This window comes from Capricornis sumatraensis, chromosome 3 (genome assembly GCF_032405125.1).
Source record: "Capricornis sumatraensis isolate serow.1 chromosome 3, serow.2, whole genome shotgun sequence".
Classification (NCBI taxonomy): Eukaryota; Metazoa; Chordata; class Mammalia; order Artiodactyla; family Bovidae; genus Capricornis; species Capricornis sumatraensis.
In genome coordinates this window covers 175,136,281-175,421,197 of record NC_091071.1, presented here as the reverse complement: position 1 = coordinate 175,421,197, position 284,917 = coordinate 175,136,281, and the positions used below count along the sequence as shown (strand labels likewise).

Sequence of the window (284,917 nt, the reverse complement as noted above, 5' to 3'; positions counted from 1 at the left end):
ATCTTCCCTGGGTTGGGAAGATCCCCTGGAGAAGGGAGAGGCTACCCACTCCAGTATACTGGCCTGGAGAATTCCATGGACTGTACAGTCAATGGGGTGGCAAAGAGCTGGACACGGCTGAGCAAATTTCACTTTCCTCTGAGTAACAGCAGCACTGGAGGATGCTATCTCGTGCAATACACTCGCCACCCCTTCTGCAAGGCATGACAGTGAACAGCCTTGGGAGACAAAAATGACACACGAGCCCCTGGCTCACTGCAGGGGACACACAGGTGCCCCCTCCTCTTCCCAACACTGAGCGAGACCGACCGCAGGCAGCGTGTGAGGGGGGTGTCCTGGGGCCGACACAGGAGTCTGATCTGAAGACACTTTCCCACAATTACAGCAAGTTCTTCACTTTCATGCTTTATTGAAAGTAAAATATGAATCAAAGACAGGTACTGGTAAGCAGGTTATGTCTCTAAAGAATCACTTTTAGTTCAGAGCAGAATGTTGTCCCATCTACTGTGATACAAATTCTTCATGGACCAATGCATCTGGTATGAAACTCGAGCAAGGAAATAGAATGGAACTTTTTTCCCTCCCGTGACTATAAATCTCATATGTAAACATGATTTACTGATACTGCTACTAAACTTGTTCAGTCTTTCACTTGCCCTTTCCCTCCCACCACCCCCCTTAAATATAAAATTTGAAACATTTCCTTCAAGTCTGATGGCCTTCAGTGCAATCTGCTTTATTTGACATAAGGCATTTTGGAACAGTCACTTTTGTGAATGGTTTTCTGCCTTTTGGAAGAGTCATGTAATGGTTTAATTCTTAAATCCACCTTTTCTTTAATGCCCTAACATGTCAAACTCCTCTTCCCTTCTGGTCATTTCTGAGCAGTCAGCAAGTGTTCAAAAAGATTAATGTCCAAGTAGACCAGTACCTGGGGAAACAAACACATGTGGAGGCACAGTTGTAAGCTGCAAGGTTAAGGGTTCACGTATCCCATTTGCATCACCAACAGGGAATATTCAACTCAATGAGTAAGCACAGAAGCCCTTTGACATTGAAAGTAAGAAAATATATCGCCGTCTCCAGGCTTTCAGCTAAAGCACATTTCTGTTGAAAGCCACACGGCTCGTATGCATTATCTTCACACAAGGTAATCAAATTTTATTGAAGCTTTCATTTGATGGCCGTTTTTCATTAAAAAAAAAAGTTCTGCTTTATTTGTTTGAACCACTTTGGGAGTGTCTTTGCAGTGGGAACGTGTACTCTGAAAGCTGCACTGAGAGGGAGGCTTTATTGAGGCCAGGAGCTTGGCTCACTTGTTTGCAAGGAAACTCTGGTATTTGATTCAAACTCATTCTCTGGCAAAAACCACAACCTGTCATGGACCTCTGGACTAGGCCACAAAAGATCAAAATGGCAACGGTTAAATTTGTGAAAGTCAAAGGTCTGAATTCAACTGTGTGCAGAACCCTAGTGGCCAGGATGCAGGAGAAGGCATCGCCGTTTGCCCATTTAAAGCGATAATCCAAGAGATGCCTTAATCCTACACAGAGAAATGAGGCCTTTTCGCTGAACCTGATGTAGTTCAGCAGATTCTTCTCCTCTAATTCTTATCAGTTACAAACTGTTTTGCTCTAAGATGAGACTGATAAGAGGAACTGGAAAAAGGTTAAGTATAAAAATGAAAATGCCACTAGCTAAGTGCCCAACTTCCCCCCAAAACGAGATAGAAAAAGCACAGTGGACATCTGGCAGTGGCTATGTCTAACACACAGGCCCGATCTGAGGCTTGAGTGCTGATACAGATAATGAAGACGCTTGAATAAAAAATGCATTTAACTAAAATTAATTTCAGTCATGAGACTCAGATTGAATTAAATTTTAAAATCAAATTATAGGCTTCACATTAATAGAAAATTACAGTATGACTGTGACACTCATGAACAAAGCCTGACAAATGTAACTTACCTTTAAACCCTTCTTCTGGCATACACACTGGAAGGAAAAAAAAATAAGAATTCCAAATTGAAAAGACTGTTGCTACAGACAGCAATAAGTTCACTTCAATGCCGAAGGATGAAAAGTTTAAAACAGCTTTTAATAACCTTACTCACCTATAAAGGTTACCTTTGAAGTTACGGATAATATCAAACGGCAATCTTTGTTTTCATTTTTATAAAAGCAATACATATGCATCATTGAAAAAGACAAACACTGGGAAGAACAAGGGTTGTGTGTGACTGGAGCCAACATTCTGCATGACTGGGGAGGGGTGGGGGGCACCTGCTGGAGAAATCCACGGGGCCTCCGCCTCCTGTCCCCCACTTTTGGCCCTTGCGGCCACGTCTTCTGGTGTTTAACCTCAGCATTTCTAGATGCTTATATTGCTAATTCACAATTTTTGGTAATACCTAATAGTTTCCTCAAAGATAGAACCACCTCTAACATAACACATGGCTCCTGCCCATCCTCCTGACACACTGGTATTTTTTGTCGCTAAGCCAATCTCCAGTGTTACACTCCTTTTTTACTCCTTAGCAGCGGCCATGGTTGAACGCCCTGGGGTGCCTGGGTGATTGGGCTTGTCTGGCATGACTGTCTCTCTGGGGTTGGTAGCCGCTGCATTACTTATGTGTTTCATTTTCTCTGTACCATCTCTGATGCAAGGGTAAACTCCTCAGGACAGTCATCTGTCACTTCCACTTTCCCCAGGGAGTGTGCTCCAATCTGGAGCGGGCGTGCTCAGCGCCTCCTGCAGCGCTTCGTGCTGGCAGCTCTGCAACTGCCCCCTTGCCCTCTTCAGGGCATCTGCTCCTGTGCTGGATCCCTGTTTTCAGGTTCCACTGTTGACGTCTTTCTTCTTACTCTTGTTTAACAGAGTACACCCTCCCAGAGTAAACGGTAGGTGAGAAAGAAATTTTTTGAGGCCTTATATTCACAGAGCCACCAAATGCGTGTAACAGAATAGTCTAGTCAGAGAATTCTAGACTGAAGCTCACACTTGCTCTTTTTCTTGTGGGCACTGGCCCATTGGTTTGTCCTTGACTTCATCTCAGGAATATGACTGGCTTTTCCTTCCATACCTCTAGATGTTTTTAGGATCTTAATCTCTAGATTTGCACTAAATTGTACCCAGGCCTTGGCGCACCCGTTTTTATTTTCATGAATTGTCTTCTGTTCTCTGAATGTTCCTTACATACAGACGATTTGCTCTTTCTCTCAGATTGTTTCCAGTTACTTTTAAAGCTTTCTTGTGCTTCCCGCATCATCTACCTCCTGTCCAGCCTGCTGACTGATGTCTTTCGGTTCCATGCTGTTCTCTGGAGTTCTCTGGCTGTCCCACTTCCCACAGAAGTGTGAGGGACTAAAAAGATGTCTGAAAACTGTCTGGTTTGGCTTCACCCAAAGGTACCTGGGAGATGAACTACTTTAAAAATACCTGTAGGCTGTTTCCTTGAATTGCTCTGGTTTCCCTAGAGGAGAATCTCTTCCCTCCACTGTGGGAGGGAAGAGACGGGCTGCCAGCGTTTGAACAAAGGGCTGGTCTCCCTATTTGGTAGGTAACACGTCTCAGTCTCACCTTTCTAGTTTAATTTCTTCAAAGGAACACAAACTCTACAGGTCAAGAAGGGGCACTGAATGGATGTAAAGGGAAGGGCTGTGAGGCTGTGTGCAGCGGTGAGCCGGTTCAGGTTGGGACCTCACTCCTATGTTCAAAGGCACCCGGGGCGTCCAATTCCTGTGTGCCTGCCACATGCTGTGCAATCGGAATTAGCTCTGCTTTCTGTTGGCCGCGTCTATCTGCAGGCTTACCTCTGTCTCAGTTTCCTACAGTAAGCTACTACTACTACACTTTCCTCCATTTTCCCAATTTTCATATATATCATCCTTTAAAAAGAGTACTAACGGTAAGACTCTACCTTGGCATGTAGAAGCTTTACTCAAGCTTAAAAGTAAGGACACTGCAGACTAAAAATTCAATAACTAAAACCCCACCATCGTTGAGCAAGTTCCTCAACAATTCCCCAAACAAACTGGTCTTTTACCTTGCATGACATCGTCCATTGCAGCATAATCTGCAATTGGTTCATCAGCCTAGAAAACAAATGAAGACAATTCACAACCGCACGGGAATGGAAGCCAGGACGAGGAGAGCGCCCAACCTCCTCACAGAAAAGGCTGGCCATGGAGTTGACCACCATGTTGCTCCCGGACACAAATACTGTCCAGTGGAAAACAGCGTTCAAGCCAGAGCTGGCAACGTCCAGGATGAACAAACGGCACCCTGTCAAGTGGGCCAAGACTCATCACCCCCGTAACTGCACAGACTGCACACTGGATGTGGCACTGCTTTCCTGTTCCTCAGACACTTTTTAGATGTAGCAAGGTTCAGATATCCTCATTTAATGGATATGATTTCAGGTGCCAATGATGACAGCGTGAGTTGCAAGAAGTAAAATCAGGATGGTCCTCGAAAAATGCCAATTAGGCTAAAAATACATTTTCATCTTTCCCCACCATCAAGAATGAAATACCCATGTTCTTTTAAAGGCAAGAAGCGAGTGCTGAGTCTGAGCTTGTGGTAGGATTAGCTGCAAGGGCAAAGAGGACAACGACCAGTACAGACTCCAGTTGCCCACCTGAAGTGCAAACCCATCAGTGACACGGGCTGCTTCTAGGATTTTAGACCGGGCTCTTCTGATTCAGCAAACCAAACAGGTTTTCAGAGTTAATTCCACAGAACCTACAGTTCCAAGAAAACCAAGCAGAGGGAGGGGGCGGGGAGCAGGATGAGGGGCGTGTGTGTGCGCGCGTGTGAAGGGCCAGATATGGACCTGCATCACCACTTCCAGGGCCTAACTTTTATCTGGCCAGAATTGAGGCTCTGCCTATGAACAACATGCTCCCCAGTTCAGAAACCTGCAGAATACTCTAACACATCACGCAGGGGGCATGCGTCTGGCCACCCAGAAACAAAAGAGGCAGAGGAAAGTGACGAGATCAGGCCCTGCCTGAGGGAGAGTAGGCCTGGGCTAAGCAGGCTGGCTCAAGCAATCTTCATCCGTGACAGTCGCAGAAGCCCCGGTTTTCCAAAACACACCTGCCTCTTTTAAACCTTTTCTCCCCAAGGTCAATTTTCATATCCTGGATAAGAATCTCACTAAGCCAACCATAAGTATTTTGACTACTGTGGTCAAGCCTTGATTCTTATGTTTCTTTCCGAGCTTAACTGGCTGGTACTTCTAAGGAGGGGGGGGATGTTTTAACAGGTAAAAGTACGGTTAAGTAATTCACCAATCCAGAATTTAGGGAGGAGGTTAAATCTAGATTATTTTAAATAAGAATTATGAGAAGCCCACAGACCAAGTGACTGTCTGACCTGCTCTAAGTCTCCGGTAGCTCATCCAGAGATGCAGCTGACACAGCAGTAGCTTGTTGCCACATCCTGCCGAGGACCTGGGAACCTTAACCACCGCCGCACCCAGTCTACACGTGAGAACCCCCTGAATCCCGTAGGCGCAGAGCCACTACTCACCTTTAACAAAATCACAGATTCAGGAATGACGCCTAGGGTTCCGAGGGTGGCACAGTCATCACTTAAAATCTTTCCATCAATTGACAGGTTCTGGTCAAAAGGAGCAACCGAAAACGCATGCATGATCTGTGCCAATATAAAAGAAACAAAGGTTTGTACAAAACAAAATACTGAGACTTAATACTCTGTGTGAATAAATAATTCTAAGGAAGAAATAAAAGACTTCAGAATACAAAAGATACTACGGTTTGCAGTCAGCCCACTTGCTTCATTCCTATTGAAACTGTAATCCCAATATATCTGGGAACATCCTTAGGAGGCCTGTTAGAGAATCAGGAGACAGTTGTACCCCCAGGTCCTTTTGTTCTGCATCTTACAACCCCTCGGTGGGTGGGGGTGCGGAGAAATGAAAGAAGTGGGAGGCGGGGCTGCGCTGACAGTCACTCTGGTTACAAGGCTTGGGCACGGCTGTTATGGTTGCTCCCACTGTGCCCAGGTCCCACATCTTTTTAATAATCAAATCAATTCTAAATTCTTTCATGAAACCATCTCGAAATTAACCAGCAGGCTACCTGGACTCTTTGATTCCCTTCTGTGAGCAGCCTGGAATACAAACTTGAGCAGTTAGGACTGCCACATATTCTTAGATTGGGTCTTGCCTCTAGGAGCCAAATATGAATTTCTTAAGGGTAGGGACCATGTACTCCACCTCAGTTTTAGCCAAGTGTTAAATACAGTCAGAAAGACTATTGTGCATATTAAACATTATTTTCAAAATCAGAAAAATGGAAAAAAAAAAAAAAGTTTTAAAATCACATCCAGGTAGTAAATACCAGAGAGAAACAAGGAGGAGTTGGGCTCAGGGAGGCACACATAGATACCTTCAGCGATACATTCTAATTCTTCATTTGGGTGTGTTCTAGAGTATTCATTTTATTATGCTGCACACCTGAATTACACAGTCAACAGAATGCGTTCTACTACACATATCTTTTGTTACACCAATATCCATGATGCTATGGGGAAATCATTCTACCCTTTTATGCACTTGATTCTGCTCTTTGAAAAAATCCAGAAAAACAAAACAGGCAGCCCTGAACCACGTCTGTACAGAATTGGGCCCAAGAGCTTTATAAGCTGGGAAGACCCTGACCAGAAGAGTGATTTTAATAACAGCGCACAGTAAATAAGAAGAGGGATAACAGCAGTGGCCTCCTCCCTGTTAGGCCAGATTCATAACCAGACTTCTCCAAAGGACCTCAGGCCCTGAGTGGCAAGCCAAGTCTGCTTAAACAGGGATCATCACCGATCCTTCTATGGAACAACTGAGCCTATTTCTGGTGAGAAAGGACAGTTCTACCAAAGCCAGCCCGGCACATGGGCATCAGGCAGAGCCAACAGCTCTGGGTTCATAAACATGACCCAGGAAGAAGAAAGCACAGCGATGGAGAAGGTGTTCTGGTATCAACTTTAACGAAGGCAATGTCACAGCTGCCTGACTGCACGAATGCTAGTTCACAGGGCCTAAATGGGATGCACAGGGTCTCTGCACAATCGCAGAGAACGGATGAACAGCAAATACCTCTAGACACGAGCACCGTCACTCAGGGGTGGAGGCTCATACTTTGTATTTTGAGCCCACAGACAAGGACATTTCAATTTATTCAACAACTAATGAAAAGACCCTGATGCTGGGAAAGACTGAAGGCAGGAGGAGAAGGGGCTGACAGAGGATGAGATGGTTGGATGGCATCACCGACTCAACGGACATGAGTTTGGGTAGACTCCGGGAGCTGGTGATGGACAGGGAAGCCTGGTGTGCTGCAGTCCATGGGGTTGCAAAGAGTCACAACTTCCAAAGACACAACTGAGCGACTGAACTGAACAGAATGATTTATTACACTGTGTGTTGAATATTGTGCTAGGTATTAGAACTCTAAAGGTGAGTAGTAATCCCACCCCAGAGAGGTCCAGAGGGAAAAAAACCAAGCAGTGAAGCTGGTGGCAGAAAGCACACACAGAGCTGGCGGGGCACACAGAAGGGAGGAGTGCGCTGTGTAACTGAAGGCCAAGACAGGTTTTGCAAAAGAGATGTTGTCAAAGATGAACCGTGCTTCCTAGTGAGGAGAAAATGATATTTCAGAGTGAGAGAACAGGCCGAGGACGTGGAAGTCTATGGCCTACAGTATAATTCATAAACCGTTAAGTGCAAGGAGAATTAACGTTCTCCAGGTCTGTGTGACGAGCGAGTGCAGCACGGTCACTCTAGGAAGCCTAACAGGAACAATGAAAGCTCTGTTCCTATAGCTTCATGTTGCTTGCCATGACGTGCGTGTGTGCAGGTGTATTTATTGGCTGAGATGACGAAATGCAATAAGCAAATTAGGAAAATTTCCTCCTTCCTAAGGCAGGCAATACCACCTGCTCAAAATCCATCTTAGGGAAAATGGAATAAGACAATTAAATACTGAACATGTTTTGAGAAAAGGGATGAATTTGTACTTCATTTACATTATGGCCTCATAGGTGGATGAATTAAGCGACTATAAATGGGTATGGTGGCCATCCATTAACCTGGAAATGTGGTCTACCCCAGGGAAGAGGCGCCGTGAAACATAAAAACATGCACTACGTGCTTGAAAACTCACCCACCACCACCAGCTGAGGGTCCACATGCATGCCCACCAAGCTGGCACGGCGCTCAGGCGGGGTGGCAAAAACCCATCTACTGGGAGGTTTTGAAAGCACGCCACAGAGCACTGAGGGGGTTCACTGCCCTTTCTTTTGACTGTTTGGATCACAGTGGTCCTCCACGAAAGGAAGGGAGAGGAGAGGAAGGACACGGCAGAGGAGCCATCTGGGGCGCGCGCATCAGGGGGGCTTCCTGTCCAGAGCTGCTGCCTTCTAACAACTGTCTGCAGGTGACATGCTCCAAGATGGAAGCTCTTTCTGCTGACTTTTGATTTACTCTTTTAAAAGGGCGAGTCCACAATAAAAGCAGCGCAGACTCTGACAATGTCTTGATCCACAGGGGCTGTTTCTGTAATTTAAAGGTTTTGAATGTTTCGAGGTTTACCACTGGCAAGCAGAAAGCCGGTGATAGAAACAAGCTTTCTCAGATGTAAAAGCTACAATAACAGAATAAAGATATTACGCCAACGCATTTATTTTCAGAGCCATGGGTTCAACCAAGGGAAATAATGTTCCCGGGACAATCTGGAAAAGAACACCCTCAAAGGAAGCCTATATTTTTGCCTCAATTACAATGATAAATATCAGCACAAGGAAAAATGCATAACCAGTAAACTATGCCACATGAAAGTAGCAAAGAGGGAAACTGGGTCAACTTTTGGGATCTGTATCAGTGACTAACACAGATAAGGCGCCAGATCTTTTTTTTTCATGGACATCTTGAATATATCAGCCTCTCTTTCCTCGGTTTTGGGATGTACCGTTGGCATCCTCATTTATAGTACTTTCATGTTCCTACCAGGAAACAATGCCATGAGGCAATTTCATCACTAATCCACTGCGTATGTGCAAAAGCAATGGGGGGTGAAGAGGGGTGGAGTGGGAAGAGACTGGGAATGATCTAAAATGAACCATTAAATGGCTGTCAATATTTCTCCTCATTATTGCAAAGCTACTCAGAACTGGCTCAAGGTTTCAGAATCCCCCAAATACTTTCCCTCTTCACAGATTCTTGGCTAATTTTGAAAACTTTGAAGCTCTTTCTAAAGGAAGAGTTATTTGAATTTGGGGACCCAACAAGTATTATTCTAAACTCAAAAATGCCCTCTCGCAACAGCTCAATACTTAGGAGAAAACCAGAAACTCATGAAGGTCCCGTAAGTTCAGAGCATGATTAAACAGATGTTATACTTTCCTCACCTGGATTTTCAATTCTTTCAATGTTTGATTAGCAGAAACGAGAAGAGCTTTTTCACCACGAACTTTTCTGTGTCGCATACTCCGCCGAATAACTTGCTTCTGATAGGCTATATAATTTTGATGGGAGATCTTTTGCCGCTTTGTTCCTCCATTGCTCTATAAAGATCCAGAAAAAAGCACTGAAATTACCCACACCATGACCCTGCTCAAACTTCACAACACAAGGAAAAGCAGTTTATCAGAATGTAACCATTTGAAATTCAGTTTCAACAGTGAGTAGGAACTCACTGAAGGTTCTTAGAAGGCAATTAAAGTCCTTGAACTGCACACAAGCTCCAGAATTTAAAAATGTATGTATTATAAAAAGGATATTTAAAAGCGGTGGGGCAGGTGGAAAAGGCCAGAAAAAGAAAAAAAAAAAAGCAGAAGGGAAGGTTTGACCTTAAGTCGGAAAAACACAGTTATGATACACTGAATCCTAACCTGTGTATTAAACATTTCCTTCTTTTAGTGAATGACACAGATGCTAACTATAAACTGCTGAGAACTTTAAAAAGGGCTTCCCTGGTAGCTCAGACGGTAAAGCATCTGCCTACAATGCGGGAGACCCAGGTTCGATCCCTGGGTCGAGAAGATCCCCTGGAGAAGGGAATGGCAACCCACTCCAGTACTCCTGCCTGGAAAATCCCATGGACTGAGAAGCCTGGAAGGCTACAGTCCATGGGGTCGAAAAGAGTCAGACACGACTGAGCAACTTCACTTCACTTCACTTCAAAAAACTTACAAAGGTTTGCCTTTGAAATTGTAAAAATGTTTTGACTTGAAACTAATCAGATATTTAGATCTAGCTCGCAAATCACAGAAAATACAGGGGCGAGAAGTAAGTTAAAACGAGTAACATAAGGAGGCAATCAGCTGAATCTAGAATGTGAGACAATCTACTCAATACAAGAAAAGGAACTGGTCTCTAGTCAATGTCAAAAAGGAAAAGAAAAGAGGGCAGAGGCCAGGTAACTGTTATGGAAAAAAGTCTAAAGTAATACAAAACAATGTGTATCTTGGTTGCATGCTGGTTTGAGGAGAAAAAATTGTTTAAGGCACATTTGGGATAGCTGAAGAAATCTGATTACAGGTAAACAGGATATTGCCTTTTTTGATAAGAACTGGTTTAAGAACTTAGAGGTGAAATGCCATGATGCGCACAATTTAAAGATGGTTTGGCAAAAAGTACAGGCATATGTAATAAATACTGTACTAGTTTTAAGAAAAAAATAAGAGATGAAAACCAAATATTTCTCTAAAATACTCTAATAAATGCCTCATCAATAGGTTAACAACCAGACAAGATTCTTCTGCTAACCAAGACATGGAATGAATGAAACAAGATTTTTAAAATACTCTTTTCCCCGGGTTTCATTAAATCTGGATGAGGTAAACCCCCAGGCTCTGGCTCTGGTTTCCACAGCTGTCACCGAGTGTCAGCCGTGCATAATCAGAGCAGTTTAGGGGTCATTATGGACACAGATGCCACACAGTCATTATCAATGGAGCGCCAGGGATTCACAAAGCAGAAAGGGGCAGGAAGTAAACGGAGCAGCATTTGCTGAGGGCGAGAGCCCACTGGCTGGTGCTGCACAAGGCTCGACTCAGCTCTTGCCGTGAATCTAAAGGGGCACACAGGCGGTTCCAACAGAAGAAACACTGAATGTGGGAGTTGACACAGCTTTCTCAATCTCAACAATTCAAAAAAACGAAAAAATGTGGGAGCTGGTAATAACATTTTTCTCAAGCTCAACTATTAAAAAAAAAAAAAACTCAAGTATTTTTCAATTGTGAAATAGGACCTAAATTTCACAGAAATATAAGGGAAAATATCTGTAACAACCTACAATTTTACTTTGGAAATATAAAACACAACCAAATAACAGAGCCCTGAGCACTAAGCAAGATATGTTTTTAAATGAGTCTAAAAGCCTTCCCTAGAATTATATTTTTAAAACACCCATAGAATTTAAATCCAACTTATCTGACAAAAACCAGTCCACTGGTTTTAGAAGGCTTTCAATTACCTAAGTAACATCCAACACTGGGTGCATTATTAACCTAAATGGTAGATGAGGTCAAAGTCAAAGGAACTGGGTTGATCTAGCTTAGAGAAAAGAGGAAAGGGGATTTGTTTCTGTCCATTAAGGACAAACACAAATGCGCCATTTTTTATTACAGGATTTAAAACAGCAATTACAGAAGCTTTGTATGAGATACTGCAACGTATTACAAAGAAAAGGTTTGAGGAGTCTGAAATTCTGAAAATACTTGACATTCTTCTGGGACCACCTACTCTTTTCAAAAAGGAAGGTTACACTTTCTTTCGCAAGATGAAATATTTAAAACATTAGTCAAGAGTATTACAACATCCAAAGAATGAAAGGAAAGACAAAAGAAAATTCAAAGTATAAAGATAACCATGGCATAAAAAACAATGTTCTCCAACAAACATTCTCTATCGTATTTGTTAAAGGGAGCTCTGTTGCCATGTGCCACTGAGGTATAGAAGCAACTTTAAAACTGCTGCGGCTATGGCAGCAACGGACACAATTAGCCATTCAAGAAAGTTAGCTTCTCAAAAAGCCCATCACTTGAAAATATTTTTAACAGTCTTCTAAGCAACCCTTGGGCTGAAAAGGAAAGCCTGAAATGACATAAATAAGAACACTATATTATATATATAGTATATTGTATATATTATATATATAGATAAATAAAACTTTTACAAACTGATTTACAAAGTTCACTGAAAGAACAGATTCCAAACTGATTATTAAACCATACTCCCAAACAAGAGGGGTAGAAATATCATAAAGAAATCTGCAAAATAGGTAATTTTAATAGAAGAATTTAAGGTCTTCACAATGAAAAATCAAAGACTAATGTTGCTTCCAGTCACTTGACCAACAACTTTAGAGACCTGAAAGTCTCTTCTATAAACTTCAGTATTATAAATGCTATTATGTGTTTTGTTTGTAATGAGAGAAGTTGAGGTTAGTAATTTTTTCATACATAAATATTCCATGATTAAACAGCAAACCAGGATTATGGTTAGTTTAAGACTTTTTTCCAGGTAAAAATTTAATCATTACAGTATATTTTAGTGCTTCTTCTTTAATAGCAATTAATTCTGGAGTATTGTAGTCCATGACTTTTCATGAGAAATCGGGACAGCTATAGCATGATAGCCAATGAAGAAAAGAAGGGCAAAGGGTCCTGAGGACCAACCCCGCATAGAGGCCACAGAGAGATGTCCAGGAGCTCGGAGCGACTGCTTTCAGAGCAGCGGAGGGTGTAACAGTGAAAAGCAGCTTCAACACATACTTGATTAAAGTCTGGATCTTTTTCTCCATCCAGTTTAGCTTCTTCCTTATCCTCCTCTGTTTCAGAACTACTCACATTTAGCTCTGGAGCTGAATCCTTCATCACCTGAATGCGCCAGGAAAAGAGAGAAGTAGGTCAGACCCTAGGGAGGCGAACTATGGAGACGGTGGAGCTTTGACGGCACAACTTCATCAGTGATGGGGTAACAGATCAGACAGAGGATCAAGACACGATGGCGCTCTTGTTTTCTGTGCTCTGTGAACACGTTAGTTTTATCCTAACACAGGATAAAGAGAACGGATGAAATACTGCTACCAAACTTAAAAAATAGTAAGACATCTTTTCCTAAATTGGATATTTCACACTAGGTATTAATATATACATGTACTAAGAGGTAAAAAAGATACAAGAAAATACTAGCGGATAAACAGACATTTTTACTCATCCATTTCCCCAGGAAACAAGGTAATGAGGCCTCCTTAATTCAACTTCTGAGGCAGAACTGTACACCATCAGAGAATAATCTGTAAGGTACCCTTCTAAAATTCATGTCAAGTTTGGCAAATATCATCAAATATAATGCATCTATTTTTGTCTTCAATTCCAAAAACCTTGGAATCAAGTAAATGAGGTGTCCAGAGAACCAAGTCAGGACCTACCTAAGAACAACAGTTAACATAGTGAGAATGCTCCCGAAACAGCCCACAGTGACACCCTGGTCCCAAATATACCCAGATCTATGTTTCTCCTACCCTTGAGGTCGACCAATGCAAGACGCTCTACAGCGGTCTTTCTTACTTCTGTTCTGTCCATATCAACTCCAAATACAATGGCCAGGGTGACTTTTTGAAACCATAAGTGAGATCACACCATGACCTCCCTTGAATCTTCAGTGGCTTACATCTAGGCTTCAAACAAAGATCCCAAATCCCTGGTATGAGGTACAAAATTCAATTAAAATTTGATCCCTCATCACACATCACCCTCCCTCCTTGGGAGAAACTTCTCTCTAGATCAATGCCGCGCACTATGGGAGTGAGAGGTGACACAGGTCTGCTGAAGTCAAAACTACATAAAAACCCGGTTCCTCAAGTCAGCCCAGTCGCATTTCAGATGCTCCACAGTCAGGGGTGGCTGGTGGCTACAATGCAGATCAAGAACACCTCCGTCACCGCAGAAGCGTCCACTGGGCACTGCTGCTCTAGACACAATGACCGACTCTACTGTTCGAGGGCGCCAGGCTTACGCTCCCGCCTGGCCTCCATGTCACAGGCAGGGTCTCTGACAGCTAATGCTCAGGTAAAACAACTCCTCCTCCAAGGCGTCTTGCCCACCCCCTCCCTATTTAAGAGGACACCTCCACCTCTGTCAGTCAAATGCTCTACTCTGCAGACTTCCTTCAAGATGCTTGTTCTTGTATGAGACCACCTTACGCATCTATGGCGTATTCTTGATCTACCTCACTCTCGAAGGTAGGTACAGCGGTCTTCTGCGCGAACTGTATCCCAAGACAGTTCCTAGCACACAGCTGGCATTCAATCAATATTGGGTATCGAAATCAACAACTGACTAGACCCACATAAGGCTGGCTGCCCTTGTGGCTCAGCTGGTAAAGAACCCGCCCACAATGCAGGAGACCTGGGTTCGATCCCTGGGTCAGGAAAATCCCCTGGAGAAGGGAACGGCTACCCACTCCAGTATTCTGGCCTGGAGAATTCCATGGACTGTGCCCATGGGGTCGCAAAGAGGTGGACGCGGCTGAGTGACTTTCACTTCACTTCACTTCAGACCCACATAAGAAAAGTCTTCTTAAACGAACAATGCAAACAAATAGAAGAGAACACTAGAATGGGAAAGACTAGAGACACCAAGGGAACATTTCAAGCAGAGATGGCCACAATAAGGGACAAAAGGTCAAGCACCTAACAGAAGCAGAAGAGATTAAGAAGAGATGGCAAGAATACACAGAAGAGCTTTACAAAATTTTTTAATGTTCTGGATAACCAGGATGGTGTGGTCACTCACCTAGAGCCAGATACCCTGGAGTGTGAAGTCAAGTGGACCTTAGGAAGCATTACTATGAACAAAGCTAGAGAAGGTGATGGAACTCCAGCTGAGCTATTTCAAATCCTAAAAGATGATGCTGTTAAAGTGCTGCACTCAATATGCCAGTAAACTTCCATGGTGGCTTAGATGGTAAAGCGTCTGCCTACAATGAGGGAGACCTCAGTTTGATCCCTGGGTTGGGAAGATCCTCTGGAGAAGGAAATGGCAACCCACTCCAGTATTCTTGCCTGGAAAATCCCATGGAGGGAGGAACCTGGTAGGCTACAGTCCACAGGACCACAAAGAGCTGGACACGACTGAGCAACTTCACTTCATTTCACTTCAGCAGTGGCCACAGGACTGGAAAAGGTCAGTTTTCATTTCATTCCCAAAGAAAAGTAATGACAAAGAATGTCCAAATTACTGTACACTGCACTCGTTTCACACACTAGCAAGGTAATGTTCAAAATCCTTCAAGCTAGGCTTCAAAGTATATGAACTGAGAACTTTCAGATGTACAAGCTGGATTTAGGAATGGCAGAGGAACCAAAGATCAAATTGCCAACATCTGCTGGATCAAATAAAAAATGAGACTTCCAGAAAAACATCCACTTCTGTTTTACTGACTACACCACACTGTTTTATTGACTACACCTTTGACCTTGTGGATCACAACAAACTGTGGACAATTCTTCAGGAGATGGGAATACCAGATCACCTTACCTACCTCTTGACAAACCTGTATGCAAGACAAGAAGCAACAGTTAGAACAGGATATGGAACAACAGAATGGTTCAGAATTGAGAAAGGAGTACGTCAAAGCTGTATACTGTCACCCTGCTTATTTAATTTATATGCAGACTACATCATGGAAATGCTGGGCTGGATGAATCACAAGCTGGAATCAAGATAGCCAGGAGAAACAACCACAGCCTCAGATATGCAGATGATACCACTCTAAAAGCAGAAAGCAAAGAGGAACTAAAGAACCTCTTGATGAGAATGAAAGAGGAGAGTGAAAAAGCTGGCTTAAAACTCAACATCAGAAAACTAAGATCATGGCATCTGGTCCCATCACTTCATGGCAAACAGATGGGGAAAATGTGTAAACAGTGACAGATTTTATTTTCTTGGGCTCCAGAATCACTGCAGATGGCGACTGCAGCCATGAAATTAAAAGACACTGGGTCCTTGGAAGAAAAGCTATGGCAAACCTAGACACTGTATTAAAAAGCAGAGACATCACTTTGCCAACAAAGATCCATATAGTCAAAGCTATGGTTCTTCCAGTAGTCGTGTATGGATTTGAGAGTTGGACCATAAAGAAGAATCGATGTTTCTGAACTGTGGTGCTGGAGAAGACTCTTGAGAGTCCCTTGGACTACAAAGAGATCAAACCTGTCAACCCTAAAGGAAATCAATCCTGAATATTCACTGGAAGGACTGATGCTAAAACTTCAATACTTTGCCCACCTGATGCTAAGAGCCGACTCATTGGAAAAGACCCTGATGCTGGGAAAGATTAAGGGCAGGAGGAGAAGGGGACGACAGAGGATGAGATGGTTGGCTGGCATCACCGACTCAATAGATATGGGTTTGAGTAAATTCTGGGAGATAGTGAAGGACAGGGAAGCCTGGCATGCTGCCGTCCATGGGGCCACAAAGAGTTGAACGTGACTTAGTGACCGAACAACAGACCCACATAAATTTATGTAACTATTCCTCTTCCATTCCAGTCCAATGGCTCCACCCTTCAAAGGAACTCCAGGCAATATTCAGTGAAAATCAAACAAGTCAAAAAGCAAGCTTAATCATTACTAGTCATGGCCACAAGAGGGACTGGTACCTTCTTATTATCCACAACTTTATGGACGTAGATGGTGGCTTGAGTGTATTCACGCAGGTCCCTCTGCTGTTGACACAATAAGCCTTCTCGACATTCTGGACAGAGTTCTAAGAAAAAAGGTTTTATTTATTTATTTATTTATTTTTTAAAAAAAAGGTAAAATAGCAGTGGCTGAGGAATTACTACCCAAAGAAGGAAAGATCTAAAGGAACATTTCAAAGTTACCAGAGAGTATTCATCAAACTACTCCTCTTATTTTTTAATGGCTGTATTTTATTATATGCAAATAAGTAAATTTTTACTGTCAAAAAACATACAAGTACAGTCATTATATGATACTTTCCAGCTAAGGAATACAGAATGGACCACCAGGAGATCTTTAAGTAAAGAATACAGTACTGACATACTCTTTCCCTCCCAGTTAAAATTGTAACTTTTAACTACATAAACCAAGAGCGATTTGAACACTTACTAGGCTCAGAAATATACTGTGTTTCTGAAGGGCTTGCATCACCTCCTTCAGTTCTGGTGATTTTAATTACATGATCCACGACAAAGAGCTTTTGTATCATTTGCCACTCACTGGGCCATATGAGAGCTATACTGTGCAAAAAAACACAACATGCTTTAAGACACAAGGACATAATCCATCTGTAAACCAAAACTATCAAAACCACTATTTAATACAAAAAAATCGAGAAGGAAAAGATACACCAACAGGAATGGTAGTTTTTCAAATTAAAGAATGCTATGACTTTCTTTTGTATGAAAAAAAGCAGAGAAACTAAATGTACTGGAGGCACACGAATCAACACGAATCAACATGGCTAAACCTCAAAAACCAAAGTTGAGCCAAGAAATTAGCTACAGAGGGGAACGACGTAACCTAGACACTGCCCTGGGTACTAGCAATTTCTAAGGAGAAAGCGGGGCTCCAGGAAGGAGAGGGGAGAAATAAGAGCAAGTAGCCTCAGGCAGCCTCCTGACTTTTATGGAGAAGCAGTCTTTCTTTTCAGTATATGTGCTGCCAAAGTGAGCACAACAAGCAGTCTTGAAAAAAAAAGACAAGCCAACCTCTGGTTACACCAGAGGAAATAATCCCACAGCGAGCACAAGAAGCAGCCTTTAAAAAAAAAAAGACAAGCCAACCTTTGGTTATACCAGAGGAAATAATCCCACAATTCAAGAGAAGATTGGTTCTTAAAATAGACTGTGTTAGACGAGACGTTTCCTAAACACATTCTATTAACCATCAGAAACAAACATCGCATGAAGAGAAGAAACTCACAGTTTAGAATCTTCTTTGGTCATGGAAGCAAATGTAAACATGAGGCCCCCGTGGGGACACAGGAGAGCGCTGTTTCCGACCGATGACACAGGACTGCACCTGGTAGGTTTCCTACTCAAAGGAGCAAAGGACGATCAATATACTTCACCATGGCATGACTGAAGAGAAGATTTTTTTATGATTATTTAAAAATTAGAGACATTTTTCATGGATATTAATAACTAAATGTACTTCTTAGGATTATTCATTTAAATTCTCAGGAAAAAAGCTTTCAGTATAGGCTGTTATAGTAAAAGGTAAGGTACCATGATTACGATTCATGAATTAAAAATACTGTAATCAAAAATAAAAGAAAAAGGAAATAGGTAACCTTTGGTATTTACCTGACAAATTTTCGCCACTCTTCTACAAAGAACTGTGACACAATGTAGAGGACATCTGTTTCCTGGAACAGAAAAATCAGACCAAAGTATCTCTTAAATTCACTGCATTCTTAACCTAAATCCTATAGAGAAAATGTCTCCATATACTGTGGGTTTTCCCTTTCAAGTCTCATAAATAAAACGGAAATAGAGCCCTCTATCAAGCAACCATGAGCAAGAGTCGAATCCTCCAGATTAGAAAACTATACAAATGTAAGAAACAGAGACGATCTCATTATTCTGAAAGCACTGTTCACTCAGGAACTTGGCAAGGGCCTTACAAAGGTGAGATGGATTCTACCCCTTTGTGGGAATCATGATACCTCCGGCCAGTTACTAAGACACGGTCTGTTTTTGTCCTGGAACAAATTTGGAAGAGAAGTTTTCTGCTCGTTTGCAATCATCTTATGTAAGGCTTCGTTTTCTTCCCCTTCTCTTTCTAGAATCTGAAAGAGAATCAAGCAGGAAGCGATCAGCCATCCCCAGCTGCCAGCACAGGACCTGCCGCCTCCCTGCACCTCCACTCAAAGCGCAACGCCAGTCCTCCTGGCAAATCAGTCCAGGGAGGAGACCTGTGGCTCCCCAGCTGCCAGGGCTGCGGGCGGCACGTACCTTGCATTGTGAACAGCACTCCCTGGAGCTTGGGAATTCGGGAGCCTTCGGAAAGTACTGCTGCAGTTTGCTCCAAGCCTCTTTAGAAACAAGCCTTCTTTCATTTTCTGATATGCATAATTCACCTAGGTCAAAAAGAAAAAAAAAAGGGGGGGGGGGAATTTGGAAAAAAAAAGTTAATATATATCCTGCCAAAATCTACTTAATACAAATTGGTAGCGCTTCTTATCCTCCTGTTCCAAAGTGCTGTAATTTTCTCTCCCCAATTTCAAAATCTCTAAATTTTAAATTTCATCTAATTCTAAAGGAGCTAGCCATTCCTTTGTCCTTAATCTAGGTCTTTCCTCCTGCCAGTGAAGGACGCAATATAAGAGGGCTTCCAGAGGTTCTGGGGTGCCACCGTGGAGGTTGTCCAACAGCATTTCATCTCCACCTACATTCAAACGGCACAATTTCCTGCAGAATGCATTTTCTCCCATTTTGTCTTATTACTTTACTAAATTCACCCTGAACCAAAATGCTATTTTCAATGTTGTGTGACCCTCACAGTTAAATAGTAAAGCAATCTACTGTTAAGTTGGAAGACCATCTCCAGTCAATATCCAATTGGTTTGCTGTTACTACTGCAAACATCTGAACCCTGTGGATCTTTAGAAACCCAAGAAGAGAAGAAATAAGCAGAGGACTAGGCACCACCACCCTCCTTTCCTCAGGTCACAGACACGTCCGCATGGCAGTGACCCTGGGCCCCATCAGCCCCTCCTCGATCTGCTGCTCACATGGGTGCTTCCAGCAGTCCAGGGCCACTCTCCCCACTCTATCCCTCCTTCTGTCTGTGGGTCTAGCTCCACTCCTTCAGCTGTTCCCAGCAGACAGCGAGGTGCATACATGGACCTATATGCTTCATGACCCCAAAAAATTCTTTTAAGTTTCCAAAAGAAACTGTGTTTCTACTGCCATTGGCAAGATACCTACATGTTTAATAAGAGATAGAAAGCCAGGGGCTTTCTAAATGTACTATCTTAATTCTTTGCTTTATGCATTTTACATAATAAATAAATCAAGAATCAGTGAAATTAATACACTAAGGGTCACCGCAATCGGTGAATAACGAAGCTGGGATATAAAAACCAGATCTGTCTCATCTAAACTCCATAGTTTCTAATGCCTCAAAATTCACCTTCTTAACTTCCATGCATCACTTCCTCTTAGTGAGCTTTGATTAATCCTAAGAAAAGATTACATTGCTTTAATATATTTACTACTAGAGAAAATAGGTCATAATGTAAAAAATAACTTTATTTCTGAAGAGGAGGTTAACAAACTTCCTCTGAGGTTATGAAAACTTACTTTAAAATGCTTACTTTCAGACACAATTATGGAATTTATTATTTTCTTAAAATTTAATTTATTATTTTTTTCTTTTATGGAATTTATTACTATAATTTTACACACTAACTGGATAATCAGGCTTCAATTCAGTACACCTTTATGGTGAAATATAACACAGCTATAAAAAAGATTAAAGCAGACTTCTATAACTACTTTAAAAGTAATTCCAAGGCAATCACACTTTTCAAAGTGGTTTCTTTTTTATTAAAAGGACCTTTCCTCTGCATATATGTGGTATAAACAAATCTGGTTTAAGAAAGGGAGAGAGAATGAAGGAAACAATAATATAAACACATATTTGAAACAGGATTCCACAGGTGCTGGAGTCTACACTGCCTCTCTTTTGGGTAAGGGTGCTTTTACTTTATGACTGGCTATAATGTTGGATGTACATTTCTCAGGTAATTAAAAAAAAAATAACTCAAGTTTACTTAAAAAGTCACCAAAGTCAGAAATTGGTTAATAAAGCGCTTTGCTCTACTCCTAGCTATGCTTCTAAATTCAGGTTCACATCAGCATACCAGGATTTAACATATCTGGATATTGTTTAACCTAACAATGAACTTTTACTCAAGACATATGAACTTCTAGAAATCAGACTTGTATCCTGGAATATGTAACGCTCTCTTAAATCTTAAGAGAAAGCCAATAAATTAAATTCATTTTGTAAGCAACATCTCTGAATACAAGGATCAAATGAGTCATGAGAGATTTAATTCACCAAACATATCAGGATAATGTAATCCCCAAAGATTCTTTGGGTAAAAATAGAAATCTAGTTAACAATGAGTTTAGATTCTGGATAAATCTCCTCCCTGACAAAATCTAGTTCAAACCCTAATATTTTGGGTCACAGAACATCCAAAGAATTTGCAAAAAAAAAAAAAAAGATTAATTAAAAAACTGCTCAGCTCCTTAGTAAACAAGTGTAATAAACAACATAAGTTAACAAGGAAGGTTAACTGTTAAATAAATGTAGAATGAAATGGATAAGACAGCCTGATGGATCTGGAATATCCGCAGTAAATGCTGAACTCTGTGACAGCATAAACTACCTAACAGAATGTAATCCATGATTAGTTCACATAAAATCCGTGATAAATATATACAAGCTTTAGAACATGAAAATTCAAACAAGGATTTCTAGATTAAAATGATGTTTTAAAATGACATTAAAACCACAGTAACAGGGATCTTTACTGAAAGACATAAAATCATAACGAAGGATAAAAAAGAACAGAGGCAACAGCAATAGATTTTATAGGTTAGAAGGTGGATAGACGAGATGCAAGAAAAATGAACTCTAAATCGACAAAAGTCAAGAAGCAAACAGATTTACTACACTACAGAACTGCCCCCACAAACCCAGGAAACTGGGGTACCTGGAAGGGAACGGATTACAGTCTGTTTAAAAGATGGTTAAAATAGATGGGGAAACAGTGGAAACAGTGTCAGACCTTATTCTAGGGGGTTCCACAATCACTGCAGATGGTGACTGCAGCCATGACATTAAAAGATGCTTACTCCTTGGAAAGAAAGTTATGACCAACTTAGATAGCATATTGGAAAGCAGAGACATTACTTTGCCAACAAAGGTCCGTCTAGTCAAGGCTATGGTTTTTCCTGTGGTCACGTATGGATGTGAGAGCTGGACTGTGAAGAAAGCTGAGCGCCGAAGAATTGATGCTTTTGAACTGTGGTGTTGGAGAAGACTCTTGAGAGTCCCTTGGACTGCAAGGAGATCCAGCCAGTCCATTCTGAAGGAGATCAGCCCTGGGTGTTCTTTGGAAGGATTGACGCTAAAGCTGAAACTCCAATACTTTGGCCACCTCATGCGAAGAATTGACTCATTGGAAAAGACTCTGATGCTGGGATGGATTGAGGGCAGGAGGAGAAGGGGACGACAGAGGAAGAGCTGGCTGGATGGCATCACTGACTTGATGGATATGAGTTTGAGTGAACTCCGGGAGCTGGTGATGGACAGGGAGGCCTGGCACGCTGCGATTCATGGGGTTGCAAAGAGTCGGACACGACTGAGCAACTGAACTGAACTGAAAATTCTGGCTCCCTCTTCTATACATTTTACAGATTCCTGCCCTCCTCTACCCACAAAAGAAGACACAAGCTGCTCTGATGACACAAAACCTCGGGCCTCTGACTGGGGACGCAAAGCAGAGATGTGAGGCAGCATGCTGAGATGCATGCAGCTAAGTGAAGGCTTCTGTACAGAAGGCAGAGGTTCCAAGCCCTCTTCTCTATAACCCTGAAGTGACAGTCGGCTCTGCGGTTTCCAGGCAGAAGAAGGAAAGACTCTTATGGAGAAATCTGAGCAGCCGGAGAGGAGATAATGAAATTTGAGAATTCTGTAGTGAAATAGCCCCGTGGGGACACCAAGCGAGGAAACCTGTGGTCCCTCACACTGCACATATGGGAGGCATCCACAGAGCACCTCACACAGTACATGCGCTGGGACCTGCACAGGGGGAAGTGTCCCAGGGCTGTGGACAGAGATCTTATTAGTTGCCAAAAGTGGAAGGGACAAAAATTGTCTATGAAGGGCTTTGAACAAACAGTACATTGAAAGATCCGTGAAGTCCTTCAAATTTTCAAAGAAAAAGAATTTCTGACGATTACACAACTAGGGGGAAATTAACTATCAAGTATGGTGACCTTTAGCGAACGACCCACCTCTCTATGCCTCAGTCTGCTTATTCATCAGCAGAATCAGTATAATAATAATACAGCAGTAAGTTAATAGCTACACACTTGGAAAACTCCTGGGCACAACACTCAACAAATGCCCAACCATCATCTTACTGTTTGCCGTACTATGAGGACCATGGCCACAGCTCAGAAGCAAGTTTGAATGCAACTCCAGTGAGGGGTAGGTTTTCAGCAAGTTTCCACACTCTGCACCTGAAAACCCTGCTGCCATGGGCGTGGTACACTGAGGGGTGATATCCCCAAAAACAAGAGCTGAGATGATGCTTTTTACACTCGAGATAACTAGGTGCAGCAACCAAATTGCACTGGGTTGCAGATCAAGCTAGAAGATCTAAAAAAAAGCTCATGTACCGTTTCTGACAAGCTGAGGGGCAAGGCACAAGTCCTGAAATCACTTTCAGCTCTGCCATGCTTTCTAGTCAAAGCTGTAAAACTGAAATGACAAGATGAGAGAGGTGGGCTGAGAGCAAATGTCAGTGCGCGAGGGAGGAAGACAATCGGTGTTCTGGCACCATTTCACCCTGCTAGGCAGCATCAAGCACAGAAACTTAGTGTTTAACTACAGATTCCTCAAGACTCAAAATGGAAGCACTTATGCTGTGTGCAAATCTACAGCAAAAGGCTAAAAAAAAAGAGAGTTGATATGAAAGCATCAGGAGAAAAGCTAATTTACTTCTGGCTGTTCACATCACCTTCCTCTAGGGCTTACTTAATCTGTCTACCACTCAGGGTTACACATCTGCCTTCAAACTTGTGTTCCCACTGTGCTCTAGTAATGCACCAACTGTGTCCGACTCTTTGCCACCTCATGCACTGTAACCTGTCAGGCTCCCCTGTCCATGGAATTCCCCAGGCAAGAGTACTGGAGTGGGTTGCCATTTCTTTCTCCAGGGGATTTTCCAGACCCAGGGAACAAACCTGCATCTCCTGCACAGGCAGGCAGTGAGTTTGTGTCTGGAAAGACAGGCATGGAAGTATCACTCATGTGACAACTACTAACACCATCACCAAGGAATCTTTATTAACAAAATCACTGATTTAGGGACTTCCCTGGTGGTCCACTGATTAAGACTCTGTGAGTCCAACGCAGGGGGCAAGGGTTTGATCCTTGGTCCAGGAACTAAGACTCTGCACGCTGCATAGTGCAGTCAAAAAAGAAAAAATAAGGTGTGAATGAGAGCAAGGGTTAGGCATCAAGTATGGGTTCCTAATGAGGCAATGAAGAACTAAGGAATTGATCAGGACTGACAAGAATTCAGACCATTAATCCCAGTCATAAAAAAAAAAAAAGATGAAATAGGCCCTTCCCTGATGGCGCAGTGGGTCAGAACCCACTGCCAGTGCAGGAGACGTGGGTTCGATCCCTGGTCCGGGAAGATTCCATAAGCCCTGGAGCAACGAAGCCCATTTGCCAAAACTACTGCACCTGTGATCTAGGGCCCAAGAGCCACAACTACTGAAGCCCGTGTGCCCACAGCCCGTGCTCCCAAGGAGACAAGCCACCGCAATGGGAACCCGAGCACTGCAGTGAAGACCCAGCACAGCCAAACGGGAAGCGGGAAATAAGGCCACTGGTAGCGACACGGACGGACCCAAGGTTATCGTATTAAGGGAAGTCAAACAGATATTGCATGATACCGCTCATATGTGGAATATAAGAAAAAATTATACGAACGAACTTATGTAACAAACAGACACACAGACACAGCAAGTAAAACTTATGGCTACCAAGGGGGAGGGCAGAGGGAGGATAAATAAGGAGATTCAGACCAGCAGATACATGCTACTACATATAAACTGGATAAACTGTAAGCACAGGGAACTATACTCAATGTCTTATAGTAACCTGTAATGAAAAACAACCTGAAAAAGAATATATATGGGCATGTTCACATATGCAGAACCAGTTTGCTGTACATATAAAAGTAACACAATAAATTAACACAATAAATTAACTATACTTCAGTTAAAAAAGAGAATTCTGAGTATTTTCAATATGTTAGCACACAGCCAGAAATGCCAACAGGGGTTAAGAGATCCACCACTGACATCCGAGTGTCTCTGCAAGCCAGTTCTTCCCAGGGGAGGGAGGGAGGGTGAGAGTAAAGAAGGAAGGCAGGGTCAGCGGGGAACTTATTCAGTAGAAGGCTTTGAGAAGGAGATACCTTTTTGGCTTTCGGAGTGCTGACAACGGGAAACCATATGATATATATAAGGAGTCCCTCTCCAAAGGAAAAAAAACAAACAAACTCATCTATTACAAGTGAGCTCTCACTAAAACCAACACACGTGAACAAATACACAGGATTAATAAAGATTTGGAAAACTAAGAGTATATAGAGTACACAGTAGCTAGTCAATCAATGTCTAAGAAACTAAACCAGAAACAGTCCTGAGGAGAATATAAAAATGCTGCCTTCAAAGTGTTCAAATCTGGATAACGACATAGACACAGAAATGGGAAATAACTGAACATCCCCTTCAAGCTCAGAAAGCCCTTCAACGTGACAAATTTTCCCCTCTAAAATATGGGGAAATTCCATCTTGTATTATTTACAATCTTTCCTGTGAGGAGAAAGGAAAAGGTTTGAGAGGCACTGGCGTGAAGGCAGGCCACAGAAGCTAGCTGCTGAAGAGAGCGAGAGAACAGAACCATCAGGTCACGGCCAGTTCAGAAAGCCACTTACCCCACCATGCCTTCCACGTTAGGGCCTAATCTCTGAGCATGCAATATTGTTAACAAAATATTTATGATATGCCAAACACTAACAAGGGAGTCTGACACTTTTGGCTTACCATGTGGGCACAGAATGTCTTCATTGAAATTCAGTTCCTCCTCATCCTCCTTTCTTTCTTCCTTTGATTCATCTAATCAAAAGATATACACATAGTAACTCTTCTAGCTGCTACATTTAAAGTTCAAAGGAGCAAAGACACGACACTACATAGCTTCAAACACAGAAAACTTTAAAACATTCTAAAAATTAGACCCAGCTGATTCTGACACAGTTGAGCTAAGTAAGAAGTGTTTCATCTTTCCCTTAAAAGGAAAGAACAATTTCTGAATGGCAGTTTTACTTTTTAAAGATTTGGGTTACGTAAGAAAATATGCATTTTTTTTCAAACTGAAAAACAGTTCATCCATCTTCCCATTAATTCTAATCTAGGTACTTAGAATACTGTGTCATAAAGCAGGATAATCATATACTTTCATGTTACTTTCATCCATCGATTCTTTAGAGCAACAAGAGAAAGCTTTAGAAGGCTAATGAAATAAAGATTCAACCTTTAATGTTAAATATACATAATTAAAACACTCCTTTCCCTATTACCAGTTCTCTTACAAAGGCTGCTTTTCCTACTTGTCTACACTGTGACAACTGTCAATTTGTAGTTGTGTATACCAGGGAACAGGATTATGTAAAGTAAGTCCTAAGCACCAACAGATTAGAATAGTGATCCATGGATTTTCCAGGTTAAGCACATAACACACTTTTGATACACTTAACATATATAAAGAACATTTACTTAAAATTATTAAATTAATAAATCTGAATTAAAATTTATTAATTAGTCATTAAAAAGCTCAAGTAGAAAAAAAAAGTTCAAGTGGAAAAAACGGGCAAAAACACATGACCAGGTAACTCTGTCTCCTGTCTGTTTCTCAATCTGGGTCACACAAAGTGAAAATTAGGCAAAGAAGCAGGTACTGCATCTGCGTTTACAAACTAATTGTAAAAAGCTGAAATATGTTAAATAAATATACACATTCTATATACAAGCCTACACTTTCAATGTATATTATATATATACATTCAATATATATTATATATTCAATGTATATTATATATAATATACATTCAATTTATATTATATATATATACATGCAATGTATATTTTATATATACACATATATATTCAATGTTAAATATATGCATTCAATGAAATTTAGTCGCTAGATTTTAAAACACTGACTGTCTAAGGAAGATCCACAACTGTGCCAATGGAAGCATCATTCTGAAAGCCCACTATTTACAGGGATATCTGGTAGAAAGACTTTGTTACTTCTACCTAGCTTCAAGCTTTTAAAATCTTTGAATGGAGTAAGGGGGAGATGAGAAGCATTTTATTACTCTGAAAGCAACATGAACATGTTTTTAATCTAGGACACCAAGGCATTTTCTATTATGGCATCAAACTTTAAATGAAGGTTCGCTGGAACCCGAACGCGGACACCAATGTATGGGTGTCTTACATTGGGAATTAGGGACCTAGAGAATAGATGGTGGTTGCCAAAGGGAAGAAAGGCAGGAGAGGGATGGGACTAGGAGTCTGGGATTATCAGACCAAGCTTATATATATGAAATGGATAACCAACTATTTCCTCCTGTTTAGTATAGGGAACTATATTCAACATCCTGTGATAAACCACAATGGAAAATAATATGAAAAAGAATGTTGCATGTGTGTATAGCTGAATCACTTTGCTGCACCCAAGAAACTAACACAAGATGGTAAATCAACTATACTTTAATGTAAAAAAAAAGGAAAGATCACTGATATATTAAAAAAGGCTTGAAAGAATACAAGATATTTAATACCCTAGGTCACATGACACATTAAAAGTCATGTTTTCAATCTTTGTTTTTAGTGAAGTAGTTGATGTACAACATTATAGAAGCTTCAAGTAGACAGCATAGTGATATACAACGTAAAAGTCATATACCATATATAATTGCTATAATACATTAACTATATTTAAAACTATCTTTTCAAAAACAATACAAAATAAAATTGAAACTAATGTTAATTTCATGAAGTATACAGCACAATAAAATACATTAACCAAAAGAAAAACACTCTCCAAATTTTTAAATATTAAAAAAAAAAGTCAGTTTAAAATTAATAGTGGCTTTGGGCTTCCCTGATAGCTCAGTTGGTAAATAACCCACCTGCAACACGGGAGACCCCGGTTTGATTCCTAGGTTGGAAAGACCCGCTGGAGAAGGGATAGGCTACCCACTCCAGTATTCCTGGGCTTCCCTTGTGGCTCAGCTGGTAAAGAATCCACTTGCAATGTGGGAGACCTGGGTTCGATCCCTGGGTTGGGAAGATTCCCCTGGAAAAGGGAAAGGCTACCCACTCTAGTACACTGGTCTGGAGAAGTCCATAGGGTGGCAAAAAGATAAGACTGAGTCATTTTCACTTTCTAGTGTTTTTACATTCTTAAAAAGAAAAAGCAGTGACATGAGACGTCCCATACCAAATAAAATGATACAGACATTCAAATGCAATAAATACAGAATAATTCAGTAGGTTAAGAATATTAAAATAATAAAAATATATGTAGGTAAATACTAATATCTGGAGACAAAAGGTACATGAAATAATTTCTTATGGATCACTAATTGTATCTCTCAATTAATAAACTGTTCAATTTCTATTTTAAAGTTAAAAGGTTTTAATGCCTTAACTTCCCATGATCTTATAAAATACTGATTACAAAACTGAACTGAGTCATTGACTGACATTAATATCTTTTCCTATTTACAAGCATAACTTCAGAAATCTCCAAAGAATTTATAAGTAAAATGCTATTCAAAACCTGCCTTTTCTCCTAGATGAAAAATGCAGAAGTTCAAGGTCATTCACTTAACAAACTCAGTCTTTCAGTATGGCTAATAAGCTATACATTGGGCAATTTGCAACAAACAGACTTTTCTTAAAAACTTTAGCTGGAGCAAAATTTAAAATAATTTTTCTTGGGACTAATTAGAGAGACCCAAAGCCCAAAGCAGGTCAGGTTATGAGGAATGCCCCTTGCTCACTTTCAATAGCTTACAAATCTTTTATTTGTTCTGAGACATTTTTGAGCGCTTTAGGCATTACACGGAAGGAATTAAAACAATTTTGAAGGTGTGTAAGTGTTAGTCGCTCAGTCGTGTCTGACTCTTTGCGACCCCATGGACTGTATAGTCCACCAGGCTCCTCTGTCCATGGGATTCTCCAGGCAAGAATACTGGTGTGGGTAGCCATTCCCTTCTCCAGGGATCTTTCCAACCCAGGGATCGAACCCAGGTCTCCTGTATTGCAGGCATATTCTTTACTGTCATCAGGGAAGCCCCAAAACAATTTTACCACAAACAAGTGCTTACAATTGTGGTATAATTCACAGCCACCTACAAACAGGTTTTATTGATAAATATTACCTTTATTTAAGGTGTTGCCATTCATTTTCCCATTGCTTTGGTCTGCATCGCCATCTTGCTCATCAAGCTGTTCAAGAGCCAGCTGGCGCCAACTGCGTAAGGAGGACTTCCCCACCCAAAATCCGTCACTGCTGTGGAATAAAGAGAGAATGCAAAATTATGCAAGCAACATTCTTAATATCCTTCTCCCTCCTTTCCTTATAAAGATTATAACAAAACTGAATCAAAAGTTCAGTATCTGCTTCTGTGCACTTATGCTTTCTTAACCTATTTTGGCCATTTTTACTCCTCACTACGAAACTGCAGGTAGTCAGATGTGCAGTTTGTTAACATTCTTACTTCAGCCTCTCTCAAGGGGACACCCGAAGGCCTGCTAGAATGGTTTTCCAACATCAGCATTTCCCGATTCCTGGACACAGGCGAGCACCCGGCCTCAGGTTGTTTAAGCCTCAGATCCACATCTCTGCTTCCACCTTTATAATGGATGGAATACAGCCAGAGGGGCTGCCACTCAGCTCTATCTTTGCCTCAGTGGTGATCACTGCAAAATTTAATCTGATGTGGCTAATCACTCATTACCTTCTTTCTTCCGAAGATCCCAAGTCTCTATTATTCATAAATAAGCTACTTGGTTTTTTAGCCTATGAAACAATATACACCATGTTAACATACCTCTTTACTGTTGCTTTAAGCAGATTATTTACAGTTTTATAATCTTCGTTCAGTTGGTTCTTCAGACGCAACACACGACAGCGTTCTACCACACATTCCTTACACAGGGCTTTCACTGAGACAGAGGAAACGAAAGAAAAGACTGTATTCACAGACAGATTTTCTGTGATGAAAATGTTTTCAGCACTTCATAAAGCAATGAAGAATTTTAACCCAAAGTCACTAATGCTGACAATTCAGCAAACTGGTATACGTCCTAAATTATTTTGGTGACAGAAACATCAAGACAGCAATGGGGCTATCCTGCGTAAGGAACCATTGGTAATAAAACGTTATAATGCGCTTTGACTGTCGGTGCCACAAAGTAAAACCTTTTACAAGATTTTGATGCAAGTTCTGCCAGACCGTCATCAAATAATAGAGGCTGTGAAAGAGAGGAGAGTGATCAATGTATCCGGCAACTCTAAACGCCATGTTCACTGTTTAAGCCCTTCATGTGGGTATCACAGACCAATACTGTGAAGGGTACTGAATAAAATAACGAAACACTACTAGATGGCTTTCTCAAATGTATCCTATTTTGTCTGCTTTGTCAGAAAACAAAACAAAGCTGAATAAGCAGTATCAGTTTCTTTTCTAATGTTGTAAATATACCACGTATAATGCTTCTTAACTTCTACTTGAGGTAGCAGATCCTTTTTGCAAAGTACATGAAAGATGAGGTCTAAGCACAATCTGAGTCAAATGATCATGGAGACCATATGAGGAGCAGTGACGCTCCCACATGCCAAAACTGAGACTCAGCACCGAAAATAAACAAACACTTAAAAAAAAAGATCATATGATGATGACTTAATGCAGCACTCCTTTTTTAAAGCAGAGAAGACAGCTTGAATTACCAGTTAGTCTTGGTCCTCCTCCATATCTACTGTAGAAAATGTCAGCCGCATATTCAGATATTCTCTTCATAATCGATATTTTATCGGGATGAAGCTTGTCGTGGGAACATAGGCAAGCATGATTATCAATAGGCTTGGTAGGCGTTGACTCATCCAACCACTTCTGCAGCCACTCAAGAGAGACGAATTCATAGGGCTCTGAGGAAGAAAGCAAGGGAAAGAGCCTATGTATTTTTACAGCCTTTTGACGGAATGACACATTCATTTTCCTCAAAAGGCAACGCAAACTCTTTCCAAAGTTAGCAGAACCAAGAAGACTCATTGTTCAGGGAAGATGTCTGATGAGTACAGCACAAAGCACCATTTAACTACCACTCAACTGAGTTCCAGGAGCTGTGCACACTGCCCTGTAAGATCGGCTGGTATTATTAACCACATTCTACAAAAGAGGCTTCCACAGAGAGAAGTGTCTTGCTTGATAGCACAGCAGAGCTCTGATCAGGACACCCAAGCTTGGTGACAAGCCACACTCGAAGCTAGCTCGCAAATCACATAGCCTCACTCCCATAGTGATTTTCACAAATATTTATCATCCATGTGTGATACACAACTGAAAGTTAAAATGAGAAGTCTGACTAGGTCTTAAATTAAAAAATTAACCTCACTCAGCTACAACCGCACAAGTCCGTTTCAACACCGGAACTTTTCTTCATCCAAGATGATACTGACATTGATTAAAAGGTAGTTGATTTCCCCACACAAATCAATATTATGTATTTTAAGAAATTAAGCTATGTTAAGCAACTTCTAGGATGAAGTGCACCAGAGTCAAATGTATTGATTCCAAAGTTGGAAAAATTAAGATACAGCCAGACACCTCAAGATGAGTTTTAATTTGGGAAAACACAGCCCCAGAGTTCCATAAAAGCCAAAATTAAAGATAAAGGGCCAGCTTTGATTACTTACAAAGATCTCCAGTGAGTCCCAGCATAAAACATAGAAGAAAACATACAGAGGTTGAATTTATATATTTGTATTATGATACTATTTCTGATGAGATCTGAGGGATAGACAATTCAACTCAAAAGCCCATTTTGACCAATTTCATACTTCCCTGAAATTTACAAGTCTGAAAACTAACTTCCATTTTAAGTTCAGTGTAAAACATTTCAATTTTTACAAAAACAAAATTGGATCCCTTATTTGTGCTAAAACTGTATATCATAAACTGAGAGCCTCGCAACTGATTGGTCAGCTCTGACACAGCTGCAGAGGAAGAGCCCGGGACCACAAGCTGAGTCCAAGTTCTGCCACCAAGAAACTGAACTTGAGCAAGTCACTTGAACTCTCTATGCTTCAGATCTTTTACTTGTAAAATGAAGGTAATAATACCTGCCTTCCACCTACCTCACAGGGATGTTGCTGAATGTAAAAGATAAGATATGTGAAGCATTTTGAGCTTTGTTGGAGGAAAAGAGATACAGAAAAGTTAATCGTATATTTGCACGATTATATAAAAGTGGAGACCTTAAGACTCAGGACAGGTAACATGACTGGGGCATTTTACACTACATAATGGTAATGAATGATCTCTACCCAAAAGAGCAAAAAAGAAGTCTTAGCATAGCTAATCTTTTCCCAAGGAGAGTTCCCATAGGTTAAACTTTAAGGCTATCAATATAAGATATGAAGATCAGAAAAACCTTGAAAGAGCTGTATCAATTTCTATCAAGAGTCTCCTTAACAACTGGGGTCTCCACTAAACAAACACTCCTGGCAGTTTCTCAAAGACGTTCTCTATTATTGGGATTCCAAAGCATGGATAATCAACTAACAAACAGGAGGAAGAACTCCGTCAAGTTGGGATAACACACTGTATAAAAATCTCAGCATCTGATGAAGTGAGAAAACTATCAAAATATTTACCAAAGGAAAATATATACTATGCTTCAAGGTTATTTATATGCAGTTTTAAATGCCTGGATTTTAAACAGGAACTTTTCTTTCGAAAAGGGATGACGTCTAGAAAGACCATGGCATCAAAAATATCTGAAAGAACTTACCTAGAGATAATTTAGGATTATTAAAAAATAATTTATTTCAATTTAAATAAAAAGGGCGAAAAGTGTTCTGGTTCCTGGTGAGGTTCATATTTTATAGTAAATGACCCTTCTTTTAATATGTTCACAAAGATTTAGGAAAAAAAGTAAGATTTGATTGGCAGCACAAAACCACGGTCATTGATTTTGAGATCGACAATATTTTAGGAAAACATGGACTTTCTACCACGTATGGTTACTGTAAATATGAAAAATAATAAGCACATAACACGAGTGCTGATGACATATATACATACTCCGAGAGCATGAGTACAGGTTCTTATAGGTGGAATGAAAACAGCCAAGAGCACAGTGTAGATTTGAAACATAACATATTTGGACCACGAGGTTTTAAAGCGTGTCTCAAAAATAGCATTCTAGTTTATAGACCCAGAAAGTCCTTTCTCCTGTCCTGTGAATCCAGGAAGCTATCAACAAAGTCCAGAAAATAGATTTTGAGGTACCAATTCCTTTCAATAAATTCAGAGATTTTAATTACATGTTCACTTCCAAACTATTTCCAATAAAATTAAGGTCAGTCTAGTTCTTTACGATAATCCCAACTCTTGAAACAGAGTGAGAATAACAAATTACAAAGAAAGCTGAGAGTCAAATTAAGGTACAGTTCAGACAGAACTTTTGAGAGATATTTTTACAGATGTAGCAATTGATATTCATTTTTTGCTTAAAGTTATACCAGTAATGGAAAACTGAGATATCAAAACAACAAAACCACAAGTACAATTATGCTTGAGTATTTATTCTCTAAAATTAGTAAAACTGTCTCTTTTTTAAGTAGGAGTTGGGTATGGGGAATTGCCTATGAAATGACAAAAAACATATTATTACAAATGGCATACCAGCCTTAAAAAGTTGAGGTTCCCTTTATGAGGCATTAGATAAACTTGAATAAACATATAGAGTAAAAGAATGAGCTGGACTGTGTGGGATAATTCTTAAGAAATTAGATGTCAGCAGAAAGCTTTCCTATTCTTAGACTATTTGATATTCAATTTCAGAATAATCTAACAGTATCATAAAAAGAGCACTCATATAAAAGAATGCCTGTTAATACTGTTGGCACACAAAGCATGCAAGGAAACAGACTAGGCAAGTTGCTTCCATTGTAGCCTGATCAGATTTTTTCTTTTAAAAATACGCTAATGTCTCACAAATTAGAAATACCTGTAAGAGTTATATATGCAGAGTCCTGACCTAAACCTCATAATTTATTAAGAGCTTCCCATTTTTAAAAGTACATGATTAGAATTATACGGAATGCTATACATTAAGTTAACGCTGGTTTACATAGTAAGTGTATAGGGCATAAGCTGGCATTAATGGGTTATAAATAAGGAAGGGCAGGGGAACGTTTGTTCATATACATTTGCGGACATAAAAGAAACAAGGCACTTAATGGCAACAGTGCTGTCCCAGAATATCTTACAGACCAGCTCCAGCAGGTAACCTTTGGTACAGCTCCTTAACTTCTTCATGCTTTGCTTTTCCTTTATCCACACTCTGCTTACGCATCTCGGCCATTTCCACACACCACTCCTCAAATTTGGAATTATCTCGATCCACCAGCTCCTGAAGAAAGGCTACTCAGAACAGAAAAGACAGAAAAACCTTTATGCTGTTTTCCAAAGACCAAGAACCATGCCGAACTCTAAATTACAGCAAACACTGGCTGAGATTTTGGCAGCAACTTCATACTGCGGTTGCCCTCCAACCTGCAGGCAGAAGCAAAGCTGAAGACAGCCCCTAATAATACCAGGGGGTTCCTCGACCTGGTTCTCCATAATATCAGCCAACCGGAAACATCCAATGGCTCAGAAACACCATTCACAACAAATGGTGCCACGGAGCACAGCACAGGATTAGGTAAGATGGCAACTAAAGACTGCCTTCAGGCAAGCAGTGGCTTTTCCTTTTTTAAAAAAAATTAAACCTAGAAGATTTATAAGTGGCTAAACCCACAACTGTTTTACAAGCTGAACAAAACAGAATGGAATTGCTCTTTAAATTCGTCTTTATTCTCCACAGGCATTTCTTTAATTGCTTTTGTTTTTCTTTACAGAGGTCCGTGGAATAGCTCTGTGAAAGCCTTCTTTATTTTAAAAATTCATCACTTTAAATCAAATTTATGATTATATGCACTTTTACCACTTACCATATACACAGTCAACCTATCATAATAGATAAAAGTCACCTGTTCTAATCATTGGTCTTGGAGCAAGGCATTCAAAAATCTTTGCCTTAAGTAATACTGAAAAATTGCGTACCTGGTACCTGAATAGTCGTGCTGGGTCTTTCTTGAGTTTGTAGTCTATAAACCAACATGTATGCATTTCGAGAACAGTGAGTTCCTTTGCCACACTTAGGTTTACGTGTCTGGGACTTGGAAGGTTCTGCTGAGGTAAGAGAAATCAAAAGATGATTAAATTAGAATTCCTATCATTTGTTCATTCTTTTGTAGGGTAGGGAAAGCAGTGGGGGTGGTGGTGGTCATAGATAACAACTCCTAAAATACAAACTAAAGATACGTTGAAAGGCAATGTAAATTTTGCAGGCTGGATATGTTTTTGAATGTTTATTAACCCCCAATGCCTGCCATATTCCATTTTTAAAAGCTGCAAAGAAGGTACTGTTTTTCACAATGACTAACCTGAACCAAATATATAGATTTTATATTCCTGTTGGTCTTAAATTACAAAAATAAATCTAGGCTTAACTGCACAAAGAAATAAAATGAAATGTTTCCTCCCCACTCCCCAAATGAAATGAAATTCTAAGATGAGCCACTAACCTCTATGAATTCAGAAGGAGAAAACGTTAGTGTTTTACATGGCATGTATATCACATGAAGGTGACCTTCAAATTGAGTCTGACTATCCCAGGGTAACTTTCTAATGGGGAGGAGGACATGGGCAGTTCTGAGGAAATCAAGAACCAGACCCTCAACTGCCAGTGTACTTTTCTAAAATTGCTGAGGTTCCACTGCTGGTTTCCACTTCTCCTTTCAGTCATCTGTCTCCCAGTTGACAAAAGAAAGATATAAGCTCCTATCCTGGGACAAGTCTTATCTCATCAAAAGATTTATTCACAGTAAAATTTTGTTGTGTTCAATCCTTTTAAAACCTGTATTGGTTTTATGGAATATACAGGAATATTTATTTAAAATGAAAAAAAAAAAACAAACCTCAGAACACTTTCTAACTTTTTGGAGCTTTACAGTTATAGAAAACTTATTATATTCCATCATAACAAAATTCTCTAGGGTCAGTGTATGGAAACACTAGTAGAGGACAAAGAGGAAATATTAAAAAAAAATACTGTCATTAAAAAAATATCAGTTCATGTAACTTTGAAAAGAATGATGGCGACGTATGGAATCTCTATGTTACATAATTTCATTTGGATGCAAGAGTAATAATGCTGCAGTTTGTTTCAGTATTTATAATTTGTCAGAAGGTACATTATTGGGAGCTACTTAAATTTACAATGAAAAATCCTGGATTTTAAAGTGTGCAGTGAAACACAAAAGTTGTTCAATATTTCTCAGAGAATCAGGAGCAAAAAAGCTTAAAGACTACAGTAGTAGGAAATTAAAAATCTCAGCATGTACAAGGAAAAGCTGTTGGTCATTTCTAACTAAAAACTATTAAGATTTGAGATGTTCATTAACTTGTGTAAGGTGGAATATAAAATGATTCATAAACGTTCACAAGAGAATATAAGAATGAATGACTAATGGAATTTAATAAGGATTTTCTATTTTTGATAAAACAGATAAAAGCAGCAATGTAAGCTGCATATAATGAGGCATTAAAATACTGGACTGGGATCCTAACATGTAGAGTCTCTTCCTCTTGAAATGTTCTAAAATTTGAGACTACCTATATGGAGAGCCTTAACAATGCTTTTAATCCTACGATTTTCTTAGTAAAAATCAAACAGATCAAAAAAACTCGGTAAAGAATAGTTAAATAAAACTAAAGTTTAATTATTCACAATTTAAAGCTAAATGTCAATTTCGTTCCTATTAAGAATATCACAATAAGGAAAAATATAAGCAAATGCTGCTTAAGAGCCTGAGTATCATGTAGGTAAAGTGGGAGCACCGTCGCTACGTATCTAAAATGTGCCTTAAAATGGGAAAATCCCTGTAGCATCACACCTGGGTGGAGCACTGCTCACACCTCCCACTTTCACTTTTCAAGCTCTATGGAGGTACAACTGATGAACAAAAATAGTGTACAGAAAATAAAAAGAAAATCTTCCTTCAAATTACAATATAGCCACTACATGAGTACCTGCAGCAAAATTCCTATGCCTTCCTTGAAAGCCAATGTCCACTGCCATGGTCCTCCACTTGGGCAAGTGGTATTGATCCTTCAGAAAGGACAGTGGCGGGAGACACCCACCTATTCCCATTCCTTTTCCCTTTTTGCATCTCATAGTCCAAGTGACAAACAGTAAGAAAGTGATTAAGACTTCAGCCAAGATGGCTCCTATCGGAAGAACTATCCACTCCGTTAGACAATAAACGGGTACTTAGCCCACGAAAACCAAGGTGATGAGAACTATATACTAGAAACTATTTCAGGAAGCACCCTTTATAGCACACCTCATTACCATGGAACAATAAGCAGCGTAATCCCCACAGAGGCATGGCTCCACACTCTAGGGTTGGGGTAAGATACTTAACAGTGAAGGGGAGATGCTGTTCAGAGAACTAAGTTCCCCTACTATTACTTCTCAAAAATATATGTCCTGACCCAGAGAAATACATAGTCCCAATCCTACTATATTAAATCTACTGCTGCTGCTGCTGCTGCTAAGTCGCTTCAGTCGTGTCTGACTCTGTGCGACCCCATAGACAGGAGCCCACCAGGCTCCCCCATCCCTGGGATTCTCCAGGCAAGAACACTGCAGTGGGTTGCCATCTCCTTCTCCAATGCGTGAAAGTGAAAAGTGAAAGGGAAGTCACTTCAGTCTTGTCCGACTCTGTGCGACCCCATAGACGGAAGCCCACCAGGCTCCTCTGTCCCCCACAATTAATCTGCTAATTGAAAATGAAACATACGCCTTCAGACTGTGCTAAAAACAGGACATTATGGAACCATCCCTGGAGCAAAATCACTTTTTTCTTTTTTGTCACGTCAGATGGGTAATGTGCCGGTGTCGTGACAAGGTCTGGAGGGAGGCACAAATCACGCAATAGCGCGAACACCCAACCATCACCCTCATGAACTACAAAAGGATCCAAAATCACTTTTGAAAGAAAAATCCAAGCATTGCTAACAAAGTTCAGAGATTTCACGTGTTTAAGAAATGAAAATAGCATTGATAGTCCATAACAATCTTGGGCCATAATAATTTCTCACAGACATTTTTGTTTAAAAAAAGAAAATTATATTTTAAAAGGGCACTCACAACTTAAAGGTTTTACCTAGATCTTCCTCAATCCCTAGTTGTAATTTCTTCCCCTCCATCTTTTCTATGTCTTCATCATTAAACTTATACCATTCGCCAGACTGTGGATCTTTCACGTGGGCAATGTAGTGGCCAGAATAAGCACTCACTCCTCTGTGTATGAGGACCGCGCTGAGTTCATACACATAGGACCCACCTAGGGAAGGAGAAGGGGAAAAAGTTAAAGAAATTTTAGATGACATTATTTCTTCTTATATCCTGGGCCTGCACTGTAATGATTACAATTCTTTATGCATCCAGCTGAACCCGAAACATGTCACCTTAGATTTAAAAAATTTAGTCTCATAAAATAACGTGGCAGTCATCGTTTTTATCACCTCTCTGTCAACTCTCTATTCCCTCTGCAATATGTACAGATGCAAAGCTACAGCATATTCTGTGCACTTAGGGTCACGAAGTTATCCTGCAGTACACTTCCCCTCACGCACCAACGGGCTGAGCCGTGTGCTCACCAAGAATCAGACGGGTCATATTTTCTAACGTCTTACAGAAATTAACTACACACAAACTAGTAAGATTTGAATGCAAAATCGAAAAGCTATTACTTCTAGGAAAAAAAAGAGAATTTTTTTTAAATTAGATATATCATTAAAGAAAAGTGCTTTCAAAATAGGTGTAGATAAGGGAATTCCCCAGCGGTCCAGTGGCTAGGACTCTGTGCTCTCACTGCCGGAGGTGAGGTTTGGATCACTGGTCAGGGCACGGAGGTCCCACAAGCCATGGGGCAGCTGAGCTCACATGTGCCACAACCACAGAGCCCATGCCCCACGACAGAGCCCCAGCGCAACGCCCCCCAAAGTCCTGAAATAACCCATGAACCTAGTCGTGGAGCAGCTGGGCTAACGTGTGCCACAACCACAGAGCCCATGCCCCACGACAGAGCCCCAGTGCAATGCCCCCCCCAAAGCCCTGAAATAACCCATGGAACTACTCGTGGATGTCTCCACTAAAATGTCTCCACTGGCCAGGTTCTTACAGCATGAGTGAGCAAGGGAACCTTAAGCACTGAACTTGATCTGCAATGATACCTAACCCGTAGGGACCCCGGGAGCCTGGCAGAAAGAAACCTAAGGTCTCTCTCGAGGAGGTGGCTTCATCTCAGCCCTAAGTGAATCTCCACAAAAAATTTTACAGGGACTTCCCTGTTGGTCCAATGGTTAAGACTCTGCTTCCACTGTGGGGGTGGGGGCTTGGGGGGGAGGGGATGCACGCTCAGATTCAACCCCTGGTGGGGAAACAAAGATCCCACATGTCACACAGTGCAAAGAGTAAAAAACAAAAATACTATAAAAAGTTTTCCAGAGATAACCAAGTACAGAAGACCTGGTAACATTAAAATAACCAAATGGGAGAGCAAAAAGAAACTTACATAATACTCCAACAATGTCAGTCATGGATTATAAAATTAGGCTTCTATGTTTAGAGAAATGAGAAACTTGAAAATATAGGCAAGTGACAGGACACTTTAATAAAAGTGATGCAAATTTTAATTAGAGAAACTTAAGAGTGTAAATTAACAAAAGTGTAAACAGATTAACTGATCCAGTTAAAAGAACAAATTATTTAACTAGATTTTGTTCATAAAAATTTGGAATTCTTCAAAATACAGACAGACAATTCTCCAGCCACCAATAGCCCAGATGAACAAGCAGAGGAGGCAGACTGAGATTAAACAATGGGTTAGGCTTCACCTGGCAATATCCCAGGAGGCAGAGCTACACTGTAACTACTACACTGTAGTATACGACACTAGAACGACACTGTAATGTTTAGGGGTGCAAGTTTATACAGCAAAATGCTAAAGCCAACACACAGAAAAAGTAGTGACTGCCAGCAACTCAGACTAACGACTCTATTTCAGGAGGAAGGAGACTGCACCCAGGCGGGTCACACAGGAAGCTTTGGAGTGGGTGGTACTCAGGAAGATATTCACTTTGTGATAATTCTCTGAACCGTTTATTTCTGTATTTTTATTTTTATGGATGTCTTCTATTTTATCATTTTTAAAAGAAGAGGAAAATAGAGTGGAACAAAATATACGGTATTTATAGAAAGACAGGTAGGTTATGACCTTCAGAAGGGCTGAGGGAGGGTGGAAGACAAAATCACTGAAGGAGAGAAGTCGTTATCAGGTCAGCTGAAGACTGTCTACGACAGTGGCACCTAGCAGTATCCTCAAGTTATTAATGAAGACAATAAATCACAGAAGTATTAGCAGTAACTATGACTATTACCAATAGATACAAGTTTTTATTATTACATTATCACTGTTGCAGATAACCTGAAAGAGTACAGAATTAAAATTCCAACTTTATGAAAATCCTTACGCTGTGGGTTTCTCAAGCAAACAATTTAAAAGATCATTTATTCCTTCCGAGTTTTTTTGTATGGTATGAGAACAGAAAAGGCACTGATGTTTGTCTGGTATATCTATTCCCATTTAAAGGGCTTCTCTGATAGCTCAGCTGGTAAAGAATCCACCTGCAATAAAGAATGCACCTGCAATGCAGGAGATCCTGGTTTGACTCCTGGGTCAGGAAGATGCACTGGAGAAGGGATAGCCTACCCACTCCAGTATTCTTGGGCTTCCCTTGTGGCTCAGCTGGTAGAGAATCTGCCTGCAATGTGGGAGACCTGGATTCGATCCCTGGGTTGGGAAGATCCCCTGAAAAAGGGAAAAGCTACCCACTCCAGTATTGTGGGCTTCAGAGTTCCATGGACTATACAGTCCATGGGGTTGCAAAGAGTCAGACATGACTGAGCGACTCTGACTTCACTTCTATTACGGTATTACAAATCTGTCTTAGTATTTTGATAACTACATTTAAGTGGCAAAAGTCTATGAATTTTATTTAGACTTCATATTGTCTATAGGGATATTAAAATCCCCAAGTAATATGGCAGGAGTTAAGTTAGTAAGCTGCTAAATATTCAAGGTATGAGAATCCCTCAGTCTACACATCTGTGTATCTGCAGGTTCACTATTTAAAAAAATAAATTCTCCTTTAAAAACAGATCACCTTTTTAGATCTATCCTTTCTGTTTTGTGTGGATATACGTGTGCTGACACATAGGAATAAGAATCCAGAAAAAAAAAAGAATATGAAAGTGGAAGCGTTATTCTTTACGATATGAATTGGGAAAAAAATATATAATAAATTGAATCATGCTAAGAACTACTCGAAATCATACACTGGAGTCAAGGAAAGGAATAATGTGGGAATTCCCTGACAGTCCAGTGGTTAGGATTCAGAGCTTTCACTGTGAGGGAACTAAGGTCCAGCAAGCGGCAAGGGAAAAAAAGGGGGGGGGAGGAATAATCTGTACATTTCCTACGTTCCTAACCCCCAAGAAACCACTAAGTAACCAGGCTTCTCTAATTTCAAATAATTGACTATGCAAAGGAGGCAGGAAGCAAACTACTACAGGCAGTGAACGACTGTGAAGTTCACTCAACCAGGCAAGCGTAACAGTAACAGCACCGGGCGCAGCAGCTTTCCTCTCCCGGCTGTGAGCGTGGCGTGGGGGCAGCGCGGGGGCGCCCTCGGGCTTTCTCTGGCTGTGGCGGGCGGGGGCTGCTCTTGGTGTGCCGGCTTCTCACGCCAGGGGCGCTCTTGTGGAGCGTGAGTTCTGGGCACACAAGCTTCAGGAGTTGTGGTACATAGGCTTGGCTGCTCCACAGCATGTGGGATCTTCCCAGACCCGGGATCGAACTGATATCCCTTGTATTGCAAGGCGGATTCTTAACCACTGGACCACCAGGGAAACCCCACAGGTATACATTTTAACCTCCCCTATACTGATTAGAGAGTACCATGCATTTAAGGCTTAAATATCACTTCCCCACCTTCCCAATCATTGCTTTGGAAGGTCTTAGATTATGGCTTGGCACCAGAACTGTTTTATGGAGACAGAGGTTATGATATAATCTCTGTATTAAAAATTTCACGAACATTAATGTCAATCTTAAAAGAGAAGTAAAACGGTCCATCCTGTAAGGGCAGAAGAGAAACAAAGGGCAAGATGCTTCTTTTCTCTAACAAGGATCATCCTGTTTAGTAAGATGACGACTACCAAAGAAGAAAGTAATTACATTACAGCATAAATACTGCAACCAGGCCATCTAATGTTTCTGATAAAATCTTTTTTAAAACCATGAATGGAGGCAACGTGGAGACCCTTAATTTTACGAGGAATTACAGATATAGTAGTGAGGCTAACAAAGGTTTACTTTGCCAACAAAGGTCCGTCTAGTCAAGGCTATGGTTTTTCCAGTGGTCATGTATGGATGTGAGAGTTGGACTATAAAGAAGGCTGAGTGCCGAAGAATTGATGCTTTTGAACTGTGGTTGGAGAAGACTCTTGAGAGTCCCTTGGACTGCAAGGAGATCCAATCAGTCCATCCTAAAGGAGATCAGTCCTGGGTGTTCACTGGAAGGACTGATGTTGAAACTGAAACTGCAATACTTTGGTCACCTTATGCGAAGAACCGACTCATTGGAAAAGACCCTGATGCTGGGAAGGATTGAAGGCGGGAGGAGAAGGGGGCGACAGGGGATGACATGGTTGGATGGCATCACTGACTCTATGGACATGAGTCTGAGTAAACTCCGGGAGTTGGTGATGGACAGGGAGGCCTGGCGTGCTGCAGTCCATGGGGTCACAAAGTCAGACACGACTGAGTGACTGAACTGAACTGAACTGAAATGAGGCTAAGGCAACAAGAGTGAGTTCAGGAATAGCAAAGGAATTTATTCTTTATTCTTTTATATCCTTAATTATATATTGATGAACCATCTAATCTTTGTTATGTACTCACTTATAGAAAATAAAAATAACCTTTCAACTCACCTAAAATGCCTTTGTTCTCAGAGACTGGCAAATAAAATTTAGTGGTGAACTCCTATTCTGTACTCAACGCAAGTGGATCACAAGTTACAGTCTCTGAGCACTGTAATTATCACTGCTTGGTAAAAATATTACCTTTGTGTTCCACATACGGCTCCATATCCAAAATTTCTGAGAAGCCAATGTAGGTATTCAGCTTTTTCTTATGTCCAGTTTGCCTAACCAAGGAGAAAGCTAATTGTAATTATATTTAAAACAACCATAAAACAATGTGTAAGTTCTACTGGCTTCTTTAAATAAACTGGGCAGTAGCTAGGTAGATTTCTTTTTACAATCTTGCTCAAAACCTGTCATTGAATTGGGCAATAAATAATCAACAAGCTAAAAAGTATGAATTTAAGGAGCTAATTCCAAACAGCACATTTCCAGACATTTTAATTTTAATATAAAAGAAAACATACATGTTCCAGCTATACAGAAGAAATGCACATGTTAAAAAAAAATCGTCTGATTTTAATTATAAAAGATCTATTTCCATGCGAATGGGGGTTGCACTGCTGTGAATAGAAAATTTACTCAACTTCTTATACAATAATATAAAATATTAAGGTAACTGATAAATGTCTGCTTTTCCTTTGCAGTTTTAAGTAATTTTACAGAAAAATAAGGATTCTCTACTTCTCTAGTTTTTAATTATGACAGGCTCCATCTATAACTTTCATCCCAAAATCCAAGGTTTCAAATTAAAAGCATTCTACTATCATATCTATGGTAAAATCTGTACGTATCAGTCCACAGTGAGCAGCTACACACTACGACTCGCACATATTTACCTGTCAAAGACAAAACGCATTAGCTGCAAGTTCAGAGTGCAAGGAAGACTAAGGAGTCGGATCTTCCTTGTTGCATTCTGTTTGCTTTGACAGTTTTCACAAAAGTATCGATTGTCTCCTTCTAACTTTTCTTCCTGATCAGGAATAAGGCACATTAGTTTGAAAAAAAAAAAAAAGAGATTTTTTTAATGATCAAAACTCTGATGCAAATAACAATTTCACTTCAGCTAACAGTTTTTACTCAAGCTGTTAAGATCAAGTCATTATAAATAATGAAGGACACACAAGATTAAGTTAGATTAGCAATGACATTATTAACTTGTATACAATGCTTTAAAACTGATGTTTCTTTCTGAAATGTATGATTTTAAAAATGCTTGGGTTTTAGGTCTTTTTTTCCTGATAATGCCGTTGCTGGGAATTGAAGGAAATAGGTTTAAAAAAGAAATCATATGTACTTTAATGCAGCAAAATTAATTTTAAAACAGTGAAAATGGTTGGAAGATACCTACGGGCACCAAATATGAAACTGTATATGCAAATTTCACACACACACACAGTTAAAATTACTAAACCGCATTCATGACACAAAACTGAGAGTGCAGAAAAACTCAATGCTAGAGCGAACGGTGGTTTACTGTTAACTGTGTCCTGTTTCTGCACCAGCTCTTTGTTACAGACTGCGCTTCAGTACAGTAAGGCAGCACCAGCACTGCCGCTGCCCGCCTCTGCTCCACTGACACTCTCCCTGTGCTCCTCACTCACATCCCCTCAGGGTCTCTTAATGTCGGAATGTCCCAGGGTCCAGTCTCGGCCTTCACCTCTCTCTTGCCCCTGGTGATTTTACTATGCCCTGACGTTTTCACCCTGAACCCTATCAGGTCTGACATGCCCCAGTGCAGACTCCTACCTCCTCTCCCAAACCTGCTCCTCCCACCCTCCTTCACGTCTCAGTCACGCCAACTCCATTCTTCTAGTTCTTAAGGACAAAACCTCAGTAATCCTTGACTCCTCTTTTCCTCCGTATCCCGTCGGCAAGTTTCTTCAGCTCTACTTTGAAAACTCCGAACACTTCTTATCCTCTCTTCAGTTAACCCGTGGTCCAAGTCACCATCAACTCCTCTGTCTGCCCTTGCCTCACTGTTAGCCTTTTCTTAAGACAGTACTCAAAGTTTTCCTGTTGAAACAGATTACACAGCGTACACCCCTTGAGGGCACTGCATTTCACTCAAACTTCTGACAAAGGTCTACCAGGCCCTCTCTGATATGGCCCTTAGTTATCTCTACTATGTCTTCTATCATTTCCCCCTTGTCTATTTATTTCAACCACAGTGATCTCCGTGCTGCTCCTCAAGCCTGCAGACATATTCCTGTCTAATGCTCTGAACCTGTTATTTCATCTTCGCCCCAGTTCTTGGCCTACTCACTACTCCACTTTATCACCCTTCCACATTCTCCATGCCCTGCTTTAGTTTTCTTCATCGCACTTATTACAGTTGACACATTAGATATTTTTCTATTTATTTTATTGTTCCTTGTTGCTCCCCATACCACTACATTATAAGCTTTCTTAAAGGCAAAAGATGTTTGTCTGCCTCATTCACTATGGTTATTCCCAACAGCGGAAACACTGCCTGAACACTGCAAACAGTCAGTATTTAGCTGAATGCATCCAATAAATGAGTGCTTCGAGCTGCTGATGGCTATGCCAAAAACAAAAGGTAAGAAAAGTACAAAAATATTTCAAGAAAGTAAGCTATATAATAAGCTTATCTTCTATGCCATGTGCCTGTTCCTACATGATTACAAAGGTTTCTGATTAGCAACTTTTCCACTCTGAACAAAAGAGAACCATTTCCTTGTCTCTACATAAATCTAAACACACAAAGAGAGAAACATGGAGTGGAGGGGCTGAAGAGTGGTTATATTTTGATGTAAAAAATTACATTTAACACTTTCTATTTCTCATTAAGTGAAAAAGTAAATTAATCTTATGTTAACATAGCTTACACTTTCTTATTCTACTATACCCCAATCACACAAGCTTTTATACACATAATTCTACATATAAAATAACCTGAAATAGCCAAAAATTATGTTAAGGTGCTTCTGTAATTTACAGTTAATTTACAGTTTCTTCTAAATCATTAGAAGAATTTCTTCTAAATTTACAGTTTCTTCTTTAATTTACAGTTTCTTCTAAATCATTATATAAACAGTTCATATGGAGAAAAAGTTAAAATAATGAATTTATCCATTAAATCAAAAGGACATTCAGAGCAGTATTTAACTGTTAAGGAGCAGAAATGACAAATATGCCAAAATCTGAATACCTTTAAAAATTCCGAGATACAATCTGTTAACTGTTTGTGGCCTTGGATATTTAACTCCAGTTCATAAAATTTTGATAAAAGCTTAGATTCTCTGCCACACTGGTTGCAGCTATAATAAAGCAGAGCGAGAACATTATGATCAGAGTGGGAAAAGCAATAAGGTTTTACTGTTCTATAACCTGAAGATACAGAAAGAAACATTACCTTAATTCTTTCACTGACATTTTCTACACTATGTATACTCAAAAAATAAAACAAAGTGATTGATGAGGGCATGCATTTTATGATTAGGAAAATGTTCAAGAGTTATTTTACTTTTGGTATCAAGTAGGCTCCAATTTTACTCTTGTCAGCTCACACCACAGCCATAAAATAAACAGCAAGAGCTCAACCAGACAGTTTCCAACACCTGCATAGGTTCAATTGCAATTATCAGGTCAGTTGTTTACCTGTTCCCATAGAAACATATTACTATAAATATCTCAGGTCCCATGATAAGCCACTAAAGCCATAACGCGGACCTGAAGTCAAAACTACAAAACACGTAAGCAACCACCTCAGAATAAAATGTATCATGAAAAAGTGGAAACACACTTACACAGTTACATAAGCATATTCCCCACAGAACTGCTGTTGGACAATGTTCCTCACATCGGGATTCTTTTGTTTAGACAAAGTATCTTCCAAAAGAGACATAAAGAGCTTTGAAAATTCTTGGGCATCCTACAATACAGGTTTGAGTTAATTAAAAAAAAAAAAAAACAAACATACCTTGCTTTTCAATTTCTGCTACAAACAGTAGTGAGTAAAATAACCCAGAAGCTGTCTGTACTTAGAACTTAAAATTTCTGAAAAAGGACTACAGCAATGTTGAATCCATTTTGTGCCCACATATGAATTTTCAGAAATGGAATCAAGGAAAATGTGTAATATGCTAAGCAGTAAATAAACGCTCTAACTCAAAACAGAGGAAAATTAATTTTTTAAAATTCCTTCATTTCTTTCTATAATGATTAAAAGGAATGCTTTTTATATTAAAAAAATAATAATAATTAAAAGAAAAGTTCTTACCTGCTGCTGCCCTGTGTCCAAGCCCAAGGCTTTCACAAATCCTGACGGGTCAATGTATCGCCTATTACTATTTTGTAACAAGGCAAATAAGTACTGGAGATGCTCACAAATCGTTTGAGGCTCATAATCTATTAAAGAAATGTTTGTTTTTAAAAAACTGCTATTTAAAAAAAATATGTACACCTCGTCATATGAGGACATAATTAAAAAAACCTTCTGTCCAAACTAAATTAGTGTTTTATTACATTTTTTTAAAACTTTCAAAGAAATTAGTAACCACATCTTTTGGAAGTAATAAGGCAACATTGGCTGTCCATATACATCCCCTAAAGGCAAGGGCCTACCCTCGTCACAACAATAATGATCATGACTACAGTTTCTAGAGTATCAAATCCCACCAAAACTTCCAATCCAATAAAGGCCATATACCATATTTACTATTTGCCAAATACTTTAATATAACCCCCATTCATGTGAACTTGCCACAGAGCAAATGATACATTGATTGAAATCTGAATGAACAACAGAACAATTTACTGGTAAGAATCCTAAAATTTAGTTTCACGTTTTAATGAGTTGCGGAAAGAAAGTGAAGTTACTCAGTTGTGTCCGACTATTTGCGACCCCACGGATTGTAGCCTACCAGGCTTCTCCGTCCATGGGATTTTCTAGGTAACAGTACGGAGTGGGTTGTCATTTCCTTGTCCAGGGGATCTTCTTGACCCAGGTCTCGAACCTGGGTCTCCTGCATGGCACGCAGATGCTTTTACCATCTGAGCCACCAGGTAAGTCATCAGTTGGCGGAAGGTGCCTGGAGAATCCCAGCGACAGGGGAGCCTGGTGGGCTGCCGTCTATGGGGTCGCACAGAGTTGGACATGACTGAAGCGACTTAGCAGCAGCAGCAGCATGCAAATAGGAAGCATGGATCAAGAGCCCTAAAAGATCTGAATTTTCCGTTCTGTGCTGCCGTTATCAATTAATTGACTTTCAGCTCCAAATCTACCCTTCTATGCCTGCTCTGTGCCAACAAAGATGAGCTCTGCAAAGATTCCTCCTTTGCCAGCTAGTGCAAGGTTGACTCTTGTCAGTAGAGGGCGCTGGAGGGCTCCACTGGGCCTCTTGTCAGGCTCTGCCCACTCAGCCAGCAGTGGTCAACACTCTCTTAATTGATTAAACAGCAACTCCTCTAGTAGTTTCAGTGGGATGCCTCTGGTGGGATACTTCCTCTTGAATGACTGCCCTGTGAATGACCCGGACACTCTGTGCAGGGGATTCCAAGGCCCAGTAACTTCCTGAGGACCGTTTCCGGCAAGGAAACCCACTGAGGTATCTGTTTCTTTTTGGCCATCCAGTGATGCAAGAGCTGACTCATTCGAAAAGACCCTGATCCTGGGAAAAGACTGAGGGCTGGAGAAGAAGGGGACGACAGAGGATGAGATGGCTGGATGGCATCACCGACTTGATGGGCATGAATTTGAGCAAACTCTGAAAAATAGTGAAGGATAAGGAAGCCTGGCGTGCTGCAGTCCATGAGGCTGCAGAGAGTCAGATATGCCTTAGCAACTGAACAACAAAAGTGAGCTTGGGCAGCGCTTTCTCCAGTGAGGTCTGGACCTCAAAGCTGGTCAGCGGGCCCAACGGCTCCTCCTTGTGCGTTCTTTTTCAGCCCTAGAGTTGGTGGCTGCTCCCCTATCTGCTATGTCTGTGTTTTTCAAGTCACCCTGAATTCTTGCTAACCAATTCCCCTATTACTGTAATTTCCTGTTAATAATTCTTTGTTCAAGTCTTTGTGTAGTTTCTGTCTCCTGACTGGTCTGAAGGGTCTCTTACTACTGACTGTGATTCATCCATTGTGAAAAGGAAGTCAACATTTCATTTGTAAAATAAAGATAGAAATCTTACTTCCTGGGGGTGCAGGGACTTTACAGGATATTAAAAGCTATTCAAGTAAGTCTATATCAACTCCAAATGTCTTATTTTACAGGTTATATCCTACCTGAGATCTTAAATACTTATCCTGTGATGGTTTTCCTATCTGTAAAATAAGGCAAGAATGGGGCTGGGACTAGAACTCAGGTCCCATCATTTCCAACCCAAAGCTTTCTCACTACATTGCACAGAGACTGTTAACAGGACCCAGAAATGGACACTCTTATCAAAGAACAAGGTTAAGGACTTTGATGGAATATTAAAATCTAAGTGTTTAGAAATTTAAAAAAACAAAACAAAACCAGACAGTCCTAAAGGAAATCAACTCTGAATATTTCTTGGAAGGACGGATGCTGAAGCTCCAGCACTGGTCATCCGGCCATCTGATGAGGAGAGCCGACTCACTGGAAAAGACCCTGATGCTGGGAAAGAGTGAAGGCAAGAGGACAAGGGGACCACAGAGGACGAGATGGTTGGATGGCATATCACTGACTCAGTGGACATGAGCAAACTCTGGGAGATGGTGAAGGACGGGCAAGCCTGGCGTGCTGCAGTGCATGGGGCTGTAAAGCGTCGGACACGACTGAAGCACTAAACAGCAACAAGTGCTTAGAAATTTAAAAAAAAAAATCACATCTTTCGAAGACACACATTAAAACCACAATTCCCAAAGGAGTCTGTGGTACATTATTCTACAAAATAGAAATTTAGTGTCCACTTGTTATTAGCAAATTTATATTTACCAATATAAATTTCTCATTGGTAAATTTATATTTCAGCAAAAACAATGCTAAAAATTAAAAAGGATCCATTTTCCATTACTCATCCTTTACATACACTCATTCTTTACCTTCTGTACCATTAATCTAGATTTACATATTCAGAACTGTAGCTTTTGGGAAATAAACTGAAGAATTTTTAAGCACTGTTTTGAAGCAAAGATTACTATTAACAAGGACTAAAACTATTACTGTTGTCTAAAGAGCAGCAAGAAGGAAGATGTGGGGCTTAGGAATTCTATTTTTTCTCTTTCAGAGTCAAAGGCAAGGGCCACGAGCCCAAATCAGATCACATAAATGACAGTACCGGATTTACAGAGTCAAAAAAGTTCCCAACTTGGAGCTCTTACACTGTATCATCTCAGAGAAAAACCTCTAAATAGACATATTAATTAGGAATAACAATCCACATATTATGCAGGAAAAAAAACTAAATAATTCCACTAACTAATAATAATTCCAGGAACAGTTTGAAACTGGTTTCTAAATTTGCAACAAGTGTACTCACATTATTAGTGTCTTGCTTTGCCAAGGTTGGTTAATCTTAATTTTAGAGGGTATTTTGTAAGTCAGCCTATTTGAGAATCAAAACAAAAGGCTGTGGTTACACTGAAGTATTTATTAAGCCTCTCAAACCAGGCAGAAGAGTAACCCTGTCTGTTTTATTGACTGATTTCTATCAAGCACTAGAATTTAATGGACTGCAATCACAGTGTATTACAGCGAAAACTGGTAGCTCAGGTTTCCTGTCTCTCGATGGTTGGCTCAAAGTGGTCTAGCTGGCAATCAGCTCAGGGGTGAGGCCTGCCCACACCCATCCCCACTCACCTTTTTCTTCTTGGATGCCATCTCCCATCATGTAGTCAGTACAGGTGCTTGGACATAAGTAGAGCGCCTGCCGAAGCTCCAGGTTAAGAAACCACACTTGGAGAAAAGTGTTGACGTAACAAGTGGCTCCAAGGTTAGTGAGGCCCACAAACGAGTTCTATGGATACGAAAAGTATACAGTCATAAAATCAACTTTCTCCTGAAATAAAAAAATTATGCCAAATGCTTTTAAAATTTCATCTAAAATATGTTGAACTGACTCAATCCTATAAGCCTCTCTCGGGAAAGGTTAAGGGACAGCGGTCTTGAAAGCCCACATGGGCTGACTACAGGAGTGGCGAAAGACTCAGGACACCAGCACCGCCCGTCACCAGCCTCCAGCCACCTAAACCTGTAACTCGGGAACCGTGAGCTCCAGGAAACATCAGTGTGAAGATGCATTACACAGGATTTTCCTAAGAGGTCAGAAGGACAGAAGTGAAACTTTCAGATAAATTATTTTGTATCCTACAGATCTGAGAGATTTGGGGGCGGGGGGTGGTAAGAGCAAGTTTGTTGTTTAGTCGCTGAGTTGTATCCGACTCTTGTGACCCCATGGACTGTAGCCTGCCAGGCTCCTCTGTCCATGGGATTTTTCCAGGGAAGAATACTGGAGTGAATTGCCATTTCTTTCTCCAGGGAATCCTCCCAACCCAGAGATCAAACCATGTCTTTGGCATTGCAGGCGGATTCTTTACTGAGCCACCTGGGAAGCCTCTAGAAGAAGGTAGTTACAACTTTTTTCAAAGATAAGGCTGAGAATTCTGAAACTTACAAAGAATCATTCTTTTTAAGAGAGAAAATACCTATACGGGTGACTGTATTGTAAACGCCAGGCTTTATGATTAATATTAATGTATATTACAAAAAAAGTAGAACTATCCGTTGTATAACATGTAAAAATATAAGCCCAAGGAGGCCAAATCATATCACTATGGGAGCTTGTTCTCTGGACTTACCACCTCCTTTAAAGAGACTAAAAAGAGCTCTGCTCTAAGTAAAACATGCTACCTTAAAGCAAACACAGAATCAGCACTGAACTAAAACTATTCTTAAAAGTTTACTGTATTACCTATAGCTACCTGCGCATCATTAAGAACTGCTCCAATTCAAGTGATTCCGAGTCTAAAATTCCACTACTGATCTTAAAGCTGCACAGGCTACCTGAAATCAGTAATGGTTTTTGACCACAGGAGCCGCAAACAAAGCACACAGGAATACCATATGGAAATCTCTTACAAAGCGCTGGCTTACCTTTTTTCTCCTCTCACAGTTGGGGTCATCAATATTATGAAAACTATTTTCATCTATTTCTCCTAACCAAATGTGTTCACCAATCCCAACCAAGCAATTTGGATTTCCTTTGCAGTTTCGTCTATGAAAAAAAAATTGTATAATTAAAAATACCACAGTTTCATGATAAGATACATGCAAAGTAAAACTATATAATTTGAAAAAGTAAAACTATATAATTTGAAAAAGAAAAACTATAATGATACTATTTTTTTAAAAATTCTATTTCTCATCTATTCGATTAGCAAAACGGAAAAAGCATAGTATCACATCTGGTTTGTGACGCTCTAGGGAAAGAGAATCCATTCACTCTGATGAGAATGCAAACTGGCAGGACTCTTACAGAGGGGAATTTCACAGCTGCTAACAAAGCGCTGCACACACCCCTACTCACCGTCCTGTCCATTTCATTCCCAAGAATTCACCTGAAGACGCATCTCCAGCAGTGCAGAAACACATGCACTAGCTTATCCATCACAACACTGCTTTTAAACGACCAAATACAGGCAATGTGGCACCCCCGCACGGTGGAGGGCGGCGCAACCACGACAGCAAAACCACGTGGCGGTCTCCAGGAAACGAGGCAGAGGGCCTCCAGGTACCGAGCAAGTGAAGCGCGTTCGCAAAAGAGTTACCTACAGCGCGCTGCTCTGTAGTGTAAGAAAGATGGGGAACTAAAACATGTATGTATCTGCTCGCTGGAACACAAAAGAAAACACAAATGTACACATATGCATAACAATCACTCTGTTGTACAGCAATAATCAACACAACATTTGATATCAACTGTAGCTCAATTTAAAAAAATAATAGTAAATCAGAGACTAGTGAAAGTGGTTACCTAAAGAGCATGAGAGGAATTAAGACGGAAAAAAAAAAAAAAGAGGTGTGTGATCCTTTCCTGAACATACTGTTCCATACATTGCTGAATTCTGGGGGCCATGTGAATGTTATACACAAATCAGGAAGGCTGGAAGGAACTCTAAGATTAGCACCAACAGTAACATATTTTAGTTGAGTAACACACACTGAAAGGAAGAAGATGGGGCACTACCCAAGTAACTTGAACTCAAGTCATCAGCAAGTTCATTTAGCAGTGTCAGGATCAAGATACAGGGAAGAAAACAATGAACAACCCTTTTCAAAGATACACAGCTTAACAAATCTGAAACTTTCTATGCATTCTGCAGTTGAACAAATAAGTAAATATATATTGAGGATGAAGGGAATCAAGTTTCGGAGAGGAAAGTTACAAATGAGAGGAGAGTAAAATGAACCCTACAGTGTTTATTAGGAATAATAGGTTTAAATCTAAATCCATATGGGTCCTAACACATATGAACAGGTAGATTAGTGCTGCGAGAAAAAATACAAGACAGCAGTGATTTGAATTCAGATATTTTAAAGTATTTTTTATTTGTCGGAAATTTGGATTTAATTGGGCAGCCTAAACTAAACAGCCTTTTTGTCAGCCGAGGACCTAAGAGCAGTAACATGAACACAGCCAGCAACCAGATCTTAACTTCTAAATATTCCCCAATGGAAGAACCCAGGGCTCCTGGGAGAAAGAGTAAATTTGAAGGCTGGGCAGGGAAAGTACAAGATACACATGGACATATTGCAGTGCCCCCTAAGTAAGGATGTACTCAAAGAGTGAGGGGGACATGTTAAAAGGAAGAGCTTGGATGGGGCTCCCAGTGCCCAAATCTGGAACAACTTGAGCAACAAAATGACTGGCTTACAATCTGCTCTGTAATACAGGAATTCACTGCATCTCGCTGCAGATGGTGACTGCAATCATGAAAATTAAGACGCTTGCTCCTTGGAAGAAAATCTATGACCAGCCTAGACAGCATATTAAAAGCAGAGACATTACTTTGCCAACAAAGATCCATCTAGTCAAAGCTATGGTTTTTCCAGTAGTCATGTATGGATGTGAGAGTTGGACTATAAAGAAAGCTGAGTGCCGAATTGACACTTTTGACCTGTGGTTGGAGAAGACTCTTGAGAGTCCCTTGGACTGCAAGGAGATCCAACCAGTCCATCCTGAAGGAAATCAGTCCTGAATATTCATTGGAAGGACTGATGCTGAAGCTGAAACTGCAATACTTTGGCCACCAACATGTGAAGAGTTGACTCACTGGAAAATACCCTAATGCTGGGAAAGATTGAAGGTGGGAGAAGGGGACGACAGAGGATGAGATGGTTGGATGGCATCACCGACTCAATGGACATGAATTTGAGGAACCTCTGGGAGTTGGTGGTGGACAAGGAAGCCTGGCGTGCTGCAGACCACGGGGTCGCAAAGAGTCGGACACGACTGAGCGACTGAACTGAAACAAGCAGCACGGCAGGTGCCAAGTACAGACGGCTGGATGAAACCCCCTATAGCAGAAAATCTCTCCCAGTCAGTCTCCAGTGCCCCCAAGCCCCTTTTATCCCCATCAGCTGCCGGCTACAGGTATGCAGGCCGTTGTTGCTATTCAGTCATCCAGTCGTGTCCGACTCTTTCCAACCCCATGGGCTGCAGCACACCAGGTCTCTCTGTCCCTCACCATCTTCAGAAGTTTGCCCAAGTTCATGTCCATTATATCAGTGATGCCATCCAGACATCTCATCCTCTGACGTCCCCTTTTCCTTCTGCCCTCAATCTTCCCCAGCATCACGGACTTTTCCAATGAGTCAGCTGTTCCCATCGGATGACCAAAACACTGGAGTTTCAGCTTCAGCATCAGCCCTTCCATCGAGTAGGTTGATTTCCCAAGATGGACTGGTTTGATCTCCTTGCTCTTCAAGGGACTCTCTGGAGTCTTCTCCAACACCACAGTTCAAAGGCATCAAGTCTTTGGCGCTCCACCTTCTTTACGGTCCCGCTCTCACAACCGTACGTGACCACTGGGAAGACCGTAACGTTGAGCATGCAGATCTTTGTCAGCAGAGGAGTATCTCTGCTCTTCCACACACTGGTCTGTCACAGCTTTCCTGCCAAGAAGCAAGCGTCTTCTGAGTTCATGGCTGCAGCCCCCTCCACAGTGATCTCAGAGCCCAAGGAGAGGAGATCTGTCACTGCTCACACATTTCCCCCCATTTGCCATGAAGTAACAAGGCCGGATGCCATGACCTTAGTTTCTTTAACGTTCAGTTTTACGCCGGCTCTTTCACACTCCTCCTTCACCCTCATCAAGAGGCTCTTTAGTTCTTCTTCACTTTCTGCCATAAGAGTGGTGTCATCCACATATCGGAAGTTGTTGGTGTTTCTCCCACCTGTCTTGATTCCAGCTTGTAACTCATCCAGCCCAGCACTTCTCATGATGTGCTCAGCGTACAGATTAAACAAACAGGGTGACAGCAGACAGCCCTGTCATACTCCTTTTTCAACCCTGAACCAACCAGTTGTTCCATACAGAATTCTGTTTCTTCTTGACCTGCACGCATACAGATCTCTTAGGAGACGGGTACGTTGTCTGGTATTCCCATTTCTAACAGCTTTACACAGTTTATTATGATCCACATAGTCAAAGGCTTTGGTGTAGTCAATGAAACAGAGCTAGATGCTTTTCTAAAATTCCCTAGCTTTCTCTGTGATCCAGTGAATGTTGGGAATTTGACCTCTGGCTCCTCTTCCTTTCCTAAAGCCAGCTTGGACATCTGCAAGTTCTTGGTTCGCATAATGCTGAAGCCTAGCATGCAACATTTTAAGCGTGATCTTACTAGCATGGGAGATGGATGCAACTGTCCGATGGTTAGCACATCCCCTTCACGGATCACGGCCTTGTTGTGGTGCAGGGGCCTGTGTAACTCGATGAAGCTATGAGCCATGCCATGCAGGACCACCCAAGATGGACGGGTAACAGTGGACAGTTCCGACAAAACGTGATCCGCTGGAGGAGGGAATGGCAAACCACCCCAGTATACTTGCCGTTGAGAACCTCACAAACTGTACAAAAGCACAAAAAGATGTGCAGGCAGACGCCAGTTCAATCCCTAGGTTGGGAAGATCCTCGGAGAAGGAAATTGCAACCCACTCCAGTATTCTTGCCTGAAACATCCCATGGACAGAGGAGCATGCCGGGCTACTGTTCACGGGGTCGCAAGAGTTGGACACGACTAAGCGTGTGCGCAGAAGCGGCGTGGGCGTCAAGTAGCATCTATCATCCTGTTTGTACCAACTGTCTCATAGCAGAAAAACAGCCCACTCTTCTCTTTATCGGCATACAGGAGGCAGATTAAGGAGCCTGAGACACGCGTGTGACCTAGGCACACACGTTTACATGCTTGATGTGTAAATACCCTAGCCAGTCGACTCAAAGTTTATAACTTACTAGGACCCTAGAAAGCATCTGGATTTGCTAATGCTGGCCTAAACAGCAAATTTTTCAAGGTCACAAGCATTTCTGATTTAACCTAGGTAGAGTAGCGCCACTCATCTTCTCTGAAACAGTACGTTCTTACAACTCTATAACTATGCCCAGTTATCCTTCTTCCGAGCCATCCTTCACTTTGCCTACAGGGGAATCAGGGAAAAGAGAATCACAAAAACAAAGCATGAAGAGCAGTCACTCTGGCGCCCCCCCCGGCTCTTTCCCTCTCCACCACCTCACGTACTCGCCTGTCAGCGGGCTTCGAGGCTGGGTTTTGTTCTGTGTGCCTGGTGTCTGCAGCTTCCCCCACCTTCCTTTTTTTTTAATTTGGGGCTAACTGTTCCTCCATTCCTCTGGTTCCAGCAAGAGTTGCTGAGATGCAGATCCCAACCAGAACCTAAAAACAACCTCACAAAATATTTAAAAGAAGAACTGAGGGAAGGGAAAAAAAACAATCCCTCTTCAGTGGCAGGCCTTATGGGATGCGTGGGACTTTGGAAGCTTAGTTGTCCCAACATTAAGAAGGAAATCAACATGCTGATTTGCATGAGAAATAGGTGAAAGAGGTTCCCAAATCCCTCCTTAGCTCTTCAGCCCAAGCGTTTCCCTGCCCTTTACTGCTGTTCTGTCCCTATGTCATGTCAGACTCTTTGCGACCCCATGGACAGCAGCAAGTCAGGCTTCCCTGTCCTTCACCATCTCCTAGAGTTTGCTCAAAGTCACAAACATTGAGTCGGTGATGCCATCCAACCATCTCATCCTCTGTCATCCCCTCATCTTCCTGCCTTCAGTCTTTCCCAGCATCAGGGTCTTTTCAAATGAGTCAGCTCTTCACATCAGGGGGCCAAAGTACTGGAGCTTCAGCTTCAGCATCAGCCCTTCCAATGAATACTCAGGTTTGATTTCCTTCAGGATTGACTGATTTGATCTCCTTGCAGTCCAAGGGATTCTCAAGATGTCTCCTCCAGCTCTAGAGTTCAAAAGCATCAGTTCTTCGGTGCTCAGCCTTCTCTATGGTCCACCTCTCACATCTATACATGACTACTGGAAACCATAGCTTTGACTAGACAGATTTTTGTCAGCAAAGTGATAGGTCTACTTTTTAATATGCTGTCTAGGTTTGTCATAGCTTTTCTCCAAGGGTCGAGTGTCTTTAAATTTCATGGCTACAGTCACCATCTGCAGTGATTTCGGAACCCAAGAAAATAAAGTCTGTCACTGTTTCCCTTTCTTCCCCACCTATTTAGCATGACATGATGGAGCTGGATGCCATCATCTTAGTTTTTTGAATGTTGAATTTTAAGCTAGCTTAAAATTTCACTATCCTCTTTTACTTTCATCACAAGGCTCTTTAGTTCTTCTTCACTTTCTGCCATAAGGATGGTGTATCTGAGGTTACTGATATTTCTCCCGGCAATCTTGATTCCAGCGTGTGCTTCATCCAGCTCAGCATTTCTCATGACGTACTCTGCATATAAGTTAAATAAGCAGGGTGACAATACGCAACCTTGACATACTTCTTTCCCCATCTGGAACCAGTCTGTTGTTCCATGTCCGGTTCTAAGTGTTGCTTCTTGACCTGCATACAGATTTTTCAGGAGGCAGGTAAGGTGGTCTGGTATTCCCATTCCCATCTCTTTTTAAAAGTTTCCCAGTTTGTTGTGATCCACACAAAGGCTTTAGCATAGTCAGTGAAGCAGAAGTAGACGTCTTTCTTGCTTTTTCTATGATCCAGTAGATGTCAGCAATCTAAGCTCAGGTTCCTCTGCCTTTTCTAAATCCAGCTTGTGCATCTGGAAGTCCTCGGTTCACATACTACTGTTGAAGCCTGGCTTGGAGGATTTTGAGCGCCACCTTGCTAGCCTGTGAAAGGCGCACAATTGTACAGCAGTTCTTCGGCATTGCCTTTGGGATTGGAATGAAAGCTGACCTTTTCCAGTCCTGTGGCCACTGCTGAGTTTTCCAAATTTGCTGGCATATTGAGTGCAGCATTTAATATCATCTTTAAGGACGTGAAATAACTCAGCTAGAATTCCATTACCTCTACAAGCTTTGTTCTGCCCTGGCGTTGATTTGTTTGTTCAAATCTTTCCTGAATTAAAACAAACACCTCCTTAGATTTAACTGAGGCACTTCCCTTACACGAGGTTAGTTTCAAGTTTCCGGCACCTGTATCTAAAAATCCTAACAGATATAGACTAACTAAATAAAGCTTTTTCTGTTATTAACTTCAAGGGCCAATGTCCATTTAAGCCTGATAGGCCCCCTAGTTCTTTTTTTAAAGTAAGCACATCACATAGCTTGCAGGATCTTAGTTCCTCTACCTGGGATTGAACCTAGGGCCACAGCAGTACAAATGAGTCCTAACCACTGGACCACCAGGGAATTCCCAAATCTCCCAATTCTTAAAGAGAGCCTCCTCTAAGCTTTCCTATAAGACAGTTAACAAACACAGGGGGAATCCTCTCAGCTCTGGAAAAATGCAAACCTAAAACAGCCATGAAAAATGTTTTCACTTATAGAATTAGCAAAAAAAAAAAAAAAATTGGTGATGAATCAGGGTAAACTGAGAGTCACTGTCCGTCGTGGTTAAACATGACCCTTTTGGGAAAAGATGAGAAAATATGTCAAAATGTTAAATGACACTAACATTTTGTTTCAATACTTTTAGGCACATGTCCACAGAATGTCTGACACTGTGGCAATGAAACAAAATGAAGAATTCTAACAGCTACTTTCTTCCTGGGGCTACGGATACAAGAACACCAAGTGGTTGTAGGAGCAGGCAGGGGGCAGGTTCCCCAAATGATTGGTCTGATACCCTCAGCAACTGGGACATCACCTGCTGTGGTTTTGGCCAATAAACACTTTGGCAGCAACATAAATGGTGGACTGAAGCTGAACAGAGAAACACAACGATTTTCCTGGTGAGAGATGAAGTCCTAAACCTATCTGGTGGCAATGCAAGCAAGGGAAGAAAGCTGAATGCAAGCATAGCAATGCAATGAAATCAACAGGACTTGTGAACAGACCAGATGGTGCAGGCAAGAAGGAAAAAGAGACATCTGTAGTGATGTCCAAAACTGTAAAAAAAAGGAAACAATTTCTCACAAGTCAAACTGTCTGTGAGGGGTAGTTAGGGAGTTTGGGACAGACATGTACAGACTGCGAGAGTCACAACGGATAACCAAGGATCTACTGTTCAGCACAGGGAACTGTCCTCAATGTTCTGTGGCAAGCCTAGATGGCAGGGGAGTTTGGAGGAGAATGGACATGTTGCATATATATGGTTGAATGTATACATGTATATGTATACATGTATATGTATCCCTTTGCTGTCTACCTGAAACTATCACAATATTTTTAATCAGCTATATCCCAATACAAAATAAAAAGTGTAAAAAAATAAGTAAAGTTGAGTTATATAATTTAAAAAAACCAACTGTAAAGTGGTAAAAAACAAACAAACAAAAAAAGCAGGCTAAGAACCTAGGGGTACAAATGATTTAAGCTCCTTCTACACTCACTGCAGGTTAAGGGTGGTAGTTTGGATTGTTTTCACAGGTCTCCAACCATCTGTCATTTAGAAGTACACCTTCCAGCAGAATGGACAGAAATCAGTAGTCAATGAACACCCAGTTACTGTGCAGTTCAGAGAAAATTCATTATCTGGATGGGAGTGGAGGGCGGAGATCTTGCTCTCTGCGTGATCACTTAAAGAGTTATTATCACTGTTTTTCTCCCTCAACACCTTTTAGTTTCTTGGCTCTCTGGCTTCGTTTCACACCCAGCCCAGGGAGAAATCCATGAAGAACAAGCCAACTCTCCTGCTTCTGGGGAAGACCCCTGACCATACTAAAGCTTTGCCTAACACAGCACCAGATTCTGGAAAGGGATTTGTGTGTGTGTACACATACACACACATGCAGAGAACAGGTTAGACAAATATTACTGAAATGGTTCCAATAATAACCACTGACTGAATTGTCCTTGAAAATTTCAAATCGTCTCTAACTGTGAATGTCTCCACTCTTACCAGAATGGTGGTTGCTTAGGATTAGTTAGGTCCAGGAACTCCCTTCCAAACTAGTCCTCTCTAACCAAGAACATTCCTGTCCCTCTTTTATTTTATTTCATAATCACAAAACAGTCTCTCGTCAGATGTCAACAAGGAAGGAGGAATTCAGAAGTCTCCCCATCTTTTGACAGGTGGGCGAGGGGAGAGGCTACAGCAAGTCACTGCCTAACTTCAAGCCCTTTCCAGAACTCTGGTGGCTGACTCAACATTCCCTGGTTCCTCGTGTCCTATGTGCTAGTCGAAAGAAGACAAAACCAACCCCCTGCCATGATTCTACTCAGAGAAAAAAGTCCCCATTTCCTCATTTATAAAACAAGGGGGATGGGATTAGGTGAACACTAAAATTTTCTAACTTTTTAATTTGGATTCCCATAGAAGCCCACGTTTATAAAAACACTTAAGTACGTGAGACAGTAAGACTATTCTGCCCTTTCTGCCTCTAGCCAGAGGAGCAGATGATGAAAACAAGGGTAGACGTGGTGCTGGGTAAGAGGCAGTGGTTGTGATCAGTCTGGGTGATCTGTGCTCAGAGTGCTGCTGCGGGGACCGTTTCAAGTTGCTATCAATCAATGCTATCAGCATCAGATATGTCACAGTGCACTGAGTGAAAGTCAACAATGTCACTCTGTAGCCAAACCCTATCATCTTCTAAAAGAAACCAGACTCTACAGGTTCACACATTCTGTCAAGTTGATATGCTCGGATAAGAATTACAGGACCTGCTGCTGCTGCTGCTGCTGCTAAGTCGCTTCAGTTGTGTCCGACCAGCCCAGGATATACCAAAATAAAAGACAAAGTCCCAGGCATCAAAGAAGTGCTCACAACTCATGATGCGACAGCGAGGTAAAAGGACAGCTTCAGAGAAGTCAAGCGCTGCGCTGGCATTAAGCACAGGACGCTCAGCAGGAACCTCACAGGAGGGGGCTGCTGCCAAGCTGGGAGTCTCCAAGGGCACACAGGAGCCCCCTACATGTGAGAGGAGAGCCTATGGAGAGAGGCTGGAGAGGCAAAACCAACGGAGGCTCACAAGGAAGCCTCCCTGCAGATGCAGTTCACCACAGCTGGAGGCTTTGGGGGCAGGGGGCTGGGAAAGCCCACGCGGCCGCAGAGAAGTTGGGGCTGGATCAGATCACAGAAGCCCTCAAACACTATGCGTGGCAAGAGCTCGGACTTTATTCCGGAAGCAACAAGGAGCCAATACACAATTTTACGAAGAAAAGGAACTGGCCTGGAACTTTAGAAAGATCCTCTAAATGGATACATGTGTATGTATGGCTAAGTCCCTTCACTGCTCAACTGAAACTATCAGAGCATTGTATTATCGGTTATACCCCAAAATAAAAAGCTTAACAGGAAAAGAAAAGAAAAAGACCAAGGCATTACCAGCCGTTTGACAAAAAAATGAAGGTTCTCTAGTTACGCCTTTCAAGCAAAGTGGCTTTAGAAACCTGAAGATTTCACAAGTTTTGCTTTTCAGATCACTGCCATTCTCACCAAGCTCCTCCTATTTTTACTAAGTTTTAAGCTTCTAATTTTTTTTTAAACGGGAAATTTTCAAAGTCTAAGTCTTGGCTCTTGGCGGGGAGCGGCAGCGAAGCAGAGAAGCAACACAGACGCTGTAGCTGAGAGATGGGAAACCAAGACCTGACGCGCAAGGTAGCGGCTGACGCGAGGCTCAGGCAACAGCACTCGGTACTGACTGTTTTTGTGGGGGGTGGGGGTGAGGGCAGGAACAGGGTTGGATACACGTGGCTTCATTTCAAATGTTTATTAAAGGCAGGATGGGAACCACTAGCAATGGCTGCTTTCAGAATATTTACACCTGGAAATTCATTAAGTCTACACTCACCTGACAGCCTGATTTTATTTGAAATTCTGAATTCTAACCAAAAGGACACAAGAGGAAGCAAACACACAGCCCAGAGGACAGACGAGGCATCAGGATCCTAGCGAAGCCTCGTTCGTACACGCAGCCACTGTCCTGAAGCAGGTTTCCCAGCCCTGCAGTTGCTCTTTTTCATGAGAAAGAGTCCCAGGGTTAGATCATTTAACACCAAAAAGGCTTCTCTTATCCTTCATCTAAACGTTTACAATTTTTCAAGGCTTGGTGTTGGCTTTCCAGGTGGTGCTAGTGGTCAAGAACCCACCGGCCAATGCAGGAGACGTAAGAGATACAGGTTCAATCCCTGGGTCGGGAAGAGTCCCTGGAGAAGGGCATGGCAACCCACTCCAGAATTCTTGCCTGGGGATCCCACGGACAGAGGAGCCTGGTGGGCCACAATCCATAGGGATGCAAAGAGTCGGACAAGATTGCGCACACACGGGAGGCAAGTTTAAAAAATCCCCAAAGCAAAGTAAGTCCTGTGCTAGGAAAGAAAACAAAAAGAGAACACAGCTCAGTGCCCAAGCAGCCTTTCAAAGGTCACCCATAGGGCACCCCACCAGACCCCTAAGGAGAGTCCCTCCTCCTTCCACCAGAAGGATTTCAAACAGAAAAAAACAAAAACAAAAAAACAATCTACTCACTCCTGCTTGGGTTTTTTTTAAAAAGCATTTTATGACACACTGCTCAAACTCAGCCATGGAGTGAACATGGCGCGTCTTTATCTTCCTGGATTATAAATTGTCCAAAAAAAATTAGAAGATTTTTTTTATTATTATTAAATCAAGCAGACAAATTATGGAACAGAACACAAATCCAAAACAAAACAACTCCTAAAAAGATCAGGAAGGATTAAGTCCTACAAGATACTGAATCAGGAAGACCCCCAAACTAAAACAATGTAATAAAATAAAAAGTTCAGAAACACAGTAACTTAGCATGCAACAAAGGTATCCACATCAGTGGAGTCAAGACATAATCTTTAATAAACAGGAATAGGGCAACCAGGCAGCTTACCTGCAAAAAGATACAATTGGATTCATTTCACAGTATCACTTCAGTACAAATTCCAAGTGGATCAAAGATTTAAACATTAATTAAAACCACAATAACACTTTTAAAAAAATCAGCAAATTTCTTTTAAACACTGGTATGAAAAAGGATTGAGTCGATGACTCAACGTTTAGAAGTCACAAAATATCCACTCATTTAACCTCATAAAAACTTCTCGAACGGCAAACCAATCCGTGAGTCAAAAGACAGTGGCATAGGCACTTCTCTGGTGGTCCAGCGGTTAAGACTCTGTGCTTCCACTGCAGGAGGCATGGGTTCAATCCCTGGTAAGGGAAGTTCCACATGCCACACGGCACAGCCACAAGAGGAAAAAAAAAAAGACAATGATACAATTTAAAAAATTTTTACAACTCATGTCACAGAAATAATCTCTTAATCCATAAAGAGCTCCTACTGGACTTCCCTGGTGATCAGTGGATAAGAATCCTCCTGCCAATGCACGGGACATGGGTTTGATCCCTGATCCAGGAAGATTCCACAGGACAAGGAGCAACTAATCCCGAGAGCTGCAGCTGCTGAGCCTGTGCGCTCTTGAGTCTCTGCTCGGCAGCAAGAGAAGCCACTGCCAGCAGAAGCCTGCACACCCCCAACTAGAGAGCAGCCCCCACTTGCCGCAACAAGAGAAAGTCCGCGCACAGCCCACTGAGAAGACTCAGTGCAGGAAAGAATAGTTTAAAAATGTAAGTATTTTAAAAAAGAATTCCTACAAATTGATGAGGACTAATAACCCAAAATAAAAATGGGCAAAGGACACAAGAAGCTGTTGAAAGAGGCATACAAATGGCCCCTAAGCATGAAAAGTTGTCATATAAGGAATGCGAAACACAGCTAGACAGACACCTTAGTGGTAACCTATAGTGAAGTTTGCCAAGTAACCTTCTTCTAGATACTTTCTGGATTGGCAGAACCAGTGAAATAAGTTCTGGCCAAAGAGTTGTGAACAGAAACATTGAATGTAGGGACTTCCCTGGCATTTCAGCGGTTAAGAATCCATCTTGCAATGCAGGGGGCTCTGGTTTGATCCCTGGCCAAGGAACTAAAATCCCTCATGCGTGTGTATGAAATAGCACAACGGAATTCTGCAGATGACTAAGAATGAAGATCCTGCTGCTACTCACCACGTGAATGAATCTCAGTGCTGAGCAAAAGAGACCAGACACAGAGGAAATACAATGTAAAATTAACTGTATACGAAGTTCAAAACAAGGCAGATAATCTGTGGTGTTCAAAGTTTCGGCTGTGCTGGGTCTTCCTTTCTGTGCAGGCTTTTCTATAGCTGCGGTATCAGGGCTTCTCACCGCAGCACGTGGGATCTTCCCGGACCAGGGATCAGACCTGTGTCCCCTGCACTGGTGAGCGGATTCTTAAGCACTGGACCACCGATACTGCCTGCAGCGCAAGCGCAGCACCTTAACCACCGAGCCCCCAGAGAAGCCCCCGTGTGATAATTCACCCAGTGTAAATCTCGTGACTGTGCACTTTTCTGTACATAAAATATAAATTTCAGTTGAATAAGAACCACTAGAATAAATCTGAGCAGTTTTTAAAGCTGAGCCCGTCGGGCTGCCATGTGGGCCCTCTAGTTCCCCAGTCAGAGGTGGAACCTGGGCCCCCTGCATGGGGAGCTCAGTCTTAAAACACTCCACCACTGGGCAAGTCCTTCACGGAGAAATTTAAGAAGGATCCTGCCTTATCAGATATTTTAAAAGTACTGGCAAGTAACTGGAACTGTTATCCTAGTACACGGATATTGAGTAGAATCAGTGGAAGGGAACAGAGCCAGGAAATAAACCCAAATATGTATAGTAATTTTTCATATAATAGAAGTGGCCTTTTAGTCTTCCCTGGTGGTCCACCAGTTAAGACTCAGTGCTTCCACTGAAGGCACATGAGTTCCATCCCTAGCTGGGGAACCAAGATCCCACATGCCCTGTGGCAGGACCACTAAGTAAATAAATAAAGACGGTCTCTCAACTAGTGGTGGTGAAGATTAGATTATTCAATAAATCGTTTAAGAAAACTGAGTGCCCATTTAGTAAAAAGCAAAAATAAAGATGGATGCGTACCTCATTCTCTGAATCAAAAGGGAAAAAACCCACGAAGTGTTAAAAAAACAAACAAACAACTGGGTCGTCTGGTGGTTAAGAGTCCGCCTTGCTGTGCAGGAGACACGAGTTTGATCCCAGTTAGGGAAGTAAGATCCCATGTGCAGCAGAGCAACTAAGCCACACGCCACAGCTACTGCATCAAGCACTCTGGAGATCCCAAGCCACAACCACAGAGTCCATCAGCTACAACGGAAAGGTCCTCAGGACACAAGGCTTTAAGACCCTGAGAACCACAACTAAGATCCGAGGCACCTTTTTTTAAATTGGGAGGACTTGCCTGGTGGTCCAGTGTCTAAGAATCCATCTGCTAATGCCGGAGGCAGGGGCTCGACTCCTGGCCCAGGAAGATCCCACATGCCATGGGGCAACTAAACCCTCGTGCCACAAGTACTTAAGCCTGCAACCCCAAGAGCTCCACAAGAAGCCACGGCGATGAGAAGCCCCGCACTGCAAAAAGAGAGCAGCCCTGCTAACCGCCAGCTACAGAAAAGGCCACACAGCAACAGAGACCCGTACAGCAAAGATACGTTAAGAAAGTTTAAAGCAATTTCTAGTTGTGGCATTAGCCATAACTGGGGGGAAAAACAACCAACTGATCCAGGACTCTAAAGGACATTGCTGAGGTCCATCTTCAGATGGAGGATGAGGAAATTAAAAGCTTTAGAAGAGGTTCTAGAGACCTGCAGTGGCAACTAGAGAAAACCCTGAGAGCAACAGAGACCCAGCAGAGCCAAAAATAAATTCATCAATTAAAATTCTTAGAAAACTAGAGAACTGGTTAAATTATAACACATCTATCTCTACACAGTGAAATAGCACACTGCTATTCAAAACAACTAAGACAGATCTATAGGGACCAATATATGCAGAAAAAGACAACCCATCAAATAAAAACAACTTGCAAAAGTATATTATGTAACACCTGTCTCCTTCTTTGAAAGTAACATTATTATGTTGTTTATATCTTATCTCTAACATAAATGGCAAATGAAGGAACTTTAACCTTGGTTGGCTCTATTTCAGAGCCACCCTAGACCACAAATGCCAGAAAAAAATTTTTTTTTGAATAAAGAATGACTACTCTGCATGGCATATAATAAATATTTGTTGAATTTAACAGACACACAGAAAATGAAAAAATTCAAATAACAGCTGAGCCTGAGATTAAGGAGAAGTTTCTTCCTTTCATTCAAAGCTTGGTTAGACTAAGTGATCCCGCAAGTGTTAGTGTAGAACAGCAGAAAGACACATAATGAACAAAACCCCACAAAGACACGGGTTTCCTAGAACACAGAACACTTACTAACCAGTAACATGCACCGCATTGGAAATTTTTAAAGTTGTGTTAAGTAATGAGAGTCCATCATGCAATGAGAATGAAACTGACATGCTGCAGGGCCCTCTTGGGCTTCTGGGGACAAGGTCTTTCTGTGCCCCTCCATTTCTTTGATTCCAGGAAACAGCCTTCGTCTCCTTGACTTTCCCTGCGTTCTGAAGGGCAGACTGGAGCAGTCATTAATTAAGGAAGGGCGGGGCTGTGAGAGAAACAGTCAAGAGCAGCCTTGGGGCAAGGTCCTGTTTTCCCGTCAATGGATACACACAACAATACCTTTGAGTTATCTTGCAGAGCCCCAAAGCCCCTCCAGGTGGGAGAAGCTAACAATTAACTTTGGTATACTGTCCACAAGGCTTTCCAGGTGGCAGAGTGGTAAACAATTCACCTGCCAACTCTGGAGAGAGATGAGAGGATTTCATCCTTGGGTGGGAAAGATCCCCTTGGAGTAGTAAATGACAACCCACTCCAGTATCCTTGCTTGGAAAATTCCATCGACAGAGGAGCCTGGTGGGGTCTCAGAGTCAGACACAACTCTGACATGCATGCTGCCACAAGCATGCAGACCCCAGATCAGCTGGACCTGAAGGTGACTCTTCCTTATCTCACCACTAACCCCTCAGAAGACTGTCCACAAGGTGAGCACGCCCTTTTTGAATAATTACGATAAAACTTCTCACTATCTTCCCCAAGAACTAGACTATAAAGACTTGACTATATGAATTAACTATGTGAGAGTCAGACTATAAAGAAAGTTGAGCGCCGAAGAATTGATGCTTTCGAACTGTGGTGTTGGAGAAGACTTTTGAGAGTCCCTCGGACTGCAAGGAGATGCGACCAGTCTATCCTAAAGGAAATCAGTCCTGAATATTCACTGCAAGAAGCTGAAACTCCCAATACTTTGACCACCTGATGGGAAGAACTGACTCACTGGAAAAGACCCTGATGCTGGAAAAGATTGAAGGCAGAAGGGGATGGCAGAGGATGAGATCCTCAAGACACAATGCTTTAAGAGAGAGCCACAACTAAGATCCGGCATCACCGATTCGATGAACCTGAGTTTGAGCAAGCTCTGGGAGTTGGTGATGGACAGGGAAGCCTGGCGTCCTGCAGTCCGTGGGGTCGCAAAGAGTCGGACATGACTGAGTGACTGAACTGAACTGATCTTCCCCAAGCTGGGACACGAGGTTCTGAGGGCATTAGCTCGCTGTGGCCCCCTTTGCCTGGCAAAGTAATAAAGCTATTCTTTTCTACTTCACCCAAAACGGCCTCCAAAATTCAATTTGGCACAGGTGTACAAACAGCTGAGCTTTCAGCAACAAAACAACTGATCATCTTGGGTCAATAACTGATAAAGCTGTATGGGATCGTGGGGTGTCATTATACCGTCTCTCTTTTTCCCCCACATCACATGGCATAGGGATCTTAGTTCTCTGACCAGGGATTGAATCCACACCCTATGCAGTGCAAAAATGGAGTCTTAACCACTGGAACAGCAGGGAAATCCTACTTCAGTGTATTAAATTTTGCCATAATTAAGATTTTTTTTAATAAAAAAAAAATCTGTTCCCTGACCTCTTCTGAGGATCAGGGACAGGTTAGCAAGGCAAAAGTGGTCACGTGAGAGAGAAAGTGCACCAACAGAGAAAAGGTATCACTGGCACATCAAAGAGGAAAGGCTCAACAGAAACTTAGGCATCAGATCCAACAGTCCTTATTAAGGGGTTTAGACTAGAGCCAGAGGCAGTCACTTAAGTGTTTCTTAAACTGGCCTAACAAGGGATTCCCTGGCGGTTGGTGGTTCACACTCAGTGCTTTCAATGCAGGGACCCAGGCTCCATCCCTGATTGCGGAACTAAGATCCCACTAGCCATGAGACACAGTTAAATCAGTGGCATAACACTGACTTTCCTGAATGCATTACATCTCTGAAATGTTTTGGTTTCTCTGATGAAAACAAAACATAAATACACTCCTATATACAACTAGAAGTGTAAGTTCAGATTTTAAAAATTCAAATCAAGATCTTAACTGTCACAAAAAGAAATTAACATGACACCATATCCCACCTATCAGATGAAAAAGTATGACTAACATATTGTGTTGATTATGGAAACATGATATTCTTACACACTGGTAGTAGGAATGTAAAGTGAAACCATCACTCTAGTGGGAAATCTAGCAAAAATGGGTCAAAATGAAAACTGCATATCCCTTTACCGAACAATTTTACTGCAAGGAACTTGAAAGTGAAACTGTTAGTCACTCAGTCGTGTCTGACTCTGCGACCCCATGGACTGTAGCCCACCAGGCTCCTCTGTCCATGGGATTCTCCAGGCAAGATTACTGGAGTGGGTTGCCATTTCCTACTCCAAGGGATCTTCCTGATCCAGGGAACGAACCCAGGTTTCCTCCACTGCAGGCAGATTCAGTCTGAGCCACCGGGGAAACCACGGGAAAGGGACTTGATTTGACTACAATCCTCACCGGTTTTTAAGAATTAAGACAAAATATTTGCAGAATTCTTTGTACCTAAGATTTAGTATAGATTGCTTTCAGGCTGTGATTGTACTAAGCAGTTTCAGAAGGTAAATAGTCATGAGTCATCTTGTCTCTGTGGCTACACACTTCTTCAGCTCTGGCATCTCATTAAAAGTTTTTCTGTAAAGTATTTAAAAGATACTGATAATATCTTAATTATTTAATCTCATCTTAAGAGTCAGAAGAAAAGCTTAAAAAGGGTAGGAGAAATCTTTCTGATATTTAAATAAAAACTGCTTGGACTTCAGATCAGGCCTGGTTTCAAAAGTACAAGTGACCAAAACAGAACATAAATAAAACTACTGTGTTGTTATTGTTGTTTAGGAGCTAAGTCGCGTCGGACTGTTTGTGACCCCATGGACTGTAGCCCACGAGGCTCCTCTGTCCATGGGATTCTCCAGACAAGAATACTGGAGTGGGTTGCCATTTCTTTCTCCAGCGGACCTTCCCGACCCAAGGACTGAACCCAACTCCTGCCTGGCAGGTGGATTCTTTAGCACTGAGCCATCAGAGAAGCCCCAGAATTAATGGTACATTAAAGTAAAAGCTTTTTTGTCACAAAGGGTACTAACTAGAAAGGGAAATAGAGAACCTACAGAATGAGAAAATATATGCAAAAACATGGGACTTATATTGAGAATATATGAAGAACTCTAACTCAAAAGTAAAGACGATCTAATTTTAAAACCGGGCAAGGGATGTGAAAAGACCTCTCCAAAGATCTACAAATGGTCGATAAGCACAAGGAAAGATGCTCAACCTTACTAGTCATCAGGAAAATGCAAATCAAAACCATAATGAGATACCAATTCACATCCACTAGGATGGCTATAAGGAAAAAAACAAACTGTGAGAATGAGGAGAAATTGAAATTGTCATACATTATATGCAAACTACTGCAGCCGCTCTGGAAAACAATTAGTTCCTCAAAATGTTAAACACAGTTATTAAATGACCCAGCAATTCCTCTCCCAGGTAAATACTCAAAGGAACAAAAAAACAGGTGTTCCAACAAAAACTCACACACAAATATTCATACCAAAGCTATTCACAACAGCCAAAAAGTGGAAACAACCAAAATACCCATCAATTTAACTATGTTGTGAGGTGTTAGTTGCCTTGATTCTGGTAATCACTCCACAGTGGCTATCAAATTATCATGTTGTCCACTTTGGTTTTTAAATATTGATTTGGCTGCACCCGGTGTTAGTTGAGGCACATGGGATCTTTAGTTGGGGCATGTGGGATCTAGTTCCGCAACAGGGATCAAACTGGGCTCCGTGCACTGGAAGCATGGAATCTTAGCCACTGGAGCACCAGGAAAGTCCCTCGTGTTGTACACTTTAGATATGTACAACAGTATTTGTCAATTATCCCTCATGAAGTTGTGGGAAATTCTTTTAGATCCATCAACTGATGAACAGACAGAATGTGTTATATCCAACAATGGAATACTATTCAACCACAAAAAGGAATAAAGCACTGACATGGGTGTAACATGCATGACCGTTGAAAACATTATGCTAAGTGAACACCAGACAAAAAAAGGCCACGTATTTTAAGTTTCCACTTAATATATAATGTCCAGAATAAAGAAATCTATAGAGACAAAAAGATGAGTGCTTGTCAGGGGATGGAGGAAGGGAAAATGGGATGTGGAGTTTCCTTTTAGGGTGATGGAAGAAGTCTGGAAGGAGACAATGGTGATGTTTGTACAATATGTAAGGAAACTTAATGCAGTGGAATTGTATACTTTAAAAACGGTAAATTTCATTGTGCATTTTACACAACTTTTACAATTTTTTGAAATGAAATAGAAACCTGACAGATGCTACAACATGGGTGATTCTTGAAAACATTATGCTGTCCAGTTCAGTTCAGCCACTCAGTCGTGTCCAACTCTCTGCGACCCCATGAACTGCAGTACGCCAGGCCTCCCTGTCCATCACCAACTCCCGGAGTTCACTCAGACTCACGGCCATCGACTCAGTGATGCCATCCAGCCATCTCATTCTCTGTCGTCCCCTTCTCCTCCTGCCCCCAATCCCTCCCAGCATCAGTCTTTTCCAATGAATCAACTCTTCGCATGAGGTGGCCAAAGTACTGGAGTTTCAGCTTTAACATCAGTCCTTCCAATGAACACCCAGGACGGATCTCCTTTAGAATGGACTGGCTGGATCTCCTTGCAGTCCAAGGGACTCTCAAGAGTCTTCTCCAACACCACAGTTCAAAAGCATACTGAGAACCCCAACAGTATGCTGTCAAAGAAGTCACTAAAGTCGACACACTGTACGATTTCATTTACATGAAATGTTCAGAAAAGGCCAATTTAGAGGCAGAAAGTAGATCAGTGATTACTTGCATACTTGGGGTGGGGGAGGTGGTTTACAAGTGCCAGACTAATGGATACAGGGCTTTTGGGGGGTGGGGGGGTGAGGTCAGATTGAGTTGTGTTCTGAACAACTTTGTGAATATACAAACTAAAAACCACTGGACTGTACATTTTAAATGAGTGACGTTGTTTAAGGAAAAAAAAAAGCTTGGATATAAACCTTGCTATTGTTGCAGCTTAAAACTCACCTCTGTGACATTTCCCTTATAGTGATCTCAGCCAATTTCTACTCCTTTCTTTCTATTAAAATCAAAACTATTATAGTGAAACAGTTTCTATTTTTTGGTTACTCTGGAAACTAGGTGGAGAAACTGACGGAAGCTTACCCATTACACAGGTTATGTCATTCCAGTACTGCCTGTTGCCCTCCTCGTGAGCCAGACGCCCAGAACTTGGAATTATTCGTTTGCCTTATGGAAGATCCCTAACTCGTTTCACTTCCCACACTAGACTTTAAAGCTTCAGATCTGAGACCTTGACTTCCATTCCTCCAGGGTCCTGCCTCGAAATATAACAACTCCAAAAAGTCTTTACTGAATACTTGCTAAAAGGCTACTGAGCATGCCCGCCTTGGCTAAGTCAATTCGACAACACTCTGGAACACACTACAGTTCCCGCGTTAAAACGTGGAAAAAACAGCTAAGGATTCGATCTAAAAGGAAAGGCAAAGAAGGTTCGAAGGCTAGGTAGAAGTGAAGAACACCAACACAGCTCACACTGTGTACTTGGCAAAACGGTACTGGGTCAGAGATGACCCCTCCCCCCCGGGGGGGGGGCGGTTAGAAAAAAAAAAGCTAAAAAAATACTAAATTAGTGAAAGAGGGGATGTCAGCTGGACATGAAGGGTACCGATGACGCAGGCTAACTATATACTTTTTCCTAAAGCCGCCCTACCCCAAAAATATGACCCAGCCTTCAGCGTCGACACTAACACAAGACAACGATGAAATGCACTTCCAAGTTCCCAGTTTTCTAAAACCAAACGCCGAGCCGCGGCCAGGATGGAACGACCACCAACGTCTGCGAAGCTCTCCAGTTCCTGCTTTCAACCATCCCCACCGCCATCTTCGAGGTAAGAACTCAGAACCTTTTCTGAAGAGCTTCCAGCAGCATCACCTCCGTGCACAGCCCTGCAAAGCTGTGCCTTTTCCCGGGTCGCCCAGAAGGCGGAGAGGAGGAAGCCCTCCACCGGGTTGTCTCCAAGCCGGAGAGAGGCACGCAATGGGCCGCCGTCTTCCTTCCCCACCCCAACCGGAGCCCCCACCCCCGCCCCCACCACTGCCCCACGGTCTGGTTTTCCAAGGTCTGGCGCGAGGAAGGGCGCGAGTCCCTTTGCGCGGGCCTCACCTGCACACGCCGCGGATGCAGGGCTCCAGCCAGATGCGGTAGGCGGTCTCGATGTGCTCCTGCGACACCTCCTCGGGCCGCACCGTCTCCGCCCAGCGCCAGGCCGCCTTTTCCAGCTGCAGCCGCGGTGCCATGGCCTTGGCCCAGGGAGTGCCTCCTGAGCCCGGCCACCGCTGCCGCCGCCGCCTCCACCGCCGCCCAAATGGATCCCGCCACCTGCCAGCAATGAGGACCAGGCGGTGCCTCAGCCAGCTGGCCAGTCAATCACCTGTGCGCGCCTCAGCCGCCGTGCCTGCCCGCCCGCGCCCGACCCGCACGACCAGCCGCAAAGCGCCGCCGCCGCCGCCGACACCCGACGCCCGCAGCGTCCGCAGACGTTGAGGGTGTACTCCCCGCTGCGGCGTGCGCATGCGCGCGCTCCCAGCGGCCTTTGCGCGGCCCGCGCCTGTCTCTCGCCCTTCTAGCGCCCCTCTCTTTTTCTCCTGTCGGGCAGAGGAAGGGGAAGCGGCTACTCGAGGCTCTATCTGGCCACGTCCTCACCGGCGCCGCGGGGGAAGCGACGTCTCAACCACTCTCCAGAATAGCGTCCGGCACACCACTAGTCTCACAAGCCGGCGCCTGGAGGCTTGAAAGCTGCCTGTGTTTGCCCTCTGGTTCTTCTCCTTTAATCGTGAAGGAGTTAGGCGAGAGGCCACTCAAGGCACACCATAGGTCCGCTGGATTATGGGGTGGGACTTGAAACTTGGGTCACCAAAGAAAACCAGGGTCAACTCTCTGGAAGATTTAAAACTTGATCCTGGACCGCTTTCTGACTCCCCTTTCCCGAGCCCTCCTGACGTCATGGCACGTTCTGGCCTTCTCAGCGAGAACTGGACTACGTGTCCCGGCATACATTGCGTGCTGCCCTTGGGTGCGGGGCATGCTGGGATTCGTAGTCTTCGGAGGCATGGGTTTCCTGTGCCTTGGACTGTGCTGGAGTGCGCGCGAGGCCCTGCGGGGCGGGGTTTCTCTACCCTGGAAGGTCATCCTCGCAGGTGGCCAACCCTCCTCACTGTTGATATCTCCATATGCTGATTTCGCCTTTCTTTAGGAACATTCCTTTTTATTCCTTTTTAAACCTTCCCTTTATTCCATCTCTGCCTCTGGGTATAAAGAGGAACCTTATCACAGTGTTTTGCAAACTGTACAGAATACTGCCCGAGTAAGGATTTGGAAGACTTTACATTTGAGTAAGAGCCCTGGGGCAGGCTAACCGCTAATTTCTGACTCAATAGCTGGCCAGGTGGGTAACCTTGAACTAGATGCTTCTTTTTTTTTTTTGCCACACTTTGCTGCCGCTGGGATTTTGGTTTCCCCACCAAAGATCCACCCTGTAAAGTGAGAGTGCAGAGTCCTAACCATTGGTGGTGGTGGTTGTTCAGTAGCTCAGGCCTGTCGAACTCTTCGTGACCCCATGGACTGCAGCACTCCAGGCCTCCCTGTCCATCACCAGCTTCCAGAGTTTACTCAAACTCATGTCCATTGAGTCGGTGACGCCATCCAACCATCTCGTCTTCTATCATCCCCTTCTCCTCCTGCCTTCGTTCTTTACCAGCATCAGAGTCTTTCAAGTGGGTTGGCTCTTCCCATCAGGTGGCCAAAGTACTGGAGTTTAATTTCAGCATCAGTCCTTCCAATGAATATTCAGGACTGATTTCCTTTAGGATTGACTGGTTGGATCTCCTTGCTGTCCCAGGGAGAGTCTTCTCCAGCACCACAGTTCAAAAGCATCAATTCTTTGGCACTCTCCCTTCTTTATGGTCCAGCTGTAACATCTATACATGACTACTGGAAAAACCAGACTTTTGACTGTACGGACCTTTGTCAGCAAACTAATGTCTTTGCTTTTTAATATGCTGTCTAGGTTGGTCACAGCTTTACTCCCACGGATCAAGCGTCTTTTAATTTCATGGCTGCAATTACCATCAGCAGTGATTTTGGAGCCCCCCAAAGTAAAGTCTGTCAGTTTCCATTGTATCCCCATCTATTTTTGCCATAAAGTGATGGGACCGGATGCCATGATCTTCATGTTTTGAATGTTGAGTTTTAAGCCAGCTTTTTCACTTCCCTCTTTCAGTTTCATCAAGAAAGTGCTTATGCTTTCTGCCATAAGGATGGTATCATCTGCATATCTGAGGTTAATGATATTTCTTCCAGCAATCTTGTGTCAGGAGAGTGTAATTTCCTTGGTTCTATCTTACTGAAACAAAGATTTGAAACAGCAGACCAGTGTTACAGCACAGTTACAGCTCAGAGTTTTATTTGGCAAACAAAGGATAGTACCCTGTGGAAATATGAGGGTGGGCGGACCCCAAAAGAGAGGCCTCAACCCATCTTGGCTCCCTCTTTTTATATGTTTTTGTCTTCCTCACCTCCCCAACCCCACCCCCCAGCTTCCCCTATGCAAATTAGGGCTAGCCAGGAAGGGAGCATGTTTGTTTCACCTGCGGTTCTCACTCCAGTCCGTGGATATTTCCTTTGTTCCCTTTTTGTGGGCTTCTCCCGTTCTTTGTCTTTTAGCACTTTACCCTGTGCTTCATCCAGCCCAGCATGTCACGTGATGTACTCTGCATGTTGTACTTCACGCTTAGGGCAGAAATTGAGGAAGAACTAAAGAGCCTTTTGATGCAAGTGAAAGAGGAGAGTGAAAAAGTTGACTTAAAACTCAACATTCAGAAAACTAAGATCATGGCATCTGATCCCATCACTTCCCGGACAATAGACGGGGAAACGGTGGAAACAGTGACAGACTTTATTTTGGGGGGCTCCAAAATCACTGCAGATGGTGACTGCAGCCATGAAATTAAAAGACACTTGGTCCTTAGAAGAAAACCTATGACCAACATAGACAGCATATTAAAAAGCAGAGACATTAGTTTACTGACAAAGGTCCGTACAGTCAAAGGTCTGGTTTTTCCAGTAGTCATGTATAGATGTTACAGCTGGACCATAAAGAAGGGAGAGTGCCAAAGAATTGATGCTTTTGAACTGTGGTGCTGGAGAAGACTCTCCCTGGGACAGCAAGGAGATCCAACCAGTCAATCCTAAAGGAAATCAGTCCTGAATGTTCACTGAAAAGACTGATGCTGAAGCTGAAATTCCAATACTTTGGCCACCTGATACGAAGAACTAACTCACTGGAAAAGACCATGATGCTGGGAAATGATTGAAGGCAGGAAGAGAAGGGGACAACAGAGGATGAGATGGTTGGATGGCATCACCGACTCTTTGGACATAAGTTTGAGTAAGCTCGGGGAGTTGGTGATGGACAAAGAAGCCTGGCATGCTGCACTCCATGGGGTCCCAAAGAGTCAGACACGACTGAAAGGCTAAACTGAACTGAACTCTGCATATAAGTTAAATAAGCAGGGTGACAATATACAGCCTTGATGTATCCTTTCTCAGTTTGTATCAGTCTGTTGTTCCGTGTCTGGTTCTAACTATTGCTTCTTAACCTGCATACAGGTTTTTCAGGAGGCAAGTAATGTGCTCTGGTATTCCCATCTCTTTAAGAAACTTCCCAGTTTGTTGTGATTCACACAATCAAAGGCTTTAGTGTAGTCAGTGAAGCAGAACTAGAAGTTTTTCCAAATTCTCTTGCTTTTTCTATGATCCAACAGATGTTGGCAATTTGATCGATGGTTCCTGTGCCTTTTCTAAGTCCAGCTTGAACCTTTGGAATTTCTCAGTTCACGCACTCTTGAAGCCTATCTTGGAGAATTTGGGGCATTACTTTGCTGGCATGTGACATGTAGTTTGAACATTCTTTGGCATTGCCTTTCTTTGGGATTGAAATGAAAACAGACTTTTTCCAGTCCTGTGGCCACTGCTGAGTTTCCCAAATTTACTGGCATATTGAGTGCAGCACTTTCACGGCATCATCTTTTAGGATTTGAAATAGCTCAACTAGAATTCCATCACCTCCACTAGCTTTGTTCATAGTGATGCTTCCTAAGGCCCACTTGACTTCACATTCCAGGATGTCTGACTCTAGGTGAGGTATATGCTATCACACTCTAGGTGTGATAATTACACCATCATGGTTACCTGGGACATGATCTTTTTGTATAGTTCTTCTGTGTATTCTTGCCACTTCTTAATATCTTCTGCTTCTGTTAGGTCCATACCATTCCTGTCCTTTATCGTGCCCATCTTTGCATGAAATGTTCCCTTGATATCTCTAATTTTCTTGAAGAGGTCTCTAGTCTTTCCCATTCTATTGTTTTCCTCTATTTCTTTGCATTGATTAACTAGGAAGACTTCCTTATGTCTCCTTGCTATTCTTTGGAACTCTGCATTCAGATGGGTATATCTTTCCTTTTCTACTTTGCTTTTCACTTGTCTTCTTTTCATAGCTATTTGTAAGGCCTCCTCAGACAACCATTTTGCCTTTTTGCATTTCTTTTTCTTGGGGATGGTTTTGATCACCGCCTCCTGTACAGGGTCACGAACCTTTGTCCATAGTTCTTCAGGCACTCTGTCTATCTGATCTAGTCCCTTCAATCTATTTCTCACTTCCACTTTATAATTTTAAGGGATTTCATTTAGGTCATACCTGAATGGCCTAGTGGTTTTCCCTACTTTCTTCAATTTAAGTCTGAATTTTGCAATAAAGAGTTCATGATCTGAGCCAAAGTCAGCTCACAGTCTTGTTTTTGCTGACTGTATAGAGCTTCTCCATCTTCAGCTGCAAAGAATATGATCAATCTGATTTCGCTATTGACCGTCTGGTGATGTCCATGTGTAGAGTCTCTTGTGTTATTGGAAGAGGGTGTTTGCTATGATCAGTGTGCATTCTCTTTGCAAAACTCTGTTAGCCTTTGCCCTGCTTCATTTTATACTCCAAGACCAAACTTGCCTGTTGCTCCAGGTATCTCTTGACTTCCTGCTTTTGCATTCCAGTCCCCTATGATGAAAAGAACATCTTTTGTTTTGGTGTTAGTTGTAGAAGGTCTTGTAGGTCTTCTTTGAACCATTCAGCTTCAGCTTCTTCAGCATTACTGGTTGGGGCAAAGACTTAGATTACTGTGATATTGAATGATTTGCCTTGGAAATGAACAGAGATCTTTCTGTTGTTTTTGAAACTGCACCCAAGTATTGCATTTTGGACTCTTTTGTTGACTGTGAGGGCTACTCCATTTCTTCTAAGGGATTGTTGCCCACAGTAGTAGATATAATGGTCATTTGAATTAAATTCACCCATTCTGGTATATTTTAGTTCACTGACTCCTAAAATGTCAGCGTTCACTCTTGTCATCTCCTCTTTGACCACTTACAATTTACCTTGATTCATGGACCTAATATTCCATTTTCTTATGCGATGTTTGTGTTTTTTTTTTTTTACAGCATCGGAGTTTACTTTCACCACCAGACACGTCCACAGCTGGGCATTGTTTTCACTTGGCTCAGGCTCTTCATTCCTTGGGAGCTATTTCTCTGCTCTTCTCCTGTAGCATATTGGGCACCTACTGACTTGGGGAGTTCATCTTTCAGTGTCATATCTTTTTGCCTTTTCATACTGTTCATGAGGTTCTTAAGGTAAGAATGGCCCATTGGACTGCAAGGAAGTCTCCAAACTGGATCCTTAATGTGTGCAATTCTTTATAGACAAATGTTCACTGAAGGAATGATGAAAATGAGACATAGTCCTTGCACTTGGGCGTGGGTGAGGGAAGAACAGTAGAAACTCAAAGTAAGGTCCCCTTCTTTGGAAGGTTTGGAGTACTTGGGCAATATCTTCCCAGGAGGGATAACTCTTAAACCTACTCTTCATAAATGAATAGAACTTAGTCAGGTTAGAAGAAATGTACCATTCTAGACAAAGGGAACGTCAAGGAAGACAAAGACGGAAGAGAGAACTGTCTTAGTATGAGGCCACAGCTCTGAGCAGGGGAGGTGAGCCTTTGAGAGACTGACCAAGGCTTTGCGTTTATCTGAGGGACTCACTGAAACATTTAAAGCTGGTGCGTGATATAAGGGGGATTTGCATTTTTTGTAACTTCCTCAGTCTAAGTCAAGGACAGAGGCTGAGAAACTACTTAAAAAACTATAGAAGTAAAGAAGCCAGGGATAATGAATGAATGGGGCAGGGTAATGTGTATGGAATGAGGAGACAAACTTGAAAGATATTTAGGACATGGAATCCCTAAACATGATGGGTTGGTCTAAGCAAAGCCTGTTTAGCTTTCTGTTATCTGGCCTTCAGGTCCAGGTCATAACCCTTTCCTAGGTGCTTACAGCTCCCTGCGTGATGGCCTCACTTAGCACGTGATGAAACTGTGGACACTATTCACTATGCTGTCACTGCTACATACCAGGTTTCTAACTGGGTAGTTAAACAAATAGAGTTTCTACCAAGTGAGATTAAAAAGTACAGAAAAGGAAAGTTTAGAAGGGTGATGATTTCCATTTTTAATACATTGCATTTTAAGTGCATCAGGGACATCCATGTAGAGATAGCAGACATGAGTCTGAATCTTACAGGACATGTTGCTCCTGGGGCTTTTCAGTCTCCACTGGATGAGTCTCATCAGCATTCAAATATGCTGTAATTTCTCCCAAGTTTGACAAACCCTGCTCTTGACTTCACGTCCTCTGCCAGTTACCATCCCGCTTCTTTGTTCTTCTTTATAGCAAAACTTCTGGAAATAGTGGTCTAGAGTCTTCTCCAGTTCCATAATTCCCCATCCTCCTTAAATCTATTCTAAATCAGGCTCTCCCCCTCCAAACCAACCACATTAAGGTCATCAAAGTCCTCCACATTGTGAAATTCAGTGGATAGCTCACACTATTTTACTTGACCTGTCTGCAGCATTTGACCTAGTTTTTCACTCTGTTCTCTCGGAACTTTTTTTTTTTTTGGCTGCACTGGGTCTTCGTTGCTGCACGGGCTGTCTAGTGGCTGCGAGCAGAGGCTGCTCTGATTGCAGTGTGTGGGCTTATTGCAACGGCTTCTCTTTGCAGAGCACGGGCTCCAGGCACTCAGGCTTTGGCACTGGCACACATGGGCACATGCACTCTAGAGCACTGGCTTAGCCGGGCTGGTGCACGGGCCTGGCGGCCCTGCCGCCTGCGGTGTCTTCCTGGATTAGGGATCAGACGCACGTGCCCTGCACTGGCAGGTGGGTTCTCAACCTCTGGACCACCAGGGAAGCCCCAGCACTGTCTTAACGTGCAGTGTCCCTGAACACAGCCCACACGCCTGATGCACAGTGAGTACAAACAACCTGAAGTGCCGGCGTTTGGAGCAGAGAACAGTTTACTGCAGGGCCAACTGACGAGACCTATGGCTCTTGTTCAAAAAACCCAAACTCCCTCATGGTTTGGGGGAGATGTTTTATAGGTGAAATTTGGGGTGAGAGTTGCAGGGTGTGTGACTTTCTTTTGATTATTTGGTGATGAGATAAGAGGGTGCCAGGAATCTCCTGCTCAGCTTGAAGTTATCATCCCCCACCTGGGTAGGGGCCTTAGTTCCAGCAGAAGAACTCAGATATTTTTATGTATATTCCTTGAGGAGGAACCAGGACCCTGCCCAAGGCTGCACTATGGTTTCCTGACTGTACTTCCCCTGTTTCTGCACTCCCTGCCCTCTGCGATTAGTAACTGTTTGAACCAGCCATGAAATTAAAAGATGCATGCTCCTTGGAAGAAAAGTTATGACCAACCTAGACAGCATATTAAAAAGCAGAGACATTACTTTGCCAACACAGGTGCGTCTAGTCAAGGCTATGGCTTTTCCAGTAGTCATGTATGGATGTGAAAGTTGGACTATAAAGAAAGCTGAGCGCTGAAGAATTGAGGCTTTTGAGCTGTGGTGTTGGAGAAGACTCTTGAGAGTCCCTTGGACTGCAAGGAGATCCAACCAGTCCATCCTAAAGGAGATCAGTCCTAAATATTCATTGGAAGGACTGATGCTGAAGCTGAAGCTGCAATACTTTGGCCACCTGATGGGAAGAGCTGACTCATTTGAAAAGACCCTGATGCTGGGAAAGATTGAGGGCAGGAGGAGAAGGGGACAACAGAGGATGAGATGGTTGGATGGCATCACAGATTCTATGGACATGAGTTTGAGTAAACTCCAGGAGTTGGTGATGGACAGTAAGGCCTGGCATGCTGCAGTCCATGAGGTTGCAAAGAGTTGGACACGACTGAGTGACTGAACTGAAATGAACTGAACTGAACCTGACATTTGGAACACAGGGAAAAGTCATGGAGGCTGAATGAAGCCTGTTTTCTACCAACAGGAAATGAGAGACAGAGAAAGGATTTATACCAGAGAGCCCCACAGGGTCCTCCTCGGTTTCAGTAGGACATCATACTCTCCTGGTTTTTCCATCACTTTTTCAGGGCCCTTGGCTGATTCTTTCTTGTCTCTCTAACCTGTAATCCTGAGTGGCCTAGGGTTGTGTTTGGACCTCTTCTCAAACTATGGTTACTCCCTGGGTGATCTGATCTCATGGCTTTAAATACCACCTGTTGTTCAGCCGCTCAGTCGTGTCTGACTCTCTGTGATCCCGTGGACTGCAGCACGCCAGGCCTCCCTGTCCATCACCAACCCCCGGAGTTTACTCAAACTCATGTCCATCAAATCTGTGATGCCATCCAACCATCTCTTCCTCTGTCATCCCCTTCTCCTGCCCTCAGTCTTTCCCAGCATCAGGGTCTTTTCCAGTGAGTCAGCTCTTCCCATCAGGTGGCCAAAGTATTGGAGCTTCAGCATCAGTCCTTCCAATGAATATAGAGTTGATTTCCTTTAGGATTGACGGGTTTGATCTCCTTACTGTCCAAGGGACTCTCAAAAGTCTTCTCCAGCACAATTCAAAGGCATCAATTCTTCAGTGCTCAGCCTTCCTTATGGTCCAGCTCTCACATCCATACATGACTACTGGGAAAAAACATAGCTTTACCATATAGACCTTTGTCAGCAAAGTGATATCTCTGCTTATCACTTCTTTAATTTACTGCCCCAAGCCCAAAGTGCGTATTTATTTATTATGTTTTATCGTTAGCTGTCCTGGGGTTTCCTCGCTGTGCATGGGCTTTCTCTAGTTGCCTTGCGTGTGCCTCTTGTGGTGGCTTCTCTTCTTTCAGAGCACTGGCTCTAGGGCACGTGAGCTCAGCCATTGTGGTGCTCAGACTTAGTTCCCCTGTGGCATGTTAAGTCTTCCCAGACCCAGGAGCAAACCTGTGTTCCCTGCATTGCAAGGCCAACTGTTTACCACTGGGCCACCAGGAAGTCCCCACTCTCTGCTTAGATTCTTCACTAATTGGACATCCAAACCCTTAGTTTCTTCATCCTGTCAGTTTCTTACAAATGTATTATTTCTTTGTCTAAAGACTAAAACCTGCCTGCTTTGGCCATTTCTTAGGTCCCATTTCTATGGTACACACATAAATTAAAATTGGCTTCTTTTTCTCTTTTTAAACTGTCTTGTGTCAGTTTTATTAGTAGTCCAGCCAGAAGAACTCAAGATGGGGGGGGAGGGGTGGGAATTTTCCCCTCCCCAACACCTCTTTATAGTCTGATCTTGGCTTAGCATGGAAACCAGATGAACTTTCCTCTGTTCAAAAACCTCCAAAAACTTGCTACTTCATTCAGTGTCCGTGACAAAGGGCCTCCCGCCCCATATTGCCCGGAGCTCCTTTCCTACCACGGTCCCTTCCTGCAGTTTTGTTCCAAAAGCACTCTCTCCTAGTTCCAGAGCTACACAAGCGACTCCTGCTTCTTTTATCTGGAGCTTTCTTCCCCTGCACAGCCCCAGGGCTTCTCTTTCATGTGATGTTTTGGGAACCGGGAGGACCCTAGGAAGAAGGTCCAGAAGAACAATTGTTAGATATAAGGAGAATCAGAGGAATTGAATACCTCAAGCTTAGGGAGGAAAGTGTCAAGAAGATGGGAATGGTCAGCTATGTTAAATTCCTCTTAATTTTCCTTCTAATTTCTTGGCTCCCTTCACAAAATTATTAAAATAATTATCTACCCCAACCCTGTCAAATATAAATATGAGTCACATATGCAGTTTTAAATTTCCTAGTAGCCACATCTAAAAAAGTAAAAAGAAACAAGTGAAATTAATTTTAATAATATATTTAACCCAATACAGCCAAAATGTTTACATTTCCACATGAAGTCAATCTTTTAAAAACTTTAATGTGATATTCTTTCTACACTACATTTTGGAGATTTGGTATGCATTTTACACTTACTTCTCATCTCAGCTGAAACTTGCCACATTTACATTCTCAAAAGCCACATGTGGTGAGTGGCTGCCATGGCAGACAGCACAGACCTATATTCTCTTGACTTCATCTCCTGTTGTACAGCAGAAAGGGTAGGGGGTTCCCAGAGAAAGAGAACCAGCATGGCTTCCTTGATATAAGTGAAAACATTTTAGGCTAAGCCGTTTTGTGATCTAAACCTGACCACAACGCGTGACCTTGAGTGAGTCTCAGTAATTAGTCAGTCAGTCAGTTCAGTTGCTCAGTCGTGTCTGATTCTGCAACCCCATGGACTGCAGCACGCCAGGCCTCCCTGTCCATCACCAATTCCCGGACTTTACTCAAACTCATGTCCATGGAGTCTGTGATGTCATCCAACCATCTCATCCTCTGTTGTCCCTTTCTCCTCCTGCCTTCAATCTTTCCTAGCATCAGGGTCTTTTCAAATGACTCAGCTCTTTACATCAGAAGAGCTGATGACTTCGTCATCTTCCAAAGTATTGGAGTTTCAGCTTCAGCATCAGTCCTTCCAATGTACATTCAGGACTGATTTCCTTTAGGATGGACTGGTTAGATCTCCTTGCAGTCCAAGGGACTCTCAAGAGTCTTCTCCAACACCACAGTTCAAAAGCATCAATTCTTCGGTGCTCAGCTTTCTTTATAATCCAACTCTCACATCCATACATGACTACTGGAAAAACCATAGCCTTGACTAGACAGTTCTAACTGTTGCTTTCTGACCTGCATACAGATTTCTCAAGAGGCAGGTTACGTGGTCTGGTATTCCCATCTCTTTCAGAATTTTCCAGTTTATTGTGATTCACACAGTCAAAGGCTTTGGCATAGTCAATAAAGCAGAAACAGATGTTTTTCTGGAACTCTCTTGCTTTTTCCATGATCCAGCGGATGTTGGCAATTTGATCTCTGGTTCCTCTGCCTTTTCTAAAACCAGCTTGAACATCTGGAAGTTCACGGTTCATGTATTGCTGAAGTCTGGCTTGGAGAATTTTGAGCATTACTTTACTAGCGTGTGAGATTAGTGCAGTTGTGTGGTAGTTTGAGCATTTTTTGGCATTGCCTTTCTTTGGGATTGGAATGAAAACTGACCTTTTCCAGTCCTGTGGCCACTGCTGAGTTTTCCAAATTTGCTGGCATATTGAGTGCAGCACTTTCACAGCATCATCTTTCAGGATTTGAAACAGCTCAACTGGAATTCCATCACGTCCACTAGCTTTGTTCGTAGTGATGCTTTCCAAGGCCCACTTGACTTCACATTCCAGGATGTCTGGCTCTAGGTGAGTGATCACACCATCATGATTATCCGGGTCGTGAAGATCCTTTTTGTACAGATCTTCTGTGTATTCTTGCCACCTCTTCTTAGTATCTTCTGCTTCTGTTAGGTCCATAGCATTTCTGTCCTTTATCGAGCCCATCTTTGCATGAAATATTCCCTTGGTATCTCTAATTTTCTTGAAGAGATCTCTAGTCTTTCCCATTCTGTTGTTTTCCTCTGTTTCTTTGCATTGATCGCTGAAGAAGGCTTTCTTAGCTCTTCTTGGTATTCTTTGGAACTCTGCATTCAGATGCTTATATCTTTCTTTTTCTCCTTGGCTTTTCGCTGCTCTTCTTTTCACAGCTATTTGTAAGGCTTCTCCAGACAGCCATTTTGCTTTTTTGCATTTCTTTTCCTTGGGAATGTTCTTGATCCCTATCTCCTGTACACTGTCACGAACCTCATTCCATAGTTCATCAGGCACTCTATCTATCAGATCTAGGCCCTTAAATCTATTTCTCACTTACACTGTATAATCATAAGGGATTTGATTGAGGAAGCAACAGTTAGAACTGGACATGGAACAACAGACTGGTTCCAAATAGGAAAAGGAGTATGTCAAGGCTGTATATTGTCACCCTGCTTATTTAACTTATATGCAGAGTACATCATGAGAAATGCTGGACTGGAAGAAACACAAGCTGGAATCAAGATTGCCAGGAGAAATATCAATAACCTCAGATATGCAGATGACACCACCCTTATGGCAGAAAGTGAAGAGGAACTAAAAAGCCTCTTGATGAAAGTGAAAGTGGAGAGTGAAAAAGTTGGCTTAAAGCTCAACATTCAGAAAACGAAGATCATGGCATCTGGTCCCATCACTTCATGGGAAATAGATGGGGAAACAGTAGAAACAGTGTCAGACTTTATTTTTTTGGGCTCCAAAATCACTGCAGATGGTGACTGCATCCATGAAATTAAAAGACGCTTACTCCTTGGAAGAAAAGTTATGAGCAACCTAGATAGCATATTCAAAACCGGAGACATTACTTTGCCGACTAAGGTCCGTCTAGTCAAGGCTATGGTTTTTCCAGTAGTCATGTATGGATGTGAGAGTTGGACTGTGAAGAAGGCTGAGTACCGAAGAATTGAGGCTTTTGAACTGTGGTGTTGGAGAAGACTCTTGAGAGTCCCTTGGACTGCAAGGAGATCCAACCAGTCCATTCTGAAGGAGATCAGCCTTGGGATTTCTTTGGAAGGAATGATGCTAAAGCTGAAACTCCAGTACTTTGGCCACCTCATGCAAAGAGTTGACTCATTGGAAAAGACTCTGATGCTGGGAGGGATTGGGGGCAGGAGGAGAAGGGGACGACCGAGGATGAGATGGCTGGATGGCATCCCTGACTCAATGGCCGTGAGTCTGAGTGAACTCCGGGAGTTGGTGATGGACAGGGAGGCCTGGCGTGCTGTGATTCATGGGGTCACAAAGAGTCGGACACGACTGAGCGACTGAACTGAACTGAACTGACTAGACAGAGCTTTGTTGACAAAGTAATGTCTCTGCTTTTTAATATACTGTCTAGGTTGGTCATAACTTTTCTTCCAAGGAGTAAGCATCTTTTTATTTCATGGCTGCAGTCACCATCTGCAGTGATTTTGGAGCCCAAGAACATAGTCTGCCACTGTTTCCACTGTTTCTCCATTTATTTCCCATGAAGTGATGGGACTGGATGCCATGATCTTAGCTTTCTGAATGTCGAGCTTTAAGCCAACTTTTTCACTCTCTTTCACTTCCATCAAGAGGCTGTTTAGTTCTTCCTCACTTTCTGCCATAAGGGTGCTGTCATCTGCATATCTGAGGTTATTGATATTTCTCCCAGCAATCATGATTCCAGTTTGTGCTTCATCCAGCTCACTAATTAATAATTGTAAGGAAACTGAGGGAATGGAGGAGCACAGGAAAAGCAGTCAAGAAAGGTCAATAGTTTAGCAATGAAGCCAGGTCCTAGTTCTTCCTCAAGGGATATAATAATTGGGTTTTGCTGGAACTAAGGCCTCCCCCCAGGTGGAGGACAGTAGCTACATGCTGAGATCCCAGAACCTAAGGAGTGATGATGCTGAGCTTTGCTGACCTTCGTGACTTGAATCAACTGAAGTTGGATTCTGTCAACCTATACCCCAGTTCGATGCTGAATTCTCCTCTGCTCAAGCCCCTTCATGAACACGCATGTACCCTTAGCTGAGAAGAGAAGAAAGCTAAAGGCAAAGGAGAAAAGGAATGATATGCCCATTTGAATGCAGAGTTCCAAAGAATAGCAAAGAGAGATAAGAAAGCCTGCCTCAGGGATCAATGCAAAGAAAGAGGAAAACAATAGAATGGGAAAGACAGATCTCTTCAAGAAATGAGAGATACCAAGGGAACATTTCATGCAAAGATGGGCTCAGTAAAGGACAGAAATGTTATGGACCTAACAGAAGCAGAAGATATTAAGAAGTGGTAAGAATACACAGAACTATACAAAAAGATCTTCACAACCCAGATAACCACGATGGTGTGATTATCATACCTAGAGTGTGATAGCATATAACTCGCCTGGAGCCAGACACCCTGGAATGGGAAGTCAAGTGGGTATTAAGAAACATCACTACGAGCAAAGCTAGTGGAGATGATGGAATTCCCGTTGAGTTATTTCAAATCCTAAAAGATAATGCTGTGAAAGTGCTGCACTCAATATGCCAGCAAATTTGGAAAACTCAGCAGTGGCCACAGGACTAGAAAAAGTCAGTTTTCATTCCAATCTCAAAGAAAGGCAATGCCAAAAAATGTTCAAACTACCACACAATTGCACTCATTTCACTTGCTAGCAAAGTAATGCTCAAAATTCTCCAAGCCAGGCTTCAACAGTACGTGAACTGTGAACTTCCAGATGTCCAGTCTGGATTTAGAAAAGGCAGAGGAACCAGAGATCAAATTGCCAACATCCATTGGGTCATTGAAAAAGCAAGAGAGTTCCAGGAAAACATTTGGTTTACTGATTACGCTAAAGTCTTTGACTATGTGGATTACAACAAACTATGGAAAATTCTGAAAGAGATGGGAATACCAGACCACCTTACCTGCTTCCTGAGAAATCTGTATTCAGGTCAAGAAGAAATAGTTAGAAGTGGAGATGGAATAACAGACTGGTTCCAAACCGGGAAAGGAGTATGTCAAGGCTGTATACTGTCACCCTACTTATTTAACTTCTATGCAGAATACATCATGCAAAATGCTGAGCTGGATGAAGCACAAACTGGAATCAAGATTGCTGGGAGAAATATCAATAACCTCAGATATGCAGATGACACCACCCTTATAGCAGAAGGCAAAGAAGAATTAAAGAGCCTCTTGATGAAACTGAAAGAAGATACTGGAAAAGTTGGCTTGAAGCTCAACATTCAGGAGACCAAAGATCATGACATCCAGTCCCATCACTTCATGGCAAATAGATGGGGAAACAGTGACAGACTTTATTTGGGGGGATCCAAAATCACTGCAGATGGTGGCTGTGGCCATAAAATTTAAAGACGCTTGCTCCTTAGAAGAAAAGCTGTGACCAACCTAGACAGCATATTAAAAAGCAGAGACATTACTTTGCCAGCATAGTCAAAGCTATGGTTTTTCCAGTAGTCATGTGTGGATGTGAGAGTTGGACTAGAAAGAGACCTGAGTGCCGAAGAATTGATGCTTTTGAACTGTGGTGTTGGAGCAGACTGTTGAGAGTCCCTTGGACTGCAAGGAGATACAACCAGTCCATCCTAAAGGAAATCAGTCCTGAATATTCATTGGAAAGACTGATGCTGAAGCTGAAACTCCAACACTTTGGCCACCAGATGCGAAGAACTAACTCATTGGAAAAGACTCTGATGCAGGGCAAGATTGAAGGTACAAGGAGAAGGGGACGACAGAGGATGAGATGATTGGATGGCGTCACCAACTCTATGGACGTGAGTTTGAGTAAACTCCGGGAGTTGGTAATGGACAGGAAAGCTTGGCGTGCTACAGTCCATGGGGTCACAAAGAGTCGGACACGACTAAGTGACTGAAGTGAACTTCACTTGAAAATTCCCCAGTTTTGTTGTTTGGGGAGACCCTGCTTTGGGAAAGATCCCCAGTGTTCTCCTTACTTGTTGCAAGTAATAAATCCTTCCTTCCCTGGTGACTCAGTGGGTAAAGCGTCTCCCTACAATGCAGGAGACCCAGGTTCGATCCCTGGGTCGGGAAGATCCCCTGGAGAAGGAAATGGCAACCCACTCCAGTACTCTTGCCTGGAAAATCCCATGGACTGAGAAGCCTGGTAGGCTACAGCCCACGGGGTCGCAAAGAGTCGGACAGGACTGAGCGCCTTTGCCTTTCCCTTCCCCCTGCTCTTTGCCTTGGCTGTGTCTTTTGACTCCACACATCAAAAGGAGCACCCAGTTTTCTGGTAACACTATTCCCTCTTCAACCAACTGCAATCTGGCCTATGACCTTATCACTCCTCTACAGCTGCTTGTTACCAATTCAGGACAGTGCCTGGCGTACAGTAGTTACTTAGGAAATGCTTGAAGAAATGAATGAATGTATATCAGTCTGACTAAGGATTAATGTTCTAATTCCAGAGTTGTGGTTAGAAGTAGATTCTTTTTACCACATGAAGGAGGCTTGAAACCTGTACAGACTCACAAATTATATATAAAGCACAAGAAACATTTTCATGTCATTGGTCATTTTTCCAAGACTCAGTGGGGAAGAAAGGCAAAAATCCCAAGCCAAAAATGGAATTGAAGAAAATTCCCTGGTGGTCCCGCAGTTTTGACTTGATGCTTTCACTGCTGGGGGGAAGGTTCAATTCCTGGTTGGGAAACTGAGATCCTGCAAATTGTGGCATCAGTTCAGTTCAGTTGCTCAGTCGTGTCCAGCTGTTTGTGACCCCGTGGACTGCAGCACACCAGGTCTCCCTGTCCATCACCAACTCCCGGACTTTACTCAAACTCACGTCCATCAAGTTGGTGATGCCATCCAACCAACTCATCCTCTGCCGTCCCCTTCTCCTTCTGCTCTTACTCTTTCCCAGCATCAGGGTCTTTTCCAGTGAGTCTGCTCTTTGCATCAGTTGGCCAAAGTTTTGGAGCTTCAGCATCCATCCTCCCAATGAATATTCAGGGTTGATTTCCTTTAGGATTGACTTGTTTGTTCTCCTTTCTGTCCAAGGGACTCTCAAGTGTCTTCTCCAGCACCACAATTGGAAAGCATCAATTCCTCAGCGCTCAGCCTTATTTATGGTCCAACTCTCATATCTGTACGTGACTATTGGAAAACCCATAGCTTTGACTATAAGAAACTTTGTCGATAAAGTGATAACCTTTGTCGATAAAGTCTCTGCTTTTTAATACAGTCAAGATACTCCCTTTTATAATTTTATGGTGGACAACTTTTCATCCTGTTAATTCTAAACATTTTATGATTTTTACTTGTTCAAGTTATTGTGAACAATATGTTTTCTGTCCCTCTATGTGGTGTATGTAGTCATGTTTAAGAGAATTTAACATCCTTGAATCCTTGCATATACTAGTCAATGTGTACATGCCTGGGATACTTTCTGAAATGTCTATTGTTTTCCTTGTCCAGTTAGTGCAAACTGGGCTTAGTGATCTGGTGATATGTAGATATTAGTATTCCAAAAAAAAAAGATATTACTAGTATTTATGATAGACATAATTTTCTTGGATATATAGAGATCTTTTCTGGGATTTCCAGTGTGTTAGATAAGAACTCATTACACGTTCCGTACACTTTACTTTTACATTATATTTTACGTTTGTCTTCATTTCTCTTGTCAGTCTTCATTTTTCACCTGGCTAGTCTAATGACTTGTAAGAGCTTCAGTTCATCCAATGATGCCTTCTGTCTCTAGTTCAGTAAAAATGACTGTGATCTCATTATTTCATCTCATTATTTCATGTGATTGCATTCATTTCATTTATTGACTTTCATATTGTGGGGTATTAACAACCTTTGCCAATATACGGATAGTGGAAAGGGAAGAACTATTTCCCCATGTGCCTTAGTGTTGAGAAACCTTCCTTAAGATGGTTATCGTGGAGAACTTCCCTGGTGGTCTAGTAGTTAAGACTCCTTGTTTCCAGTGCAGGGGGCACAGATTTGATCCCTGGTCAGGGAAGTTCCACATGCCTCAAAGGGTATGGCAAAAAGGAAAAAAAAAAGATTGTTATCATAGAAAGAGTATAGATGTGGAAGTCAGAAAGACCTGGAGTTCAACCTCTGGCTTTGCCCATTTTGGCAGTGAAATGAGTATTAACTCATGTTCAGCCTATGTGGGAAGTGGGTCCACTGCAACCAGAAGGGGGCGCTGTCGGGTAAAACTACAAAAGCGGGCTCTCCTGAGCCCTCTCAACTTTGTGCACACTTCTGCCTGGAACTCTGCTGACCCTCTCCTCATCCAGCGAGATCCAGCCATGCTTCATCTTTCAGCTCAGACAATTCCTCCTCTGGGGAGCCACACTGCCTCCCCACTTCCTAGTTATATTTAACACCTCTGTGCCTCAACTTCTCCATCTGTAAAACGGGGATGATACTACTACCTACTTCATGGCAGTATTTTGAAGAGAAAATGTTCCAATACACGACAACAGTCCATGCAAACAGAAAGCACTCAATAAATTCTTGATTGGTTTATCACTAATTATATATGTGTATATATATATATATATTTTTTTTTATGCACAGTGCAACAGGTGGAATCTTAGTTCCCCCGCTAGAGATTGAACCCATGCCTCCTGCATTGGAAGTATGGAATCTTAACCCCTGGACTTCCAGGGAAGTCCCAATAATAGTGTTGTTAATAGTTACTTTTCATACTGTTCATGGGGTTCTCAAGGCAAGAATACTGAAGTGGTTTGCCATTCCCTTTTCCAGTGGACAATATTCTGTCAGATGTCTCCACCATGACCCGCCCATCTTGGGTTGCCCCACGGGCATTGCTTAGTTTCATTGAGTTAGACAAGGCTGTGGTCCTAGTGTGATTAGACTGACTAGTTTTCTGTGAGTATGGTTTCAGTGTGTCTGCCCTCTGATGCCCTCTTGGAACACCTACCATCTTACTTGGGTTTCTCTTACCTTGGTCGTGGGGTATTTCTTCACGGCTGTTCCAGCAAGGCGCAGCCACTGCTCCTTACCTTGGATGAGGGGTATCTCCTCACCACCACCCTTCCTGACCTTCAACGTGGGATGGCTCCTCTAGGCCCACCTGCGCCCATGCAGCTACCACTCCTTGGACCTGGGGTTGCTCCTCCTGACTGTCGCCCCTGTCCTTGGACGCGGGGTGGCTCCTCCCAACCGCCGTCCCTGGCCTCGGACACAGGGTAGCTCCTCTCAGCCATTCCTGTGCTGTGGCAGCCTGGCACTCTCTGCCGCTGCCCCTGACCTCGGACGTGGGGTAGCTCCTCTTGGCCATACTGAAAGAGGAACTCCCCAGGTCAGTAGGTGCCCGATATGCTACTGGAGATCAGTGGAGAAATAACTCTAGGAAGAATGAAGGGATGGAGCCAAAGCAAAAACAATACCCAGCTGTGGATGTGACTGGTGATAGAAGCAAGGTCCGATGCTGTAAAGAGCAATACTGCATAGGAACCTGGAATGTCAGGTCCATGAATCAAGGCAAATTGAAAGTGGTCAAACAAGAGATGGCAAGAGTGAACATTGACATTCTAGGAATCAGCGAACTAAAATGGACTGGAATGGGTGAATTTAACTCAGATGACCATTATATCTACTACTGTGGGCAGGAATCCCTCAGAAGAAATGGAGTAGCCATCATGATCAACAAAAGAGTCCGAAATACAGTACTTGGATGCAATCTCAAAAACGACAGAATGATCTCTGTTCGTCTCCAAGGCAAACCATTCAATATCAGAGTTATCCAAGTCTACGCCCCAACCAGTAACGCTGAAGAAGCTGAAGTTGAACGGTTCTATGGAGACCTACAAGACCTTTTAGAACTAACACCCAAAAAAGATGTCCTTTTCATTATAGGGGACTGGAATGCAAAAGTAGGAAGTCAAAAAACACCTGGAGTAACAGGCAAATTTGGCCTTGGAATGCGGAATGAAGAAGGGCAAAGGCTAATAGAGTTTTGCCAAGAAAATGCACTGGTCATAGCAAACACCCTCTTCCAACAACACAAGAGAAGACTCTACACATGGACATCACCAGATCAGATTGATTATATTCTTTGCAGCCAAAGATAGAGAAGCTCTATACAGTCAACAAAAACAAGACCAGGAGCTGACTGTGGCTCAGATCATGAACTCCTTATTACCAAATTCAGACTTAAATTGAAGAAAGTAGGGAAAACCGCTAGACCATTCATGTATGACCAAATCAAATCCCTTATGATTATACAGTGGAAGTGAGAAATAGATTTAAGGGCCTAGATCTGACAGATAGAGTGCCTGATGAACTACGGAATGAGGTTTGTGACATTGTACAGGAGACAGGGATCAAGACCATCCCCGTGGAAAAAAAATGCAAAAAAGCAAAATGGCTGTCTGGGGAGGACTTAGTAATAGCTGAGAAAAGAAGCGAAGTGAAAAGCAAAGGAGAAAAGGAAAGATATAAGCATCTGAATGCAGAGTTCCAAAGAATAGCAAGAAGAGATAAGAAAGCCTTCCTCAGTGATCAATGCAAAGAAATCGAGGAAAACAACAGAATGGGAAAGACTAGAGATCTCTTCAAGAAAATTAGAGATACCAAGGGAATATTTCATGCAAAGATGGGCTCGATAAAGGACAGAAATGGTATGGACCTAACAGAAGCAGAAGATATTAAGAAGAGGTGGCAAGAATACATGGAAGAACTGTACAAAAAAGATCTTCACGACCCAGATAATCATGATGATGTGATCACTCATCTAGAGCCAGACATCTTGGAATGTGAAGTCAAGTGGGCCTTGGAAAGCATCACTATGAACAAAGCTAGAGGACGTGATGGAATTCCAGTTGAGCTATTTCAAATCCTGAAAGATGATGCTGTGAAAGTGCTGCACTCAATATGCTAGCAAATTTGGAAAACTCAGCAGTGGCCACAGGACTGGAAAAGGTCCGTTTTCATTCCAATTCCAAAGAAAGGCAATGCCAAAAAATGCTCAAACTACCACACAACTGCACTAATCTCACACGCTAGTAAAGTAATGCTCAAAATTCTCCAAGCCAGGCTTTAGCAATATGTGAACCGGGAACTCCCTGATGTTCAAGCTGGTTTTAGAAAAGGCAGAGGAACCAGAGATCAAATTGCCAACATCCGCTGGATCATGGAAAAAGCAAGAGAGTTCCAGAAAAACATCTATTTCTGCTTTATTGACTATGCCAAAGCCTTTGACTGTGTGGATCACAATAAACTGTGGAAGATTCTGAAAGAGATGGGAATACCAGACCACCTAACCTGCCTCTTGAGAAATCTGTATGCACGTCAGGAAGCAACAGTTAGAACTGGACATGGAAAAACAGACTGGTTCCAAATAGGAACAGGAGTATGTCAAGGCTGTATATTGTCACCCTGCTTATTTAACTTATATGCAGAGCACATCATGAGAAACGCTGGGCTGGAAGAAACACAAGCTGGAATCAAGATTGCCGGGAGAAATATCAATAACCTCAGATATGCAGATGACACCACCCTTATGGCAGAAAGTGAAGAGGAACTAAAAAGCCCCTTGATGAAAGTGAAAGTGGAGAGTGAAAAAGTTGGCTTAAAGCTCAACATTCAGAAAACGAAGATCATGGCATCCGGTCCCATCACTTCATGGGAAATAGATGGGGAAACAGTGGCAACAGTGTCAGACTATTTTTGGGGGCTTCCAAAATCACTGGAGATGGTGACTGCAGCCATGAAATTAAAAGACGCTTACTCCTTGGAAGAAAAGTTATGACCAACCTAGACAGCATATTTAAAAGCAGAGACATTACTTTGCCGACTAAGGTCCATCTAGTCAAGGCTATGGTTTTTCCACTGGTCACGTATGGATGTGAGAGTTGGACTGTGAAGAAGGCTGAGCACCAAAGAATTGATGCTTTTGAACTGTGGTGTTGGAGAAGACTCTTGAGAGTCCCTTGGACTGCAAGGAGATCCAACCAGTCCATTCTGAAGGAGATCAGCCCTGGGATTTCTTTGGAAGGACTGATGCTGAAGCTGAAACTCCAGTACTTTGGCCACCTCATGGGAAGAGTTGACTCATTGGAAAGACTTTGATGCTGGGAGGGATTGGGGGCAGGAGAGAAGGGGATGACCGAGGATGAGATGGCTGGATGGCATCACTGACTCGAGGGATGTGACTCTGAGTGAACTCCGGGAGTTGGTGATGGACAGGGAGGCCTGGTGTGCTGCGATTCATGGGGTCGCAAAGAGTCGGACATGACTGAGCGACTGAACTGAACTGAACTGAATAGTTACTATTATTTATTAATTTTATTAACACGTGTTAATCTTCCTGTTCTCTGGCTTCTCTCCAGCAGAGAAGGCTGTGGTCCCGCTTCTGTTTCCATGGCCCGGTCTCTAATAATACTGAAGTGTAGTTTTGTTTTGCGTGTCTACTAGCTATGAGCTACTTAAGGGTAGACGTGTGTCCTTTACCTCTATAACTCAGCAATTAGTGCAAGACCAGGTACTTGGTACTTTGGGTAAAAGTGGAATGATATGTTAGGAGGAGAATGGGGTCTGGAGCCCCTGGAAAATGAGCATGTAACTTTGCCTCTTATTCTTGGGGCTACATTTTTCTTCCTATTTTTTTTTCCCCAGGTTGTTCCCCAACCATGGATCAGACCCATGCCGTCTGCAGTGGAAGCTAGAAGTCTTAACCACTGGACCACCAGGAAAGTTCTGGGGCTACTTTGAACAAGGCCTCTAATCTGGCTGGACTTGGCTTCCTCATCTATAAAAGATGATTATCCCTGCTTCAGGGCTTTTCTAGAGTAAAGATATTCAAAGCACCAGGCTTGGAGTTGGCATCAAGGAATAGTTACTTCCTAGTAGCTTATCAAACTATAAGTTGCATAAAAATGTGACAGATGAGATGTGACTGCCTTGATGTAGGAATAATAGCCCGTATTCAGGACTCAAAGAAAGTCTGAGCGGAGAGGGTCCTTGGAGATGACCCAGTCTGACTGACTCACTGTACGTAATAAAGGCAAGGTGATTGGGTGGGACAGTGGCCCTTCTCTAGAGATACCTGCTCCAGTGCTCTTTGCCTGGAAGATCCCATGGGTGGAGGAGCCTGGCGGGCTACAGTCCATGGGGTCACAATGAGTCAAACACAAAGAGCACACACCGATGCACGCACACAAGATACCTGAACATGTAGTGAAGAGACCAAAGCGTCAGTTTTAAGATGCTGAACATTTGGTTTCTTGGTGAGTTGCCACCATCCCCAGACAGTAAGCTGAATGGTGTCCTGCAGCCTTCCAGGGGCAGTTCCTAGGGGCACAAGTTTCTTCATCCTCGTCCTGGTGTTCACTTCCCTCTAGTGGACATTTTCTCCAGCATCTTGGGTACCAGCTGAATCCCCCAGAAGTAACCCTGTGGCTCTCATGCCCTGTCTTTACCATTATCCAAGTGTTGACTCCTCCCCAAATTATATCCGCCCTCCACTTTTCCTCTCCCCTAGAACGTATAATGAGCATCTCAATTTCAGTGTGTCCAAAACTGAGCTCCTCCCTACCCCACCGCCCCTCGTCCCACTTACAGCCAACTCCCTCCTTCCAGATGCTCAGGTTAAATTCCAGGGTGCCCTCCTTGACTTCTTTCTTTTCTTCACACTCCAAGTCCAATCTTTCCACAAATCCTACTGGCTGTGCCTTCAAAATATGTCCAGAATCTGACTACTTCTTGCTACCACTATCCTAGTCCAGGATACCATCATTTCTAGACTTTTTATTAAAATAGTCTCCTATCTGGTCCTGCAGCATCTGGCCTTGACCAGTGGCTCTCATCAGAGGAAAGGCCAAAGGCCTTACAACGACCTCTAGGGCCCTACGTGTCTGCCTTATTTCCTGTCACTCCCCAATGATGCATTCATTCCACACTGTTGTTGCTTGTGTCAGACATGCTCCTGCCTCAGGGCCTTTGCACTTGCTATTTCCTCTACCTAGTATATTCTTCCAGAGAAGGCGATGGCACCCCACTCCAGTACTCTTGCCTGGAGAATCCCATGGACAGTCGGGCATGACTGAGCGACTTCACTTTCACTTTTCACCTTCATGCATTGGAGAAGGAAATGGCAACCCACTCCAGTGTTCTTGCCTGGAGAATCCCAGGGATGGGGGAGCCTGGTGGGCTGCCGTCTATGGGGTCGCACAGAGTCGGACACAACTGAAGCAACGCAGCAGCAGCAGCATATTCTTCAAAGAACTGCATGGCTGTACTCCCTTCAGATCTTTATTTAACAAACCCTTCTCTGTGAGGACTTCCCGAATTATCTTATCAAAATTCCAACATCTCTCTGACATTTCACATCACCCAGCCTTGCTTTATGTTTTTGCTTCTTAATATTTATCAGTATTCAAAGCATCATATATTTTACTCCTCTGTCCTTCTCTAAGGGTAGAGTCTTTGTTTATTTTGCTCCCTAAAGTATCTCCAATGCCTAACAGAGAGGTCAGAGACATTTGAAAAATGAATTTACATTCTTCTTTTAATTTAAGCTTCCCGACAATCCAGTAGAATACTGCAGTCTTGTCCCCATTTTGTAGATGAGAAAACCGAGGCACAGAGAGGTGAAGTCACTTGCTTAAGGGTCACACAGCTAGGAGATGGGACCCGGGGAAATACTTTACCCCCCTTACCTGCAAACGCTATTTAATACCATTATTTATACTCAGATTTCTCATCATTTAAATGAGGCTCATAAGAGTGCCTTCTTTATAGGTTCATTGTGACAATAATGTGTGATAAAGCATGAAACAAGCTTACAGCCAGTGACTGGCATGTTGCAAGCACTTAAGAAGTGATTGCTAGAAATACGACAAAGTCTACATTAGTTCATGAAAGGTAGGGATGCTTCAGGCACAGAGCCCAGTCAAGGAACCTGGAAGTACTGTTATTACATTTAATACATTTTCTGTATGGAAACGCCTATGCATCCTTTAGGGCCCAATTCAGAAGTGCCCTTCTCGGGGACTTCCCGGGTGGTCCAGTGGTTAACACTCCATGCAGGGCCCTGGGTTCGATCTCTGGTCAGAGGGCTGAGATCCCACATGCTGCAAGGAAGGTTGCATGCGCCACAACCAAGACACAGCACAGCTGAATTTAAAAAATAAATGCCCTTCTCTGGGAAGGCTTTCCTGACTTCCCATGGTACTTCATTTTCCTGGTAAGGTTGGAATTTCTTTAATTTTGTTTGTTTCATCTGAAGCCCATAGAAGGCTATGAGCTCCTTAAGGGCCAGGTTTTTTTAGTCTTGAAGTATGGACAGTTTGAGGGCCCTCTTTAAAAATATAAAATGATAAAGCCAGTTTTGAAAATAAGTATTTATTTAGGATGAGAAAAAATTAATGTGTTGAATAATAGATGTGTGTTATAATTTTTAAGGCAGATGGTAAACCTTCCTATATGTCTTGTGAGGTTTCATCTTGTGGGACAAACACTGTTTTACAAATGCTATTTGCTTCATTTTTTAAAGCTGAGGTTACGAACTTGAGTGACTGAACAGCGAAGCTGCGTGTGCAGTGAAACGTGACTTCACGCTCTGATGATGCTTTCTGCCTTTCTACCTGCTACAGTGGAAAACGGGAACTGCCCTAAAGCCTAAAAATAAAATGTTCTAAACCCAAATCCCAGAGCATTTTAGTGGGCTTAGCATTTTTGAGAAAGGTACTAACTCCCCAACTACTCAAAACCCTTCCAAGGAAAAGTTTTGCCTTTTCAAAAGACTTGTTCCATTCACATCTTTTGCTAACGAGGGTGAAAGAGCTTGAGACCAAACCTCACTTTTATTAATACCATTTCTCTGAAAGAAAGTTCTTCATGCTGACATTTCCAGTGTCAGGAAGCTCAAATACTCTATATTCATAAGCTTTTATTTTTCTAAACTTTACTTCATTGAAGTGTGGTTGATTCACAGTGTTGTGTTAGTTTCCGCTCTACAGCAAAGTGATTCAGATGTGTGTATATATACATACACCCATTCTTTTCCATTGAGACTCATCACCGGCTACTCAGTGTAGCTCCCTGTGCTCTACGGTAGGATCTGTCCGTCCATTCTACATGTAGTAGCTGGCATCTGCTAACGCCAGACTCCCAGTCCATGCTTCTCCTCTCCCCGTCCCCGCGGGCAGCCGCAAGTTTCTTCTCCATGTCTGTGAGTCTCTGTTTCCAAGCTGAGTTTATTTGCGTCATGTTTTGGGTCCCACATGTTGAGTAACATCACACGGTGCTTGTCTCTTTCCTCCTGCCTCACTTAGGGTGATCCTCTCCAGGTCCATCCGTGTTGCTGCAGAGGGCATTCTTTCATTGTGTTTTATGGCTGAGCAATACTCCATTGTATACATACACCACATCTTCCTTACCCATCCATCTGTTCATGGACATTTAGGTGGTCTCCATGTCGTGGCTGCTGTGAATAGAAGCATAAATACTCTTAGTCATCTTCATTCTTCTCATTACCAATGAGGTCTTTCTCCATCTTGTCCTGAAGGATGAACAAAAGTTTGAGGAGCATTTTTCAGAGGTTAAACCACAGCAAGAAGAAGACCTTCTACGTCCTCCAGACACTAGGCACCTTCTGCCATACATGTCCCGTTCTGGGTAATGTCTGGGTGAAGCAGCTCTTTGGGCTTCCCAGGTCTTGTCCTGTGCAAGCATACAGCGCAGCCTGTCCCCAGTCTGTAGACACAGCCCATAGGCAAGTTCAGAAAAGGTGCCAGTTTCTCTTCTTGAAGCCCATCCTTTTCCCAAATGGCATGTCTGTTACAATAACATCCACAGAGCCAGACATTCATGGAAGTTTGCAGCTATCCCTTTGAATAGTATTTGTGGGCAGGCCCCAGCATTGCTGAACCCCGCTTGCCATCTGCTTGCCCTCGAGCGGTAAAGCTAATCTACTGACACTAGGTGGTAGTGAAGGAAAGTGCATTGCTGATTTGCTTGTTTACTTTTGGCTGCTCCATGTGGCTTGCAGGATCTTAGTTCCCCACCCAGGGCTTGAACCTGTGCCTCCTGCAGTGGAAGAGCAGAATTTTAACCACTGGGGGAAGTCTCCGTACATCGCTTATTGTAGGGTGCCAAGCAAGGAGTCCAGGTGGCCAGTACGCAAAAGGCCTGAACTCCCTAACGACTTTTAAAGATGGGGGTGTGCAGGGGATGTGTTGTGGGGTGAGTAACCAGCTCATGAATACTCTTCTGATTGGCTGGTGGTGAGGTAATCAGGAGTCAGCTTCATCAGCCTTCTGGTTCCACAGTCTGGGGTCTATGAGTTTGTGGGCAGCATAGAGTTAACTTCTCCCACCTGGCAGAGGTTTCAGTGTCTGAAAAACAGCTCAAAGGACATGGCTCAGACTATTATCCATACCCCTTGAGCAGGAAGCAAGTTTCTTGACTTTGTTTAATGACTAAATTTATTTTGTCTTGCTTGACTGTTCTCCTTTCTTTTGGCATTTTCTCAGTTCTCTGATTAAACTTATTCTTTGGAACTCAGGGAAGGCCTAGGAGTGTTGCTGAAAGCGGGGTCCAGATATTTGGTGCTCAAAAAGCCAATAAACAGGCCAGGGTGGTGAAAAGGAAAATTCGCTGTATTTCGGATGCAGCGGACATCTATCTAAAGGCGACTGCCCCCACCCCTGACAATCGAGGGTAAGAGCCTTTATAGCCAGAAGGAAAGGGCTACATGCAGAAACAGTACGCTCAGCTGTGACAGTCATCTTGCAATTGGTCATTGGTGGTCTGACCAGGGTCATCTTGATTGTTTTAGGTACAGTCAATCTTCAGTTGTGATCCATACAGTCAAAGGCTTTAGCATAGTCAATGAAGCAGAAGTAGATGTTTTTCTGGAATTCTCCTGCTTTTTCTATGATCCAGTGGATGTTGGCAGTTTAATCTCTGGTTCCCAGTCAGTTCAGTTCAGTTCAGTTCAGTCGCTCAGTCGTGTCCAATTCTTTGCGACCCCATGAATCGCAGCACGCCCTGCCTCCCTGTTCATCACCATCTCCCTGAGCTCACTCAGACTCACATCCATCGAGTCAGTGATGCCATCCAGCCATCTCATCCTGGGTCATCCCCTTCTCTCCTGCCCCCAATCTCTCCCAGCATCAGAGTCTTTTCCAATGAGCCAACTCTTCCCATGAGTTGGCCAAAGTACTGGAGTTTCAGCTTTAGCATCATTCCTTCCAAAGAAATCCCAGGGTTGATCTCCTTCAGAATGGACTGGTTGGATCTCCTTGCAGTCCAAGGGACTCTCAAGAGTCTTCTCCAACACCACAGTTCAAATGCATCAATTCTTCGGCGCTCAGCCTTCTTCACAGTCCAACTCTCACATCCACACATGACCACTGGAAAAACCATAGCCTTGACGAGATGGACCTTAGTCAGCAAAGTAATGTCTCTGCTTTTGAATATACTATCTAGGTTGGTCATAGCTTTTCTTCCAAGGAGTAAGCGTCTTTTAATTTCATGGCTGCAGTCACCATCTGCGGTGATTTTGGAGCCCCAAAAAATAAAGTCTGACACTGTTTCTACTGTTTCCCCAACTATTTCCCATGAAGTGATGGGACCAGATGCCATGATCTTCGTTTTCTGAATATTGACCTTTAAGCCAACTTTTTCACTCTCCTCTTTCACTTTCATCAAGAGGCTTTTTAGTTCTTCTTCACTTTCTGCCATAAGGGTGGTGTCATCTGCATATCTGAGGTTATTGATATTTCTCCTGGCAATCTTGATTCCAGCTTGTGCTTCTTCCAGCCCAGCGTTTCTCATGATGTACTCTGCATAGAAGTTAAATAAGCAGGGTGACAATATACAGCCTTGACATACTCCTTTTCCTATTTGGAACCAGTCTGTTGTTCCATGTCCAGTTCTAACTGTTGCCTCCTGGCCTGCATACAGATTTCTCAAGAGGCAGGTTATGTGGTCTGGTATTCCCATCTCTTTCAGAATTTTCCACAGTTGATTGTGATCCACACAGTCAAAGGCTTTGGCATAGTCAATAAAGCAGAAATAGATGTTTTTCTGGAACTCTCTTGCTTTTTCCATGATCCAGCGGATGTTGGCAATTTGATCTCTGGTTCCTCTGCCTTTTCTAAAACCAGCTTGAACATCAGGGAGTTCCCGGTTCACGTATTGCTGCAGCCTGGCTTGGAGAATTTTGAGCATTACTTTACTAGCATGTGAGATGAGTGCAATTGTGTGGTAGTTTGAGTATTCTTTGGCATTGCCTTTCTTTGGAATTGGAATGAAAACTGACCTTTTCCAGTCCTGTGGCCACTGCTGAGTTTTCCAAATTTGCTAGCATATTGAGTGCAGCACTTTCACAGCATCATCTTTCAGGATTTGAAACAGCTCAACTGGAATTCCATCACGTCCACTAGCTTTGTTCATAGTGATGCTTTCTAAGGCCCACTTGACTTCACATTCCAGGATGTCTGGCTCGAGATGAGTGATCACATCATCATGATTATCTGGGTCGTGAAGATCTTTTTTGTACAGTTCTTCCATGTATTCTTGCCACCTCTTCTTAATATCTTCTGCTTCTGTTAGGTCCAGACCATTTCTGTCCTTTATCGAGCCTATCTTTGCATGAAATGTTCCCTTGGTATCTCTAATTTTCTTGAAGAGATCTCTAGTCTTTCCCATTCTGTTGTTTTCCTCTATTTCTTTGCATTGATCGCTGAAGAAAGCTTTTTTATCTCTTCTTGGTATTCTTTGGAACTCTGCATTCAGATGCTTATTTCTTTCCTTTTCTCCTTGGCTTTTTGCCTCTCTTCTTTTCACAGCTATTTGTAAGTCCTCTCCAGACAGCCATTTTGCTTTTTTGCATTTCTTTTCCATGGGGATGGTCTTGATCCCTGTCTCCTATACAATGTCACGAACCTCATTCCATAGTTCATCAGGCACTCTATCTATCAGATCTAGGCCCTTAAATCTATTACTCACTTCCACTGTATAATCATAAGGGATTTGATTTAGGTCATATCTGAATGGTCTAGTGGTTTTCCCTACTTTCTTCAATTTAAGTCTGAATTTGGCAATAAGGAGTTCATGATATCCCAGTAGTCATGTACAAATGTGAAAGTTGGACCATAAAGAAGGCTGAGCACTGAAGAATTGATGCTTTCGAACTGTGGTGTTGGAGAAGACTCTTGAGAGTCTCTTGGACTGTAAGGAGATCAAACCAGGCAGTCCTAAGGAAATCAACACTATTCATTGGAAGGTCTGATGCTGAACCTGGATTGAAGCTCCAGTACTTTGCCACATGACGTGAAGAGACAGCTCTTTGGAAAAGACCCTGATGCAGGGGAAGATTGAAGGCAGGAGGGGAATACGGTAACAGATTGCTGATGGCATCACTGACTCAATGGACACAAGTTTGAGCAAACTCTGGGAGATGGTAAAGGACAGGGAAGCCTGGCGTGCTGCAGTGCATGGGGTTGCAAAAGAGTTGGACACGACTGAGTGACTTAACAACAAATCTTCATTTCCAGGGTTGGTTTGTTTCCATGAGGCCAATTCTCAGAATTGTGGCAGCTTATGTTGTAGGTATAGTCTAGTCATCATGTAGTTTACTTCATCACGTAGTTAATTTCAGTATTTATAAAACAGCTCACAGGATATGGTCTGAATAGTCTACAGCTCTTGAGGAGGAACCAAAGATCCTTGACTCTGCTTAATGACGGCATTATTATTTTTTTAATGAGTACATTATTACTATTATTTGGTCTCCTTTGACTGTTTTCCTCTCTTTCTGCATTTTCTCACTTCTCTGATTAAACTTATTCTTTGGCTAAAGTTTTTCCATTACAAAAGGCAGGCTGAGGACACGGGGAACAAGGACCACAGGGTCCAGTTCCGTTTCAGGAGGTTCTGTTTCTACAGACAAGAGGCAGGTGGAGGACGTGAGGGGGGTCTGTCCTTGGAAAGCCCCACAGGGTCCTGCTTGGCTAAACCTGGATACTTTGCCTTCTTTAACCTGGCTCTTGGTCAGTAAAGATGAAATGTTATTTGCTGCTCTACTCACAGCCAACGAAATCTGACAACTTAAAAAGAAATTTTTATTGAAGGACTTCCTTATCGGTCCAGCAGTTAATACTGATGCTTCCAACCCAGGGGACGTGGATTTGATCCCTGGTCTAGGAACTAAGGTCCTGCATGCCACAGAGCATGAGTTTTTATTGAAACGTAGTTGACTTACAATGTTGTGTTAGTTCTGGGTGTACAGCAAAATGATTCAGTTCAGTTATGCACATCTATATAAATATATTCTTTTTTTTTTTACAGTCTCTTCCGTTACAGGTTATTACAAGATATTGAGTATAGTTCCCTGCACTCTGCAATAGGTCCTTGTTGGTTCTTTAATTTGTATATATAGTAGTGTGTATATTTCAATCCCAAACTTCTAACTTAGCCCTTTCCTCCCTCTCCTTTAATAACCCACAAGTTTGCTTTCTATGTCTGTGAGAGTATTTCTGCTTTGTAAATAAGTTCATTTGTATTGTCTTTCCATGTATAAGTGATATCATATAATATTTGTCTTTTTTTTTTTTTTAAGAATTGTTTATTTATTTGCCTGGGCCAGGTCTTAGCCGTGGCGTGTGGGATCTAGTTCCCTGACCAGGGACTGAACCTGGGCCTTTTGCATTGGGAGCGCGGAGTCTTAGCCACTGGACCACCAGGGAAGTCCCTAATGTTTGTCTTTCTTTGTCTGGTTTACTTCACTTGGTATGATAATCTCTAGGCCCATTCATGTTGTTGCAGATTATATTATTTCATTCTTTATTACGGCTGAATAATGGTCCCTGTGTGCATGTGTGGGTATGCAGACATCACATCTTTTTTTTTTCTTTACAGCTTTTCTTCAGTTCAGTTCAGTTCAGTTCAGTTCGGTTGCTCAGTCGTGTCCGACTCTTTGCAACCCCATGAACTGCAGCACACCAGGCCTCCCTGTCCATCACCAACTCCCGGAGTTCACTCAGAGTTACATCCATCGAGTCAGTGATGCCATCCAGCCATCTCATCCTCTGTCATCCCCTTCTCCTCCTGCCATCAACCTTTCCCAGCATCAGAGTCTTTTCCAGTGAGTCAGCTCTCCGTATCAGGTGGCCAAAGTATTGGAGTTTCAGCTTCAGCATCAGTCCCTCCAATGAACACACAGGACTGATCTCCTTTAGGATGGACTGGTTGGATCTCCTTGCAGTCCAAGGGACTCTCAAGAGTCTTCTCCAACACCACAGTTCAAAAGCATCAATTCTTCGGCGCTCGGCTTTCTTCACAGTCCAACTCTCACATCCATACATGACTACTGGAAAAACCGTAGCTTTGACTAGATGGAACTTTGTTGGCAAAGTGATGTCTCTGCTTTTCAATATGCTATCTAGGTTGGTCATAACTTTCCTTCCAAGGAGCAAGCGTCTTTTAATTTCATGGCTGCAGTCACCATCTGCAGTGATTTTGGAGCCCAGAGAAATAAAGTTGGGCACTGTTTCCGCATCTATTCAATACTGTGTTAGTTTCTGCTGTACGACAATGTGGACCAGCCATAAGCACACGTATCTCCTCTCCCTCTTGAGCCTCCCTCCTACGCGCCATCCCAGCCCTCCAGGCCATCCCAGGGCCCCGCGCTGAGCTCCTGTGCTGGCAGCAGCCCCCCGCCCACCGTCCGTTTCACACGTGGCGGCGGGTATATGTCAGTGCTGTTCTCGCAGTTCATCCCTCTCCTTCCCCCGCACTCTGCCTACCGCCCATTCTCTGCATCTGCGCCTCTATTCCTGTCCTGCAAATGCTTTCATCTGTACCATTTTTCTAGATTCCATATTGATGCATTAATAGATGATATTTGTTTTTCTCCTTCCGACTTACTTCATGCTGTATAATAGGCTGTAGGTTCATCTACATCAGTACAACTGACTCAGTTGTGTTCTTTTTTTATGGCTGAGTAATTTTCCATGGTGTATATATATATATATATATACCACATCTTCTTTCTCCATTCATCTGTCGATGGACATCTGGCTTGCTTCCATGTCCAACATGTTTCAAAGTTTAAAAGCTGACAAATACTGTGGACAATATAAAGTCAACACAATAGCACGTTTTTATCAGTCAACTGCCTAACGTCCTTCTATAATACCGTTTCCCTTACTTTATTTTGGCGGCATATCCTTTTATCCCTTCTATGACAACACTGTATGAGATTTTCCATGACAGGACTAGAAAGATAATTCATTCTTTCCTTTAGCATGACTGATTAAAATTAGTTTTTTAATTTTTAATTAGTGATGATTTCGACTTTTTTCCTCAACTTTGCAGTTCATTATTATTAGTAAGATTATTCATTCTCTTAAGGATTATTGTCAAACTTGAGATAACCTCTATCAAAGTTCTTGCATATGTGAGCTTTAAGATTGGCTCCATACAGTTCAAACCTCATTTCCCCTTCAATGCCCTCATACCACGAGGCCAGGCACAATCATGACCTCTGGTTCTGCACCTGCATATCACAACACTGGGACAGACAGCATACAGGGCATGAGGAAGATTCCTGGAAGGCATTCTGGGACATTCAGAAATAATAAAATGACACCTGGAAGGAGCCAGAACCCCTAATTATACCCTCCGCAAACCCAAGCTCAAGGCCACCTCCTTTAGCCAGATTTCAAAAATGCCCATGGCCATCTGAAGAGAGGTGTGATGGAGGAGACTGGGGTGGAGACAGTGATCTGAATTGGTTGTGGTTAAAATATCTCACTTTTGCAAATTTTATGAAATTATGAAATATTCCACGCAAGTAATATGTCCTGATGCTCAAGCCTCATGCGTTTCATGATAGATCCACCCCTGCCTAAGGAGTTCCCACGGCCTAGCCGTGGCAACACACACAGCAGGGTATCAAGGTGACATCGAATGTCGGTTCTCAAAAGGAGAGCATTAGAGAGCAGTAGGGCCAACAGTTTTAACCTTCCCATAGAGTCCTTAGACTCTAAGGTGGTGTCTCAAAGTCTGAGGTGGGGACGTCTTGAAACACAGAAGATCTGTTTAAATAATAATGATGGGAGTCATCATCCAGCCTGACAAGCGTTGGGCACTTCACTATACAGACACTAGTCTAAGTCCCCCACTTGTATCAAGTTACTTATCCTTTACAATACACCTGCAAAGTTAGATCTACCATTATTCCATTTCGCAGATCAGGAAACTGAGACCTGACAAGTTTCAGTTTCATATATTAAGGTCCTATGTATGATGCCTTTTGAAAAAAAAAAAAAAAACTGTTCCACTAATTACAGTTTTTGAAAAAGCATGAAATGGTCCAAACCCTTCCTTTTACACATGAAGAAGTGAAACCCAGAAAAAAGGAAGGTCATTTGCTCAATGCCACATATTAGTTCTTTTTTCCTGGATTTTTGCTCTGTGCCAGGCACTGTGTTATGACCCAGGGCTTCAGAGAACAATAAGACATGGAATTTTAGTTGGTGGGGTCAATGGACAATACATACAACAAGATAGATATAAATAAGCAAAGTAATTCCTTTTGTGGCTCAGTCGGTAAAGAATCCGCCTGCAATGCAGGAGACCCGGTTTGATTCCTGGGTCAGGAAGATCCCCTGGAGAAGGAAATGGCAGCCCACTCCAGTATTCTGCCTGGAGAATCCCATGGACGGAGGAGCCTGGCAGGCTACAGTCCATTGGGTTGCTGGAGTCGGACACGATTGAGCAACTCAACGACCACCACCACCAAAGCAATTTCAGTGAGCACTGAGATAAATTCAGGGACATGTGACTGAGTGACAAGGAGGGAAAGCACTAATTTAGACTGAGAAATGGTCAGGGAAATGTGGTCTGAGCAGGTGACATGTGAGCTTGAAATCTGAATGACCAGAGAAGTCAGCCATGGACCACCATGTGGAGGAGGGGCAGTCCCGGCGCAGGAGCAGCAAGGGCACAGGCCCTGAGGCAGGAGCCCTTTGTAACAGAGCCGAGTCCTGGGCCAGTTCTCCTTCACCACTTGCTGCGTCTCTAAGGCCCTCGGAGAGGCCAGTTTGGTGTCCTGGGCATCTCCCTTAAGCTCAGCCCTAAGATGCCAACTTCTCCAGGAAGGCGGCAGTTCTCTGAGGCTGTGGGACCCCCCTCCCAGAAGCCCTGTGGCTGAACCGGACCTGAGTTTCCTGGTTCCTGTCTGGCAAGGGATGAGCAGGCATCCTCCCCGCCTTCTCTCCCCAGGCTCCTGCCCCAGCCCCAAATCTCCATGGCAACCCTAGACACAACCCTGATCTGAAGAAGAGTCTGGAACCGGGAGTGCAAACATCTCTGGAGAGACCAGAGGAGCTGGTGTACTTGCCTCCTCTTGCTCCCCACATCCTGCCAACTCCTCCACTGCAGTCTCCCCAAAGACCCCAAACTACAGATTCTGCCAGTCTGCCCCACTGCTGGGCACAGGATGGCTGGGATGGAAGTCTGTCCTCCACAGCTGCCCCAGAGGCTGCTCCTGCTGGGGGCAGCCATGCTGACTGCATCGGCTCTGCACACCGGTGAGTTCACGGGGGCTTGGCTGGGCAGGCAGGAGACTTGGGCCCACCACCCTTAGAGTCTGTTTCCCCAGTCAGCATTCACCCTGATGGGCTGGGATCCCTTGGGTTGGGGGACACTGGGAAACTCTGAGTCTGCTCTTGCCTGGCACCTCCAAATCCACCCCAATCCCTCTGGGTGGCTGGAGGTCCAAGTCACTCAGAAGCAAGGGCCTGGGGGCAGGCGGGGCAGCCCTCAGGTCTGGCACTGGGGAACGCTGTGGACTTTGGAGTCAGATGACCCTGCATTCACACACTCACTCTACCCTTGACATCACCTTTTTTTTTTTTTTTGGCCTCACTGCATGGCATGTGGGATCTTAGTTCCCCAACCAGGGATCAAACCTGTGGCCCCCTGCATTGGAGGCACAGAGTCTTAACCACTGGATCGCCAGGGGAGTCCTGACTTCACTGTTTCTAAGTCTCCGTTTCCTCAGCAGTAAAATGGGAAGAACGATAGAGCCTTGCTCCTTAAGGGACTGTTAATATTATCCATGTGAGATCAACCGTGCAAGACACACAGACAGCACCCTGCACACAGGAGGTGCTCGTCCACTCACTCTCTGAAACTTCCCCGGTGCCGTGTGCCTCCAAGACAGGTTCTAGCTTTAGCAGACCTGCACAGATATGAGAAGATGCTCCTATATCCTGAGCCCTAAAGGGGAACTTCTCCCCCAAAGACCCAGATCCTGGCTTGTCCTCAGGCACCCCTAGTGCCCTTACCATGCACCAGAAAAGCCACCTCCTGTTCTCTCTCTCTCCTTACAAAAATCAGAGATGGTTTGAATACTTACACATTATCTCATTAATCTTCATAACAATTCTGTACCAATGAGGAAGTTAGGGGCTGGAACAGATACCAAACTAAAGGGAATGTTTAACATAAGGACATTTATTATTTCACTTAAGCAGAGAGGCCTTGGGTGAGACCAGAATGGTTTTCAGCAGTTCAACTGTGCCAAGGCTCCTCCATAATTCTCATGACCTCATCCTTGCAAGATGGCTGCTGCAGCTCCTGGCATCACATCCTCAGTCAATGACTTTCAAAAGCAGGAAGAAAAGGAGGCTCCTCATCCCATAGCTCTCCCTCCATTTTTTTTTTTTTTTTGTTAAATTAAGGAGGAAAATCTTCCTCAGGAACCCTCAGCAAGCCTCTCCTTAAATCTCATTGGCCAGAATCATGTCACATGCCAACCCCTAAACCTGGCAAATAGAATTAGGATTACAAGACTTGCATTAGGCTAATGACCAGGGGGCTAGCATGTTGCTCCCCGACAGCTGAGGGGAACTGAGTTTCTTTAGCAAGGAGAAACAGGGAATGGCTGCTGTCTGGGCAGGGGCCCAACTGTGTCTCTCCCATCCTTCCTTACATAAGATAAAACTAACACTTCTGCAATGCTCATTAGGTGCTCTCCCAAGCACTGGACCCATCCCCATTCATGCTCACAATCCTTCAGCTTCCACTCCGAAATATGGAAAGGTCTGACAACCAATATTTGTTTTTTAATTAACTGGCAACACCTTGACCTGAACTGACAGGAGTCTGTATATTGTCTTTATTTGTCCTACTTGGGGCAAATGTTCTGTACAACTGCTCTAGAAAATGTGTTTGATCACAGAGGGCTGCAGCAGACTCTGTTTGAGGCTATATGTATCATATTATCTTTCTAAAATCTGGGAAATCCTGAAACCACATTCAAAGGTGTTTTTTTTTTTTTTTTAGATTTTTTTTAATGTGGACCCTTCTTATTGAGTATGTTACAATAATTATTTCTATTTTGTGTTTTGTTTTTTTGGGCCACCTGGCAGGTGGAATCTGAGCTCACTTGCCAGGGGTGGAACCCTGGAACCTGCCCCCTCCAGCCCCACCCCCGCACCTCCCCACCCCCCAACCCCCCACCTCCATTGGAGGGGGAAGTCTTTACCACCCGGCCCCAGGGAAGTCCCCATCCTCGGGTTTCTGAATAAGAGACTGAGGACTTGAATTAAATTTTGTAGCCCTCACAGATATTCTGAGATGGATCAATCATCTGCCCCTGGGCAGACGGCAGGGGCCCGGCCGGGCACCTCGGTTTCAGGGCGGTGCTCTCCGTTGCAGCTGACCTGGTGGACCTGTGCGGCCGGACCTGGCCGGCGGACGGGCTGCTGCTGCGCTCGCACTCCGCGTCGCGCCGCTTTTACTTCGTGGCCCCGGACACGGACTGCGGGCTCTGGGTGCGGGCGGCCGCCCCCGGCGACAGGATCCGCCTCCAGTTCCGCTTCTTCCTGGTCTACAGCCTGGCCCCGCCGTCCGTGCCCCCCGCGCTCAACGCCTCCGCCCCGCTGCCGGCGGACCCCTGCGCCCCCGGGTCCTACCTGCAGCTGTACGAGGGGCCGCCGGGGACGCCCCGGCCCCTGGGAGCCCCGCTTTGCGGCCTGACCATCCCGGCCCCGGTGACGACCTCCGGGGACCTCCTGGGCCTGCGCCTGGTCACCAGAGGCCGCCAGCCCCGCGTGGACTTCGTGGGAGAAGTCACCTCGTTCCGGCTGGGTGGGTTGGGGCGGTCGGCCTGGACCTGGAGGGGCCGGGGCCTGCGGGAGAGAAGCGGGTGGGGTGGTCCAGACCCAGAGCCAACCGCGGGGACTTGACTTCCCGCAACTCACACTCCAGTATCAACTCCCTCACACACAAGGCGCAAGCACACACCTCATACGCACAGCTCCACACACCCGGCACACACAGACTGCCAACGCACGACCCACCTGGCTCACATATGGCACACTCACTTGCACACACAGTTCGCATCACATACACCTCATACACAGTACCACTTTGCACACTTCCAGGCAACTCATGCCCACGTATGTTCACACAGCAGCTCCTCTGTCCTGAATCTGCCTCTCAGACGATTGCAGAGGGGCACAGAGCCAGGATTCTTGGTGATTGTAAGTGGGGGAAACCTACTTAGGCAAGGAAAGGGAACTGATGGTGATATTAACAGTAATCCCTTAATGAGCATTGTCTCCCGCCCTTGGCAAGCCAGATCCCCTCTGTTGTCACAGCAGCTATGCTGGGTCATACTCTCGTATTGATGGATGGGAAACAGGCTCAGGGAGGTTAGGCAAAGTGCTGCAGGCCACCCAGATCACAGGCGGAGCAGCGGGGCTGTAGCTGCTAGAGCTGGTCCTCTGCTCACATTGAGTCAAGGCTTTAGTCCCGGCAGGTTCCCCAGGACTGGAGACACTCACTGATGCTACCCCAGACGAGCTGCCAAAGCGCAGAAGTTTCCAAAACCACAGAGAAGCTTCATTGCCCTCTCTGCCAAAATATCCAGACTGGAGCATTAAATATGGGGTTGTGAGAACTTGGAGGCAAGAACTTTTGGTTCGGGGGGGGGGGGGCTCTGAGAGCCAACCCAGGTTCACCAGGAGTTGGACCTCGACATGCCAGGCCCTCGACAGCCCTTCAACCTGAGCTGGTCAGAGAGCATGCCCTGCCGTCTCATGTGTGTCTTTGGGGCCATGACTGATGGGGCTTGGAGTCCCCTTTCTGGCTCCTGCGCCAAGGGTCCTAATGTTGTTTTGCAAGAAGATCTCACTGGCTAATTGGAAACCAACTCCTTTGCTCCCTCCCTTCATTTCCTCTCTCTCCCTTTCCCCCCATGACCTTGCCCTCCTGTGAGGCGCCGGCCAGGCACGTCGCAGCTGCTCTGTATTTAGCAGGATTGGACTCTGAAGAGCAGGTGAAAGTGGCGAAGCTCTGCTGCAACTCTGGCTCCCTTGGACCCCTTTTTATGATGTTCCTGTTTGTGTTTCCGCTCACAGATATTCGCTCTGACACCTACACATCTTATGCGTATGAGAGCATTCACTTTCATTTGCACATGTAAGAAACCCAATTCAAGTTGGCTTAAGCCAAAGGAGAATTTGGTGGGCTCCTATAACTGGGATACTAAGGTGTTGGTTCAGGTAAAGATGGATCCAAGAGCTCAAGTGATGCCTCCTAGGTTCTCTCTCTTTATTTTTCTCCCTTTGCTTTGGATCTGTTTGGCTTCCATTTCAGGCAACTCTAGCTCCCTCTTTCTACTTGGCAACAAGGTGACTCTGCAACTCCAAGAACACAGTCTCTCTTATAACTCTCACCTCAATGAAAAAAAGAGTGAGGATCTTTTCTCTGTTGGCCGTGCCGTCCTGTGGCTGGCAGGATCTCAGTTCCCAACCAGGGACTGAACCCGAGCCCCCTGCAGTGAAAGCGCCAAGTCCTACCCACTGGACCGCCAGGGAACTGCAGGGATCTTAAGGTTCTAGCGAAATTCAGGGTCAAATCTGATTGGTCATACGGGCCACGTGTCCATTCCCAGAACCAGGAATGGAATGCTCTGATTCCCATGCTCAGCTCTGAGCCATGGTGTTGGTCAGTACTACCTGACCCAGCTTTTCTCCGCAGAATGGGGTGCTGCGTAAGCCAACCTGTCTACCGCACCTGGGCACCGAGTCATCCCCTTTTCTGTCTGTGTCCATTCATTTAACAAGTACTGAGTAGCTGCCAGGCACCAGGTGCTCTTCCAGGCTCCAGGGATTCACTCAGCCATGAGTGAAAGAGAAGTCCCTGCCTCACTTGAGCTGACGTTCTAGTGGGCGAGACAGACCACAAAGAATCAAGCAAATCTGTGTTCTGCAGAGGTGGTAAGTGCGACAGCGAAACTGGAGTCGGGATAAAGGGCTGTGGGGGAGGGGTGGTGTGTTGTTCTCGTGTGGGTGTGAGGGCAGTCCTTCGGACAAGATGACCTTTGAGTGGAGAGACCTGAGAGGAACAAGCCATACAGTTGCAGGTGGGCTGATGGCAGGTACAGTGCTGAGTGGGGGGAGATGCTTGGAGTGTTCAGGTTGCCGGGCACACACGTGTGTGTGTACACACTCACATGCTCACATGAGCATGGGGCGGAATTCCTACCCTGCCACTTAGATACAAGCTATGTGGCCTTGGTCTAGCGACCTAGCCTCCCTGTGCCTCAGTCTTCTCCTCTCTCAAATGGGGTTGATAACAGTATTGACCCCACAGGGTTGCTGTGAGAACTCGATGAGCTGGGATGTGAGCCGCGCAGGGCCTGGCATAGGAACTCCGTAAATCTTAGCCACTGTCGCCCTCATCATCTTTATGATCACACCCCTGTCTCATCCATACTCTCATCTGCATGCGCCTGGAAACAGCCTCTCCTGCTCACACGTCCCACATTCCCTCCCCGCAGGACCAGACCTGCCCTGGTGCCCAGGGTCCTCATCGCATGCCTCCCCTCTCGGCTGCAGGATCCTGTGGTGCCTACTTCCCGTGTCGGAACGGCAGGTGCATCCCCCCGAGCCTGGTGTGCGATCGCTGGGGCATGGACAACTGTGGCGATGGCAGTGACCAGGCCTCCTGGCCACCAGCCAACTGCAGAGGTCAGTGGTGGGTGGGGCCTGGGCCCCGCCGAGCATCTGGGATGGGAGCGGGAGGCAGGGGTGTGGCGGGAGAGGATAAGGGGAAGCCGCGGGGACTCTGTCCAGACCAGGCTGAGGACCAGAGGACGTCAGAGCTCGAAGATGCCGGAGGTGATCGGGTCCAGCTGCTTCCAAATAGCGTTTCAGTGGTGGTGAGGGTGCGTTCTGTCATTTCCAAGAAGAACTGAGTCACTGGAAAAGACCCTGATGCTGGGAAAGATTGAAGGTGGGAGAAGGGGACGACAGAGGATGAGATGGTTGGATGGCATCACTGACTCCATGGACATGAGTTTGAGTAAACTCCGGGAGTTGGTGATGGACAGAGAGGCCTGGCGTGCTGCAGTCCATGGAGTCACAAAGAGTCGGACACGACTGAGTGACTGAACTGAACTGAATTCATTTCCATCATGTCTGAATCTTTGTGACCCCATGGACTGTAGCCCACCAGGCTGCTCCGTCCATGGGATTCTCCAGGCAAGAACCCTGGAGTGGGTTGCCGTGCCCTCCTCCAGACCTTCCAGACCCGGGGACGGAACCCGCATCCCTTCTGTCTCCTGCACTGGCAGGCAGGTTTTTTTTTTTTTTTTTTTTTACCACTAGCACCACCTGGATCAGGGTTCAAACCCGTGTGTCTTGCATTGGCAGATGGATTCTTTACCACTGAGACACCAGGGAAGCCCTCCATGAAGACATTTTTGTCTGTTTTTCTCACTGTCATATCCCTCAGTCCCCAGAGCAATGCCTGGGGTATAGCAGATGATCAAAAAATACTCGTCCAATAAGTGGAAGAATGAACCTCCCTGTGCCTCCGTTTCTTTACCTGTAAACTGAGGGTGATAAAGTGAGCCTTTTGGATTTGTCATGAACTTTAAGTGAAATCCTGTGGGTGACGAGCCGAGCGCAGAGCACGGCGCTGGGTGCACTGACAGTGCTCGCCACAGGTGCTTCCTTCTTGAAAAGCAGCTCCGTTCGCCCACCGCAGCCCCTGGAGCTAGACTGTGAGTCCAGGTCCACCCCCGGCACTTCCAGCTGTGTGACCTGGCGAGTGACTCAACCTTCCCCTGTGCTTCAGCTCAGGGGCTCAGTCGTGTCCGACTCTGCGACCCCATGGCTGCAGCACGCCAGGCCTCCCTGTCCATCACCAACTCCCAGAGCTTGCTTAAACTCATGTCCTTTGAGTCGGTGATGCCATCCAGCTATCTCATCCTCTGTCGTCCCCTTTTCCTCCCGCCCTCAATCTTTCCCAGTATCAGGGGCCTTTCCAGTGAGTCAGTTATTTGCATCTGGTGGCCAAGGTATTGGAGTTTCAGCTTCAGCATCAGTCCTTCCAACAAATATTCAGGACTGATTTCCTTTAGGATGGACTGGTTGGATCTCCTTGCAGTCCAAGGGACTCTCAGGAGTCTTCTCCAACACCACAGTTCAAAAGCATCAACTCTTTGGCGCTCAGCTTTCTTTACAGTCCAACTCTCACATCCATACACGACCACTGGAAAAGCCATAGCCTTGACTAGATGGATCCTTGTTGGCCAAGTAATGTCTCTGCTTTTTAATATGCTGTCTAGGTTGGTCATAACTTTTCCAAGGAGCAAGTGTCTTTCATTTCATGGCTGCAGTCACCGTCTGCAGTGATTTTGGAGCCCCTCAAAATAAAGTCTGACATTGTTTCCACTGTTTCCCCATCCATTCCTTATCTGTAAAATAAAAATACTAAGACTTGCTCAGAGGTTTTAGGAGTATTAAATGAGACATAATCATTTAATCATCAAATCTCAGTGTGTTGGTGGTTATTTCCCCCTTCAGCTCCCTCTCCAGAGCCCAGCCAGGAGGGGAACACGGATGACGGTGCCTCCCAGACCCTGACTCCCTCCCCAGCTCTCCCGTCTTCAGGCCCCCTGGGGACGGCAGCTGAGAGGAGCCCGCCTGCCCTCTGGGACCCTGCCCGACAGGGTATAGCTCTGGAAGGTAGGTGGCTCTTGGTAACCACCCACTATCGCCGCATCCACCGAGATCATACTTGTCCCGCTCCAGGGATGGGCAGGGGGCAGCAGGCCCAGGCCGAGGCCTGAGTGGACTCTCTTTCTGCAGGGCCCCGGCTGCAGGGGGCGGCGCTGGCCTCCTCGCTGTCCCTAGCCTCTGCTGGCCTCCTCCTGGGCCTCCTCTGGTGCTGCTGCTTCTCCGGCCAGCTGGCCCGCCGGGCCCGGGCCCGTGGCCTCTGCTGCACTGTCTGTTACACGTGTCCTGGCCAAGTGGCCCCTGGGGGGCTGCGGCTGAGTGAGCCAGCCTTCCAGCGTCAGGGAGTGCATTCCTAGAGAGGCTTTGGGCATCGGAGAGAGAGTGGGCTCTGGGGTCAGACGGTCCCTGGGTTCTGCGCCCGCCCCCTCACACAGGGCTGTCTACCTTTGAGCCCATCACACAACCCTCCGAGACTCAGTCTGCCCGTCTGGAAAATGGGATGATTCCTGCCTCAGAGGGTCATGATGAAGGCCACCGGGACAGCTGACTCTGCAGCTTGTTTCGGCAGCTGGCACTCTGCTGGATCTGTGAAGGGCAGGGAGCAGGGGCCTCATGCGCCTGAAGCTGTCTCACTTCACCCCTGGACCTCGCTGGTCCATCCTGCTTGGCCCTACCCCGGCCCACCCTCAGGGACCAAGAGTCCCGCTTGAATCAAAGACACAGGAGATGACAGCCCTGGCGGGGATAGCACCGTTTATTAAGAAAGACCAAGACAAAGACCACAGGAGGGCCCTTCCTAGGACACAGAGGCCAGGCGTCCCGGCCCCACGTTTGAGGGCTGCTGGCAGGCGGGCCCTCGGGTGCCCACAGGTGGGGCAGGACGGGCATGTCCCCTCCCTGCCCCTCCCAGTCCTGTGTCCCAGCTCCCCGCACCCAAGGCACTTACTCTTTCTGACCACTAAGGCCTCCTCCCCCCACGTCCCCTGGTCCTTCACTTCCAGATCCGTGGGGGGGGGAAGTGGCCTGGCGCGGGCAGGGAGCCCCTCTCAGTGCGGGGCTCTGCCTGTAGCAGCTCCTGGTATGAGTGGGGTGGAGTTTCCCTTGCAGCCCCTTGAGGGCAAGGGGGCCCTGGGCTAGGTGTGGGGTTGGTGGGGAGGGGGCAATGCAGGCCAGGAGGGCGTGGTGGGAAGGGGAGGCTGCCAGGGGCCGGGGGCCCGGCTGGTCTGGTGGGGGTGGAACGGGGCTGGGACGTGGGCTGGTGATGGGGGGTGGGGGTGGGCGGGCTGCCTGCCCAGGGGTGAGCTGCCTTTCGCTCCACAGTTGGCACTAAGGAGCCTTCCCAACCCAGAGGAGGGTGGCCAAGGCCAACTGATGCCCTCCACTCTGGGTAGCTGGTGAGGCTCCAAGGTGGCTGGCAAGGTGCCTGGCTGGAAGCCGATGTCGGCTCCGCAGAAATGAGGGCCACCACCCCGGGGCTGAACAAATGGGCGGCCCAGCACTGCCTTGTGAGGGGCTCCGTTGGTGGAGGCGGGTCTGACCCCACTGAGCCACCGTGCCTAACCCCAAGTTCTGGTGGCCCCCGAGGCACCGGCTCTGGTGCAACCTGCTGTGCCCGCAGCCTGTGGCTCTGCCCAGGTGTGTTTGTGGGTGGGGGCGGGGGTGACGTGCCCACCCTCCAGTCCAGCCCAGGGCAGTAGCAGCAAAGCGTGGCATCGCCTCGGTTTCATACAAAATATTCCTCATCATCATAATAATAATATTAATAATAATATAGTCGCCGTCGCGGGGCTGGGGCATGGCCCGGGAGTCCATGCGGGGTGGGCAGTGCCTATGAGGGGCAGGGGCGTGTGTTGGCCCCCGCCTGGGCACGGTGCTGCATGTCCACTGGCTGCGGGGGGGCGCCGCCGGGCCGGGCAGAGTGCAGCACCAGGTTCTTGATGCAGCCCGTGATGCCCGAGGAGAACCTGCCCCCGGTCAGCACGGCCACGTCGGGGGCTCCGCCTGCGGGGGTGGGGGGAGAGGGCGGGCCCATCAGCTCCAGGAGCCCCGGGAGGGGGAGCTCCAGGTCTGCTCAGGGGGTGCAGGGGCCCCCAGTCTCTCCTCAGCACCTGGAGGAGCAGGGCCCCAGCCTGCCCTGAGGCCCACCTTCAAGACTTACCGATGTAGACGCTGCCCTTGGTGTTGACCGCCACGTTCGGGCCTGGGGACTGGCCGCTCACCAGCTCCTCTCCGTCCACCTGGATGGAGCCTCTCTGGCCCTCTCTGCATCGGAATGGGAGTCCGGCCCTCACCCACTATTTCCCGTCCTTCCCAGCCCCGTGAGGGTCCCCTCCCTTTACAACAGAGAGGTCCGCCCCCTGCTCCCCGAGTTCTTTCCTGTCCCCCCACCCCTGGCTGGGTGAGAGATCTGGCCCACACAAACAGCTTCCAAGCACCCCACCCGGGTTTCCCCCGTCCCCTGGGGTGCTCGTGTGCCCATCCCCGCCCCCCAGGGGTTCTGTCCCATCCTGGAAGCCTGTGCTCTGGGCGGTGATCGCCCCGCTGACCCCGCCCTCAAATTCTGTCTCCCCAGAGCTCAATGCCTGCCCCCTCCACGTGACAGGGGAACTCTGGCCTCTCGCCCCAGTGCCCGGGCGGGGGGGGACTCCCTTACCGCAGCGCCGTCACACGATGCCACTCGCCGTCGTTAATGGGGTCTTCGGAGACCAGGCGGGCCTCCCCGCTGCCCAGCTGGTAGCTGCAGGCACACAGGCCCCAGAGGGCGTGAGCAGGGGGTGGGACTGGAGTGGGGGAGGGGGGGTGTGGCTGGGGAGGGGACTGGATGGAAAGCCGCTGAAGGATAAGGGGGGTGAGGGAAGGGAGAGGAGGGGCAGGACCCACCTGAAGACGAGGTGCCCGTCCTGAAGCCCAAGACTGATGAAGTCCTTGCCTCGCGTGGACTGTCCCGTCTCCTGCCAGGGAAACAAGTGTCTCTGCGGCCCCAGCGGCTGTGGCCGCCCCCTTTCTCTCTCCCACTTCCCGGGCCATCAAGAGGCAGGGGAGCCTGAGACCCCGGGCCGGATGCCCCACACTCACCTCGCCCTGCCAGACCAGGAGGCCACTGGCCGTGCTGGTCCGAACCTCCAGCTCAATGGTCTCAGGCACCTCGGGGAGGCTGCGGTGGAGAAAGTGAGTGAGGGGGCAGAAGTCCCACCCTGGGCCCACAGACCCTCCCAACACTGGTCTTACCTCCTGGAGAAGATGCGGCCTGGGAGAGCGAGGAAGCCGTTGTCATAGAAGAAGGCTCCGTACTGCCCGGGGGCATCTGTAGAGGGGCAGTGGGGGTGATGCTGGGAGCCCCGCCCACCCCCAGGGAGCATCCATCCCGCGCGGGTACCCTGACCTCCGTCTCCACCCCCACCTGTACTGCTCCCAAGGGGCTCTGAACCTGCGGTCCCCGGGGACCCAGGGGGCTGTGGGCAGAATTCAGGGGGCTCCGAACTTGGCTGGGAAAGCATCGCAGTTCTGGCCTTGCTCACTTCTCCCTGGAGCTTAGCCGCTGCTTCAATTACGCAGGTAGGAGGCACAGTGAAGGTGACTCGGTCACCAGCAGGAGATTCCTCACCCCCGTGCGGTGGTTACAAGCACTTAAAAACATGGTTTATGCTTATTGCAACGGTGGTAGCTGTTGGGACTAACAACCCTAAATCTTGTATTTAATGGTTAATAAAGAAGTGAAAAATGTAAATGTTTTGATGAAAGTGAAAGGGTGAGTCACTCAGTCATATCCAACTCTTCGCAATCTCATAGACTATATCCCACCAGGCTCCTCTGTCCATGGGACTCTCTGGACAAGAATACTGGAGTGGGTTGCCATGCCCTTCTCCAGGGGATCTTCCTGACCCAGGGGTTGAAGCCGGGTCCTCTGCACTCCGGGTGGATCCGTTACCACCTGAGTCACCAGGGAAGCCCTTTGATAACCTTGTTTCAGGATAATTGGTTTCCTTTGAAATCCTATGTGCTTCATTCATTCTGTGCCATCACCCATCCCGATTTGCCGGCTCCTGTTCTGGTTCTTTTTTTCGACTGTGATGGGTCTTCCCTGTGGCCCTCAGGCTCTAGAGCACACAGGCTCGGTAGTTGCAGCTTGTGGGCTTAGCTGCTCCAAGACATGTGGGATGCTAGTTCTGCGACCAGGGACCAAGCCTGCATTCCCTGAATTGCAGGGAGGATTCTTAATCACTGGGCAGCCAGGGCAGTCCCTTGTCCTGCTTTAGCTCTGTGAGCCCCTCATTCCCAGATGTCTCTCATGCCTGAGCAGGCTGGGACAGCTGGTCACCCAGGTCAGTAGCACATAAACGGTTCTGAACCCTTGAGTTCCCTCCATCTTACAGACAGGGAAACAGGCTCAGGGGTGAGGGACTTGCCCAGGAAGTGGGAAGCTGGATGGCAGTCCAGACCTTAAGGCTGCATCACCAACCCTGTGTGTGTGGCTATAACAGTCCCAACCCTACCTGCTCAAAGCCATTCTGTACCAGCACTGGCCCCTGGGGCCTGGCAGCCACCAGGGTAGGAGGCACATCAGTGGCCTCCACCAGCTGATGAAGTGAGCAGCTAACAGTTCCCAAGCACCTACTATGTGCCAGTTACGGCGCAGTAACTTTCATATCATCCAGCTACAAACGTAATTTTCAACTGGGTCCTTGTCACAGCCCTATGTCTTTGCTACAATTCACAAAAGCTAATATTCTGCATTTTTTTCATACTCTTGAGAATCCCTTGGACAGCAAGGAGATCAAACTAATCAATTTTAAAGGAAATCAACCCTGAATATTCATTGGAGGGATGGGTGCTGAAGCTGAAGCTCCAATACTTGGGCCACCTGATGCGAGGAGCTGACTCACTGGAAACAACCCTGATGCTGGGAAAGATTGAGGGTTGTAGGAGAAGCGGGCAGCAGAGGATGAGATGGTTGGATGGCATCACTGTCTCAATGGACATGAGTTTGAGCAAGCTCTGGGAGATGGTAAAGGGCAGCGAAGCCCGGCGTGCTGCAGTTCATGGGGTCACAAGAAGTCGAACAGGACTTAGGGGCTGAACGACAACGACAATATTCTGTGTCCGCTGTGGACCAGGCATTGTTTGAAGCGTTTTAAATACAGTAAAGAATTTTAGTCTCACACTAAATTTTTTCCAAAGTTTTGTGGAAGGATGTTGCTTCTTTCTATTTAATACATGAGGAAACCGAGGTACAGAGAGGTTAAGTGACTCACCCAAGTCACACAGGCAGGAAGTGGCAGGGCTAGGATTTGAATCCAGGCCCTTACCCACTAGACCACCACCTCTCCTATTGTATTAGTGATAAATAAGATATGTATCTAGAAATCAGGTGGCACAAGCCCCGTAAATGATGTTCAGTAAATACATTTTTAAACTGGAGTGTGACTGCTTCACAATGTTATGTTAGTCTCTGCTGCACAACAAAGTGAATCCACCATATGTATACCTACATGCCTTCCCTTTGGACCGCCCCTCCCCGACCATCCCACCCATCTAGGTCCTCACAGAGCACCGAGCTGAGCCCCCTGCGCTATACAGCAGGCTCCTACCAGCCATTTATGTCACACATGGTAGCAAAATCATTATCATTGCTTTAAACAAGTTGTGGAATCCTTGAGAACGAGGGTCCTGCCTCATTCATGGTACATTTGCTGCCCCCAGGGCAAGTATGGGCACACAGACACCTTTGTTGCTTTATGCGTGAGTACGGAGCAGAGGGTGGAAGTGAGGGGAGTGCGCGTTCACCCAGCCTGCAAGCGCAGGGCGGGACCGGCTCTAGGCAGCTGTCTCTCCGTATCCTGTCTCTGTGCTCAGGGGGCCTCTCACCTGGGCCGGTTTTATTTAGAGGCCAGGATGGAGCGGAGAGGGCGGTGGGGTCACTGGAAGAGGAGCTGAAAGACCTAGAATCTGGGAAGGACAAGTCTGCTCAGCTCCTCTGGCTGTTCACGCCCAGTACATACCGTTTCCCCCGCTGCCTTCAAGATGCCAGTCGGATTCCACCAGGCTGTGTCCAGAGCCTGTGGGGAGAGGCAGGCTCTGGTCGGTGGGCTGTCTCCAGCCCCTGGAGCCCCGAGGGGGATGGCAGAGAGAAGTCGGGGCACTTACTGTGTTGGCAGCGTGGGCCTGAAAAGCCGGGGGGACAGAGGCAGCGAGTGCCCTGGCAGGTGCCCCCGTGTAGACAGGGCTCGTGGAGCTGGCAAGGGTTCTCCTCGTGCTCACAGAGGTCTCCTGTGGGTCGGCGCAAAGGTGAGTGGGCAGGGGCCGGAGTGGGCGCTGCCCACCCCGTGCCCCCTCCCTCCCAGCCCGGGGGCTCCCCCACCTTTGAAGCCATCTCGACACAGACACTGGAACTCGTACTCGCCCGCGGGCATGCACGTGGCGCCGTGGCGACAGGGCTGGCGCTCACACGGCGAGCTGTCGTAGCACTGCCCGACGCCCTGGCTGCCCAGGAAGCTGTAGGTGAGGTCCAGCCGCTTTCCGTTGACTGACACCTGTGGGCACAGGTACACGGAGGGACCTGAAGAATGCAGCGGGCAGAGGCACGGGTGTGCCAGCAGATGGAGGGGAACAGGGGACCCCAGGCTCCGACTTGAGCAGTGAGGTGGGAGACTAGAGCAGGGAAAGTGTGAAAGTCGCTCAGTTGTGTCCGACTGTGTGATCCCATGGACTATATAGTCCATGGAATTCTCCAGACCAGAATACTGGAGTGGGTAGCCTTTCCCTTCTCTAGGGGATCTTCCCAACACAGGGATCGAAGCCAGGTCTCCTGCACTGCGGGTGGATTCTTTACCAGCTGAGCCACCAGGGAAGGAGGAACAGGGTCCAGGGCCCGCTGTGCAACCGGGAAACACCCATCATAGCAGTCCCGCCTCGGGATGACTTTTGAAAGGAGGTGCAATCATCCCATTTCACAGAGGAGGAAACTGAGGTTCAGAGGGGGAAGCGTCCAGTCTCCAGCACCTGGGGCTGACTGCAGACGAAGCAAGGCCACCCTGCACTCACTGTTGGTGGTCAGGAAGTCTGCTCACCTCACCCACACAGCCGTGGAAGTGAGCGCTCACGTTGGTGGCCGGGGGCAGCTGCACGGCTGGCTCCACGCCACCCAGGTAGAGCAGGGTGTGCAGGTTGAGGCCCTGGCTCTTGCCAGGTGAGGAGCGCAACACGGGCCGCCCGCCGTTCACCCTCAGGCTGCCGTCCTTGTTGAGACGCTCCGCGGACGCGTGGTGCCAGCGGCCCAGGGCCAGCGGCTCGGTGCTCCGCAGGACAGCCAGGCCTGGGGAGGATGCCAGGCAGGGTTGGCACGTGGATGGGCCCCCCTGCCCTGGCCCAGCCCCCTACGGGAATTTGAGCAGACATAGAACCTCCTTCAGCCTCTCTGTGCCCCCGAGGAACCCTCAGGGGTCTAGTGATTGGAATTGGGTCAAACGGAGAGAAGGACGCAAAGATCAGGGGCCTCCTGTTGGTCTGACTTCAGAATTTATTCCTCTTGTCTCTTGGGGCCCCGGAGGGCCCGGGGAGAGGGGCACGGAGCCCAGTGCCCACGGCCTGTCTGTGTTTGGTATCTGCACTCACCTGAGCCCAGCTCGTAGCGGAACTCCAGGTGGCCGCCGACCATCGCCAGGGACACGAAGTCCTCCACCGGCCCGCTCTTCCCTCCACTGAACAGCAGCACCCCATCGGGCGCCAGCGGCTTGAACTCCACGTCCAGGCGCAGCTCGTGGTGTGTGTTGGTGAGAGCGGGCAGTGCCAGGTAGGAGTCCGTGCCCGACAGGGAGGGAGTGGTCACGGTCACACCTGCAGCAGCCACAGCTCAGCCGGGGCAGTGGGAACCCCGGGGTCCTGGGAGGGCTCCGAGCAGGCAGCCTTCCTCCAGGACCCCTGCTCACTCCCGCTGTCTGGTCCCAAAGGCTGGGGACCCGCTGGGCAGTGGCTGCAGCAGCGGCCTTGAGACTCCCTGCCCCCTGGCGCTGCAGAGCAAGCCGGTCTCCAATCAGATCGGGTTCCTCTCTGGGGCCCTTGCTTAAGGAATTCAGGCTCCGGAATAACTGCATCCTCCACAGGATCCGTCAGGGCCTCAGGGTGCCCTGCCCAGCTCCCCCTGTCCTCCCTGGGATCCCCGGGGTCTCAGGCCCCGACTCTACTTACCTTCCTCACACCTCATCCCCGAGCGGCCCAGGTGACAGCGGCAGGTGTAGCCGCGGCCGTCGGGTCGGTTCACACACGTGGCGTCGGGCCCACAGGCCTCTGGGGCAGGGGGACACGGGGCAGTGAGGCGGGGGGCACATGGAGGTGTCCGGGGAGAAAGAGAGGGGTCCTGATTGCCAGGGTCCTACCTACTGCAGCCGGGGCCTGGGCTGGTTAGCCCAGCCAGCCTGGAACGGCTGCACGGGGAGATGGGGGAGGGGGAAGGGACTTAGGCCAGGGGGAGAGCAAGGCGGAGTGAGCCCGTGACTCCGGGTGTTGTTCCTGGAAGACTGCACCCACCCGCACTGTGGTGTAGGGGTGAGGAGTCAACGGGAGGCAGGGGATGGGGTGAGTGCCCTGGTAACAGGTGGTAGATACCCGGGAGCGGTGATGGGGGCGCAGGGGCCGTGCCTGGGTGCAGCGAGCGGGGTGAGGCCTTGGGTGGCAGAGATGCGAGGTGGAGGGGAATTGGTGTAAGTGGTGATGGAAGTCAGAAGCCAGGAAGGTGCTAAGTACTTGGGGGAGGACCTACGAGCGTGGTGAGTACTCAGCTGCTGGGGGGGCCAGGGGGTGGTTGAGGGTGGATATGCAGACGCAGCTACGGGCAGAGGGAAGAGGCTTGGGTGGCAGCCACGGACGGGGCGGATGGGTGCCCACCTGGGTGGCAGTGCAGAGCCTGTGAGTGCTCACAGCGGCTCCCGGTGAAGCCAGCTGGGCACACACACACGTAGCTGCTGCTCTCCGAGTCCTGGCACTGGCCCCCGTTCTGCGAGGCAACCCCCAAAAGTCAGGCCAAGGACACCCTGGCCCTTCCCTGCTTCCCACGGGGTTGGGGAGGGGGGTTCCGTCACGGGTGAGGGCAGTGGCTGGGGGCAGCGGGGAGGAGGGTGCGGCCTGCAGGGTCACCTGGCAGGGCCGGTCCCGACAGGTGGGGCAGTGGGAGATGCCATGCGCCGTGAGGTTGAGGTCGTGGAAGACGATCTCCTCGCCTTGGATGCGCAGCTCTCGGACACAGCCTGGGCGGGGGCGGGGGGGCAGGATGAGCCAAGGTGGGGGTGCCCGGAGGCCCGGGTGACCACGTCCTCCTGGTCCTCCTGGGTGACCATGGGCTCGGCCAGCCCGGGGGGAGGTCTGGCCAGGGCTGCAGGCAAGGGGCAGAGGGGCTCACCTATAAAGCCGCTGCTCAGCCCTGTCTTGGGGATGGCGCCGTAGTCAGGGTAGCCGCCCAGGTAGAGCTCCTCATTCAGGTCCAAGCCCTGGAACTTGCCCTGGGCAGAGGGAACATCGGGAGTGGCAGCCGGGCTGGGCGGAGGTGAGGGGGGGCCAGGCCTAGGGGGACGGAGCTGGGTCTCACCTGCGAGGTGCCGTTGACTGGTGCCAGGCTGCCCACGATCAGGGAGCCCTGGGTGAGGCTCCGCAGCAGGGTCACGGTGTGGAACTGGCCCAGGGCCAGCGGCGTGGGGTGGCGGATGGTAGCCATGCCCGACCCTGCGTCAAACCTGCTCCGTGGGGCAGGGGTAGCGGGGCAGGGCAGGAGAGAGAGGACATGGGGTCTGTAGGGAGGGCCCCAGGCTGGCAAAGGGGTCGACGCCATTGCCCGCCTCCCTGCCCACCCCCCCACGCCTCCCCAAGCCTTCTCCCCCTTACACCTTTTCCCTGGGAGCTTGTCCAGAGCCACCCCTGGGGCTCCAAGTGTGCCTAGCTCCAGGCCCCTGCAGCCTAGCATGTGGCCTCACTGCTCGTCTGAGGACCCTCTCTGCAATCACGTTCCTTTCCTTCTTAGTTTGCGACTGGTCTCCCCCAACTGGAACATTACATTCCCACAAGGGCCAGAATTTGATCCGTTGTGTTTATCTCTCTATCGGTGCCCGGCACACATTCAGCAAATGACTGCTGAATGAATGAATGAATGAAGGAGTTCTGGCCTGCAGCAGCCTTGCCCCAGAAGGTTGCTCTCAGCATTGCTGAGTGTTTCTGCTGCAGTTTTGTGCAGGTCAGAGGCTGCTTCCTCCACCACCGGCCAGTGGGCTGTGCTGACCCCGGCAGAACGGAGGTCATCGAGGATAACAGCCACCTCTCCTTCTTCCAGGACGCACCCGATCGGAAGTCCTGCAGTCTAGTCCCCCAGCGCCCCTCCCCCGTAAACGGGGAGGGTGAGGGTTCTCACCGGAACTCGGGCCTCCCGCCCACGAGGCCGAAGGAGATGAAGTCGGGCTGCCTGTTGGCCAGGTTGGCGGGGCTCCCTGGGATCCGCTTCTGCCCGTTGTACAGCAGCATTCCTGGCGGGCACGGCCGTGTGAGGGCCTCCCCGTCTGCGCCCCCCCACCGCCCCCACCCCAAGCTGGGGAGCCCGCCCCTCCCTCGGGCACACCCCACACAGCCAAGGCGTCTCACTCTCAGGACAGGACCGAGATAGAAGGGCCTTGCTGGGAGTCCCTAGAAAGGAGCTGAACTTGGTCCACTTATGAGGGAGGATCAATCTGAAGGAGAGGGAGGCAGAGAGACTCACCAGAGTAGAGAAGAAGGCCTGGACAGTGCAAGGCAGAGGCCCATAAGAGGAGGAGGAGACAGATGAGAGAGAGAGAGAGGAGAGGGTGAGGCGGGGAAGGTGGGGGGAGGGGGCAGAGGCGGGGCAGGAGGCAGGAGGCTTGGGTGCAGGCATCTCAGAGGAGTGGATGGAGATGCAAGGCGGAGGAGAGAGCCAGAGACGGGGGGTCCAAGGACCAGTGGCTGCCAGGGCCGGTGCCACGCTGGCAGGGACTGCGGAGATCCCCAGCGTCAGCTCCGCTCCCGCGGCTCACCATCCGCGGAGTCCGGCCGGAAGGTGATCTTGATCTCAAACTTCCTGTAGGCGTCCTTGATGGTGGGCAGTGGCAGGAAGGAGTAGGGGGTCTGCGTGAAGTAGGGCACCACGCGTTCTGCAGGCAGAAAGCACAGTTCAAGACAACACTCCCCCCAGGCGGTGGGCAGGGTGCGGCCGCTCCCCCGGCAGGGGTGGGGGATGTGTGGTCTCACCTGGCACCTGCAACTGGGCGAAGGCCTTGACCTTGCCCTGGCGGTTTGTGGCGGTGCAGACGTACGTGCCCGCATCCTGGGGCTGGACCGAGGGCAGCAGCAGCATGTGGTTCTCTAGGCGGCTGTCAGGCGGCAGGTTCCCGTCCAGCTGCAGACACACCGGCACTGTGACCCCTGGCTGCAGCCGGCACCTCCGTGGGGCCTGCCTGGGGGCCCCACCCTCAGACCCGGAGCGCAGACTCCATGCCAAGCCTGGGGGTCCTGGGGACAGTGACACGAGGAAGACCTGGTCCCAGCCACTCAGGCACATCCGCCGGCCCCCTGCCCAGCAGTTACCTTGCTCCAGGTGATTTCAGGAGCGGGGTAGCCAGAGACCATGCAAGGGAAGACAGCTGTAGAACCCGCGGGCACGCGGACCTCAGGGGGCGTGGAGATCTGGGGCAAGGCTGAGAGGAAGCAGGGGGACGCAGGCGTCAGCCTGATGATGGCCACTGCCTGGCTCGTTTAATCCTCACACCCCCCCTGGGAGGGAGGCACTGTCTCCCCGTTTCACAGATGAGGATGCTGCGGCTGCGAGGGAAAGGAGCTGTTCACTCCCGGTTGCAATGATGGAACCTGGCAGAGCCAGGGCTCGGGGACGTGTCCAACTGACTCCACAGACCAAGCCTCGAAAACCCACCAGGCTGGAACATTGTGCAGCCCTCGGGGCACCTGAAAACGGGGTACTAGGGCAGCGGGGGTAAGTTTCGGGGCGAGTCAGACGGCCTGGGGTGAAAAGGAATAGCTTTTGAAGAACACACAGATTATAACTGCCTGGCATCATCTATGCCCATGCTTCAGTTCTTTGTTTTAATTTAAAAATCTTTAATCTTTTTTGCCATGCCACGTGGCATGTGAGATCTGAGTTCCCTGACCAGTGGACTGAACCCCCACGCCTGGCAGTGGAAGCATGAAGTCTTAACCACTGACCACCAGAAGCCTCGTGTTTTACTGTCTCATACGTCTGCTTTGTGTCTGTGTCATCTGCCATCAGTCTGGGCTACAGGCCCTCCTCATAGAGCAGGCACTCCTGCAGGTGAGGACTACGCGTCTGATTTTCTCCTGATGCCCCATGGCACAGGTTTCCCTGCAAGTTCCAGCTGCCCCAGAGGACCACTCACGTCTATCCCCTGCTGCACCTGCTTGTTAGGAAAAGTGAAAGTGAAAGTCGCTCAGTCATGTCTGACTCTTTGTGACCCCATGAACCATAGAGGCCATGGAATTCTCCAGGCCAGAGTACTGGAGTGGGTAGCCTATCCCTTCTCCAGAGGATCTTCCCAACCCAGGAATCGAACCAGGGTCTCCTGCATTACAGGTGGTTTCTTTACCAGCTGAGCCACCAGGCAAGCCCTGCTTGTTAGGAAACCCACTCTCTAAACATGCTGAGCTGAATCTCCCCGCGCGAGCGGGAAGGAGGAGGGCAGGGTGGGCAGGAGATGGCCGAGCACCCCCAGCCCCCGCCGGCCCTCACCTTGCACGAGCAGCAGCACGTGGGACTGAGTGGTGCCCGCGGCGTTGCTGGCGGTGCAGCGGTACTGCCCCGCGTCGGCCAACTCCACGCGGGCGATCCTGACGACACCTCCGCTCTGCACGATGCCCGGCCGCAGGCGCCCGCCCACTTTGCTCCATGTCACCTGGGGCTTGGGGTCCCCGAGGGCCAGGCACTCAAACTCCACGGCGTGGCCGACCACCACGGACTGCACAGAGGTCCGGATGTTGATGAGTACGGATGGCAGAGCTGGGGAGGATGGCGGTAGATGGGGTGAGGCCTGGGCTCGGGGAGACCGCAGACGCCCCCGGGACAGGTGGACACTGCAGCCGAGGCTGCCATCATTGCGCTTGCCTTTTCCTGCGCCCACTTATCAGCATGCTCACTTGTTAGCTCTTTCGTTCATTCACTTTCTCATGGGTGCATCCACTGTCATTTGCACTGGTTTGTCTAAGCACCCACGAACTCCACGCATCTTCCTTCTCCCCCACTCCTTTGCAAGATTCATAAGCCCCCTTACTCTCTGCTAGTGAAAGTTGCTCCGTCGTATCTGACTCTTTGTGACCCCCTGGACTATATAGTCCATGAGATTCTCCAGGCCAGAACACTGGAGTGGGTAGCCTTTCCCTTCTCCAGGGGATCTTCCCAACCCAGGGATCGAACCCAGGTCTCCCGCATTGCAGGCGGATTCTTTACCAGCTGGGCCACAAGGGAAGCCCAGATGCAAGCAAGATACAAATAATTCTCTTTATTTGTACACATTCAAGGGGTTTCTTTGCAGAAGGAAATGGCAACCCACTCCGGTATTCTTGCCTAGAAAATTCCATGGACAAAGGAGCCTGGTGGCTACAGTCCATGCGGTTGCAAAGGGTTGGACATCAAAGAGTGATTATTACTCACTCAAGGGGTTTCTTGGGGAATATGGTCCCTACGCCTTTTATCTCTGTCCCCTGCTTTTAGCAGAAGCCTGAAGCCACCCTTCTACCTTGGACAACCAGCTGGGCACTGGCCTGGGCCTGTCCCCATGGTCCCTGGGCCTGGCACACATAGGTTCCTTGGCAATTCTGGTCCAAGTTCTGGATTCTGTGAAGTAACAGATAAGACATCAGTGAATAAAAACAATTGCTGAGAATATCTGGCAACTGTGTAGGAGTTAAAAGCTGTCAGAGATCAGCACAGGATGTAAATTTCTAGTCTCCCCAGAACCCTGGGAGACAGGCAGACAGGGTGAATGTCACCACACCCATTTCACACCAAGACCTTCCAGTCTAGAGCTCCAGGTCACATAGTTATCAAGCAGCAGAGCTGCAATCTGGGCCACGTGTATGTATCTGGCCCCAGAGCCTGTTCAACGTGCCTTTAACAACAATACAAACATGGGCCACTGAGGACTGCAGGCCTTCCCTGTGCTGAGCGCTGTGTTAAGTGCTCTGGGGTCTCGCAAAACCCACTGCACGACTGACAGCCCTGAGGCTCAGGGAGGTGAAGTGACTTCTCGAGGCCATCGTTGCATGCTCTGCCCTCCCTGTAGGGCAGGGATTCTAACAGCCCCACTGTGTGCCTTGGGCAGGGGCGCCCCACCCCACTCACCGGAGCACCCCATCATGCACACTGTGGCCGGGAGGCAGCGGACCCCCTTCCTTGAACCAGCGGAGCTGGGTGCCTGGGTCGCTGGGCACAACACAGTGGAACTCCACGCTGGCCCCTATGCTCTTGGTCTCCAGCTGAGGCGTGACCTGGACTGTGGGTGCGGATCCTGCTGGTGTGGGTGTGGCGGGGAGAGAGCCAGAGGGGCCTGTGGGGACAGGTACGAGGTTGTGAGAGTGTGTGTGTGTGTGATATCCCCGATGCTGCGCCAGGACCCGGGAACCCCCAACCTAACATTCAAAGGACGTTCTTCTCCCATCTGCCTCTCTGACCAGGGTAAAAAGACCTGACTCATTCACCTGCTCACTTGTTTAGTCATTTAATCAACACATACATAAGGGTCTGTGGGGACTTCCCTGGTGGTCCAGTAATGAAGAATCCACCTCCCAAGGCCAGGGACGCAGGTTCAACCCCTGGTCAGGGAACTGAGGTGCCACGTGCCATGGGACAACTAAGCCTGCAAGCCACAGCTGCAGAGCCTGGGTCACGACTAGAGAGACGACTGCATGCTGCAATGAGAGGTCCTGTGTGCTGCAATTAAGACCCAACACAGCCAAATAGATGCGTATGAAAGAGAAAAAGCCTGTGACGTGGTAGACTGTGCTTCACAAGCTCCCGGCCTTCGGGAGAGGTCGGTCTTGGAAAGATTCAGACATTTGAAGGAAGGACAGCAAAGGCTATTCTGACCCTAGTCTAAAACAGGAGGGGGCTTCCCTGGTGGCGCAGGGGATAGGAATCTGCTGCCAGTGCAGGGGAAAACGGGTTTGATCCCTGATCTAGGAAGATGCTACTTGCCACAGAGCAACTAAGCCCGGGCACCACAACAACCGAAGCCTGCGCTCTGGAGTCCAGGAGCTGCAACTGCTCAGCCCACAGATCACAGCTACCAGAGCCCCTGGGCCCCAGAGCCTGTGCTCCACAACGAGAGAAGTCACTGCACAAGAGAGAGGCCCCCACTCGCTGCAACTTGCGAAGGCACTTGCAAAGCAGTAAAGACCCATCACAGCCAGAAATCAATCAATGAATCAATAAGTGAATAAAAATGTACAGAAAATAGGAAGGTCCCAGGTGAAGGCATCTACCTATCCGGTAGGTGAGTGGGTCAAATGCATATTACCACCATTTACCAAGCGCCTACTACCAGCTCCAGGCTCTACATAGGTGTATCTTTCTAAGTCAGCCTGTGTGCTAGCCTTGTCCTCTCTACCCAACAGGATGAAAACAATGAAACCTGAGGTCCACTGACTTGGCCAAGGTCGCACAGCCATCAAGAGATGGAGCTGGGGCATTGAACCCAGGACCCAGGCTGACTCTGGCCTGGGGCTCCCGAGGAGACCACAGAGACGCTGGGCTCCCTAGAAACGTGCTGAGAGCCCGGCAGCTGGGGTGCTGCCCCAGCACACACTCTTTGTGGTCCCCGTGGCATTTACACAGCCCGTTCTGGGTGCTGTGGGTGGACAAGCCAGGAGCTGCTAGGTCCAGACTCGGGCCCTGCCCTGATTGTCCAGTCCGGCAGGTGAGGCAGGCTGGGGTACTTATGTAAACAGAGTCTCCGGCAGTGTGAGGTCAATGTCCAGGAGCGGGGCGGGGGACACAGCGGTGAGAGCTACAGGTGCTGAGAAGAGTGAGGCGGGTCTTTCTGGAGGAGGCAGGCCTGCCTCGGGCCTTGGGGAACAGGGGAAAGGCAGGAGTTCCCGCTAGAGTAATCAAGGGGCGGCTCTGTGCCCCAAGTGAGGCGCCAGCTGTGGGGTAAGTGAAGGGCTCAGACGAGCGCCTGGAGGAAAAACGGACCCCCCCGTCCTGCCCAGCCCAAGCCGCGGCCACTCACCTTCGACGAGCACCTGGGCGAAGGCCTCGGCCAAGCCCACCCTGTTGGTGACCTGGCAGCGGTAGCGGCCCGAGTCCTCGGGGGCTGCGGCCTCAAACAGCAGCAGCTCGCCCCTGGCGGTGGCCCCTGCCGGGAGGCGGCCACCCACGCGGCTCCACTGGAAGGTCAGCGGGGGCGTCCCGTGAGCCAGGCACTGCAGCTGCACGGCCTCCCCGGCTCGCACCGAGGCGTGCTCCGGGACGGTGGTGGCGTAGGGTGGGCCTGGGGCCGGGGGTGGGGGAGACAAGAGGTCAGGGTGGCAGCTGGGGCAAGCAACTGGCCAAAGGGACCGGCGAAGCTGAAGGATGCTGAGCCCCGAGGACTGGGATGATGGAGGGCCAGGTCCCAGGTGGGCATGTGCGTGTTAGGGGTGGGCAAGCTCCCAGGGCCTGCGGGGCCTGCGACCCTCCAGATGGGGCTCCCGGGGTTCTGTCCGGGATGGATGTGGAGCCTGGCTGGGGGTGGTGGGGGTGCTTGGCCCTCCATGCGGTGCAGAGAAGGCAGCCTGGGGAGGGCGGGCCAGGGCCTTACTCTCTACGTGCAGGACGACGGTGGCTTCTGCGTGCCCGGCCGGGCTGGAGGCGTTGCAGATGTACTGGCCCGAGTCCTGCTGGGCCACCCGCGGGATGATGAGTGTGTCGCCTTCCAGCCGGTGCTGCCAGGGCAGTGGGGAACGCAGCTTGGACCAGTGGATTGTGGGCTTGGGGCTGCCTGCGGAGTGGAGCGGCAGAGGTTGGTACAGGTTGTCCCCCAGGACTGGCTGGGGGGCGGCGTGGTCAGGAAGGGACCTGGGAGAGCTCGCTCCTTCATGGGGGCCACTAAGCGGGCCCCTCAGCCATCGCTGGGTGACTGCTCCCTCCCTGGGCATGACACTGTCTTCGCGTCTCCAAAGATGTCTAAATTCCGGGCCCGCGGCTCTGCCTGCCTCGTGGGCCCACGCCCGTCCACACCTGTGGCTGAGCAGCGCAGGGTAGCTGTGTGTCCGGCTTCCACAGTCAGCTCGACTTCTTCCACCTGGACCTGGGGGGCTCCTGGGGCCACGGCACCAGTGTCTACAATCACTTCCACTCGCTTCTGCGCCGTGCCCAGTGCATTCTGAGCTAGGCAGACGTAGGTGCCCGCATCTGACGGTTTAGCTGATGAAATCTGGAAGAAGCAAGGGTCTTGGTTAGGGAGGCCCTGAGGGGGGGACCTTGGCGGCAGCCCCTAGCTTTGGCTTGGTTTTAAACTCTTTCCTCTACTTGTTCATCAGTTTTTAGCTTTCCTATTTGACTGGCTACTTGAGGGCTCACACTCAGGATGTCCCACCAGTCCACGCATTTACTTGTCCATCCAGTCACCCCACCCCTCTGTTCATCCATCCATATACCATCCACCCATCTACCCTCCCATCCATCTACCCACCCACCCACCCATCTACCCACTCATCTATCCACCTACGCACCCACCCACCCACCCACCCACCCACCCATCCATCCATCCATCGACCCACCCCACCACCCATCCTTCAATCCATTCTTTCCTCCTTCCCTTTTCTCCACTTTCCTTCTTTCTTCCTGACTGTCTTCCAATCTACCCATCATCTGCCTAACCCTCCCCTTCTCTATCAATTCATCACCTGTCTGGTAACCCACCACTCTCTCCTCCAAGTATATGCTCAAGGATGGGCTCTGACTGGGCCTCAGATCCAGAGATGAGACCTCCCTGGCCTCACCTGCAGCACCGTGTGGCTGTCCAGAAGCCCATGCGCCCGCTGCTCCAAGTGGGTGGGGGCACCGATCCGGGTCCAGCGAGCAGAAGAGCGGGGCTCGCCAGCACTGACACACTCCAGGGTGACGTCCTTCCCCAGCTTCACCCGCACAGGGCCCTCGGGGAGCACAGACACTGTAGGGGGCCCTGTCCAGAGGAGCGAGATGGCTGATGCACACGCGGGGCCCTGCTGGCCACGTGCCCTGTCACAGCCCCCTTGTCAGCAGCTGCCAGTGGGCACTGGTCTCCCCACTGAACCCACGTAGGGACTGAGACTCAGAGAGGGAGAACGCCCGAGAGAGGCGAGGGGCAGAGGCAGGAATCGGGGCTGGAAACGGGGAGGCAGAGCCCGTGGGGTCGAAGGCCCTCACCATGCACACTGAGGTTCACGACACTCTGGGCCACGCCGTAGGCATTGGAGGCCACGCAGCGGTAGGCCCCATGGTTGCTGGGCCTGGCGCCCACGATGGTGATGATGGAGCCATTGGGGCTGATGCGGACGTTGTCTGGCATCAGGGAGGGTATGGTCAGTGAGGGTGTCCTCCTGCCTGGGAGCTGCCAGGAGGCTCACCAGCGCCCCATGCCCCGACCCCTCCGGTCTGGGTGTATCCAGCTCACGAGGTCACAGATGGCCGATGAAGATGGAGACACTTCTGGGTCCGGTCCTGTCCCCATCCACATCGGGACACCCAGACCCCAGGGTGAAGGGCTTTACCCAGGGTCACCTCCGCCCAGCCTCCAATGGTGGTCACCGTGCATTCATACCCATCTTCAGCACCCCCCTGCACCCGGTCCGGCTCACCTTCCAGCTCCTGGTTCCGAGTCTTCCACTCAAGGCTGATGGGGGCTGCCCCGTCATGGACGAGGCACTTGAAGCTGGCATCTTGGCCCTGCTGCACGGTGCTGCTGGGCGGGTCGATGGAGATCACAGGGCTCCTAAGACCTGGGGGGCAGAGGGCTGGGCTGGGCAGGGGTGTGTGGGTTCCAGGGTCTCCCCGCCTCCCCAGGCCTGTGGCGTTTGCCTCACTCACGGTAGGAGGACCCTGCGCTGGGTGGAACAGTGATGGTGAAGGAGGCTTCCTGCTCAGACCCTGAGCCGCCAAGCACGCGGCACACGTATTCTCCAGAGTCAGTCTGGGAGACGTGGTGGAGCCGTAGCCGGGAGCCGTGGGTCTGTCGGAACGAGGCGGGGTGGCCATCATGCCAAAGCACTCGGGACAGGGCAAGCCCCCAAGCCCAGCCGTGCCAGCGTGTAAAGAGTTCTCCCTTGGGTCTCAGGAGCTCAGAGCTCCAGCTGAGGGTGGTTCACAGATGCCTACAAGCCCAACATATCCCCTTTGTAGAGGGGGAAACTGGCTTAGGAGATGATTCAGCAGCAGAGCCAGGAGAAGAACCCAGGTCTCTTGACTGTCCGGCTGGTGACAACTCCTTGCACGAAAGTATTTGATCCCCTGCGGTCCCCAGGCAGGCCGGGGTTTGTACGGAGAAGGTCGGGGAGGCAGAAGGTAACCGCAGGTCCAACCTGGCCCGCTCTGGATTCCTCCCCATCCAGGGCCCCCGTACCTGGTGCCGGGCGGGCAGGCTGCCCCCGCGCTTGTGCCACGTGACCTGGGCGTGGGCCTGCCCGGGGACCACACAGTTCAGATCGAGGGTCTGCCCCTCGGTCACGTGGGAGGAGGAGGCCTCGATGTGGATGGGCTGGGCGAGTCCTGGGGCTGTGGACACAATGGGCAGTGGGTGAGAAAGCTGAGGCTCTGGGGGTGCAGGCAGATGCCGAAGGCAGGGGGCAGTGGGCACCAGCTGGTGCTCCTTGGAGGTGCACTTGCTTCAGAGCAGCTGGCATGGCTGAGGGCCGATGACTTAATAAGAGTCTCGGTCCCCTGGGGGCCGGGGTGCCACGTGAGACCTTGGTTCCCAGTGGCTGGGGAACTTCCTGGATCCAAGGGCTAGAGCAGGAGGAACAAGGCCAGGAAGGGGCCCCAAGCCTGCGCCCCAGCACCACCCGCGGCTCCTGTCGCTCACCAGGAATGGGACTTGGGCTGGAGGCCTCGATGTTGACCAGGACGGAAGCCTCCAGGGTGCCTGAGCTGCTGGACACTTGGCAGGAGTATTCACCAGAGTCGGCAGGGGACACGTGGTTCAGCCTCAGTAGCGGGCCGTGGACCTGGCCAGGGTGGGGAGAGTGAACTTGGTTGGGGGGGGGTGCTGGTGGCCCAGCCCTGACACCTGTCCCGCAGAACCGCCACGGGCCACTGCGGAGGCGGTCTCCTGCCAAAGGCGACCCCTGCTGACATTAGACGCTGCAGAGGATGTCTACTATTACATTTTTCCTGGCAGGAGAAAGCAGTGTCTTGAGTAAGAGTGTCCTTTTCTGTTTCTTTGTTTTTGTTTTTTAAAATTTGGCCGTACTCTGCAGCATGTTGGATCTTAGTTCCCCAGCCAGGGATTGAGCCCATTCCCCTTGCATTGGAGTCTTAACCGCTGGGGAAGTCCAAGAGGTATCATTTCCTAATTCATGCCAAGGTTCTGGGCAGCCCTTGATATGAAGGGTTTAGCCCAACCATGTTCAGCTTGCCCTTGACCCCCTGACTCCTGAAGCCCTGAATGCACAGGGTCCACCTTCCCTCCTGGGCAGGGGGCAGAGCAGGGAGGGGATGCCTGCACCCTGCTTTCTCCAGACTCCATACCTGGTGCCGAGCAGGGAGGCTGCCTCCACGCCTGTGCCAGGTGACCTGGGCATGGGCCTGGCCAGGCACCACGCATTTCAGATCCAGGGTCTGCCCTTCGGCCACGTGGGAAGAGGAGGTCTCGATGCGGATGGGTGGGGCTCCGCCCGGGGCTGGCGGGAAGAAGTCAGTGAGCTGGGGCTCTGTGTACCCTCAGCCCCTGCCCCTGGGTGCCCAGGTGTTCAGAGGCTATGCAGACGACAGTCCTGATTGCCCCCCTTCCCGTTCCCCTGAGGCCTGGAGCAGCTGGGTTAGCCAGGGGCACAGAGGCGCCTCATTCTCTAGATGATGGCCCAGCATCTCCTGAGCTCACATCATCGCTGGCGGCTGGGGCTCAGGGCTGGGGCCCTCCACACAGATCACTAATGTTTCCTGGACTTGCATACTATGTGGCTAAGAACCCAGACTCTAGGCCCACACTGCCTGAGTCCAAGACCCAGCCCTGCCACTTGTCAGCTGTGGAACCTTTGGAAAGCTATTAAAAAAACCTAGACGAACAAACAAACAAACAAAAAAGCCTTTCCATGAGGCAGTTTCCCCATCTGTAAAACAGAGAGAGCCATCATACCAACCTCAAACGTTTACTGTGAGGGTGGAATGAGTTCCTATGTGTAAACATACCAGGGCCCACCACCTAATAAGCGTGTATCATGTTCATCACTTAGCAGCTCGGGCACTATTATCATGAATCCTCTTACAGCCACATGCTGCCTGTGCGGTTAATTCCTTTCCACTTTCCTCTTTAAGTGAGTCACTGAAGATGACCCTTAAATACACAGCCCCATTATAGGCAATGATTTCTGTGCAATTATGACAGGTCTGACACGTTGCTGTTTTTTGTCTAGCACACCACCATCGATATAGAAGATTTTTATCAGGGTGCCACTTAAAACCACCCTCTCTGACCCCAGAGGTGCAAGCTGCAGCCTTTTAAGGAACGCGTGTCATTGTTGCAAGGGCTCTACCAGCCCCACTTGACGGATGCGGAAAGGGACACACAGGAGTCCCTCGTGCAACACTGCAGAGTGTGGACAGAGTGCTGGGGGCTCGAGCCACACGAGCCAGACTCTTAGCTTCGTGTTCTCAGCCCCCTGGGGACAAAACCCGTTCGCTCTCGCTCCTGACCTTGGTCCCCTCCTCTCCTCCCTCCTCCAGCCTCCCAGCCCCACCGCAGGGATCCTCACCAGGGACGACAACGGTGCCAGAGCCGGAAGCTTCAATGGTGACCAGGACGGAGGCCTCCAGAGGCCCAGAGCCGAGGGCCACACGACACACATACTCGCCTGAGTCGGCTGGGGACACCCGGTGCAGCCGCAGCCGTGAGCCGTGGGTCTGAGGGGCCACGACACGGGAGAGAAGCAGAAGTGAGGCGGCGTGGAGGATCAGCCCTTGGAGGCTGGGGCCCAGGGATCAGCCTCTGACCCAGGCAGGCCCCGCGTCCCACGGGGGGCTCCCAGGTCTCCTTCCTGGGCGGGGTGTGAGGGACAGGCCCCAAGCCGGGGTGCCCACGTCCAGCAGCCCTCCTACTAGGTCCTGACCCCACTCACGCCCCCACCTGGTGGTGAGCCGGGAGGCTGCCTCCACGCCTGTGCCATGTGACCTGTGCGTGGGCCTGGCCAGGGACCACGCAGTTCAGATCCAGGGTCTGCCCTTCAGCCACGTGGGAAGACGACGACTCGATCCTGATGGGCATGGTCCCGCCAGGGCCTGGGGGCGCAGAGACAGAGAGCCGGGGCTTTGGTCCTAAGTCGTGTTTGGGAGCCTCAACTGCAGAAACTGCCACTGCCCCCCAGCTAGGAACGCTAGCTAACACTTGCCCCCCAGGCAGGAACGCTAGCTGACACTTATTATGCACTTACAGGATGCCAGGCACTGTTCTAAGCGCTTTCTGTGCATTATTAACTCATGTCAGCCTCACAGAATTCACCGACTTCCTGCAGTGATGGGAGTGTTTACCACGCACTAGACCCACTGATGTAGTAGCAGCTGCCAGCCGGTGCAACTCCTGTGCACTTGGTTATTGAAACATGAAGGCCAAGCGTGGCTAGTGGCCACTGTACAGGACAGCTCTCTGAGGCGGAAATGACCCATATCCCTGCTTCACTGACGAGGGTCCTGAAGCCGAGAGGGGAGTCTCTCCCTCAAGGTCCTCAGTGGTGCTGGCAGGATGTGAACCGAGGCTTCTTTCTGGGGAGCCCTCGTCCTGGCCCTCCACCTCGTCTGAGCACCCTGACTACAGAGCCTTTCCTCCCCAGGAAATACGGGTACCAGCATCTCCCACCCCCTTCCTGGGTCGCTCACGGGACTCACCAGAGGGGCCACCAGTGCCGGGGGAGACTGAGACCACAATGGAGGCCTCCAGGGCATCGATGTTGTTGTTGGCCCGGCACACATACTCGCCCGAATCTGCCACAGACATCTGGTGCAGCCTTAGGCGGGAGCCATGGGCCTGGGGGTGCAGAGATGGAGGGGGTTGAGGGGCTGAGGGGTCACCGGCTGGCTCAGGCCTCCTCCATCAGACCGGCTGAGGCCACCCTCTGTCTTGCCCCAGCAGGAGGAAGGACCAGCAGCTAACACTTCGGGCCGCTTGTCCTGGCGGCGGTCCTCGAGCTGCCCACCCCACGGCCGGGCTCCACTCCATACCTGGTGTCGAGCGGGAAGGCTGCCCCCACGCTTGTACCACGTGATGGTGGCCTGGGGCTGCCCAGCGACCACGCAGTTCAGATCCAGGGTCTGCCCTTCGACCACCGTGGGGGACGAGGACTCGATCCTGATTGGCGGGGAGACACTGGGCACTGGGGACGGAGAGGAATGGGCCACACAGCCGGAGTCAGACGGCAGTGACCAGTGCCAGGACCTCACCGCCTCCCCCGGCACCCGCTCGCCTGACCCCCTGCCCTCAGCAATGCTCACCGTGGGAGGAGTCACCGCCCTGGATGGTGACGATGAGCGAGGTCTCCTGGGAGCCGGCACCGTTACTGACATGACACACGTACTCACCCGAGTCTGCGGGTGTCACCTGGGGGATCCGAAGCCTGGAGCCCACGATCTAAGGCGGAGCAGATATCAGTGGGTTGGGGCGCGGCCCCTCCACCTCTCCCAGACTCTGGCAGCCTCGCTGCCTTGCTTTGGGGCGGGGCGGGGCCTGCCCCCACCCTGGTCTCCTGAACTCCGTCAATGGCCTTTCTGAGCTTCTGGGCTGGGTGCATGGTGCCTCCAGCCTTTGCACTATTTCTCGGCCGTCACCCCTCCAGCAAGCCTGCCGAGGCCCTCCGTGGGGACTCCCCCTACAGGGCTGTCACGTGGCACACCTGCCTTCCCCTTTTAGTCTTTGAGCTACCCGAGGGCATGCCTGGTCTCGTTCCCTTAGAATTCTCAGTGGCGGAAGTGGGACGCGGCCTGGAGCAGGTTCTCGGGGAAGGGCCAGGAGTAAGCGAATCACAGAATGTTCTGTACAGACTCATGCAGGCCAGTGGGACTCCTCTCTGTGTCCCCAGCACTGGCCAGGGCCCCTCCAGCAAGAACGCTCGCTGTATGTTGAATGACTGAATGAGCACAGAGGGGGCTCTGCGGAGCTCCTCCCGGTTCCCGTGGGAGCCGGCCACACCCCCCGGCATGGACCCTCCCCCCTTGCTGGCTCCATACCTGGTGCCGGCTTGGGAGGCTGCCTCCACGCTTGTACCAGGTGATGGTATGGGGGGCTTGGCTGGCCACCAGGCAGTTGAGGTCCAGGGTGCGCCCGTTGGCCAGGGATTCAGAGGAGGACTCAATGCGGACGGGGTACACCACGTTCTGGTCTGAGAGTGGGGAGAGAGGAGAATCAGGGTGTGGGAGCCAGCGAGGGTGGAGCGGCCCCTCCCAGCCTGTTTGCGGTGACCCTGAGACACTCACAGCGGATGGGGCCACGGCGCTGCTGGATAGTGACAAGGACTGAGGCTTCCTGGGTGCCTGAGCCGCTGACCACGCGGCACACGTACTCCCCAGAGTCTGCTGGCGTCATCTGGGGCAGCCGCAGCCTGGAGCCATGCACCTGGGAGGCCGGGTGGGTTCACAGCTGCACTTGGGGCTCACAGTTCAGCCTCCCTTCCCCGGCCTCCCCACCCAGCCTGATAGAGCCTGAGGGAAGCTCTTCTGGGGAGAACCAGCATCCAGGACCCTTCAACGCCTTTGACGGGGTTTTGGGACTGGGTCTAGTGGGAGGAAGTAGAGGATCGGCATTTGTGGATCTCCGATGGAGCACGTGGATTCCCTAATGGTTGAGTTGGTAAAGAATCTGCCTGCAATGCAGGAGACCCTGGTTCGATTCCTGGGTTGGGAAGATCCGCTGGAGAAGGGATAGGCTACCCACTCCAGCATTCTTGGGCTTCCCTTGTGGCTCAGCTGGTAAAGAATCCGCCTGCAGTGTGGGAGACCTGGGTTCGATCCCTGGGTTGGGAAGATCCCCTGGAGAAGGGAAAGGCTACCCACTCTAGTAGTCTGGTCTGGAGAAGTCCATGGACTGTAAAGTCCACGGGGTCGCAAAGAGTCGAATACGACTGAGCAACTTTCACTTTCACTTTCACTATGGAGCAGGTGAGCTAGGCAGTGTGAGCCCATTTGACAGATGAGGACACTAAGGCTCGGGGAAGTCAAAGGACTGGCCAGGCGAGATGGCAGAGCAATATCTGAACTCAAACCTCCTCAGTCTCAAGGGTCCTTCAGGCCCCCCTCCCCACTTAGCTCCCCGCCTCCTACCTGGTGCTGGGAGGGAAGGCTGCCCCCACGCTTGTGCCACGTGACCTGGGCGTGGGGCTGCCCAGAAACCAGGCAGTTCAGATCCAGGGTCTGTCCTTCAGCCACGTGTGAGGAGGATGACTCGATCCGGACCGGGGGGGTGACCCCCAGCACTGGGGACAGAGGGCAGAGAGTGAATCCCCAGCTGGGAGGAGGCGGGGAGGGGAGGGTGTGAGTGAAGGTAGGGTCTGCTGGTCTCTGGGGTCCTGCCTTTGCTGGAGTGGGGAGCCTACCCCCCGGAACCCCCACACTACTCACCAGGCACAGAGTCTGCAGGCTCAATCCTGACCAGGACAGAGGACTCCAGGGGCACTGAACCGACCACCACCCGGCACACGTACTCGCCTGAGTCGGCCGGAGACACCTGGTACAGTCTCAGGAGGGAGCCGTGGGTCTGGCCAGAATGGAGGTGGGGTCAGAGGAGGCCCTCTCGGGATCTTCGCACTGATCACCTGCAGCCCTGCCTCACTCTGAGCCTGAGAACTGACGTTTAACTCCATCCTGCTCAGAGGTGGAGAAGTGGCTGCCTCATCCCAGGACCAGGTGTGGTCAGCAGAAGCCATGGGGAACTGAGCAAACACTAGCAGCACACTCCATCAACTTTTGGACACATTTAAAATTAAAAAAGTAGGATGGAGCTGGTAACGTGCATATTACTTTCGCTTTATTATTTTTGGGTTTCACCGTGTGGCCTATGGAATCCTAGCTCTCCAACCAGGACTGAAACCAGGCCGTTGGCAGTGAAAACACAGAGTCCCAACCACTGGACCGCCAGGGAATTCCCTAGACACTTTTAAATGCCTCTGAAATCAATATGCATCTAATAGCAAATTACAATTACAAATGGCAGGGTTTTCTTCTTTCTTTTTTTAACCTCAGAGGTACATAAAATTACAGTGCATCTTACCATCAGCGGCATCCTAAATTCTATAAAATATATCAATACTAACAGCTAATGACATTACACTAATAACAGCTCGTAGAACTTTCAGTGAGCCAGAACTTTGAGCACTTTGCATGCAAATTAGTTCACTTCATCCTTAAGATAACTCGGTAAGGTTGGTACAATCATTACCGTTTTACAGATGCTGAAAATATGCTATAGAGAGATTAAGTGATTTGCCCAAACGACTAGGTGGGGGAAGCGGCAGTCACACTCACACTTGGGCTGACCGGTCAGAGCGTATGGGTTCTGAGCATCACATCACACACCTGTGCAGAGGGGTCCAGGGCCTCTCTGTCCCAGAGGAGCCTCCTGCTCTCCCACCCCTGACCTCCACTCCCCAGGGGCCTCCCTCCCATCCCCTCCTCGGCCTGTCCATCCTCCAGTCCTGTACCTGGTGCCGGGCGGGCAGGCTGCCCCCGCGCTTGTGCCACGTGACCTGGGCGTGGGCCTGCCCAGGGACCACGCAGTTTAGATCCAGGGTCTGCCCTTCGGCCACACGGGACGAAGAGGGCTCGATGCGGATGGGCTGGGTGCCACCAGGAGCTGGGGGAGCAGACGGTCACTCGGTCAGTCCAGGCCTCTGGAGCGGCCCTGGCCTTTCCCTCTTTTCCCTCCAAGCCCAGGCCGGCTGGCCCCACTCACGGTACGCGAAGTTGGCACCCTGGGTCTTGGTGACCGTGACTGTGATGGAGGCCTCCACGCCGTTGCTGGCCCTGCAGACATACTCGCCTGCGTCCGCCGGGGAGGCCTGGAAGACGTACAAGCGGGAGCCACGCACCTGGACAGACGCGGGCAGGGGTGTGAGTGAGGGGCTTCCCAGAGCCCGGGGGGCGTCCCGTACCCTGTTCCTCTGAGCTCAGCTCCCTCCGCACCCTCTGCTGCGTAGCCCTGGCTGGCCCCCTCCCACCTTTCTGCCCCTGGGTACCTGGTGCCGGGCCGGGAGGGTGCCCCCACGTTTGTACCACGTGACTGGGGCGTGGGCCTGGCCCGCCACCACGCAGTTCAGGTCCAGAGTCTGCCCCTCGGCCACCGTGGGGGACGAGGACTCGATCCTGACGGGCGGGACGGGTCCTGGGGCTGCGGGGAGAGGGGGCAGGTCGTAGATGCCTCCCAGGAGAGACAGCAAGAACCGTCCACCCTGGAGCTGGCTCGGCCTGGTGGGTTTAGAGTTAGAGGCCTGGGCTTGAGGTCCTCAGCAAAGCAGCCTTGGGGAGGGGGCTAGGGCAAGAACCCAGGCTTACAGAGCGGCGTGAGGAAGAGGGAGGGAGGGAGAGATGAGGATAACTGAGGCTGGGAGAGAGGCAGGGGTGGGGATGCACGTGAGTGGGCCAGATGGAACAGTGATGCGAAGATGGCGGGTTATTCAGGAATACGGAGGCCTCCTGGGCCGGGCCCCGTGGCCAGCCCCAGCATGGGCCTCCCAGCCCCGATCTCCACATCAGCAACAGAAGTCACGAGCCCTTGGGAAGGCCCTCGGGCCCCTGCCAGCCTGTTACTGACTGTCCACTCACCGGGGATGGTGCCGGCATCTGAGGCCTCGATGGAGACCAGGACGGAAGTCTCAAGGGGCCCAGAGCCCAGGACCACACGACACACGTACTCTCCCGAGTCGGCTGGGGACACCTGGTGCAGTCGCAGCAGCGAGCCGTGGGTCTGAACACAACCAGGGAGGGTCAGGAGGGGGCTGGAGCCGCTCCGTCCAGCCCCTCCTGCAGGCTGGCCCTGGGCCGGCGGGGGGCGGTGGGCTGCTTTACCTGGTGCCGGGCGGGGAGGCTGCCACCACGTTTGTACCACGTGACCTGGGCGTGGGCCTGCCCGGGGACCACGCAGTTCAGATCCAGCGTCTGCCCTTCAGCCACATGAGAGGAGGAGGGCTCGATGCGGATGGGCTGGGTACCGCCTGGAGCTGGGGCTCCACCGGGAGCTGGGGCGCAGAGGAGCTGGTCAGTGGCCAGGGCTCCTGAGCTCCCCCTTCCCTACCCTGTAGCCCTGGGGTCTGACCAGGCCTGAGCTCAGGAGGATGGATTGAGGCCTGGGGCCTGGGACCACACTGGCAGGGCCAGCTGGACCCTTCTTTCCCCTCTCTGACCTTCAACCTACCGTTCCAGTCCCATCTGCCTGCCCACCTAGACCTTGGCCCATGACGAGCTGCTCTGGCTCTCAGGGAACCAGAGTCCTTTAGCACCCCGGGTGGGGCGGGCCACAGGCTGCCGGCGATCACTCCCCAGCCCTTTCTTCAGAGTGCGTGCTGTGCACTCGCAGTGTGCTAGGGGGTGCTGTCCCCATTTCACACGAGGAGCCCGAGGCCCCCAGAGGCACAGTAATCAGTCCAAGGCTGGCTGAACCAGGACTGTCGAGACTCGAACCCAGGTCAACCTGACTCCCAGCTCAGAGCTCAACCCTGACTCTGCTGCCTACTGCCGAATTCCGGAAATGGTACCCTCCCCATGGGGGTCTCTGTAAGTCAGGTCAACCTGTCTCCACCCTCAGACCCCTCATCTCTCCTCGCGGGGAAGGAGGGGATCGGAGCCTGCCGGGAGCGCCTCTCCCTGTCTGGATAGCACCGAAGAGACCCCCGGGCGCCATCCTCGGGAACACAGGGGAGGCCGGAGGGCTCAGCCCTCGCCCGGCCCCTCCGCTCCTCACCTGGGGTGTAGCCGGGGCCCGGATGGCGGCTGTGGAGGACGGAGACGATGATGGAGGCCTCCTTGGGGCCTGAACCGTTCTCCACTCGGCACACATATTCTCCAGAATCGGCTGGTGAAACCTGGGGCAGACGCAGCCGGGAGCCGTGCACCTGGGCCAGGCAAGGACAGAGGTTTGCGAGGATGCTCCCATCCTTGCAAACCCGGGGCTCTGGTCGCCACGCCCTCTGCACCTGGCTGCGCCCGGGACTGCCCCACAAAGGGGGCTGCAGAGAGAGGGGAATAAGGGCAGGCCCTGCTCATGCAGAGAGCCTCTGGGGGCATGATGGACCACTCCCCGGGGGCTCCCGCCACAGGGCTCAGGGACCCTCATACCTGGGCGTGGGGAGGCAGGCTGCCCCCTCGCTTGTACCATGTGATCTGGCTGTGGGCCAGCCCTGCCACCACGCAGTTGAGGTCCAGGGTCTGTCCTTCGGTCACAGAAGGTGAAGAGGACTCAATCCTGACCGGTGGGGTGGTGGCACCTAAGATGGGAGGCAGGGTTGGTGGGGGATTGAGGCAACCTCGGGGGAGCCCCGGCTCCCGACTCCTCCAAGCCTCTGGAGGCCCCGCACCTGGAAGGACGACCACTTGAATCCGGGCCTGGGCGGTGCCCGCAGGGCTGGTGGCCACACAGAGGTAGAAGCCGGCGTCGGCGGCCGTGATGGCAGGGATAAGAAGTGTGGCAATGTCTGTGCGCTCTGCGCGGGCCTGCCATACAGGGAGAAGGGGTCAAAGGCAGCCTGGCATGGGCTGGTGAGGGAGGGCAGGCAGAGGTGTACAGGCCAGCTCAGAGCCAAGATTGGGGCCCCAGGTGGGCACCCAGGCAGCAAAGCAGAAGGCTGACACCTGCCCCCCTGCCAGGATGCCCAGAGCGGGAATTCTGAGCAGGGCACCCTCTAGGAACTGGAGGGAACTGGAGGAGGAGAGGGGAGGGGCAGAGGGCAGGTGCTGGGACTCGGCTGAGCTGGCCGGGCAGGTACCCTCACCTGTGGGGGGAGGCTGCCCCCTTCCTTCCTCCAGGTGATGGTGGCACTAGGCACCCCCGCAGCCCTGCAGTACAGCCTGACGGTGCGGCCTTCGTGTACCTGGGTTCTCTCTGGGCTCACCTGGACCCTGGGCCCGCTGCCCCCTGAAGACAGAGCTCTGTGAGAGCACCTTCCCAGGGCTGCCAGGGCCACCCCCCACCCTCCGCGCTCAGCCCGGTCCTCTCACCGTGCACGTGGAGCACGGCCCTGGCCACGTGCTGCCCGGCGCTGCTGTGCGCGCGGCACAGGTACTGGCCTTGATCCGAGGCCTCAACGGCTGGCAGGCGCAGGATGCCTCGATGCACCTGGGCTTTCTGAGGGAGCTGGCCACCAGGGCCCCCTGACAGCGGGGAGGCGGGGTCAGTACCCGCTGGGATGGGCATTGCTGGGCCCCCCCACGCCGTGCGCTGAGAGGTTGAGGTCCACCTCCTAGCGTCCCGCCCCCTGGCACCCCCCCACATCCAGGAGAGCCAGGCTGGGACAATTGTACCTGCCACGGCCTCACCTGTCCACTCAAGGCTGGGCGTGGGGTGCCCCGTGGCACTGCAGCGGAACTCGGCCATCTGGCCTGGCTGCACTGTGAGCTGCGGCGGGTGGATGGAGACCACGGGCGCGGACGGTGTGGCCGAGGCTGAGGAGCGAGGAGACAGCGTGTGGGGCCAGGGAGGGGCGGGACCCGCACCGACAGCCTCCTCGCTGCTCCCTTTGCTTCCACTCCAGCCCTTCATGGCCATTTGTCCACACAGCAGGCAGAGGGAGTCTCTAAACTGTCAGTCAGTGGGAGAGACTTCCCTGGTGGTGCGGGGGTTAGGACTCTGCACTTTCACCGCTGAGGCTGTGGGTTCGATCCCTGGTTGAGGATCTAAGATCCCCACATGCCTCTTGGCCCAAAAAAACCAACACCCAAACATAAAACAGAAGCAGTATTGTAACAAATTCAATAAAGACTTCAAAAAAATGTTAAAAAACATAAATGTCATCGGCGGTGGGGGTGGGGGGAACTTCCTTGGCGATCCAGTGGTTAGGAGTCTTCCCTTTCACTGCTGAGGGTGTGGGTTCGATTCCCGGTCAGGGAACTAAGATCCCACAAGCTGCACACGCGGCCAAAAAATAAACATAAAAAATGTCAATGGGATCTTGTTACTTGCCCACTGATGGCCTGTTCGTGGCTTTCAGAACAAAAACATCTGAATCCCCTGCTGTGTCTCACCGAGTGCACTCATCTCTGCCCATAGCTTCAGGCTCCTCACCCACCCTTCCACGCTGGCCTCGCCTTCCCTCAAACAGCACGCTCCTGCCTCAGGGCCCTTGCACATGCTGCTTCCGCTGTGAGCTCTTGCATGGCTGAACACCTTCTCTTCCCTTCAGGTCTCAGCTGAGATGTCAGTTCCTCCAGGGGGCTGTCCCTGACGACCCCATGTAGAAGAGCTCTCACCTCAGGCCCACCCCAAGCCTCACTTTCCTTTCACTCCACTCACATCCCAGCACCGGTGTGCTTTTGTTGTTTGTCCACTGTTTCCAGACTCAGTGTCTCCCTACAGAACACGGAGGGCGGGAGGGCAGAGATACTGCTTGTCTGACCCCCAACCCCATTTCTTCTGAGGTTAGGACCTGCCGTACTTCCAGTTCAGAAGCTGTCAGCTGAATGGAGAGACACTCACTGGGCCTGGAGAGTGTGGAGGAAGGGGCAGGGTTGGGTGGGTCAGGCACGGGCATGAACGGTGTACCTTGCACGTGCAGCGTGGCTGTGCCCTGGTCCATGGCGAACATATTGGAGCCGGTGCACACGTACGTGCCCGCGTCACTGGGCTGTACGTCGCGAATGGTCAGGATACCGTTGAAATCCATGGCGCGGCTTGGCAGTTTCCCATTATGCAGGCGGGTCCACACCAGGGTATAAGCCGGAGACTGCAGGTGGGGGAGGCCAGGGAGATGGGCGTGGGGCTCAGAGACCCCAGGAGACAGACCCTCGCCAATGCCCACTCCCTGTCCTGCCCACCTTGCTCTTGGCTGTGCAGATGAAGGTGACGTCGGCTCCGGGGCGCACGCTCTGGCTGCGCTGCTCCTCCACCGTGACCGTGATGGGTTTGCCGGGAGCCTCTGTTGGGGCGGGAGTTGCCCCGGGGAGCTGGGTGCTGGCCAGGCCCCTGTCCTGGGTCCACTTTCCCTCTCTCTCTCCATCACCCCAGTCTGGCTTAGCTTCCATTCCACTCCCTGACACCTCCCTCCCTCCTCCTGGCTCAAACCCATCATCTCCTTTCTCCCCGCAGGCACCGAGCACCCATCAGGCTGTGGCCAGAGAACATCCCACAGAGCTCGCCTTGGCTCCGGTTCATCAACAGACCACATATGAGCGCTTAACAATTCACACTTCACCCCAGCGGGGCTCCTCTCTCTGGTATGAGTTTCTATCCTCCTAAACAACCATTTCACACCTCCTCCCAACTTCTCCGCCCTCCAGAGTCCTCCTTCCACTTCCGTGGCTTCAACTCAGCTTCTGGAGAGAACTGAAATGACTAGTCAGGAATTTTCCACGATCCCCAATCTCCCCACCTCTCTCCTCCCTGTCCCTGAAGGGCGAGCCTTCTCCCCACCTCTAGCCCACCCTCCACTCCCCTTCCTGAGTGCTGGAGCCCCTCCCGAGGACCCCCTCGCCCAGCCATGCCCTCTCTGGCTCCCTCCCCGTGGGATCATCCCACTCCACAGACAAATGTGTTCTAGAATTTTCCATATCTGAAAATGACCCCCTGACCCCACACGCGCCCCCCCCAACCCCCGCCCAGCTCCTGCCCTACTTCTTGCCCTCTGTTCAAAGGCAAGACTCTTGAAGCAGTCGTCTACACTGGTTGCCTGCCCATCCATTCTTTGCCCCACTCCAATCCGGCTTCTCCCCCTTCTCTTCACTGCAAACCGCTCCTGTCAAAGCATCAACTCAGGGTTATTTCTCTGCTTGGAGCTGACCTCCTGGGAGCTTCTGGCGAGGGGGCTACTCTCTCCAGGAAGCCGTTTCCCCCCTGACTTCCAGCCACCCCCTCCCCCAGCCTCCTCCTGTCTGCAGGCTGTGCCTACTTGCTCTCTCCTCTACCTGACAAGCTCAAGTTGGGGCTCCCCAGGGCTCTGTCCTGGGTGACACCCTGCCCCACCCCTGTACCCACAGTTCCCAAATTCATTTCTCTGCCCAAGGCCTCTTTCCTGAGCCCCAGATTCGCAGCTCCAGAATGCCCACCTCATGTACACACTTCAGTGTTTCCCCAAACACCTCAAACTTTTAACAGGGCTAAAACCAAACTCGTGGTTCCCCGGGACCTGCTGGTGGCAGGGGTTGCGCACACCCTGGGGTCCCGTGCACACGCCCTGGCGTCCCGTGCACACGCCCTGGCGTGGTCACTTCTGTGCCCGCCTGCCTGAATTGTGCAGCAGCTGCGTTTCTTTGCAGGAGGGTTTCTCAGGTCACTGTGCCTACCCACAGGGTGGGACAGAATACAGCGGCCTCAGTGCTCCTGGAACAGGCCCCAGCCAGTGACTGATGGGAGCTGGTGCACGCATACCCCAGCTCCCTGGGCCCTGGGGCAGTGGGTGGGTGCTGGGGCACGGTGGGGGGACTCCAAAGAGCTGGCTTTACTCTGGAGCTCCCCAGTGCTGCGCCAGCTGTGTTCAGCAACACCTGCTCTAGGTGATAACATGCTCCGTGACGACACGTGCTTTCCTGGGTGCCCTCTTCTCGGTTTCATTTCATTTCCCAAATAAACTACAGGCACACAAACCTTTGTCTCAGTCTCTGCTTTTGGGGGCAGCTCAAATGAAGAAACTCTGCTGTTGGAGCCTCTCTCATCTTGGTAAATGGAGCCCTGTGTGCCCAGCTGCTGGAATCCAGACCCTTGGGCATCTTCCTAGACTTTTCTTCTCTCTCGGTGTCAAGTCCTGCCAGTTCTGCGTGTATCAGTTCTACCATCTTGACACCATCATCTCTTCCCATCTTTCTGGCCAGCGTCCTCAGCCAGGAAACCACTGTCCCCCTCTGGCAGATGACTGCACCAGAGGCTTGGGTCTGCAGTGTGCAGCCCGGCCCAGGACAGGCAGTGCTGGGGACAGGGGACGAGGAACTCACCAGTGACCAGCAGCTCTGCCCGGCTGGTGTTGGCATGATGGAGATTCCGACAGGTGCAAATGTAGACTCCAGCATCCGAGGGCTGGACGCTGGGGAAGTGCAGCTCCGAGCCTGGTGGCAAGGTGGGGGGCAGGGGCTCATCAGTGAAGATGCAACCCTTCGCCGACCCAGTCCTGCGTGCGGGTCCCTATAGGATCTCAGTAGGGTAGGCACAGGCCTATGTCTCCCCGTCCACCGGGGTGGCCAAGGGGCCTGGGGCCATGCGTACCTTGATGTCGCTGCTGGGTGCTGCTGGGCAAGGGCCGCCCATCTTCACGAGACCAGTAGAAGTAGTGGGGTGGGCTCCCGCTGACCTGGCACCGCAGGGAGTAGGGGCCGCCTTGGGGTACTACGCTCCGAGCTGGATGGACCTGCACCACCAGCGGGGCTTGGTCTGCTGGGAGAGGGACAGGGGAGGCCACTCAGGCGGGAGGCCCCCAGCAGGCACCACTGTCCCAAATCTCCCTGCCCTCCCAAAGACTGGCACACCCTGCCCCCACCCTGCTCCCCAGACCGAGTATCTCTCAGACACCCCGGGTCCCCTGCCATGTCCATCACCTTTGATCCAAGACCACAGTCCCACTTACCCTGAGGCAGGCACCGCCCCCCTGGCACATTGGGATTACCCACATATCCCGGGGCACACCTGTAAGGAGGGACAAGGACAGGCTGTGCCAGGCCTCAGGGGACCCAGTGCCTCCTGGCTGACCTGGGGAGCCAGCTCTCTGCCCACTACAGGGTGAGGAGGCTCAGAGCTCAGGAAGGATTTTCAGAGACCAAAAAGGCCCCAGTGCAGAGCCTCTGTGCTGAGAAAATGGAGCCGGGGCGGGTGTGGGGGCGAAAGGTCAGCAGGTTGGATTCAGGGAAATATTCATTCAACAACATTTATGTCCATGGGGTCACAAAGAGTTGGACACGACTTAGTGACTAACACACACACACACACACACACACACACACACACACACACACACGCTAAGCAATGTTATGGATGCACAACAGCAAACATGATAAAATCCTTGCTTTTAAGGAACCACATAAATGAGAGTGAGGGACATGTATGGGGGCTGGAGGGGCATGGTGGGAGAGGGGCACTCGTCCAGCCCTGAGAATCAGGATGCTTCCCAGAGGACGAGACTCCTGAGCTGTTCTATTCCCTTGGAGCAGACTGTTAGCCAGCAGAGAACTTATCCCCGTTTGTAACTATTTATTTGCAGGATTGCCCACTATCTTGTCTCCCATTACAGTCAGGAGACTCTGTAAGGGTTGGGACTGAATCTGTTTTGCTCATCGCTTTGTTTCCAACACGCTTCTACACTGCACGGCACACAGTAGAGTCTCAATAAAAACGCCCTGAACAACGGAATACAGCTGAGCCTTGAAGGCCAAACAGGAGTTAGCCAGGATGGGGGTGGGGGTCAGTACGTGGATGGAGAACGATCCATGAAGAGCAAAACAGCACAGCTAAAGAACTGGACATGAAGAAGCCAAGAAGGGACACCCAGCTAGAGCACAGAGTTAGGTGTCAGAAGTGGGATGAGCCTGGTGAGTGATAAAGCTACCACCTAAGGAGCTTGGGCTGGCCCCAAGGGCACCGGGGAATCTTGGCAGGGTTTTGGGCAGGGGAGGGACCTGATCCTGGTAGGGACCTTTCTGAGCAACATCATCCAGGACTCTCAGCTAGTTTACCCCACACCCCGCTCCCTGCCTCCCTCCTACAGCAAACTTACTGCTCACAGTACTGGCCAGTGTAGCCAGATTCGCAGGCTGTGCAGCGGTACCCTCCAGCTCCCAGGCTTTCACAGGTGCGGGAAAACCTGCGGTAGGAGGCGAAGCTCAGGCCCTGGAACACCCACCCCCTCCCCTGTCCCCCCACTTTCACCCAAGAGTCAGTGCAATGCCCTCCACTCCCTTGGGCCTTGAGCAAGGGCACCCACATGTTCTCTGGGTTGGTCAGCGGGCAGGCGCAGGGCTGGCAGTCCTCGGGTGTTCCGGCCGTGGCATCTCCGTAGTGGCCAGGGGCACACTGCTCACAGAACTCCCCGGCCGCGTTGTGCTGGCATTGCTGCAAGGCGCAAGGATGTCAGCCACTTGCTATTTGGAAAAATGTACCCCAAATCATATGATCTGGTAATCCCTTGATCTGGAAATTCCACATTCGTGAGCTTATCTTAAAGAAATAATCAGGGAGGGGCACAATGAATTCACTACAGGATGTTCCATTCATCTCAGCAGTGGGTTAAAAGCACAATGCTGGAAACACACCAAGAAAAAAAGAACCGAGAAAATTAAAAAAGGAAATTCCATCCAAAACGCTATCAAAAAGGATACTGATTGCATTTCTTACATTTTTTCTATCTAAATACCTGTAATATCATAGGAAAGTACCCACTTGGGTGTATGGGGGCAGTTTTGGAAATAAGCACTTAATTGTTAAAAATGTGTGTGCATTTTATGTTTTCCTCCAAAGAGATTTACTTTTTTTAAAATTAATGTAGCATAATCCTCATTCGATATTTAGTTGGTGGTTCTGTCAACCACCTGGTCCTTGACCACATATCCTGGAGGGCTATACATATAGCACTCTGAAAAGTTCAGGTATAAAAAATATTGAAATATTGAAAGATGTCAAGAAGTGAAAAAAAATTGATCATGAAACACAGTGATCCTGGGCTTATTTGCAAAATGAAAGGTATATTATTCTGTGTAAATGTGTGCCCAGAAAAAAGAACTCCACCGGCTAATGTTGACAGTGATTACCTCCAGATGGTAGGATTTCAGGGAAGAGTCAGAAACGACTGAGCGACTGAACTGAACTGAACTTAACTTTGTTTTTAAGTTATCTCTACAGTCTGATTCTTCTACAGAAAACATGTGTCACACTGGTGATAGGAATCAGCGAACTATAATGGACTGGAATGGGTGAATTTAACTCAGATGACCATTATATCTACTACTGCGGGCAGGAATCCCTCAGAAGAAATGGAGTAGCCATCATGGTCAACAAAAGAGTCTGAAATGCAGTACTTGGATGCAGTCTCAAAAATGACAGAGTGATCTCTGTTCGTCTCCAAGGCAAACCATTCAATATCAGAGTTATCCAAGTCTATGCCCCAACCAGTAACGCTGAAGAAACTGAAGTTGAATGGTTTTATGAAGACCTACAAGACCTTTTAGAACTAACACCCAAAAAAGATGCCCTTTTCATTATAGGGGACTGGAATGCAAAAGTAGGAAGTCAAGAAACACTTGGAGTAACAGGCAAATTTGGCCTTGGAATGTGGAATGAAGCAGGGCAAAGACTAATAGAGTTTTGCCCAGAAAATGCACTGGTGATAGCAAACACCCTCTTCCAACAACACAAGAGAAGACTCTACACATGGACATCACCAGATGGTCAACACCGAAATCAGAGTGATTATATTCTTTGCAGCCAAAGATGGAGAAGCTCTATACAGTCAACAAGAACAAGACCAGGAGCTGACTGTGGCTCAGATCATGAACTCCTTATTACCAAATTCAGAATCAAATTGAAGAAAGTAGGGAAAACCGCTAGACCATCCATGTATGACCTAAATCAAATCCCTTATGATTATACAGTGGAAGTGAGAAATAGATTTAAGGGCCTAGATCTGATAGATAGAGTGCCTGATGAACTACGGAATGAGGTTCGTGACACTGCATAGGAGACAGGGATCAAGACCATCCCCATGGAAAAGAAATGCAAAAAAGCAAAATGGCTGTCTGGGGAGGCCTTACAAATAGCTGTGACAAGAAGAGAAGCAAAAAGCAAAGGAGAAAAGGAAAGATATAAGCATCTGAATGCAGAGTTCCAAAGAATAGCAAGGAGAGATAAGAAAGCCTTCTTCAGCGATCAATGCAAAGAAATCGAGGAAAACAACAGAATGGGAAAGACTAGAGATCTCTTCAAGAAAATTAGAGATACCAAGGGAACATTTCATGCAAAGATGGGCTCGATAAAGGACAGAAATGGTATGGACCTAACAGAAGCAGAAGATATTAAGAAGAGGTGGCAAGAATACATGGAAGAACTGTACAAAAAAGAGCTTCACGACCCAGATAATCACGATGATGTGATCACTCATCTTGAGCCAGACATTTTGGAATGTGAAGTCAAGTGGGCCTTAGAAAGCATCACTACGAACAAAGCTGGTGGATGTGATGGAATTCCAGTTGAGCTATTTCAAATCCTGAAAGATGATGCTGTGAAAGTGCTGCATTCAATATGCCAGCAAATTTGGAAAACTCAGCAGTGGCCACAGGACTGGAAAAGGTCCGTTTTCATTCCAATCCCAAAGAAAGGAAATGCAAAAGAATGCTCAAACTACAGCACAATTGCACTCATCTCACATGCTAGTAAAGTAATGCTCAAAATTCTCCAAGCCAGGCTTCAGCAATACGTGAACCGGGAACTCCCTGATGTTCAAGCTGGTTTTAGAAAAGGCAGAGGAACCAGAGATCAAATTGCCAACATCCGCTGGATCATGGAAAAAGCAAGAGAGTTCCAGAAAAACATCTATTTCTGCTTTATTGACTATGCCAAAGCCTTTGACTATGTGGATCACAATAAACTGTGGAAGATTCTGAAAGAGATGGGAATACCAGATCACCTAACCTGCCTCTTGAGAAATCTGTATGTAGGCCAGGAGGCAACAGTTAGAACTGGACATGGAACAACAGACTGGTTCCAAATAGGAAACGGAGTATGTCAAGGCTGTATATTGTCACCCTGCTTATTTAACTTCCATGCAGAGTACATCATGAGAAACGCTGAGCTGGAAGAAACACAGCTGGAATCAAGATTGCCGGGAGAAATATCAATAACCTCAGATATGCAGCTGATACCACCCTTATGGCAGAAAGTGAAGAGGAGCTAAAAAGCCTCTTGATGAAAGTGAAAGAGGAGAGTGAAAAAGTTGGCTTAAAGCTCCACATTCAGAAAACAAAGATCATGGCATCTGGTCCCATCACTTCATGGGAAATAGATGGGGAAACAGTGGAAACAGTGTCAGACTTTATTTTTTGGGGCTCCCAAATCACTGCAGATGGTGACTGCAGCCATGAAATTAAAAGACGCTTACTCCTTGGAAGAAAAGTTATGACCAACCTAGATAGTATATTCAAAAGCAGAGACATTACTTTGCCGACTAAGGCCCATCTAGTCAAGGCTATGGTTTTTCCAGTGGTCATGTATGGATGTGAGAGTTGGACTGTGAAGAAAGCTGAGCGCCGCAGAATTGATGCTTTTGAACTGCGGTGTTGGAGAAGACTCTTGAGAGTCCCTTGGACTGCAAGGAGATCCAACCAGTCCATTCTGAAGGAGATCAACCCTGGGATTTCTTTGGAAGGAATGAGCTAAAGCTCAAACTGAAGCTCCAGTACTTTGGCCACCTGATGCGAAAAACTGACTCATTGGAAAAGACCCTGTGGGAAAGATTGAAGGCAGGAGGAGAAGGGGACAACAGAGGATGAGATGGCTGGATGGCATCACTGACTCGATGGACGTGAGTCTGAGTGAACTCTGGGAGATGGTGATGGACAGGGAGGCCTGGCGTGCTGCGAGTCATGGGGTCGCAAAGAGTCGGACACGACTGAGCGACTGAACTGAACTGAATGCTCTCTTGTTTTCTTGATTTCTGAGGCGGCACCACGTGGCTTGTAGGATCGCAGTTCCCCGCCCAGTGACTGAGCCCACGCCCACTGCAGTGGAAGTTCGGAGTCCTGACCACTGGGCCACCAGGGAACTCCTCTGAAGCTTTCTGTGTAAAGAAGGATGCTAATCCACAGCTCTGTCCACCCCACCATGTCTGCAACCCCTCAATGCCTTAGACCTGCTGGCCCAGGCACTTTGCCCCATAGAATGAGCCCTGTGACTTTGCCCCTGGACATCTGTCCAAACACACCAAAGCCCTCCCACCCCACAGCCAGCCCAGATACCCCGCCCAGCCCTAGCCAAGCGGCCCCTTGCCCTGGCCCCGCGTGCATCTTACCGAGCAGGCCCCGGTCTCCGGGTGGCACAGGTCTGAGTGGCCGTTGCATTCACACAGCTCACAGTGGCCGAGGTAGAGTCCGCTCCCGGTGCGCGTGTAGCCAGGGGCGCAGTCCTGGGGGCAGAGGGGAGCGCTGGTCTCCACTCCAAGGCAGCCCCGCCCGCAGCCGGTAGACCCAGCGCTCCTCTCCTCCGTCATCTTGGCCCCCATTGGCTCTTCGAGGGCAGAGTCCAGGCCCAGCTCCCTGTCCCAGCACCCCTGTCAGGGGCCCTCCTCTCCAGAGCTGGGAGTGTCCGCCCCCGTCCTGTCTGGCATCTCCAGTCATGGATAGACTGAAATAATAGTTCATCCTTAATGGAGAAGACTCTTGAGAGTCCCTTGGACAGCCAAGAGATCAAACCAGTTAATCCTAAAGGAAATCAATCCTAACTGTTCATTGGAAGTACTGAAACTGAAGCTCCAATACTTTGGCCACCTGATGCGAAAAACTGACTCATTGGAAAAGACCCTGTGGGAAAGATTGAAGGCAGGAGGAGAAGGGGACGACAGAGGATGAGATGGTTGGATGGCATCACTGACTCAATGCACATGAGTCTGAGCAAGCTCCGGGAGATGGCGAAGGACGGGGAAGCCTGGTGTGCTGCAGTCGATGGGGTGGCAAAGAGCTGGACACAACTTAGTGAGGGAGTGAACGGCAACAATGCAGAACTCTTCTCCAGCCCCAGGGCTTAGTTCCTAAAAATTCTTCTAGCAGCGTCTTTATTGCAAAACAACCCCTACATGGAAAAAGGAGGGCTCAGGAGACCTGGAGTTAGGGTGACCCCTTGAAGACCTTTATGACTATGCTTATATTTGCCCCACAGGTGAAGGAGGCAGCGCCCATGTGACCAAGGAGGCTTTTACACATCCTAAGTGAGTCATCAGGGGTTCTGAGAACAATGCATTTCTATTCGCTGCCGCTTCTTTGAAATCTCTCCAGGCCCTCCCTCCCCGACCATTTCAAAGGGATGTTTATAAATCTGTTTTGTTTCACTGCGGAAAATATGCACCAAGGATTCTGCCTTCTCTGGGAGTTCTCCTTCAAAATGTGTTGCTTCACCAAAAAAAAAAGTGTTGTTTCATAACGTCAAGGGACATGAAGCTCATCTCCTGGATGTGAACGTTCCTGTGGCCACAGCAAACGTGCACAGGCACAAAGCTGTAGGGACACGGGCTTCTCACCGGGACTTCCTGAGTTGGGCTGGGGAAGCTGGCTGTTTGACCTCCCTGGTGCCCACCTGGCATCGCAGCGCTCCCCACTCCCCTCCCGCGATCCCCCTTCCCCCCTTCCACACCCACTCATCCAGTGTTAAGCGGTTGCCTGCTCTGTGCCTGCGGATTCAGGGGTGAGCGGTCAGCGCAGGCCCTGCCCTCACGTTCAGTCTCCAGCCGAGCCCTGTAGATGTTCTTGGAGTCCCTCCAACCGTCTGTCCTCCCTTCCACTCCCCAGCGCCCTTCCCTCCCAGTCGAGCTCCCTGTCTCTCCCCTGGCCCCATCCATCTCAGTCACGGTGGGCAGAGGAATTTTCCTGGGGCCCAGTCCCAACCCCAGCGTTCCTCTGCAGCTTGGCAGTAGTCCCTGCTGGGGAAGCCTTACTCCAGGTCTGAAGAAGTGTGCCCCCCAGCTTCCCAGGGGTGACCCTTCTGCATTACAGGCTCTGTCCCCACACATCCCTCCTGACACTTCAGTGTATTCTGTCCTCCTGCCTAGAAGCCTCCTTCCATCCATGCTGTTCACCACTCGGAGGCATCTCCAGGCTCTGCTTTGGGCTAACTCTGGGTGTCTCCGTTTGTCTCCATGTCTCTGGGGAGCACCCTGAGAGGGCGAGCTGAGTCTTAACTCTGCAGAGTGTAGCTGCATGCCCTTGGGAAAGTCACACACCTTTCAGAGCCTCATTTTATAAAAATAATCTGTTAAAAGGGGACAAGTATACCTCTCTCAGCGCTGTTGGGAAGAACATATGCCCTGTCGCCGAGCATATTAAAGTTACGATGGTGATCACGTGTGTGCGTGCTAAGTCGCTTCAGTCGTGTTCAACTCTGAGACCCTATGGACCATAGCCCACCAGGCTCCTCTGTCCGTGGGGTTTTCCAGGCAAGAATACTGGAGTGGGTTGCCGTGTCCTCCTCCAGGAGGTCTTCCTGACCCAGGGATCGAACCTGGGTCTCTCACGCCTCTCTTGCATTGACAGGCGGGTTCTTTACCACTAGTGCCACCTGGGAAGTCCCATGGTGCTCACAGGCTGTGGAAATCCCAGCTGACCTCTTGCGGACCCAGCTGTGCTGGTGCAGAGGCAGCTGGGTGGGCCACACTCACCTGGCAGGACAAGCCGACGTAGCCCGGGGGGCAGCGGCATTCCTCCACCTCCAGGGCCCGGGGTCCCTCGGAGGGGCCTGGCTGGGCGACCTCAAGGCTGACCCCGCTGATGCTGGCTGCCAACGGCATGGAGGAGAACGTGGCCCGGACCAGGAGCTCGTCCAGGTCAGCCAGCGCCATCAGGAGGTGCTCACGGGTGGCTGGCTGCCCGTCGGGCCGGTGCCAGAATTCCTGGGTTGGGGGGACAACAGCAGATGAAGGTGAGGGCTTGGCCCTGCAGCACCCCCACCCAAAACCCCTGCCTCCTAGGCACTGGCTGAGGACAGTGAGCTGAGGACCAGGGTGGAGTAAGAGGCACGGAAAGCTGGCGTCAAAGCCGGGCTCCAAAGCAGGCTGGGGAGGGTCAGACACGGTGTGGCCGAGTGCCTCTCACCTCTCGGAAAACGACCTCGTAGCTCCTCCTCTCTGGGCCCTGCAGCGCTGGCTGGGAGGCTACCAGCATGATGTTGTTGCCCTGGGGAGACACCAGCAGGATTGGAGGGGAACCAAAGGGCTCTTGGGTACAGTAGGACCTCCCCCAGCCCCAGCCTGCCATCTCCCCAACCTCCCAAGCTCCTGTGCCCTAAGGAGTCAGGTACAGGCCCTGGAGCCGGGCCTCGGCCTCTGTAGTATCCAGACACATGGTGAGTGGGGACATGGGCCTAACCAGGGGGTGGGTGCTGGGCCAGCTGAGCGCTGGACTGAAAGGGCAGAAACATCAAGGATGCCCCCTGGCCTCCGCTGCCCCTCTTCTTCCCCCCTGGCGTGGGAGCCCCGTGCTCACCGTGATCTGGACGTCAGGGTCAGAGAGTGGGCTGCCTTGGGCCCCCGCCGTGTAGGACAGGGTGTACCGCAGTTTCCCGCCATAGGCCGCCACCTGCAAGAGGCAAGCCCTGCAGTCGCACCCTGACTCTGCCCTCCTCTGGGATCTGCGTGACCCGACAGGTGAGGGGACGGAGGCTCAGAAGGCCTTTCTGCCCCTGTGCTGTCCCCCGAGCCAACCAGAGGCCCGTGGTCACCTAGCCGACTGGACACCCATCAGTTCCCTCAGTCTCAAATCTGGGGGCAGCGTGCCCCTGAGAAGCCTCTATTCTGTCTTGTAGGTTCCCCCTTTCCCGCGGTCTCTTGATCCCAGCAAACAAGCTCTAAGTCCCTTCCAATAATGGAATTTCTCATAAAGCAGACAGGGGTAATGACCGTGAGCACCACGGGAGGGTGCAGAAGGCTCACAAGTTTTCAGCCACGGCAGGGGCAGCAGGGGCGGCTGACGGCCCCTCAGAACTCCTGCTGTCTGGGTAGGCGGCTTCTGTTTGCTCAGAATCCATGTCCCCCGTTTTTGCAAACTGCAGTCCTGGTTTCCTCCAGAGGAAGCTACGTCCTACGGGCAGGCTGTGTGGTCTGAGGGGCCCGCCCGCTCCTCCTCTGCAGGGGCGACCTGAGCCAGGCCTGGCCAGTCCGTATATTCCACCACTTCCCTTCTCTGCTCCATGAACCTGGCATGAACACGTGAACCTGGCATGTCCACTCTGCTGGAACAGAAAATCTCCCCTGACTAGTCAGATCGGACGCTAGAGGATGGTGCCAAGCGAGATAAAGTCCTAATGAGTCCCTGGATCCAGCCATGCCTGATACCAGATACCCTTGGGTTCTGTAGTTGCAGGAGCTGACAGATTCTTTGTTGCAGACAAGCCCACTAGACTTGGCCTTCCCACTGCTCACAACTGGAAGAGTCCTTCTGTTTGCTGCTGGGGGCTTCCCGTGTGAGCAGCCAAGACCCCAGCTCTGCCCCACACGACTTCCCTTTCTCTCTCTGCCTCCAGGGCAGATGCCTGGATCAACGCCACACGGCGTCAGGCCTAGTCCATTTGTTCATTTGTGTTCATTCAGATGGCAAGCATTTAATAAACAGCTACTGACGACATGCCAGGCCCTGGGCTACACAGGCCCTGAGGACGTTCTCCACAAGTTCAGGCTGAGGGAAGGATTTATGGGCATAACCAGATAACCATGAAACAGCTGCCTTCCCATTTTCTTTGGATGCCAGCAAGTTCACTGCTATGTCTAAGATCAAGCTACAGGCGGTAGAGGAGGGCAGCTAAGGGAGTAGGCTCTGTGGTCTAACACGGGGGTTCAAGTCCAGCTGTACTGTTTGAACAGCCTTGGACACGTCACTTAATTTCTCTGAGCCCACCTTGCCTCTCATGGAAATGGGAATAAAAATAATATTAATACGTATGTTAAAAGGTAGAATGAGGATTAAGTAATAAAGGCCACATAAAACCCGGCACTCAGCACAGAGTCGGCGGAGCCCACAGCCTCAATGCTACCTGGCTCCTCTCTGAACTAGTTCCACGCTGGTTCCAGCAGATTTTTCCTATCTTCATTTCCCCCTGGACCAAACTGTCTTGTCTTCTTCTCTGAATGTTACTTTATTGCCTATTTTCTGTATTCTTAAAAGGCACCCTAAATCACTTTTGGAACAATACAAACACAAATGGCATGCTAGAACTTCCCCAGTGGTCCAGCGGTTAAGTGTCTGCCTGCCAGTGCAGGGGATGGTCCCTGCTCTGGAAAGATTCCACACGCCGTGGGGCAACTGAGTCAGTGGACCACAACTGCTGAGCCCATGCACTAGAGCCCCTACTCTGCAGCAGGAGAAGCCCGTACACAATACAGAGACCCTTGGAGAGCAAGAAGACCCAACCAGTCAGTCCTAAAGGAAATCAGTCCTGAATATTCCCTGGAAGGACTGATGCTGAAGCTGAAGCTCCGGTACTTTGGTCACCTGATGCGAAGAACTGACTCTTTGGAAAAGACCCTGATGCTGGGAAAGATTGAAGGCGGGAGGAGAAGGGGATGACAGAGGATGAGATGGTGGGATGGCATCATCGACTCAATGGACATGAGTTTGAGCAAGCTCTGGGAGGTGGTGAAGGACAGGGAAGAAGCCTGGTTCGCTGCAGTCCATGGGGTCGCAAAGGGCCGGACACGACTGAGCGGCGGAACGACAGCGATGCAGCACGTGGTAAGTACTTAATGCTCCCGAGTGAATAAATACCGCCCGGTAGCCAGGCCAGTGACCTGGGGACAGGGTAAAGGCAGACCAAAGAAGACGTGTCTTGCCTCCCGGTTCAGAGAGGGGCCTATGGCTCGCTGAAGGGTAAGGGCTGCGCTGGGTCCAACCTCAGGACTGCTTGGGCCTGAGCGTGGATCTCTGCTCTGGGATTTGGTCTACCCAACTGTGTCATGAAAGGTCTTGACAAGGGGCCCTCTGATATTTCAAGATCTGATGACACCCCATCCACCCCTCTGCAAATCCTTGTTACCTTGTTCCCCAGGAAGGTTCTGGGCAGCTGCCAATAATAGAGGCTTTCAGGAAGCAGAGGGAAGCCTTTGTAGGAGAGAGAGAACTACAACAGAAGGACAGGCGGTGAGAGTGGATGCAGCCGGCCAGGGGCCAAGGCGGCAGAGGCGGGCCGACGGGGCGAGCACAGAGCCGGGAGGGAGGCCCGCCCCGCCCCGCCCCTGCAGCAAGGCCCAGGCCCTGCCCTCAGGACAGCTTGCTCCCCGCCGGTCTGGGTCCGGACGTTCTGCGGCTCTCGCCGGCCGCGGCTTGGGTCGATATCTGCTCCTATCTGGCACTGTGTCCCCTGCGGACCCCAGGATGATTGACGGGGCACCCCAGAGAACGTTTTTAAAATTTAGTGGCTATTCTGGTGTGGATTTAAAAATGCAAAACTAGCATAAATGAGCTGGTGCAGGATTGGTGTAAAGAAAAAAAAATTGGAATAAATATCTGTCCAAGTAGGGTGCAGAAACGGGCAGAATTTGTGACGCTGGTTCAGCGACAACTGAAGTCTAGTCCAACATGGTGCTTGGGGGAGGGGTCCCTCGGTGGGTGACTTGGCACGTACCTGCGCGCCCACTGCAGAAGACAGAGAAGCAGAGAAGGCAGAGGAGGAGGAAGGGGAGGCGGAGGGGGAGGAGGGCGGAGCTGCTCGCAGAGCAGCTGCAGGCTGGGGATGGGGCGAGAGTCTCTGGGGAGGGGCCGGGGGGTGGGCAGCAAAGCTGGAGAGGAGCTGCCAGATTTCAGCATCCATCCGCCTTTGGGCCTCATCCACCTGGGAGACCAGGAGAAGGGAGACGGAGGAGAGGAGCAGGGGGCCAGAAAGGACCCGGGGTCCCGGGCCCGCCCACTGCCCACTCCCGTGGCCTCTGTTCCCACACGTGGACGCCTGATGCTCCGCCTCCCGTCTCTGCTGCCCTTTCGCTCCTCGAGAGGCTGGTGCAGCCAGCTGGGGGGGGTGGGGGGGCGCCCAGGCTATGGGGAGAAGCTCAGACAGTGACCTGGCAAGAGAGGGGGGCAGACAGCTCTGCCCAAGCTCGGGCTAGAGGGGCCGAAGGCAGGCCCAGGGCCATGCGTACTAGGGAGATGGCTCCCTGGGTCTCATGCTCCAGGCAGGCCATGGTAACCCGCCCAAGCCACTCGCAGCTCGGCAATGCCTCTCAAGGAACACTGCAGTGGTCCAGGCATCAGGCTGGGGCCTGGCCTGGGGCAAAGTGACTCGGGAAAGCCAGGGGCTCAGCCCCAAGCTCCTACTTGGAACTCTGCTCTCCAGGTTCCTCCCCGGGGCCCTAGACACAGCCGCTCCCCGGGCAGGCCTTGAGTTACCTGTGAGAGCTGCTGTGCCCGGCCCTTGCCCTGTGGGGGCCCCAGGATCCTCCCAGTGGTCATGGCTGCCCGCAACTGCTCCTCTGAGAGGGACGTGCGGTTCTGATGGGCAGAGGGCACAGGCCAGCTCAGGACCACCCCCCGCCCCCACCCAGAGCCCCAGAGCTGGAGCCCTGGGGAGCGTCCTCTCCCCATGGACATGGCGGCCAGGAAGGCCCACCCGGGCTGGGGAGCAAGATGCATGCGTGCCTCTGCAGGCTGGCACACAGAGGTTCACTCCAGGCCGCAGGGGCGCTGTCCACACAGAGGGCTGATGGAGGCTGCTTGGGAGGCGGTGCTGGGGTAGCCCGGTGGGCCAGGGGCCGCCAGCTGGTGTCCCTGCCTACCAGCCAGCACTCTGGCCACAGACGGCAGCACTGGGACCCGAGCACACAGGGGAAGCACCCTCCCGGCTCTCACTCCTGACATCGCAGGGCTTGGGTGCAGCCCTGCCCCGGCTGTGGGCCATCAGGCACCACCTGGGCCCATGCGTGCCCACATTGTCTGGAGTGCCGGGCATCTCTCCATGCGGGGCGGAGGGTGTCCAAGAACACATCATGCCCAGGTCACATCATGGTCACACCACTCAGATCACAGGCCTACCTGGTGAGCCCGTTGCATCCGAGCAAAATATGCCTCCCTCTGTGGGGCACAGGGAAATGCCAGGACAGGGCGTTAGAGAGAGACCAGGGAGAGAGAGAGAGAGCAAGGTCTGGGAGCTGCAGGGAGGCAGACACCGTGGCCAGGAAAGGAAAAGAAGGGAGAAGAGACTAGAAGGAAGCCAGTCCTGGGAGGAGTCTGGCATCCATGAGTCTGTCCAAGCAGGGACAGAGCAGCCTCAGAACCATCCGTCCTAAGTGTCCCTGACTTTCCTAGGACCCTGGGCTGGGGGACACATCTGCTTGAACGCCGGCTTCAACCAGCAGGCGACGCCTGAACCAAGACCCGCTTTCCCTGGGTGTGGCCAGGTGGCCTGGACTGCTCACGGAGCGCATTTAGGTGGCCACCCTGGAGTCCACCCCAAGAACCGGAGCCCCACAGCACCTCCCTCACCATCGTCCCATCATCTCTGCACTAGGCCATGACTCCGCAGGAGCCAAGCCTGTGAGCACCTGTGACTACTGCAGTATTTAAGGGTGGCCTCTGAGCTGGCTGGGTAAAGAATCCGCCTGCAGTGCGGGAGACCTGGCTTCGATCTCTGGGTTGGGAAGATCCCCTGGAGAAGGGAAAGGCTACCCACTCCCGTTTTCTGGCCTGGAGAATTCCACTGACTGTACAGTCCATGGGGTCACAAAGACTCGGATGCAACTGAGCGACTTTCACTTTCACTTTTTCTGAGCTGGTTTGCATCCCAGCATTGCCATCTTCAGGCTGTAGGAGCCCAGGCAAGTTCCCTAACCTCTCACCCCAGTTTCCTCATTAATGCAAAAGGGCAGCAGTTGTCCTTAGCTCATAAGTTGTGACTTTCGACCTGTACTGGGTTGGCCGAAACATCTTTCCATAACATTTTACAGAAAAACCAAACGAGTTTTCTGGCCGATCCGATACAAGGGCTCACAATTGCACCCAGCACAGGAGAAGAGCTCAAAAACATGACCTATGATAAGAACACCCAACACCAAGCACAGGGCGAATTCCGCAGGAGCGAATGAATGAAACTGAAACCGCGTCTCATTTGTCCTTGTGTTGCCCAGGGCCTCGCCCAGGACCTGCTGGTTGACTAATTGTGCAAAAGGTAATAATCATTAACCGGCGAGCACTTACTATGTGCCAGAAACGAGCTCTCATCCACCGAGCTGCCCTAGAGCCGAGGTTTATCACCAGGCAGCCCAGGGCTGGGTTGAGACCTGTCTGACTTCCAAAGGCAGCAGCCACAACGTGGCTGTCGCCTGCCCGCCGGCCCACACCGCTCTGAGGCCAGCTCGTGTCTGCGTCCCTGCTGCCCAGGGCCTGGCTCAGAGCTGGCGATCGGGGAGGGTGGTCTGCCAGGCCCTGCAGCGCGTCCCACCTTGTCTCCCTGGTACGTCTCCGGGAGCTGCCAGTAGAAGGACTCGTGGCCAAGCTGGGCGAAGTTGCCAAAAGAGAGCTGGGTGCCCTCAGGCACGGGTTCCACGGTGAAGCCTCCAGTCAAGCGGCTATTCCGCTGCGGGTTCACCAGGGCAAAGCCTTGGAAGTCCCCGGGGGCAAAGCGGGTGGAGATCTGATGGCAGAAAAAGGATGGGAGGTCAATCTGGGCCCCAGGGAGGCTCCTGGGTGGGGGAGGGGCACGGGAGGGCCCTGGAGTGGAGAATGGGGGCCTGGTAGAATCGGGGCTGGGACAGAAGTCACGGGGGGATGGAGACCATGTCTGGGGGGAGGAGGGAAGGCTGGGATAGGGGCTGACCTGAGCAATAATGGGGCAGTGGGGGGCCTGAGGGGGAGTGGCGGGGGTGGCTGGGACCTGCGCTTACGTGGGCAGTGATGGAGGCATGGGAACAGGGATCGGCACCAGTGATGAACCAGGAGAGGCAGGCAGCAGGCCCCCCTGGGCTAAGGGCACGTCCGGGCTCTTACCAGCTGGCGCGTGTAGGAGGAGCTGGCGCACTGCTGGGTGACACCCATGCAGAAGCAGGGCAGGCAGCCGTCCGGGTTGCTGGCGCTCAGGTGGAAGTGGTGGGGCCGGCACTGGCTGCAGGTGAGGCCTTCCACCTGGGCCTGCAGGACGGACAGAAAGGCGGGCAGGGAGCCTGGATGGGTCTCTTGCACGGCTGGCAGCCTTTGAGGCCAGTCTTCCCAGCCGTTCCCGGGGGTTCGGGGGGGCCCTGCTGCCCCCAGGCCGAGGCTCCAGCTCCCATCGGATGCTGCCTGACACCTCGAGCCCCGAGCAGGGGGGCAGGGGCCCAGGGACAGCCCCGAAGGCTGGGTGGCAGGGAAGGCCCGGCGGCCGTCCTGGCCGCGAGCCGGGGCCTCGTGGAGGGCAGGGGTTGGGACTGACCTTGCACTGGCACTGCCCAGCAGCGTTACACTGGTCGCTGACGCTGCCCTGGGGGTCACAGCCACAACCGATCTGCTCCGGCAACTGGCCGTCGCTTCCTAAGGGGGAGGGAAGCCGCCACAGCTGGAACCCCAAACCTACCATGAAGCATCCCCATTTCCACCACCCTCCGGGCATCACATTCCACCCGAGCGAACGAGTGTTTGCTTCTGAACACCCGCCACGCGCAGGTATCGGACACATTCACAGACGCCCTCTGGGGTGGGTGGGCCTTTTATGACCCCCATTTTAAAAAGAAGCCAAGGTCCGGAGAGGTAAAGTCACATTCCCTATGTTGAAGGAGAACAAAGGCTCTGTCCTAGCTCCACGCCCAAGGTGGCCAGATCCCCAAAGCCTCCCCAAGCCTACTCACTTTGACAGTGCTGGCCTTGGCTGGGGTTGCCGTAATAACCTGGTGCACACCTGCGGTGAGAGAAGGTGCTGGGTGAATAGAGGGAAGAATCACTGGGCTGTGCTGGGAGCCCTGTACTGGACTCAGTGATCTCCGAGTGCTGGACAAACCAATTAGCCTACCTCACCCACTGCACAGATGGAGAAGTACTGGGGAGAAGAGGGGCAGGGACAGGCCACAGGCCATGGAACCAGTGAGATCAGCAGGGTCAGGCCTCGAGCCCAGGACTTTCAGCCAGAATGAGGGGTTTCTGGGAAGACTTTGGCCTCACTGGGGATGGGAGAGCTGGGAGGTGGGGGTGAACTGCAGGTCGAGATCTCTGAGGGCCTCAAATGCCAGGCGAAATGTTCAGGCTCTTGGGGGTGGGCGCAGGGGCGCTATCCCCTGGGGGCCTGTGTGAGGCAGAGTTGGGGGCTTCTGCTCCCTCCTGCTCAGGAGAGCTGGGCCCAGCCCACTTCCAAGGGCAGCCCCTCCTGCAAACTCCCGACTCTGCCCACACCCGCCTCACCTCTCACAGTGACGCCCGCTGTGACCTGGGGAACACGCATCACAGGTGGGGTGGCCGTCTGTGTCCAGAAAGCAAGTGTGGGTGGCTCTGCGGAGGTAGGGGGTGAATTTCCAGTTAGAAGGTCAGCAGCTCTTCCTTTGGGCCCAGGGCAGGAGGGTGAGGAGGAGGGGCCACTTGAATTAACACCTCCTGAGAGCCAGCTACGTGCCAGGGTCTGCACTGAGAGTTCCGTGGCTTCATCTCAGGCTCATAGTAGGGGCCAAGGTGTGTGTGTGTTGGGGGGGTAATGGGGGGGTACATCATTATGCCCATTTCACAGGTGAGGAAGTTGAGGCCTAGAGAGGGAAGTGTATCTCATACAAAGTGACACCGTGAGGAAGCGGTAAGGCCAGGGTTTAACCACTGCCTCTCAGGAGGGCCTGGGAGGAAGGGAACCTGGGACAGAGCAATGGACATTTCGGGAAGGGCAGGTGCAGGCAGGGGCTGGACGCACTGGCCGGTAGCAGGCGCTCCGTGGCAGGGGCACGGCTGGCAGTCGTGTGGTGTCCCACGCTGGGCGTCCCCGTAGTACCCGGGCTGGCACTGCTCACACCGGGGGCCCTCTGTATGGTGCTGACATTCCTGGGGCAGGCAGACAGTGGGGTGGAGGCTGGGCCCCTGGAGGCCACAGACGCCTGGGGTAGGAGGGAAAGGGGGTGGGGCTCACCTGGCAGGCGCCTGTCTCGGGCTCGCAGACCTCGGTGTGGCCGTGGCAGCTGCAGCGTTCACAGGTGCCCAGGTAGAGGCCGCTGGGCATGCGTGTGTAGCCTGCATCACAGTCCTGGGCACAGCCAGAGGGGCTTCCTCAGGGTCTGCTCTGGGTTGGGACCGCCGGATGGCCGGGGTGGGCTTGGGGAGGTGGGCGAGCTAAAGGAGGAGCCAGAGCACCACCGTGGAGGGGGCTGGCTGGACAGGTGGGTGGGGCCCGGGCTCACCTGGCAGGACGGACCACGGTACCCAGGCGGGCAGGCACACTGCTCCACCTCCAGCGCAGGGTCCTGGCCGGTGTCCTCAGGCACGGCCACGTCCATGCTGATGCCGGAGACCCTGGGGGTGGCGCGACCCCGGAGTGAATGAGCACTCTTGCTGCACCTCTGCGCAGTCCCCGGGGTCCTACCCGTGATCACCTCGCTAATCCTCCTGGCAGCCCTGCCGCGATGCTGCTGGGGCCCCGTCCAACTCTCTCTACCTGGTGTCCATCCCTCAGCAGCTGCAAGGACTGAGGCAAAGGGCTTATACCCGCAACTTTCTTCAGGGAGTGAGCCTTCCTCACCAGGAGAGGTCCCACCAACCGACTCCCTTAGGGGGACCAATGACAGACTGGCCCAGGGCACAAAGGCCCCTCTGGCTCATGCAGGATGACTCTGCAGTGCTCTGTGGTGATGAGACCCAAGCTGGTCTCTACCTGAAACCGCTCCCTTGCTGGCCACTTCCTCCTCCTGTCTCCCTTCCTCCCAGGTTCTCCTTGCCAATGACTTAAATCCCCATCTCTGGCTTTGCTCCTTGGGAACTCCACCTCAGACAAGCCTTATGGCAGAGGAAGTACTATAATCTCCGTTTTGCTGCTGCTGTTGTTTAGTTGCTAAGTCGTGTCCTACTCTTTTGCGACCCCATGAACTGTAGCCTGCCAGGCTCCTCTGTCCACGGGATTTCCCAGGCAAGAATACTGGAGCAGGTTGCCATTTCCTTCTGCAGGGGAGCTTCCCGATCCAGGGATCGAAACTGTGTCTCCTGCATTGGCAGGCAGGTTCTTTACCACTGAGCTACCTGGGAAGCCCTACCATCTACATTTCACAGATGAGAAAATGAGGCACAAAAAGGCTGCAGAGCCGGAAAGAGGCAGAGCTGGCAGTCCGCCTGCCCCGCGTTGCACCGCTGAGCCTGGAGCCACCAACAGTCCCTTCCTGCCCTCCCGCCCTGGCCCCGGACACCTGCTCTCAGCTGGCCGCTGGGTGTGGGATGCCTGGACCAGGAGGCTGTCGATGTCCGCTAATGCCATCAGCAGGTGCTCCCGCGTGGCCGGCTGCCCGTCAGGCCGCTGCCACGCTTGCTGCCAAAGAAAGAGCTTATGGGCTGCAGTCCCTGACATCCGGACACCCCTGAGTGAGGGGCGCAGGGAGCCCCCCTGGAGGTCTCCTGGGACCAGAGCTGCTCACCTCCCAGAAGGGCACGGTGAAGGTGCTAGGCTGGCCGGAGCTGGGCTCCTGGGAGGTGTGGTGCTCCAAGACGATGTTATTGCCCTGCAGGACCACCAGCGGCTGCCCATGCAGGGGCGCAGAGCCAGGCTGGGGCCGCTGGGTCACCGTAAAGCGCAGCTCTCCGCCATAGGAAGTCACCTGGGACCCAAGGGGGAAGGCACTCAGCTGGGGCCCCCATCCTGGGGTCCTGCCGCTGCTCGGGCCACAGCCTCTTCCTCAAAGGCCCCAGGCAGCCCCTGCCCACCTTGTCCCCCAGGAAGCGTGGAGGGAGGCTCCAGAAGTAGGGCCCAGGTGGCAGGCTGTGGAAGGAGGAGAAGACCAGTTCCCCGGGCGAGGGCGACGAGATGCCCTCGCTGGCATTGTGGGTGCCCGTGGGGTTGGTCAGGCTGAACCGAGTGGGCTCCTCGGAGGCCCCCAGCACCTGGTAGAGGTGGGAGAAGAGGCCGGGATGGGGGCCGTGGCCTGCCACTTGGCCCTGGGTCCACCCATCCCTGGGCTCGGCGGGCCCGCCCGCCTGGCCAGCCCCGCCCCTCGCCTAGGTACCTGGGCACGGCGCCAGGAGGAGCTGGTGCACTGGCGACTGACGCCCATGCAGAAGCACTTGAGGCAGCCGTCGGGGTTGCGGGCGCTCAGGTGGAAAGAGCCGGCCACACACTCGTTGCAAAGGCGTCCCACCACGTTGTTCTGCAGGGACAGAGCTGGGAGCTGCAGGGTGGCCCACAGGAGGTGGGGGGGTGGGGCGAGGGGGAGTGGGGGGTGCTCCCTGCAGCTTCCGGTCCAATCTACTCACATTCCAGACCAGAACCCAAGGCCAGGGGGAGCCCTGGAAAGAGCACGCTTACGAGGGAAGGCCGCCATGTGAATAAGAATTCCCAACTGATGGAGCTTATACAACCAATCGTTTTCCTCTTTTCTCTGTGGTTGCCAGGGAGATCACGAATAAATTTTAGACTTGAAATATAGCAACGTGGTGAAAATAATTGTTGTTCAGTCATTAAAGTCGTGTCTGACTTTTTTGTGACCCCCATGGACAGTAAGTAGCCGACCAGGCTCCTGTGTCCATGGGATTTCCCAGACAAGAACGCTGGAGCGGGTTGCCATTTCCTTCCTCAGGGGATCTTCCCGACCCAGGGACTGAACCCGGGTCTCCTGCCTGGCAGGTGGATTCTTCATCAGCTGTGCCACCTGGGAAGTCCTGGTTGAAATAACTCCTGCTACTATTAATGGACTGTTTAATGCTCTGCGCTAGTTTCTATTCAACCAGCACCTCATTTAATTTCTTGAAGTCCCTTGAGAGGGATGTGCTATTTCCATGCTTCACACGAGGAAACGGAGGCTCAGGGATGGGAAATGACTGACATAGCGACATGGGGGACCAGCTTGGTGATCCACTCCGGGATGGAAGATGGGAATAAAGTGCTTGATTACCAAATCTGTCCACTTCTTTGTTCTGCAGACACCTGAGGCTCCCGCTTTCAGGCAAACCATTTCCCTTCTCTGAGCGCCCATCTCCTCACCTCCGAATCAGTGATGCTAATAGCTACGCCATTGTGTCAACGTGAGATGAAAGCATGGTCAGAGCAAAGGTCCGATGGTCACACAAAGGATGGACCTGACCCTGGAACCCAGGTCACCTGCCTCGCAAACCAGTTGCTCCTTCCTGATGCTGGGCCACTTCTCATGAGGAGCAGGAAGTCTAGCTAGGCAGACCCATCAGCCAGCCTGCAGTGGAGGCCACCACCCCTGGCCGAGGAGCCAGGGAGAGGATGCAGCTTCCTTCCTCCTCCTCCTCCTCCCAGCTGTGGGCTGGAACCCAGGGCCCCCGGGGTGAGGGGTGGAGCTCGCACGTACCTTGCAGAGGCAGGCCTCCCCAGAGGACCCCGTGCTGCCTCGCTCATCACAGCGCACAATCTGCTGGTCTGCAGATGCAAAGTTGGTGTTGGCAGGGAAGGTGGGAATAAGATGGACATAATCGACAGAATTGGGGGATGTGGGGCACTCCTCAAGGACCAGGGGGAGTTTGTGCTGGACCAGGGCCTCGGGCCTGGGGGCGGGAGGCCTGGGAAGGCGCTAGAGATGGTGTGTGCGATACTCACTGGTGGGCCTGCACTTCCCGTTGGGCTGGATGGGGTTGCCCTCGTAGCCGGCGGCACAGCTTGGGGAGACAGAGGGTGGTCACAAGCGTTCCCAGACCCCCCACCCACTATGGCCTGCTTCTCCTGGCCCCTACCAGCTCTCGCTCACCTCTCACAGCGGCGGCCTGTGTAGCCTGGGGCACATGCATCACACGTGGCTTGGCCGTCCGTGTCCAGGAAGCAGGTGTCTGAGAACCTGTGGGGATGAGGCAGACAGGACGTGGGGCAGGGCTGCAATGAGGGGCCGGGCCAGGGCTCACAGACCCGCTCTGGGAGTGACTGCTGTCCACAGGGACAGAGCAGGCCACGAGGCCCATCTGCCCTTTTTAAAAATTTTTTTGAAGATATTTTCTTTATTTTGGCCGCTCTGTGAGGCATGTGGGATATCAGTTCCCCAGCCAGGGTTTGCACTCAGGCCCCCTGCAGAGGAAGCGGATAATCCGGACCGCTGACCACCAGCCAGGGGAGTCCCGAGGTCCGCCTCCTCTAGAGCTGCAGCCTCACCGAGGCATTAGAAAGACAGAGGGGCCTGCTGCCTGGAACAGGAGGCAGGCCCAGAGAGGGCGAGGGGCTGAGGGCAATTTATCGACCAGGCGAGCCTCCGAAACCAGGTCTCCCGCCTCCCTGCCCAGAGGATGCCCCGGGCCCACTCCCCTGTCCGCGCTCCCCGCCCGCCTGCCCCTCCCGAGCCGGGCCTGACCTGCGGGAGGCGTCGATGTATGGGCAAGGGCAGGGCCGGCAGGCAGTGGCTGTGGCCTTGGTGGCGTCCCCGAAGAAGCCCGCCTTGCATTTGTTGCACTGCGGCCCCTCCGTGTTGTGCTGGCAGTTCTGGGGGAAGGGGAGGGAGGCGCTCAGGTTGGGCGGAGCAGCCCTGTGCCCCCGCCACCCGACGTGGGGCCACACTGGACCAGACGGGGCTCCATGAGGGTGGGGCTCTGAGGCTGTCTGGATCAGTGTCCTCGGTCGTGCAGGAATTACCCCACAGCTTTGCAGACAGGGGAACATCAGCTCCATCCTGCCGGGGAGTTCATCACCCCAATGGCAGCCTGTCCCATAGACGGTTCCAAATACCTGCTCTGTACTGACCTAAACCCACATTCTTCTTCCAATCAGTACCCATCGGCCAGTTCTCCCTCTGTAGGCGGTTCCTTCTACCCCTGATAGCTGTTCAGGGACTTGGGAGATAATTGTTTTCCCTGCTTAAACCTTCTCTCAGCTCCCAATTCCAGCTCCCTCCACCCTTCCTAAGAAATAATGTAAGATTTATAGGCTCCTTCCTGTTAGGAACGGCCTGCTTAGGGCCATGATTTATGCCGTATTCTCCAGGAGTGATTGATTGGACCAAAGTGAAGAGGAGGACTTTCACCTCCCTTATCTGGGCATAATATTTCTGTTAATGCATCCAGAGGTCACGAGAACTTGTGTGGCAGCCACAGCAGTCATTCTAGAGGCTTGTGCTAAGCTTCCGGGCACAGGGAAGTCTCAGCTGGAACCGCCCACCCTGCTCTTGCCTAGCCAGTATTCAGTGCCAGATGGCATGACTCACCAGGCAGTGGCCATACACAGGGTCACAAGAGCTGGCGTGGCCATTGCAGTTGCAGCCAGAGCAGGTGCCCAGGTAGGGCCCCCCGGGCACCCGGGTGAAGTGGGCGTCACAGCTCTCACAGGACAAGCCGGAATAGCCGATGGGGCATCTGTGGGGACAGAACCAAGACGGTGGCTGGGACCGTGAAGCCTGGCGGTTTCTCCCCGACCTCTGCCAGGGCCTCTGTGGTCTCTGATCCGGCTGGGTCAGGCACCTGCACTCCTCGACGCTGTGGGCGCGGCCGTGGCTGGTGGCGTAAGTGACGGTGGTATCCATGGCCACGTCACTCAGCCCCACGCTGGCCATCTTGTGGTCGTACACCGTCTGGATGAGCACCGCCTCCAGGCTCTGTAGCACCTGCAGCATCTCTGCCCGCTGCACCGGCCGGCCCGACTCATGCACCCAGTGCTCCTGGGTGGGGAACAAAGGTCGGGGTGTGGGGGGAGGTCGTGCATCAGCACCTGCCCAGCCTGTACCCCCGGGGGAGCAGGCCCCACGTACCTCAGAGAGCTGGACCTGGCGCTGGTTCGGGACCCCCGGCTGGGAGGGCGTGTGGCCCCGGGAGAGCAGGCGGTGGCCGGCGCCCACAAGGACCACGTCCGGCCGCTGCACTGGCTCCAGCGTGCCACGTGCCAGCTCATAGCGCACCCGGAAGCGCAGGGAGCCACCGTAGGAGTCCACCTGGCCGGGGCAGGGCGGGTCAGGGCGGGCAGCCGTGGGCACACGCGACGCTCACTGGGCGCCCCCTCCCAGCTTTAGAGGGAGCGGAGTACAGGCAGGCTCCGAGCATGGGTGCGGGGTACTGGGCCCCTCCCTACCCAGGGTGGCCCCGTCACCTTGTTGCCCAGGAACTGCTCGGGCAGAGCCCAGAAGGAGTCGTGGACCAGGAAGCGTCGGGACAGGTCGACCAGCTGGAACTCCTGCAGAGCGGTGTCGATCTGCAGCTGGGTGGAGGAGACGGGTGGCATGCCGGGCTGCGCGGGCATCGTCACGTTCACGCCTGGGGGGCACAGGGGAGGGATGACTGCCATGCACATGCCTGCCCGCGACAGCAACCCGGGTGTTAGTCCAGAGAGACGGAAAATTCTGAGAGAAGTATGATTTAGAGGGAACATCAGTCTCTCTCCCAAAGTCAAATAAAAGCCAAGTTTTTTTTTTCCCCCCCTACTGAATTCCTGGAGCAGCATTTCCCAAAGCACTCTCCAGGCAAAGCCGATGCTGCCGAACGATAGTGGGGAACCATCTGGGAACCCCAGGGTCAAGGAATCTCTGCTGCAGGACTTCTCAGAGCCTTTGCTTGCCAGTAGATCCGTGGACTGTCAGGGCTGGAAGAGCCCCACGGGGTAGTAGAAAGCTACAGTGGACTGAAGAATGGGTGCCCAAGTCCTGGTTCCACCACCCTCCAGGTGTGTGAATCTGAGCAAAGGCCTCAGTTTCTCTATCTATAAAATGGGGGCAACAGTGGCTTGCATCACAGGGTTATCAGGAAGCTAAAGTGAGCAGACTGACACGAAATGCTTAAAACAGAGCGGAACACAAAGTGCTCGAAAACTCAATAGCTGTTACTGTGGCTGTTGTAATGATGGGTCCTTGGGTCCAGCTGTGTCCTATACACACGCACACGCACACACACACACCCCCCCACACACAGGAATTCTCTCTGCAGCATCCTCCTGGATCTCTAGGGCAGCACTAACCATCCAAGAGAACTTTCTGCGACAATGGAAATGTGCCTGAACCCAGGTCCGTCTGATGTCAAGGCTCATGCCATCCTGCCTCTCAGAGTGTGAGAGAACTGAGGCCAGCTGCCTGACTTTACGTTTGGGAAAACAGGCCCAAAGAAGCCAAGAGTCTCAAAGTCACACAGGCAGTAGTAAGTGGTGCATCAAGAAGTCAGCTCCGGGCTAAGAATATGCCAAAGCCTGGGCTCTTACGCTCTGGGTCACTAGCGCCTCTCCATTCTGCAGGATGCGGATGCTGGGGGTGACAACAGGGAGCTGGGCACTTCCCACGGACAAAGCACTATTCTGAGTGGCTTACGCGCACCAGGTCCTCATAACAGCCTGGGTGGGTGATGTTTTATCCTCGTTTTGTAGATGAGAAAACGGAGACACTAGGTAGGTAACTTGGCAGGTAACTTGGCCAAGGGCCCACAGCAGTGAGGGTCAGAGTCAGAGCCTGGACTGTGGCTCCATGGCCCACCCTCTTCATCGGGTAATGCAGACGGGTATCAGCTGTAGATTTCATTTCTCCTAAAAGAGCTTGTTTTCCCCCCGAAATGCTTTTTCCACAGGGCTCGGCATTTCTTCAGCAACCCCACGTGCCTCCCTGGACCGGCTCCATCTGTCCAGAGCATATGCTACTTTCCCAACTGTCTGCCCTCTGAGCCTGCAGGAGCCCGGTGCCCGTCTCCCGCCCACCAACGCACCCTTGAAGTCATTGGGCTGGTCAAAGCGCAGCCGGATCTGGTCCCGGAAGCGGCGGCTGCTCTGGCACACGTTGGTGACGCCGAAGCAGAAGCAGGGTAGGCAGGAGGCGCTGTGCTCCAGGTAGAAGTGCCCGTCAGGGCAGGGACCTGCAGGGTGGCACGGGAGTAGGCTACAGCCGGTCCCTGGCGGACAAGCCCGGCTCCCGCCCTGCGCCCGGTGTCCGCCTGCCTTGCTGGGCCGTACCCCGCTGTGGGATGAGCTCCAGGACGCCGTCAGGAATGCCGAACACCATGCCTCGGGCGTTCATGGCCTCGCAGGTGTAGGCGCCCTGGTCTGCCTCCTTCACGCCGTGGATGGTCAGCGTACCGCGGCCGCCCTCACTGGTCACTGTCACCCTGGTGGGCCCCCCCGAGACAAGAGGCAGGGGTCGGGCTGGGCCGGCTGGCTGCACCTCCCCTCCAGCCCCAGCCCGCTGTCAGGACCAGAGCCATACCTGGGATGCGAGGGGATGTGGCCCCAGTTGAGTCTCCAGTTGATGATAGGGGTGGGGACGCCGATGGCCACGCAGGTGAAGGTCACCATCTGGCCCCGGGAAGCCTGGATCAACTCCTGGGGAGGGGCCACCACCTGGGGAGGCACTGGGGGAAGAAGCGAGCAGGAGTGAGGGGTGGGAGGCACCAAGGGGGGAGGAGGAGGGGGCCGGGGTGGGGAGGCTGCGGGGAGGGGCCCCGGGCCCAGAGCTCGCCCCCCAGCTCCCCGCTCACTGCAGCCAAACTCGTCGCTGCGGTCCGGACAGTCGCTCTCCTCGTCACAGTGGAAGCTGGCCGGGATGCAGGTGTTTGTGGACACGCAGCGGAACTTGGTGGGCCCACAGACATCCTCGGGGCGCTTGACAGCTGGGGACAGAGCCAGGTGGTGTAGGCAGCGGGCACTGCCCTCAGGGAGGACCCACCCCCACCCCACCAAGCCCTTGCCTACTTATGGCCCCCAGCCCAGGCTGCCCACCTTCCCTGGGTGTTCCTAGGATCACGTTCTCATCTTGCCTGCATGACAACACAGGCCCCGTGACCAGGCCCAGACTCTGCCACCACGACACTGCCCACAATGTCGTGGTCCCCAGTCATCCGTCCAACACACTCCACCTGTATCCCCTGAAACAGTCACACCCGGCACAGCAGTCACGCGGCTCCTCCCCCATCCAGCCACCAGAGACGCACAAGATCAAAGGCATAGCCCCAGGAGCCAGTACCTTGGGACACCGGGTGCTGCCTGGGCACGTCTGTCTACTGGAAAGGCCTTTAGCGAGGGCCTGCTGCAGCCCCGATCTCGCTGTTCCGCACCCCTCTAAGGGGCCTGGGGTGGCAGCTGACCCGAGACAGCCGTCCATGGGCTGGTCAGAGGCCTGGAGCCGACCCAGCCCCAGGGTTGGGCCCCAGCTAGGCATCTCTAGTAGATGCTAACTGATGTTCTTCAGGGAGACGGAGCTTGAGATAGATACAGGCAGCGATAGACAAGGCAGAGGCGTGTAGGAGCAGAGGCCACCCAGCCACAGAGGGGGAGCTCAGAAGAGGCCAGGAGGACCCACCTACTGCTCTTCCCAAGACCCCACCAGCCCCCAGAGCCACTCCCCTTTCACGCCCTCTGTTCTGCACTCGGTCAGCAAGGACTTGGCTTTCCTTGGACTGTTGCCCTGCAGAGGCCTCCGAGAAGCACTTTTCAACTAAAACCCTCAATTATTTCTCTCTCTCAAGGGGCTGGGTTGCCAGGCAAGCTTGGAGTCTCAGAGGAGTGACATAAAACTCTGCCAGTCTGCAGCACGACGCTGCCCTTCTCTCTCCAGGGCTTGCTGTGAAGCAGGGACGGCAGGGGAGGCGAGGAGGAGAGGCTGGACCCGTGGGCATTTGGAACATCAGCACGCTCAGACTGTGACCCGGGGTCACAGAGCAAGGCTTCCATTATCCTCAGTCTCGGACTAACAGGCCCCCGGCTTAGCCTCATGGATCGGACACGCAAGATGCTACCTGGGGTGGCCTCTGGCTCTCCAGGCTCACCCACTTAACTGTCACGGTGTCTATCACACTGACTAGGCAGATGGGTGGGCAGTGGAGAGAAGGGTGGCTGGACAGATGCACGGGAGGCGGGAAAGATGCTGGCTCCATGAATGGCTAGTGGAATGGGGAGCTGGCAAGATGGATAATGCGTGGATGGATGATGGATGGACGGATGGAGAAGAGATGGATGGGAGGAATGATGCTGGACAGATGGATAGATGGACAGAGGGGTTTATGGTGGAATTTATGGTGCAGTGGACAGGAGGAAGGACACTGGATGGACAGGTTGATGAGGGGCTTTGCAGCTCAGCAACGGATGAATAGATGGGTGGATGGTGGGTGGACAGATGGACGGGAGGAAGAGAGGATGTTGGACCGACGGACAGATGGTGGGTGGCTGAATGGTTACGTGGATGAAAAGCTGCAGATGGAGGAACAAATGAAGCAGAACCAGCTCTAGATGAAAAACCTCCAGGGCCTTAAAGAGAAGCTTTGCCTCACAAATCCATCATCAAGGGACCCTGGTTTATCAAGCCTACTCAGCCACTCATCTGACCCCCACACAAGCACACGTGACAAACAGTAACAAATAAAGAGACACTAACCACCGGCTATCTAGCCATGGTGTTTGCTACAAAGGTCAGCTCAGCATCAGAGAGAGACCTGACAAGTCTGTCCCCAGACCCGCCGGAGAAGGGTCGGGGCTCGGGGAGCGCGGCCAGTGGGGCGGACACTCACGGCAGTCGGCCTCGTCGGTGTGGTCCTCACAATCAAAGTCGCCATCGCAGCGCCAGAGTTTGAGGGCACAGTGCCCGTTTCCACAGGGGAACTCATTGGGCTCACAGGGCGGGGTGGGACCTGGGGGACCACCGGGCCAGGGTTCAGCCAGAGGCCTCCGGGGCCTCTCCCCTACCCCCAGCACCCGGACCCCTGCCCCGCGCCCCTGCCCGGCCCGCACCGCAGTCCACTTCATCACTGCCGTCGGCGCAGTCCTCTTGCCCGTCGCACACGTAGTCTTTGGGGATGCAGTGCCCGCTGTGACACGCAGCCTCATGTGGCCCACAGGGCACAGGCCTGACTGGGCTGGGCAGTGCGGCCTGGGGGGCTGGGGTGACTGGGCGCTGCTGGGTAGGGAGTGCTTCTGGTTGGGCTGGCGGCGGTGGAGTGGCCCCCAGATGGGGCAGCTGGGAGCTGAGTGTGGGCATCGGCTCCTCTGTGGACAGAGCCCGCTCAGCATTGGCACCTGGGGGCGGCTCCTCTCCCCTTGCCCCCCGCCCCGTCCCCAGGCCCCTGACCCTGTTACCACCCCTCCCGGGTCCCTGCCCACCTCCCCTCTTGCCTGCAGCAAACTCTCCCGGCACCCGCCTCCCAGGCTGACGTGGAGGTCACCGAGTGCCCACACAGCCCCTCACCACAATCGAGCTCATCAGACATGTCCCTGCAGTCAGGCCTCCGGTCACAGCGGTACTCCAGGGCCACACACTCGTTATAGCGGTGGCAGGCAAACTCCGCCTCGGTGCAGGCTCTGGGGACCTGGGGCACTGTGGGGGTGGGGGGGCCGTCAGAGAGGCAGGCGGGACATCGGTGGACGATGTCGGGGGGACACAGGCACTGCAGAGCTGGGACGGGGTTCTGGGGCTCTGTGTCAGGCCCGATGGTTTCTGGCTCAGCAAGGGCCCAGAGCACGCATGGTGGACGCATCACAGCACACATGGGATGTGGGCTCTGTGGCAGCGGCCTCACCCATCCCCCGTGTGGACCCCACACGCAGCTGGCATGCCACACCATGCAACCACCGGAGCACACGCGGGCAGGCCACAGCCAGGCCTAGCGAGGATGAAGAGGAAGGGGAGGGGGGGCGGCCGGTGCACTGTGCCCGGCCACCACGCCCTCATCCTGCCTTGCCCTCCATCCATTAGCTTCTCTAGTGCCCCGGCTTGGCCTGGGTCTGGCTTTACACGCTCACCTGGTGTCACTGCGGCCGCCACAGCGGCCAGGGGGGGCGGGGGTGTCTGTGCTGGAAAGGAAGGTGTGATCAGTAGCCATCCCGCCTAGGAGCTGGGGGCTCGCAGGGCTGAGCCAGCCCCATCCTACCCTCCCTAGCCAGAAGGACTCATTTAAAAGTGGGAGAAAGAGGACTAGGTCCCCAGGCGTCTTGATCTGGGCCTGGGGATGCCAAGGAACAAACTTGATCTGTGGGCACATTAACTGAGGTGTGATGTGCAGAACAAGGGAGGTGACGGTTTCACCCTGTGTTTTTCTGATGGGGTCACACCATGGTAGGGGTGGAGTTTGTTCAGTTCTGGGTTCCATAGTCAGGGAGGAGGGTGACATGTCCAGAGAGAGGACTGAGATGCAGACTGGGATGGGAACTCCCAGCCCGTGAGGAATGAACTGGGACTGTTGGCTCAAGAAGAAAACACTCCAGGAGCTGGAATGTGAGTCAGAGGGTGCAATGAAAAGAAAGCTGGGCCCCACGGAAGGTTCAAAGGTACAAGCTGTGCGTCCAACAGCTGTGTGCCTGGGGCCAGCTTCCTGTGGTCTCTGAGCTGCGCTTCTCACAGGTTCTGGCAAAACCAGCACAAACGCAGAGTTTGGTCTGCATCCTGGCTTTTGCTCTCTCTGTGTATGTGGGTTTGGAGCGACCATTTTCCCCTCACTGGGCCTCAGGGCCCTTGTCTCTAAAACAGGAGAAGTAATATCTACATCATAGGAATTACTGTGAAGTCTGAATGGGAGTGGTGTGCATACAGTCAGGGCTCAGTGAGTAACTGTTGGTGATTAAACAGAAAAGTATCTTGGACCTGAAAGCACTGTGTGAAGAAAGGAATTTACTACCTATTGTCAATGCAGAGAGGTTAATAGAGAGAAAAGCAGAAACCGGGTCTCATGGGTACCCGCTGGAGGACACGGATGTTGCTCAACCCAAGATAAGATTGCACAACAATTGATGGGGAAGATTCATAAGGTGGTGAGCTCCCTGTCGCTACCAGTATGAAAGGCCAAACTAGGAGGGCCCATGGTGGGGACCCTGAAAGCAGGGAGGGGGCGCACATGAGTCTGAGAAATTGGAGGGGGTCGCCCCCGGCTCCAGGATGGGCTCACCTGTGCCCAGGCGTCGGAACTGGAATCCCTGGGGAGAGGTGATGTAGGAGGCGATGGAGCCGCTGGAGATGACGCCGTGCAGCACCTCCTGAATCTGGGCCCCGTCGGCATTCCCTTCCGAGCCCACATCCAGCTCCACAAAGACCCAGCCGTCCAGCTCTCTGGGGGTGGGTGGGGGGCAGGGTGGAAGGGGGAGGAAGACGCCTGTGGTCTCAGCTCCTGCCCCGGGGGCCCTGCCCGATGCTCAGGCCTGATTTCAACTCTCCCCCCCGGCTCCTGGACAGCCTGCACCTGACGTGGGGCAAGTGACGGTCCAAACTACCCCTCCACCAGTCTTTGAATTACCACCCAGAGTGGGGCTGCCCCTTGGGCCCCTCCTGCTGCCCACCTGCCCCTGGGGCTCCTCCCCGTCCTTGTCTGCCCCACACCAGCTTCCCCTCTCCCAGGGCCCCTCTCACTTGATGAACACCACGCTGACAACCTGGTCTCCAGGGATCTTCAGGTACTCTGACTCCAGCTGGAGAGGGACACGGCGCCATCAGTCTCCGGACCCTTCACCCCACCTTCAGTCCTGCCCCGCCACACTCAGGGAGCCCCCCCGCAAAAGCCCCTTCACCTCACCGTGTCTACCACAGCCTCCGACACCTCTCGGAACTCCTCGGAGCCTGCGTCCTCCAGCTGAGGGCTATAGTCGATGGAGTGAGTGAAATTTACCAGCGCTCGGAAATAAACTGCAAAAAGGAGTTGGGGGTTGGGGGGGGTGTCACTATGAGGGGCCCAGACTGGCAGAACGGGGCCCTCAGGCAGCTGGGCCAGTGGGTGGAGATAGGAAGACAGTCCCTGGAGGCCTCCAGCTGAGGCCGACACCTGTGTGCCCACAGCTGTGCCCAGCAGGACTGCCCAGGGCTCAAAACCCAGGCCTTGAACTTGAGCAAAGGGCTTAACAGGGAAAACGGCCCAATCCAGATCCCAAGTGATGGTGCAGAAGAGGAGGCCTCCCCTGGCTCAGAGGAAGGCTGAGTGACAAGGGCAATGCTCCAGAGGAGGTGGCCTGGCAGAGAAATATTTTTTCCTTTGGTTGCACCACACTCCTTGTGGGATATTAGGTCCCAAACTAGGGATCAAACCAGGGCCTCAGAAGTGAAAGTGCCGAGTCCTAACCACTGGGCCGCCAGGGCATTCCCGCCACCTCCACCCCCTGCTTTTTATTGGTACAGAAATTACTCGAAAGAGACCGTGACATGTTTCTCCTCCTTCCACCCCCAACTCACGCCAGTGCCTACTCATCCTTCAGGGGTTAGTTCAGCCATCACCTACCTCCTCCAAGAAGGCTGCCTGAGCTGCCTTCCTTTCCCAAGCCTGGCTGATAGAGACCCCTCCTCCGGGGTCCTCCAGCCACTTGGTTTCTCCCATCAGTGTACCTTCTACCCTCAAAGTGGCATAGCTCCGACACGGTTACAAGGGCCTACAGAGCACCATCACAGAGACTGTGGGTTCTGAGGTCAGCCACATCTCAGGCACGGACCTCACCTCTCCGAACTTCTGTTTCCGTTTTGGTCAAATGCAGATATTAATTACATTTACTGCACCAGGATGCAGTGGGGAATAAATGATAGCATGCTTACAAGGCCACCTCCCTGTGTGCGAAGATGCAGCCCCGGGCAAGGAGCAAGTACTAGGGAATCAGAAGATGCTGTCATCTTTCTCTCTACTGCTAGACGATAAATGTGATGGGGGGAACCTCAGATCTCATTTACCCCGGTACCCCCAGTGCCTGCATAGTGCCTGGCACACTGCAGGTACCTAATATGTGATGGCTGAATAAATTCACAGCAGATTGGTGTGAGCATACACTTATACCTACTGTTTACTGAGCAACTGCTGTATACATTTAATGCACATTAAATCATCTCATGTTCATGAGTTATTAAAGTCTGTAAAGATGGGTCCCCAAAGGCTCAACTCCAGCCCACATGGAAGGGCCCCTACCCTGTAATACTTTCTACCCCCACAGCAGTCAAGGTACCAGGACATGACACCTGGATTCACTGCTCACGAGTCAAGCCGTGGAAGAAGACAGAAGAGGACACTCAATACACCTGTGAGCCCTGGGAGATCTCAGACACCTACTCAGGGCTACCAGTGAGTGCCATTCTAATGAGCACCCCCAAAATCAATACACCTGTGAGCCCTGGGAGATCTCAGACACCTATTCAGGGCTACCAGTGAGTGCCATTCTAATGAGCACCCCCAAAATCAATACACCTGTGAGCCCTGGGAGATCTCAGACACCTATTCAGGACTACCAATGGGTGCCATTCTAATGAGCACCCCCAAAATCTAGTTTCTGGGGATAAGATTTCTCAGGACAGCTCTAAATAGCCAACACAGCTTGACAGAGATTGTACTCCAAAACAGACAGGAGATAGATCTTCTGATCCCTGAACAAGGAGGGACTTGAGCCATCCTGCTGATGTGAATTTAAACTTGACTAATGCCCCTACTAGTCCGTATTATGCCATATTGATGCTGCTTATGATTGCTCCATGCACTGTCAATTGTCTAACCCGTTTCGTCTCTGCCCAGGTCAACAAGCTACAACATGCCGTGCCGGTTCAACAGAGACATAAAACTCCAGCCGACCACGGAAAATATCACACCCTTAGATGGACACCGCTGTAAGGACTAGCAAGAGGGGGAAGCCCAATACCCCTCGCTGCCCCAGTTCAGCAGGAAGTAGCCAGAAAGACCTCGACGCCCCTATTCCCAAAGAATTGGGCCTCCCATCTCTTGAGGGGGGAATGTTAGGTAGGTAGAATGGGGAAAAGGAGTCCAGAATGGCGGTGGCTTATAACAAGGAACGTCAAAGGAAGGTCCGAGGACCAGAGCGAAGACTTCAGATACAACAAACAGCACTCCTGGCTAAGCCCAATTTGCATAGGGCAGGCCCAAGTGGAGGAAAAAAATTTATAGAAGGAGGAGCCAAAGCGCTTTCTCTCTTTCTCCCCCGCGTGCGTGCGCTCTTTCTCTCTCTCTCCCTCTCTCTCTCCCCCTCCCCTACATGCTCCTCCACTCGCTTCCCTTCACGTCTTTGGGTTGGCATGCCCTCACGCTTTGAGGATGGAGCCTCCTGCTACCTTCTAAATAAAATAGAGCTGTAACACTCATTTGCCTAAGAGCTAGAACACGGTTTGTCCAAGACCCGAGAGCTGTGATGCGCCAAGGGCTTTGATGTCCGTCGCTCCAAATCTTTGTTGTGATGAGACAAAGAACCGAGGAACACACACTCGCGTGACATCTATGGTGCCGGATGAGACAGAAGTTTTAAATATGAGTTGTAAATGGAGCATACATGTGTACACACACACACACACACACACACACACACACACACACACATAGTGGGACATAGTAGGGGCCTGGCACATAGTAGGGGCAACATAACCTGAACCATTACTAAAGGAGAGGCAGCTTAAAAGCTGCCTCTTAAAAGCTGCCTTTTAAGCTTCGTTTTCTTCAGAAAACGAAGATCATGGCATCTGGTCCCATCACTTCATGGGAAATAGATGGGGGAACAGTGGAAACAGTGTCAGACTTTATTTTGGGGGGCTCCAAAATCACTGCAGATGGTGACTGCAGTCATGAAATTAAGCTTACTCCTTGGAAGAAAAGTTATGACCAACCTAGACAGTATATTCAAAAGCAGAGACATTACTTTGCCGACTAAGGTCCGTCTAGTCAAGGCTATGGTTTTTCCAGTGGTCATGTATGGATGTGAGAGTTGGACTGTGAAGAAGGCTGAGCGCCGAAGAATTGATGCTTTTGAACTGTGGTGTTGGAGAAGACTCTTGAGGGTCCCTTGGACTGCAAGGAGATCCAACCAGTCCATTCTGAAGGAGATCAACCCTGGGATTTCTTTGGAAGGAATGATGCTAAAGCTGAAACTCCAGTACTTTGGCCACCTCATGTGGAGAGTTGACTCATTGGAAAAGACTCTGATGCTGGGAGGGATTGGGAGCAGGAGGAGAAGGGGACGACAGAAGATGAGATGGCTGGATGGCATCACTGACTCGATGGACGCGACTCTGAGTGAACTCCAGGAGTTGGTGATGGACAGGGAGGCCTGGCGTGCTGCGATTCATGGGGTCGCAAAGAGTCGGACACGACTGAGCGACTGAACTGAACTAAGCTTAGTGCTTAAAAGCTCAGTCTCTGAGCAAAATTGCCACTTCTAATGAAAATAATTGAAAATTGCCCTGTGGCCTTGAGAAAGTTACTTATGTCTCTGAGCCTCGGTTTCCTCATCTATAAAACAGGGACAAGAGTAGTGTCCACCCCAGAGGGCTGTTGTGAGGATGAAATAAGATGAGGAATAGAAAATGCTTATAACAGCATCGGGCACACACTAGGGGCAGCAAAGGTTAGCTGGATTATCTCTGGTCTTTAAGACAAACCGAAGGAATGGACTTGGTTTTATTTCTTCCCATCTGAGAGAGGCATTCGTGGCTTTATCGGATCTATATTGAAGGTCTTTAATAAGCTAGGCCAATACTTTGGCCACCTGATGCGAAGAGCTGACTCCTTTGAAAAGACCCTGATGCTGGGAAAGATTGAAGGCGGGATGAGGAGAGGAGGACAGAGGATGAGATGGTTGGATGGCATCACCAACTCAATGAGTTGAGCAAGGGGCTGAGTCTGAGCGAGCTCCGGGAGTTGGTGATGGACAGGGAGGCCTGGCATGCTGCAGTCCATGGGGTCGCAAAGAGTCGGACACGCCTGAGCAACTGAACTGAACTGAATAAGCTAGCCATGTTCTAGGGTAGGGGATATAGCAGTGAACTTCGTAAGGGACGGTTCCTGCCCCCACGGAGATCACTTTGGAGGGGAGAAGAAGGGAAATAAGACGCATGGTCGAGGAATATCTGGACTATGGGGGAAGAAAAAAATGAGGGTGGGGGGAGCGGGCGCGCTGGGGTGGGGTAAGGCCTCCCCTCCCAGGGGCATGCTCAGAGGCAGAGGGCGAAGTGCCGGCGGGGGTGTGCACGGCTGGGAGAAGAGGATTCCAGGCGGGAGGAACCACAGCTGCGGAGCCCCTGAGGGAGAAGGGGGCGCAGAGAAGTGGTAGAAGACCCGCAGGCGGGCGGCAGAGCTGGGCCCATCCTCCTGCCCCTGCATGCTAACTCTCAGGCCCCCCGGCGGTGCCCCCCAACTCCACGCCAGGACCCCTCCCCCACCTCGGCGGCTCACTGAGCAAGCCCCCAGGGAACGGGCATGGCAGCCACGCGACAGCAAGCACGGCCGGGGTGCCCACAAGGGAGGGTGCCCGTGAGGGCGCACTGGACGACGGGGCTGGGCTGGGCAGGGCTGCCGGGGGCCAGGGGGGCAGGGCCCCGTGGGCTGGAGCGTGAGGGCCGTGAGCTCGGCCACAGAGGCCTCTTGTGAGCTGGCACAGAGGCCCATTGAGAGTCTCCACCCCGGCCTCTGGCCTCCGCCCCACGGCCCAGCGCGGGCCGAGGAGGCCAGGCCTCTGCCCAGGAATGTGCCCACTGTCGGGGGGGTTGGGTCAGGAGGGGGCCAGGCTCCACAAAAGCCCCTTTCTCCCAGTGCCTGGGAAGGGCATGGACCCTCCAGCCTGCCCCCGCCCCCGCCTCCTCCCAGACTCAGGGCACGGTCGGTGTGAGCGCCCTTCCTGGCGCAGGTAGCGGAGGGCCTGGGCACAAGGTGAGGCCGCGTCTGCTTCAGGAACCGACCACCCGGGCCGAGGCGGCTGCTGGGGGTTGGCCCGCGGTGGGAGTGCTCTCCGGGGTGGGGGTAGAGGGGGTGGCGCCTGCCCTGGCCAGCTGTCTTCTTGCTGGCCCTCATCTGACCCCATCTGGACAGCTCAACTCAAGCCTGAAGGGGCGGAAGGCCCAGAGCAGCCTGGCACCCCGGGTGGGGGTGCGGACCACCCCCAGGGCCTGGAGTCGCCCACTCCACTTACTCTCTATACCCAGTTCCCGCTCAACAGAATTTCCTCCCCGCTCACTGGGGCTCCAGACTGCCAGGATAGTCCTTCAGGGTCCCCTGGGTGGGCCCGGGATCGGCCAGGCCTGAGGTGGATCCAAATCATCTCCAGACTCTAGGGCCTTCGCCCCGAGGGGTCATTGTACCCACCCTGCCTAACCGGCACCCCAGGCCCGCTAAGCCGTGAGCTTAGATCCTACGCCCGACGGGGAAGGGGCAGGGGAGCAGGTGGGGCCCACTAGGGCAGGGGCGGCGGGCTGGGGAAGAAAAGAGGACCCACAAGAAAGGAGGGAGGAAATGGGAGAGAGGCGGGCGGAGGGGAGAAGGGAACCGAGTCCCCGCCGTCAGAGGAGACTCCCGGTCATCACACCGGCCGTGGGAGGGGGTCCCCGGGCGGAGCAGCAGAGAAGGAGGCGAGGAGGCGGCAGAGACACAGGGACGGGGAGAGGCCAATGGGAGAGACAGAGGCGGAGACAGAAAACAGAAAGAGGTGAAGCCGACGCTCAGAGATGGAGTCGGAGACGCGACCGACACAGAGACGCAGGGAGGGCGTGGTGGGGAGAAGCAGAGGAAAGATGAGACGAAGGTGGAATGGAGTGAGGGGAAGACGGAGGCATGGACGCAGAGATGGGGTGTCCAACAGACAGAGGGAGGGAAGGTTGGAGAGAGGGGACCAGGCGCGGATGAGACAGACACACAGACAGCGGGACGGGGACAGCCCAAGGCAAGGCAGGCAGGCGCGGCAGAGACAACCAGACGGGCTGTTGCAGGACGGACAAGAGCCGGAGAGAGACAGAGGCCGTCGGAAGCCTGGAAGCAATGGGGTGAGGGGAGCTGGGCAGGGCCCCAAGGTGGGGGGCGGCAGAGCCCGGGGCTGGCTGGGATGGGGTACTGGCATTCAGGGCTTGGGGGGTACGGGGCTGGGACAGAGCTGAGGAGAGCCAGGCCCCTGCCCGGGGGAAGAGCAGAGGGAGGAGGCATCTCAGAGGCTCCGCCGCCTGGGCGTGGCTCAGCTTATGATCAGGACCGCCCTCGCTTACTGGAGGAAGGAGGGAACTGCCCTTGGGCAAGGCCGAAGCAGGCCCACGGACCCTGGAAGTCAGGGAGATTTATCTGCGGTCTCTGGGGCTAAGATTCAGCCCAGCTGCCTGGACCTGCCTCAAGGGCAGCGGGCTGGAGCCAACGTTGGGGCCTGGAGGGCCTAAGTCCCCACACCTTCCCATGGATGAGCCCCACTCACCAGGAGAGGCTCCTGCCCTGCCCTTGGTCACCCCCCCACCACCACCCGCTGCCTCCTCTCGCTCACCCTGCCCCCGCCTCTGCCTTCTCCCTCCCATTGTAGCTTCTCAGGGGAGCAGGAGGGCTAGCAAGACCCACTCAGAGCAGCCTCGTGGGACAGGGTCCTGGATGTTTCTGAAGGGACAGGGTGGACGGGACCAGTGTCCCAGCAGGCAGCCTTGGCAGGAGGCAGCTCCAGGGATGTGTCAGCACAGGTCATTCTAGGGATGCCTTGTGTGCCTGGGACCCATCTGACACCCACACTCCGGCCCCACCCAGATCCCAGCAGCTGTAGCCCTGCAGAGACGGACACAGGGAGCAGCTTCAGACGGGGGGACGGGGTCTGAGTTCCAAGTGCTGGGAGGTCACGGGCAGGACCGCGCCACCCAGGGGCCAACCATCCAGTCTGTACTGGCCCAGTGAGGGTCCCGCACCCTCCAGCACTGGGTGGCCCCGAGGCACCGGGCGGAAAGGAGGCGATCCCACCACCCCAGACTCATCCCAACCCGCTGGGGTGGGCAGCGCTGGGGACGCAGCGGGGCCGCCCAGCAGTGCCTCCAAGCTGAGCTCCGTCCTTGGCCCCGATCACCCTGTGCTCAGGTACTCCCGGAGAAGGCAGCAGGAACCATACGGTACCCCTGGGTCTTGTGCCGGCTCGTTCTTTCTCTGCCCAGAATCCCAGGGTGGGAGAAAACAGAGACTCTGAGCCCCCTCCCCGTACTGGGCCAGCCCCTGCTCTGGCTGTACATGTTGGGTGCTGGCAGAGTGAGCAGCTGACTGAGGCCTGATTCCTTCCCCGCTATGAAGGCAGCCCTCTTTCCCCTCAACCCAGGAACCCCGGCCTCCCAGTAGGTGACCCAACCTAAATCAGGTTCCCTTCCAGGCCCGGATCCTGGCCCATCCAAATGCGTGAGCCATAGAGCCCCTCAGTCCACCCATCCCTGCCCCGCTCTGCATCGGTCACCCCAAGGAGGCCTCTGGGGAAGGACTCCATGGCTGAGCCGCCCTGGGAGGTGAGATTCTGACTTTGGATGCTGAGCAGCTGACACTCAGTCCCATCGGAACTGGGCATTTCCCAACACAGGCAGGCAGAGAACCCGGACACCCAATCCAGGCACACAGCTGTCACTCGGTGGGGATGAGACCGTCCCCATGGCAGGTGCAAGGAGGCCTCAAGGCCCTCAGCCCAGGAGATGGAGCCTCTGGGGCTGGGATTCCCCAGGGTCTGTGTGCTGTCCCCAGATACTTACCCATCTGGAAGTCCCCGCTGCCCAGGTCGCCGCTGCCCACACCGTCTACAAGCAGAAGAAGGACTTTTTCAGCAACAACTAATCTTCGTTGAGTACCTACTGGTTGTCAGGCGTGGCTCTGTGCCCCCAGTACATGGTGGGGAAGATCATGAAAACATAGATGTTGGGACTTCCCTGGTGGTCCAGGGGTTAAGACTGGGTGCTTCTAATGCAGGGAACTCAGGTTTGATCCCTGGGCGGGGAACTGAGATCCCCTGAGGCCATGTGGCTTGGCATAAAAAGCGAAAGTGAAAGTTACTCAGTTGTATCCAACTCTTTGTGATCCCCATGGACTATACAGCCCATGGAATTCTCCAGGCCAGAATACTGGAGTGGGGAGCCTTTCCCTTCTCCAGGGGATCTTCCCAACCCAGGGATCGAAGCCAGGTCTCCCGCATTGCAGGCGGATTCTTTACCAGCTGAGCCACCAGGGAAGCCTGACATGAAATAAAACAGCTGTAGTCTCCCCTCCACACCTAGGCAGGGCTGCCTGTAAAAACTGTAGGAAGCCTCCATTAATGACGGTGTGGTCCAGGCTGGATGGAGTGGGCGGGGCCAAGTCAGACCCGCCTCTAGGTGAGGATGGGAGGAAGTGGAGTAGGGGGGTCTCGGGACCGTAACCACCCTCTACTGTGCATTGCCCACCACCTTCCCCTTAAGTCTAGCTTATCCTGGGCTGTGTGGAGAAGCAGCCACCAGCCTGGGGTCACACAGGCGTCAGTGAGGGGTCCCGGGCTCACTGGGACCAGGGCTCAGGATGCACACAGCTCTTAGCCCATTTCGTTTTTTCCTAAATTTTTTTTTAATTGAAGTATAGTTGCTGTACAATATTATACAGTTTATAGGTATACAATACAGTGATTCACAATTTTGGGGGGAGGGTTGATGCGTGTGCGCTGCAAGATCTCAGCTCCCTGACCAGGGGCTGAACCCAGGCCCTAGCAGTGAAAGCGCCTAACCACTGAACCGCTGGGGAGTTCCTATAATTTGAAAGTTTCAAAGGTTATACTCCATTACAGTTCTTTTAAGACAGTGGCTATATCTCATGTGGTACAGTCTATCCTTGTAGCTTGCTTTATATCTAGTAGTTTGCGCCTTTTACTCTCCTACCCTTATATTGCCTCTTCCCCTTTCCCCACACCCACTGGTAACCACTAGTTCGTCCTCCACATCTGTGAGCCTGTTTCTTTTTTGCTATATTCACTAGTTGTATATTTTAGACTCCACATACAATTGATATCATACGGTATCTGTCTTTCTCCAACTGACTTATTCCACTTAGCACAATGCCCTCCAACTCCATCCACGTTGCCACAAAGGGCAAAATTTCATTCTTTTTTAACTGCTAAATAGTACTCCATTGCCTATATGTACCATATTTTCTTTATCCAGGCATCTGCTGACGGACACTTAGGTTGCTTTCCTATCTTTCTTAGTCCATCTCTAGAGGGGCCACCTTCAGGACCGCTGGGAAGTGCCCAAACTCCACCCTGACCCCCTCCACTCCCGGCCACCAGAATGGCCTGCTCACCTCCGGAGGCCTCATCAGCCAGGAAGTCCTCGTCATCAGAAAGGTCTGAGTAGCTCCAGCCAGCCCGGCCGGCTGTGACTGTTTCCGCATCTTCTGGCAGGGACAAGCCATCGTATGCCCTCAGCCCGTGGGTCACCTGTGGGACACCACCCAAACAACTGTGTCAAACTCTCCAATTCCTGCCAAGCCCGGGGCCCCTCTTCTCAAAGGGGGACCCAGAGTCCCACCCCAAGGCCCTCCAGTGGTCAAGTCAGATGTGGTTTGGCAAAGACGGTCAGGCTGAGGCTATACCGCTGTTTTTGACTCAGTTTCCCCAAATCTCATTAGCCACTGAATAAATCCTCAAATAAACAAATAGTGAACTTATACTTTTTTTTTCTTTCTTTCTTTTGTGGCCACACTGCGTGGCCTGCAGGATCCTAGTTCCTTGACGAGGGATCAAACCTGAGCCCCCTGCAGTGGACGCACAGAGTGCTAACCACTGGACCACCAGAGAAGTCCTGACAATACCCTTAAAACCGCTTTCGTAAGTGACAACTCCTCTTCCCTCGGGAGAAGGCAAGTGATATCCAGGACACGAGTTAGGGGGCCGGGAGACGCAGGCAGGTAGCGGGTGGCCAGGGCCAGTGCAGACGAGGGGTGTGGGCAAGTGACAGGGCGGCCAGGGTTCAGCACAAATGGGAGACAGAAGCAGAGATGGAGGGGGTGTCAACCGAAGCTGCAGTCTCCAACAGCGCCTCCCCCCACCACCCCCGCCCCAGCCATTTTGGCCACTTGTCTCTGCCTCAGCATGGCCTCTGAGTCTCCAGGCCACAGGGGACACATTCCAGCCACGTTGGAGATCAGCTCTGGCACTCGTGGCCACACTGACCGGCTCATCTGTGCGCCCAGGGGCGGGGGTGAGGCCCAGCAGCTGGGCTGAAAGGGGGCAGGTCACCATGGTGTCAGCTCCACGTGACCTCGGGTGGCGCTGAGCCCAGCACGAGCTGCAGCTCAGTTCAACACAGGGGCAGCTCGGACCCCGCACCCAGCAGGCCAGCGCAGAAGGGCCCCAGCGGCTGTGACCCCTGTTTCTCAGGGGTGGGTGTGGGCAGTGAAGGCCTCTTTCCCCTTAGACAATATCGTGTGTATGTGCGTGTGCACGCTGAGTTCTCAGTTGTGTCCGACCCTTTGCAACCCCATGGACTATATAGCCCACCAGGCTCCTCTGTGCATGGAAATTTCCAGGCAAGAATACTGGAGTGGGTAGCCATTCCCTTCTCCAGCGGATCTTCCTGACCCAGGGATCGAACCCACATTTCCTGTACTGGCGGGCGGATTCTTTACCACTGCGTCACCTGGGAAGCCCCTAGACCAGACTGAGGCGTTTCCAAAGGAGTTTTACAAGATAACGGAAAGGAAAACAAACCGAGCGGAGCCTAAGGGAACCGCGGTGTCTCCAAGCACAAGAGTGCACGGGTCCACAAGTCCAGTTCCAGATGGTCTGGCATGAGTGTCTTGGCCTCAGCCCTATCTGGGGAGCCCAGCCCGGCCAGAAGGAAATAGGCTCCCTTGTAAAAACCAAACCCAGCCCTCACTGGCTAGACAAGCAGAGACACCCAAGGAGAAGGAAAAAACCAGACAGTCAGTCCCTCTCCTTCACACCGACCACGTCCCTGGAGCCTCTGGCCTTTTCTCACGCTGGTCTCTCTGCTGGAATGCCCTTCTTGTTTATCTGGCTACCTCCCATCCATCCTCCGAAACGCAGCTAAACACCACCACCTCCTCTAACTACTCAGTCACAAACCAGAACACATTCCGATAGGCCTGGAAACAGGGATGAATCTCAAACACTTTGTGCTGAGCGAAAGAAGGCAGAGAAAACACCATACTGTACGATTCCATTTCAACGAAACTCCGGCGGGGATCAGTCTAACCTATAATGACAGGAAGATGGGTGGTTGCCTGGGACCAGGGGTGGGGTGGGCTGGGGTGGGGCCGGCCAGGAAGGGGCACAGGAGACCTTTTGGAATAACGGTCCCCTGGGTATATAATCAATAGGTCTCATTCCTATTACTGAACTGTACACTTAAAATGGGTATGTCTTATTGCACGTACTTTATACCCCAATAAAGATGACTCAAAAGAAACTCTCTTCTGGGAAGAGTAGTTATGACTCCTCTGCCCCCAGGCTGGGTTCTGGACCGTCTGGGGCTCACCGTGGAATGGCTGTACCTGCACTGGAATGACGGCACCTTGAAAGCAGGGACTGTGATGAGCTCATCTCTGCTTTCTCAGCAGCCCATGTTCAATAAGTGCCTGAATGAATGGACAAAAGTGTCATCACCTATTCATTCCAGCTGCTTCCTGAGCATTACTTTGCTCTGAAGGTACCACTCAGCCCCGGGCAGTCTGTATGTATCTCCCTCCTTGGGTCATCTTTGTTTTGGCAGTGCTACCAAGCCTTGCAGAAGGTCTGCACTGCCCATGTCTATCCCCTGCTATAGTCTTAAGCCCCTTCCCCTCACAATCCATGGGCAAATTCCTCCTCTCGTTCCTTCTCTCCCTTCCCTCTCCCTTTGGTCAAATGCCCATTCATGCCCTGGGTGGCCAGAGGACTTCTGGGCCATGCCCATGAGGTCTGCATCCAGGAATAAGCTTTAGAACCTTCAGGAGCTGGTGAGAAATAGATTCCTGGGCTCTTCCTCAGAGACACTGAGTCATCTCCCCACCCCAGGTGGGAGGGTTAATGTCATGCCTGCTCAGGCATTCTGACACTCACTGGTTAAGAACCACAAGGCCAGCCCAACATCAGAGGTTCTCCCTTCTCTCCTGGCTAGGGGTAGAGAACAATGTTCCCTACCCCTCGGGTGGGTCCTACGCAGGCCCTGATTGGCCTAAGGGGAGTGTGAGGCTAGGGCTGGTGCAGGGGCACTGACTCTGGGTAGAGGAGGCTAGCGGGGCAGGATCCTCCCCAGCTGGGGAGGCCTCTCTTTGCATCACTGCCAGCCCTCCCCCTCCCACATGCAAACAAGGCCGTGGATGGCACACCTGGGGCACAGAGATTCCTGGCACCCCAGAGACACCAGGCCACTGTCTGGAAAAGAAAACCCTGGTGGTAAGCAAGGTCCAGGGCTTTTTTGCAGGGAGGGAGAGGCCACTGGGGCTTGGGACTGGACAGGAAATAGCAACACGAGATTCATCTTGGGAAAAATGTTGGGAACACACATCTGCAGTGAGAGGGGAGAATCCAGAGTATGTCGGGCCCTGGACCGGAGCCCCCTCCACCCCAGGGAACCTGGGGAATGGGCTCGTCGCATGCCAGCTTGCCCCGCTTGCAGCCCCTACCCCACAGTCTAAGGCTTTGGGGTCAGATAAGGGCCTGCAGCAAGGGACAAGCCAGCAAGAGCAGAGACTTCACTTGCGAAAAGCTGAAGAACAAGAGGTTTTAGCAGCTGTATTTCACATCTGGAAAGGGAGATGCCGCCAGACCGGAAAGAAGCTTCCAGAAAGAGACCCAGAGTCTGAGACTTGATCACTGAAGGGAATTTGGATTCAGACCTGGAAAGTTCGGAGTCTACGTGGGGAATAAAAAGAACCAACATTCACTGAGCACTTCCTAAGCGACAGGCACTCAAAGGATTCTGTAGGTGTTAGCCCAGGTTAGGGGTCAGGCAGCCCCACTGTAAAGACGGGGGCATGTGAGCAGAGTCAGGAACGTGGGCAGAGCTGGGATTTGAAACCTGCTGGTCTGGCTCCAACATCTAAGCCCTTACTCTGTGCCACACCTCCTCTGTAGCCAAGGCTGGGGAGGGAGCGAACCCACTGAAGTCACTGAGAGTCACTCCCACAAAGCCTCTCAACCACACTGCAATTCACAGTTTACAGAGCATTTCCTTGGCCGCAGAGTCACTTGACCCTGACAGTGACCCCCTGAGAGGAATGAACTGGTGTGAATGGGCCCCACTGGCTGGCAGGCTTAGACCCAGGACCTCGGAACGCCCTACCCCAGCCCCTGCTTCCCAGGAAAGGAGGTGGGGCTGCAGCTGGGCCTCCAGGCCAGCCGTGAGGGCAGAAGCAGCAGGCAGAGCCAAGAGGTTGGCTGGCCTCCATCCCCAACGGGATCAGCTCCCAGGGACGCCAGAACTGGCAGCAGCCTGGACGCATACAGTGGGTGCTTAAGGTCCCAACAAGGGCCGCCAGTGGCTGCAAGGTCACAGGCAGAAATAGAGCCCAGGTTTCCTGCCCCCAAGCCTGTCTCCGGCTGGAGGGAGCCCTGCTTCCTCCCAGAGGAACCGAGCACTTCAGGCGGGCATTGCAGCCGGATGGCGGGGCCTGAAAGAAGGGGTCCAGAGGGTAGACATGGGACAGAGAGGAAGGAGTCAAGCAGAGAGGGGGATTTTCTAGACTCTGCAGGCTAGGGGAAGGTGAGGGGGGGCAGCTGACTCATACCGGCCGAGGACTATTCTGGAGGGCTGAGAACAACTTCACGGGGTGGAGTTGCGGGCAAGGTGCACCCCCCAATGGCCAGGCACTTGCTGAACACAGGCAGGGTGAGACCAGACAGGTGGAGCATCCAACAGGCAGAGGACTTCCGGGAGACCACCACCCCCAGAGGCAGGCCCCACAGTGCAGATGCGGTCACACATGGAGCTCCAGGTCCAAGTCCCTCAAAGGCCCTGGGGGACAGGGGACAAAGGCTGGGTCTTCCTCTCCTGGGTGAGGATGCCAACCAAGGGAGGGAGCCAAGGATGTCTGGGAAGGGTGCGGAGTGAAAGGCCAAGCCGTGGCAGAGGGGCACCAAAGGCAAAGGTTTGCGGCGCCAGGGGAGGTCCTGATACAGATAGAGGATATAAGGTGTGGGGGTTTAAAAAGGAGTTTTAAAGTGAGGACTATGGGATCTCTCAGAGGTCACGTGTATAGAAGAGTTTCTGGTGCTGCTAAAATCCAAGCGGTAGGAAGCTGGTGGGACAGTGAAGAAATGACAGTAAGAACGGTCATTGTCCACTGAGGGCTTTCTTGGTGTTAGGCCTTGTCCTAAACGCTGCCTGTACCACCTCAGTTAATCTTCACAGCAACCCAGGGCGGGGTTGGGGGGGGAGCGGTGGCTGGCATTACAGGGCTCCTATCCCTCATCTGTGATAAGAGAAATCCAAGGAGCTCTGAAACCCAAGAGTGTGATAATTTTTCTTTTTTAATAAGTTTGTAGCAAGCTCTTTTGGTGTCGAGTCCTGACTTAAATCGACATGAAGCTATGAAGAGCTTATTTACTCCACGCAGGGTGAGCAGCCACAGGTTTTGCTGCAGCAACAGTCATGTGCTTGAGTATGGGGTATTGTCCCAAACTCTACTGAGGATACCACACCCCAGGTGAACCACTCTATGTTACCTTTCTCGAGTTCAGAGACTTCTGAATTCCAAGACATGGCTGACCTCGTGGGTCTTGATTAAGAGACTGTGAACATACAACTATTATTTCCATTTTGCAGATGAGGAAACTGAGGCTCAGAAAGGGTCATCTGTGTAATCGGGATCAAGCAAGTAAGGCCCTCTGCCTGGTACCTTGTATACAGTAAGTGCTCAATAAGCAATAGAATTAACATCATGCAGGGGGTACAAGGTAGAGGTGAAGAGCTGAGAGGTGATCGGGGATGCACAAGAGTGGGGATGTGGGCTCAGGCGTAGGGTCACCTTCAGGTCTGGGATGAAGGGAGGCATCTGGCTCCTCTGCCCAGGCCCTGGGCTGGCTAGCTGGGCAGAGCCTGGCTGAGCAGGAAGCTTGCTTTGAGGGTTCAAGTCGCCTGCTTGTTCTGAGGCTGACTCTGGGAGGACTGGTGAGGGGGAACTTCTCCAGCGACATTCCTCACAGGTCTTGGGCAGCCAGCCCACCTCCCACCCCCTCTCTCCGTGGTCCAGGCCTGGGGCTGAGCCCTCCACCACCCCCCCCACAGCTGGGCAGGAAGGTCTGAGCACCACAGTCCCCAGGGAGCCTGCAGCCGCCCAGGGCAAGGCTCCAGGCATCTGGGCTGGAGTGAGCTCACTCCATCAAAATCCAGAGACAGTGGGGGGGTGGGGGACAAACGAGCCACCGCCTGCCCACCTGCCTTCTGCCAGCACAGATTCTGTCCCCTCCCCCATCTACAGCGGAGGGACCAGCAAATGCTGTCCCCCAAGCCCCCCTCGAATCTCCAGCGAGGGCCCCGAACTCAGACAAGGTCCCTCTCCCACTCTGCTATGATGTGGGCTCCCTGGGAACCCCACCATGCAAGCACCGCCCCCACATACACACTCTGCTACAACCCTGGCCCCGGACTCAGGGGCCAAGGTGCCATGCCCCACCCCCAGGCCACGGGGTACCCTGTCCCCGGGCAGTAGACGGCAAAAGGGAAGGAATCTGTCAGGGCAGCAGTTTGTTGTGCAAACTGCCAGGGGCGGGAGGGCCCGACACAAAGGCCAAAAGGCCTTTAATCCCCTGGCAGGCTGAGAGGGGCGCCGGGCCGGAAAGGAGGTGGCCGCAGCCTCCTCGGGCATGCCTGCACCGCCCGTGCCACGTGGGAGCCCTGCCAGCTTCCCACACTCGGGCTCCCAAGGCAGCAGGACTTTCGCCAGCCAGGTGGCCAGGAAGAACACCGATGCGCCAAGTGAGGAGAGTGGCCTCCGCTCATCAAGTGCTTTCCTGTGCAGGAGCTGAGGGAAGGTTGATACAGGGCTTATTGCACACAAACCCACAGCCTCATAAGTGAGACATGGGCAGCTCCCCCACTTCAATAAGGAAAGAGACTCAGAGAGGTGAAGTCACTTGCCCAAAGTCACATAGCTCAGGCAACAGAAATCCAGGTTGAAAGCAGGGCCCCTGTGCTAGCTCAGAGGCACAGCTGCCAGCAGGCCTTTCCCTCTGACCCCTGCCCTCGGTACCATGGTGGTTGGGAACCTAGAAAGGCAGCATTCCAGCCAGGGCTCCAAAGGAGCCCCGGGGCCCAGTCAGCGCCTTCGACAGAGGCCAGGGCAGGGGCAGCTGGTGCCTGCGGCTTCTCACTCCAGCCCTGCCCCGAACTCGAACTCGCCGTGTGGCCTTGCACAAGCCCTTTGACACTCCTCCCGTTTAGTAAACTGCAGCCATCTCAGTCAGTGTGAACGAATGTCTTGATCACTGGTGCATCTTCAAACCAGACAACACAGAGGAGGTGTTCAGTTAACATCTGCTGGTTGAGTGGCACGGTGAATGGATGAATGAATGAGCAACCTTGCCCAACAAGCCTGAGGGAAGAATCAGCCCATCGGACTAAAGAAAGCAAAGTTTAGAAAGAGAGTGAGGGGCCTTCCCTGGTGGTCCAATGGTAAAGAATCCACCTCCCAGTGCCAGGGGTGAGGGTTTGATCCCTGGTCAGGAAGCTAAATGCCTGGTGACCATAAAAACCAAAACGCAAAACAGAAGCAATATTGTAACAAATTCAATAAAGACTTTAAAAATGGCCCACATCCAAACAAAAAGCGAAAAAGGGAAAGCAAGGACTTGCCCGAGAAGACACAGCTAGCGTGTGCCAGGGTGGCCGCTGGGCCTCATGTTTCCCCGCTGGTAAAACCTCACCCTGAGGGAGGGAGGGGACTGAGGCTCACACCCTGAGATCCATCCTAGCACACCTTGCCCTTGGGTGACAAGCCCTCCAGGTCTCAGTTCTATCTGTGATAAAAACAGGAGCAAGAACCTGCTTTGCTTCTCTCCTTTCCAGGGCTGCTGGGGGGCACAAGCAGGAGGGGTGACCTGCTTGGGGAAGTGTGGCTGAAGGCCTCGTATCTGTCTGGCCCATTTCCAAGTGGACCTGACCTGGGCTCTGCCTTGAAGGCCCCTGTAGAGTAGCTGGAGTGGGCGCCCAAAAGAACCTGAGACTGCCACAGCTGAACAAGAACAGTCTATCCCCGAGTCTCAGAGAGAGGCGACTGGTGGGGCAGAGAGGGTGGGCACCCCCGACTCCAGGCCACCTCGGTCACTTTCTAGCTGGGTGGCCTCAGCTTCCTCCTCTGCTAAAAAAAAGAGAAAAAGAATCACCCATCAGAGCTGCCTCCTAAGGTTCAGTTCAAGCCACTCTGACCTCTACCTGTTGAGCACCGACTAGGTGCTGACCCTGAGGAGAACAGGAGGAAGCAGATGGCCTCGGAGCTCTATGCCAACACAGTAGAGGAGGCCTCTGCAGAGGAAGGAAGGGGGCTGGGGAGAGCCCAGAGGAGGGTCCCCCCACGGAAGCTGGGGCGGGGCGGGGGAGGAACTGGGGAGGGTTTCCCAGGGGAAATGACAGTTCAGCTGGGTTTGAAGGTGATCGCGCCTAAGCAGGATAGAGAAGGGACAGAGCATGCACCGGGCGGAAGAAAGGTGGGCTGAGGGCCCGGAAGACGTTTGGTGCAGTGGGACACGGTGAGCCAGGCGGCAGAGGGTCCTGGAGACCAGCCTGAGATGGGCCTTTCCGCCTAAAGGGCGGCGCCTCCATGTGCACTGTTGTCATGGGGCGGGTCGCGGAGCCTAATTCTCCCGGTTCCCCCCGGAGTCCCCACTCCCTCCTCCTGCTACTCCACCCGAGTCCGCTTTCCCCCTGGTGCTGAGCGTGCTCCCCATCATTTACAAGGAGGCAGCTGGAAGCTACCGGGAAATGTCCCTGCCTCCCCGAGTGCCAGGTGGGGCCAGAGCAGGGGGAGTGGCCAAGTGGGGGCAGTTTCCAGGCTGGGCGGCCCAGCAAGAAGGTCCCCAGGGGCTGAATGTCGTCCACCAAGCTTCTGCTGCTGCCAACTGCGCCTGTGGTGTCCACGTGCCTGCCTGCTGCCCATGGCCCGGCTCAGTCCTCAGATTCCCTGGCTCCTGGGTGGCCCTGCTGCCATGGACACTGAGGCATCTGTGGGTCTCCAAAGCCGCACCAAGTGGGGTGGGCGTGCCCATGCCTTCCGGGGCCACAGCCCACAGCCTTCATCAATGAAGTTCATAGCACAGTTCCAGACCTACGGACGCATGGGGGAAGTGCTGCAAGCATTTTTGATGAAATGAGATGCCACTAATAAACGATGAACCTGAACCGACTAGGTTGGGCCTTTTCACGGCGCTCGGCTCATCAAAAGTGAAAGAAAGTGAAAGTGTTAGCCACTCGGTTGTGCTTGACTCTGTGCAACTTCATAGACTATGCAGCCCACCAGACTCCTCTGTCCTTGGGATTTCTCGGGCAAGAATACTGGAGAGGGTCGCCACTTCCTTCTCCACGGGATGTTCTCAACCCAAGGGTCAAACCTGGGTCTCCTGCACTCCAGGCAGATCCTTTACCCTCTGAGACACCGTGGAAGCCCAAGAATTAGGCGGGGTTGAGAAGCCGTGATTATGGCCAACCAGGTCCTGTGTGACCCACCCACACACGCATGTACACTTATACACACCTCTGCATCTCACCTCCTACTGGGCCCTCCCCTCTCTCTGCCACATCTGTCTCAACAGCTCTCAGACACACCAAGCACCCTCCTGCCTCAGGACCTTTGCGTTTGCTATGTCCCCTGCCTGGGACACCATCCTCAAGTGTATACCCTCCTCTTCCTCTAGTTTTGCTCAAGTGTCACCTTTAGAGAGACCCACCCTGACTATACCCAGGTCCAGAATCCATCACAGTTGGCTGTCACTTCCTTTACCCTGCCTCAGAGCACCTCACCACCTCAACTGCACATACACGTACATGTTGACCATCTGTCTCCCCCAACAGAACATCAATCAGCTCCATGAAGGCAGGGACTCTGTCCATTCTGTTCAATGCTGAATCCCCAGCCCCTAAAAGTGCCCGGCATACAATAGACGCTCAATCATTCTGTTAAATTAATGAATGAATGGGATTTACAAATCCAGAGGCAGGCTCAGAAAGGTGACTTGCCCATGGCCATAGAGTTGGAAGAGCCAAGACTTTGAAGGCAGGCCCCTGGTTCCAGAGTGGGAACTCTGTTCCACCTGAGCCCTCCCTCCTCCTGCCCTCTCTGATGCCCGGAGCTTTCCAGCCAGGAGACCCATCTCTGGGGGGACAAGAAGCTACCCATGGTCACCGGGGAGAGACCTGCCCGCTGCCCAGACCAGCATCCCAGGGAATGGGCGGCGGGTCTCAGAGGGAAGCAGGCCCACAGCTTCGGCTCCAGGGCCTTGCGCAAGGCAGCCAGGGAGCCAGGCCTCGGTGACTCCATTCCTGCTTGCTCCCGTGGGCATCGGCAACAGGAAAAAACAGGCTGGAACGGGAGCCCAACAGCTGCGGCCAGAAAGGCTGGCTCCCCCCACCGCCCCCAGGGCTTTCCTCATCTGTTTCCTGGAAGGGGGAACGTATTGGGGGGTGGGGGGCGGGCAGGCAGGGCCGAGCCCAGGGTTGAAGACAGGCCTGTGAGCAAGAGAGCTGGAAATAAGAGGAAGGGCCCCTTCCTTCTGAAGGACCCCAGCCCCTCTCCTTATGACTAACGTCCATTCCAGCACACAGTAATTCTGGACAGGAATAGGTATGGGGGAAGGTCGTGCAAAGACCTCTGGGAAAGGCTGGCTACACAAAGCTTAGCTGGTTCCTAAAGTCCTAAAGGTTCGCAAACACCACAATGAGAAAAGGGGCCATAGTGGGAGGGGAACAACTGCTGAGTGTTTCTCAGACTTGCTTGGTTTGGACCCCTTTCTCATGCAGATGTGATGGGACTATCATAGAGCACACTGGGAATACCCACCCCAAACATTCTCCTTTCCCTCAGCTAGGCTGCCAACTAGCTCTGCCCAAGGAAGGCCTCAGAGGTAAGCTGTAAGCCACCACAGGGGTTTCAAAAAGGGGGCTCCTGAAGACAGAGAAGCCCCAAGGCCCCATGAGGTGTGCTGACAAAGGAAACACAGAGGTGACCACTGGCTGGTGGCCGGAGGATACGAGAAAATCCAAACAGGAGCGGCCCTTTCCCGCCCTGGCCATCAGCTGCCCTCTCAGAGGACGAGTCCCTCAGAGGGGTCAAGGAGGGTGGCCTAGCACCTGATCACGGCCAGTGGCCTAGGACCAAGGAGAAGGTCCCAGGTTCCTACTCCCGGAGATAAACGGAGCTGAGCGTTCAAGGGAGGGCCCAGCCGCTGAGTGCAGAGATGGGGTTGGGGGATTGCTGGGGGCAAGGGGAGGTGGGAGGGGCTGGGGGTCTGCCAGGCGGCAGGCAGGCCGAGAGGGATGCAGAGTGGATTTCCAGCTCACCGCACTGTCTTGGGCAAGCCCCTTCCCTCTCTGGGCCCCAGGCTCCCTTCTCAAATGAGGCAGCAAGGCCTAGATCGCTAGTTTTCCAGTCTCTCCTCAGCAGACTCAGGGGCCCCTTTAGAGACTGGCTGAGGCTGTGGTGGGGGACAGGGACAATGCTCACCTCAATAAATAACAAATCCACCTTTTCCCATTTTTATATCCTGACCTCCTACATAATATGTCTGGGGCAGTCCCTGATTAGCTGTATGCAAGTCACTTCACCTCTCTGGGTTTCCTCCTCTGTAAAATGAGTATGATCGCTTATATTGAGTATCTACCTCCATAGGGTTGTTGCAAAAATTAAATAAAAGTGCAAAATGCTACATATGGTACTAGCACACGGTGAAGGCTCTGTGTTTGTTATTTATAAAATAACAACAAATTCTATAAAATTTATAAAAATAGAACAGTATTTAATCAAAATACTATTATTTTGCCCAGGAGGTGCTAGGTGCTTAGTCACTTCAGTCGTGTCCGACTCTTTGCGACCCTGTGGACTTTAGACTCCCAGGCTCCTCTGTCCATGGGATTTCCCAGGCAAGAATACTGGAGTGGGCTGCCATTTCCTTCTCCACTGGGGTCTCCCCAACCCAGGGATCTAACCCATATCATGGCAACCCACTCCAGTATTCTTGCCTGGAGACTCCCCATAGACAGAGGAGCCTGGCAGGCTACTATCCCTAGGGTCGCAAAGAGTCAGACACGACTGAAGCGACTTAGCCTGCAGCATACCACTATTACTTTGATAGAAACAAGGGTTTCACTGCTTCATAATAAGTTTAAAAGTTTTCAGCTTAGATGATCCCAAATGTTCCTTCTGGCTTTGTCATTTTATGACATCGAGATCCTGAAATGTTAGGATTTCTAAAATTCTGGACTGTGACTCCCCGCAGCACAGAGGGCGGGGCTCGCGCAGAGAATTACAAAGTCAGAACCAGTCAGAAGGCACAGACTTCAGGGAACTGACCAGCAAAGGGTTACCCTCTTCATTATCATCATTTCTCTGTTTATACCTCGCCCATCACCCTGTTCCAGAAAGACTCAAAGCAGCTTACAAAGATGTAAACAAGACAGCAAGAGAAACATCAACTCAACGTGCATAAGAAAAACCTGGGTGCAGCAGACAGGGCCTGGACGGGAGTGAGTGAAGAGGGAGAAAGCATGAGCTCATTTCTGGATGTCTGGGAAAGTGACAACGGATTTGGTTCTCAGTTTTCCAGCGGCCAGTGGGAAGAAGGAAATCTGACCAGTTCTTGGATTCCGCGTCCCAGGATGTGAAAACAAACCTGTTGCTTAGAAGAAGCATGACTATTCCAGACACTGAGACCATGAATGTCCCGAGGGTAAAGGTTTATCTGTCATCTGGCACCCTTCTTTGCCCTTGACGGTGGGACCAGCATCCACTGACCACGACTCTTTGAGGCTGAAGCCAGGGACAGAGGCTATAGTGATCAAAGATTTGAGAGGCTGGAACGGAGGTCCAGGGAGTACCCCCAGCATCCTCAGTCTGGGCAGGATTACCCATCATCCCTCCCCATCCCTGAACACAGCCAGTGCCCAAAATAGCCAGAGCAGGGGAGGGTGCCAGGAGGCCCGGACAGGGGACCCGGCTAGGCCCGCCCACAGCGGAGGGGCCCCGTGGGCCAAAGCACACACATCCCTGGGGCACAAAGGAGCACCTTCACTTGGGCACCCAGCCCTCTCTGGGAGTCCCCCACCGGCCAGGCTCCCCCCTGGCTGCACGTTGCTCACGCAAGAGTCCAGGCAGCTGCTCCACCCTTTCCACAAGGCAGGCCTTCCCGCAGGAGCCAAGTGGAAAACTGCAGAAACACCACCCGCACCATATAGGGAAGTGCTCGAAGACCTCCTCCTGCTCCCCCACCTCCAAGATCAGCCTCCCTTCAGGAGTCTCCTGGACTCCCCCAGGTGCAGGCCAAGACAATAGGGGCTATTCTGGGCTGCATGGGGGTATTTTTACAGCTCTGGCTGGGCCTCATTCCTGAGGAACTAGAGGCCGTGACCTCCTCAAGACCTTCCTGAAATTGTTGCTGCTCAGACTGTGGTGGCTGGGTCCCAACCTTAAGGCCCCAAGGGATGCCCTACAAATGCTTCCTCGGAGGGCCACTGCCTAAGCCCCTTGGAAGAGCTGGGTCCTGGCCTCTCGTCAGCTACTGATCTTCTCAGTCTGCCCTTTCTGCATTTTTGCAGTTTTCTCATCTGCAAAATGTGGGTAATACCACCAGTATGTGTAAAGGTACCTGGAGGATTCTGTGGTTAAAAGGAAGTTGTGTCTCCCAGCTACCATGTGGGGGAGAAGATAAGCAGAGTGGGAATCTTTTCTGCCTTGTTACTGCTCTTTTTTTCCTAGCACCTGGCACACAGTAGGTGCCAAATAAATATTTATTGGCTGATATAAATATTTATGGAATGTGTCTGGAACCCCTACAGAACCACCCACGGTGCTAAATACACAGGTGGCTGATACTCTTTGGTGATAATACTGCCAGATCTCATTTTGGGCACTTGGCCCATGCCGGGCCTTATGCTAAGTACTTTACATTGATAATCTCATTTAATCTGCCAAACACTCCCAAGCAGTAGGTACTCTTATTGTTTTACAAGCAAGAAAATGTGAGTTCTACTCCAAGTGGTTCACGGGCTGCTCTGGGGTCCTAAAACTACGAAGCAGCCAAGCTGGGACTCAAGCCCAGGAACCCTGAGGTCTCTAGCATCCTGCACAAAAGCACTCCCTGCCCACTCCAAAAGGCAGCAAAGTTAGCACTGAGCTGGGAGCCAGGAGGCTGAGTGCAGCTATTCAGTAGCTGTGTGGCTTCGAGCAAGTCTCTTGGCCTCTCTGGGATTGTTTTCTTTTCCATGAAACTAGGAGCATTTATTTTGACCCCTTTGTGTCGTTGGTGAAATCAAAGAAATTCAGGGAAGTAAACGCGTCCCCCAGGTCAGCCCCTCCCCAGGGTCATCAGCCATGGAGGACGGTGGGAAGATGTCCGGGAGAGGGCGGGGGTGCCCAGTACTGGCTCTGGAACAAAGCTCAGCAGTTGCCGACAACAGCTGGTAAGAGCTCTGGGCCTGGCCCAGCAGGGAGAGAGGGACAAGCTGAGAGGTCACCTCTGGCCCTCCTCTGTCACCCTTCCCTGCTGACAGCTGCTGGGGCCTCGGGGCCAAGGGCCCCGCAAGCAGGAGGGGTGGGAGCCGGCCGGCTGGGGTCATCTCAGTTCCCCTGCGGCCAACGGCTTGAATCCCAGGGTGCCTGGCCCCCACTGCTCCCACTGGCCAGGACGCAGGCCTGGCTGTCCCACCCCGTAGCCCTTTCCCCAGTTGCCAGGGGAAGTCTGGGCTGAGGGTGGAGGGGCTGGAGCAAAGGTCTGTGGGTTGAACAAGTCTTGCTTGGAGCCGGGGCTGCCCTAGAGACCCTGGCGGGAGGGGGATGGGAGGGGCTGGCTAGGAAGAGGGTCCGAGGAGAGGTCTCATGGTTTTCTTGGCGACTGGCCGTGGTTGCAGGCCCTTCGGGGAGCCTTCTTGGAGCCTGTAAGCTCAGCCTTGCCCGGCCGCACCCCAGGCCCCTCTCGGCCCCCTCAGATCCACTCCCAGCTCAGTGCCAAGCCCTTCCAGTCTGCTGCAGCCCACGTGGCTCTTGTTCCTCTGAACTCCTGCACACCCATAATTACCGCTGACCATATTTTCCGAAGCAAACAGGGAGCACATTTTAGCCAAGGATCCTTGGGCCACTTCCGGGAGTCAGAGGCAGCCTGGGAGATGTAGTTTGGATTTCAAATTCTAGGACATGTTCACGGTGTTTCAGAAAGACTAATTTTTTTTTTTTTTGGCCCACTGCACATCATGTAGGATCTTAGTTCCCCAGCCATGGATTGAACCCACATCTCCTGTGGTGGAAGCTCAGAGTCTTAACCACTGGACTGCCAGGGAAGTCCCTGGCAAGACTATTTTTGTATTATCCGATTCATAAATCGAAGCTATCCTAGGAAATGTGTGCTGGCCACAGGCCACCTCACACCACTTAGAGATGACTGGACACCCCCAGCCTGGCAACTTCCTACCTGTGCAGCCCTGAGCAAGTCACTTGATCTCTCTGAGCTTCTGATGCCTCATCTATAAAACAGGAATAAAAAGGGCCGCCTCACAAGCCTGCTGTGAAGATTCGGCAGGACAACCCTAGAGCTTAACCCAGAGTCAGGCGTTTAACCAGGTACCAAGGGTCACTTCTTGCCTTTCTGCCCCTCCCTAGTCCTACCCATCCAAAATCTTACACGCCAACAGTGAGCTCCTCAGAACCCCAGAGAGAATGACTTCTGTTCTGCTCCCTCACAGGCAAGGTAGGGCCCAAGGAAGAAGAAAGTAGAAAGAGAAGTCGCTCAGTCGTGTCTGACTCTTTGCGACCCCATGGACTATAGCCCGCCAGGCTCCTCTGTTTATGGGATTCTCCAGGCAAGAATACTGGAGTGGGTTGCCATTTCCTTCTCCGGTGGATCTTCCTGACCCAGGGATCGAATCCGGGTTCACCACACTGCAGGCAGACTCTTTCCCATCGGAACCACCAGGGAAGGGCTCAAGGAAACCTACCCACAAAAGGCTCCAGCGGAGCCCTGGGTCCTGGGCTGTCACGGATCACCAAGCCCAACAGGCTCACTGATCAGAGGGGGAAACCGACGCCCAGAGAGGGAAGGTAAGACCATCAAGGAGGCCCCGCCGGTGCTAGAGAGGCCGGAGCTCACACCACCTTGCTGGACCGCACCTGGGTGATGTCACCTCGGCGGCGGCGTTACAAGGAGCAGCTGGATTCTACGCTTGTAGAGTTCTGAGAGTGGTGCCGGGTAACTCAGAGAGGACGTGGCAGCTTGAAGAAGAGAGGAGGAACTCTCCCTGCAAGTTGATGGCCGAGGCAGACTCAGGACCCAGCCGTCCTGGCTCCTAACACGGGGATCTTTCATTACCCATGATGCCCCCTCCCCGAGGCTGGGGTCCAGGTCACACAGATGAGGACTCTGGGAAGGCGGTGACAGGCGGGGTCTTTGTGGTGGGGTGATCAAGACCTGAGACCCCCGTCTCAACTCCTGGGACTAAGAACTGGCCCCTCCGGCCCATCCCAAGCCCCAGGCAGACAGGCCCAGCAGAGGAAATGCAAGACAGGCTGGCAAGCCAGGGGGTGTGTGTCCTTGGCAGGGAGAATTCACCTCCCAGGGACTTGGGTTACCGGGTTACCGGAAATGATAAATCTCCCGCTGCCTGCCACCTCCGACCAGGAATGTCGGCTGCCCGGGGCGGGAGGAACATCCTGTCTACCAGCCCTCGGACGGCCAGAGACAGCCAGGACCTGGCCCACTCTGCTCCCAGCCCCACCCCTGGGGCCTCGGCTTGGGCTCTGGGGCTCCCCAGACAGAGGGCACCTGTCATTCTGGGATAGTTTTAACTGACCAATCACAGGAGGAGAAGAGATGGCTGGACGGGGGACCCCTAAAACATTGAGAACCATCCCTAAACCTGATCCATGCAATCCTGTCAAACATGGACTCTGAGCCCCAAGCTTAGATGAAGGCGCTGATGTTGTTAACCCAACGTAGGAGGTGGCACAATGTAAGCTCTGGGTTAGGGTTAACCTGGTCAGAGGCCCAGCTCTGCTGCGTGCCAGCTGGGAGGCTTTGGGTAATGGACTGCGGCACCTCTCACCCCTCATCTCTGATATGGAAGTGACAAGGCCGTGGTGGGAGCCCTGTGGCTTTCTCAGAGCTCAGCTGTGACAGTCAGCACAGGGAGGGCCTGGCACACAGCAAAGGCCCAACAAAGAGGGGCCAACGGGTGTCAGGAAGGAACAAGAAGGGACAAGAACTGAAAATTGTCACGAGAGCAGGTACTGGGAGCCAAGCATGTTCTCTGCCCTTATGGAGCAGCTGGATCATAAACTAGCACTCGTTAAACAGTGAAAGTACTGGAAGGGAAAATCTAGCAGGGTGAGGGGGCCAGGGAGTGGCTGGGTGGAGGCTGCAGGTCATCGGGGAAGGGGGCATGCATGTGTGAAGGGAGCTGGTGCCTGCGTGCACGGAAGAAGAGCTCTCTGAGCGCAGGGAGCAGCAGCTGTCAAGTCCCTTTCAAATGTCCTGGAAACACTCAGGAGGCCAGTTACCTAATCCTCATGATTGCCCTGCGAGTGAGGTGTGATTATCCCCATTCCCCCGAGAAGGAACAGGAGACTCAGAGAGGCGTGCCGAGATCACAGGAGTAAGCGGCAGAACTAGAATTCCAAGCCTCCTTCTCAGCAAAGGGGCCAGGGTTACTGCCCTCGAAGCTCCACGGGGAGGAACAGAGCAGGAGAAAGGAATGCCAGCTGCTCAATAGAAGACTGGACCCCTCCAGACTGGTCGCGGATCTCAGAGAGGTTTCCTCTCCTGCCGGGGCCCCCCTGTCCGCAGCACTCATGGACCGGTGATGCCTGTTCGTCCACCTCCCAGCTGATGAGGGAGCAGGCAAAAGAAGGCCAAGGGGGAGAGGACGATGCTGGGAGGCCACTTTGCAGTCTTCTGGGCACCTCTGATCCAAAGCTCCTCCCCAGAGGTGTGAATGCTGCGTACAGACCTCGACTGCCCAGAGAGACGCTCCTCCAGAGTGTGGCCCCTGCCTATGCCTGCCCGGCCTTGTCCCCACTCAGCCCCCAGGACCCAGCCCATGAAGAGCTCCTGGTGTCCTGGACCAGGCGGAGGCCCAAGACGGGCCTTGGTAACCAGGGGTGCCAAAGCAGGCCAGCCCTCGCGGGCACCAGGCCAGACCCCGAGGCCCAGCCAAGTGCAAACAGCATGCTTGGCGCCCAGATACAGGCGCGTTAGAGCGGGCAGGCTGCCCACTGCCCCCGTCACAACAAACTATCATCTCCGCCCTGCCCGAGGGGCCCAGGCAGCCGGCACCTCCGCTGGGAGCTGGGGACTGCAGGGGAGGCCTCCTCCCTCCACCCACCCCGGCCATGGGCAGTGGGAACCTCCGAGGCCGGACGCGGAGGGGCCAGAGGCCAGCAGCTCAACAGGGCGCTAAGCAGAGGGGAGTGGGTAGGAAATTGAATGGGGAAGGGTGGGCTGGATGGAGCCAAGTCACGAACTTTCCAGCATGACGTGCGAAGTCGGGCAAGGGAGAGTGAGACCTCCCCAGCGCCAAGGAGAAGGTGGAGATGGCAGCATGGCAAGAGGCACAATCCTGTCTGCCTCCATCAGGGGCCCCAGGGGTCTCCCAAGCCTCCACTGTCTGGGGCTTCCAAAGGGGCAACAGTGATTCCTTCCTGCCACAAGCCACCTGGTGGCTACTGAGTACCTGCAATGTACTGGTGTACTGAGAAACTGGTGTCACTGAAAAACTTTGATTTGCTTTAATTGAGTCTTAAATTTAAGGCCACCTAAATTTGGCCACCTGATGTGAAGAACTGACTCATTGGAAAAGACCCTGATGCTGGGAAAGATTGAAGGCAGGAGGAGAAGGGGACGACAGAGGATGAGATGGTTGGATGGCATCACTGACTTGATGGATGTGAGTGATCCAGGAGTGGGTGATGGACAGGGAAGCCTGGCGTGCTGCAGTCCATGGGGTCACAAAGAGTCAGATACGACTGAGCGACTGCACTGAACTGAAATTTAGGGACGTCCCCGGTGGTCCAGGAGTTAAGAGTCTGCCTTGCAATGCAGGGGGCGCAGGTTCGGTCCCTGGTCAGGGAACTAAGATCACACCTGCCACGGAGCAACTAAGCTCACATGCCACAACTAGAGGGTCCATGTGCTGCAACAAAAGATCCCGCAGGACACAACGGAGATCTCGCGGTTGCAACTAAGATTCAACACAGCCAGATAAATGAATATCTTATATTAAAAAAAATCTTCAACAGTTACATGTGACTGGCGATCACCATTATCGGGCAGTAGAGATTTACAACATCACCAATCCTTAAACCAAGCCTGGAGAGAGGGTGGTTTTCATTTGGCACAGGAGGAAACTGAGGCTTGCCTAAAACCACACAGCGGGTGAGCTGCACAGAAGAAATCAGAAGCCAGGCCTGGCCCCTCCATTGCGCTCCCATCCAGGGTCATTGTCAACCCTGGCACAGATTTACGGAAATCATATGTGCGTGGGCGATAAGGCTGCCCAGTTAATCAAGACATCAGTCTCTTGCTTTTGGCCCGAATTCTGTCAGCTGCACCGGTTATCACATGCTGACCAGACGGACCATTTATAAAAGTCTTTGATTTCTCGACATAAAGAAAAGGCAGAATGACGATGGAATAATCTCGGTGGTTGAGGAGCCAAGTCTTTGAGAATGCTGGGAATCTCCAGGGACATACAGCTGGGCCTGGCCTTCCCACTTCATTGCCCCAGACCTCACGCAGCCCCCCAAGGCTCCTGAGACCTGGACGACACTCTCACACAGTACGTCTTCCTGCCTCTGAGCCTCTACATATGCTGTTCCCTCCTCTCAGAATGCTGTTCCTCTGTCTCCCAATCTAAGCTGCTCATCCATCCTTCAAGGCCTGGCTTAACTACCACCTCCACTCTGAAGTCTTCCTGGACCCCCCACAAAGACATCTTTCTCCCGCATACATCTGTAGGACTTAATTTCTACCTCTTAGAGGGCTAGAGATTTGGTCTTAATTACAGCCACTTGAGTAAATGGTTCTACTCTCTTGTTAGAACCAAAGTTCTTTGGGGATAAACACCAGGTTGAGTTTTTTCCACCATATTTATATATGATAAACTATATATGTGTGTATATATATATATATTTAACCCTTAGACACTTCCCAATACCAAGCAGAGGCTAGTGGATAATAAACAATATTTACTAACTTGAATTGAATAAGTGGCTTAGGCTTCCCTAGTGGCTCAGACGGTAAAGAATCTACTTGCCAAAGCAGAAGGCCCGGGTTCGATCCCTGGGTCAGGAAGATCCCCTGGAGATGGAAATGACTACCCACTCCAGTATTCTTGCCTAGGAAGCCCCATGGACAGAGGAGCCTGGCGGGCTACAGTCCATGGGGCCGCAAAGAGGTGGACACAACTTAGCAACTAAACTGCAACAACAACATAGCGGTTTAGAAATTTGGGGGCTCAGTTTCTTACGGCTCTGCCCTAATCTGTGCTCCTGACAGGCAAGTCCCTTCCTTGCTCTGGATCTCAGTTTGTACAACTGTAAAATGGGGGCAACGAGAGTGCTCACCTTTGGGAGAGTATTATACCTATTTGACGAATACTATGAGCCAGACACTTGACCAATATTTTCTGCTTAACAACCCCATGATATGGGTAATGCCATCGATATCACTCTCCCTATTTTATGTAGGAAACTGAAAGCAAAATTAGACAGATAACAGAGTGATGCAAGTCAGGTGCTTAGCACAGCATGTGGCACGTGGTAACTGCCAAACTGTACTTCCCTGCTGGTCCAGAGGTTAAGAATCTGCCTGCCAACCGCGGGTTCCATCCCTGGTCCGGGAAGATCACACGTGCCGCGAAGCAACTAAACCTGTGTGCCACAACTAAACCCGTGTGCCGCAACTAAACCCGTGTGCCGCAACTAAACCCGTGTGCCGCAACTACTGAGCCCGTGCTCTAGAGTTTGTGCTCCACAAGGAGAGAAGCCCCTGCAACGAGAAGCCCGTCTACACAGCTAGAGAGCAGCCCTTGCTTGCCGCAACCAGGGAATAAGTGCACAGCAGTGAAGACCCAGCACAGCCAATGACAAGTTAATTAATTTTAAAAAAAGGAAAGTGTAGCAGTGCTTTTCCACCCGCTGTGTAATGAAGGCTCTAAAGAATTGGGAGAAATTTAAGATATTTTCCCAGGGCTGGGAAGTTGGTGATGGACAAACTCCGGGAGTTGGTGATGGACAGGGAGGCCTGGCGTGCCGCAGTCCATGGGGTCGCAGAGTCCGACATGACTGAGCGACTGAACTGAACTGAACTGGGTGCATAGATGTTCCTCCAAATATTTGCTGCTAGACTGACTCAGTCCCAAAAGTACCAGTGATAGAAGGGGTGACCCTAACCAAGCCCAGGGAAGCTCTTATTCTAACCCCCTTACTCCCCAGTCTGCCAGGTGGTGGCCACAGACACAGCAGAGAACCCTTTCCTGCTCTCGCCTTCCTCCGAGGACGGGAAATGTGGAGTGACTCTGGGGAGATGGCTCAGGGCGAGCAGAGCTGACCCCATGGGTGAACGGATTGAGTCTCAAAGGCGAGGGATGCTCCTGGCATTTTCCAGTCCTTCTAAGAGCTTGGACACCCCATTCCTCTCCCCAAGCCCAGTCCAGACCAACAGAAGGGAAGGGGGAGAATAGAAAGAGAATCCACACTTATAGAGTTTCTACGTTGGCCATCTCTCCCAGTTTCCACAACTGTCAAACGAGAACTCCTACATCATGGGGGTGGTTTTCAAGTTAAAATGAGACAATGCATGTTGAGTGGAACTTCTTCCATCTTTAACATGCAGGGGACTCAGCAGGGATCTTGTTAGTGTACAGATTCGGGTTCAGTAGTCTACGGCCATACCACCCTGAGCGTGCCCGATCTCGTCCGATCTCAGGTTCATCAGGCTTGGGTGGGGCCTGAGACTCTGCATTCCCAACAAGCTCCCAGGTGAGGCCCAAGCCTCTGGGGCGTGAGCCACCCTCTGGGTCACATCGACCACAAGGGGACTAGAACAGCACTTTGCACACAACAATCCTCGAAGAAAGCTAGCTGTACTTTTCTTTTAAAGATGTATTCCCTACGGGATTGGGGCCATTATTTCACCCCGAGGACACTGAGGTCCAGTGAGGTTGAGACATGGCCAACCACAGAAGACCTGGGCTCCAGGCAGAAGTAGGATTCAAGATCCATCCTTCCCATGCATCACACCACCCCAAGCCCCCCCTACCCCCGCCTCGGGGGCAGCGAGAGAGAGACCTGGGGTGAGGACACACCCGCCCTGGCCCTCCGCCCCGTGGCCGGCCCCTGCTGGGCCAGCCAGGCCTCTGGACATAAGCCCAGGCTCCCCCCAGAGAGGCCTTGGGCCATCGCCTCTACTGCCCTGGCGGCAGCTTCCAGCAGCCTCCCCCTCCATCGCCTTATAAAGCGGCCCCGTGCTGCTCTTTTCCAAGCTGCAGTTTCATTTTATATGGAGTGAACCAACTGCGTTCTCCCTGCAGCCGCGGCCTGACTGCTTCACACATTCCTTCTGGAGCAACATTACCTAATTTAACCATAGTCCCTGCTCTCGACCGCTCAAAATAGCAGCTGCCAGTGGGGGAAAATGCCCTAATGTTATCAAAATAAACAATTCTCCCTCCTCCTCCACTCTGGGCCGGCGCCAGCCTCAGGACCCAGCCCAGGGAGAAAGGAGGGCTGGGAGGGCCGAGGTGGGCCTGGACAGACGCCCCCTTCTCCGCATCCTTCCAGCCCGCTCATGGATGTTCCTTGGACACTCTCTCATGTGTGTTCCCGGGAGCTCCCCATTCCTTTCCCTGGCCCAAAGCCGCCAAATGTTGCCCTGGTTACCCAAGACTGGGATTCAACTTTCACTTTTTCCTACTAATAAAAACTATAGCCAGAAGGATCGCGATCATTCTTCCCCAGGTATTCATTATGAGCCCAATACTTCCCACACCTTGGCCCACTGACACCTGCAAAGTAGGATTCCGTCTTCTCTCGTTTCAGATGAGGCAATGGGTGCTCAGGAAGGTGCAGGGACAAGCCCCCAGTCACAGAGCCCAAAGGCGGCGGAGGAGGGACTGGAACCCAAGCCCAGCCGCCCCAGAGCCCTAACCATCTGCCACCTTCTAGCTGCGACACCTCTGCAGGGTCGGCACCTGGGTGAAGAAGAGCGAAGGGGGTTTTGATGCTGGACGGGGCCTGCTCACCGGCTGATGGCAAACCCCAGGGGCCGGTCATACACTGGCTCACGTTCCACCCAGGCTGTGTGAGCCCTAAGTCTGTCCCTAGAACTCCAGGGGCAGAGGCTGCCTGTCAAGCTGCGATTCCGAGTCCCTGCTGCCTGCTCCCTTCACCCCAGATGCCTCAGAGCAAGGCTGCCACCTTCATGCAGGGGACTCCCAAGGGCTGACATACCTCAGGTGCAACCAGCAGTTAAGGAGCTGGGAGGGCGGGCCTCCCCCGACTCCCCCAACTCCCCAATGCTCTTTACACACAGAGTAATCATTAACCAGGGCAGAGCATCGCACCCCGCCACGGCCAGAAGCTCCAGGCCCCTTCCCACCTGAGGAATTCTGGGGCCGCTTTCCCAGCCACGGTACCAGGGTACTGAGGCTCCTGGTACAGGGCAGGGGTGACTGGGATAAGAAAGACCTAATCTGATGGCACTAGGGCAGGGGGCCCAGCAGGTGCCTGGGGGGCACTTAGGAGCATCTGGGGCCTCTTCATTCTGAGTCCCTCTTGTAAGGATACTCCAAATCACGAAGATCCATCAGTGGAAAGCATTGGACGAGACAATGGACCTGGGGCTGGGAGCCCCTTCAAAGAGCAGGGAGAGGCTGAACAAAACCAAGCCCCAAAGTTTACCCAGGACGAAGTACCAGGGGCCGTCATGAAGGCAGAAAAAGAAAATTCACAAAATAATAGTTCCTGTCATACACCAACTGCCTGTTCTGGCTGGAGATGATTTATACGATGTCTAATCTTTACTAAAACCTGGCAAAGAGGGTTCTTACCATTCCCAGCTGATAGCTGAAGGCTAGAGAGGTTAAGTCACCAGCCCGGGGTCACAGAGCAACAAGCAAGGAACCAGGACAGGACTCAGGGCTGTGCTTCCTGCTCATGACAGTGTCTCAAACCATAACCTGCAGAATTATTTTTTGGGGGGTAGGGGGCAGGGGTGGGGTGGGGGGTGCTCTTAGCACAGCATGTGGGATCTTAGTTCCCAGACCAAACTCATGCCCCCTGCAGTGGAAGCTAGGCGTCTTAACCACTGGACCGCCAGGGAAGTTCCTCTCCTGCAGAATTAACTGACGGGGGCCACACAGGGCTTCCCAGTCCTATTCCTGGGTTGGGAAGATCCCTTGGAGAAGGGATAGGCTACCCATTGCAGTATTCATGGGCTTCCTTGGTGGCTCAGATGGTAAAGAATCCGCCTGCAATGCAGGAGATCTGGGTTTGATCCCTGGGTTGGGAAGATTCCCCTGGAGGAGGATATGGCAACCCACCGTAGTATTGAGTTGACTTGAGAATCCCCACGGACAGAGGAGCCTGGCAGACTACAGTCCATGGGGTTGCAAAGAGTCAGACACGACGGAGCAACTAAGCACACAGCACAGCAGGCCACGTAAAGGAGACTCTGAGTCCTGCTCAGAAACCCCAGGGGTGAGAGAGCAGGTGGGGGAGGTAGGCAGGGTGACCCCATATCTGGAGGTGCCAAGTAAAGGTGGCCCCTGGGGCTTCCAGCACCCAAAGCCTGTGGGGGTGGTGGGGGCGGGGGCTCCTGCAGTACTGCAGGGTGGGGGATGGGACCTGCACTCCCCCTCCCCCCGGAGGTCACTCAGAGAATTCCCTTCAACTACTCAGGTGAAACCTAGGTGAGGCCCTGGCAGGCTGGAAGCTTTGATCTTATCACACATTCCTGCCCCAGCCATCCCAGTCCTTGTCCCCTCCCCACTTCCTCCCACCCAGGAGGTGAGAAACCAGGCCGACTTAACCCTTTCCTCCCACTGTGTGCTGGTGCTTAGTCACTCAGTCGTGTCCGACTCTTTGCGACCCCATAGACTGTGTAGCCCGCCGGGCTCCTCTGTGCATGGGGATTCTCCAAGCAGGAATACCGGAGTGGGTTGCCATGCCCTCCTCCAGGGGATCTTCCCGACTCGGGGATCGAACGCAGGCCTCCTGCATTGCAGGCGGATTCTTTACCAGCTGAGCCACCAGGGAAGCCCTTTTCCTCCCACTGCTTCAAATCAAATCCAGGCTTGAGCTGATCTCTGCCTCCTTTCAGTTCCCCAGAAGAGTTGGGGTCGAGAAAACAGGACAGGAAGTGGAAAGCAGGAGGTTCAGCCCTACTCCTCTCACGCAACCCCGCAGGACCGCAAAGCTGAACCCCAGTGGCAGCTTCCATCTCTCCTGAAGCAAAATAACCAGGCACTTCCCTGGTGGTCCAGTGGCTAAGACACCATGCTCCTGGTGCAGGGGGCCTGGGTTCGATCCCTGGTCAGGAAACTAGATCCCACATGCTGCAAGTAAGAGTTTGCACATTGCAACTAAGAGATCCTGCCTGCTGCAACCAAGACCTGGCACAGCCAGATAAATAGACAAAAATAAATGAAACAATATAACCAGGCTCAGTATAAATAAGCCTGGCTGTTCCCCACATTCATAAGCTCAGCTGAGACTCATAGCAAAAGCGGCCTGCTCTCCCCTCTGCATCTTTTCCCCTGCCCTAGCCCGGAGGTGGGGGGTGGAGGGTGGGGGCTGTCTCCCCAAGACCCCTCTTCCCACAAACTACCTGGAGGAAAACAGACAATAACTAGAATAACAAATGGGGAAAGAGACAAAGTCACTAAGACCCCCGACGTCTCCTAGAGGTCGTGTGGCCCTAAACAGCTGCTCCTGAGCTCTTAGAAGACTCTGCCTTGAAAGCAGCCCCCTTTACTGGCTGACCCTCCCTTTATTGACTAATCTCCCTGATCAAACTAGAAGCTCCTTCCAACCATGCTTACTGTTCATACCTAACACAAAGCTGGGCATAGAGCTGGCACTCCATAAATGTTTGCTGAATGAGTGAATGAATGAATGTTGCATCTGGGGAAATCAGGCTCAGAGAAGTTACACGACTCACCCTGGATCACACTGACAGGGCCAGGAGTATAGGAATCCTATGACTCCTAGTGGAGTGCTCACTGGCTAAACAGACATTGACAGGGTCCCTAGATCCTAGCTCAGCCACAGCTGAACTGATGTGGGCTGAGCACTGCAGGAGGGACCCCAGGTCCACAAGGGAGGACAGGAGAGGCATCAGGAAAGTCTAAGGGAGCAGGGAGCCTTCTCCATCTCCTAGGCCAGGGCCTGGCACGTGTGGGCAGGGAGTCAGTGAAGGGAGACAGAGATTGGTAAGATGCCAGGCTATACCACCAAGTCTTGAGGACAAGCTAACCGTTTTCTCCAAGAACTCAACTTCCCCTTCCTCTGAGTTGGCAAGTGGCCCAAAAGCAAGAAAGGAGCCCATTTTATAGGTAGGAAGAGTGAGATCCAGGGAAAAGGGTCCGTAGTTGGCTGGCAACCAAGTAGAAGACCAGGCCTTGACCTCTTGCCTCCTGATCTGACCGGTCACAGGCAGTGGACTGGAAGGCATGTCACCTCAGCTATCGTGGTGACTTCCTCGCATTCTTTCCCAGCGTTAATGATTCCAACAGCAGGCCGGGGCCTTCCTGCTCACGCGTTGGACAACAATGCGAACCCAGGGACGATGGGGACAACTTCTGGCCCCCTGCCCCGAATGCTTTCCTCCTCCACAGGCCAAATCCTCCTTGCTCTTAAAGCTCCACTTCCTCCAGAAAGTCTTTCCAGAGAACTCATGCCTAATTGATTTATTCCCTGACAGTCCGCTATTGTCTAGACTGGAGTTGTGCTGGGTAATTATGACTCGTGAGCCCTACCTCTCCAACAGGACCCGGAACTGCTGGAGAGTAGGGGCCACGATGCTAACCTCTTCCAGGAGGACCGGCAGAGCTGGCCTCCATGCCCACCTTCCTCTGCGCCGGGCTGTGTGATCTTGGGCAAGTCACTGCTCTCCTCTGAGCTTTTTCCCATCTGGGAAATGGAGGCATAATCCTAGCTGCGCAGGAAAGCTGATAATGCAGACGGAACGCTAGCACAATGTCTGGCGCACGTTCAGGCTTCAGGCAATGAATGGGTGAGTCAGTGAATGCGTGGATGAATCCTTGATTCCTCTGCTGCGCAAAGATGGTCAGACGACACAGTTTGGGACTTGTCTATAGATTCTGCTCCCAGCTGCATCCCTAGAGACGTGGGCACAGCGTTGGCTCAGAGCAGCAAAAACCCACCGAACTCCAAACAGAGGGAAACCTACAGACCTCAAAAGGAGCTTGGGACCCAATCGAGAAAGATCCAGGTTCCAAAAGGTCTCAGTCCCCAGGAAAGTCAAACCCACCTCCTTGTGGAATGTCATCACTAAACCGAGCTGGAGGCCCAGGGGCAAAAGGCACCCAAGTCTGAGAATGGGAAGGAGCTGGTTAAGCCCACATGGTAGGTACGCTGCTTGCTGTACCCTCTGGCAAGGCCAGTCTGGTCCACCTCCTCCAGGCAGCCTGCCATGACTATGCCAACCCTCCCAGATCATCCTCTCTCTCCCCAGAACATGCCAGACCCACTCGGGAAGGGGCAACAAGTCTGGAGTCACACAACATGGGCTGTGTTCCCAGCTGGGCCATGTACTGAACAAATGACTTGGGCCAGCCATGCCCCTTCTCGGTGCCTCAACTCTCCCTTCTGCAAAATGGAGATAATAATGCTAACATCAAAGAGACTGCTGCGAGGGGACTATGCTGGCAGTCCAGCGGGTGAGACTCTGCGCTCCCAATGCAGGGGGCCGGGGCTTGATCCCTGGTTGGGGAACTAGATCCTGCATGCTGCAACTAAGACACAGTGCAGCCAAATAAACTTTAGAAAAAGATTTAAAACTGCTGTGAGGATGGGATTATATAGGATAATGTCCGAGATGGCCCAGGCTTGGCTAAGAGAGGGTGGCGACTTTAATTAGAAGGTGCGCTGGCTGATGACCTGGGTGACTGAGGTCCCTGGGGAGGGCACCCTGGAAGTCCCAGGGCACAGAGACTGGTCTGTCCTCAGGAAATCATCGGTCTCTTCCTCTGGCCGAAGGGTCACAGGATGGCAAACGGCAGCAGAGGAAGAAGAGCTGTTAAGTGACAAAGGCCACTGGGGCTGCGATTTATGGGGCCAGAATTTCAGAGCATCCAGCCCAGCGAGGGATCCAAGAAGAGATATGATCCCAGTTCCCAACTATTTGAAAACTGGAAATGCCAAACAAGGAGATGGATGAGTCAGCTGGGGTGAGAAAGGGAGGCCAAGACCTGGGGCGGTGGAGCGGGGGCGGGGAGGCAAGGCTGGCTCTTTGGGGGTGAGTTTGGGGAGGCGGGGGGGACAGAGAGGTGGGGGCAGGCACTCGGAGGTGGGCTGGGAAGGGGCCAGAGGCAGCTGGGAATTCCCAGCCCCACCCCAGGAGAGCATCTGTGGGGTCATCTTAGGCCACCTCTTAAGTCCTCCCCTCCCCGCCCCCTGCCCAGCCCTAGCCTGTCTCCCCACCCCCACAGCCTGGGATGGGGAAAAGATGCCAATGGTAAAAAATGAAACACCTGGACGTGCCCCCCACCCCCGACCCCCTCCAGTGTAGAAGGGTCAAGGCTCTACCCAGCAGCCCAAGGCTAAAGGCTCAGGGAGGTGGGGAGAGCTTCCCTTTAGTCCTGCTGTTTCCAAGAGGCCAGCGGAGCCAGATTTAAAGTTGTGCAACCCCAACCACCCCCGCAACAGAACTGCCACAGGATTCCCCAGGGCTCCCTGGGCAAGGTCCTGCCCTCTCCGGTGGGTCTGGGCAGGGGTGGGGGTGGGGGTGGGAGATGGAGTCCCAGGGAGCCCCCCCTCCACCATTCCCGTTAAGATGCAGGAACATCCTTTCTGCACCCATGGGAGCCACTTGGCCACACCTCCTGACACTCAGAGCCCACCAACTGCACACATCTGTGAAGGGGACAAGGCGTCCACAGGCTCCAGCCTTTCCCAGGCCACACCCTGGGGCGTGCCCCCCTCCTTCTCCCCTCCAGGAAGGAGCAATCAGGGTGAACTCTGTCCTGCAGCTGCAGCCTCAGTGGGGGAAGGGGGGGCCGGTGACCGATCAGATGCAGCTACATCTGGGGCTCACAGACTGGGAAGGACAGGCAGAGGGAGCAGGGATGATCCCTTAGCCCGGTCATTCATTCAACAAGCCCAGAGCAGGCCCTGGGTCAGGAGATGGCAGCAGCTGTGATCAGGAGGTGATGTGTCAGGCTGGGCACTGGGAACCCTGAGTCAAATAGCACTCCGGCTGTGCCCTCAGCAGGAACTGGGCTAATAAAACAGCCACCAACTGTCAAACTCTCGCACGTTCCAGGTAGGCATCTGTTTGGTCTCATATGCACCTGGGAAACAGACATCGTGATCCCTATTTCTGAGGCTCAGAAAGATGAAGGAACCTGCCCAAGGTCACACAGCCAGGTAGGGGTGAGCCAAGACTCGAAGGCAGGATGCCCTGAGCCCACACATTTCCCTTGACCACGTCGCCCAGAGAAAGGGGCTCTGAGTCCAGTAAGGGCACAGACAAGGGAGGATGGCCAGGTGGGCACTCTGGCTTGTCCTACACGTTTCAAGTCTCAGCTGAGAGCGGCAGCTAGGAAGAAGAGCCTTCCTGTGTCCAGGGACCAGGAGCAGCCCCTTCCCAAGCCTAGCAAGGAGCTTGGGTCTTCTTGGCCTGCTGGCTTCTTCATAAGTGTTCACCTACTACTATCCAGCAGCCTAACACCAGGCAAACTGCAGTGAGCAAAACTGAGTGCCTGCCCTCATGGCGCTTCCATTCCAGGTGGGGAAGACCGTGAATTCCAACTAAACACATAAATATACAAGCTGTGAACTTAGGCTGGAGGGTTCCCAAGGATCAGTGTCTGTAGCTTCGTTCAGCAAGAACCCCACCCCTGCCCCTACAGGCCAATGCAAAGTTTCCAACTGGGAGCGGGGCAGGGAGATGCCCTAGCCGCGAGTCCAACACTGTCCCCACCCCCATGGTCCCCTCCATCTCCTGCCGGTCTCCGTCCTCCTCCCAAGCCTGCTCCTGAGGGAGTCCTCCCATCTCGGTTAATGGCAGCCCCATCTTTCCGATGCTCGAGCCAAAGCTCACGGAGACATCCAAGGCCTCTCTTTCTGTCCCCTCCCCGCCCAAGCCCAGTCCATCAGCAAATCCTGTCAATCCTATTTTCAAAATACACTCAGGATTCAACCACCTCCCTGGTACAAGCTCCCATCACCGAAAGGCATCACGGAAGGGCTGGGTCGCAGCCTCCCTGCTTTTGACCTTGACGCCCCACATTGCCTCATCTCACCCCGAAGCAAACCTGGAGCCCTTCCGGTGGCCAACCTGCCTACCAACCCTCACTCATGCTGCTTCCGCAACGTGCGTGCATGCAAAGTCGCTTCAGTCGTGGCCGAAATCTTTGCAACGCTATGGACTGTAGCCCTCCAGCCTCCTCTGTCCACAGGATTCTCCAGGCAAGAATACTAGAGTGGGTTGCCATGCCTGCCTCCAAGGAATCTTCCTGACCCAGGGATCGAGCCTGTGTTTCTTCTATCTCCGGAACTGGCAGGCACCACCTGGGAAGTTCCTCGGTGTTTCGTGCAGATACACCCAGCACACCTCCGGGCCTCTGTGATCACCACTCCCCCACCTTCCTCTAGATACCTTCGGAATCACAGCCTCATCTGCAGATCACTCTCTGTCCTCTTCCCTACTGTATTCTCTCTTCCAAACACATCTCCACCTGCCATATATAGTTATTCTCTGTCTCACTGCACTTGCTACAATGCAAGTTACTCAAGGGGAGAGAACCAGACTCTTGTTCTTTGCTGCAGCCTCGGCAGGTACAGGGTCAGATACTTAGAAGATGCTCAATAGATATTTGTGCAATGAATTTTGAGTCTAACACTTAGGGATGTCAGGTTACAGAATACTGAATTGCATACATCAGTGTCCATTCATTCATCAACATAGACTGCCAGACTCTGTGTGCCAGATATCCCCGAAAATCCAGTGCAACAGAGAAATGGGGCGCCCTCCCCTGTGGCTCAGGGACAGGGCTCCAGCAGGTGGCCAGGAGCTGGGCCTCAAGACTTCTCACGATGTCACAGGTCCCCTCAACCCGGGGTGATCTGGGGATCCCTGCAGCTCTGGCACAGGTGAGCATCAGGGAAAGGAGGGGAGGGTGGGTTCTAGGGGCAGCTGCGACTCGAAGGCCCCACACGGCCTGGCCTCAAAGAGCTGCCTTGTTCCCAGGACTTTCATGACGGTGTCCCTGGCCCAGCCACCCCTAGCAGCCACTCGCCACTCCCTGCTCAAGGCCGCTATTGACATGGACCTGACGCCACCAGGCTGGGCAGCAAAGCTGGCGGCTCCCCGCGAAGTGAGTTCCACACATTCTTCTGGGTTTCAGTCAGCCAGCTCTGGGCGCTGGGGCGGCCAGCAAGCCCCAGCCAGGCCCTAGGAGCAGGAGGGGGCCACAAGGGCCAAGACCGGGCTTAAGGCAACATTCCAGCAGGGCCAGGACCCTCAGCCCAACCTCCTGCTTCCTGGCGGGAGGGAGATGAGGGGAAGGCCAGGGCGGGCCCCGGGAGCAAAAGTAGTGGGTTGCGAAAGCAAGGGCGGTGGGCTTCGCAGATCCCTGGGAGGCTGCTAGGGGACGGGGACACATTCGCCCCCTCTGCCTCCAGCCTGAGCCCTCGTGGCTGCGAGTGGGCTGGGGTGGGGGGCAACCGGCCAGCGCTGGGAGTCAGTTCTTCCCACATGCCCCCAGTGGTCTGAGGGTCCAGAACCCACATGCCTGGCCTCCAAGTGGCTTCTGAATCATCGCTCCAGATCTTTCCACATCTTGGGCGGCCCCTCACCCTCCCTCCCCTCCCAAGGCCAGGCAGCCCTGAGGCCTCTGCGGGCTCACCCAACACCTTCAGCCCCCCAGGGAACAGCCAGCGGAACCCAGTGAGAGCTCCACGCAGGGCGCTGAGCCATTCTCCCCCTCACTTTCCACACAGGGAAGGGCCCAGCCTGGTCCACTCAAGGCCTTAAGGCCACGGGCTTAATTCAACTATAGGGTCTCAGGGACTACTGGTGGGGAAATTAATTAAGAAACCTACGAACACACATGTAAGCCCACAAATGACTGTCCTAGAGTGAAGTCTTTCTCCCTCCCGCCAGGACAGGTGTTCCCAGGAGGCCCCGGGGACACTCCAGCACATCCATCCCGAGTGCTTCTGTCCCCAAGCCAGACCCCATTCTTCCTTGCCCGAGGAAGCCCCCGCACCACCTAGGACCTGAGTCCTTTAATCAACATCAGTGATGACAGTTTTTCAACACCTACTGCCTGCCTGCCTGCTCCAAGCGAGCAAGGACGCAGGCAGGGCATATGGTTTCAAAGCCTGGCTCGTGGGGCCACAAGTAGAGTGTGTGTCCGTGGAGGAGCAAGTTACACAATCTCTCTCTGCCTCAATCTTCTCTGCTTAGAAAATGGGGGCTGTACTGGTAGCTCCAGCTTAATTCATTCAACAGATGTATTTACTGCGTATTTACTACCGGCCAGGCGTCAAGGATACAGCAGCAGTGAGCAAAAGCACAGAAGGCTCCGCTCCTTTGAAGATTAACCCAGGGGGAGTGGGGAAGGTAAACGGGTAAACAGATACACATCGGATAGTGACAAGGAGAAACAGAGCCGAGGAAGAGGGCAGGGTAGTCAGGGACTGGAAGGATGCAAGGCACCGGGCCACACAGATATCTGCAGGACAAGCACTCTAGGCTGAAGGAACGGCAGGTGCAAAGGCCCTGAGGTGGGAGTGTGTCTGGAGCAGTCCAGACACAGAGACTGGTACGGTTAGAGGGAGCGAGCAAGGGCGAAGCGGGCAGGAGGAGAGAGTCGAGAGGCAGAGGCGAGGGGTGCGGGTGGGGGCCAGATTAAGTCAGGGGCTGGGTTCTGACGTGAGCAAGGTGGGGAGTGTAGGGAGGTCCTGGCTGAGGGGACTACACGCGATGATCTGTTGAGAAACCTCATGCCTGGCGGATGACAGAGGGCACGGACAAATGCGAACAGTATCTGTGATTTCGTCTGGCCTGCTAATAACCCCAGACCACCCTCCCCACCGCTGCAAACCCTAAACCCAGTTACCTCCTGCCACCGTCCTTCCATCTGTCTCCCGGGCCGGCCTCAGGCCCGCAGGTCCCAACTTGCCTGCCCTCAGCCTGTGAACAGGCCCGGGCTGAGCCAGCTGGGGGCCAGGACGCCCCAGACACCAGGAGCTCGGCCTGGGACGTGTGAGGTGGGGCGGGGGGGGGGCGTCCATCTCTGCCTCCCACACCAGCCTCCACCTCCCTCTGCGGACAGACGTGCTCTGGAAATCTCCAGGGCACACTCACAAGCCCCTCCTGGTGGCAGATCTGGAGCAAGTGGGGGAGGACAGGGCGGCCGGTTTTGTCAAGGGGAGGGTTGAGGTAACTCAGGCCCTGAGGGCGGGGGAGGCTGCTCCAACCCAGCGGAGGCAGGAAACAGGTATCTCAGAGACTTCCCTCCTGAGCGCTGGAAAACACCACAATCACCCTCAAGAATCCTGTCTCTTGGTAGGGCTGGCCCCACAAAAGGAAAGGCTAAGGCCCCAGGAGGAAGGAAGGGGGTCAGCAGGCCAAGGCAGGCCCTAAGTCACCGGGGCCTGGCCCCCTCCCCCAGCAAGCCTCCCCCACTGCTCTGAACTGAAATTACTCCCACGCTTAATCACAGACCACTGCTTCCTCTGTCTCCTGCCCCTAGTGAGGTCCTGAGCTCCTTAAGGACCACCTCCCCCTCCCCCGTCCTACCCTCACCCACTCAGTATGGGCTTGCAGACAAGAGCTGAAAGGCGCCGGGAGAGAAGGAGAAGCCCAAGGCTGCCTAGAGCACAGGGATAAGAACCTGCCGTTTACAACAGACTTCTTGCCCCCATTTAACAGATGTGGACACTGAGGCTCAGAGAAAAGAACTTGTCCCAGATCACACAGCTAGGAAGTGGCAGAGGTGAGATTCAAACTTGAGTCCATCATAAGACTCCAGAAACCAAGCTCTTTGAAGTCCTTCGACCCCCAGCCTTGGGTGGGACCATGAAGATTTCCGTGTGGCTGCCGAGGAGACTGTAATCTCACAGGATCAGAGAGCTGCCTGTTCATCGGTCTCGGTTCTGGGGAAGTACAGAGAGCGCCTGTTTTTGCTCACCCTTAAAAACTCCCAGTTTACGGTGCACTGGTGCACAGGAGGTGCTTAGCGAGAATCTACAGAATGAATGAACCCTGAACTCGCTGTCATGGAATGTTTAAAGATGTTTCAACGTTTAAATGCTTAGAGAAGACACGGTGAGCGAACGAGTGAATGAGGACTGGCTGCAATCCGTGAATTTCTGTGGAAATTCCTCCCCCTCACAGCAAACAGCTCCTCCCCGCCCCCAGCCCCCGCCATCCCCACTCCTGTCACAGCAGAACCGCTGATCAGGGGGCAGAGTTGGGCAAGGGTCAGAAAAGGAACATTCCTTGTGCTAGGCTGGTGCCTACTTTTTTGGAAAAGTAAAGGTCAGTGTTGGGAGGTGCAACCTCAGGTCAGGACTGGGGAGCCACTGGATGGGCCCTGATGGATGATTGGGGGTGAGAGGCTGAGACAGAAAATTAAGGAAGATGCCCAGATGGGGATGGGGGAGGAGAAGTGCTGGGGGGGGGTGGGGTGGGGCAAGAGAGGTGAGGGGTCAGGTTTGGGGTGGGGGTTAACGAGTGACTCAGGAGGGCAGAGGTGAGAGGAAGCCAGCAAGGTGGGGACAGGGAGTCAGTCGGTGGATAAACACAGGCCAGCTTAGAGAAGTCCCTCTCTTGGCTCTGAGCACAGGGGCCAGGGTTGGCTCGGGGACCACCTGAAGAGGCTGGGTTGGCTCTGCGGGTTCACCACTCAGGCCCAGCTCCCCAGATGCGTCCTCAACCACCCCTGCCACCGGCTCCCTGCCCAATGACCCCGCCCTGCCCTTCTTAGGTTCACTGGGTCCTGAGAGCTGCTCTGGGACAAATGCACTCTCTCCCTTAGCTTGGGCCCACCCAAGCTCAGAACAGGGGAAGGGGCGGTAGGAGCAGGCCTCCCCACGCCTTGAAGATCTGGGAAGAAAGCTCGGGAGGCGGATCCACTGGCTGTCCACCACAAACTGGCCCAGCAACAAGCATTTCTGCACCTACTCCGCGCAGTGCTGTACCCTGAGGCCCCGTATTCTGAGCTCCCCTTAGGCATGTGGGCTGCTCTCAGAGAGGATAACACCGTGCTCAGAAGTCACACAGTTGCTCAGAGAAGAGCAGAGATTGATTCCAGTCCCTGAGCTGTGGGACTCCAGGGCCTGTGGGTGTTCCGCTGAAGACTCAGTTGTGTCCAGACTGGTTCTTTACTTGCGCCTGCCTGGTGACCAGCTCCCCAAGGGGACAGACATCGCGGTAAGAAAAAAAAAAAAAGTTCCCGTGAGGATGGATAGAGTCCCCATCACCACTGACTGCCCCTGTTCCAAGTTGGCACAGAAAGGTGTGTCCTCGCCCAGCCAAGTTCCCACCCTGCTCCAAGTTCCTCAGCCTGCCCACCTCCCCCGCAAGGAATGGCAAGGCCGGGCCATGCCTACCGCGACTCCGAGACTCGGCAACGTGGCCGGGCGACCCACTGGACTCCCACGAGGGCCGGTCCAGCCCCCGGACCCTCGCGGAGTGCCCTGAGTGGCCCTTCGGGAGAGCGCCACGGAGGACGGTGGCGGTGGCCTGTGTCAATCCGGGGTCCCCGGCGGGCGCCGCCGTCCTGGGCCAGAGTCCCCAGCCGTGCAGCCTCGGCGCCCCCGCCAAGTTGGCGGGCGCGGCGAGCCGGGCCCGGGGCGCCTCCCGCCTCTCCGCCCCGCACACTCACCGCCAGCAGCAGTCCGTGCAGCAGCAGCAGCGTCAGCAGCAGCGCGCCCGCCGCCCGCCGCCCCATGGCCCGGCCCGCTCCGCTCGCTCAATAGCTCGCTCGGCGTCCGCCCGCAGCCGCCCGCTAGCCAGCCTGCCGAGACCTCCGGACGGCGCGGCCCGCTCCAGCCGCCCGAACCCCTCCCGCGGCAGCCCCGCCCCTGCGGCCGCCCCGCCCCGCCCCCGGGGAAGGCCACGCCCCCGGGACGAGGCTCCGCCCCCGGAACGAGGCCCCGCCCCAGACCGCCCCCGGGTTCAGGGCTCCTCTCCCCTGCCCGCCGCGCAGCCAAACCCAGCCTTTGTCTGGGCCCCCAGGCCCCCCCACTATTCCGAGCGGGCTGCAGCCCAGCCCGGCTCCCCGTCAAACCCGGCCTGGAGTCAGGGATCGGACCAGGGCCGGCGCCCTGCGCACGGGATCGCCCTCTCTCCACGTGCACACCTCTCTCCCACGCCCCCACCGACCCTGGGACCCCCAAATCCATCCGCTCTCGCCGTCTTTCACGTCCCGCAGACGTGACTCCGCGCACCTTCCAAAACGGCACGCGCTCACCCCAGCGCCCTTCTTACACAGGTCACACACGCTTGAGCCAACGTGGCCTCCCGAGGTCACCTGCGCACTCACAACTTCACGCACTAACGCGCTCTCGGCCACTGTCCGTGAACGCTTGCTCACGCTCACCTGCGTCACCCAACTTTCAGGTACTAACAGTCCTCACCCACTCAAAAGATCCTTCTCTCCCCTGAAAAGCCACACGTCTACAGGTGATGCACGGGACACAACTCACACTCTCAGTTGCTCACGTTCACAGCCATGTTTTCACACCCGCACAGACGTGAATCCCAGCATAGGAAGCTAAATGCCGTCTTCATGCTCAGGTTCCCCTCAAGGTCTCACAGTTCACATACAGACCAACATTTCTCACATGCTCAGCTCAGTTCAGTTCAGTCGCTCACTTGTGTCTGACTCTTTTGTGACCCCATGGACTGCAGCACGCCAGGCCTCCCTGTCCATCACCAACTCTTGGAGTTTACTCAAACTCATGTCCTTCCAGTCAGTGATGCCATCCAACCATCTCATCCTCTGTCGTCCCCTTCTCCCACCTTCAGTCTTTCCCAGCATCAGGGTCTTTTCCAGAGAGTCAGTTCTCCGCATCAGATGGTGCACAGCACCTGCATTTTTTATGCTTTCTCACACACTAACCACAGTGCCTTATAGAGGACACTCTATATGAAACTGAGGTTCCCCTGACACACCATTTTCCTGTCACTAGCAGATCAACTTTGATTCACAGAAATCCTAGCCCTCGTGCCAGAGACACACTGGCCCAGGCCCAGACACAAACAAACACTGCCAAAGCCCCAATCATGCTTGGGACTGATGGCAGTCCCTGATGACACAGCCCCACAGACAGCACACACGGCCCTGACACCAGGCCTCCCCAGGCCGTGGGCTCCTCTGCCTGAAAATTTCCAGGGCAGCCCAGGCTGATGGGTGGAGAGAAAACTGGGATGTGTGAGTGTGTGTGTGTCACACAGAGGAAAACGTTTTGAGCAATGACAGAGGGAGGAGAAGAAACCTGAAGTTTCCATTGTTTCCTATGAGAGTTGCTAGGCTCCAGAGACTCATGGCTGGGTTTGCAGCCAGAATCGAGGTGAGCTGTGGACAGAAGGAAATGTCCAGCTCACTGGGTGGCACCAGGCCTGGCTCCGGAAGGCGTGTTCCCTGTGATAGGGGCCTGCAGGCTTCCAGCCTTCCATCCAGGAGTTGAAAAAACACTGGCATCCTGATCGGCACCTAGGGGGTTGAGAAAATATTGGCATTCTCACCGCCAACCTAGATAAATGCCCATCTCCAAAAGACTAGGTTCTGCTCCACCCTGTGGGGCGTATCCAGGAAACCAGCTCAGAGCTGTAAGGAGCAGACAGGACATCCACAGTGGTCTGGCCAGCTCCCTGGCCCCAACCCAGATGCCAGACACAGCACTGAATAAAGTGTTTCTGGTCCAGATAGGAAGTTAGAGGTGGACAGAGGAGGGATCCCTGATCTTGGTGCTTGTGTGTGTGTGTTAGTCACTCAGTCATGTCCGACTCTTTGCCACCCCATAGACTGTAGCCCGCCAGGCTCCTCTGTCCATGGAATTCTCCAGGCAAGAACACTAGAGTGGGTAGCCGTTTCCTTCTCCAGATCTTGGCGCTTGGTGAACCCCTAATCTGCTGAAGAGAAAAGGGAAGATACAGTCCCTGTCCTCAGGTTGTTCTCATTCTGATGGAGAATCCTGTCTGTACCGCCTTGCTGTGCAGTCTTGAACAAATTTTTCAACCTTTTCATGACTCCAATCCATCGTTTGGACAAGAAGAATAATGTTAAGACCTCGGGAGTCACAGTGCCGTTATGAGGATTCAAATGAATTAATATATTTATTTTTTAAAAGGAACTGTTTCCTGGGACTTGCCTGGTGGTCCAGTGGCTAAGAATCTGCCTTCCAATGCAGGGGATGTGGGTTCCATCCCTGGTTGAGGAACAAGGATCCCCCATGCTGCAGGGCAACTAAACCTGTGAATCACAACTAGAGAGTCAGCACACTGCAGCAAAAAGATGGTCCCACACGACACAGTTAAGACCCCACGGCTATGCCTAAGGTCCAGGGCAGCCAAGTAAATAATAAAATTAAATACTTAGAAAAAAAATCAGTTTGTGGCACATGGTAAGCCCTAAATAAGCAGTAACCATTTCTTTTACTGCTGTTTCTGAGGGAACTCCCAATTTGAAGAGGGAGACACGACTCTGCCCTCAGGGGGCTCCAGTCTGATGGAGGCGCGGTCTCTGCAGCCAGTGTTGCTCTCAGCCTGAAGGCCGGGTGTACCTCTGCCCCCAGGGACTTCTAAAGTCTGATGGGGGAGTCCAGCCTTGCACTTGGGAACTCCCTGTCTGATGAGGAAGGCTACAAAACTCCAATGACTTCAGAGCTGGCAGGTGGCCAGCCTCGGTGGCAGGATTTTTCCAAGGCCTTGCCTGGTCCGTGGAGGGTCAGCATCTGTGACAAATCCCATTTTGTGAGCTGCCTCAGTCTCTGTTCCCTACCTCGGGCCCTTTAAGTCCCAAAGCCTTGGCTTCTTGGGTGATTTGCTCATAAGCAAAGGAAAAGGAGAACAAGTAACTCTTTGTAGATGTGCAGTCAGGACTAAATCTCAGCTATAAGTCTTGCTTCCTAAAAGGCTGCGGAAAGAGACGGTAAAGCTGACTAGACTGGCAGGAAGGGGGCTGACTACAGGGCAGGAAACATGGCCTGCCGAGAAAGTTCCAGGCTAACTCCACCTCCCGGAGGATTGGTCATCCCCCTATTTTTTCTGCATCCTCTCCTTCCCACTAAGGGATTTGGCCAGCTCTGCTTTATTTTTGCTGTCCTTGGTATCTTTAGTAAATGTTCTCAAGTTGCTTTGTCTACAGTCTGGCTATCTCCTCATATGGCTTTGAAGAAGAGCAAAGGCAAGGCCTTGCAGACGCCAGTTGAGCCGGGGAGGCACCTATAATCACACTGCGTATGTACTCACAACTCTGGGCCCTGGCCACACTCTCTGGGATGGAAACAGCTCAAGTCTCATAGAAAGTTCCTTAGATAAGGAAAGACTACCAGAATTCGAGAGGCGAGAGCAGCCAAACAATTTGGCTTCTGAAAAACAGGAGTCTGATTTAGGATCTCTAATCTGATGGGGGAGTACAGACTTCGTGGTTCATCCGTCTGTCACTACAAAACCAATAGAACTCAGCTTCCCCTGGGCTCCTCTCCCACTCCAAATCTTTTCTATGCCTCAGAGCTTCTCACTCCTCCTGTATTCCTTTACTCATTCAGGGCTGCCGTGGACGGTGGGGCGGGTTGTTCACTGAACAAGTGTATGCAGCCAAGGGAGGCCTATTGCGGTGCTACATCTGCCCGGAGGGGGTACCTTTTGAGAGCATGACCACAGGCGGCATTTGGCCTAGTGGTGGTGCCTTTCATCCAGCAGTGAAAGTAAACAGCTACCACGCACATGTGTTCCAACCCCTGTGTCAGAAAGCAGATGCCGGCAGGGTAAGGATGTGTACCTGGGTGAGAATGTGGAACTAGAAATTGGTGTGAAAGGGAGTGAGGATGGAAGAGAGGGGATAAGGAGACGACGTGTAGAAGAGGAAGAAGATGGGGGAGGACACGGTTCTAAGCAGGCAGCGAAAGATCATGGAGACAGAGGGACGCTTGCAAGGTGGGAAGATGCAGTCCAGGCCACTCTCCAGCCGCTTGCCTCCCCCACTGTGGTCTTGGCACATGTCCTTCCTTCTCCTCCGTAAGTGTGACTCTCACCCAAAACCCACCCCCTTTCAACCTGCTGCTCTCTCTCTCTTTTTCTTTTAACTTTCTTTTAGGGTTCAGTTCAAACCTCATGTCACCATAGGAGCCTCCCCAACCTCCCAGAGTAGATTGCTCTGCTTTCCCACAACTTCCCTCCCCCGTGCTTCTCCTTCTTAACATTTTTGACAACTGCAATCACTTGGAAGACCATCTAATATGAGGAGTGAAGAGACAGACAAAAGGAAGGCAGAGAGCATGACTGTCTGGTCTCCACCTTGTTCCCAACTGTATCCCCTGTGAAGAGCACAGCGCCTGGCTGAGCTGGTCCTTGAAAAGTTTCACCTGAATGGAAGAACAAGTTGGTTCAAGCATGGCACAAGGCGTCAACTCCCCCCTTTCTGGTTGTGCTCGGGGCAAAGGTCAGCTCCCTTCACAGTCTGATCAGCCTTGAATCTCATTGAATTGCAGTCCCAGGCTGTAGGCAAGTGAGTGTATTTTATTACTGCCCTTTGCAGACAAGGATACTGAGGCCCCAGGGATGGAGCAGCTTGCCTGTATCACACAGTCAGTACAGGATGGAGCCAGGATTTGTGTCTGTTTGACTCTAGAACCTGCATTCTGAACTGTTCCCATTTCTGCTTCCCACTGGGTTGTTCTCAGCTCTGCCCAGGCAGAAGTGTGAGGCTTCTGAAAATCACCTTGGGTGTGACCCCCTCTTTCTCCCTCCTATTATTTCCCCACCACCCTTCATCATTATCAATTGCTTTGTTGGCTAAGCTTCCACCTTGGGGCCCAGGTCCAGAGGCGGGTTCCCACGCTGTACCTCACGGATCACTGGCCCTCTGAGATGCTCTTTGGAAAGGGGGTTCCCTGGTCCAGAAGTTTGGGAACTCTGTTCTCTTTCCTGCACCGTGGCCACCCCAAGGGACCCAACACAGGAAAGTTTCTGAGCAGGCCTCCAGAAAGCCTCCTGTCCAACTCTGCTCAACTCAGCATTCCTCAACATATTTTAGAATGGAACCCACGTGTTTTTTGGAAAACCCTTTCAACATCTCGCAAGACGGGTGTTTCTCAGAACACGTCTTGCAGATACTGCCCCAGAGTCTGGCTCCTGAGCTGACCGTAAATGGTCTCTGTCATTTGAATTTGTCCCTGGAGCCCCCACACCCCTCCAGCCAGGCTGGAACCCCTATGGCCTCCATGCACCCCCTCACATTCCTGCCCATGCATCCCCTGCTTCAGCTCCAGATGTCTGTGCGGGCGCTGCAAGTTGGAACTCCATAAATGTTCATGTTTCTTCCTTTGTCACTACACACATGGGCGTTTTCACCCACTGTGATCGGCATATGCTAAAGATTTCCGGTCTTGCTTTTCTCACTTAACATTTTCATTAAACACAGTTCGGTGTGTCAGTCAAGACCAGGGCTACTTAAAAATGGCTCTGTGGACCGGTGCCAGTCCCCAAACTGTGTATTACCAGTCTGAGACAAGATAAGAAGCTTGCTCAGAGTGTAAATCGACTATGTCAGTTAAGCACTTTGTTTAGCTCAGCTGACACTATTTTTTTCTTGACATACTTGGTCCGTTTTGGAAGCGGCACATAGATTTACAATCCGGTACAAGCTCTTCGTTGCAGATGGTAATTGTTAGCAATTTGAGGGCCAGCGACTCTGAACTGACTTTGCACATAATATTTCTAATAATTATTTGACATCTTGTCTCATCACCACACCATCATTCATTAACCCTATCCTATCATTGGATATTTGGGCTGTCTCTAGTCTCTGTAGGGCTTCCCTGGTAGCTCAGATGGTAAAGAATCTGCCTGCAAAGCAGGAGACCCGGGTTCGATTCCTGGATCAGGAAGATCCCCTGGAGGGGGAAATGGCAACCCACTCCAGTATTCTTGCCTGGAGAATTTCATGAACAGAGGAGCCTGGTGGGCTACTGCCCACAGGGTCACCAAGAGTCGGACATGACTAAGCGACTAACACACACACAAACACCAGGTCTCCATGGCTCATAAAGCCTTGCTATAAGCAGATACGTACACGTCTGTGGGTTTACTTTTTGCAGTTCCTTCAGGAGCTTAGGGACCACAGGTCTGAGGCCAGAGAGGTGGGGTAGCCTGCGCAGGGTCATGAGTGGCAGCGGCCGGCCTCCCACTCAGGCCTCCCGACCCCGGCCCCTTGCTCCCTCCTCCGGCCCACACTGCCCTTCCCACTGGGCAGATTTCCGTCTCTTTCATGCTTTTCTTTGCTGGGCTCTGTGCCCTCTGCAGCGTTCCCACATGTTGTCTTTAGGAGCTTGAGAGAAATCCTTTTGGAATGTCCTGTGCCTTCTCCCTGAGTTCCCGGCTTTGTTCAATTGTTCATGAGAAATTCCTGCCTTGTTGGGAGGGGCCCAGGAGGCTGTTAAAAGAGTTTGCCAAAAATGGTGGTACCAATTCGGGCAGAACACACATCGGAGTCTCTGCCTCTCTCCATATTTCAAGTTAAAAAAGGACCACGTGGATGCAACTGGTGGGGAGGGTGTTGCCCACTCCTATTTCCTCTGTAGAGCAAGCGGCAGTCATGCTCAGACAGAAGAGATAGGGAGGGATAAAGTGGGCCTCAGGAATGAGGGGTGGGGTGGGCCAAAGCTTAGAGGGTTAGCTTCAGAGATGAGGAAAGATAAGGGTGGGATGAGGGTTAGGAGTAGGATGAGTGTGTCTCTCCAACACGCATCGCGGTAACACAATGCATTTATTTTCTAGAAGCATAGCATCATTCTAGCAGATGATCTGTTTGAAAAGGATTGGATTGTTTTAAATAAACAAAAGGAATTCTAATATCATGCAACTATACTATACTGTTACCAAAGGAGGCAGGGACCAGTGGGTTAGGCAACTGAGACCACAGGTGGGCTTTCAGGAAATTCCTCCCTTTACTGTTTCCTGGGAAGAGTGAGTTTCAGGTGAATGCTCCCCCGTTCAGAACATTGGTGCTGGGAGCAGCCCAAACCTCAGGGGTTAAATACCATCTTTGCTTTGTCTAAATTTCTGCATACTCTGAAGGCTATGATTTCCCCCTCTTTCTCCTGGAATCTGTTCAATAAATACTAAGAAAGAAACTGTACTTTGGATGGAAAGGGCATTATGTTGAGGGGCTGAGCCCTGGGGTGGAATCCCAGCTCTGCTATTTACCAGTTGCTGGGGTTTGGGCATGTCACTTTCTCTCTCTGAGCCTTAGTTTCCCCCTCTGTCAAATGGGTACTAACCTAGGCTCGCAAGGAAGAGAGTTCTGTGAGTCTATGTTTTAGGTCTTGGCGGCATGTCTGACGTACAGTGTGGGTGCTCAATGATAGTGACATACATCTGTAGGTGTGAAGAACTTCCCTGGGCCACCCTCAGCCTCGGAGACACACGCTGCTCTGTACACAACCTGGGCAGCACAGCAGGCTCCTGCGTTGTTCTGCAACTGGTATGCGACTTCCTGTTTATATGGTTCCTACGGAGGCGTGGCTTGAACAGTGGACCTGGGGCATTCTCTGTGGCCTCTCCATGGCCGCACAGAGCAGAGGGCCTTCTCTAACTAAGAGCCTTGTTTTCTCTGGACTTGGGCTGAGTGACTGCTGGGATAGAATCCTGAGTACTGAGTTTCTACCCTGAGTAACAGTAAGGCCAGCGCAGAGACCCTGTCCCTTTTGGGTACCACTCAATCCTGAACCTTCAAACTTGAACACCCACTATGTACCGTGCTCTGCACTGACATCTCTTGTTCACTGATCACCTGTTGTATACATTTGCAGAGCACCTCGTTCTTGCAAGATGTTGTAATCCTGAAGATAATTACTGAGCTGGACACAAAATTAGTTCGGTTTTTTTATCTAAGATGTTATGGAAAAAAACCTGAATGAATTTTTGTGGCCAACCTAATATTATTATTGAGTGCCTGCTTGGCGCATAGTACTCTATAATGAAAATGTTGATCATTCTTTTAAGAGCCCCTGTGTTCTGTGATTATAGCCATCTTCATCATAATCATTTATACCTGAACACTCTGTGCCTCAGCTTCTTCATCTATACAATAGGGGCAATTCTTCCTTGGAGGATCGATTAGATGATTGAGTTAATACACACAGAGCATTTGAAACGATGCCTGGAGTATATTGTAGAGCTTAATAAATGTTGGCTGTCATGATGAATATTATCAGTTATTGAACATTAATTATATGTTCAATAACATATGTGTCCCTTATTATAAGGGACACTGTCATTATTCTGAAAGTAATAATAGTTAAGGTTTTCAGTTTCAGTTCAGTCGCTCAGTCATGTCCGACTCTTTGTGATCCCATGGACGGCAGCACGCCAGGCCTCCCTGTCCATCACCAACTCCTGGAGCTTACTCAAACTCATGTCCATTGAGTTGGTGATGCCATCCAACCATCTCGTCCTCTGTCGTCCCCTTCTCCTCCTGCCCTCAATCTTTCCCAGCATCAGGGTCTTTTCTAGAGAGTCAGTAGTACCTATAGTTAAGGGTATTGAACACCTATTGGGCATGAGGCCTTGTTCAGTTGCTCAGTCGTGTCTGACTCTTTGCCACCCCATGGACTGCAGCATGCCAGGCTTCCCTGTCCTTCACTGTTTCCAAGAGTTTGCTCAAATTCACGTCCATTGAGTAGGTGATGCCATCCAACCATCTTGTCCTCTGTCGTCCCCTTCTCCTCCTGCCCTCAATCTTTCCCAGCATCAGGGTCTTTTCCAATGCCTTTTCAATTACGAGGCCTTGTAATCCACATCAGTATAATAACTGAGGCCCACTTGTGAGCCAGAACTGGGCTAGATACTGGAGACCCCAAGAACAGTGTCCTGGGCAAAGGCGTTATAATCTGATAAGGTGAAATTGGACAGTGTTGAAGGCAGGCATCTCTGGGAGAATCAGAGGTGACTCTAAGGCAAATATGGGCAAGAAGGGGAAGAGTTTGAGTGGCCAGACACATGGTTTAGGTACCAGGACACCCAACCTATCTCTTGAGCTGGACCAAAATGGAACCCAGTGAGCAGCATTCCTGTGAATGTTCACCTGGGGAATGGGTTAGTGGGGGCCTGAGAACCCACCAGACAAAGGCCAAAGTCTTCTTCCTGGGGAGAGAAGGGGTGCAAGAGCAGAGGAAAGAGTGGCTGCTCTGCTGAGCTTTGGAGCCCGGGAGGATCTTCCTGGTCCTCCAGAGATGGAACAAAAGTGGAGGTGAAGTCAATGGGCTAGGGGTTCGGTGCCTCATTGCTTCCTCTGCCCTGGGACCACTGTGTCAGTCTCATGGAGATTCACACTTGCTGCCTTCTCTGCCTGGCCACAGGGCTCGGCCACAGCCAGCACCTCCTCTAAGAGCCATGGAACCTGGTCCATCTCTGGGTTCTGCATTATTTCAAGATTAGACCACTCCATATTCTGAGTTGCTTTTATTGGCCCTCAACTCCTGCAAGAAGGGACTGGGACTGAAATTCAGAGCCACAAAGAAATGGGGCCTGAACAGCCCCTGAGAAGCCTGGGAAGATGGTCAGGACTGAGGAAGCCTGAATTCTCGGGTGGAGGCACCCTCAATTCTCAGCTCGGGAAGCTCCAGGCCTGGCTTGGAACTAGAAGGAGAGACTCAGAAATATCTAAGTCTGAGGTCCCTTAAGAGACCGTCGGAACAACCCCACTCATGTTACAGAAGGGGAAACAGAAGCCTGGAGAGAGGAGGTGATGTCCCCAAGGTCTCAGGGCAGGCAGGTGGCCAAAAGAGTTTGGAATCCAGTCTCTAGAGTCCTTTATGCAGGAAGATGGTGAATAACTGGGTGCCTTGTGGGGCCTGATTCTTCAGCACCCAAATCAATTGAGTCTCTGAAGATTTAGAGCCCTCAGTGGCCCAAAGAACGTTTTCCCAGACAGTGCCACCAAGAAATTGGGGACTACCTCATTCTGACCCTTCCAGCCCTCACCTGGCCTGTACAGACCTCTCTCTGCAGAGTATCCCAGGAAGGGCCGTCCATTCACCTGCAACCATCCCTGGTTGACTGTTCCAGTGCATCTCACATTCGCCATCAAGGTTTTCTCTACATCCACCCTGGACCCTGGTTGTTAAAACCTCATCTTTAAAAGAACAAAGATAGAGGCTTCTCTGGCAGTCCAGTGGTTAAGACTCCATGCTTCCACGGCAAGGGGCACGGATGTTAGCACTGGTCAGGGAACTAAGATTTCTCATCCTGCATGCCTCAGTCCAAAAAAAAAAGAGAGACACAAAAGAACAAAAATACAAAGAGCACTGAGAACAGCACCTGCCACGTGGTAAGCGCTCTGTGAGGGCGTGCTATCATGTCATCTCATCCTTGCTACCTCTACCTTTCTGCTCACGTGGAGCTGTGCTAAAACCAATGACAATCCTGAAAGGCAAAGAATATGAATAGGGAATCAGTAACAATCCTTTAAACAAACAAACAAAGAATGTGAAGAGTGGTTGGGAATGAACAGCCTCAGCCAAGGCTAGGAAGCTTCCTAGCCTCACTTCAAGTGATTCATTCAGGGCATGAATTAGAGGTCCCAAACTCAGACCTGCAGGCCTCACACATGCAGCCTGCAAGCGCTCTTGTTCAGCCTTCGGAACACTATATTTTTGTTTGCGTTTTGTTTTGTGTTGGCCGTGCCACACGGCATATGGGATCTTAGTTCCCCAATTAGGGATCGAATCTGTGCCCTCTGCAATGGAAGGGCGGAATCTTAACTGCTGGTAAAAGTCACTCAGTTGTGTCTGACTCTTTATGACCCCACAGACTATAGAGTCGATGGGATTCTCCGGGTCAGAATAACGGAGTGGGTAGGTGTTCCCTTCTCCAGGGGATCTTCCCAACCCAGGGATCGAACCCAGGTCTCCTGCATTGCAGGTGGATTCATTACCAGCTGAGCCACCAGGGAAGCCCAAGAATACTGGAGTGGGTAGCCTATCCCTTCTCCAGGGGATCTTCCCGACCCAGGAATTGAACTGGGGTCTCCTGCCTTGCAGGCGAATTCTTTACCAACGGAGCTATCAGGGAAGCCCCTTAATCACTGGGCCACCAGGGAAATCCCAGCACCATGCTATTTTCAAATCTGTTGCTAATATATAGAAAACCAGATTCCTGGGTTCTCTTGAAAAGGCAACCACCTGTTTGAGAGCTGGGTTTAGATGAGGTATCCCCTCTCCCCCTAGCGTGAGTGGTCTCCACCACTGCCTACCACTCGCCCCCTTCACCCATTCACCTTGACCTTCCCAACCTTGTAGGTCCTTAAGTGTATATCCTCTCCATCTAAATGGCTTCCCCCTACCCCAGTGGAGGCTTGGAAGGAGCATTTTGCCACAGACAATTTATTTTCCACAGCCGCCACCGGATGGACATGTGCCCTCTTCACAGTTGGTGTCGATGTCACCACCAGCTGGAGGGCTTAGAGATGGGCTCCGGGGCTCTGCAGCCTGAGCGAATTGCTTCCCAGAACTTGGGCAAGCGACCTAAGGAAAAGATCCCATTGCTGAACAGAGGGAGCTCAGGCAGCTTTATCCCCGGCCTCTGGGGCAGGATGGGAGTGAGGTTCTGGCCCTGAAACCCGGGAAAGCAGCTCGTGTTGGCAGAGTTATCCACGTACTGCACAGCGTTGACAGCCCTTCCGGACGGCAACACGGAGGTGCTGCCGCAGGGGTAGTCGAAGGCGGCCGCTCTGCTGCTGTGGTTACAATAACTGCGGGGGGAGGCGTGGTCCAGGTGGTCCAGGTGGTCCAGGTGGATGGAGTTGGCGGCGCGTTCCAGGTAGTTGGCTGCAAGCCTCGGCAGGTTCAGGGACTTAGGGTAGTTGCTGTAGAAGGCATTGGTGGATCTGTCGAGGTAGCTGATGCCTTTGATGAGCTGATCCAGGAAGGTGGGGTTAGAGGGACCCGAGGGACGATCTGTGCAGAGCAGGCAGTAGGGGTTGCCGCGACACATGGGCTTTCTGGCCACCTTGGGGCCCTTCGCCAGGTGGCTTGTCTCCACACACTTGGAGTTGTAGGGCCGGCCCATGCAGATTCTCCTCAACGGCAGTCTGGGGGAGCCCGGGCTGTTGGTGGGCTCCGAATGGTTGCTGCTGGCCTCGGAGCCGCTTGGCGTCCGAGAGCGCTTGGGGTTGCTCGCCCTGGTCATGCTGGGGCCGTGGGGCCAGCCTGGAGTCTGGGCCATGAAGGACACGTTGCGGCTGCCGGTGCTGGGACGGCCCGCTTGGTGTCCAGACATTGTCCTGGGCAGGCGGACGAAGCTTTGTGGTACAGAACTGCTGAAATCCCACCTAGAGGCTGGTTCCCTGGGCCTGGTGGGGAGAGAGCTGGGTCAGCTCCCGGCCACCTCCCACTGGGCTTTCCAGGTGTTCCTCTCCCCATCTTCCTCCCAGGCCCAGGGATTTTTTTCAAACAGGAAAGCAGGCCCCATGTTCTTCAGAAAGCACAAAGGGCAAGAGATGGGGAGGAAGTCAAGACCCTGAGAATAACGGAAGTCAGAGGACCCCCCTAGAAAAAGTGGGGCAGTCTCTTTTTTCCTTTCTCTGTAGCCCACATTCTGAAATTCCCATTCACCTTTTAAGCAGGGACTCCAGAAGACCACAGAGACAAAGGACTAAGTCTCTAATGGTGAAATTCGAGGCACCAAGACACACATTCTTTAGAGTAACATCAGATAATCACCCGCTACACTGTACACCCGGCTACTGAACAATGTCTTAGAAGCGATACGATATATGTGCTTTTTCTTTGCCAGTCCTTTGCTTGTTCCTTACTTGTAAGTCTTAACTACAAATCCAGGAGGCAGTTATTATTCTCTTCCTATCTGACAGAGGGTTGACGTGACTTGCCTCAGATCACATAGCTTGTGAGTGGTGGGGGCCAAGGTACTGTCTTGAGTGTATCTGATGACCCCTAAAAGACAATGCCGTGTGGTTGGGGGTGACTTTGTCCTCACCAGCAGTCCACTGAGGAAGAGTTCTCATCTCACCTGTTGGATAGGGGCACCGATGGGGATGGGGAGGGGTGCTTGCTAACCCTGTAACTAAGTTGATCTTGACTTCACGAACCCCAACGGGCGGGACGAGGAGATGCTGTAAGTCTACAGTGGGACTTGTGGGACAGAAGTTTCCAGAGTACAGTGTTTGGTCTTCATCTTCTCTGATGAAGGGAGATGATCTCATCCACTCCACAAAAGAAGGGTTCTTGGGGTTCCTCCAGGTCTGAGAGTGGACACTTCACAGGGACTAGGGCCTGACCAGGCTCTGGCCCAGGTCACCCTGCTTCCTGTCCTGGGGCCTGCCCAGGTGGCAGGAGCCCCAGCCCCATTCCCTCTGTCCCCCAGGTCCCCAATGCTCCCCCATTTCCAGAAGGAAGGCTCTGATTTCTGTCCCCCATGACTGCCAGCTTGATGCTAATTTTCCACTTCTGCCTGGTGAGGACGGAGCAGTATTTGAACCTGTCCCACCCAGGAAACAGCTGTCTGCTCCTCTCTCAGCCCACAGCCCCTCAGCTGCCCTTGTCCTTTGGGTCTGAATCGCGTGGAATGCCCAGACTCTCGCTTCTTCCATCCCCTGTCGAGCCCCACCCCAGCTCGTCCTCCGGACAAAAGGGAGACGCCAGTGGGCTGCCCCGCATGGGCCCTCCCTTCCAGGCGGGCTGGGCCCTCTCCCCGGCTCCCTCTACCTTCAGGAGGTAGATGACTTAGCCCTCCTCTTGCTCTTCACTGGGGAATACCCTGATGCCGCCATTCCAGACTCCTGGCCATGTCATAGAATCACAGAACCCTGGGGTGAGGAGGGCCTCCAGGGGTCAACCTGGTCAGGCTCCTGCCTTAGAGCTGGTGCTGCGTTAAGCTCTCCAGGACAGATGGGCCCTATTTTTAAAGTGAGGCTGGGGTGGACGTTTTCCAGCGTCCCCTGTTGTTTTTCTAGTGTTTAATTATGCTGAGAGTCAGGGAGCTCTTTGCCGGGCCTGATATAACTCTCGTTGGCTGTGGTCAGCATCAATTTTCTTTCTCGTTGGGTCAGCAAACATTTGCTGAGTCTCCCTAAAGAGCTGTCCCTCTGAGTGACCCAGAACATGGCAGCACTTGCTTTTCTCCCTTCTAGCCCGGCCCTCACACAGTCAGCCATTCTGAGTTGAGTCCCTACTATGCAGTGGGCTACAGTCTAAAGATTCCTTCCAGAGCTCCTGTGACCTCCCCTCCCTGGTCCATAAGGGGCATCCTGTACATATCTGTCAGATGCATCAACAAGATCCCCCTTTGAGAGCTCCTGGTGCTTGGCCTCCACTGTTCCCTTCCGGCAAGTAATGAAAATACCCTCTTACTTTCTATTTTAAAAAACATTCAAAATATTCACTTACTGAAAACTTACAAGATAATGAAGTCCCATAGACTCTTCATTCCAATCTACTAATTATTAATTTTTTTCACATTTAGCACCACACACACGTGCATGCATGGATTATTATTATTTTGAGAGTCAGTTGCAGACAACAGCAGCCTTTACTCTTGAATACTTCAGCGTGTATCTCCTACAAGCTGGGAGAACGACACCTTCTTATGTATCCAGTTATCAAAATGTATCCAGTTATCCAGTTATCTTACGTATCCAGGATAATTAACATTGATACAGAGCTATTAGCGAATACACAGTCCACAATTTACTGATTATTTTATCCGATGGTCTCTATGGCAGCTATGTCCCCAGTCCAGAAGCCAATACGTGATCAGACATTGACTTTAGTTTTCAGATCTCTTTGGCTTCCTTCAGCCTGGAAGTCCCTCAGTCTTGATCTTTTATGACATGAGTAGCTTTGAAGAGTGCAGGCAAATTGTTTTGGAGAATGTTCTCACATTTGGGTTTAGCTGCAAGACCACAAAGCACACACACACACAGAAGCCTCCCTGGGACAGTCCCCCGCTCATAACCTTGGAGAGTGAAGGGCCTTTTGCTTTGGGGTGGGGTGGTTATAGCCACTGCAACAGGGAGCTGGGAGGAGGGCTCAGAGGGACCCCCAGAAGGAGGAAGAGGGGTGTAGGGAAACTCAGTGGGCCAGAGAAGCGATGGCAACCATTCCCTTGTGGGGCCTCAGCCAGATCTGGTCCTGTCCTGGGCCGGGGGCCGGGCAGGCAGGCAGACGGCCAGTAAGTGGGCTGGGCCTCTGCGTATTTGTCCTGAAGGTACCCAGGCGCCGAGATCACTGGCCATTTCTGGCCCGGGCACTAAGAGCCTCTGGAAATAGCTCCAGGACAATTATTTCAGGAGGAATGTGCTATCCCCCATCTTCTCAGAAAGCCAGGCTGGGTCCCAGAAAATCAGGAATGTCTGCCTCTGGCCTCCCCGAACTCCAGGGGATCCCGAGGTCCCCTGGGGGCCACAGTGGTCTTCAGAGCTGGGGAGACTGGGAGGCCAGGAAGGGGTTGAGCAGAAGAAAAGTGTCCTTCCCCACGCGGGGAGGGGTGGTTCTGTCTTCAGATCCTGGGCTCTCAGGGCCCAGCCTGGAGTCAGGCTTGGCCGGCGGGGGTCCAGCTAACTCTAAGCCCGGGGACACGGGAAGGGGAGGGAAGGGGAGCTGCCCGCCCCATCTCCTGCCCAGACCCACCCCTGAGAAACTGACGTGGTAGAGCACTCAGTATGTGCCAACGAACCCGACATTGTCAGATCCTGGTCATCACATCCACCCTCCCGTTTAATCCTCGTAGCACCCCTGGGAGGTAGGGGTTTTGCTTCCCAGATGATGTCCTCGAGGCTCAGGGAAAGCAACAGACTTATCAAAGCTCACCCAGCAGCCAGAACGAAGACCCAGGGTTTGGACCCCAAAGCCGATGGGTTTGAGCTCTAAACAAGGAAGGCAGTGGGCCACCCACTCACTCCGTGAGGACTCAGTAAGTAACCCTGAGAGCTGAGAGGCATTGGGAGGGGTCCAGCCTGAAGACCCAGGCTGGAGGGAGGCTTAGCCCTGTCTCTCAGTGAGCCTCCGACATCCACCCTCCAGCCAAGGCCAGCTGCCTCTCGCTCCCTAGCACTGCGGGATGGATGCCAGGGTCTCAGAATATCCTGCCCCTCCCTGCACCGTCTCTAGCCACAGTGGCCCCTACCTTTGCCCCATCTGGGCCATCTCCAACCTTGGCTCCTTAGCTGCATTGCCAAATCGACGGCAAATCGTGAACTTTTCACAAGCCCTTGCCCCTCCCACTCTGTCCTCTTCCACCTGAGCGCCCCTCCCCACATCCCTACTCTCTCCCCTCCGGGTCCCACCCCCACCGCTCGGTTGAGTTCAAAGGCATCTCCTTTCCCTGGACTCCCCAAGAGTGGACGGAACAGCCCCCTTCTCCAGAGACCATAGGACCCTGCCCCGTTACTCCATAGGTGGCTTATTGGCCCCTCACCTGTCGCTCAGAGTTCCCCCTCCGCCCCCGACCCCCAGACGGTGGGAGGAGGGTCTCATTGTTTCAGGCACTGGGCAAGGAGGAGGGGCCGCAGACATGGAGGAGGCCACACACACGTGGGAGTCCACCTCAGTCCAGGGGAACAGCTGGAAGCAGGGGCCAGGGCTCTATTGCCACTGCCCCACCCTGCCTGGAGGACACTTCTCCAGCTTCTGGCAACCCTGAGCTCTGTGACTCACCTGAGCCTTTATCTGGCTTGGGGCCAACACGCCCACAAGACTGAAAATCTCTCCTGGGCTGGGCTCTGGCCCTCTACCAGCTGCAGTCTTCCATCCACCCAAGCATAATGAGTCACAACCCTGCCTCATCCCCTAACCCCCTCAAAGATATCAGCCCTCTGCTCACCAGCCGCCAAAACAGCACTTCCCCAGGCCCACGTGTGGCAGGTACAAGACAGGACAGATCTGTGCTCAGGAGCGCTGGGGCAGGTGTGGCTTGGCAGGAGCCCCAGACTGCAAGAACTGCCCTTTTGCCAAGCCACCTCACGGTTTTCAAGGAGAAGCAGCCAATCTGGGAGTGGACAGGAATCTCATCTTTATGAGCCCTGGGAAATTCCCTCTAAGAGGGAATGGAGATGATGTTCATGTATAAGCTTATATTGTTGTTGTTGTTCAGTTGCTAAGTTGTCTTTTTCCAAAAGTGCTGCACTCATTATGCCAGCAAATTTGGAAAACTCATCAGTGGCCACAAGACTGGAAAAGATCAGTTTTCATTCTAATCCCAAACAAAGGCAATGCCAAAGAATGTTCAAACTACTGCACAATTGCACTCATCTCACACGCTAGTAATGCTCAAAATTATCCAAGCCAGGCTTCAACAATATATGAACCATGAACTTCAGATGTTCAAGCTGGATTTAGAAAAAGCAGAGGAACCAGAGATCAAATTGCCAACACCTGTTGGATCATCTTCTGTTGGAAAAAGTAAGAGAGTTCTAGAAAACATGTATTTCAGCTTTATTGACTACACCAAAGCCTTTGACTGTGTGGGTCACAACAAGCTGTGGAAAATTCTGAAACAGATGGGAATACCAGAACACCTGACCTGCCTCTTGAGAAACCTGTATGCAGGTCAAGAAGCAACAGTTAGAACTGGACATGGAACAACAGACTGGTTCCAAATAAGAAAAGGAGTACGTCAAGGCTGTATATTGTCACCCTGCTTATTTAACATATACGCAGAGTACATCATGAGAAACGCTGGGCTGGATGAAGCACAAGCTGGAATCAGAATTGCTGGGAGAAATATTAATAACCTCAGATATGCAGATGATACCACCCTATGGCAGAAAGTGAAGAAGAACTAAAGAGCCTCTTGATGAAAGTGAAAGAGGAGAGTGAAAAAGTTGGCTTAAAACTCAACATTCAGAAAACAAAAATCATGGCATCCAGTCCCATCACTTCATGGGAAATAGATGGGGAAACAGTGGCAGGCTTTATTTTTGGGGGCTCCAAAATCACTGCAGATGGTGATTGCAGTCATGAAATTAAAAGATGCTTGCTCCTTGGAAGAAAAGTTATGACCAACCTAGACAGCATATTAAAAAGCAGAAACATTACTTTGCCAACAAAGGTCCTTCTAGTTACGGCTATGGTTTTTCCTGTGGTCATTTATGGATGTGAGAGTTGGACTATAAAGAAAGCTGAGTGCAGAAGAATTGATGCTTTTGAACTGTGGTGTTGGAGAAGACTCTTAAGAGTCCCTTGGACTGCAAAGAGATCCAACCAGTCCATCCTTAAGGAAATCAATCCTAAATATTCATTGGAAGGACTAATGCTGAAGCTGAAACTCCAGTACTTTGGCCATCTGATGCGAAGAGCTGACTCATTGGAAAAACCTTGATGCTGGGAAAGATTGAAGGCAGGAAGAGAAGGGGACGACAGAGGATGAGATGGTTGATGGCATCACCGACTCGATGGGCATGAGTTTGGGTAACCTCCAGGAGTTGGTGATGGACAAGGAGGCCTGGCGTGCTGCGGTCCATGGGGTCGCAAAGAGTCGGACACAGCTGAGCAACTGAACTGAACTGAACTGAACTTTTTCCAAATTTGCTGGCGTATGGAGTGCAACACTTTCACAACATCATCTTTTAGGATTTGAAACAGTTCAGTTGGAATCCCGTACCTCTCCTAACTCTGTTTGTAGTAATGCTTCCTTAGACCCACTTGACTTCACACTCCAGGATGTCTGGCTCAAGTGAGTGATCAGACCATCGTGGTTATCTGGGTCATTAAGACCTTTTTTGTATAGTTCTGTGTGTTCTTGACACCTCTTCTTAATCTCCTCTGCTTCTGTTAGGTCCTTGCTGTTTCTGCCCTTTATTGTGTTCATCTTTGCGTGGTATCTCCATTTTTCACTTGGTATTTCCCTTGGTAGCTCCAGTTTTCTTGAAGAGATCGCGAGCCTTTTCCATTCTATTGTTTTCCTCTATTTATACGTCCTTACATACACTTCTACTGGGAGGACAGCAAGTAACTGGTGTGTGCTGTGACCTTGGATAAGTATTGAACCTCTCCTAACCTCTACCCCCTGTTCTGTAAAATAGGAGTGAGGAAGGTGCCCAGTGAAAATTGTTGGCTCAGCTGACTTGCAATAATCGCTAATGTTTACGAAATATCCCCATGTGGCAGGCACAGTGTGCTGTAGTGGTACATGGGAGCCAGCTCATACTGGCTCTCAAAAGCCATTTTTGAAATATTCTAGAATCTGGTGAACTTGTTACTAAACCACTGCTAGGACGGGGGAGCCTGGTGGGCTGCCGTCTATGGGGTCACACAGAGTCGGACACGACTGAAGCGACTTAGCAGCAGCAGCAGCAGCTTGACATCAGCCATTTACACGACAGTTCAGTTTAGTTGCTCAGTCGTGTCCAACTCTTTGCCACCCCATGGACTGCATTACGCCATGCCTCCCTGTCCATCACCAACTCCTGGAGCTTACTCAAACTCATGTCCATTGAGTCCATGTCCAATGAGATCCAACCATCTCACCCCCTGTCATCCCCTTCTCCTCCCTCCCTCATTCTTTCCCAGCATCACGGTCTTTTCAATGACTCAGTTCTTCTGTGTATTCTTGCCACCTCTTCTTAATATCTTCTGCTTCTGTTAGGTCCATACCATTTCTGTCCTTTACTGTGTCCATCTTTGTGTGAAATGTTCCCTTAGTATCTCTGATTTTCTTGAAGAGATCTCTAGTCTTTCCCCTGTTGTTTTCCTCTATTTCTTTGCATTGATCACTGAGGAAGGCTTTCTTATCTCTTCTTGCTATTCTTTGGAACTCTGCATTCAAATGGTATATCTTTCCTTTTCTTCTTTGATTTAGCTTCTTTTCTTTTCATAGCTATTTATAAGGCCTCCTCAGACAGCCATTTTGCCTTTTTACATTTCTTTTCCATGGGGATGGTCTTGATCCCTGTCTCCTGTACAGTGTCACGAACCTTTGTCCATAGTTCATCAGGCACTCTGTCTATCCGATCTAATCCCTTGAACCTATTTGTCATTTCTAATGTATAATCATAAGGGATTGGATTTAGGTCATACCTGAGTGGTCCAGTGGTTTCCCCTACTTTCTTCAATTTAAATCTGAATTTGGCAATAAGGTATTACAAATAGCTGTGAAAAGAAGAGAAGCAAAAAGCAAAGGAGAAAAGGAAAGATATAAGCATCTGAATGCAGAGTTCCAAAGAATAGCAAGAAGAGATAAGAAAGCCTTCCTCAGTGATCAATGCAAAGAAATAGAGGAAAACAACAGAATGGGAAAGACTAGAGATCTCTTCAAGAAAATTAGAGATACCAAGGGAATATTTCATGCAAAGATGGGCTCAATAAAGGACAGAAATGCTATGGACCTAACAGAAGCAGAAGATATTAAGAAGAGGTGGCAAGAATACACAGAAGAACTATACAAAAATGATCTTCACAACCAAGATAATTACGATGGTGTGATCACTCACCTAGAGCCAGACATCCTGGAATGTGAAGTCAAGTGGGCCTTATCAAGCATTACTATGAACATAGCTAGTGGAGGTGATGGAATTCCAGTTGAGCTATTTCAAATCCTAAAAGATGATGCTGTGAAAGTGCTGCACTCAATATGCCAGCAAATTTGGAAAACTCAGCAGTGGCCACAGGACTGGAAAAGATCCGTTTTCATTCTAATCCCAAAGAAAAGCAATGCTAAAGAATGCTCAAACTACCACACAATTGCACTCATCTCACACGCTAGTAAAGTAATGCTCAAAATTCTCCAAGGCAGGCTTCAGCAATATGTGAACCGTGAACTCCCAGATGTTCAAGCTGGTTTTAGAAAGGGCAGAGGAACCAGAGATCAAATTGCCAACATCCGCTGGATCATGGAAAAAGCAAGAGAGTTCCAGAAAGACATCTATTTCTGCTTTATTGACTACGCCAAAGCCTTTGACTGTATGGATCACAACAAGCTATGGAAAATTCTTAAAGAGATGGGAATACCAGACCTCCTGACCTGCCTCTTGAGAAACCTGTACGCAGGTCAAGAAGCAACAATTAGAACTGGACATGGAACAACAGACTGGCTCCAAATAGGAAAAGGTGTACGTCATGGCTGTATATTGTCACCCTGCTTATTTAACTTATATGCAGAGTACATCATGAGAAACACTGGACTGGAAGAAGCACAAGCTGGAATCAAGATTGCCGGGAGAAATATTAATAACCTCAGATATGCAGATGACACCACCCTTATGGCAGAAAGTGAAGAGGAGCTAAAAAGCCTCTTGATGAAAGTGAAAGTGGAGAGTGAAAAAGTTGGCTTAAAGCTCCACATTCAGAAACGAAGATCATGGCATCCGGTCCTATCACTTCATGGGAAATAGATGGGGAAACAGTGGAAACAGTGTCGGACTTTATTTTGGGGGGCTCCAAAATCACTGCAGATGGTGACTGTAGCCCTGAAATTAAAAGACGCTTGCTCCTTGGAAGAAAAGTTATGACCAACCTAGATAACATATTTAAAAGCAGAGACATTACTTTGCCGACTAAGGTCCGTCTAGTCAAGGCTATGGTTTTTCCAGTGGTCATGTATGGATGTGAGAGTTGGACTGTGAAGAAGGCTGAGCGCCAAAGAATTGATGCTTTTGAACTGTGGTGTTGGAGAAGACTCTTGAGAGTCCCTTAGACTGCAAGGAGATCCAACCAGTCCATTCTGAAGGAGATCAGCTCTGGGATTTCTTTGGAGGAAATGATGCTGAAGCTGAAACTCCAGTACTTTGGCCACCTGATGAGAAGAGTTGACTCATCGGAAAAGACTCTGATGCTGGGAGGGATTGGGGGCAGAAGGAGAAGGGGACGACAGAGGATGAGATGGCTGGGTGGAATCACTGACTCGATGGACATGAGTGTGTGTGAACTCTGGGTGTTGGTGATGGACAGGAAGGCCTGGTGTGCTGTGATTCATGGGGTTGCAAGGAGTCGGACACGACTGAGTGGCTGAACTGAACTGAAATGAACTGAAATCTGTTTTGAAAGTCTGTTTTGAACCTGTGTTTCCTTGTGCATAAAACCATAATAACGATGATCTGGATAAATTGAAATTTTCCTGGGTTCCAGCTTCTGTGTGTGTAATTTTATGCATCCACTAGACTGGGCCATGAGATGCCCGTGTATCTGGTCAAACATTCCCTCTGGGTGTGTCTATAAGGATGCATCTCGATGAGAGAAGCATGTGGATTGGTGGACTGAGTAAAGCAAACTGGCCTCCCCTTGTGGCTGGGCATCGTCTAATCCGTTGAGGGCTGAATAGAAGAAAAAGGCAGAAAAAGGTTGAATTCACTCTCTGCCTGACCAGTTGAGCTGGGACATCCATCTTCTGCCCTCGATGCTCCTGGTCTTCAGAGCATCAGACCTAGGTTGGAATCTATACGATCAGCTGCCTGGTCCTTAGACCTTTGAACTACCAGCTTTTCTGGAGCTCCAACTTGCAGACAGGAGATCATGTGACTTCACAGCTTTTGTAACAGCATGAGACAACAGCTAATAATCAATAGTAAATAAACATGTGTGCATATATAAATATAAAAATAATATAGTATATATACATATATGTACACAACATACATTATAGCATATAGTATTATATTTATTGCTATATGTGTGTGTGTGTATAGAAGTTTGTGCCCCCTACCAAAATTTGTATATTGAAACCTAATCCCCATATAGGATTTAGAGGTGGGAAGTGATTAGGCTGAACCCCAAAGAATTGATGCTTTTGAACTGTGGTGTTGGAGAAAACTCTTGAGAGTCTCTTGGACTGCAAGGAGATCCAACCAGTTCATCCTAAAAGAAATCAGTCCTGAATATTCATTGAGAGGACTGATGCTGAAGCTGAAACTTTAATACTTTGGCCACCTGATGGGAAGAGCTGACTCATTTGAAAAGACCCTGATGCTGGGAAAGATTGAGGGCAGGAGGAGAAGGGGACAACAGAGGATGAGATGGTTGGATGGCATCACCGACACGATGGACTTGAGTTTGAGTAAACTCTGGGAGTTGGCGATGGACAGGGAGGTCTGGCGTGCTGCAGTCCATGGGGTAGAAAGAGTCAGACATGACTGAGCGACTGAACTGAACTGAACTGAAGTGATTAGGCCACTGAGGGTAAAGACCTCATGAATGGGATTAGTGCCCTCATAAAGGAGACCCCAGGGAGCTTCCATGCCCCTTGAATTCTTTGGAAATGCAGTGAAGAGTTACCCAGGGAGTGAGCTTTCAATAGATACTGAGTCTAAAGATGTCTTGATCTTAGACTTCCCGGCCTTCATAACTCTGAGAAGGAATTGTTTTTTTAAGTCACTCAGTCTATCTGTTTATGGTATTTTTGTAATAGTAGCTCAAACACGAAGATATAGAAGACTCAGAAATATAAATACATCATTTCTTATTGATTCTGTTTCTCTGGGGAACCCTGACTACTACTCCGTACTGAGTGCTTTACATATATTCACCCATTTGCTCCCCACTACAACCTTACAAGGGAGATGTTAATAGCATCTCCATTTTTTTAGACAAGAACTTGAAAGGCAGAGGTGAGTGAACTCACGTAAAAAAGCGTGGCCAAGACATGAACCCGAGCAACGTGGCCAGGCCTGCCCCCTGCCCCCTGCCCTACTGCCTCGGGGCCATACTCACAGGTTTAGCATTTCCTGAGTGGAGCCGCTTGGCTAAGGGTTTTCCACCTGCAACAGGTGGACTGAAGCCTTCCAGTCTTCTGTGATTAGCTTTTCCTTTAATAATCAAATTAAAAGCTCAACCGTCCATTCCACGTGCCAGGCGAAGGCCAGCGCCTCCCCCCCGCCCCCATTCCCGAGGAAGCCCAGGGGGCTGCTACGGTCGCTTGTCCCTCCCCACTCTGAGTCCCTGCTTCTGGACCAATTCTCAGCCCCTCTCCCATGACTGCCATCTTGGTTTGCCTTTGGCCACACCATGCAGCTTGCGGGATCTCAGCTCCTCTACCAGGGATGGAACCCCCTCCCCCTGCAGCAGAAGAGCAGAGCCGTGACCCCTGGGCCCCAGAGAAGTCCATCCGTGACTGTCACCTTCCCTCAGCAGAGCTGCGCCCTGCTCCCACCCCAGTGACCTCTACCACCTCCGTATCCGTGCCCCAAGCCGCCTGTGACAGACCTGGCCCGAGGTGCTGGGTGACCGAGGGTGGCAACACGCGGCACAGGACAGAAAAGCCTGCCGTGGAAGAGACGGCCACCACCCCGTGCTCACGTCTCCCGGTCTCCTTCCCCTCAGGCCTGGGCCGCCCACTCCCACCATGACGCTCTCGGGAGGTCCTTTTCCATCTTAGCTCCTCCCCCGCCTCGCTTTGGGGTACCCCCCCACCCAGGCCTCCCCCTTGGGGGCTGCTGAGGTCAAAGTCGACATTTCCGGTTCCTGGTTGACCCTTCAGAGTGGCTCCCACGATTCTTCCCTGGGGTGGGTGGGGGATGTCACCTTCCACATGACGCTGCTCTGACTCCCCTGGTGGCTCAGGTGGTAAAGCGTCTGCCTACAATGCGGGAGACCTGGGTTCGATCCCTGGGTGGGGAAGATCCTCTGGAGAAAGGAAATGGCATCCCACTCGAGTACTCTTGCATGGTAGCTTACAGTCCATGGGGTCGCAAAGAGTCGGACACGACTGAGCGACTTCACCTCGCTTCACTTCCTCCCGCCGCCCCCACTAGGGTGTGGAGCAGCCGCTGACAGCGTTTCCCTTTCTGTAAATATGCTTTAGGTGACCAGATCCTTTCAGTAACATTGTGAGGTAGATCCTTTGTCTTCCCAGAGAGGAACCTGGCCCTGAGATTTTGTTTTGTGCTTTTTTTTTTTTTTTAATTACCAGACATCAGACCTTTGGGCAAGTTTACTTCCCTTATCTGAGTCTCAACTGCCTCATCTGGAAACTGGGGTAATGAGAATACTTGCACCCAAAGCTTAATTCCTTGGCGTGTTGTAAACTCTCAATGTTATTGTTGTTGTGTCTGACTCTTTTGCGACCCCACGGACTGTAGCCCACCAGGCTCTCTGTCCACAGGATTTCCCAGGCAAGAATACTGGAGCAGGCTTCCGTCTCCTTCTCCAGGGGGTCTTCCTAACCCAGGGATCAAACCTGAGTCTCCTGCACTGACGGGTGGACTCTTTACCACGGAGCCACCAGGGAAGGCATAAATCCTGGCCGTTCAGTAATTGACAGATGAAGAAATTAGATTCTAGGCCCAGCTGTGTTCTTTCATTTTATTTTATTTTTTTGGCTGCAGACCTTATGGGATCTTAGTTCCCCAACCAGGGATTGAACCAGGGGCCACGGCAGTAAAAGCACCACATCCTAACTGCCAGATTGCCAGGAAATTCCCCGAGCTGTGTTCTTCACGCACTGAACGACATGGGCCTCAGTTTGCCCAACTGGAGAGGAGATAGTGGAACTGAATCATCTCTGAAGACTGTCCCAGGCCTGTCCTTCTGAATGACGGCATCCATGAGTCTTTACCGTGCGCGCTTAGAGCCTTCTGGACCTTGCCCTGTGTATGTCTTCACCTCTGAGCTCATTGAACTCCTTTCTAATTTTTTAAATTAACTTTTATTGGAGTATTGATTTACAATCACCAGTTAATTTACAATGTTGGGCTACTTTCAGGTGTATAGCAAAGTGAATCAGTCACATATACACTCACATCCACTCTTTTTTAAAAATATTCTTTCCCCATATAGGCCATTACAGAACACTGAGTAGAACTCCCTGCGCTGTGCAGGAGGTCCTTATCAGTTACCTGATACACAGTACCATGAACATGTCAGTCTCCCCGTTGCCCCCTGACATCCCTTTAAGGCCCCAGTTCAGTCAGTTCAGTCGCGCAGTCGTGTCTGATTCTTTGCGACCCCATGAATCGCAGCACACCAGGCCTCCCTGTCCATCACCAACTCCCGGAGTTCACTCAGGCTCACGTCCATCGAGTCTGTGATGCCATCCAGCCATCTCATCCTCGGTCGACCCCTTCTCCTCCTGCCCCCAATCCCTCCCAGCATCAGAGTCTTTTCCAGTGAGTCAACTCTTCTTATCAGGTGGCCAAAGTACTGGAGTTTCACCTTTAGCATCATTCCTTCCAAAGAAATCCCAGGGCTGATCTCCTTCAGAATGGACTGGTTGGATCTCTTCGAAGTCCAAGGGACTCTCAAGAGTCTTCTCCAACACCACAGTTCAAAAGCATCAATTCTTCGGCGCTCAGCCTTCTTCACAGTCCAACTCTCACATCCATACATGACCACAGGAAAAACCATAGCCTTGACTAGATGGACCTTAGTCTAGCAAATTATCAAACCCTAGGAGGGAGTGGTGGGAACTCCCAATTTATGGCCAATTAGGTCAGAAATAGGAGAAGGCAATGGAAACCCACTCCAGTACTCTTGCCTGGAAAATCTCACAGACAGAGGAACCTGGTAGGCTGCAGTCCATGGAGTCGCTAACAGTCGGACACAACTGAGCGACTTCACTTTGACTTTTCACTTTCATGCATTGGAGAAGGGAATGGCAACCCACTTCAGTGTTCTTGCTTGGAGAATCCCAGGGATGGGGGAGCCTGGTGAGCTGCCATCTATGGGGTCGCACAGAGTCGGACATGACTGAAGCGACTTAGCAGCAGCAGCAGCAGCAGGTCAGAAATACAGGGGTAGGAAATTCCCTGGCAGTTCCGTTCAGTGGCTATGAGTCTGTGCTTCCACTGCCAAAGGCCTGAGTTTGATCCCTGGTGAGAATTAAGATCCTGAAAGCCAAGGAGCCAAAAAACAAACAACAACAAAAATTGTACTAGGGTAGCCCTAGCCACTGGTGTCTGAAGTGGGGACAGTCTTATGGAGCTATGCTCTATTCTTTACGGAGATACCCGGGAGGCAGTGGTAGAAATGAGCTGTTGGGTGCCCAGTGGGTGTCCGAGAATCACAGAGTTGGTGGGTGTCAGAAAACAATTTACAGCTCCTTTTCTAAAACAGCTCTTACAGGAAACCCATGAAAGAAACATGTCCCAAGAGATAAGAAGAGGCTCTGATTGATTCAGGCTGGGAAGGGAGGTGCCAGAGACCACTGGGAAGATGTGCCAAAGCTTGGTGGTGTGTTCCCAAGCAGAAAAGTACTAGTCTTTAAACTTTTCTGTATGCTTGAAACATTTCACAATTACAAGTTTAAAAAAAAAAAGCAGCAGAAAGAGGATGGAGTCCGGGGTCCTGGGGGCTGGCTTCAGTTGCGCCCTCGGACCACTCTCTGACGTGAGCAAGTCCAGGCCCCGCTCTGGGCCGCAGGGGCCAGTCTCCAGCAGCCCTGCCGGTGCTGGTATTTTATTAGACGTTTTCATTTGGTTGTTGCTGTTCAGTCACCAAGTCATGTCCGACTCTTTGCAACCCCCTGGGCTGTAGCCCGCCAGGCTCTTCTGTCCATGGAATTTCCCCGGCAAGAATACGAGAGTGGGCTGCCATTTCCTTCTCCAGGGGATCTTCCTGGACCAGGGATTGAACCCATGTCTCCTGCCTTAGTCCAAACATGTACTGAATGTCTGTTGGGTGCTTGTCTATTTACATAGACAAGTCTGACCTCCCGAGCAGACGCTGAGCCTCGGGAGGGTAGGGGCTGTATACTCACCCGTGTCCTCAGGGCCCAGCATGGCCCCCGGTACCTAGCGAGTTATTTGAAGGAAGGGAGAACAGACTGAATGACCCCCAGGCCAAGTTCTAGAACACCTCCACCCCTAAAGTGTTTGGAGTCTGTAGTTGGGGCGCAGCTCACTGGGTGTCCATCCACGTGTGTGGGAACAGGCCGTGGGAACAGGAGATGAGCCGTTTCGAGGTTTGGAGGCCTCCACTTCCTGCAGCAGACCCTGCCCAAGACTGGCTCCAGCCCTAACCTCTGACCCCACTGGGAAAGCACCAGGAAACAGGCCGGAAGGCGGGAAACTTCCCCTGGCCCTGGTCTGGGCCCAAGCTGCTACCAGGCCCAGGGCTGAGCCCTGAGTCCGATGGGCCAGAGCCCACCTCCTAGCTCAACCCGCAGAGCTCAGCTGCTCTGATTACGAGCTCCTCAGCACCTCCTGTGTCCCTGAGACCACTGCTAGCCACTTGGTAAACACGAAGCGGCCTATGTGTGCAGGGAAGGCAGCTGGGGTCAGCAGACCTGGGTTCAGTTCCCAGCTCTGCTCTCAGGCTGGGTGAGTGTGGGCACTTTCTCTGCCTCCCTGAGCCTCGGTTTCTCCATCATATTTGTTGTGGAGATCAAAGCAGAGATGGTCTCAGTCTCATATCATACTCGAGGAGCTCAAAAACAAGTCCAGCTCGGGGCTTCCCTGGTGGTCCAGTGGCTAAGACTCCGCACGTCCACCGCGGAGACCCTCGTTGGGGAACTGAGATCCCCAATGCCGCGTGGAGTGACCAAAAAATAAATAAGTAAAATAAAAAGCAAGTCCTGTTTACAAATACTGCTGAAGCTACCTGAAGCCCTGGTCAAGCCTACTCCTTCTCTGCTCGGAGGGTGTCACCAGCCTGATCGCTGCTGATCCTCACTATCAGTTTATCCCGTCCTCACACATCTCTATCCCACGTATGACTGATTTGCCTGTATCCGAATGCTATATATTTTACGGTGTATTGAATACATTATTCTATAATTTGCCTTCTTACTGTATGAAATGCTTTTGTTGATACATGGAGATGGAGTTAATTTTCATTCCCTAGCGCTGCTTTCTACAAATATACCATGATTTATCCATGCTCCTGTCGATATACATTTGTTTCCAATCATGTTTGGCTATTTCAAGCAACACTGAAATAGGTATTCTTTTACGTGTAAAAAATGATTTATGGGACTTCCGTGGTGGCACAGTGGATAAGAATCCTCCTACCAATGCAGGGGACACGGGTTCAACCCCTGGCCTGGGAAGATTCCACGTGCCGCACAGCAACTAGGCCGTGCGCCGCTACTACTGAGTCCATGCTTAGAGCCTGCCAGCTGCAGCTCCTGAAGCAAGTGTGCCTAGAGCCTGTGCTCAGCAAGAGAAACCCCTGCAAGGAGACGTCCACGAGCCACAACGCAGAGTAGCCCCCACTCGCCGCACCTAGAGAAGCCCTCACATAGCAACGAAGACCCAGTGCAGCCAAAAATAAATAAGCAAAATTATTTAAAAAGTGATTTATGCAAAGATGAATGTTTTCGAGGAGCTTACATGGATTCCAGCAACGTTTGACTGTCATTTAAATGACACACTCTCCTGAACCCCAAATCGAGGCAACAACTTAACCATGAAATAGACCATTTGAGGTCGGGACTTTCTGGAATGCAAGGACAGTGATTGTCACCTTCTCTTCAGTGGTGCTCCCTCAGCGCCAAGCCCCAGGTAAATGCCCTACCTATCCAGATGATCAGAAAAAACCTCTGTGAGGGAGCTGCTGGTATAACCCCAGCTGTGGGAACCAAGGCGCAGAGAGGTCAGGTATCTTAGTTAATGGATAAATGAACTGGTTTGAATTCAAACCAACTCTTTGTCTGTCTGACTCCACTGCCCCTGTGTAGCCCAACAGACGAGGGGTCCCAGATGCGACAGCAAAAAGGCAAGAAGGACCGATCCCGACCATGGGCTCAAGGAGCCTTTCCCGAGGAAGGTGCCAGTCCCACCTGGCCTAGAAAAATGGGGAGCACTGCAGTGGCGTCAGTGGGCAGCACGCAGGACCAGTGGCACTTCAGGCCCAGGCGCCGAGACTGGCAGAGTTAGCTCTGCCTTCGTCCCTCGCCTCTCCTGCCACACAGCTTGCTAGCGTTTCTCTCGTGCTTCCCATTCTTTCCCAGTCTATCTTCTATCCAACTTTCTTTTTCCAGCTTCTTTCCAACTCTCCTTTTTATCTTTTATTCTTCTCTACTTACCTTTTATTTCTCTCTCTTTTTTTAATCTTTCCCTCTTGGGTCACCTCTCTCTCATTCCCCTAATAGTCCATCCATCCATCCATCCATCCATCTATCCATTCATCGGACAGGAACTGGGTACCAGTGCCGTGTCTGGGCCTTGGAACCTGTGTGACGCTGGCCCTAGAACTCTGATGACCATATTCGTGTCCCTCAGCCAAACTTCCATGAGGAAACTCTGAGACCCATCCCCTCCCTCAAACAACCAGAGACAAACACATTTTTACACGAACCAGGCAACCAACAAGGAAAAAAAAACCTGGACAGTCATGGCTCTCGTGCACCCCCTGCTGGTAACTTGAGAGATTACCTCCTGGGCTAGAGAGTTCCTTCGTGACTCCAGGTGGGGCTGGTTGGTCTCTCCGACTTCACCCCAGCTGCCCTGCAGCTTCTTCTGCCAGTGAGTCCACTTTAGGAGCTCCGCACGGTGGGTTCTTTTCCAACATGTTTAATTCCACAGCCATTGAAAGGCCCAAGCCAAAGACCAGAGGATGAAGCAGTGAGAGAGTTTGCTATGGATTGAATGTTTGCATCTCCCTAAATTCTTACGTTGAAGTCTGGCCCCCAGTGTGATGACAGAGAAGGCGGGGTCTTTGAGAGGTAACAGGTCAAGAGAGAATAGGGCTCTCATGAAAGGTATCGATGCCCTTGTAAGAGGAGACATGAGAGCTGGCTTTCTTGCTCTCTTCCCTCAACCATGAGAGAGGACTATTGTTCAATCGCTAAGTTGTGTCCGATCTTTTGTGAGCAAACCAGGACACGGGATCTGCCGGCAGCTCGTTCTTGGGCTTCGCAGCCTCCAGAACTGTCAGCTATAAATGTCTGTTGTTTAAGCCACTGCGTCTATGGCATTATGTCACAACGACCCAAGCAGACTAAGACAAGTGCTTGTTTTAACCAGAAGCGTGCGCTCCCCAGTGTGTATGGGAATCAAGCACGTGTGTGCTCTGCTGTGTGTCTACTCAGGGGTGCGGACGTCGGGGAGCCAAGGTGCCCGTTCCAAGCACGTGCTTGCACACCATGCCACGGGCACGATGGAGATGTGCGTGTGAGTGATCCTGCCCTGTGCACACACACACCACCGTCCTCAGGGAACGGGTGTGGGAAGACACGCTCGCAGCCCCCTCACACATAGGTGGAACAACCCCGAGGCCTTGGCCCCCAGAGTTCCCGGTGGCTTGGACCCCAGCTGTCCGCTAACACGTGCCAGGCTAACTTCCTTACCTTCTCGGTTGCGCGTCTCTGCTCCCCTACATGGGCTTCTTGGGATCAGCTCCAGAATAAACCGCCTGCATTCAAACCCTTGTCTTGCTCCTGAGGCAGTGAAGGAGGCAGCCCAGAGGAAAGAGCACCTCGCAGAGGCTGGCAGAGCACGAAGATGGCAAGAGCCTGGTCCCCAGGGGCATCACAATGCCTCTGACTTTACCAACTGGCAACTGGCCTGCCTCTCCGTCCCCATCCCTGCCTCCTGGTTAGGTGCTGCTGCTGCTGCTAAGTCGCTTCAGTCGTGTCTGACTCTGTGCAACCCCACAGATGGCAGCCCACCAGGCTCCCCCGTCCCTGGGATTCTCCAGGCAAGAGTACTGGAGTGGGCTGCCATTGCCTTCTCCACCTGGTTAGGTGAGAAAACCATCATCATTTCAGCCTCTTTTCAATGCGTCGTCTGTTCCTGGTGGCCAAAAGCCTTCTAGAAAGATGCGCTCTTCCACGTAGAGGGCAGGTTGGCAGCTGAGGACGAGCCGCAGTGGGTCCCGCGCAGCTGAGTGTGTGTGTGGCTGCCTGTGTGTATACCCACGAGGGGCGCAGAGTGAGTGCCTGCTGTGTGCAGGCCCTGTGGAGTGGCTGTGTACCTGGGACGCAGAGCTGGGTTGGCCTGGCATGTCTGTGCCCGTCCCTGGGGCGCCCCTGTCAGTTCCAGGCTTTGTCTCTCTTGAGCGCCCACCTTTGCCCTCTGCCCACCTGCTTCTCTCTGCCCTCACCCTGGCTACCCGGACAGCCTCTATGGACCCCAGCTATCTGCCCGGTGGTATTCTTGCCCCTCTTTACTCAGCAGTCTGAGACGGTCTAAAAACACGTTGGATCGTGCTGTTCCCTTGGGAGTTTTTTGGGCGCTCCACGTGGCTCGCAGAATCCTAATTCCCCAGACCGGGGATCGAACCCGGGCCCCTGCAGTGAGAGTGCCAAGTGCTGACCACTGGACGCAGGGGACTCCCATGTTATTCTCCTGTTGGAGACCCTTGAAAGGGCCCCACGGCTCTAGGGCACCTGCCCACAGAGGTCTCCAGTCCCATCTCTCCCCTCCCTTCCCATTCCCTCCCACAAAGCCTCCAGACTCAGGCTGATTCCTGCCCGGATCAGGGTTGGGCCCGGGACTGGGGGACTGACTCCTGCGGGCTTCACTTCCCAGGCACCCAGATGGGTGAAGCCAGTGGGAGGCGGGGAAGAAGGGAAAACCCAGGGTCTTTCTCCACGGCACGTGCTCCATGGCCCCCACTGGACCCGCCCCTGCTGAGCAAGCCAGCTCACCCCACTCCTCCGTCCCTAGTCCTGGAAGGTAGTCGTGACCTTGCTCTAAGCCCTGTTGCCTTCTCAGCACTCCCCTCGCCCGCGGAACCAGTTCCCTTCGCTCCAGATACTTGAGATTCCTGTTTCCTGGTTTGACCCGGACTGAACTGACACCCGCAGCAGGCAGCAGCCGTCTGACTTTCCAGCCTGAGGAGGAAACCAGAGCCTGTGTAGGGCAGAGCCCTGAGAGCAGCAGACGATGGACCCCAGACCTGGGTGGGCCTCCCCGCCGCTCCCCCCTCGCAGACTTGAAGCCAAGTCCTGAGAGATGGTAGAGTTCCTAACTGTTTGTCTTAGGCAGGGTTTCCTGCTTCTGCTTCTGAAAGCATTCGTGGTACTCGGTGCCAGGAACCTGCAGCTGCCCCCGTATCTCTTCTCCCTTTCTTCCCCGGTAAGAGGCATTTCCCCTGTGCCAGGACGTTTCCCAGTCTCCCAGACAGCTAGCGGGGGACCACAGGCTGGTTTCCGAGCACAGTCAGAGGAGACGGACACAATTCCCGCTTGGGTGCTGGAGTAACGTGTCAGCTTGCCCCTTCCTTTCTCTCCGTCTGGAATGTGGTGTGGTGCAGAGGCCATTGCAGGCTGTGTTAGTCTCCTGGGGCCACAAACTGGGTCATTTAAACACCAGAAATGTATTCTCTCAAGGGTCTAGAGGCTAGAAGTCTAAAATCAAGGGGTCAGAGAGGTAAGTTCCTTCTGAGGGTTTTTCCAGGTTGTGAAAACCTGGCTTGTAGGGGGCTGTTTTTCTTCTGTGTGGGTCTCTCTGTGTCCAAATTTCAGCTTTTTATAAAGATCCAAGTCATATTAGATTAGGGCCCACCCAAATGACCTCATCTTAACTAATTACATCTGCAATGACCCTAATGCCCAAATATGGTTACTTTCTGAGTTACCAGGGAATTCGGAGGGGGGAATACACAACAGAACCCATGCCTTGAAGATGAGGCACATTCCTAGCGATGGACTGAGAAACAGAAAGAGCGAATGACTTCCCAGAGCAACACCGCAACGCCAGCCTGGGGCTCTGAAGCCGCATGCACACGTGATCAGTTGCAAAGTCGTATCCGATTCTTTGCGACACCATGGGCTGTAGCCCGCCAGGCCCCTCTGCCCCTGGTGTTTCCCAGGTAAGAATATTGGAGTGTGTTGCCATTTCCTCCTCCACGGGGTCCTCTTGACCCAGGGATCGAACTCACATCTTCTGCTTTGGCCGGCTGGTTCTTTACCACGGAGCCACCTGGGAAGCCCAGACTTTGAGGTTAGAGGAAAATATGTTTCCCTCTTATTAATGCACCATTATTTGGGTTCTCTGCTATATTCAAACAAAAGTGTATCCCAGGTCAGTGTCTGGGAAGGGAACAGGCGTCAAGCCCAGGAGGTAACTGAGGGATATTTAAAAAAAGTGCAGATGGGGTTGGAGAAACTAACAAGGCATGGTGGGGGCATTTCAAGGCGTGCATCAGGGGAGCCGAGACCACCCCCAGGCCTGGAGGGGCAGATGGGGAAGGCAGTCAGTGGAGCCCTGAGGAAGGAGCTGCGGGGAAAGGAGACAGCCCCCTGACAGGTGCCACGGCCTCTGATGGAGGGACGCAGGCCCTGGAACAGGCGCCCCGACCGCTCCATCTTCCCATCCCCCAGGTTCCTGCTGGGACCCTCCACTGACTGAACCAAACCCAGAGGACCAGGGAGCCCACGGATGCTTCCAGCAGGCTGGCCTGCGGCGCAGGATGCAGCCGGGCGAGGAGGAGAGATGGTCCAGAAGAACGGCTGACACCCGGTTCTTGCTGCCGCACTCCGCCTGCTGGCTACAGGCTCAGGCGGCTGTCTCCTTGGCAGGAGCATCCCTGGTGACGGGTCAGTGCCTGGAATCTAGTGGGTGTTTGACAAATATTTGTGGATGTGTACGTGCCAGGAGGGCAGTGGAATGAGAGTGGGGAGGGAGGAGACTGTCTACCTCCAGCCACTGGGTCAGCACCATCCCCCAGAGCGGGCGGTGAGGGGTTGGCCCCAGGAAGACAGGCCCCGGGCCCGCACCCCTCCTCAGTGCTGCTGTCCAGCAACCTCCCTGGGTCCTAGCTGAGACAGCGACTTCCTCAGGGCAAGAGCCATCTGCGTGGCAGCCTAGCCCTGGGTCCCCTCAGCGGCTTTTTAGTGCCGTTGCAGGGCCAATGGGGCCCCTGCCTGATCTCAGAGGCTGAGCCATCCCATCCGAGAGGGATGCTGGGCAACAAGGCGTCAGAGTCTGGGATTTAAGATCACTTGTGTCTGACTCTCCATGAACATTGGCACCTTCCAGATTCCAAGAAGTCCTACAGGAGAGATCCCTGTGAACGTTGTTTAATCTCCCATTTCCCAGTCCCACTGACCCTCTGATTCTTTATTGGGTGCCCACAGGGTTCTGGGTGGGAGCTGAGCTCCCAGCAGAGAACACAGCAGGGGCTCCATTCTCATGGCTTGTTTGCCACAGGACATGGATGAGCATCCTCCGAACACTGCCCTTCAGAACCACCATTCAAGGGACCGGCCTCCAGAGGAGCCGGCCTCCAGCGGCGCCCCTCCTGAGAGTCAGGGGAGGAAGAGTCAGCAGGCGCTGAAGCATCTTCAGCTTCATTCATTCTTTCGTTCCCTCTTTTAACGTATTGTGCATTTCCTTGAGTACACGTGCCAGGCTCCTCCTGGCACTGGGAATTCAAAGATAAATCAGAAAGTTTTGCCCTCCTGAAGTTTCCCACCTGGTAGGAAACTAGAAATAATGAAAACACCTCCCCCTGCTGCTAAGAAAAGGCTCCCCAGCTCCCTCATACCCTCTCCAGACACACCTCCGAATTCTCTGTTCGCTCTGCGCCTCCTGTTCAGGACGCCGCTTGCTCGGCTTTAGGCTGAGCCCTGCTGTGGACCTGGGCCCCTGCAGCCTCCCTGCCAGCTCCCTCTTCCCAGGGGAAAAGCTCCAGCTGTTCCCAGGCCGGAAAACCCCAGAGGATTAATCAGCAGCACCCCGGCAGCGTGTCTGCTAGGCCTTGAGGCTAAGGTGACCTGACAGGGTTAGTGATGGGGCGGTCCTGGAGGGCCCATCTCCCTTGGGAGAGAGCAGAGGGCCGGGGTGGCCACACACCCACCTGCAGAGCCAGCAGAGAGGCTGGGACCCACTCAAGGCCTCCCAGATAAAGGCTGGGGTGGCTTATCGTGTGACCCTGCGGGGAGCAGGCAGTGACCCTGCGGAGGGGTGCCGAGCCAGTCCTTGCTGTTCCCTGGGTCTTCATTTTCCATCTGTCAGAAGAGACGGATTAGATCATCTTTGAGGCTGTGTCTGTTTCAGACCCTCTACGGTGGGATCCGGGAAGCTCTGACCTGCCCTTCTTCCTCCCCGGGCACGTCTTCAGTTTCTCCCCCTTTCTTCCTCTGCTCAGGGTCTGGGAAATGGCTGTGAGCTTCAAAGCTGAGCAAACAGGCATGCCCGGGCCCACAGGGAACAGGGGGAGGGAGGGCACGGCTATTTTTATCGCGCTCTGAAGGATTTTCACAGCTGCTTCTGTTGTTGTCCACACACTCGCCGCAGGCCCAGGCTGTTGGCGTCACAGACGTCACTGTAGGGGGTGCTCGGAGGGGCTGCACCCTTGAAAGAAACCCTGCCTGCTGATGCCTGGCATTCCATCACGAGGGATCCGTTTAAAGCAGCTTAACGTTGCCCTCCTCCCATGCTTCCGAAATGTAGCAGCCCCCAAAGAATGGCTCTCCATGAGCCATGACACCAGCAGGAAGGAATCTGGCCGTCCTCGGAGTGCTGGGTGTGGAGGACAGGAGAGCGTTGCTCAGTCAGGTCTGCAGAGCTCCTTCGCCTTATTCTGCAAACGTGCATTGAGACCCTGCGAAATGTCGGCCCTGGGCTGGGAGGCTGTTTCCAGCAGCCAACAAGGATGTGCCAAGTCTTTTCTACAATTAGAATAATGTGAACTGAGTTCACAGATTTAGTGCCAGCCTCTGTGCTTCACAGGCTTCCCTGGCGGCTCAGATGGTAAAGACTCTGCCTGCAGTCCAGGAGACCCAGGCTCAGTCCCTGGGTCGGGAAGATCCCCTGGAGAAGGGAATGGCTACACACTCCAGTATTCTCGCCTGGAGAATCCCATGGATGGAGCAGCCTGGCGGGCTACAGTCCATGGGGTCAGACATAAAGAGTCAGACACGACCGAGCAACTAACGCTTTCACTTTCTGTGCTTCACACTTCACTGAAATGGTCTCAGATATCTCTCTGTCTCCAAAATACCTCCTGATCCCACCCAAATCTCTCCATCTCTGTCTTTACCACCCCACCCCCACCTCCCATACCCCAGCTTCACCCAAGAAACTGAAATAGCTCCAGCTGGTTCCCTTCACTCTCACCCCGCAAGCCTTCATACAGTACCCAGGAAAGAGATTTTTTGAAAGTGTAAGTGAGATCCCAGGTCCTTCTCCTACTTAATCACCACTCCTGCCCCTGAGGCTTTCTCCCTATGCTTGGAATTAAAGACCCAACTCCTTATCAGCCTGACCTGCAACCTCGTGGGGTCTAGCCTTCAACCACCTCTTTTTCTCTCTTTCTCTTTTTCTCTCTCTCTAAATCTGGGTTTCTGAAAGCAGAATTAGGTTAATCAAATAGCGTTAGTCCACTCATGGGCCACTTTTATTTATTAGACACATAGTTGTTTTAAATAAGATAGTTGCCGCTTACAAAACCACATCTAAAACAATGACGCATGTGACTCACAGAAGCATTATGCTAACCGAAAGATGCCCAGACAATAAGATATATACTATATGCTTCCATTTATATGTAAAGGTTCTAGAAAAGGCCAGACTAAAGAGACAGAAAGCAGATCCCAGGTTGCCAGAGGGGCCAGGTGTGGAGGTGGGAGGGTAGGGGCAGGGGACAGAAAGTGACTAGGTGGGAGGAAAATTTCTTTTTGTGTGTGTGTGTATTTATTTTTTCGCCTAGGGCTTCCGTGGTGGCTTAGACAGTTAAGAGGCTGCCTGCAGTGCAGGAGACCCGGGTTCGATCACTGGGTCAGGAAGACCCCCTGGAGAAAGAAATGGCAACTCACTCCAGTATCCTTGCCTGGAAAATTCCATGGACAGAGGAGTCTGGCGGGCTACAGTCCATCGGGTCATAAACAGTCAGACACAACAGAGTGCTTCACTTTCTTTCTTTCTTAGTGGCAGAACACACCATCTTCAACGTGTCATGCAAGATCTTTCGTTGGGTGTGTGGGCTCTCTAGCTGGGTAATGAAAATGTTCCATGTCATGATGGTGGCGGTGGTTACCTGCCTGTGTGTGTGTTTGTCAAAAATTAAATTTTACAATTAAAACTGGTGAATTTTATTATATGTAAATTAATCGTCAACAAAAATCTAAAACTAAAACAAAAACTACCAAAACAAAGCTGCTGCTGCTGCTGCTAAGCCTGGAAGCTCTCAAAACATCTGACCTATCCTCTTCGCCTTCACCCCAGACTTGAAATGAACATAATTCCTAACCCTAGGTTTATTGCGCCTTTGCTTGCCTTTTTATGCAATTTTATTCACTTATCTATATTTTTTAAAAGGTATATGTTTAAATTTCAGTAGTTTTTAATTCTCCAAAAAGAGTATTAAACAATATTTCACCTTCTGGGGCCTTCTTTTCCTTCTTGCTTTATATTCCTAGAGATTATCTACAGTGTGGCATGTCATGGCAATTCATTCTTTTTGACTGCTGCTTAATATTCCATTGGATACACAGACTACACATACTCATCCACTTGCCTTCATGGACATTTCTGTTGTTCCTAGGCTTTCATTATTGAGAAGAGTGGACAGGGATGCCAGGGACATTCTTGGGGCATGCCTCCTGGGGCACATGTGCGTGATTTTTTTGAGAGGCTAGAGGAGTGGAATTGCTGGATCAGGTGTGGAATCAGCTTTAGGCTTTGATGCTTCAGCTTCACTGACCTCCTGTCCTTGGACAAGCCTCCAGACCTCTGCACTTGTCCTTCCCGCCTTGGGGAGCTTTTCCTTCAGGGCTTCCCATGGCTGGCTTACTCGCCCTTTAGGACTCAAATCAAACACTATCTCTTCAGCCCAAATGTCACTCTCTCTGGCCCCCCACCTAAATGAGTCACTCCCATCCCCACCTCAGTCCCCTGCATCTTATTCTTTTCATAGCATCTTCCAGCACAAACAGAAATAGCCTTTCTTTATTTTTGCTGATTTGTCATTGTCTTCCCTAGTAAGCAGACTTGCCTGGAGAATTCCAGGGACAGAGGAGCCTGGCAGGCTACATGTCGCAGAGTCGGACACGACTGAGCAACTGACCTCCTCCAAATCCCCTAGTAGACTAAAGCAGCCCCAAGAAAGCTGGGACCGTTCTTGCTCAAGGCTGCGTCCCCAAGAACATCCTGATATGGAGAGAATGCTCAACAAAAACATATTTTTAATTGAGGTGGAGAGTAATATTAATCCCATATTAGAGATGAGAAGCCTGAAGCTCAGAGAGGGTAAGCCATGTGCCCAAGGACGCAGAGCTTGGGAGTGGCAGAGCCAGGATTTGAACACAGGTGTGAGCTGTCCCAGAGCCCCTGTTTGCTCCTGGAAGAGGCTGTCTTACTCCGACGTGAACTTTCCTTCCCCCTCCCCTGTTATCGGCTTGCCATTCCGGGCCACCTGTGCAGCCTCACTTTGGAGAGCACACTCGGGACCCTGTTGTTGGCGGTCACCGCCCCATCTGCTGTGGGTGGGGATGTGGCCTTGGACTATGGGAGACCCGGTGTTCCACCACCTGTTCCAGGAATGGGGCCCAGGAGGGCCCCCCCGCCCATCTTCTGCCCTATATTAAAGCCTTGGGCTATGAATCCCTTTCTTATCGTCTCAAAGCTCATGATGATCCAGCTGCTGAGTTTTCTCCTATTTGTGGCCCTTGGTAAGACTCCAGCCTGTGCTGCCCTGGGCCAGGATCCCTTGAAATCTACCACCCACCCTGAGTCTCTCGGACGCAATGCCTGGTTTCATAGGAGAGGGCTCAGCTTGGAGCTGAGGATGGCGGTGGAGGTTTTCAGCTCGGTGCTGGAGCAAGAGAATCGAGGGGAAGCTGTGGGTGATGGACCAGCTCAGGAGGAGGACTGGGAGACCCAAACCCCTGGGTGGGAGTCCTTGACAGAAACGGTGGTAAACAACGTCTAATGGTAAAGAGTCCGGGGTCTGTGGTTAGACTGCTTGGGTTTGGAATTTCTGTTCCTCTGCTTAACCCTCCAACTCTCCCCTCACACTCCCCTTACTGCACTCCATATCCTATGATCTAGCCTTTTCCCGGTACCTCTGCCATATTACAGTGCAGCTCAGGGCCGCCCTCTCCAAGCAGCCTCCCTTGACTAGCAGTAATGGATGGTAACAGGTCATGCTCACTGAATGCCTGCTATATTCCAGGCAGAAGGCTTGGGGTTTTTTCTTGTATTAGCGTCTGTAATCCTCAGAGCAGCCCCATGAGGTCTGTACTATTAGTATTCCCATTTTGCAGATAGAGAAACTGACCCTCAGAGAAGTAAAGTGGCCCATCCTAGAACCAGGGGCAGAGCTGCACTTTGAATCCAGACAGCCTCACTCCAAAGCGGCCCCTCTTCATGGCGATTGCTATCGCTCCTCAAGCCCCCTCTGGGTACCAGGTGCTGTTCTAAGTGCATCAGGTTTACTCCTGCCCTGAAAGGAAGCCACGTGTTCATCTCCATCCCAGACTCCCAGGACTCCAGAAATCCCTGCTCTTGCCCAAATGCTCACTGTTGATACGCGGCTACTGGGGTCAGAGACGGGAAGGAGTTGTGTGGGATATCACAGCCTGTCTGGGGCCCAGACCTCCTCTTTGCTTTGGGGAACCTTGGGACTGATTGACCCTTCTCCTGTCTCCTCTAGCCTCGGGCTTCAGCCAGCCTTTCTCCCACCCCTCCTCCAGAGTTGTCAATGGTGAGGACGCAGTCCCCTACAGCTGGCCCTGGCAGGTAAGAGCAATACCAGCTGTGCTATTTCCCACCGTGGGCTCTCTGCCCCATGCTCCGATCGCAGGGCACCCTGTCTGGACCCCACTGCTTTGCTTCCGGTATCCACTTCAGTTTCCCAAAGGCCAGGAAGCCCTTGGACAATCGCCTTCATACAGAAGCTTTGCCCATTTAACCTGTGATTCTCACTGGGCTGTTTGTAAGTTAACCGTAGACTCTGGGGAAAGAGAAATGTTTAACCCAAGGGTCAGTGCATTAATGGTGGAAGTTCAGCGCTATGTTTACGGAGGGATGTGTGGTCTTATTTCCCAGGCCAGGGTCCGAAGCCTCGTTCCCTGCATTGGAGGCACAAAGTCTTAACCCCTGGACTGCCAAGGAAGGCCTGCCACTATTTTCTTTAAACCGATTCACTTTTAAAAACTGAAATGCCTACGTCAGCCTCATTTTAGCAATATTGGTCAAGAAATCGTGGATTTGATGAGCTAATTATACATTTTTTTCCCCAATACACATTATGCTGTTGTTAAGTCGGTTCAGTCGTGTCTGACTCTGTGCGACCCCATAGACGGCAGCACACCAGGCTCCCCCGTCCCTGGGATTCTCCAGGCAAGAACACTGGAGTGGGTTGCCATTTCCTTCTGCAATGCATGAAAGTGAAAAGTGAAAGTAAAGGCGCTCAGTCGTGCCTGACTCTTAGCGACCCCATGGACTGCAGCCCACCAGGCTCCTCCATCCATGGGATTTTCCAGGCAAGAGTACTGGAGTGGGGTGCCATTGCCTTCTCTGGATACACATTATACAATAGGGCTATAAAGTCTGAGAGCGATAAAGGGATGAAGGGCATTTGTGGAGCTCAGAGGAGGGAGGCAGAGAGGACTAGGCTCACGGCAGTAACACCGTGGCCGCTTGTCACGCGTGGCTATTTAAATTTATGTATTTATTTTAATTTTCATTGGAGTATAGTTGATTTACAAAGTGGTGTTAGTTTCAGGTATACAGAGAGTGAATCAGTTATACAGAAACATGTCCACTCTTTTTTATAGACTCTTTTCCTGTATAGGCCTAAATTTAAATTCACTAAAATTGTCATACTAGAAATTCAGTTGCTCAGTGCTGACCGCATTTTATGGACTGATTGACTGCGCTGGGTCTTTGTTGCTGCCCGCAGGCTTCCTCGAGTTGGGGCTAGCAAGGGCTCCTCTTCACTGCTATGCATGGGCCTCTCATCGCGGTGGCATCTTCCGTGGCAGAGCACAAGGCCTAGGGTGCCCGGGCTTGCTGCAGCGCGTAGGTTCAGTAGCTGTGACTCGAGAGCTCCAGAGCGCAGGCTTAGTGATTGTGTGGCTTTACTTGCTCCAAGGCATGTGGAATCTTCCTGGACCAGGGATCAAACCTGTGTCCCCTGCATCGGCAGGCAGATTCTTATTCACTGCACCACCAGGGAAGTCCACTAGCCACAGTTTAAATTCTCAATAACCACACGTGGCCAGTAGCTACCAGGCTGAATCCTACCAAACATTTCCATCATCACAGAAAGTTCTGTGGGATGTCACTGGCCTGTATCAGGTGTCCTCTGGCTTGTTCTGCAAAGGCGGAGAGAGGAAACGTTTTAGCCTGTGTCGGCCCTGTGGTTTCCATTGCAGTGACTTAATTCCACCGTTGTAGCTTGAAAGCAGCTGTGGAAGGTACAGTTGTGTGTGGGATGGGCATCCCCTTTCCAGAGGATGCCATTCTCTGTGACTACTGCCCTCTAGAGTTGTGCAGGGCACAACCTATACAGCCATGGGTAGCAACCCCCCTTGTGGGGCCCAGACCACTCAGAAGCCCCCCTCCCTTGCCACCAGGTCTCCCTGCAGTATGAAAAGGACGGAGCATTTTATCACACCTGCGGCGGCAGCCTCATTGCCGCCGACTGGGTCGTAACTGCGGGCCACTGCATCTCGTGAGTTCTCTCGCTTGCCCCTGTCCCTGCATGAGACCCAGGCGGGCTAGGGCCGTGGAGGACGGTGGGAGGGGACGGAGGAGGCCGCTCAGGCCTGGGCTAATGTCACCTCCGTCGGCAGGACCTCCCGGACCTATCAGGTGGTGCTGGGTGAGTATGACCGCTCTGAGCTGGAGGGCTCTGAACAGGTGATCCCCATCAACGCCGGGGACCTCTTCGTGCACCCTCTCTGGAACTCCAACTGCGTGGCCTGCGGGTGAGTGATCTCTCAAGCCAGGCACCCAGGGGCTCCTCTGCGGGCCCCTCTAGGACCGGACACTGATTTGGAGAAGACTCCCAGGGTCAATGGACCTGAAGGTCGGAGCCAGGAGAGCCTCTGGGGATCACCCACCCCAAACCTCTCTCCCTACAGAGGGGAAAGCAGGGCCCAGGCAGGGGCAGGAACTCCCCCGAGGCCACTTGGCTCTGTGGCTTCAAAAGAGGAGTGACTTAGGAACCCCAAATCCAAAGGTTCCTCCATTCAATGGACACTCCTCCAGAGCCTCCTGGGTTCCCGGCACTGTGGCTCAAGGGAGGAGCACTGGGCTGAGAGTCAGGCTCCAGCACTGAGTCGCTGTGTGGCTTGGGGAAGTCATCGACTTTCTCTGGGCCCGAGTTTGACCACGTGTCAAGGGTGACCTTCATGAAGGTCAAGAAGGCCATCACTGGGTGAGAACACAGAGTAGGCTTCTTAAGCCTCTCAAGCATATGCAGAATTGTATGTCTGGGTGGCTTCGCTCAGCATTTTTCTGGGGAGAGGACCAAAGTGGGGTGCAGAACCCCTGGGAGTGCAGGAGTGGGGGACCGTGATGATCAAGACCTGGACCCATCTCCATGGGGCTCCTGGGGTAGGCGGAGAGAAAGTCAGACCCAGATGTGATGATCTGAGTGACAAACAGGAAGATGAAAAGAGCGCTGGTTCTCCAAGTGTGGTCCCCAGGCCAGCAGCAGCACCTGGGAACTCACTAGGAAGGCCAATCCTCGGGGCCTCCCAAACCCACTGCATCCAAAACTCTGGAACGGGCTCCGGCATCCTTTTATTAACAAGCCCTCCTCTGATTCTGACACGGATGACGTGTACAAACCCCTGGTGTAAAAGCCGAGCACAGTTACCGAGGCCAAGGGTCATTGTGGGCTGAAGGGGCCAGGGGGGGCTTCCAGAAGTTGCTCAGCAGTAAGAATGCATGGGATCCAGAGGGGAGTGTCGGGGGCATCTCGGAGGTGAAATATCCTGAGCGAAGCTGGGGCTGGAGCTTAGTCTGGCTGGAGGACCAGGCTCCTCCCCGTGACTCTTCCCTCCTCCCCAGCAACGACATCGCCCTCGTCAAGCTCTCTCGCAGCGCCCAGCTGGGAGACAAGGTCCAGCTTGCCAGCCTCCCTCCTGCCGGCGACATCCTGCCCAATGAAGCCCCCTGCTACATCAGCGGCTGGGGCCGTCTCTACAGTGCGTGCTGAGTCCTCCAACTGGCCGAAGGGACGGTGGGCAGGAAGACAGAGCCGGGGGCAAGGGCTGAGGGCAGCACCCGGAGCAGCCTAGCACTTTCTTACATCCCTCCTCCAGCGGCCGCCTTCTCCCCTCACCCTCCCAAGCACGAGTGTGTGCAGCGGGGCAATGTTTAGTCTCTCCTTTCTGCCCGTTGCCGGGGATGTTCGGATGGACAGGACCACACGACCTGGTGGGAGGAGACTTCACCTCACACTGGAGGAGCAGGCTTTCCTCGTAACCCCCACACCATCCTGGGGCTCCCAGCTCTGACTCAGACCCTGGCCCAGGCTCAGCACCCTCACAGCAACCCTCCACCCCGACCCCGCCCTCACTGTTCTCTGTCTGCACAGCTGGTGGGCCGCTCCCAGACAAGCTGCAGGAGGCGCTGCTGCCCGTGGTGGACTATGAGCACTGCTCCCAGTGGGACTGGTGGGGCATCACCGTGAAGAAAACCATGGTGTGTGCCGGCGGGGACATCCGCTCCGGCTGCAACGTGAGTCAGCTCTCACCCCCGCCCGTGCCCGCGGCGGTGCAGGGCTGCAGCCCCTCTGCTGAGTGTGCAGTGCCTGGGGCCCCTCTGCCTGGGAGCCGGAGGAGGAATCTTGCCCATTCAGCCTCCAGGCCAGGCGGAACTTGGAGGAAGTCAGCGCAGCCCGGACACACAGCCCTAGTCTGTCACACTGACCTGATCTGGAGCAAATCACTGTGCCTTCCTGGTCCTCGGGAGTCCCCTTCAGTACACCAAGAAATGGGGCTTCCCTGAGAGCTCAGTTGGTAAAGAATCCGCCTGCGATGCAGGAGACCCCAGTTCGATTCCTGGGTCGGAAAGGTCTGCTGGAGAAGGGATAGGCTACTCACTCCAGTATTCTTGGGCTTCCCTTGTAGCTCAGCTGGTAAAAAATCTGCCTGCAATGCAGGAGACTTGGGTTCAATCCCTGGGTTGGGAAGATTTCCCTGGAGAAGGGAAAGGCTACCCACTCCAGTATTCTGGCCTGGAGAATTCCATGGACTGCACAGTCCATGGAGTTGTAACACAGTCCAGTGGGGTTGGACACCACTGAGCGACTTTCACTTCACTTCACACCGAGGAAAAGAGGCATCATGATCTCTAAAGTCACCTTCAGCTCTGGGGTCCTGAAGTCATAAGTAAGCAATAGTCTCATTGTACTATAAGTGAATATGAATAATAATAACTAACTGTGGGAATAACAATCAGAACTACTATTAGCTTGCTTCCTCTCTACCAGGCATTGTGCTAAGACTGTAGGCTTATCATCTCATTTAACTGTCACAATATCTTATAAGATGGGCATAATAGGTATCATTCCCCATCACAAAAGGCTTCCCAGGCGGTGCTAGTGGTAAAGAACCCACCTACCAATGCAGGAGACATAAAGAGAGGTGGGTTGGATCCCTGGGTGGGGAAGATCCCCTGGAGAAGGAAATGGCAACCCACTCCAGTACTCTTGCCTGGAGAATCCCTTGGACAGAGGAGCCTGGTGGGCTACCGTCCGCAGCATTACAAAGAGTCGGACACGACTGAAGCAACTTAGCGCGCACACATGCACCCATCACAAAGGGGCAAACTGAGGCCCGGAGAAGTCAGGCCATATAAGGCTTTCTCGAGCCCCCCAAAGTCAGAACCAATCCTTGGAGCTCAGACGAGGCTCAGCGCCTACGGCTCTCTCACTGTTCCAGGGTGACTCTGGAGGACCCCTCAACTGCCCAGCAGCTGACGGCTCCTGGCAGGTTCATGGCGTGACCAGCTTTGTTTCTGCCTTTGGCTGCAACACCATCAAGAAGCCCACAGTGTTCACGCGAGTCTCAGCCTTCATTGACTGGATTGACGAGGTGAGCGGGGCAGGGTGAGCAGAGAGGGCTCTGGGGGCTGGGTGAGAACAGCAGATCCTGATCCCAGATCGGCAGCTGGGGGTGGGGGTTGGGGATCTTCCAGAGGGGCTTGAGGATGTTTTCTGCAGCCTCAAGGGCTTCTGGGTAGAGTTCTGAACACTACTGAACTTCCTTATTTCAACAAGTGTTTAGGAAATGCCTCCTCTGGTCCAGGTCTTTTCTTGTCATGGAGGATAGAGTGATGTGCGGCTTGTGGGAAACAGATGACGAGATGAGCAAACTGATGAAATGGGATGGACACTGTGATAGGTGAAGCTCAGGCCCCAGTGACCGTGCCAGCTTCACCTGGGAATGAGTGATCAGGGAGGATTAATATTGTTCATGACAAGAGTATTAGTCACCATCTATGGGCTCTTAAACATATGCCAGGCACTGTGATGACACTTATGTGTTTAATTTAAAATCCACATGAAGTATTATGATCACTCCCATTATACAGATGAGAAAATTGAGGCTAGAGAGGTCAAGTCACTCTCCCAGGGTCACGCAGTTAATGAGTGACATGGCTGGGACTTGAACTCAGTTCCATATGGCATTAGAAGCTGTGGTCCTGACTAGACCATTCTGGTTTCACTCCCTCTTTTTTTTTTTTCAGACCATTGCAAGCAACTAAGAACCAAGGCCAAGGTGGCAGTGCCCACCCACACTCTTTATAAAAAATAAAAGATCTCTCAGAAAATCCCAGCTTGAGTCTTTCTTTCTTCTTTGACTCACCTCTCTTTTCAGCCCATTTCTAGAATTTTAGATGTTGTATGTAGAAATGAGACCCAACTCTCTCCTATTAGAATGAGAGAAAAAATGAGGCTCAGGTAGAAGGAAGCTGTTGTCAAGTGACCGAGCACGCCAGTTTGCCTGGGAGTGAGGGGATAGGAAAGGACTTTTTGTGGTTAAAACCAGGTGAAGGACTTCCTTGGTGGTCCAGTGGTTGAGACTGTGCTTCCACAGCAGGGAGCACGGGTTCAATCCCTGGTCAGGGAACTAAGAGGCATGACAGAAAAATAAACAAAAACAAACGGAGTGAGTTCTGGGAAGCTGGATGCCTTGCACAGCCAACCTGCACGATGATTGGCTTTTCAGCACAGGCCTAAAAGCATGGTAGAGGCTGCAGATACACCATCCTCAGCAGCCCCTTGGGAAGCTCATGGTGGAGGGGGCATGGGCTGTGTATTTTCTGCTTCCACTGATGGGCTGGGGAAGAAGGACTGCAGTCTTTCATTCATTCAACAAGCATTCATTTCTTCAACCTGCGGATGCCCACAGGGAGAAGACAACACGCTTCCTGCCCTGAAATGGCTCAATATTTAGAAAGAAATGAGCAGAGCATATCAGAGTCATTCAGTAAACATTTACCGGGCACCTTCTCTGTTGAAAGTTCAGGGCTGAGAGAACAGAGGTGAGCTGGGCAAGCTCAGGGAGAGCTCTGGCTGCAGTGGGGGGCGGACGCAAACACATATGTACACGCGAGTCGGAAGGTCAGGGCCCAGAGAGCCACCGCTGACATCCAGAGGACGCAAAAACAACATAACTCTTTCACTCCTATTTCTCCTGAATACCTTGAAACACGGTTCCCACAGGGACACACAAATATAACCCTCAATATTAACATTGTTCCATTGCCCCTTCACTTAAAAAATTACACTTCTAAAAGATAAAAAAATCAAACAAACAAAAAAAAGTACACGTCTAGTGTTTAAAAATTAAAAGACACTACATGATGAAGGTGAAGTCACTCAGTTGTGTCCGAGTCTTTGCGACTCCATGAACTGTAGCCTGCCAGGCTCCTCAGTCCATGGAATTTTCCAGGCAAGAGGACTGGAGTGGGTTGCCGTTTCTTTCTCCAGGGGATCTTCCCGACAAATAATATATAAAACACCCACATAGCTTCTCTCCACAATAAACAAATTTCACATTTTTGCTTCACATTTTCTAAGATAATAACTGTAGTTCAGGTGGAGGCCCTTTTGTACTCTATCCAAGGGTCTTCATCTTCACCCTTGCGGGGTTGTCCACCCAGTATTACTGGTTTTCCCTTGGGGCTAGCAGAGCTTTGTGGCGCAGAGCCTCTCCGCTGCCCCCTGATGGACATGTAGTAAGTGTTAGTTGCTCAGTCATGTCCAACTCTGCGACCCCAGGCACTGTCGCCTGCCAGGCTCGTCTCTCCATGGAATTCTCCAGGCAAGAATACTGGAGTGGGATCTTCTTTCCTTCTTTCCTTCTCCAAGGGATCTTCCAGACCCAGGGATCGAACCCAGGCCTTCTGCATTGCAGGCAGATTCTTTACCATCTGAACCACCAGGGGAGTCCAATGCAAGAAATCTACTCTTGGTACGTCCCTGGTAGACCAGTGGTCAAGTCTCCCAGTCTCTACTGCAGGGGGCATAGGGTGTGATCCTTGGTGGGGGAACTTAAATCCTACATGCCAAGTTCTGCGGCCCCTCAAAAAAACAAAGAAAGAAAGAAAGAAAAAAGAAATATACTCTTGGTGTAAGTATATATTATAAGCTGCTTGAGATTTTGGGTGTTTGTTACAGTGACATGGACCTAACCTATCCCCTCTCCTGACTGATAAATGGAGCTTGGTGCTTATCCTTCTACTCCTTGTTGTTATATTTAGATATAACTATCCATAAACCATGTATTACTTTTTTTTTTAGTTTAAAAAAAATACATGCATGGCATCTCGCCATATTGATTTTCCATAACTTGCTTCCTTCACTAAATATTTTCACCCAGTGGTTTTGAGGTCTACTCCATGCTAGTTTCTCTCTCTCCAGTTCACTGTTGTAGAGCATGCTATTGCCCAACAACAGCAGATATGTATCCTTCCCCTCTCCCGATGGACGTTTAGAATGGGGCCAGTTTCTCCTGATTTCAAACAGTGCTTCAGGGGACATCCTTGGATCTATCTCCAGGCACGGACGAGAGTGGTCTTAGGGCATATTCCAAGAAATGGGATGGCGAAGCAGGAGAGTGTGCTCGTTTTCAGCTTTTCAGCTCAGTTCAATGCAGTCGCTCAGTTGCATCTGACTCTTTGCACCCCCCCCCCCCGTGGACTGCAGCACACCAGGCTTCCCTGTCCGTCAAATTGTTCTCCAAAGTGATTGCATCAACAGTAACTCTTAACAGTCTCGTTTTTCTTTGCCCATCCACTGGCTCCACATATTATAACTGCCCCACATTTTTCTCCTAAAACCACCCCTGGAATCTCAACCATTCCCCCTGAAACCCTCTCCTCCAGTCGCTATCCCCACTCCATCTCCCACAGAAGCTCAGGAACTGGTCTGGCGAGGCCAGAGTGAGGGCAAGGAAGGGACTGAGTCCCTCCTTGGACTCAAAGACGTCCACAATCCAGGGGAGTGGGGAGGATGGGAGACAATGCCGGAGATATATGCAACTGTCAAATGTTCCCAGGCCACTGTAGTATCTAATTCTTCCCGGTGGGTCAGGGAAGGCCCTCAGACAGTTTTCCAAAAATAGTTTTAGGACAGAAAGCAGTCAAACATGTAAAATTCCATCCTGTGGCTGGGCAATGGGCCCTCAAGGGCCCTCCACCCAGCTTCAGGAGGAGGCTGAGGGCTATGACAACCTTCTCAGGTATGTGACCAACAGGGAGTTAGGACATCCTGCTAACTATACCTTTCAACTGTACCGAACTAAAATGTTTTTGTTAATTTGAAAAGAAAAAAAAAAAACAGCTTAAAAAATTCACTTTTTAAATCTTAAGAGTCAACAATTCCATTATCTTTTCCTTTTTCAGAATATTCATACTGGCTCAGGTTTAGAAACTTCCACTTTGGAAAAGATTTGTAAAAATCACCTACATTCCCATCTCTCTTCCACAACTGCTTCCATCATTTTTGATATGTTTTCCTCCACTTTTTCCCCCTCCTCATCCACTTCTTTTTCTTCCCATTTAGAAAACCGATCAACAGTTAGATTTGATGGGCATGGACTGAGCGCCTACTGGTATTCTGTGCCAGGCACGGGCAGAGGAGAATGAACCTAACTTGGGTCAGGCCCTCTCAAGCCCATAGTCTGGACGGGAAGTCAGGGTGGAGACTTGGCCTGGTGTTCTAATGAAGGCCCAGGGGGGTGCAGGGCCCGGGGGAGCTGGGGTCACCCTGCACGGGGAAGCCTGGAGCACTTGACGGCCCTCAGATCCCAGTGATGAGGCAGCAAGGCATTCCTATCAAACATGAAGCTGTCAAGTCTTCTGTTGCCAATTATCAGCAGAGATGGTGCTGAGAAACCTTATTCTCTAAAAGCAGAGACGGTCAGAAACTTTGAGAACACAGTATCCTTCTCTGGTGTGGAGGGATGAAGCCAGATTTTTCGTGGAGAAGCAGCTGGGATTACCAACTCCAGTACAGAGCTTCAGACAAGGGGTTTCTGGACGCAATAGTCTATATCGATCTTAACTTTGTGCTGTCCAAGGAAACAAGACCAGGGATTTGCTTCTCAGCCCAAGTCAAATGTTAACCCTTCTCCACACAATGAGGTTTGCTCTGAGTCAATAGGGCTTCAGTTCATTTTCACGGAAATTCCACTCTTCTCCCTAATCCTATGATAAACCTGTCTCTTCCTTTGTTTGGCTCCTCTGGGTGTTGTCTCCCTTGCTGCATCAGGTTAACAAAGCAACCTAATTTTGTTAAATGTCCCCCCTGGCCTTTATCAGATTAGCTTGATCATAAAACCTAAGCCTTCTCTGTCCATTCAGTCACGCAGTGATTCATTCAGTCAATGTTTAGCCAGCCTATGTTCAGTGGGACGTGCTGGAGGCATGCTGAGAGAACAGTCAAGGTCCTTGGCCTTGTGGACCCTGCTTTTAGTGGAGGAGGTAGAAAAATGAACAGGTAATAAAAACGGGGTAACAGGGCTTCCCTAGTGGTCCAGTGGTTAAGAATCCGCCTGCCAATGCAGGGGACACAGGTTTGCTCCCCGGTCTGGGAAGATTCCATATGCATCGGGGCAACTAAGCCAGAGTTCCAGAACTACTGAGCCTGCGCTCTAGAGCGTGAACTCCACAAGAGGAGCACTGCAGTGAGAAGCCTGCTCACTGCACCTGAAGAGCGGCCGGGGAACAGCAGTGAAGACCCGGCACTGATTCTATTGGTTCATGAATCAATAAAAAGGCATAAAACCAAAACAACAACAATGAAAACAGGGTGTCAGGCTATAAAGGAACTGGATGGGTGCCTTTGGAAGGGCAGGGAATTCCAGTGGTTAGGGCTCCACCCTTCCACTGCATGGGGCATGGGTTTGATCTCTGCTTGGGGAAGTAAGACCCCACATGTCAAGAAGCAAAAAAAAAAAAAAATAGAGGAAGAAGAAGGCCAGGGCAGTGAAGGCTACGTTTGAGCTAGAACCTGGACGAGCAGATCTCCAAAGAAAGCACCACAAGCAGAGATCAGCAAAAGAGGCGAAGATGAGCTTGTGTGATGATGAGATTGTCAGGTGCGTGGAATAACAAGAAGGTCAGTGTGTCCTGTCTTTTTGTCCTTTCATACAGTTCAGGAGGTTCTCATGGCAAGCATACTGGAGTGACTTGCCATTCCCTCCTCCAGTGGGTCACGTTTCGTTGGAACCCTCCACTATCACCCGTCCATCTCTCATGGCCCTACATGGCATGGCTCATCGCTTCACTGAGTTATGCAAGCCCTTTCGCCACGACAAGACAGTGATCCATGAAGGGGTAACAGAAGCAGAAGACATCAAGAAAAGAGAGCAAGAATACACAGAAGAACTGAACAAAAAAGATCCTAATGACCCAGATAACCATGAGGCTGTGGTCACTTATCCAGGGACAGACATTCTAGAGTGTGAAGTCAAGTGAGTCTCAGGAAGCACTGCTGACAATAAAACTAGTGGAGGTGATGAAATTCCAGCAGAGCTATTTAAAATTCTAAAAGATGATGCTATTAAAGTGTTGCGCTCAATATGTCAGCAAATTTAGAAAACCCAGCAGTGGCCACAAAACTGGAAAAGGTCAATCCTCATCCCAGTTCCCAAGAAGGGCAGTACTAAAGATTACTCAAATCACCAGACAATTGCACTCATCTCCCATGGTAGTAAGGTTATGCTCCAAATCCTTCAAGCTAGGCGTCAGCATTATGTAAACCGAGAACATCCATATGTTCAGTCTGGGTTTAGAAAAGGCAGAATCAGGGATTAAATTGCCAACATCCACTGGATCATAAAGCAAGAGAATTCCAGAAAAACATCTACTGCTGTTTCATTAACTAGGCTAATGCCTTTGACTGTGTGGATCATAACAAACTGTGAAAAATTCTTAAAGAGATGGGAATACCAGACCATCTTACCTGTCTCCTGAGAAACCTGTATGCAGATCAAGAAGCAACCCCTAGAGCCCTGTATGGAACAACTGACTTGTTCAAGATTGAGAAAGGAATACAAGGCTGTTTATTGCACCATGCTTATTTAGCTTATACACAGAACATATCATGCAAAATGCTGGGCTGTATGAATTACAAGCTGAAATCAAGATTGCCAGGAGAAATATCAACAACATCAGATATGCAGATGATACCACTCTAATGGCAGAAAGCAAAGAGGAACTAAACAGCCTCTTGATGAGGGTGAAGGAGGAGAGTGAAAAAAGCTGGTTTAAAACTCAATATTAAAAAAACTAAGATCATGGCAACTGGTCCCATCACTTCATGACACATAGAAGGGGAAAAGGAGGAAGCGGTGACAGATTTCTTCTTCCTGGGCTCTAGAACCACTGTGGATGGTGACTGCGGCCATGAAGTTAGAAAATGACTGCTTCTTGGCAGGAAAGCTATGACAGACCTCGACAGTGTGTTAAAAAGCAAAGACATCATTTTGCCAACAAAGGTCCATATAGTCAAGGCTATGGTCTCTCCAATAGTCATGTATGGATGTGACAGCTGGACCATAACGAAGGCAGAGTGCCAAAGAATTGATGCTTTTGAATTGCAGTGCTGGAGAAGACTCTTGAGAATCCCTTGGACAGCAAGGAGATCAAACCAGTCCATTCTAAAGGAAATCAGCCCTGGGTGTTCTTTGGAGGGAATGATGCTGAAGCTGAAACTCCAGTACTTTGGCCACCTGATGAGAAGAGTTGACTCATTGGAAAAGACTGATGCTGGGAGGGATTGGGGGCAGAAGGGGACAACAGAGGATGAGATGGCTGGATGGCATCACCAACTCGATGGACGTGAGTATGAGTGAACTCCGGGAGTTGGTGATGGGCAGGCAGGCCTGGCGTGCTGCGATTCATGGGGTTGCAGAGAGTCGGACACGACTGAGCGACTGAACTGAACTGAACTGAATCCAGTTCAACCCCCTCATTTTACAGATGGGAAAACCAAGGCAAAGAGGAGGTAAATGTGGATACTGCACTGTAGGAGTGAGCGGTGGAAGGACCCGCAGTCACTAGGGGAGGTAGGGGTAGGGCCATGGCAAGGAGCCCTGGTTCTCCAACAGCCTACTTGAGGACCTAGCCATCTAGGAGTTTACGGAAGACAAAAGGCGTATCTTCCCTTCCCCAAGGACATTGGGTCTGGGGTGATAACCCAGCGGGAGGCACTGAGGCGCCCCTCTTAATTTCCTAGGCCATCTCATCTAGATAGGAGAACGCAAAGGCCAAGTTCCTTCCCTTCAGAATTAAGAGCAAACTGGGAAGGCTGCCTTGGTTAGCATCTCTGCACTTCCTCTCACAGGCTGTGCTATTTAACCTGTGTGCCCAAACTCAAAAACCACCTTAGTAAAAATCTGAAATTTCAGTTCCTGCGGCATTACTGACTCAATGGACATGAGTCTGAGTAAACTCTGGGAGTTGGTGATGGACAGGGAGGCCTGCCCTGCAACAGGCCATGGGGTCGCAGAGTCTGACACAACTGAGCGACTGAACTGGACCACTGCAATTGGGAAGGTCTTGAGGAAGAGACACACAGGATTAAGATTTAGCCTCCTACGCACAAAGGGTCTCCCCCAAGAGGGACTGCCAAGGTCCCACGGGAAAATGCCCCACTCTCTGGGTGGGCCTAAGTGGGTACATGGAGACACCTAATAGGCTGCGCCCTCTGTCCATCTGGAGTGGCTCTACGGGAAGCCACACCGACCACTGTCTCCCAGCAGCAGCCAGCCAGCCCTCCAATTTGGTTTCTTTGCTCTGGGTGGTGCAAAGGATCAAGGCTGTAACCTCAGGGTGGGGCGCTGACTCAGCTGCGGGCAGGCTCGAGGAGTGTCTCAATTCCTGCTGCATCCTCTTTCCATTCTGTTGGGCAAAAAACTGCTGGTCAGAAAGGCAAAGGCCTCCCCTGCACTGGAAGAGCTCCTAGGCCGGACGCACCTCTTCGCTCAGTCGGGAGGACTGGGGACCGAGGGAGGCCAAGAGACCAGCAGGGGTTAAGACCATGGAGCTACAGGGCACCGCCAAGGCCTAGAGAGACCCCGCCTCCCCACGCCCCCCCCCCCAACCTTGGAACCCGGTTTCCCCTTCCGTTTCCAGCTTCCGGGCGGGGCGCGACTTCCGGTTCCGGCGGTGGGCTACAAAGCTCGGCGCCGAGCAGCTGATTTCCCTTTCCCGGAGCCGGTGGCGGGGCTTGGCGTTTCGCTCCTCTCCTTCCCCCGTTCACCCGGCCTTCCGAGGGGCACCTGCGCAGGTGAACGCCCCTCCCCGCCCCCTGCAACCTCCCTCCTCCGCCGCGCACTGCCGGGTGGGAGCGGGCGGCCGGGGCTGCGGCCGTGGGAGTGGGGAGGCCCTCGTCTGTGGGGTGTGCCGGCTGGTCGGCCTGACGTGGCCTTGGGGCCCCGCTAAATGTCCCAGAGAGGAGGGCGTCCAGTTCTGGATTCCCCAGATGGGCCTTTTCCGGTCGGATCTCGGCCGTCTGAACCGCGCCCAGGTGGTGGGAGGAGTCGGACCCAGGCCCCTGCAGAGACGCCGGGGATTTTTCTTCTGGGCTGGGTGGTCCCGCCACTTCCTAGCCTTGTGACTTTGGGCAAGTCCCCTTTCTCCGAGCCTCAGTTTGTTTATCTGTGAAGTGGAAATGACAGTAACGGCCCTACTGGGTTGTCGGGCAGGACTCGATGACGGAAAGCTACTGAGGACCGTGTGGCCTGTAAAATTCAACAAATGGAGAGGTGGAAGCTGCTTGTTAAAATGGAGACAACTGGGGCGGTAGAGAGTCTTATCGAGAGTTTAACCTGAGTCGCTAAGAGAATCACGTAGAGAATGTGAAACGCACAGTATCAGATAGGAGATAAGGGTTACCTAAGCTGGAGTTACTGACTGGTGAGGATAAGCATTCTGTATGGCAGGTGGCCTTCTCAAACTCATTGGGTTTGGAAGCTGGGTAAATCATGGAGCTGATCATCATCTTCCAAAGCCAGCTTTGAAAACTGGCCTGTTGACAGTTGAGACTGTTCCTAGAAGTCGGGTTTGGGAATGAGAAGTAGTAAAAGGGTGTTTTCCTAAGTGGATTAGGGGTTTTCTCTCAGAACAGTTTTGAGCTGGAGGGGAAACCCTGAAGTGTTTTCTCCCTCTTGAGTTGTCATGAAAGTAGCATAGATGTAGTAAAAAAGAAGACAGTACAGAAAGGTATAAGAAAAATGTTTCCCGCTCTCACTGTTCTGCTCCTCAGTGGTAAAAGAACTTCTTTGATAACCTTCCCGGTACTGTTTATAGATAGATCGGGTCGTATATGCTTACGTGTATGTGCTGCTAATTTCCCCAGATGAGATTACACTATACATACTGATCTGCACCTGGCGGAGGGGTGCTATATTACGGAGAACTTTACATATCAGCTCTCATAGGCCTCTTTCATTTCTTCCAAGGCTGCATAGTATTCTGCTGAGTGGCTGACAGTACTTTAATCATTTCCCTGTTGATAAGGGCTTCCCTGTGGCTCAGTGGTAAAAGAATCTGCCTGCAGTGCAAGGGACACAAGAGACACAAGTTCAGTCTCTGGGTGGGGAAAATCCCATGGAGAAGGAAATGGCAACCGACTCCAGTATCTTGCCTGGGAAATCGCTTGGACAGAGTAGCCTGGTGGGCTACAGTCCATGGGGTCTTGAAAGAGGTGGACACAACTTAGCGACTATACAACATCTTAACCACATTCCTGTTGATGGCTTAAGCTGTTCCCAAGATTTTGGTTTCATACAGTGTTTCATCCAACCTTTCCTTGACTATTTCCCTTTTATTCAAGGCACCCCTGAGTTTGGGGTGTATTCTGCTTTTGTCCTTCTCATCACCCTGGGATAGTTAACTTATTTTGAGGCATGAGAAACACCCTGTTGATTGAACAGAAACCCAGATAATAAGGGAAGTGATATATTCCAAAAATACTGCTACCCAGTTTAGAATCAATTCAGAGCTCCTAGAGGGACTTTCCTGGTGGTCCTGTGGCTAAGACTGTACTCCCAGTGTAGGAGGCCTGGGTTCAATCCCTGGTCAAGGAACTGGGTTCTACTTGCCATAATTAAGAGTTCCCATGCTGCAACTAAAGATCCTACATGCCTCAAGTAAGACCTGGTGCAGCCAAATAAATAAATATTTTTTGAAAAAGTTCTAGAAAATGAATCAGTGAACGCTTAGAGACGAGGTGTTAGGAGCCAAGAACCATTTAACTCAAGGCAGCTGGTCAGTGTTAACGATAGTTGGCTTCTATAAATTGTTACCTAGAGGACAGATTTGAGACTCTTTGATGTAGGAAGGATTTTAAATCTCAACACTTATGCAGTGTTAATACAATAAGAAAGAACTGATCCTTGGGGGAGGTGGTAATAATGAAAAAAAGGTGATCTGTGTAGAGTGACTTCATAGGGATTATAATCTTTGATTGGACATCCCTGCTGTGACAGTATAGTCATTTCTATACTGTTACCTGGCTTCCCTGGTGACTCAGAGGTTAAAGTGTCTGCCTGGAATGTGGGAAACCTTGGTTCGATCCCTGGGTTGGAAAGATCCCCTGGAGAAGGAAATGGCAACCCACTCGAGTACTCTTGCCAGGAGAATCCCATGGAGGGAGGAGCCTGGTAGGCTACAGTCCGTGGGGTCACAAAGAGTGGGACACGACTGAGCGCCTTCCCTTTCATGGTCTCTTTTTAAGTCTCTTTTTTTGTTTTAAATTAACCTAGAATGTGGTTTTCCTGTAAAGAATCCCTCTTTGGACTGGGCCCTAGCCTAAGTGAAGCAGAACCCTTTTTCCCCCAGCTTTTCACAGGTGTTTGATTCACCTGTCAGACCCCCTCCACCTCCCTTCGTCCCACCACCTCTGGTTTGCTAATCCTGGAGCTCTCAGACATCTAACGAGCCAGAAATCCATGCTCTAAGGATTCTTACGCGTTCAATTCCTCATACTTTGAGGGAGCTTAGGATCTTGATCTTA

The 284,917-nt window shown here is 50.7% G+C and overlaps 6 protein-coding genes and 1 non-coding gene across 12 annotated transcripts in view; 3 read left to right on the top strand and 4 right to left on the bottom strand.

Moving 5' to 3' along the window:
• Positions 1–692: 692 nt before the first annotated feature.
• On the bottom strand, positions 693–73,751 carry USP48 (ubiquitin specific peptidase 48). 6 transcript variants are annotated; one of them, XM_068967098.1, is made up of 27 exons: positions 73,575–73,751; positions 52,420–52,540; positions 51,127–51,283; positions 47,590–47,717; positions 47,117–47,241; positions 46,519–46,627; positions 44,186–44,319; positions 43,488–43,570; positions 38,461–38,640; positions 35,291–35,419; positions 34,457–34,606; positions 30,907–31,104; positions 30,008–30,122; positions 29,336–29,466; positions 25,923–25,994; positions 19,011–19,135; positions 18,722–18,844; positions 18,360–18,421; positions 17,977–18,087; positions 17,161–17,291; positions 16,689–16,795; positions 12,797–12,901; positions 9,428–9,583; positions 5,537–5,662; positions 4,047–4,095; positions 1,969–1,995; positions 693–931 (listed from the first exon to the last, which is right to left on the bottom strand). In XM_068967098.1, exons 1-27 carry the CDS (start codon positions 73,706–73,708, stop codon positions 909–911), a joined length of 3,111 nt encoding a protein of 1,036 aa, XP_068823199.1. In that variant the 5' UTR covers positions 73,709–73,751; the 3' UTR covers positions 693–908. The 6 variants fall into 6 exon arrangements, with proteins under 6 accessions (XP_068823199.1, XP_068823201.1, XP_068823200.1 ...); XM_068967100.1 differs by having other exon boundaries at positions 29,336–29,463; XM_068967099.1 differs by having other exon boundaries at positions 35,291–35,416.
• LOC138077335 (small nucleolar RNA U13) lies at positions 38,169–38,273 on the bottom strand. The gene has a single exon (XR_011144780.1). It is a non-coding gene; the product is annotated as a small nucleolar RNA U13 (small nucleolar RNA).
• A 35,034-nt stretch (positions 73,752–108,785) lies between the features above and the next one.
• On the top strand, positions 108,786–116,863 carry LDLRAD2 (low density lipoprotein receptor class A domain containing 2). The gene is made up of 6 exons (XM_068968519.1): positions 108,786–108,867; positions 111,002–111,433; positions 114,190–114,321; positions 116,164–116,325; positions 116,449–116,634; positions 116,751–116,863. Exons 1-6 carry the CDS (start codon positions 108,786–108,788, stop codon positions 116,861–116,863), a joined length of 1,107 nt encoding a protein of 368 aa, XP_068824620.1.
• Positions 116,864–117,078: 215 nt separating this feature from the next.
• On the bottom strand, positions 117,079–227,428 carry HSPG2 (heparan sulfate proteoglycan 2). The gene is made up of 97 exons (XM_068967048.1): positions 227,314–227,428; positions 191,342–191,477; positions 189,772–189,816; positions 181,862–181,971; positions 181,699–181,757; positions 181,241–181,401; positions 179,548–179,676; positions 179,094–179,348; positions 178,874–178,993; positions 176,849–176,980; positions 176,578–176,722; positions 176,328–176,479; positions 176,084–176,230; positions 174,492–174,655; positions 174,157–174,336; positions 173,870–174,066; positions 173,617–173,764; positions 172,771–172,898; positions 172,180–172,266; positions 172,032–172,090; positions 171,787–171,854; positions 170,479–170,619; positions 170,180–170,356; positions 169,894–170,073; positions 169,669–169,787; positions 168,673–168,784; positions 168,405–168,518; positions 168,192–168,319; positions 167,699–167,785; positions 167,152–167,201; positions 166,740–166,837; positions 166,319–166,459; positions 165,774–165,965; positions 159,839–159,931; positions 159,449–159,529; positions 159,016–159,246; positions 156,661–156,774; positions 152,587–152,714; positions 152,380–152,466; positions 151,237–151,295; positions 150,879–151,046; positions 150,611–150,721; positions 148,502–148,602; positions 148,230–148,410; positions 147,008–147,133; positions 146,690–146,842; positions 146,464–146,606; positions 146,050–146,185; positions 145,811–145,959; positions 145,437–145,587; positions 144,545–144,696; positions 144,302–144,443; positions 143,716–143,861; positions 143,433–143,568; positions 143,182–143,333; positions 142,103–142,238; positions 141,806–141,957; positions 140,963–141,101; positions 140,717–140,868; positions 139,985–140,120; positions 139,715–139,866; positions 139,382–139,520; positions 138,627–138,778; positions 138,256–138,403; positions 137,033–137,184; positions 136,368–136,509; positions 135,909–136,060; positions 135,377–135,518; positions 135,148–135,288; positions 134,717–134,851; positions 134,311–134,492; positions 133,547–133,742; positions 133,128–133,307; positions 132,558–132,818; positions 130,673–130,877; positions 130,068–130,165; positions 129,065–129,331; positions 127,891–128,000; positions 127,555–127,702; positions 127,341–127,457; positions 126,707–126,818; positions 125,894–126,038; positions 125,708–125,807; positions 125,446–125,555; positions 125,197–125,305; positions 124,501–124,599; positions 123,928–124,149; positions 123,384–123,628; positions 122,675–122,846; positions 122,461–122,583; positions 122,316–122,372; positions 119,545–119,620; positions 119,392–119,470; positions 119,197–119,267; positions 118,970–119,053; positions 118,475–118,578; positions 117,079–118,317 (listed from the first exon to the last, which is right to left on the bottom strand). The coding sequence occupies exons 1-97, from the start codon at positions 227,377–227,379 to the stop codon at positions 118,145–118,147; spliced, it is 13,182 nt and encodes a 4,393-aa protein (XP_068823149.1). The 5' UTR covers positions 227,380–227,428; the 3' UTR covers positions 117,079–118,144.
• An 11,668-nt stretch (positions 227,429–239,096) lies between these two features.
• Positions 239,097–239,933, bottom strand: LOC138075378 (uncharacterized). The gene has a single exon (XM_068967094.1). The coding sequence runs from the start codon at positions 239,931–239,933 to the stop codon at positions 239,097–239,099; it is 837 nt and encodes a 278-aa protein (XP_068823195.1).
• Positions 239,934–267,052: 27,119 nt separating this feature from the next.
• On the top strand, positions 267,053–274,175 carry LOC138076659 (proproteinase E). Its single transcript, XM_068968927.1, has 8 exons — positions 267,053–267,095; positions 268,079–268,164; positions 270,006–270,103; positions 270,225–270,359; positions 271,450–271,586; positions 271,979–272,121; positions 273,327–273,479; positions 274,135–274,175. The coding sequence occupies exons 1-8, from the start codon at positions 267,053–267,055 to the stop codon at positions 274,150–274,152; spliced, it is 813 nt and encodes a 270-aa protein (XP_068825028.1). The 3' UTR covers positions 274,153–274,175.
• Positions 274,176–282,041: 7,866 nt separating this feature from the next.
• The window catches only part of LOC138075558 (SCAN domain-containing protein 1-like), a 4,351-nt gene continuing 1,475 nt past the window's right edge, over positions 282,042–284,917 (top strand). The window contains exon 1 of the mRNA XM_068967390.1: positions 282,042–282,187. The gene's annotated coding sequence lies outside the window, so the exon portion shown is untranslated. The remainder of the gene's footprint in view (positions 282,188–284,917) is intronic.

Excerpts from the sequence above, each read along its gene's own strand:
- LDLRAD2 (XM_068968519.1), top strand. The coding sequence starts at position 108,786 with ATGGAAGTCTGTCCTCCACAGCTGCCCCAGAGGCTGCTCCTGCTGGGG. Across the intron at positions 116,326-116,448 it reads ACAGGGTATAGCTCTGGAAG|GGCCCCGGCTGCAGGGGGCG; the intron begins GTAGGTGGCTCT and ends CTCTTTCTGCAG. Across the intron at positions 116,635-116,750 it reads CCCTGGGGGGCTGCGGCTGA|GGCTGTCTACCTTTGAGCCC; the intron begins GTGAGCCAGCCT and ends CCCCTCACACAG.
- USP48 (XM_068967098.1), bottom strand. The coding sequence starts at position 73,708 with ATGGCACCGCGGCTGCAGCTGGAAAAGGCGGCCTGGCGCTGGGCGGAG. Across the intron at positions 30,123-30,906 it reads AGGAGGACCAAGACTAACTG|TGAAAGCCCTGTGTAAGGAA; the intron begins GTAATTCAAGCT and ends CCTCTGTCTCAG. Across the intron at positions 4,096-5,536 it reads AATCTGTGATTTTGTTAAAG|GCTGATGAACCAATTGCAGA; the intron begins GTGAGTAGTGGC and ends TTTGTTTTCTAG.
- LOC138076659 (XM_068968927.1), top strand. The coding sequence starts at position 267,053 with ATGATGATCCAGCTGCTGAGTTTTCTCCTATTTGTGGCCCTTG. Across the intron at positions 267,096-268,078 it reads TCTCCTATTTGTGGCCCTTG|CCTCGGGCTTCAGCCAGCCT; the intron begins GTAAGACTCCAG and ends TGTCTCCTCTAG. Across the intron at positions 272,122-273,326 it reads ACATCCGCTCCGGCTGCAAC|GGTGACTCTGGAGGACCCCT; the intron begins GTGAGTCAGCTC and ends TCACTGTTCCAG.
- HSPG2 (XM_068967048.1), bottom strand. The coding sequence starts at position 227,379 with ATGGGGCGGCGGGCGGCGGGCGCGCTGCTGCTGACGCTGCTGCTGCTG. Across the intron at positions 179,349-179,547 it reads GTCTGATGAGCTCGATTGTG|AGGAGCCGATGCCCACACTC; the intron begins GTGAGGGGCTGT and ends CTCTGTCCACAG. Across the intron at positions 159,530-159,838 it reads ACCCTGACGTCCAGATCACG|GGCAACAACATCATGCTGGT; the intron begins GTGAGCACGGGG and ends GTGTCTCCCCAG.
- LOC138075378 (XM_068967094.1), bottom strand. The coding sequence starts at position 239,933 with ATGTCTGGACACCAAGCGGGCCGTCCCAGCACCGGCAGCCGCAACGTG.